We start from the raw sequence: 288,358 nt of genomic DNA on the forward strand, positions 1-288,358 counted from the left end.
TTACTGTTTACTTGTTAACTTTGCCTGGTGGAGCAGCTGTGATGGATGCAGGGACGGGAATATTCCCTTTATCCCCCGTAGCACTAAGAGCGAACCAGTGCTTAATTCAATGGCTGAAATCTATAAAAAATAAGTCGAAACCCATCATTAAATTTCTCTTAGTAGCTATGTGCATAATTCATCCAAACACCATCAAATATAAATGGCCCTGTGTCAGGACAAGCAGCACAGGCGCCGCAAACCCAGCCTCTTCCCAGAGACAGGGAAGGCAGAGAAGCCTCTCGCCCCCGTACCGGCACCGGCGCACTTCCCAGCGGCTCCCCAAGCCAGACGTGACCATCAGACAGTGATGAGCGGTGTGGGCCTGGTGTGGGGCTCACCTGGTCCCACTGCCCCCCTGCGCTCAGCTGCGGCAGGGAACCCCCAAGTGCAGGGTCATTGCTGCAGCTCTCACCTTTGCACACACAAAAAAAGAAAATAGTGTTTTTAAAGCCTGATCAATATTTACAAACAGTGGGCAAAATGAGTTGTAAAGATGAGAGTTAACCGTTCCCGGGGCTAATGGGGAGGCCAAATGGCTCCTCCTCACAGAAGACACAGAAGGGCTCCCTGCATCGTGGCCGGGGGCCGGGGCACCCTGCAGGGCAGCCGGGCTCCCTGCATCGCGACCAAGGTGGCCGGCACCGTGGCCGGCACCCTGCAGCATGGCTGGGCACTCTGCGGTGCGCCCGGGGTTCCCTGCATCGTGGTCGGGGTTCCCTGCGGCGCAGCCGGGCTCCCTGCATCGTGGTCGGGGCTCCCTGCGGTGCAGCCGGGCTCCCTGCGGTGCAGCCGGGCTCCCTGCATCGTGGCCGGGCTCCCTGCATCGCGGCCAAGGTGGCTGGAACCGTGGCCGGCACCCTGCAGCGTGGCTGGGCACTCTGCGGTGCGCCCGGGGCTCCCTGCATCGTGGTCGGTGTTCCCTGCGGCGCAGCCGGGCTCCCTGCATCGCGGCCAAGGTGGCCGGCACCGTGGCCGGCACCCTGCAGTGTGCCTGGGCACTCTGCGGTGCGCCCGGGGTTCCCTGCATCGTGGTCGGGGTTCCCTGCGGCGCAGCCAGGCTCCCTGCATCGTGGCCGGGGCTCCCTGCGGTGCAGCCGGGCTCCCTGCGGTGCAGCCGGGCTCCCTGCATCGTGGTCGGGGCTCCCTGCAGTGCAGCCGGGCTCCTTGCGGTGCAGCCGGGCTCCCTGCATCGTGGCCGGGGCTCCCTGCGGTGCAGCCAGGCTCCCTGCATCGTGGTCGGGGCTCCCTGCAGTGCAGCCAGGCTCCCTGCATCGTGGTCGGGGCTCCCTGCAGTGCAGCCGGGCTCCTTGCGGTGCAGCCGGGCTCCCTGCATCGTGGTCGGGGCTCCCTGCGGTGCAGCCGGGCTCCCTGCATCATGGTCGGGGCTCCCTGAGGTGCAGCCGGGCTCCTTGCGGTGCAGCCGGGCTCCCTGCATCGTGGCCGGGGCTCCCTGCATCGCGGCCAAGGTGGCCAGCACTGTGGCCGGCACCCTGCAGCGTGGCTGGGCACTCTGCGGTGCGCCCGGGGCTCCCTGCATCGTGGCCGGGGCTCCCTGCGGTGCAGCCGGACTCTGCAGGCAGCGAGGGGTCTGCACCTGGCAAATCACCCCCGCAGGGCCGCAGCACCGGCACCCGTCGCCTCCGCTGCTGGGCTCCGACCTTCCGTTAACCGCCCAGCATGCCAGCGAGGGGCTGCAGCCCTTCACTCCAGTCACCTGCGCTCCTACACGAAAGCTGCCTGCTTGCACCGGTACACTATTTACTGTATTTCTTCCACAGTTTAAGAGTGCTCATATAGATTATGATATATCACTTCTTTATTGCTCCCTGCTAGAGTCTGAACTTTGATTAGGAGCTGAATGACCTCAATTTCACAAGCATCAGTCATGTACTGGTAAACAGTCCTCGTTCCACACAAGCAGATGTTAATCTACAGCGGTTTAGTAAACTTTCTACAAAACTTACTGCAAGCCTTTCGTTTTCATTATTTGAAAAACACCCAAGTTATTTAATAAAATGCAGCAAGTTGTTTTATGAAAGTATCCTTTGAACCATTAGATATTATTGTGAATGCCAATTTTTCTTTCCACCTTATGGCAGGATAAAGATACCCCACTCAATTTTCATCAAAAGCACATGAAAGCAATCAAGGCTCCTGTAGTTACTATGGAAATAAGGGATGCAAATTGGGATTGCGTGGTGTCTTTTTTCTTGAACTTATCCATAAAAATGCAAATATTCTTCAACAGATACTAAAATATTTGCCTTGTTCTAAGGGAGGCAAAATACATAGATGAGACTTCTGTCCACCAGCTCTCCCGGTAAAGAGATTTGACAGCCCGTGGAGCGTGAGCATGAGCCTACTGAAGCTGAACGAGCCCTGTCGGGGCACAGAAATGGGCAGAGCTGGCTCTGGCACGAGCATGCTGGGCTCCAAAGGGCTGAGCTGGCTTTTTGCAGGTCCCTCAGCCTCCAGTGTTAGCAAGCAGGTTGCCTGCCCTCTCCCCTGACGTGACCACCTCCATCCGCAAGTTTCTTGTACACCCCTGCCAACGATGCAAGGTTACTTCAGCCAAGCGAGTCAGAAGAGCAATGTCATCTCTTTGGTAGGGAAAGCAGTAAGCAAAAGGAAGAGCACAAACAGATCATGTTTGCGATGCACCTGCTTTGCTTTCTGCCAGACGTTTCAGAGAAGAGCATGTAACAGAGGATATTCTGCTCCTGGGCTAGGTCTCATCCTGTCCTGCAGCAGGGACTGATCAGATCCCTGCAGCAGGTGGTTAATTAATTCCTTCCCAAACTGAAGGATACAGAAGAGTTAATGATGGCAAGGATGTTTGAGTTGTTCCTCCAAGTACTCTCCTGTTTTCCCCTGCTTTTCTGGAAGCTCTGCTGTGCACTTCATACAGCACTAATCAACAGCCACTCAAATGGCTCGAGGAAAAACTGATCTGCGTCTGCTGCACCCCGTGAAGTCCCGGCGCCTCAGCGAAGCAGCACGAGGAGCCTTGCAGGACGCTCAGCTCCTCCCTGGTGCACACACTCCGCACCCAGACTGAGGGCACTTTGCAAGGTCCAGAGACAGCTTCTTGAGTCACTACTGTTGGCCAGAATTAATGAGAAGCCCATGAAACTCGACCGGTAACATGTAAAGAATGAACTAGAGAATGCTGCAGCTGTGGGATTAGAAACTTGCAATTAATTAATTGCACTGTCACTATATCCACCTGAGAACAACAGCTAGATCAAAGAACTGAACAGAGTTCAGTTCTAAAATGAATCATAGTAGTTCTAACTACTAATCTAAAAGATTAGTAGATCACTTTATTTACAGTTGAAAGTGCCAATTAGATACAGCAAAGAAGTAGTCTGGATGAGCTGCTTCTCCTAACAGCTCTGGAAGTGGAAAGTCACTCAATAGACTGTAGGAAAAAAAAGAAAAGAAAAACAGGAAATCCTCATTGCTTACAGCATGGACAGAAGGAGAAGTCATGATGGTCTAACCCTTGATTTTTCCTTTCCAAGGAGGCCAAGCGCCTTCCAGTGCTCACTATGCTGAAATGAGCCAGAGGGCTCTCGCTCTGCCTGCTCGGCTTTGCACAACCAGAGGCCTCCTGAAGCAGGTCTGGGAGGTGCCGGCTGCTGGGTGCCCAGCTATCCGGCCCGGCAGCCTCATCCAGGGCTGGGTGCCGGTGGGGTCCAGGCACGGTGATGTGGCGGGCGCTGCTGCCTTGTCCCTGTGTGCATGGATGTGGTGCCGGCTGCATGGGTGGCTGGAGTGCCGTCCGTGCAGCACACGCCTGCTTCCAGACCAGGGAAGCCGTCCAGGATGCTGTGGATTCGACATTACTTCATTTTTTAAGATTTCAGTCTTGGACTGGTAAATTTCATGGAAAGATGCTGCAGCCTAACAGCAGGTACGAGCTCATGGGAGGCATCATCGAGGGATTCCCAGCACTCCTAGGACACCTTCATCACCCTGGATGCCCTGTCCGTGACCACAAGCAGCAACTCTGGGCCATGGAGTGGGGTGGTGTCACTGCTGCCACAAGCAGGGCTGCAGGCTGCAACTGTGCACCGCTGCCAGTGCCAGGGACGCTCCCCCTGCGTGGCGCATCTGGCTGCCACGCTGGAGACCGCTGCCACCGCCGCTCCACAGACGGAGCCTGCAGGGAAGCAGCCAGGCAGAGGGGCAGGACCGAGGAGGCCAAGTCCACCGTGCAGCAGGCCTGAGCAAGCAGCCATCAGCTGCCACGAGATGATTCCCCTTCTCCAACGAGACAAGGGCCCACGTCTGAGGAGGCACAGCAGCTCTGCATCACCTGCTCTGGATGTACTTGCCGTCCTTCTTTAAGACGTAGTTAGCACTACGCTTCATCTTCACTGTCTCCTGTTTAGTCACATTGTTTAATTTCTCTTTTTAATTGACTCAGACATTGTTTAATTTCTCTGTTTAATTGGCTCAGACAGAGAGGCTGCAGGCAATGTCACTCTTGCATCGTCTCCCAGCAGCACTGTAGGCATGAGGGTGACATTACTGGTCGCAGGCAGTGAAGTTGCAAGGCATCCCTGCAGATCCACCCCCAATCGATAACCAGGATGCAACAACAGAGAATAGAAATAAATCATAAATATTCGTCAGGACAAAAGCTATTAGTAGGGTGCCATCCAGGCTTGTATGGGAACTGCTCTCATTTAACATACGTGCCTACAAGCGAGACAGCAGGTAGGATGAGAATTCAGCAAACACACTGAGGACACGAGTATTTACATTATTCAAGTCCAGAAGTGCCTGAAGGGAGCTTCTGAGGAGCCTCACAAAGTGAGGTGAAAGCAGGCGAAGACAGCAAGCAACACAATTTTGTCATATAGAGCAGCCATTGCAAGCTGCAATGATTTTCCCCACTGATACAGATTTAACAGACACCCAGCAAATATTAAGAAAACATTCTCTTGTAAAACATCTGTCATCCAGTGTGCCCCATACTTTCCCAGAGATGTGTGTTACTTGAACAAGTGTGTTTATCTCCCTGGGTTCAGCACCAGCTGTTTGGGCCACAGGATTTATAAAGAGAGCTAAATTCCCAGAAAACTGAGTGAGCAGCTGAGCACCTGAGGTGAAGGTCTGCACATCCCTCACCGGCACCACCATTCCCTGTCCAGCCCGGGACCTTGGACCTTGCTATCCAGCTGTCGTTGGCCAAGGTGGCACATTCCCAGCGAGCGTAGAGCCAGCCATGCGCCAGCCATCCACCACCACAGGCGTGATGTAGGAGTCAGCTCCTCAGGACGGGTCCAACAGGCTCCAGTGCTCCTGAGAACTCTTCTCCACACCAGCTTCCTCTGATGGGTGCTGGATGGGACTGGAACAACTAGAGGTGAAAAATGCACATTTAAACTTCTTTCTGCGGAGAGCTACAAGTGTTTGGAGATCTGCAGCACTGCTCACTGAAAAGATTTTTTAATAGCTTTGACCTTTGTGGGTTCTGTGAAGTCTCCTTTTGTCAAAAAGTACATATCGAAAGAATTCTTGAGAAGAGCTCAAGATAATACTAATGTTCTGCAGACCTTTGAGGAAATTGCAGAATGCTTCCTCCTATTCTTGAAAGATTGTTCCGAAGATTAGACACTCAGCCCCAGCTGCCACAGACATATAATGGTTTATAACCAGGAACAGCAAGTAATTGCTGGTTAGAAGGCATTATAAATATTTGTTATTGTAGATGACTTATGAATAAATTATTTGAAATGACAAAATTAATCAGACAATGCATCTGACAAATAAGTATTTGATCAGCTCTGTCTGTATCACAGTGGCCAGCCAGGCACTCTGCAGAGAGAGTTCCTTGAATACATGAAAATCATTGGAATTTATGGAAAGAAATATCACTTCACTTCAGGACATCCAAGCAAAGAAAAAAGTGGTCAGATCATAAATTGTCAGACTCAAATTCAAACCAGATATATTCAAAAAGACCCCTGGTGCGAAGGCTGACAGCCCGAGAAGCAGGACAAGGGAGGCCCCAATCTAGCAAGCGCGAACAGCTCCCATCTCCCTGGCGAGGTGCGATGCTGCGTGGACACGGCTTCGTCTGCCGCACCTGCAAATCTGGTCGACACGCTGTACTCCTTGCAGTCACATTCCCCTGCACACGGCATTAATGCTCCATGAGTGCACCAGAGATTGCACCAAGCTAGGAGACTACGGCTACCTGGGTTGGTATTCCAGCAGGATTTTCAGAGAACACCGGGCAAGCCTGATCAGAGGCTTTTTTTGGAAGACAAACAAAAACGAGTGTGTGTTTGTATCTCATCTGTATTCAGTACATCACCAAAACATGAAGAAGAAAACAGACCCTGAAAATAAAAGTATGAGAGAGAGGAGAAGACAGGTCCAGGAAGACAGCAAACAGCTCCTTGCCTCTCTGCTGACTTGCCAGTGTCTCTGTTAGTCCCACACCTGCTGAGCTGCTGCGTACAGCATTTAGTGATTTGGACTCATCAGTGTTCAGGAACATTAATATAATCTGCTCCGAGACGTGCACATATTACCCATACTGAAATGCAAAACAGGCAAGAAGGAGCATATTTCTGGTGATTTCTTTCCTTTGTGCATTTTAGCTCAGAACAGTCTAATACCAAAACACTAATGCTTGCCTCCAATAGCTTAAATGTCAGTATTCTATTATTTTTATAATCTGGTCTCAAGGGATATAAAGGGCATCAAATTGCACTCAGCAGCGAAGAACTGCAGAGCTTTCCCTTACGCGGCGGAGGGACGAGGAGCACCTCCGAGGCCGCGCGGAGCCGAGCCTCAGCACTCCCTTTCCCCGCAGTGGCAGGTCAGTGCGAGAGCTCAGCTTTGCGAGGAGGACACGACCCAGGGGCTCGGGAGGCTTCAACCCACCAGCACACCAGGAGGAGGCTTCCTGTCAAAAAGCCACTTTGCTTAGCCAGGATGGCTGGGAGACTCCTAAGAGCAGAGGACAAGGGGGTTCACCGGGGCAAAAGCAGCGAGCAGCAGCCATGCAGGACCGTGCACAAAGCCCCGAAATCGCAGCAATCTTTGCTGGATGCAGGTGCCAGGAGCAAGGCCCACGACAAGCTCCTGGAGCCCTGGGTCCTTGCTTGTCCTTGCGGACATCTCTCACCTGCATCAGAAACATTAACCATGCTCTCCACACACACTTCTCTGGCTGGGAGTGTTGGTGAGGAAGTGAAGATCCTTTCATGAGAAATGATGCTAACATCTCATTTACATTTTTTAGGAGGAAGATCCCTACAAAAGCACGTGAGTGTAATTTTCCTACAGTCTCCAAATCCCTGGCCGCTTCCAGATGACACAAACCAAAGCTTGTCATTCAGCTTAGCCGCAGGACTCCAGCACCTGCCCCAGGACAGGGAGGTTCCCCGAGGCCAGGAGGGGAAATTAGCAGACGAAACGTCTCCTTGGATCCAACAGCTCCACGGTCTGATTTTCACCAGGAAGGAGGTTTAGTGTTGGGGATGAAGTGGTACCACCCCTGCCGGTGGCCGTGGTCACGCAGCTCCCAGGGCAGCGGCAGCGGATCCTCGTGCCGGCGAGGAGCGTCCACGCAGCAGCACCAGGGCAGAGCGCTCCGCGTGGAGGGGACTCGCCGGCCGCCAGCACCCCTTCCCGGGACGCACTCACCCAACGGCCGGCTTATCGCAGTGGCAGGGACGTGAGCCAGCACCTCCGTGCTTCGCTCCTCTTTCCACCTGCGAGCGCATCCCGCGCTTCGCTGGGGCATGTCCAGGTTGGCATGTAGAAGAATTTTCTCGTCTGTTGTGAATACTTTCTACTCAGTCAACCTTTTATTTAAATGGCATTTGGCTACAGTACTAAAAGTAAGATATTGAAAATCAATAAGTGGAAAGTGTTTGAAAGCCAATCTAAATCAAATATTACAATATGGTGGAGTTAATCATCTGAAATTAACCTTATAACTGCTTGAATCACTCTAATCTATAAAGAAAATCAATACAGGCCTATCAACCCCTACTCCAAACTGCTGTCTGCCTCTGCTGACCATGCAAATGGAAAATAATGGCCCACGGATGCTTATTGCTCCTTATTATGTATTAACACCCCGCACGGGGCTGAGATGCTCAGACGACGATTCCCTGGGGAGCCTTTGCCATGAGCTACAGGCAGGAATCCTGCTCTGCACGAGCCGGAGACACCGCAGGAGCAAAACCCCTCCACACTGCTCTCACGGCACTTAATTTCATAGAACCAGGCAGAGCCGCAAGTGACTAACAGGCTGTTTCACGAGGAGAATTGATTGTCCCTGGATGGGAAACAGCTGCTGCAGCACCAGCACCCCGTACCCAGCCCAGATCCAGCCTGGTGCCCACGGTGCTGCTGCTGCATCCGCCCCAGCAGCCCCGAGGTGCAGCCATGGGGCGCCAGGCACGGACGCAGCCACGCAGGCCCCACTGGTGCAGCGCACCGGCACCGCTCTGCAGTGCAGGTCCCCACAGCCGCCCGCTGGCACCGCTCCACCCTGCACTGCACCACGCAGCACCCACCACTCCACACTGCACTCACCGCTCTGCACTGCACCACATCCACCGCTCCACACTGCGCACACCACTGCGCACTGCACTGCTCTGCGCTGCATCACGCTATGCCCACCGTTCTGCACTGCGCGCACTGCTCTGCATTGCACCACGCTGCACCCACCACTCTGCACTGCACGCACCACTCCACACTGCACCACGCTGCACCCACCACTCTGCACTGCTCTTCACTGCATTGCGCCATGCTGCACCCATGGCTCCGCACTGCATGCGTCGCTCTGCATTGCACTGCTCTGCACCCTCCAGCACCAGATCAGATCCATGCTCCCCAGGAAACTCCCCTCTAATCGCAACTGGGTGACAATCATTGCCAAGTAGGGAATTCACCCCAAAATGCATTGGCCTCCATACTGGCCAGATGCCCTTCTCCTAGGACACAACTCTGATGTTGCAGGTGTGCAACAACCCGCCCGGCAGAGCTGCAGCCCAGCGGCGAGAGGCGTGCGGCAACTGCCCTCCCTGTCTAGCTGCATTTCCAAAGTGGCCATCAGTATGGCATTTGCTAGGAGGCTGTGCGATATGACAGTGATAAGTGCTTTGATAGCAGATAGAAATCTATAAATAACAACAGCTCCTTTCAAAAACCTCATTTTAAAATAATGAAGACATTTCTTAAAGTGACAAGTGTCTCAAATAGTGACAGTAAAGGCTGGGGGAGGGCGTTTCTGAAGTCTCAGGAAGAGATGCAAGGAGAGATCTTGGCAGCAAGCGGCGCAGCCTGCGGTGCTCAGCACAAGGCAAGGCGAGCACAGCCTTTCTGGGTGCTCCTCCAAAGTCCCATGCACAAAGCTGAAGGCAGGCCCATGCACACGGCTGCTGTCTAGGGAGCTTGGTCACTCTGAACAGGTCCCACCTGTACCAGCAACAGCCCCTGCCTCTGCACTCCCCTTGCTGCCAGACCTCCCAGCAGGAGCCGGATACACTGGGGTCAAAAAATTGCCTGCATTGCAAAGAAAGAAACTAATGCCATTTTTCTAGCTGCCAACCTGCCATACTTCAGCAAGTCTGCCACACTCTCCAATTACATTTATTAAATGCTCATGCTCCCTGTCTGCTGCTCTGCTTCCTCACCCAGGCCGGTCCCTCAGGGTACATCACCCCGGACAGTGCCACCACTCCCACCCTATTTCCTTTCAGCTCAGATAGCATGAAATTTGAAGAAAAGAGGAAGTTTTATCACTCATCTGAGTGCTCAGTGAAGCAGCATGATTTGGGTCAGAACACAGCTATCCCCAAACCCATGGGTAAGGGCAGGGGCCCAAGGGTCCCACCAGTGGGGGAGCCCAGTTCCCAAAAGCTCAGCACAAAGCTCTGGGAAGTGACAGCATCTCCCTCGCCGCCTGCCAGGGTATGGGGAATGCATTCTGCCCCAGGAGAATCTGCACCCCAGCTTTCCCAGCCCTGCACAACCATTCCCCAGCCAGCCCCGGGGGAACATGGCACTGCTCGGCTCTTTGGGGCCAGCCTGTCTGAATTTGCAGGCAAATGACCCAAAGCAGCAGCAGGTGAGGCCCAGCACAAACACAGCAGCAGTGCAAGTACAGCATGCTGCAACAGCCTGCCCCCTCTTGCATGTAATTAGCCTTTTACTGTATGTTTATTTTTGAAGTTTTGATGTGTTTTAAACCAAGACATAAATGATACATTGCCACAAAAGGAGGGAGGAGAACAAGTACTGAACTGGGTAAAAGCTGTCCCAGGAGTGAGGCATGCCGGCTGGAAGAAATGATGCGTGAAGCAGCAGGTTGCCATGGAGTAATTAAGACTAGCTCTTTGGTATTGGAAATGTGTTTTAATAAGTTGCTTGCAGTATACATCCCCTAGGTTCCCATGGAAGGGTTTTGCACAATCCTCCCCTGCCTTCACCCAAAGGGACACCAAGAACACAAAAAATGCCCCATGAAGATACTTCAGCCTGAAAGGGTTTTAAATAACTGGGAGCTTTCTCAGTGCTTAAGAATCTCTTTAAATTTAAATTGCAAAGAGGAACTGCATTTTCAGAGTCAATACCCAGAATTTACAAACATCTCTTCAGGTAAGAAGATTCAATAGCAGAGCTTAGCTCTCACAAGGGAGAATGGGAAGTAGATGCTTTATGTCTGAGCTACAGCAGGAGGGAAATCTCAGCTGTGACTCTCTGGCAGAACCGTGCTCTCCACATCACAGGAGCCTCGTGTTTTGCATTATGATTTGTTTTAGGCTTTGAGCTTTCTGGGAAAGGGACTGTATTTAATTTTAGAGTGGGTATACAGTGGCCAAGATAGAAAAATCCATGCCCATTGAAGCTGCAAGTTCCCGCCACGGTGTGAAGAGCAAGTAAATAATTGTCAGTGTAAAAGCAGATGTGCAGCCCAGGCTCCTGTACAAGATGGGAGGAGGGTGCAGGATGGGAGCTGCAGCCGGGAGCAGGGGCTGCTGCCCGAGGTCCAGCTCTGAGCATCAGCATCTCCTTCACTGCCCCCAGAACAGGCACTCAGGTGAAGGCCCACCTACTAGCACTGCTTGGGGCTCCCAAGACCTGCGGAGAAGGGTTACGTTTGGCAGCCTTTCCTTAACTTCTCACCCAGCTGGTCCCAGAAAAAGCTCTTCTTGTGCCTGGTGCATTAAGAGGCAATGCAGACGAGAATTGGGCATGTCAGTAATTACACCACCGTAAAACAAATGGCAGGTTTTTGCCCAATGTCACTAAAAACATTTACAACCTATTGGAGGGGACAGTTGTCCCATTAAGAAACCAAAAGACATTCTGGCTTTCCTCAGCCTCAGGGCTTGGAACCGAGAAGCGTTTACTGCTTAATTAAATTTTAATGTACTAGCAGAGTACAGGTCTTCTTGTGAATTTGTACTGGACAGTATGCCACTCTGTGCAGAAAAAGAGCAGGCTCTTAGTGCTCACAGCCACTGTACCTGCCCCTGGCTAACACCTCCAGGGTCCAGCAGCGACGGCAGTGAGTGCAGCCGGACACCTCGTGTCAGTGATGGCCCCGAAAGCTCCCATGTGCTTTGGCACCTGCACGCACTGCCTGGGCAGTCTGCCTCTCCCCACAGCAAAAATGAAAGCAGAAAGAAGGACATAGCACTGAGAGGCTGGGGAAGAAAAACACGATTGTTGCTGCACACACCACGGCCCTTGTCCCAGCACCCAGGACTCCTCCGGATGTGATAGGGACCTGGAGCCAAGCACTGTCCCAGCCAGGATGCAGCTGACTGCACAGATGTTCTGCAGCAAGAGAGCAGCTGGGACCTCTTGCACGTTGCTGAGGGTGTGAAAGGGCCAGGAGTCTCCAGCCATCATTTCCTTGGTAGATAAATGCCTGAAAAACACCCTACCGAGGCCACAGGCAGTAACAGAGGGCCAGGAGCAGAGACAGGTCCTGGCACTAGAAAATGCTGTGATTTAAATGGGTGACTCACATGTTTTCATTGTGCCTCAGCATTCCCACCGTGAAGCTGCCTGCAAGTCATCTTCACACAAGCCTTTCAGAGCTCTGCGCTGAAATAAGGTGCTGTCAAAACAGCATATATTTCTGCAGCTGCCACAAGGAGTTGTTATTATTGTATTTTTCTTTAATACAGAGACAAGTGTGTTCCAGTGCACAGACTGTGGCTGTGCTGGGAGCTCCAAGACCAAGTTTCAGGTCTAAAGTAGAATATGCCAGAGTGTTCTTGCTGGCCAGAACACAGATCCGAATGCCCTCGGGGGTGCCTGGCCCTGAATGTAGTGGAGTCTGTTAGTGAATTATAAACATCCCAGACCCTCCACGCTCGATACTAGGAGCCGTTTCCTCTGAACAGGCGCAGGCCACCCTCGCTACCATGCTCCGGGATGCGAGTCACAGCCAGCGCAGGCTATAACACTCAGGTTCAGTCCAGCCAGGGAACAGTCAGAGTTTGATCAATATTTTCTGTAACGGTCACTTCCATGTGATGAATGCACTTATGAATAAGAGGAACAGATTAACGCTGGTGCAGACAGCAGCTAGCACCTGGGAAAAAAGATGGCTCAATTCAGCAAGGAAGGATGTGAAGAGCCAAAGCCAGAATTCCTGCAAAACTGACTGCATGAGGCAGCATTTGAGAAGCGTTAATGTATCAGCCCCTGATGTGTCCACCCATGCATAGGGAACCTGAAACAGGGTCTGTCACTGTAAGTGTCATCTGCATGTTTAGGAAAGCAGCAGAGAGTGAGACTGTCATGCAGGAAGCAGGAGCAGCTGAACCAGGAGATAATATACATACTTGGGGCAGCTGATGGATGAAGACAATGGAGGAACTGTGCTGCAGCAGAGTGCATGTGGGAAGATAAAAGGCACCTCAAAAACCACTTTCCCAGCATCAATCCTTCTACTTGTGACAAATCATTTGGAGTCAGGGTAATCTGGCAGCCAGCTGGATCAGAGATTACATCTGAGATTTGTCACCCAAAGCTAATGATGAGAAATCCAACTGGATGTAAATGGCAACAAGTAGAGGGTATAAGTGTGAAAAGTACCATGCACAGGAGCAGCATAGCCCTAGGAAAACGCTGGTGAAGACCCAGAATGCTGGGGATGGAAAGGCAAGTGCTGTTGCAAGGAGAGGAAGCGTAGACAGACCCACCATACGTCAAATTCCTTCTTTGGACTGGCCGTCCATAGGACTGGGGAAGGGAAGACAGACTTCCCAAGCAGCACAAAAAGAAAACCTGAAAAAAAAAAAATCAAAAGAAACACATGGGCATAAAAACATCTTTTTCTTTCTGGATATGTATCTCCATCCACGAAGGCTATTTTTACTCTTCTCCCAGCTGCAAACACCAGTTGAAATAGGCTCTTATTTCACTGCTCTGTAATCCATCATGAACTTAAATTTGTCTGTATTAGAAAGTAACCTTCTGCTGCATAAGCCTCAGCTTCAAGAGCACAGCAGATAGGATTCAGTGTTGGACAATGCTCCACAAGCTCTCCAGAAGCTCTTCTGACCCTGTCCCATTTTTCTACCACTGCCAGCTTGCATGGCTTTGTGTTCTGGTCATCCTCTTTCTGGAAAGAATATTATGGGGTACTCACAGGCCGTGTCCTGGGTAATACCTCCCCGAGTTGATGGATTTTTGTCTATAAGGCTTAAGCAGACTTCATTAACAGGAACAAGAATGGCAAATGGGGTTGTATAGATGCACTCCATAAACTCCTCTGCTACTGGCACAGTGCAGTCCCAGGTGTTCCTCAAAATTAAAAATACTGAGAAACTTGCTAATGTAGAATATTTCTGGTGCCTGAGACAGGGCCAGAAGCTGCACAGTGCAGCTGACACGGAGTCCCCACTCAGCAGCATGGGGACGTGCCGGGCAGTTCCCCATGGCGAGCCGCAGGCAAACGCAGCGGGGGTCCCGGGCGGCACAGCACGCACCTCGTGGTGGAGCTCGCCGGCAGCTGCACCGTGCTGCCTGGGCCTGGCCGCCTTCCACGCAGGGGCCCCGGCCCTGGACGGTCTGAACACCCGCTGAAAATGGTAACGAAGGAAAAACGGACTTAGCTTTGGCGAACAGGAAAGAAAAAAGATGGGTCTGAATGTATTGTCCAAAGAAGATGAAAGATTGTTCATATTCTGATTTCCTCCTGAAACAAATACATATGGTGTGATTTTGCTGGAAATTCACTAATTTTCCACATATTCCCAGTAAGTTAATTTATCAAATAGCAACTGCATAAATAGTTCAGGCAAAAATGCTGAAAGTAGATTAAACACTGATGCAAGTATATATTGATTTGAACACTCCCGTGCCTTTGCTTGTGACACATCAATAAAATTAAATAATATCTTAATAAAATGTCTTGGTAATTATGTCTTTTCCCTTGGGTAAGTGCGCCCTCCAGCAATGTAATTAAAACCAAAATTACATTAACCCTCCAGTGACCATTTGACAAAAAAAATTAAGAGTCTAGAGAGTTCTCTGAACTCTGATGCCTAGATTGATTATTCTCTGTGCTAGATCCAGCTCTCACACGCTACTCATGCACCACTTTCATTTGGACATGGCTAGAAGATGGTTCTCATTCACACCATTCAAATGTTAGGAAAGCCAGGTCCCTGCACCACCTGGGAAAACAGAAATGTCTTCAAAATTGTTTTTTTCTGACTTTGAGAGGACTTGGCTTTCTAACCTCTGCTGACTGTTCTCTGTAGGAAAATTGCCACAACTTTAGAGCAGTGACAAGTCAAAGAGAGGCCATGCATACCTCGCTGTCACTCAGCGAAGAGAGTGGATCAGCTAAGGAGCCAGCTCTGCCATTGCCACTGGCACAAAACTCTAGGTAGATCTCTGCTGTGAGGCCTGAACTGACTTTTTCTCCCTTGAACCATGAAAACCAAGGCATCTAGGCAAATAAGTCTGGCCTAAGTCGTGCAAAGCATTCAGGCTGTGTACCGTGACGCTCATACTTCCTGGGAGAAAATCAGTTTATCAATTTGCTTGTGAGGAGTTGAACGGGCCAAGACAAATGGGATGGGAATGAGCATACACCTAGAGATATTAAAACAAATTTTTCTTAATTTTGAGGATGCAAAACATACACAGGCTAATTATGGGTCTTGCTGGCTGTGGGCTAAAGGACTCGGGCTTGCTCTGGTGCTGTATGTCCCCACAGGGCCCCAGATCAGCTGGAGGTGCTGGGGAGGTTCTGCAGCAGCGCCTGGAAAAGCCACTATTTCTGTAACCACTTGCCTCCTACTGGAAATTATTCACTTCCCAGATGCCCTGTTTCCAAAAGGTGGCTTGATTGTTGCTGCCTCACTTATGATTCCCAGTCAAAATCAGCCAAGCAGTGCCAGGCATTGCATGTGTCCCTTCCAACTGGATCAAGGCCATGCTTCTAATCCTGGCCTCCAGCACCTTATCCCTCACACCATCCTTGTTTCCAGCCAGCCAGTCTCCTCTTGCTCCCTCTGCTTTGCCAACAAACTCAGCACAAAGCCCTCTCCACTCCTGCTCCATGCCAGTCATCTACTCCCTCCACCACGCAGGCCCATAGCCAAACCCAGCTGCCTGGACGTGGTGCGTGTAAGAGAGCTGAGCATGTTCTCCAGGGTGAGGATTGGGGTACACAGTGCACATGAGCTCTATAAGGTAGAAGAAAGCCTCTCTGCACTCTGCTCAGCACCTCCTACAAGGGGCTCCTGGCAGAAACAAGCCCACCTTGGCATGGAAACCTGCTGCCTCTCTCCTAATGGCAGCCAGCACAGCTCCTCAGGGTCCCACCCGCTGCTCACGGACAATGCTGCGATGGGAAGGAAAAGCTGAAGCTCCCAGCACAGCAGGCAGAGAGCAGCAGCTGAATGCCATGCGTGAGGGCATGGCTCTTGCCATCGCTGGCGGAAGCTCTGCCCCAAGGAGCCCGCTCCACTCTCCAGTCAACAGTGGAGAACACATGTGGCTCGGTGGAGGCTCCTCTGCCCACCACGCGGGCCTGCCAGTGCCCAGGAGAGTGGTGCCGGCAACAGCCCCCTCAGAGGAGCAGCATTTTGGAAATGTCACCAAAAACTTCATTACCCACGAGAACATTCAGAGCGTGCACGAGAGTCCATCATTAACATCCGAGGCACCAAAGCCCCCTGTCATTTTGCATTTGGCAGCAACGAACAGCAGTCCTCCCCACCGACGGAGACACTGACAATATGACCTTTCAGGAATCGCGGAGTAATCCATTTGCTGTGACTGCTGTGTCACACTGTCAGCTTGTCACCAAAACTTGCCACTCACATAACCTATTAGTTGTCCAATTTGTCTTTCTGTCATGGACCTTGATACTCAGTCCAGTGACCCTGTGCATTTTTAATACACTTGTTAGTTAATAAAATAATGCTTTGGAGTTGGGGGGTTTCACGGTCAGCTCTGATGCAGCACATTCCCCTTGCCAGCACCCAGCACGTCCTGCCCCTCCTGCAGCAGCACCTCACCAGGGCCACTCAGCAGGACAGGAAAGCAGTGGCTCCGGCCCTGACTCAGCTCTCTATGCAACACGATCTTCCTCCAGCCTCGCAGAGAGACCTGCTGAGGCCTAACATAACACTGGAGACCACAAAACAGTCCATGGCTTTGGTGGGAGCTGAGCTCCATGAGGCCCCACCCCTCTCCAGCTATGCACTGTGCCCCAGTTGTGGAAATAGCCCTTAGCAGGCTGCAGTTCACAGCCAGCTGGTGTTTGCAAAACAGCAGCTGTGAAAAGCCACACGGCCTTTTAATGGGAAGGAATACTAAGCTGTCTCCCCCACTGTGGCTGCCAGAGGTGTTTGGACACAGCCCACAGCTCCACTCACGGATGCGTCCCAGAGCACGTGACACGCCTGAGCCTGAGGGGATCCCTCTGCAAAACCTCTGCAAAAGCAGCCAGATGCAGGCAGGTACCACGTTTCAGTCTGCAAGCCACACAGACCAGGCTCATGTGGACAGATGAAAACAGAAGACAGGGAATCCAACAGCTCCTAACCTCCACAGAAATCAGCATCTCCAACACAGCTGGCAGTTCCTCACTGCTGACATCTCCAGTTTGCTACTTTTCCTGATTTTGGACTGGAGCTGCTGCAAGCCAGCAGCTGCAAGCCAGATACCAATGTTGGGAGCTGCCTGGGGATAGCCATGACACTTCTGCCCAAAACGGCTCCCAGACGTTACATGCAGCAAGGCCAACACGAGGCTCACCTGGGCAGCTGGGGCAGACCGTGCAGAAATGACGGAGTGCACAAAGCTGTGAGCAAACTGCTTTGCAAAACTTCTAATTTCCTTCCATCTTCAAAATAGGACTTTAATTTTGAAAGTGTGTGCTGATCAATTCACAAGAATGTTTCTCAGCACACAGGTGTTCAGTAAATTGCAAGCTTCTTGTTATTCCTGATGTGAGATCAGCCCCTCATCTCTCTCCTGCACCCTGAACAGACAACTACACCTTTTAAACAGGAGAACCATGAAGAGCAAATAGCAACAAGCCGAAGTCTTTGCTGACTGGAGAAGTCTGGTCTGTGCAGCAATCGCAGGCACTCAGGAAGGCAGACTCTTACCCCCACCTCGAACGATCACAGCTCCACATCTGAACTACACGCCGCAGAGGAAAGCCTTTATGTCTTGGTTTATATCGTGCAGTTTGCTTTGAGGTGACTATGCTGTGCTTCTATAGATGTTTTCATCTGAAGGCCTTACAGAACTTCCCAGCTGTTAATTAGCAAAGAACATCCTGGGACCATCAGCTAATGAGAGAAGTGAGAGAGATGGAAAAGCCGTTCCCGAAAATCTGGATCAATCTCGAATTCACAGTAAAGTTTTTTAGCTGGTTAAGGTTGGAACTAAAACAATCTGGCAAACCATTGCAATGCTTTACATATCTAATAAACAGGTATTTGTCTATTTGGATACAAATACACAATGACAATTTTAGTTGGATAGCAAAAAGTCTGGACGCTCTTCTTACTTAGGTTTTCACTGAAATCCTTATAATGTTGTGTGCTGTACTTTATCATGCATTTAAGCACCATAGTTAAAATCCCACTATGACATTTTATGCCTGACTTAACCAGCACTAGATTATCAGCTGTTGGGCTGAGAGTGCCTTTATTATTATTATTATATTTTTTTTTACAACTTACTTTTCTTTGAACTTGCATTAAAGGGCCCAGGAAACCCACTGGGACTGAGAAGGCTCAAGACACAAGCAAAGTAACCTTGCAGCTCTTGGCGTGCTAGTACAGACCATTAGCTGCAGATGTCCTTCTGAAGATCAAGAGTACTTTAAAGCTTCCTAAATTCCTTCCCAAGCTCCAGGGGCTTGGAACATTTGCACGGTTTGTGCCAGCTGACCTTGATTCATAAGGCAACGCTCAGATTCAGAGGCCGACCTCTCCTGAAAGCTGTTTAGACCTCTCCCTTCCTCTGCCACAGAATAATCAGCAGACCCCAGTTGCACAAACTTGCACAAAGTTACATTTTCAATAGTCTGTTGCATAGCAAAAGCAAAGCCTTAAGGCTTTAATCAGCAAAGTTATGTATGTGAAATCCACAAAGAGAAAGTGCTATACGTGGTAACAGTTAAGAATTATAAAGGTGAGCATGAATTCCTGCTGCATACAGGTTAACCAGGCAGCTGTAAATGACCAAACATGCTTGTCTCTCCACATTTTAAATGCAATATCCACTTAGTACACTCTGATCCAAGGACCAGGAGAACTTCCCTTCTTGTGTACAACTCCAAACAGCCTTCTTGCAGGGGTTCCTCCTGCTGCCAAACAGGCCCTTTGGCCTGGCTCTCCAGCCTCCCTGTTCTAAGCACGCCCAGGGGGTGTCCCAGCAAAAGCAGTAGCTGGGCTGAGCTGCCAGCAGAGATCACACCAGTGCATCCAACACCTGCATGTGGCAGGATGGGCTGTGGGACTGCAAAGGACCAGGGGCTGCACACAGGGAGAGAGGAGACAGCCCTACATATCTTCAGGAAAAGACGTAGGTGAAGAATTAATATATGGGGTCCAGAAATGCGAGGACAGTAACACAATGGACAAAATAACTGCTGAGGTGCTCTATCGATTTATCTTCCAATAGGGAAATGACACTTCATTCCTGTACTGAAACACCTTTCCAGACAAAACAAATTCATCCAACTCTTAATCCATTGAATGACAAGTTTTTTTCTGAGAGAAAAGCAGCAAAGTTGCAAATCCAAAGTTGCTGTTTGTTCTGCCATGAAAGCTTGAAAATTAATCTATCTGGTGAGAATTTTCTTTGTGCGCAAAAGCCCTTGATTTTTTTAACCTCTTATAGCCTAAAAAAATTCATGGCTGCCTCCTTTTGCAACAAGACTATTAGCTTCATAGGAAAATGCACAAGCATGCTTAATGTGGCAGAGTACCCCACGGCAGCAAAGGAATTGTGCTCCTCTACCGTTAGTGCATTAAAGCAAAGTGCTCAGAAGACACAGTATGATGGGTGAAAGCCGTATATCAATCATTTAATGTGTCAAGATTACTCATAGATTGAAACAAACTTGGAGGAGGCTCCCCATTTATTCTGTCTGAAGGACAGCAGTGGAGATGGGTCTGTTCTTCCCGGCACTTTTGGGAAGAGGCAGCAACTTGCATTAGTTCTCGTATGTTCGAAAGAAACACTGATTTCTGAGGACTAACATTAGCTAATTTTCAAATATTCTAGTCAGTGACAAGTGCTTTAGAATTTGGGAATTGTTGATGCTTCCTTTTATCACTGTTTACTATCCTAAAATCAGCAGAAAAATAATTCAAATAAAAGATAACTTCAATGGTTCATGATAGCAAAAGCCAGTCCAGTGTATCTACGAAAGGTTCAGAGCACCAGCATTTGCCAGGAAGGTAAATAGTTAATTCTCAGCTGTAAATTTGGAAGGACAGTATTCCCTGGAATACCAAGCTCGTACTCTCTCCCTCCACTGCAGATCTCTTGATTTACTGGAGTGACAGTGAGGATAATTCATTCCACTGTTTTGAAATGAATGAACTAGCCATTGCACAAATAGGACAGTCCAAAATCAGAGAAGCAAAAAACAGAAACAATAACAAAAGACCAGACAGCCTGAGCCTTGGAAGTGGCATAACAGCATTCTGTTTTGAAGATGGAAAAATAGCACAAAAAGCAATGAGTTTTCATGCCCTGGCAGCTTCTGCCAGTTACAAGTTCATAGAAGGGCATCGATCTAACATGAGTTTGTTCAGTGTCAGCTGTGGTGGTGCTATATAGGAAATTGATTTCTTCTTTAGTACATTCTCCTCCAATGGAAACTGGCTCTCTCCATGGTGACGGGATGTGTTGATCAGTTCAACAAACTGCCAATGGGATTATGCAGAATCAGTTCAATTGGTTTTCAGCAGCTGTGTGAAATAGCATTTGCAGGAAATGCAAGGCTGTGTGGCACCTAAGTGAAAAGACAATGAGATCTAAGCTCCAAAGCCTTATGCTAAAGAGGAAAATACACATTGAACCCAAACATCTTCAATATGTCAGTTCAGAAAAGTTCGTCTTCCACAGAAGGCAGGCAGCACGAGAATAGCTGGCTTTCCAGAGCAGGGAGGGATTTTTAGCACAACGCATAACAACGCTGATATGAGATTCCCTCACCTGCTTGGTTCAGGGCATGAAGGTGCCTCATTACCAAGGGGACTCTGCAGAATAAGCAGATGGGGCAGAAAGCCCCAAGGAGGACGAGGAGAGGCAGGGCCTCGGGCACTGTAACCACCAGGCTGGTGCAGTCACTGCTGCAAAGGAGTAAAGGAGCATCTGATCCCTCTCCCCTGCCTTGGGCTCTAGGGCTGCTGCACTAGTGACCATATTATGCCAACATTAGACATCTGTCCCCTGACACCATGCAGCTACAGCCAGCTCTCCACCAAACATCTGCAAGTGCGCCTGCTCACGCAGCAGAGCAGCAGTGTTGCATGCAAGGAGCAGGCCTGCCAGGAGCTTCAGCGTTCCAGTAAGCTGGTTTGTGGAGACACCAGTGCACGCACTGCCTCTCCACATGAGAGGTCCAAGGGGCCACAGGCTTGCCAGCCCTGCACACAGCACTGTGCTGGCCCCAGTGTGCATCTCTCACTCCACTGCTGCATCAGGAATTTGGGGAGAAAAAAAAAGGGGGGGGGCCTCTAAAGTAGCATCTTCAGCTTTCTGCACAGTTAGAGATGTCTATCAACCTCTATCCTGGCATGCAGACCTCTCCTGGGAGAGTGCATCAAGTTCTATGCAAGATGTCTATTTACATGGCACTGGAGTCTGCAGCAAGAGACCCTCACCAGCAACAGAGGAGCAGAGGTGATGAAGCTGTGTGGCATGTGCAGTCCTTTCAGATGTTTCCTTCCCTGGGGATCTTGCATTGCAGAATATGCTCAGACATATTCATGCTTTTCCGGCACAGGGCCGCAATATTGGCTCCACTAGCTGCAAGTGTGGTGGAGTTAGCAGAGCACAGCATCACTGCAGCAGTGGCTCTGGAGGGCTGATCCAACCATCTGCACCAAAGCACTGTCCCTTTCTCAGAGATGTGCATCTGTACCACATCACGCAGCAGGGCAAAGCAAAGGAAGGCTGCTTCTTGACCTTCGCTAGTTTCAGGATCCTCAAAAAGAGCTCCGGCCCTCCTAGTGGAAGGTGAACAGCTCACCTAAATTCATTAAAAAACAACAAACACACACCACACCTATTAGCTAGTTCACCTTACAGAGTAGGCATAAAGACAGATGAAAGGAATAAGGCAAGCTAGGAACATCAATAAATTACTGCAGCCTCTTATTGTATTCAATAGCTTAAAATGCTTTCTGGTGCCTTAGGCAAGCAGAACATTTGCAAAAATGCAGAGCGTGTCATGTGTGATGCATCGTTGTCACTCATCAGCTGCTAGGTTGCATTTCCTCTTCCTTTCCATGCAGGATGTATAATTCTGAGCAGTCACAACACTGAATTAGAGAAGTGATACCTCTAGGCAAGCATGTGCTGCCTGGTGACTAAATGGCAGGAGGACTGCCTAATTTCTGCTATTCACAGACAGATATGTGAAACCAACGAAGACCTGAGTGCAAAGATATGGAATACTTCAATTAAAGTGTCACTCATTACCCTAAAAGAACAAGACATTTTCATGGGTGAGGTGCCCTGCCCATGCACAGAGCATCCTGACCTGCCAGGGGGCAAATGGGTCCCTGCTCCCCATGAAGACCCACAGGTCCCCATGCAGAGGGATGCCAGGAGCTGTGCCCGAATCCGTCCTTGTGTCACAGATGCACAGGAAGGTGGAAGGGAAGGCTCAAGACTTCATTACTAATGAGCAGCTTCTAACAGGTCAGAGACTGCATTTTTATGGATTGGTTGTCCAAGTTCGGCAGTCTCTCATGCAGCAGAGCGGCAGTGCCAGGGGCACGCTGAACAAGGCAGCGGGGCCAGGCCTCCCCTCAGCCAGCAGCAGCTTTCTGTCATTTTGAGGTGCCAGACAAGGACGTGCTTTCTGTGCAGTGCTGCCTTGCTGGTGGCAGCAGATGGTGAGGGGCCGGGTGCTGCAAGGAGGAAGTGGAAGAGGAGGAGGAGGGAGAAGGACCTGGCCTGCCCTGGGAGTGGCGAGCTGTGGAGTAGGTCTGGGGATGGAGGCACCTACCTGCTACCCGCTATTTCCAAGCTGGGCAACACTCAGGTGCTGCCAGCAGTGGATCTGGCCCTCGCACAAGAGAGGAAACCCCAGGGTGCACACAGCCCTTTGCTACTTTGTGGCACTTGCCAAAATCTCACCAAGAGGAGGACTTGCCCTGTGGTATACCATAAAAAGGGGCTTCCACTGATGGCAGGATAGGCTGAGCCCCTTGCAGATGGGCAAGGAGAAAACGAGTCCATGTTGACTCTGCAGCATCGAAGTCACACTCATCGCTTCTGGGGGAGAGCTCTGCCCTCATCTGTAAAAAGTCCACAGAAATCTCAGTCATGGAAAGGACTGTTTATGAACAAGTTGGTCTGACCCAAGAAGGCATATGAGATGCAACAGGCCTGTGAGCCTGCTAATAAAGAAAGGCACTCAAAGGTATCTTTGCAGCAGCCCACAGAAAACCAGATCCAATTAAAAATGATTTTGGCCAACCCAGTCCTAGTGAGGGCCACATATCTGCAAGATGATATTCACAAATGTAGTGGACTACTCAATGTGGCTTTGATTGCTTTTGAAAATATTTAATAAACTCTGGGATATGAATCACTATCAAGAACTCTGAACATTAATTTTAGTCACAGTTGGCCACACTGTATCACCCTATAAACACCTCTCCAGTTTCAATTAACATTTCTCTATCTCCTGTCTCACTGAATATTATATTTAACTAATTTAAGAGGATTAGTAAAGATAGTTTTCACACTTCACAGGAAAGCATAATGAAATAATTATACCTGTACCTACAAAAAGCATGAGGATATTGCATAAAGAGCTTTAATGTCATCTGAAGCAAAAAACTTCTCCAGGAAACCTTCATATGAGCTTTGGCTACTGAGGCTACTGCACAGATACTTGCTATCTCCTTTCTCAGTGTCAGTTTCTGGACTTCTTCATGGCACCACTATGGCTGGTGCAGCAGGGCAATTTCCACTGTAGAACAGGGCTCTCACGCAGATCCTGTGGCAACTCCTACTGCTCCCTCCTGGGCCACCAGCACAAAGATCTGTTGCATCCCCCCACGGTGGAAACTTTATCTCATACTAGCTGCTCTGGTGCTTTGCTCTGAAAAAGGCTTTTTTTCATCTGACACTTTCATCTGACACCACACAACTGAAGCAACGACACTGAAGTTGTTGCTCCAGTTGTGTGGTGGTGGAGACTGGAGTCTCTGAAGACTCTCTGAAGTTGAGGCTCTGCTAGGCAGAAGCTCCAGAGCAGGGCAGCTACAGACCTGCAAATGGAACCTGAGGCTCATCCACTCCTGGCTGCAAGGACATGTTTTGGGCATCCGTTCTGCTCAAAGGCTAGAGAGGCCCAGCACACCTCTGCATCCTTTTGGTCACATTTTGGTGCTTGGAAACAGCAGCACCCTTTGGACCTCTTTCACCACCACTTCCCAGATCTCCTGGCTCATGGCAAGCCCTGGGCTGCACAGCATAAGCCCATATTTTCTCCAGCAAAAACTGGCCTGCAAAGCAGGGATCATGCTTAGCTCCCCAGCCTCCACGTAGAGAATTCAAATCTTCTGTGAAATGAGGTACAGTTTGGCAACCTCAACTGATTATAGCTAGGGAAAGTAAGATTTCCAAGACAAAAGAGGTTTTTTGCCCATCTGGGTCCAGAAGCAAACTCCCTGAAGGAGAATGAATATAGCAAAGCCCTGTCCAGTCAAAGAACAGAGCACCATGACAGGAACCTTTGTGAAACTCAGAACACATTGCCTGAGGAAAGGAGTTTGCACTTGTGTCCAGTGGAGGGACTAAAGACCCTTTGTCTTAATTAGTTTCCTTCAGATAACTCCTCCATTTAATTCAAGAAGTCTGTGCAATGCTAGGCAAGGCAACCAAGCACAAATACCAATTCCCAAATCCTAAATCTGTCTTTCACTCTAGGGCAGGGATTTAACGTATACATGTCCCCTAGGAACAAAACTGAAAGAGAAAGGGGAACCACGGCGTAGCAGTGAACATACAAAGATAAAGTATTCCTACATTCTGCACACATCGCTAAGGCTCGTCCTGGAAGCAACACAGCAGAGGGCATTTTCTGGACACAGAGGTAACAACAGCAGAAGGTGATGGAACAAATTGCAAACTGCTATTGCATGAGGCTTTCAGGAATAGATAGCATCGCTCAAGAGCTCTGAAGGAACAATGAAAGTAATCAGACTGCTAACAAGCAAGTGTAATTCATCACCAAAGAAGCTCCTCTTTCCTCAGGATGGGAGAGCTGCCAGCAATACACCTGCCCTTAGCTAGCTGGATATAGAGTACACTTCTTAATTATAAACTGCTGAGGAACATTCTGGTAACAAAGAACAGAGCTCGAAGAGGTCCAATAACCGAAGTCAAGAGTTTCAGACGGACTGAGGAGCACAACATCCTGCGAGCCACGCATTGAGGAGGATTTCTGGCCAGACCTGCTAGTGCAATGATGGCAATGCTTGCTTCTGAGGGCAGGCAGCAGGGAGCCTGCTGCTAGCTTCAGCCACCCGACAGTCACGTTGAAGGGGAAGCTAACACCCACTCAACCACAGGAATTCGAAAGTAAGAGGAAGCATAGCTCTGGCCAACAGCTCTTCAGATAACTCATTTAACTTTTGGTGACCACTTTAGTGCATCTTACTCTCCCATGATTCACAGGCCTCAAAGTCTTTGAAATAATCAGGAATTTCTCTCTCCCCCAGGCTGTTGCAAGGCTAGCTCCTCGGGCAGAAATCTTGCAGGTTTGTGAGCATGCCTCACTCAGTCATTGAAGCAAACCCATTTCCTGGCCTAGGCTTGGCTCCACCATGGGACACCACCTGAGTACAAAGCATTTGTAGCTGGCACATTGCCCTGCAAATAGGTAGAGAGCCCAGAAGCACCTAAGTCCCAAACAACCGATACTGGAACACAAAGACAAGTGTGCAGTAGAAATTAAGTTCTGTGAAGACTCAGATGGCCTCACTGCAGACTGAAATATTTCCAGTTTTGGGGCTGGAGAGGGAGATTGGGAAGTTTGTCACTAAGGTCACAGTCACATAGAAAAACCTGTGACAAAACCCAATTTTTAGAAATTGCACATGGACAATGTGCCCTAACATATCAGGGCACAGGGACACAACTACTCCAAATGAATTGGGGAAAATCAAGGCAAAAGCTTCAATATCTTCAGATGCCTGTTTACAAAACATAAGCCTGTTCATTCATATGAGCTGCGCTTATGTCATTTGCCTGAGGCATAAATCTGAATGCCCAAACTTCATTGCACCATTCAAATGTCCACAGCTCAAGCATCCAGCTTTCAGGCATTTGTGATCCTGGAGCACATTACATCCAAGTACTGGGACACCAGAACTGAGCCCTCCATCCATGACTTTGTTTACAGCACTTGGCTGATCTCTGTACTCTAATGGCAAATCTCATACATTTTCACTGGGCTTGCCAGTCCTACTGCTTTGGGCCAAGCAGAGGCCTCTCTGTCAACAGCTGTCTTGAACATTTTGGTTCAAAGCAGCAGAATGTTTTTGAAGCAAATTTCCCAATCCTTCCCATTTTCTATGCATTGGTTTTATTTGCAGAGCAGTTTTAGTACATGCAAACAAGGAAACTAAAGCAGAAACTCGTGCACAGCAGGGTGCACAGCGGACATTTTCAATCCATAATCGGGCAAAACAGACTGAATAAATGACTGGTCAGTTTCAAATCACAGGCACAGTGATTAGGTCCAGAGGACGAGACTTAATCTAGTCCAAAGTAAAAGCTCCAAATTGCACACACAGAAGATGTAGGAGCCTCAGGAACAACTGCTTCAGCCTACTGATCCACTCCTATCCTGCAAAACCACTTGCTAACATAGGCCCAGTCCCTGAACTCACAAATACCAAACCCGTCTATCCTTACTGGCTTCCCCAGACACTTCCGAAAAAGGAATCTTCTGAGAGTCTCCTTAGCTCTGCCACAAATCCCGCTATAATTTCATTTTGCCCTTAGGCCTGCAGCACTGTACAACAAAGTCAGTCTTTGGTTTGCTAACACCTTCTGCAGATCTCCTAAGCTTTTCTCTTCTCATTTCTGATGCTGTAACAAAGTCCTTAAGAAGGAACATGTTTTTCCCACTACAGATTCAGAGAAAGATCGATTATTGTTTGTCCTTGTCTGTAATCTCATTTGCAAGTAACCAGTACCCCAGTTTTTCCAATATCATAATAATTTAAGGCTGGAAAGGACCTTAAGAGGTCATCTAGTCTCTTGTCATAATGTGAGTTAAGGCTAAGCATATTTTAGATATCCCATATAGCTGTTTGGGAGAGGACCAAATCTCTATCATCAGAGGTTTTAAAGAACAGGTAAAACAAAAGAACTCATTCCTGTACTTAATTATCCTGGGAATATTAGGAAAGTTTTTCCTAATATTAGATCTAAATTATTAGCAAGTTAAGCTGATCACTTTTCACCTATCCTCAGTGGGCACAGATGATGATTGACTGTTGTCCTTTGTGTAACAACCTTTCCTGAATTGGAAGATTGTCATATTCCCTGCTCTAGTTGTCTCATTTCAGACTCAAGAGATTCAATTCTTCCAATCTTTCCTTATAAAATCTCTAGCGCTTCATCAATTTCCTTATACTTTTCTTAAAAGGAATATATTTTTAATCATTTTTGAAAACAAAAGATTTTTATTCCTTAACATCACATGCAGAGGAATAATTTTGCCTTGGCCCATACAGGCAACACTCATTTTAATGCATCCTAAAATGGTAGTTCTTTGCTTTGCTTTTTGGCAATGGCATGGCATTAGCATACCCACATCCTTCTCTGTAAAATTGCTGCCTTGCCAGATAATGCCCTATATATATTTATGCTTTTGATTTCTCTCTTCTCAGTCTTGAATTTTGAACTTTTCTTTATTGAATTTCCTCTTGTTGGTTTAGGCCCCTTTTCTGATTCTAACTGTGCCCCAGGGAGTGCTCAGACTCCCACCTACATGAAATCAGCTAGAGTTGTGAGGTTTATAAGCATATAGGCTCTGCCTTCACCTATACCGTTGTTTGGTAGCCACCTCAATTTCCTACATTTAACAACTCAATTTTCCTATAATGTGCTTCTTTTTAATCTTTGCCCTATCTCCATTTGTGCAAAGCAGACCACTGAGCAGAGCAAAAGTAGCGTTATCCTTGCAGGAACACGAAGCTTTATTTAGCTGCCACGCAGCCAAGTGCCGTGGGAAACATCACAACTGAACTGAGATGTGGGACCGGGCTCCATGCACCCATAGTCAGATAATCATGTCCATTAACCTCCTGGTTACCACTTCCCCCCCCCCCCCCCCCATTTCCATCCAAAGGATGCTGTGGTTTAGCACCCCTCTGAAATACTGCAGTGGGCTTGCTGCCTGCCACAGCTGGGTGAAAAGTGCTGGGAACAGGGCCTGCCACACGGGACACACCAGCCCACACACCTTTGGGATGCTTCCTGCCACCATGGCCTGCCGCAGCTTTTAGCCAATTGTAATCAGTCAGGACCACCTCTGCAGAGCTGAAAGACAAAGATGAGCTGAGCACTGTCACTGTGCTCCCTATTTCTGGGGCCACTAATCCATCCTTCCCCTCACAAAAGAGGGTAGTGGACACATACTACATGCATCATGACTGTGCTTATTTTTACTGCATAGAAATTAGCCCAGCAGGAATTCAATTCCATTAAATTCCATTATTCTGAAAAAGGAATCTAGACACTTACTTCAGTGTGCAGCAGCCACAGAACCTGCAGGAAAGCACAGGAAGGACCAAAGAGGAAACAACTGCATGCAGAAAGACTGGGAGGATGCATGACATGCCTGCCTGCCCACCCTGGACACCTGTGGGCAAGCTGTCCAAGGCTGGGCTAGCATCCAAGCTGAGCATGCAGCTCCTGATAAAAACAGTTCCTAGTAGAAGAAGTGGCTCAGAACAGATTTAATCATTCCCATCTGCTAGTGCCTCAAACAGCTCTTAACCTGCGCTATTTGTAAATGACCTACAGGTGATGTGTAAGTGTGACCTGCTGGTATTAGTCAGTGTGCGGTGGGGTCTGAGGGGGCTAATGGCAGCCAGAAGCAATGCCACATGCATAGGGACACCCAGCCTGCTGCTTTGCCCATTGCTGCAGCAGGGCACCCCCTGCCAGCCCCACCGCAGTGCTCAGGTTTGCACCGCCACCAAGGGAAAGGCAGCACCAGAGCCTTCATTCTGCACCAGGAGGGATGGAGGAAGGCTAGAGCTTTGGAAGAGGGAGGGAGAGGGTGCAACTCTCTCCTGGGGCTGGAGCAGATGAGGGTGGGCAGTGTTTCAGCCAGGAAAACCTGATGGCACTGCATGCACAGATGATGAGGAGCAGCTCCAGTGCTGTAACAGAAAATGTATCTGAGAGCTCTTTTTGCCTCATCTTTCCTAGAAGGAAAGGGGTGCAGTGGGGGCAAGACCCCATGCAGGGAAGTGGGCAGAGCAGGTTTGTGTAGTGTTTCCATGCCCCAAACCCCTGGAGACTGGGGGCACAGGAATCTGAGCCTTCACCCCCTCTAGCCATAGCACTGCACACGGAGGTGGGGAGAGTTAGTTGTGACTCCCATGTGCCAGGATGCCCTTGTACAGACGGCAGTGAGATTAATGTACTGAGACATGCAGCTCGAGACCATCTGCATGCAGAATCACACGGAGAGGAAAGCCTCTTCTTTCTTAGCATTTCAAAGGGGTTGCAGTTCCTGTAGGACTCCTGAACTCCCTGCATATGTGAACAGCTCAGAGATCCTTATTAGACCTGTGGTTCCCAGCCCGGTCTCAGTCTGGGCCAAGGTTGCAGCCCTGCAATCTGCAGAACTTAGCTTAGTAATTCAGGTGCACTATCAAAAAAATAAAAAATGTACTCTGGCTCTTCGCAGCAGCTCACTAATGTTAATGATTTGAACCAGAGATGCTGGTGGGACCAAGTCATGAGAAGGAGCCACAGCATGGTTTAAGTGCACTTGACTTTGCTGCTCTTGTGTCACACTCATGACTTCCTCTCTCTGAGTCCCCACAAACACCCCAAAGAAGTGGAAGTCCTTGTTCTGGTATTTACCTTTCCTCATTCAGCATCCCTGTGTCTTTCCCAAGAACCTGAACACAGCATCCTTGGGGGAGGGTCGTTGAATTCTCACTCTCCCCTGCTCAACAGGCTCTTCTCTTGTCCTTAACAACTGCTTCAGAGTGCTAGATAATCTACATTTAGTCACCTAGGAGACAAGAGGATTCCCAAAATTAATGCCATAAAACATGGTAATCCACAATTAATTAAAAAATAAAAAAGAATCAAGCAAGCCCAGTGTTGTTTGGATTGTGTTATTAACTGCAGAGCTCTTGGTCCAGCAAACTTCAGTGAGGGCAAAACTGACAGGATAACGACATGGGATTCCTGTACCACACAAGGACTGTCCTGCCTTCCTTCTGGCCTGTCACACCAAAAGAAATGACCACAGCCAAGCATTAGCTTTAGATCTTAATATGCAAGAGGCCATTCTTGTTTATGGGTTTGAAATAACTGAGTTACGCAGAGCTACAGTGTTTGTGCACTACACAAAACATCTGTTCACTAGGAGGAACTGCTGGAACTGGAAGTGATCATTTAAAGGGAGAAAGATTGCATCTTTCACCCCATAAATCCACCTTTCCTGGGATACTTCCATCCTTACACATTCTTGCAGATTAGAACTTAAACCGAAAGGTTCAGAGGCAAAAGACTGCAGAGACGAGCTGGTCTGTACATCCAGTTCCCGGTGTCAATGGCATCATTACATCTCCACAACTCCCATCAGCCCAGAATAGATGCCAGCACTGTCCTTCTGTGCACTGTAATGGCAAATGCCTGCAAGACTCGGGGAAGATCTATCGCTTGGAAGCCCCAAGCAGCTCAGAGCACATCTGTTAAAGAGATAAAATAATATTTTCCTGGCTAGATACCAACACGTTATTGAATAAAGTTTAAAATCTTCACCCTGAGTCAATTCATCTGTGCAGGTGCCATTGTACTTTCTCATTTTTATTTTGGAGAGAAAGAAAATGCAGGGCGAGCAGACAAATCAGTTGCCTGATTTGAATTTCACTTCTATCCCATAGCTCTTTGCAGAGGTCAAAGAGAAAGTGACAGGTGAAAAATGTATCTTCGAATCAGCAACCTGAAGGTTTAAGAAAATACATCTCCACGGTATTGCTAAACATGCTGAGAGGAGGGAAGCAGGACCAGCCTGTGGATCAAGAGTACAGGACGTGAACAGTAAGTGCAGCCTGTCAGGAGGGAAGCGGATGGCACAGCGGTCCTATTAGCATATTGAAAATGCTGTTTTAAACCTGCTTTTTAACATGATGGAGAAGATTCAATTTCATTCTCCAAACAGATTGTCGCAGCGAGCAGCACCTAAGGGGAAAGGAGCAGTTGCTCAGCCACTGTGCACAGGGCCTGTACAGAGCTGCTGGGGGAACTGTGCCTGGCGTGCTTAGTGCAGGGCCTCCAGAGCAGAGGGGTGCAGGGGGTGCTCTGTGCAGCTGACCCCTTGTGTCACGTCGTCAGGCACCTCCACCATGACGGCATTTATTTCCTTTGCAAACAGAGCAGTATATGGCGGTTCAAGATTCTGAGAACTATAAATATGAATCCACCTGTAGTTTATCTGAGAGATTTAATAAGTTCAGCAGTTTTAATGTGACTGATTAGATAAAAATTTCTTCCTGCACAGGACTGTGGCTGTGCATATTCATATAACATCATGAAAAGGAATGAGAAATTACCAAAAGTGTCATGAAAGGAGGACAGCAGCGTTCGTTTCCTCACAACAAAACCAGCACCTCAATAGGATTTAGGATTTAACTGTATAAATATTTTCTTGTTGCTCTAAATCAGTGATCTGTAAGGAGAGGAAATGCAAAGAGCCAGCGCATACCACTACCTCCGGCAGCACGCTATCAGCCCTTGGATAACTTCAAGGGATATTGGGGGTGCAAAGATCTGCAGCACTTCCAACCACTGTTCATGGAAGCAAAACGGCATGCAGCGTCTACCAAACACGAGGCAGATTAATGCAGTAAGGACGCATGAAAGGACCCTACCTGCCAGGCGGAGTTCACACGGTCCCCAGGTCACCCCCACCCAGGCCCTGGCTCCCCACAGCCCCCCGTGCCAGCTGGGCACCTTCCCCTGGGCTGGCGTGTTCAGGGCTGTGCTCCGCCAGCGCCTCCTTCCCCGGGATGCACGGCGCTCTTGGAAAGCGAGTGCCTGTCTGTGCTTAGTCTCCCATCAGGAGCTGTTACCAGGAGCAGCTCCCTTCTGTCTTCTGAAGACGGCTGATTCTCTCATTGGCAGTGACAGATTTTGGAATTGCAGCTCAACACAGACATCTTGTACTCAACGCAAGGACAGTGTTCCTTTCACACATTTCAGTGCTACCGATCTGCTTATGCAGCTCTGTCATCAGCACGTCCAGGAGCCTCCCCAGTATTTAGAAATAGCAACCACTATGCCTTGTACTTTTTTCTCCACTTGTACAGGAACTTGTCGAGCCTCTGCATACATGTGTGCACATATCTTGCTGGGGGAAATTGTGTTGAGGATGTTTGGTAGCCACTCCTGTTGTAGCCCTGACTCCAGGCTGGTGGGAGCTCTGACCCCTGCATACTGGAGTGTCCCGCTGGCTGCATTAGTGACACCGCTCCGGGAAGCTGTAGCTGTGGCCAGGAGTGAGCCATTCCCGCTGCTGTCTCTGAGCATCAGCAGGAAGCCCCAGAGAGGGACCTGTGCCAGACAAGCACTGTACCAAAGGGGATCAGCACGTCACCTCCTGGCAGCCTGCCACTGCACGTGGCACTGCATCCTTTGAGGTTTTCAATCTCATTATCTGTTCTTGGACACCCTGTGGCACCTAAGTTTAGTCCTTTCCTGGTGGTACATAACTATGTAGTTACATCACTTGTTGCAGTCAAAAGCAGCAACTGTGATAGTAGATTGGCCTGCAGAGAGACGGTAGGTCTTCCCCTGCTTATGCCAAGATATCACACAGCTCATGCTTCCCGACGCACATCCTGAGCATTGCTCCACCATAGCATCTAGGCATTTACTTTTCCAGGACAGTTTGGAAATGTCTCATTCCACCTTGCCCAAGGCTTTTCCTTCCCCTTGTGTGAGCATGTATACTCACAAATGCATGCATGCACATGCGTGTACATACATACATGGACACACCTCACTGTCTGTCTTCATTAACCGTGTCACCCCTGTGTTCTCGATCTTAAACACCTTCCCAGAGCTGCCAGCTTTTGCTCGCTTCCTCAGAATGTTTTTATTTGGGAATGGACACATTTGAGGAGCAATTGCCTTTACTGGTTGTCACTGAGCCCTTATTGGACGATAAGTCACTAGAATACCCATTTGCAATATTAAGCACATCTTTCCTGAAAGGTGCAGTAATTACACAGGTTTGTGTCTCTGCAGAAAATCTCACTCAACTTGTACTATACAAATATAGCTCAACTTGTAAGAGTTTTTGCTCTGTCCTTCCTTGAGGACAAGATTCAATGGAAGCTAATGGTATAATATTGCAATTTCTTTTAAATTGTATGCTCTCATTTTAGTACAGCAACTCATTTTTAATAGAGTTTGGAAAGATTTTTTTGTATGTCTTCACCTCTCCTACTCCAAGAATGTTTGCTCTCAATTTATTTCTGCTCTTCTTATCTTCTCAACAACGGCATCTCTTGTTCCAAGTCCTGCTCATTTTCTGCTCCTTATTGTAATTTTTCTTTAATTTCATCTTGTTCCCACACTTCCCAATCACACATTTCATCACTTCTGCTTCCCTGTTTCCAACAATATGTGATTTCTTTATCTTAATTGTATCACCCAGTCATCTGGTTCCAGGATGGCATCTCTTTACCGCACAGTGCAGTCCCTTTAATCATTACTGCTTCTGACATGTATAATAATAGCTGAGACAAGCTGTTAACTTTCACCTCCTAGTCACAGTTGCACTTTTTTTCATGTAAGCCCTAATGACAACACAAACCAAAACCCTCCAGACATCAGTTTTGTACAGATTGCAGGAGAAACCCACTGCTCCATGAGCCCCTCTGCTTCCTCCGTTGTGAGCAGCAAGATGATGCATAAGAGGGGTCCCACGGGAACGACAAGTCTTTCTGATGGACCAGCCCTAGGCCCTAGAAGGACCCCATACACAGAGCTCCCCGGCTGGCCACAGTCATGGCACCAACTGCACAAGTTCCACCAGCCACTCTTGGCCAGGTGCCTCCTCCATGCAGGAGCCAGAGCTTTGCAACTCCCTACCAGGGGAACGGGCAATGAGCAAAGCTCTTCTGCCGGTGGGAGAAAAGCATCCTTCTCCCACGACAGCTGGGACACCCTTCTTCCTCCAGGCTAAGCCTCTCTGATGTCCGCCCACTTGGAAAGAAACAAAACTCTTTGCAGTTCACAGCTAGCAAAAGAAACTAGAGCAGAGGCCTCAGAGCTGCTGTTGGCTCACCCATCCTCTCTGTACTGCACAGACTCCTCACCAGTGTTCTCATCTGGAGGGTCCTTTTCTACCAGTCTGTGAGCTACCAGGCTGTGGGACTTACTGCTGAATGTCCTTGCTCAGTGCATGGCAGAAGTAAGTTACTGACTAACTGCACCATCCTAGTTGAGATGACTGTGAATATACCAAGGCCACTAGCAGAAAATGTTCCTGTTAACGTGGTTTGGATAATTGGCTATGTGGATTGCTACATGTAGTGTCTCCAGTCTCTACTTCACTCCTCACCACACAGAACCCAAAGATCCTGAGCAGAGTTTTCAAATGGATCATTCAAATTTGGAGCAATTCCAGTGTCTGGGGAGATCCTGCCTTTATCAAACCAGATTCTAACAAAGATCTTGTCTTCTAAGAGAAGACATTTTCATGGGCAGTCTGGCTAACTGTGTCCCCACTCCAACCACCATGTGCTTGTACATTTTCTGGATGAAACTATGCTCCCTGAATCCATGGCTCCAACCTCTCAGTAGCTTTAGGAAAAGGCAGATAGCTGTGAAGGCATCGCAGTGTTCCAGCTCTAAGAGGTTGTACATGAGAGTAGAAATACTATTGATACTAAGAACAGCTTAAATGCCACTGCAGCAGCTAGAATAATGTAGAGGGAGTAACTGCATGTGTCAACAGACTCAGCGCCTCTCTCTGTACTCTGATCTGCAAGCACTATGTGGAAGGTTAGTGAGATCTTGGCTCATACAGACAGGAGCATTTTACATGTGTCGGAGGGTATTGTGGTGCCAGCTATGAATCAGTGGAAAAGAGTATCTGTCCTTGGTCACTTGATTTACACAATGGTAAAACTGAATTGGAACTTGAATAATATTGGTCAAATAAAAAGAGAATGCAATGCAGGGGGCAATGTAGGGGGTTATGCAACGGGAAAATCTGACAAAAGAACAGTTATTTAATCTGGAGAAAAGCCATTTACATAAGGTACCATATTTTATATTTGTCAATGTAAAGGGAACCTTAATGATCTATCAGAAGTCTCTAGACAGGTCAGCGCTAAAGGTCAGCAGCCTAAGCAGAGGAGGAATGTGCCTCTGTCAGCTCTCCCTAGTGCCGGCTGTGCTCCTGGTCTGTGCTTGTACCACACTCTGCACAACAGAGGCCATGACCGCAGCATCGAGGCATGATGGTGCTGCAGGTAAACAAAATTAACTGTTGCGTTACAGAAAGGTAAGCAGTCAGAAAGGAATCTTTCTCTGTCCCTTGGAATTGCTATAGGGTTGATTTAATCTCTAAAGCAACTGCACTTCGCAGAGTTCAAAAGCTGTATCATAGCTGTAACCATATAGAAAACCTGGGCAGGGATAGAGCATGGAGGAACCAGCAAATGGCTGAGTGGAGCAGATGCCAAACATTTCCAGAACTGACAAGTTCATCAGCTGCTTCAGGACTAAGAATGGTATATGTGAGATGAAAGAAGAGGAAGCTTTTGTTAAGTGGTAAGAAGGAAAGCAGATGCTGTACAGTCAAAGGCAAGTTGTTGGAACAGAAGGACAACACTGACCAACCCAGATCTACGCATTTAGGTGCAGAGGAGGGAAAATGCATACAAAGAATGAAACAAGCAATGGCAAATTTGTTTACCTGCCCTGTAAGTCTCACACCTACCAAAGTAAATGGGAGGAACATGAACAGAGAGAGCAGGTTTGGAGGAGGTGCCGCAGGCTGGTCCTGTGTCTCTGTCCCAAAAGTATTTACAAACCAGATCAACAGTAGTGATGAGATAGGATCTGCAAATGCTGGCAAAGGTACACAAGATGACTATCAAAAGTGTGTGTCAGCAACTGTACTGGAAGGGAGAGAAGGGGAAGCAGCTGGACCACGCACAGGGAAGTACTAGCTGTGCAGACACTTGCTAATGCCAAACCCATCTCTTTTGCCATGGAGACCATAGCTTCACTGCACTGAGAGTGGGGACTCCTGAGTCTGTATGCGACCCAGCCCAAAGGAGATGGCCAGGAATTTGATTTAATATCAGTGAGCAGTGAGCAGGGGGACTGCAGGACACAGAAGCAGGACAGCACTGTTTCCTAAAGGCTAAATCTGGTGCCTTACTGATGCATCAAGAGACCATCAAAACACATACAATAAAGGTCAGTAGGGCTTTCAGGAAGCAAGGCATAACACAGGACAGTGACAAATCATCAGTGAAGCATGGCAGTTGGCAGGAAAGCCTCTGTTCCAGACATCCTCACTTCACAAATCTAGACTCTGCTTCCTTTGGGAAAATTGCTGTTTCCATTTGCTGGACCTCGGCCAAGGCAAGAGCAGCTGATAAGACATTTGGAGCTTCAGCAGTCTTGGGAAAGAGGTGAGATGCAGCAGGTAGCAAGAGCCCACATGGGAACCTTAATTTCAAAAGTCCCTGAAGCTCAACTCTGAGCCCAAGGACTCTGAAAGTTGCATGGCAGTACTACTCTCCTTCCTCCTGATTCCCATACATTAAATGTGCATACTCATGTGGTTTAAATCTTACACATTCAAGGCATGTTGATGTATTCAAATATTTCTTCCATGCAAATAAGACTCTACATAATCCATTCTAGGCAGCAATAACTTAAATTGACAGCCACTGAAAATTGGGGGAGACTGCTATGGGCATGACAAATATAGATAACAGTACTTAAATGCTGAATGAAATGCACCAATAGCCAGCCATGGAAATTGATGGGGAAATTCCTGATGGGCACTCAAAGGTGAATGAAATGGTGGTTCACCTGCACAGATTTGGGCTGCATGACTGAGTCAGACTGCTGTCACCTATAGCTTCTCCCCTTAAAAAGAGTTGCCAGAAGAAAAGTAAAATCAACAAGGGATGCATTCCAGAGCAAAGTTAGAATCTCCTCCAAGAAGACTTCTTGAAAGGCATGCATTTTTCCTAACAAAGCTCTGCCTTTCTAGCAGGTCTTGCAGCCACGGGCAGGTGGCCCCTGCCACATGGGTGCCATGGTCAACTGGGAACACCTCTGACTACCACGGAGAGGTTGTGCAGGCAGAGCCCTCTGCGCTGCCCAAAGACCTGTACTTCTGCCTTTGACTTTGCTCAGTCCTTTGCCATTCCTGCTTCCCCAGAGACCCTTTCCTCCCCACTGAGCATATCGCTGGGACTGGAGCTCCTCTCTGCTGGGATCCTGGAGCACTTTCATTCTGGTTCAGCTCTATTCCAGCTGTCTGTCTGGTGCCTTCCTGAGTGCTGAGGTCTTGCTGAGCAGATTTTTTTTAGAGAATCATCTATATCCTATCTGCATATAGATTGAAAAGTAATAAGGCCAGGAGGGACCAGATGATCACCCAGCCTGACCTCGTGCTGAGCACAGGCCATGAGACTGCCATGGATTAATTCTCTGTTGAACAACCACAAAAATCTCTTTAGAAAGAAAACATTTGATCTTCACTGCAGGATTTCCAGTGAGGAAGAGATCCTAGGTGCATTGCTCTAGTGCTTAATTACCCTCACAATTTTTCTTGCGTAGCTTATTTCTAATCTGAACTTGTCTGTCTTCAGCTGCATCTAGCTAGACCTTTGTCTGCCAGACAATAGAGCTGCCTGTTATCAGCAGTTGATTTCCTACATAAGTACTCAGAGACAGAAGTAAGTTGTTTCCTCAGCCTGTCTTTGATAGGGAAAAAAAAGAGAGCGCCTCTCCTGCAGGCTCTCACTGCCTGGCTTATTTTCATTCCCTGTAATCATCTTAGCAGCTCTTTCCTGACTCTTCTATATATCAGCTTCCTCCTTAGCATAGACAGCAGAACTGGGCAAACTGCTCCAATCTCCCACTTCTACCCTACTTGCTACTGCAGCCATGGAATGACTTAACCCTTCCTACCTAGAAAAAAGCATCCCTTCCTCCTTTGCAGGGTCACCACTTCCTAGGGAAGCTTTCTCCTTCCTTTATCAACATTCTGTAAGACCTGGCTTCTCATTTACATTCATTATTCTCAGCTGTTCTCTCTTTCACTTGTTTACATCTTTCTCCTGAAATTCTTCCTCCCCAACAATATGCCTCATAATTGGTTTCAGCTTGGTGAAATTAGCCCTTTTAAAACACCAAGTATATATCCATATTACTGATTTGGATTTTATTGTGTTTGCATATAACAAATGTGGTCAAGTCATGATCCCTTGTATCTAAGCTACCACTAATGTTTAGTTCTGTGATCAGTCCCTCTCCATCTGACAAAAAATGAGGGTTAATACAGAATTCTGCTGCGCTGGACACAACTCCTTCCGAGTCACGAAAGTGTCATCTATAATTTTTGGAAATGTCAAGTCCATTTAGGTTCTGACAGCATGAGACCTCCAGCATATGTCACTCTGAGTGAAATACCATGTGCTAACCTGGTCTTTTCTCCCTCATTCTGTAAGTCTGTATGGAGCTGACCCTCCTGTTCTGTCATGTGATCTGTTTTTTCACAGCAGATGATACCAGCTAGCATCCCCTCTCATGCCTTACAGACAAGGACATTGACCTCTATGTCTTTGTTGATGAACTGTCAGTACAAAAAATGCTACTTTGACATAGGCTGGCTTTCCCCCACCTTGGTCCCCTGATCTTTCCCAAACAGGTTATAACCAGACATGTTAACTTTCCAGTCATGCAGACCTTCCCAGCAGGTCTCAATAACAAGAAATAGTTCAAATTGATTCTCATAAATGAGTAATTCGGAATCTTCTTGTTTATTACCCAAGCTCCTGGCACTGGTGCAGAGCAATTAAATAACTTTGTTAATGTATCGTTCCTAATTCCTTACTGCACAGATGCAAATGCCTCAAGATCTTATCATCCCTGCTCACAGTCAGAGATTTATAAGCATCGGCAGTGACTCAGATGAAGATATTCCAACTGGTGCATGAAATCATTCCAAAGCTCTCCCCAGTCCTCTCCATAGGCCACTGCAGGCCTCTGGGATAAGCAACTGCTGCTTCAGAGAGAGAAGTTGCCCCTAGCTAGATCTCTGTGAGAACTGAAGTTCCTTTCTAATCAAATTGTCATGCCAAAGACTGTCTTTACCATCATTGTAATTAACCTCCTCACGCATAAAATGCAAATGATCAAATGTTTCTCCTCACTAGGGTTCAGTGGGACTCTTACATCTGATACTGGCTGCGCCTGCTCTGTCCCTGCCACTGGGTGTTTCTGTGCTGCCTCTAGCCTCGGAGGGGACACAGTCTTCTCAGGTCCACCTCCCCTCTGCTTGCACGACTCCAGCAATCCCTAAGCCTAACCTCCGAGTCTCCCTGCTGTCTCCAGACTCCTCTCATGGAAGTCCAGGGGCAGAGCAATTGCACACCCTCCACGCACAAGCCAGACCAGCACTGGGGAAACGCAAAGTGGGCACAAGGCAGGGAGAGCCCCAGGGCCGCCCTGCGGCCACCCCAGTAGGCTCCCGGGGACAGCCAGCCAGCCGGGCTGGTCCGCAGGCTGCGCCCGCGTGTCCGCGCTGCTCACCCAGCTCCACCGCGCACCTCGCCTGCCCGGGGCGCCAGCCCAGCTCAGCCGGGGGCCCTGGGCTTTCTCCGGCTGCTGCCGCCTCGCTCTGCCCTGGCCCCCGTCCTCTGCGCCAGGCGGGCAACCCAAGAGCTGTGGCTGGCTGCACAGGCAGCACAAATGGGAGAAAATCCATGGAACAGGGAAAGAGTTCTAACTCTGAATGTACTTGCTGAGAAGTACTTGTTTCCAGGTGAAATCTATGCAGAATTCAGCCTACATGGTCAGCTTTTAATTTTGGTGTCTGGAAAAGTAAAAACACCAAATGTTCCTGCTCTTCTTCTGCACCTAGCAACGGTGCTCTGCTCGGCATGGTGAACAAAGCCAGCCCCAGCACTGCAGGAAGCACCGGAGGAGGACAAGCCCTCAGGCTAATTTACAAGGAATGAAAACACTTTTCACACAATGCCCTGACACCGTGGCAGCCATTTTCTCTATACAAAACAAGTCTGATATTTGTTGTTCTTTCAGCCAGGCTTTTCCTGTCCCAGAAACAGGCCTGAAGTGCTCTTAAGCATCCCTGTGCTGCTGATTTACTTGGGCTGCTGAAGCGCTCCCTCCACGGGATCACTTAAACGAAAGTCCCTGCTCCACAGGCCCCGTTTCAGCCCGGATGCTCCGGGAAGCCCTCCTCTCCCGCCAGGGCCCCTGCAGGCACTCAGCAGGAGCGGGGAAGGGAAGGGAAGGAAGCAGCCGCTCACGCAGGAGGCAGCTGCCCTGCCAAGCTATGGAGTTTGGAGCACCCCTCGCGCACCAGCGTCGCAGACCCCATGAGCAGCAGGATCACAGAGCCCCTTCCTTCCCCAAGCACGGCTGGCAGCAGCTGCAGGCTCTGCACCATGCTGCCGTGCACCATGCCGGCAGCAGCGCCCGCCAGCATCCCCAGCCTGTAGCGGCTCAGCCCGCCTGCGTAGAGCCAGGCACTACCTGCACATGAAATGCTTCTTGGCCAAGGGATTTTCAGAGGCTGCAGGGCCCCAGCTCAGCAAGCTGACATTATACGCCTGATGTTGCCAAACAAGGATGAGCTGTGGCTAGAACAATCAATTTTTAAATATCTCTCTGCCTGTTACCCTTAGCCCTGCAGTAACTATAGTAACAGTGCTCTGGGCTTCCCCGTGTGCAAACACGCTGCAGCTGCGCAGGCAGCTCTGCTGAGCGCAGCGCAGTGGGGAAGCCTGCCAGGCTGCAGGGACCAGCGCCGTCCCTCCAGCCACTGTCCCCTGAGAGCCCCCACGCAGGATGCCGGCAGGACCCGGCCCCAACACAGGGAACTGGCATTGTCCGGCACAGCTGGCTCCCATGGCATTGCAACACCTAAAACAGCCCTGGCATCCCACGGCAACACGTGCATCCCCCGCTCCAGGAGCCCCAGGCCAGTGCCGGCAGGCAGATGCTCAGCGAGGGGCCCATCCTTCCTGAGCCACGTCACCTCCGGCGCACGCTCACAGAGAGACCATGCGTGTTGCAAGGCAAGAATGGAAAGTAAATCATGGTTATCATGTTTGTTGAGCCAAATTAAAGGATTAAGCAACTGATACCAGAATCAGGAGCACGAAAAGATAGAACAGCCAGGTGCACTGTCAGTACCTATCTGACACATCGGTCGTTCCCTGCCGGAGCTCTTGTCTGCCCTCCAGCCCCGTCTCTCCCTTCCACTTTCAGAAGCGGATGCAGAGACATAACTATCGGGGCACGCTCTAACTGGTGAAAAGCCTGGTTCAGACAGTGATCTCATCCCCACAGAGTTGCTTGCACCTGGGAGCCCTGGGTGCAGCCTCCCACAGTCTGCTTAGAAGAATCTCCTTTCCCTGGTAGCATGGAAAAGGGCCCTTCTCCAGGAACACCCCTCTCCTGCCATGTAGGGATGCTTGTCACGCTGCAGGTTAAATTACCTGATGTACTTATGAGGGTAAAGGCTTCTGAGGGGATGTTTACCTTGTTTCTCTCTTTACTTCTGTTCTGCTCATTAAAAATGCAAATGAAGTGTTGTCATTGACTCTTTCTGCAATGCAAATGATGTGTGTGCTCTCTCCCTACCTGTCTGCCTCCCAGACTTAGGAGGTGGGGAAGGAAGGAGGGAAATGGGTTGGCTGAACTGCAACCTTAATTGGACTCCTCCCCAGACAACATACACTGCAAATTTTTCAAAATCACATAAATCATGTAATATCAATTACTCAATCATTCTGCTAATCTCACGGCTTTCAGAAGACCTCCAGCTCTGTAAAAAACTATACATGAAGTACCAATTATTGACAGACTTGTCATCAGAGGACTAATACCCAAGCACATTTCCCTTCTGAAATGCAAGTGGAACACGCACTGCTCCGCTGGGAGACATTGCCTCTACTCTTCAAGCACTCTTGGAGATGCTTCATTATACCAGGTTCCTTCACTGCATTTTATAAATTCTGTACTATTAGACATATTTATCCTGCAAAAAAACTTTATAGTATAATTCCTAGTTCTTCCCTGGCATTACCGAGGTGCATATAACCAACGTACATAACAGATCTGCACAGAAAGCACAGCTGACATTTAAGTATACAATTTTATACATATCACACGTTATACCTATATCACACATTAGGGCAACCATGTGCCCCACCAGCCTCGTTTCCCTTCCCTCGCCCCCAAAATGGACAGTTGCATCCTTTAAATGAGCAAAAGAAGGTCTAGGCATTCTCCATTGCTAACACTTGGCTGTAAAAGGAGGCAGAGAGTGCACACCAAATGCCATCCCCTACTGTAGCATATTGAGAGTCACCCAGTGCCCATCTCTTGGTCAGCCTTTGTCAGGGAAGCTCTACTCAAACTCTCCTGCCCTGGGGCATTGCACCCCAAGTATGTTGTAGGTCACAGCTCTGTGGAGGCTGCAAGGCCATGGTGTGTGTTTGCAGGACATGTCCTCTAGGCCGGCCAGTGACCTGCCTCATGCCAGAGCCTGGCTGGAGGATCCCACAAGCTCTCATGCTTGTAGGCAGTCTCAGACCACAACAGCAACAGGACAGTGTTTCCTGAGGGTGTCACTGAGCACACACAGAATACATTTTTTGCACTTGCTTAGTTTCCTGCTACTCCATCAAGGCTGGAGCTCACATCCCCCCCTGAAGCCCCTCTCTAGAGAAGAGGCCGCAGTAGGATGGTGTCACCTAGAGCAGAGGTTTTCCAGGTGGGACTCCAGAACCACTAGGTACTACTGCCCCACAAGACCCCTCATTAGCTACCCACTGCCTAATAAGAATTTAGAACATTTTTCTCTCTAGGGGGTTATGAAGAGGTTACTATCCAGTGACTTCTCAGTTGGAGGGAAGACAGCTTCATATGTCCCAGTGAGATGTCCCTGGGCACACAGAACAGAGGCATTTGTACCTTAGAGGAACAGGTTTTGCAAATAGGAAAGCAGAATGCAGAATGAAAGCAGGTGGCATTTAGACACTCGGATCCAGGGCTGAATTAACCCCTGAAGTGAGGGAGGGACCTGGGCCACACTTGAATCTCATTGAGGATTTGACTCTCACTGCAACCAAAATCACTGGCAAAATGAAGGCTCTGGCTTTGTAATTTTAGCACATCAGCTCAGATTGGAAGGAGAAGACAGGTATGACCTAGTCCTGCTAGTGCAGGGCTCATGTCATGCAACTAACTGAGCTTTTGTCTGGCAGTTTGTCTCCTGCTCTTACTAGGAGATGATTTCAGGACATTATTCCTCAGGTACTACAAAACAGTACCCCAATTTTGAGTTTGTATTCTTTCAGGGGCAGTTTATATCCAGACATGCTTGTGCCAAGAATTATCCTGCATCTCACCAGCTCTTCTCCCACACTGATGTGTATTCTTTGATGTATTTCAGGAGAGTTATGATGTCCCCACTCGGCCTTTGCTTTGTGAAACTAAATGAGCCAAACTTTAATCTTCTCTCATAAGCAGGTCTTTTCCTGTGCAACCTTTCTAACACAGTCCTGTTCGTGAGGTGCAATTCATCCAGCATTAGCTCCCCAGTGGGGATATTCTCTTAAATCCTGCTGCTGCCAAGACTATTTGCTGCAGAGGAATCCCAGCAGCTGACAAGGCACCTTCCTAGGGCAGGGGGTGCACAGCAGCGAGCGACTGAGGCAGATGTTTTTAACCATCAGTTCTAAAAGCATTTGATGCAGCTGCTGTAGGCTGTGAAAAATCAGGAGGCTGCCAGCACCATGCAGAGGGTTTGGATGCCTCCCACAGGCAGGAGGGGCAGAGAGAGTTAATTAAAATGCACTGAGCAAGTATAAAGTTTTATTACAAGACACAAAGGTAGGCTGGTTTCTTTCTCCCACAGACACATCTGCATAATCCAGCCTGGGCTCCTGCAGCTGCACTGTGCTGTGCATGCTGCTGCCATTGATATTGTTTTCATCTATTTTACTGAAAAAACACTACCCAAGATTTAGACTGCATAACAAGCCCTGCTGCTCAATAATGTCTTGTCTTCTTCCTGCAGATGAATCTAACTGGAAACTCCCAGGTAGTAAGTGACCATCATGCAGACAGGCATGCCCATCTTCCTGCTGTCATCTTCTAAACAAAACTCAGAAATCTCCAGAACAGGCTAAATGACAACAGGAGGGGAATTCTAGCTCCATGGCAAGCTGCAGTTATACCCCCATGCTACCAAGCCACACCAGCACTGTGTTTGTTGGGCACAGGATAGTCACCGGGTAAGTGAGGCAAGCACAGTTCTCCCACATGGGCAACTGCATACATGTGCCCAAGTGATGAGCACCAATTTCCACAGGGAAAGGAGCTGCAAATGAGTCACAAATGAGATAGATCCAGGAAAATGTCTCAGCACCAGAAGGCAGAGATCTGCTCCAGCTCAGCCAGACGCAGGAGTTGGAGTCTGTCCGAGCTGTCTGGCAGCTCCATCGAAACTGCTGAGTGGGTGCCTGTCCCTTGGCCACCTGGCCAGGGTAGACCACAGGGCTATTTCCCAGCAGAAAGCAAACACCAGGTGCAAAGACTGCAGGAGCAAGGGGCCCTTCAAGTCCTTGAGACTGGAGAAGTGTGGAGTTTGGGACAGCACTCAGCCTGGACTGCTCCTGCTTCCCTCTGCACGGCGGGGAGGCGAGGACCAGGCAGGAAGCAGGACTGTGGAACCCACTCCAGCAGGATAGAGAACTGCCTAAAGGGGGAAGGAGACAGCACTACCTCATTAATCATGATAAAGAACAGGTTCAAAGAGCACCTGGCTTGCAGTGTAGTAATTAATGAGCTCTTTAATTTCAGGCTGTAATACCCAAACTACTCCATTAGACAACAGAGAGCTCCAAGCATCTGCACCACGAGGTGCCAGGGAGCTGCGTGGGGAGCTCTGGAGCACGGGGCACAGCAGCTTTTCCCCCTGAATCACAGGGGTGCTGGGCCCTGGCTTCGCAGCTCTTCTGATCCAGAACCCAGCAGGAACACGGATCTCCTGCTCGCAGCTTTGCTCAGTGGCCCCAGGCTGTCAGGCACTCCCTCGCACTCACACAGCTCTGCTCACAGGAGCAACTGCGCATCCGCGTCAGGGCCTCCCTACAGCTTATTCTCTTCTGAGCAGCTTCTAACGGAACTGCAGGTGAAGTGGGGCCACCCAGAGCTCCTGGAGGCCGCTCCAACCAACTGCATGCTGCAGGCAGCACTTGGGCTCGTGGCGCACACAGACCTGTCCCACCCATCTTGGCTAGCCCCATGGCAGCATCCCTTCCCAGAAACAGGCTGCTCCTCTTCCCTGCTCTTTGCACATTCACCCAGTCTTCATGGTCCTCTGCTGCAGAGAAACGCTGGGGTGCCCGGCGGGACCGCAGCGGCCAGGCGCGTGCACCCCCCGGCGCTCTGTGCTCAGGGCTCGTGGGTGCTGCCTCCGGGCTTCCTGGCCACCGCCAATGCGCTGCCACTGCTGCAGACGGCAGAGCGTCAGGACTGAGGGAAGTATCTCTGCTTCCCTGATTAAAACTCAGCCAGCTGCCGCTGTTGTGCATATATACATATATATACCATATATATGAACTGGAGATTTGTCCAACACATTTTTCTCGAAGACCGTATGTCTTTTCTTTTTAACAATGCCCATCATAAACGTCACACGTTAGAGCTCCGCTCTCATTACTGTGAGCAGGGAAATGTGTGCTATGTAATAAATGCTTTTGTGGGAAATAACCGTGGTGACTAGAGGACTTCGTGAATTTATTACTCTTTGCAGGAGCCTTTCCTCCTATGACTTAAGGAGAGGTCTATCATCCTCCAGGAGACCTTGCTGGCTCTCTGTTTGGAAGCCTTCGGAAGGCTTTATGTTGCACCTCCTCCCATGCCTCCACGTCCTAGGGACTCGCTCCGCGCCAATCCCCACTGCGACCAATGCGTTTCAAAGCAGGCATCGCCCAGCAGGACAGAGCCGGCGGCTCCGTCCCCCTGCAGCCTCTCCCGGTGCTCACGGCCACGGCGCCACTGCACAGGGCTCCTTGCGGCACGGGGCCCCTCGTCCCCTCGGGGAGCCGCTGTCCCACACTACCCGCGGTGCCACGAGGGGCGACCGTCCGCCTGGCACCGCCACGCCACGCCTGCGCCGCTGCAGGACTGTGCCTCACAGCCTCAGCGGGCGTACTAGGCGGGAGGATCCCCTACGTCCCCAGCGCCTATTAAAGGAACGCCTGCTTCTTAATGCTACATTGGTGTTAAGGAGTTTTATTTTCTGGTTTTCGGTAACAATCTCACTGTCAATTTTACTCCAATATACATTCGAAATACTTGCAATACAAACCCTCCCTGTAAGACTACAAAACGTTCGAGCACTTCAGCAATTTGGATGGCAAGGGATCAATTATTTGGGCATGGTTTTGCATATAATGGCCTGCAACAGATTGTAAAGTTTCTCAGTTAGCAAAGTAATTATGAATACTGAATACAAAATAATGGCTAGAGAATGATGGTGCGGGGCCATCTGGACTCCAAGAGCCTTCGACCAGGAGGGAAGGGAGCGCGAGAAGGGGACTTTCTAAGCTAAATGCTGTTAAGTACGGCATAAGTGTGATCTTACAGAGCCTGCAGGAACAGAAAATTCACCGTGTAAGAAACAGAGTCCAAGAATAAAAATAAAAATAAAAGAGAGAGAGAGAAGTGATAGAAAGTGTTTTGCCAAGAGGGAAGTTCAAACTTCACTTCCATGTGATCACTGTTTGTTCCAGAAGACCAGATCACTTGGTTTGTTTAATGATTCAAAGCAGAATATTTTCAAAAATCTTTGAAAGCTTTCACAAACAGACTCCCATCCAGCCAAAACCCAGCTGGCAAAGTTCCTGCGTGTGAGGAAAGATTTATTTATCATGTCTCAGTAATGAACACTTGGTTTTATTTTGTTGAAAGGAAAAATAAGGGGGGATTTGAGCACGCAAAGTTACAATCACTGCCATAAAACAATAGAACTGGGAGTGATTGCCCCAAAGTAACCCAGAAATCATCTCCTTTATGATATGTATGATTTGAGTGCTCATGCTCCCAGAGAGTCCCCCGCACTCCACGTGCTGCAGCTCCCTTCGTTACCTGATTGATCTCAGATTCCTCGGCCGGCGCCAGGCCCTGTCCTGCTCCCGTGTCCCTGGCACCATGCCACAGACACTGCTGTGGCTCACTGCAGACACCCCTCGCTTGGGTTTCTCCACTGCATCTTACCACGCCACATCCTCGCCTGAGCCGGAGCTGGAGCCCGGCGCAGCTCACGGTGCACCTGCGTGCCTGTCCCTCGCCGACCGCAGTGGCCGCCCGCTCGCAGGAAACACCCTGCTCCCCAGGGCTGGCTGATGCCGCTCATGTCGGCTGAGCAGCCGTCTGCTGTGCATACTGATGCTTGCAGCTACATATTTTATTTCTTGTGTTTTTCAATCCATTCATAAAAAATGCACGTGGGATGAAAGGTTTTACACAGCAAACAGATCTGAGATTTAGGGCTACAAATACCAGGTTTCACAAATGCTCCCTCTGTACAATTGCTCAGAAGAAAATCACGTCACTGATATGAATGCCTGGGGCATGGGGCAAGTTGCTTCCCCAGCTGGCTGCACCCCCAGAGGCCGCAGGGGCCAAGCCTTGCTGGGACACGGGTGCTGCGGCAGCACCGCACGGAGCTGCTGGCCCAGGGCTCCTGCTGCCTTCCCAGTCAGCGCCGTGGGCCTGAGCTGGCACGTGTCCACGTCCCGCTTGGCACCACAAGGACTGGTGTCCAGGCCAGCGAGCAGGCAACAGCAGTCGTGGGCCTCACATCCAGCAAATGCACAGCTGAGCACTTGCTGGCACCCGCCTGCACCACGCACAACAGCCGGACACAGAGGAAGGAGGTGCCCGAGTCCCCAGGGAACTCTGCGCCATCTGGCTTCATCAGCAAGCCCACTGCGGAGCCCTGTCTTAACAGCCCAGACCCAATGTGGAAATAACAGCAGTAGTTACAGACCAGATGGCGAGGTAGCACCACATGCATAGGGGCTTCCCTCACTTCTCCAGGTTGGAGGTGGTTATCAGCTCTCCAAGGCACAGTGGTGGATGCACAGTTGACAGAAACCCATAGCTTTCCTAAAAGTAAATTAAAATGGCATCAGGATTTATTTTTCTCCTTCTTTTAAAAATCAGCCTAGCGAGAACATCAAAGTAATCCATGAGTCTGGTCATTCCCATAACATATTATTATAAATCAAAAACAAAACCATGGTCGAGTCAGGTAGAAAACCATCTTCCAGAGACATCCCACTGAGCTCAGCAAAGGAGAAAAGGCTGACATAACATCTTTAAACATTTTTAATTGCCCTGTTAAACTGACAATTATAGAACTAATTATTGGGAAGACAATACCAGATATACTGAATAGTGCGTCACCAGTGCTTTTATGTAATTATGCAATTTAAAGAATTGAAGGCTACAGTAATGGACTATATCTGGTTAATTAGGGACTCCCTTTATGCTAATAATGCCATTTATTTTCAACTCACTATATTTGTTTCTTTTTTTTGTAAAACCAGGCATATTTTCACAGATAATGAAGAATTCTTTGCAGCAGCTCATATGCCCCTTCAGTTATTTATAGTACCTAGATTTTTTCATAGGGTGGATGATGAACTCCAACCGACTTCTTTCATTACCAACTTTGCTGTATTTTTTGCGGGTTAATTATAGCCCAGGGCTGGGATCCTGCAGCTTTGCTAATGCTGGTATCCAGCTCTCACCAAGCTGCACAGCACTGGTGGAAGGCACGGCGAGCACCGTCCTGTGCAGGTGCACTCCACGCAGAGGCAGTGAGCAGAGGCACCCGGGCCGGGAGCGCCGCCAGCGCGGCTGCAGAGGGGCGGCACGGGGAGCCTCGCCGGTGCAGCCCTCCCTTCCAGACCAGGAAGGGCTGAACAGCACAAGAATGGATCCAGGCCGGCTCTGCCCCAGGAGCTCTTGCAGCACAGGCAGGAGGTCTGCAAGCAAGTCCCCACACGAACCCTGCACAGCGGCACACTGCACTCATGTCCTGCACTCACGCCTGCAAGAGCAGCCGTGCTCTAGCCAGGCCTCTCCCGAGCCCCCGTCACACCCTGGAGGCCAGGACCCGAGGAGCAGCCCTGGACACTTGTCCAAGCAGCGCAGGGATATCCAAGGAGGAATCAGCCATCAGCAGCTGTGTAGCTGCAAGCAGCCACACGGCCAAGCCTCCTGCCCCAGCTTGCAGGAGCGTTCCCTGCGCAAGGTCTGCCCACACTGGCCTGTTCCAAAGAGAGAGGCTCCAAAGAGCAGGGCTGGTCACATACAACTCTTAATGATGCTCTAATACCTATAGTGAAGGATAGTATGTATGAGTGAGAAGTACATAGTTCTTCAGAGTTTCCCCTTATTTCTGTGTGTCAGTTCATATTCACATTGCCTCTTTCTTTCCACAGGTCTGTATTGTTGAGGCTATTCTGTGTTAGCTTGTATCACACTTTGCATCACACATCACTGACTTTTCACCAAGGCCCACGCCAGTTTTTAAACTGCTCAGCAAGCAGGGACACTCAGCAAGCATACCAAATGCCCACCAGCAGCATGAGGGTCTGCCAGGACATGCTGCATCAGTCCTCAGTCCGCAACAAGCCTGTGCAAGCCCCAGCTGTGCGAATGCCTGCGGCAGGAATTACAGGTGCAAAGCTGCCTGCAAAAGGCAGAAAGGCCACTGTGAGCTTACAAAACTCAGTGCTAGAAACCTCTGGCTTCAGCCTGTAGAGCTTCTGCTGGATTAAGTCTTTGCCCGTGAACTAGCTGCCCCCAAAGTACACGCTCCAAATGTTCCCATGCTGCTGGCTGGAAGAAGCCAGTGGGGAAAAGGGGAAGTGCCACCAGCAGGGATGGAGCCCAGGGGAGATAGTGCCAGACAGAAGAGCATTCAGTCCAGCAACAGAGGGAATGAGAACCTTCTGCCTCTGCACCCACAGCCTCCATCCACCATGGCCTCTGTGCCTGGGCACCTGCGGGCCATTCCTGCCTGCTGGCATAGGCTGTGCAGGTTCCTGCTGCTCAGGAGCACCCTGCCACACCACAGTTCCTGGGGTCACCCTGTTTCAGCGCTCCCAGCACTCGGCTGTTGGTTGATACCCCACAAGCAAAGTGGCTTGTCATGTCCTGGCAACTGTTCCTCCACAGGTGGCTCTGTGAGAGGAGGAGCAGATCCAGCCTGGCTGTTCATGAGTACAAACAAGACACACTGGGAGCATTACTCTTCCCACAAATGCAAGATGGGATGTGCAGCCTGCAGTGTGCAATAGCCCTCTAGTAGCCTGCTTTAGCAGGGAACACCATGAAGCATTAAAAGAAGAAAATATTGCTAAAAGAATCAGTAATATTTAAGAAGGAAAAAAAGAAAAATATACTATCTTAATAAACCTTTCCCTGTTCATAACACCAACTCTAATGGCAGTGCAGGAGCTCTGCAACCTAGCCCAGCTCTAATCAGAGACGGATTCCTGGATGCTCAGCAGGAAGCAGGATCTGCACATCCCCCAGGGCAGAGAAGGACCAGCTCATGCATGTCCTGCCACCTGGTCACTGACATCCAGGCTCCCAGCACCAAGGGTAAGGCCCTGGTTCGTTGCACCAGCACATCACCACATGAACCAAGAGCAGAAAGCAGTGCTTAGGACTAGCAGGCAGTTTTACAGAGGGATGAGGCGTACTCTGAAACGCATCATGCCAGGGAGCACCACTGAGCTTGGCTGCAGCATGGAGAGGACTGTGCACATGCAGAGCGAAGCATGTCGTGAAGGCACTAACCATCCCTGCAGGCTTATTGCAGAGCACGGGATCGGGCAGAGAGCACTGCGGAGGATGGATGTGCTGTAAAAGATGTCGGTCGGGGAGAGACAACAATGGAGCAGGAGAGGACTGGGGATTTCTTAAGGACAAGAGCAGGTACTTTGGAAGCAGAGAATGCAAAAAGACATGTCTAGGACTGGAGCATTTGATGGATAAAAAGCAGCTACTTAAAATCACCCCTGCCTAATCACTTTTGCAGAAAAAGTTGTTGGGCCACATCTGCTATCTCTTGCTCTCCTGCATATGCACAGCAATGGGAGCTGTAGTTGACACAGCCCACCTGTCCAAGAGGCAGCTGGGGCTGAACACTCTCCTTCTGGCTGTGCACAGAGGCAGGAACTCTTTCTGGGCCACAAGTAGGACTGCAGGTGCAAGCTAAATTTGAGGATGCCTTGACTAAGTGGGCAACAAAAATGAACTAAGTTAAAGCCAGTGAGTAAAGCAGCTAGTAAAGGACACGGCTGGATCATGGGAAGAGAACTGCAGTGCTGCTCACTGCAAGGGAAATAGCAACCCAATAAAGCTGGGTCTGAAAATGAGAATGCATGTGAATGTGAAGCATCTGCCTTCTCTCCAAGTCAGACGGAGCCACTGTTGCTACAGGGTATTGCAAGCACTGTTTTATGTGCTACCCATGTCGAAGAGGAAAGTTCAGCTCCTGGCTTTTCACTATTCCTCAAGGAAGAGGCACACCTGCAAGAGCAAGGACTGCAATTCGGACAGTCAGCCCACATACGCAATCCGCCAGTTTAAAACACCCCTGCTCCTTTCCTTTGGTCTCAGTAGCTCATTTAATTCTTGCTATTGAATGGGTTGTCAGATCTCCAAGCAAGGATAAAAATAGTGGTGTTTCACCCCAGAAGCAGTGGGAAATGTCATAGTAATGTATCAGTTTACTCAGTGTCTGGAGAGTATTGGGTCCTTTCAATGGAGTTGCCAGCATGTATTCAAAGCAGGTCACACTACTGAGCTGGAAAAGGTAAAGATGATAAATTAACTTCTCTAATGGCCAGAAACAAAAAGAACTAAGAGAGAATGGGTATAAGATCCTCTTTCTGTGCTAAGCACCAGTAGAACTTACAGACTTTACAAGGGAGCCTTTGCCCCCCAAGCTGGGCAGCTAGGAGCTAGTCCCCCCTCCAGTGCCAGCTCGTCACACTGTACAAGAGATACAGGCAGTTCCCTACTTTATAAAGTGCTCCAACATCTGCCAAATGAAAGCACCAAATCAGTGTTATGACATTTGCAGTTTACTAGCATTAATGGCAGAAATATTAGGTATGTTAGGGCAAGCCACTTCCTAGCAGACTTTTACTAGCCTTGCATACCATGCACTGCCACAACACACTAGAGTTCCCATCTAAATGAAAGCTGTTGTTAGGAAGGAAGGAATTCAATAATGTACTTGTAAATTAATAAAATCCTGGCAAATGTGAAAACATCCTGAGCTTTTGTTGGCCTGGAGATTTATTCAGTCCTGCTGGCTTCCCAGCTGAGACAGAAAAGATCATAAACCTGCCAAGAGAAATGCCTTTGCAAAATGTTCCAGGCTCAGCTGTAACATTCCTCTACCTGCTGGCACAGCAGAGATGGTGTCCCAAAAGGTCAAGAGCTGAACCTGCAAACCCTATCCTGTTTGTCCTTGGCATGGACTGGTCAGTGGCATTAATGCTGATGAGGTCATAGCTCTGCAGTTTGGGGTTAGTTTGGGCGGGACCTTCAGAGCTTCATTCTTTCTAGGATCTTAGTAAGCCTCAGACTGTTTTGTCACTATCAAGATCAGCAGTCTCCTCAAAGGAGTGTTGGGAAAGCTCTCACCGGTGTCTGGGCTGCATACCAGCTCCTGCTAACAGCCACCTGGGTTCCTCACTGTTCAGTGTTCACTGGCCATGCAGGCAGCAGAAGCCTTTGCCGAAGTGCTTCCACGAGGCACTCGCCTCACCTGAACTGCTGTTTGGTTTCTGCTTTTACTTCTTGTGAGGTGCCCAGGCTCTGTCCCCCATCCTGGGACATGGCTGACCTGAAAGCTTCAGTGAGCCCCAAAGGAGGATCAGCGCTGCCCTAGGACAAGGGCCAAATGCCACAGTGACCCCCAAAGCTGGCTAGCCTCCAGAGAAGGTGATTCAGAGGAACAAGTGTGGACATTAGCGTGTTCCTCATCAGAGGAACAAGTGTGGACATTAGTGTGTTCCCCAACAGCGCAGCCATGAGAGCAGCAGCTGCACCCTGGTACTTCAGAGTCCTGCTAGCACCCTTCCAAGTATCCCACAGGAACCAATGTAAACATCAAGATTTACATGTGGTTTCTTGATAACAGAAAAAGTGGAGGAGCAATTTAGGGGAAGGGGACTGGCAAAGTGTCATGTCAAAAAAATGATGCTGCTTTATCAAGGCCAAAAGGAAAATGTTTTCCCATTTGAGAGGGAGCTCTGATCTGAGGACAAGAACAGCCTGCAGCCGGCTGAACCAGAGACCAGTTGCTTTTGCTGTGACTGTTTATTGTTACTGATTCTTCAGGCGTTAACAAGAATACATACTCTGGGCTCCTGCTTGCAATTCCCAAGATCTATGCTTGCAGCATCCCACTCTCTATCATCAGCCCCGCAACATAATCAATGGTGCCACAGAGACTTGACTAAACAAAGCTTCTTTGAGTCACCTATCCCAGCTGTATACAAAAACCCTTCATAACTCTAGATATTTCATTTTTGAAAACATAGCAATGTGAAAATCCAAGAGTGAGGAGGGGAATAGCATAAGTCACCCTTGCTACTATGGTGCACTGTTATCTCCATGGCAATGGGGTCCAGGAGCAAATGCTGCACCCAGCAGCCTCTTGGAGGACCAGCCAGCAACAACAGCTGAGCAGCCTTGAGCTTCCCTGAGAAGAATCTCTGCTACGTTGCAATGGAAACAACAGGGATTAGCAAAGCCATACGCCGTGTTCAGAATAGGGACACGCAAGGCAGGGAGACTAAACCCATCCCTGCAGAGCAAGGAGCTTCCAGTGAGGGCAGATGGGAGCAGACATAGTGGGGCTCTGCAAGAGCATAGCAGCAGCAGGACCAGGTTGTCTGAAGTGACATCCAGGTCCTGCTCGTGCCTGTTAAACAGGCCAGCTGTAGCTCTCCTGCCCTCACTCCCCCAGCACTGCTTTGAGACTGGAGAATGTTTTGCAGTATGAGTCAAACACATTAACTCCAGGCCTCCAGAGAGTCTCTGAGCACTGTACCTCTGCCACTTCCCCAAGGGTCAGCAGCTTATCCAACACCCTTCTGATTATCTGTCAAGGCAGCAGAATTCACAGCATTTTTCACTGGTTTTGTAAGTGCTCCAGAGCCCATGAGTATAGGTACACAAGGAATCCATGCTCTCTATGAGTAGCATCACTACAGGAGGGACTGCAACAAAGATAACAGGGTCTCTGATGGAATCTCTTGCAGACTTGCAACCTACATCCAAATGAGCAGCAAGAACCCTGATGTTCTGCCCCATGCTAGGCCAGCTCAGTAGAATACCATTTGGATGGAAAACACACAGCTCTGTCTGTGCAAAGCCACACCCCACTACCAGCACAAATCCAAACTGTCCAGTTTTAGTGGCAATAAAGATCTATCATTAACCGTCAGATCAGACCTCTAGTATGAGATGCTTTGCCTTCATAGTTGCAGGGATGCAGCTGCATCCTGTGGAAAGGATCCTTGGAAAGGGCTGATCCCCGACAGGACTGCAGTCAGACTTTGCCAAATATTTAACAGACAAATGATCCAGAACTAGATCCCTTCTTTGAGGAAAAGCAGGATTTCATTTTCACTGGGAAATGCTCAGTTGGCTGATTTTATGACAGTATGTCTTTTATATATACATATAAAAAATCTGTGAGTGAATTTAGTGCTTGTGAAACCAAAAGAGTAATAGCACTGGCAAGAGACAGGGAAAAGGTAGAGAGCTGTGTTGTCTTCCTGTGGTCATAAGGCAGCACAGTGCCATGTGAGACGCCACTGGTACCACAGTCAAGAAAGCAGCTGCCCTGCTCTTTCAGCTCTAGTAACACATAAAGCCTGAGTTTTCAGCCCAGGTACCAGCCACTTCATGGGACTCCAGTGCTTGGTCTCTTGTAAGCAAAATCTCCAGCCTCAGTATGATACTCATGAAACTAGAAGCTGCTAGTGCCAGTCCTTGTGTGGTGCAAACGGTACCGACTAAGCTTCATGCAGCTTTGCCTGCCAGAGATCATGACCGGGAGTTTTCAGAGGGGTTATCCAAAATCTCCTGAGAGGCACCAAAGGGCAAGGAGTAACTCATTTAACTCATTTAAAGGAGTAAGCTCCATGATAAGTGTGAGAAGAACTTAGCTTCTCCTTCGCCTGCATCACAGAGTACCTTCCCTGCTGCAGTCTCCATCCTCCCTCTGCTCCTCACTTTCAGAGGAAGCTGCAGTACTGGGAAGCAGTTCAGGCATGCCATCCCTTTCCAGAGCATCACCCCCTGCTTCCAGCCCTCTCCTCAGACCCCAGTTGCCTGTCTATACATTAATGCTAAAATCTCTGCAAAATTACCCAGGCTTTTTGTAATGTCCAACTGTCAATACAAGCAATGACTATGCTGATGCAACACCTCAGACCGGAGCCCCCCCCCCCCCCCCCATTTGCTTTTCTCCTGCATTCTTCCACTGATTCATCAGCTGGACTGAAGCTCAGTCTCCCTCTCTTCTCAGCTCCATTTCATGCAGTGATACAGACAGATTTTTTTTCCAGTCATTTACACATTTTTCCTACTCACTAGTCTAAGATTTGCTAGCTGATAACAAAAGAATTGTCAGGAGTGACATCCCCACCACTTTGTTCAATTGGCTGCCTCTTGCATATCCTGGGCTTTTGAATATCTAGGGTGTACTCTGAGAGCCAGCTCTACTTTCCCCTTCACTCTTTCTGCTGCAGATCCTCCTGGATAGCCAGTCCCCCTTGCCCCTCCTATCCTGGCAAGTCTTTGGATAAGCAGACTGGGTATGCAGAGCAGTTCCCTCTGGTCTGGAACTTGCAAAATTTTGCATCCAGCTTTTGTATCCCAGATGGGTTTCCAGCTATTTAGTGATCAGCAGTCCATTAGGTAACAGTGCAGTTCGAGTGAGACTCCTCAGAGTCTGTGGGGGAAGGCAAGGGGCCGGCAGAGTTACAGGAAAGAGATGGTCACAGCACAGCAAGGCAGAAGCTGCTCAGGCACAAGTGCAGCACTAGTCCAGAACAAGCATCAGTTATTCTTCTGACACCATCATTCCTGGAGCACAACCCCCTGATGCCAGAAAAGGACCTGTGTGCTGGAGGCACTCACAGAAAGGACCAAAGCAGATCCAGGTGTGGAGGGCCTGACTCAGAAAGAATCTGATACACCTGCTCCTCCTGCAAGCTGAGGGTAGGGGCTGGTGGAGTAGGGAGGCACCACAGGTTTCTGGGAAACAATCCTGATGGGGAGCTGACAGGAACTGCCCGAAGTCCCCAAGGGCAGAGCAAGAGCTGAATGGCAAGGGCACAGTAGAGAGTATCCACATGTTAGCACGGGTGGGCACAGCCCAGCCCTCGGCCGTTTCCGGTGCTGGCTCCTCGTCGACACACCGTTCTGCAGCAGGTGCAGCACAGCAGCCTTTTATGCAGTTAATCTAAGGAGGAGACTGTCCCTCTGCAGCCAGCAGGCTGTCACCATGCTGCACAGGCCTGGGGACCTTCCCAGGGAAGATCCTTCCCACCTGAGCACAAAGGGAAAAAGCATGATTTTTTCTAATGCTAGGGGAGGAGGGAGTGTTCAGGACAACAGTAGTCTTCTGCTTTCCTGCTTTCAAATGTTTTTGCAGAGCTCCATCTAGGGGGGATGTCACTGGACAAGGCTGCAGAGCAAGACACTTCCCAATAAACAAGTAAATGGCTCCTTCCCCTGGCCCGAGGCCTCTTGCCACACACTTACGGTGCTAATTAAAAAGGGAGGGAAGAGCCCATAAATTTTACAGTTTATTCTAACTTCAGTTCCAGCTGGTTTTAAAAGAGCTGATGAAAGTAAGTGCATCTGTGCAGATCACTGGTGCATCACAGAGAGCCACAGCACTTAATTAAATGTTATTCTAGGAATAAAATTTAGCCCTCAGCTGACAAGACTAAATATTAAAGCATCAATTTCCTGAAGGAGACCGGCTGTAATCAGAGTCTTCTGCTATGGGGAAGCAAAAAAATCCCAGTTACTGACATCAACATCCCTCAGACAAAGGTGGAGAAAGTACCACCAGCCACTGAAATGCACCCAACTCTGACAAACGACAGAGCTGCCTCTGCACAGATAGCAGCCTTCTTACCAGATCTCACAGGCATGCTCTGCTCTTGGGCTGGGAACAGGAATGGGAAACCAAGGTCCTGCAGGAAATAGTGACTCAGATGCTGTTGCTCATCTCTGGGCAGCACTGAGCAATTCCCATGCACAGCATGGAGGGCTCATGGCTCCTGAGAGCTGGTTTTCAGGCGATCAGATGGATTCAGGGTGCTTATGGGCATGGAGAATCTCTGGCTACCTGGTGCTGGATGAAAAAGGAATTAGCCCCTCTTCTGCAGATACGTCAGCCTTTAATCTGGCAGAAATGCTCCCATTGGGGCTGTGTGGTGTCCACATGCTGGTATACACACACGGACACAAAGCAACACATATCCTCCCTCTGATTTATCTGCTCTCTGCACATATCCGGGCATCCTAAGCTTCTCCCATGGCCTTTAAGGCAATACCTGACAGCTCTTTTCTGCTGGCATTCAGTGCACTTCCCTGCTGCTCTCCCCCATGTACTTGCTTCCATCAGAGTCTTAAGGGCTAACAAGCGAGAACCACATGGGTTGCTAAAAACAAATCATGCACATCCCCTGGCCCTGTTACAGCCTGAGCTACAAGGTGTTGTGTTGTGGAGATCCAAGCATCAGAGCTGTGACAACAAATAGCAATTGAGGTCCCTATGGGGATGGGATACAGCAGATCTACCCACATCCTCCACATGCTTTTATTTCTGAGTGAAGTGTGCTGTCTCATTGCTTCAGCCCCAGGAAGAAAGAATAGTTTTAAACTTCACAAATCCTCTAATACTGCTGTGCCTGCAGTTGGAGGCCCTCATGTATGCAGATATTGCCTCTCCTTTGCTCAGAGGTCTCTTTCTAATTTAATACTTTCCCCAGTATTGCAGAAGTCATAACATGGGTTTCTCTAGAGGAGCCCAGCTTATCTCCCAGGAAAGAGCAGTCTGTCATTGCAGCCTGAGTCTCAACAATTTCACGACATTCTTGTACCAGGACAGCAGGGCGATGACTAGGAAGCCAGCACTACAGCAAGCACATCTTTGCACCCAGGCCAGGCAGTCAGTGCCCTATCCAGCCTGAAAACAAGTAGTAGTGACCCTAGGCAAAGGCTCTGCCTGCTAGATCCTTCCCCTCCTCTGGTGGTCACCACCATCACTCTCTATGGAGCCTTGACAACTCTCCAAACTTAATGATATTAGCCAAGAGGGTTGGCAGCTTGATCTGCCCTTTGCTGCCACTGTCAGATCAAATAGCTGCTAATTGACCAAAGCATCTCCTTTTGCTGAGCTATTAGCAACGGCACCAGGACAGGACTCTGACATTAATTATCTGCAAGTTAACAGTATCTGAAAACATAAATAACTGTTCGCCATTATGGCAGGGTGAGCTCACTGCTCCAGGTATGCCAGGGCAGGCTGAGGTCGCCACAGTTACCCAGCGTTACCAGACTCCTGAGCCCTAGGTGCCATGACTGCATCCTATGACCAGAAAGGTGTCAGGTGGCACTCAAGAACAGCCAGCTTTCCCCGTAAAAGCTCCCTTTGCACTCATGTTTTGCTGGGACTGTCAGGGTGCAGGGAAGCCTTGCTCCTTGGGCCACTTTCACATCCCCCCCCCCCCCCCCAAGTCTGTCCTCTCTGTGAGAGAATCCACCTTCACTCTCTGAAGATGCAGATCCAAAAGCTAATCCCACAAGCTGATGAATCACCGACAATAGCATCTCTGGGGTGAGCTACACTGGTTGGGCTTAGTCCTGGATTTGAAGTATTGTCTTACAGCCCAAGTCAGCCTTTAAACACTGCAAGAGAACAGCCTGTACAAACCACGAGGCATATTCCTCCAGCAGAACATCACCAAAGAAAGAAAATGATCAAAAATAGCAAGCCTCTGTTCATGTCGTCTTTCCTGGCAGCTACAAGAGGATCCCATTACCCCAGGCATCCTTGGCTAGAGGGGCTGACTGTCCCTGCAACAACTGCAGTGAGGGTTAGCCCAGCCCACCAGTTAGCAAACAAAACAGCAGCAACAAAACAAACAGGCTTTGGGCACTCACACTGCTGAGAGGGCTGGGATAGGTTTAATACACCCTTATCTGCATTTCACACACACATTTTCATTTTGCAAACACTCATCTGAAGGACTCTGAACCCTTGTTGCTCCATTATAACACTGCTGTAATGTAGCTTCTGCACAAATCCTTCAGCCTGGCCCTTCTGGCTTCTCTCAAGGGCTCAGCCACTTGCATCACTGCTTCACTCAAGTTCAGACACCAGCAAAAGAGGCTTCCTCATGCCTGGTCACTGGGGACAGAGGTGGCCCAGAACAATTGTTCCCTGAAGCAGAATCCTGTTCTTTGACGGGACAGTGGGAAGTCTGCAGAGAGCAAGCACCCTCATCTGGAACTACACCTGCTAGCCACTGCATCCAGAGAAGGGAGCAGTTTGAGAAAGCAACATGGATTTGTAATACTGAGGGACAGGAGCTGTCTGTGAGAGGGGTCTCACATCTCTCATGAAGAGCCCATTTGCCTTTCTCATTTAGAAGTGACCCAACTGAGATTATGTTGTCAAATCCTTTTTAATAATATAATTATTACCTATCTAATTATTATCATGATACAAAGACTGAGATTAAGTGGGGGTTAATAAATTAATTTTCATGCGTTAATCCAAAGGTTAGACCCCAAATTGTCTGCCTGCAATAATCACTGTGCATATTGCAAGAGCGCCAGCCAGAGGACTGCAGAAATGTGCTTAATGAAGATTCTTTCTCTCACTCAGAGGCTTCTTCGCACAATACCAGTTCAGAATTAGCTGACTTTTATGCCAAAGTAGATTTTTATGTAATGAGACAGAACAGTGCAAGACATGCTCTTCCAAGTGAGAAGCACATTGCCTGCCCTAATGTCACCAGCATCCCCCCGCCACTGACCCCAGCAGCTCCACTGCCTTGATGCTTTGACCTCGTAGGCTTTTCCACCAAAATCTTTCATCTTGAACTGTCAGCACCCCCTTGCTGCACCCTTGTTTTCCATATCCTTCAACAGACACAGGAACTCTGCACCAGCCAGCCTAGCCAGCACCCTCCTGGCACTCCCAGCCCAAAGCTGCTAGTGCGCTCAGTCTTGCCAGCCTCTTCCCAGCTCTTTATCAAGCTGTGCCAAGCCACACGTCAGACCTCTTGGGAAGTCACATCCGGGAGGAAATGCAAACAGTCTCCAAACCACACTTCACTCCCACAAGTGCCAAGCTCATGAATAGAAGGGAGCTGGCTGTCATCCATCTCCACGCTCTTTGCGTGCATCTGGTCTGCCCCAGAGAGTTGGGAGACTTCTCAGCCTGCTGAGCACAGACACGGCTGCCTCCAGCCTTCCCAACTTTTCTCCTACTTTCTTTCAGGTGCTGGCACCTTTGGTGTCCCTGGTCCCTGTCACAGTAGCAGTCCCAGGTAGCTTTTCTTCTAGCAGCTTTGGCTGACCCCTGAAGGGTCTGCAGGGTGTCACAGCCCATGGGCTCTTCTCTGACTACGGTCACACACAAGCAGGAAAGGGCAGCCCCTTGCCCATGCCGCCCTCCTGCCCACAGCTCCAGTTCTAGTGTGGTTCAGTGGATTCCTGGCTCTTCTGGCAGAGGAGAAGTGTCTTGAGTCCACAGGGCATGGAGGAAGCTATGTTCCCAGCTCTTTTCCCTGAAGCACTTCTCCTGCCAGTAGTTTGGGTCCTGGCTGAATGCTAGCAAGAAAAATGTATTGTTGAGAAAGATGATACAGAGAGAAATCTCCTTCTAACACCAAAGGAAGCTTTCTGGAAGCCCAGCTGGGCTGTGAGATTGCAGCACAGCTCTCTGCAGGCCTGAGTCAGCCACCGTGCTCAGGCCCTCAGGTGTTAAACACGCTGACCCCACAGGAGCTGCACAGAAAAGGCAGCAGGAATAATCTGCAGGAGACTTTTAAAGTTTTCACATGTGCAAAGTGAATCATTCCTAACTGCAGAGCTGCATGAGCTTTCCCTGTAAAAATTTTCCTTGTGTTTTTAACCCTGTCCTTGGAACCCACTATACTCTTCTTCTGTTAAAATAACGAGACTTGATAAAATGGAGTATGAAGAGTTTCTCTCTACTAACAGCAAGCTCATACCCCAAGAGCAAACTGGCTGGTACAGTGAAGCTTAATACCTTCCGTGATATTTCACCAATTACCCTTCTGGGCAAAATGTGTAGCAAGTTAAACAAGCTGGGCTCATCTCCCTTTGGATAGAGATAGCTTTAAGGAAATTCAGACCTTTAGCCAAAGGTAGATGGATATGACCTTCCGGAGTGTAATTGTAACAATCATGCTATTTTTATTCCGTCCAAGTTGAAATATTTCAAAAACTAAATGACCCAAGGTCGTTAAACTTTGTAAAGAGATTGCTGCAGGTATTTCCAGACATCTATCAAAAACTAAGTTACCCTGACTGCCTATGATTAGAGGATAGCACAGATTGGCAAACAGTAAATTGTCCTGTTTTATATCCCTTCAGAATTTTTGCTGAGGTTTCCTAATTTTTCATATCCAATTTGATGATCATATTAATTAAAATTAGAATTGAATAAGTAGTATTTTTATCTTCTTATCATCCTCTCTGATAGGAAAAATGAGTTCAACTATTGAAAAATAGCATGTAGATGAGACATGCCTATATAATTCAGGTTTTTAATCAGTTTCTTATTTAAGGTAGGTTACTTTTGGGGACTACTTCTGCTTGCCTGCGATATTTAAAACAGATATGCAAAAAGTTTTCATGTTTTTTCATCCTCTACTCATAGGTGTGCAAACTGTGGCTATCTAAGTATGAGGAGATGCAGGTCTGGGATTCATTCATGTCATTTCCGATAAGTTTAGTGTTTATTATAACATTCATTATAAGAAAAAAAGCAATAGAAACAACACGGCATTTCTAAGCAAAGAGGCTGAGTAAACACCCCTAGAGCTCCAAGAAGATACAGTCCTCACTCCCTGGTCAGGCCATTAGCCAGAGGATGAAACACAACTCCCACTGAGGCTCAGTGCAGCAGCTCCTGCCACAGCAAAGTGATGCTCCATAGAGGGGTCCGCTTCTGCACCCTGCTTCTAGGCAGTTAGACCAGGCCATTGCCTACGTTCCAGAAATACTCCTGCCGCACCACAGGCACCAGCTATCGGCTCACTGAAGTCAAGGAGGGTTCAAGAGTTATCCTTTATACCAACACAACATAACATTATTGCACGCAGGGCTCACTACAGAGCATCCACATTAACCTATCTGGACAGCAGTAACATCACTGATGTGCTCTGAGTGATCGATTTGATGCAGAAATTAAAACTCTTTTTGGGTATTGTCCCCACATGGGTCACCCTAGCTGGCAGTGCACGGAGGCCTGGCATGTTTGATGCAGGAGGGAGCACTCGCTCCCAGGAGGACTCTCTGCAAATCATACAACAGCATCAGCTACCCTGCAGCGCCTTTAAAATGTGTGACACAAACTTATATCACAAGATTAGATTGACTTTTCTTGCCTTTCTCTTTGCTATGTTTCAGCGGAAGGAAAAAAAACAAAATCAAGCCACAGCTAACATGATCAGTGTGTGCATGGTGAATAGGACAGAATGCCGTGAAATCACATAAAAGATTCAATATCAGAGTCAATATCAGCTGCTGAGCTATAACAGCTTCTGTGATTCTCCTAACAGGATTTTAATTTTATGTTTATTATTTGGGGACTAGCAAAGCACAGGAAATTCCTGTACAGTGGTGCAGGCCCCCCTTTCCCTCTGTTCTGTGAAAGCTCTAAAAAGCTGCGAAGACTTAAACACAAAGCAAGCTGACTTTTGGTATTTTTAATTTTTGCTTGTGTTCCCCAGGCTTGGCGGGAGAGAGTGAACTTAATTAAAATCAATGGAGAAAAAAAGGGGGGGGAGGGGAATAAATCACAATATGAATGTTTTCAGTGACTGTATGCAAGCACAGAATGCAGGGCTCCCGCCTGCATTCCTGCGAAGCACAGAGGAGTGTCCCAGCCCCCCACTGCCCGTGAGAAACAACAGCTTCCCAAAGCATCACAGCTCCCCTGCAGGGCCCGCACCTCCGTCCCTTACCTGCCAGTCACGGTGCTCGCCAGGATGTGGCACAACTGAAACCTGAACATCTGGGTCCTCCCTGCTCGAGAGCAGGAGCAGGGGTAGTCTGGGACACAGGCAGAGGGTGCAGGAAACAGACAGCTCCTGCAAGGCAGTTCCGCTTCCGTAGGAGCCCTTCATCCATCACAGACCATGAACCACTGCGGGTAAAAAACGGGAAAATAGAGAAGGAGAGAGGAGCAACAGGAACAGGGGTCACTGGGAAGGAGACGATCTTTTTGAGCGTGTTTCAGCCCCAGCTCCATTAAGGTTATTTAATGTAATCCAGTTACATCTGGATGAGTCAGATCACCTCATCCAGATGTAACTAATTTCTGTTGTAGGAAGTTGTCAGGTAATAGCAACAGCATGTTAACAGAACAACTTCATTGCCAGTGCTGTGAGAGACAGAGTAAAGATGAAGATGGATGAAATCAAGAATAAAAGCAATGCACTTTTGTTGAGATAATAAATTAAGATAATTTAAATAAGATATCATGACTGATGGAGCATCAATCCCTAGAGAGCAGTGTGTCCAGGTCCTCCAGGATAGCTCAGAGTACGTCATGGAGGGTTCTCCTTCTGATGCTCCCTTTCAACAAGCTCAGGAGTCTCCTCAGGAGCCTGCATGGAGCACAGGCCAGATCCAGTGGCCCAAGAGCCTTTCAGCCACCTGGTCAGATCCCATCTCTTGCACATGCTGGTTCCCATTCAGCTCAGGAAAGCAAAACTCAATCCCTGTGCATTTCGTGTGTCCCCAGAGCCACTAGCCAATGCAAGAGGCAAGGCAGCCCAGGTTCTGTGATTTGCTGCAGGCAGGCCCAATTTCCTCTTGTGCCAGGGAGCAGACATTGCATTAGCTGCTCTGTAGCCTCCTAAATTGCTGCTTTTTTCAAGTATCTTTGGATGCTACAAATGTTACAGGGGGCCATAAAACAAAGAGGTGACCTGAGCCACTCCAGGGCTCACAAAGCCCCAGCAGAAACTTAAGAGCACTGCGTGGTGGTGCGTACCAGTGGCCGGCATACATGGTGTGGCTGCGCTGCCCCTCACCAGCGCACCGTCGGCTCTGCTCGGACCTGCAGCCGGAGCCTCCCGGTGCTGCAGCAGCCCAGCACATCCCCTGCTCCACACAGGTCTGCGTGATGTCTCCAGCAGCTCCAGCCAGCCTCCTCCCTGCGCTGTGAATTCATCACCGGCACCACACCTTACTCCCAGGTCTAGAGAAAGGGAAGAGCACACTGCCAACATCATGGAGCAGCAGCTACGGGGCTTCCTCTCTCCACACTGCCAGGGGCTCTGCTCTAATTTTAAAATATATATATATATATATATATATATACACAAGTATATATAATTCCATTCTTTAGCACTGCATGCCAGGCCCTTCCAGATGAACTAATTTCTTAATCACACTTTTAATGGGGGAGACGGTTAGAGCCCATGCGGGAGTGGTTAATATTAGTACTATTTAACTGTTGAAAGCTTTTCATATCGTAAACCAGTCTCGCAGTCAAACAATAAAATTCACAGTTTAATTGGTAGGTAACTGGCCTCCAGGCACCCATAGCTTATAACGGCCGACAGCGGTAATGCTGTGTGCCGGACCGCAGCAGCTGGCTGCTACGCGCAGCTCAGGAGCGGTGATGCCACATCCCCGCCTGCCCAGCGGCACCCCGGCCCCGCTCTCGTAGGTGCCGGCACTGCGGACACCTGCCCCGGGCAGGAGCTCACCAGCGCCCCGCGGACTCACGCTCCTTCTTGCAGCGTAGGAGCCTGCTGCATCCCGCAGCCTGGAGGGAGCAGGGCCAGCACCGCCACCACTGCCCCCGAGACCCACGGCAGGACATCAGCCCACAGGGTCGTTGCCAAAGGCCCTCTGCTCACCACCTTCACAACGCTGTGCCCACAAAAAGTACTGCACTCGCAAACACCAGTACCAAGCCCACGATGGAAGAGTAAATGTTGCAGAAATCCATCATCAAAAGTGGGCTGCTGGGTCATTCACCTGTCTCCAGCTCGGACAGCCACAGGTATGCAGGGTGTGAGCACTTATGTGGACTGTTCATGACTGCATTTTTCTTCTAGTCAATCTTGCACAGATTTATGCTGGAGGAACAGGAGCATTAAATATTCCCTCGGTGTAATTCAGCAAGCAGCAAGAGATACAGATTTAAATATTTAGTAGCACATAACTGGCTAAAAGCCTCAGAAACATTTTTAAAAATCACTTCTTAATAAAACTGGACTGAAATATTTCCCATAGTTAGAATTTATGGCATGTAATTGGTGTTCTTGTGATAAATAGGAGTGGATATATATTTATGAACAACAAATATTAATGAAGAAATAATATGGGAGCCCAAGTTCAGGCTGTGCAGCTTGCTATTACTCTACGGTATTCTCCAAGGAACGCTGACATTAGGCAAACAAAAAGGCAAGAATGACAGTGCTATTTGATTGAAAAATCTAGGAGAAAGGGAGCATGGTCCTGAGGCACAGAGGCCCATTCCAGGGACGCCAGATGCAGTGAAGGACTCTGCTTGCTGTCTGTAGGGGCACACCTGCATCTGATGTGAGCTCTGGTCCTTGGGCTACGTAGCAGATAAAACTTCTATCTGAGTCACAGCTTGCAAACACTCCAGCGCTATCGATTGTTATCATGAGTGAATTGTTAATTTGCATGTGTTCCCAAATGATTAAAAACTTTGAGGTAGAGCCTACAGTAACTGCTCCTCCTCCTCTGTATGACAGCAGGGAAAGATTTATCTCCAGGTGATGATCTTGATTACTGCTTAGGCACAACATAAGCAGGAGCCACATGTTGATTTCTCTTCATTTTTCACACAGCAGGAGCAGTTTTTAATGCCTATTGCCTTCTGCACCAGAATCTTGAATTAAAGCATGAGTCAGATAGAGAAAACCCCACAAAACTCCATTAACCAGCACACAAGTCTGCACCTGAGCACAGTTCTGCTCCAGGCCACTGAGAGGTCGTGTCTGAACCCAAGCTGAGCAGGGAGGCAGGAGAAAGCCCAGCTGGTGTTTGCAGCAAGCTGAGCACCTCTGACCTGCTTCCTGGAGCCGAGCAGAGCGAGCCACCCCATTTCCCAGGGCCCACAGAAGGTACCAACACTCAGGGCAAAGCAGGCATAGAACCATACAGCTACACACAACCACAGGAGACAGCTGCAGGGAGTGACTTCTGCTGCACGAGTGGTGGGACCAGCTGGGACATCCTGAGCCTGGCTGTCCCCCTCCCCACTGCTCTACCAGCCCTCCAGGAGGGACCGGCACTTTCCACCATGTCTGACAGCACAGAAGAGCCACATTGTCTATAAAAGCCACAGCAGCCAAATGAAACATTTCTAGCATTAAATAAAAAAGACATTTTTATTCCGCAATAGAAACTCTGTGATCTTGGAACACAATTTGCATAAACAGACAATTTGGCTATAAACAATTTCAACATTAACTGGTATTTACATAGAGAACAACTGACTTAAAATACAATTAAAGACCTTGATGGATTGGAAAATGTCAAAACATTTTAAAGGCTTCAAAACGTGTGTTTGATTTACATCTCCTTGGTCAGATGTAAAAGCAGTATGTCTACATCTTCTCTGTCAGAGATGGAGAACATGGAGATTCTGCTCCATGTCCAACATCCCAGCTTACCAGCATCAGCACTTGCAGGGATCAATTTACTGGTTATTTCTCAACACAGGAAATCATCTGTGTTTTCTCCAAGAATGAATTTAAAATTAGAAGATTAAGGTTTAGATTCCTAGACTTTCCTCACAGCTCTCTTCACTCACTCAATACCCTTATATGAATTTGCAGGCCCTGTATTTTCCACAATGCCCCAAAAATACAGGCTGGGAAGAAAATTCAGCCCAGGTAACCCACACCCAGGAAGATGCTCTGTCAGAACTACTGCATAAGAAAGACCTTGCCTGCATTACCCGTATCTGCACGGCAGGATTTGTGCAGCTCAGTGGGCTAGCGTGAGTGCAAGAGGCCACTCCAGAACACGCTCACGGCCCGAGCCTCTCTGTAGAGCCTGCAAAACCCGTCCAACACTCTGGGGCCAGCAGGGACTAGGAAAGGGCAAAATGGGCAACATCACACAGCAAATCTTTGCAAAACACAAGAGCTTAGTTACATGTCGGGATATAGACTGCATGCTTCTGTTTCATTCAGTATCACATTATCAAAGCTTGTCTGCCTAGGACCAGAACACAAAGCAACCCTTTAGAAAACGTCCTGATCCTTAGGAGCTAAGTATCCCGGGAAATCTCACCAAAAACTTGGTATTGTTACCCCAACGTTTTCTTCCTCTGATTGCACAGCGAGCTGATCTGATATTCAGGAGAGCCTTGGAGTTTGAGTTGCTTCCCCAAATCACATCAGCCTAACAAGGCTCACTTACTGCTGAAATACTAAGCAAGAGTGCTTGTCCTGTCTCTCTGTTTCCAGAACATTTTGAAAGCTGCTCAGAGCTATATTTCTTGTCTTCAAGGTCAGACTCCTTAAGGGCTACTGGCTGAACAACTCCACAGATATCCTAAAAATACAGAGCTTTATTTATAAACTGCCTAATATATTTTACAGGGCAAGCGCTTCACCTTTTACTTTTTATTGCCACTTATCTTCCATCTCTGCCATTGTGTTTATGCTGTGCTATGTAAAGGTGTATATCTGCAGCCTTCTCTAAGGCCAAGAGAGTAGAACAACAGGAGCTCAGTCGCGTGCAGTTCTTGTAATCTGTCAGAGTGCTCACAGAGGGTATCAGGATGCTTTCTGAAATACCACTGAGCATATAAAGCAAAGCAAAAACCCATAAACAATCACTGACCATGGAGATTGAAGAAGGTGAAGTCTGAGAGCTACAGTCATGAAAATCATGAAATTAGCCTTGGAATGTGGCACACTCAGCAACTCCAGAAGGCAACATGCTTTGCTGCTGGCAGAGCACCACCTTTGGCACCAAGCACCCTGTTCAGCTTATGGGGAGACACTTGCCCCATAACACCCTTATGCTTTCCTGCAAGTGACAGCAACAACCAAACATCTGCACCTGTGCTCTGGGACAAACATTTGCCTTCCTGATCCACATTCACACAAAGTCACGTAGTGCATTTTAAGTCCCCACATCGCTTTGCTTGGGAGGGAGAGAAACATTTACACAAGGCACAGAAGTGCTGGGATGCAGCTGACTGGACAGAACTAAGGAAAGGAGCATCACAGACAGGCCCGTGTGGATGCCATCCCTCCTCCTCTCGTCTTCGTTCCCACCTGAACGCTGCTCCTGGAAACACACTTCTCTCCACAGCCTCCAGCAGGCTCCCAGCTGCACTAGGCTGTCTCAGGGCTGCACTACACTTGCCCTGCAGCACCAGCACTCAGCTCCACACCCCATGTAGGGCAAGCTTCAGGAGGAAGCATTCATTTACTCCACCAAATTCATCAGCACGGTATTAACTGGGCTCACAGAGGCTTCTCATCCCTCATTAGTCTGAGGCTAAACATGCACTAGCTCCTGGCAGTGCCTCCCAGCAGTAATTCCTCAGTGTGTGTCCTCCTTCCCAGGCCATAGTAGAGTCCTTTGTTAGGGCAGCTGCTGCTGCCGCCCAGACAGTCACAAGTTGCAATTTATTACAGTGCAGCATATGGATACTACCTTTTATCATTTGTCTGCATTAAATAATTATTTAAGCTTTATTAGGTATTTATCAAATAAACTGTTGGCATCTGAAATTTCCTTATTGTAGCTGGAGATTTAGAGCAGCAATTTGTATGCATCCTGGCCTTTGCATGGAAAGAACTCTCTGCAGATTGGAAGTACGATATGAATGTAACGTTTTATGAGATACTAGAATTTAAGTTAAAAATTTGGGAAAGAGGGAGAAAGAAGCCAAAGTTTGTCACGTTCCTTGGTATAGCCAGAGGTACTCAGCTGCATTTTTCCTAGAAATTCTGGGGCAGCAGGTGATGTTCAGGATAGTGACAGACAAACTGATGAAACTGCTACCCCTCCAGGCTCACGATACTGAAAGTGGCACCATACAGCTCCTCTACTCCCTCAAGGGAGGATGGCAGTCGCTCTTTCAGGGCAGGGCTCTATATCTCCACATTGACACCAGCCCTCCCATCTCCAATTCCTCATGGAATTTCAGAGCCCTCCAAGAGGAGGCCACACTAGTGATTTCAGAGCTATGAGCCAAGCATCTACCCCCAAGGATCCTGCCCCATCAGTGGGGCAGGAGGAAGGATGCTGGTACAAAACCTCCCAAGAAGAGGGCTGCCTCCTCCCCCATGCACAGATAGCACACACCTGCCCTGGAGTATCTACACAAAGCTGGGGCTTGCCCCATTTATCACCCTGATTTTCCTAAACTAGGGGGATTCCAACACTCCTGTTTCAAGGGCCAAAATGGTGACAGAGGCTCTGTGCAGACTGACAGCAGTTCCTGGCTTCCTGAGCACATTCCCCAAAGTCTAGAAAGCCTGATAGAGTAACCTTGGCTAGCAACAGCAATGCAACACCTCCTCTCATTACCTCCAGCCTTGGCACTTGTCTCTCTCATGCAGCTCTGACAGTTTTCACAGAAAGAACCTCCCCATGCTGGAAGCAGCATCTTTGAATTTCAAAGATGTCTCATGCTGCTCCTTTCTCTCTCTCCCCTTCTCTCCTCTCTGCTGAGCTGTAGGTACTTTCTTCCATGGTATCCCCTATGTCTCATCTGAGCTGCATATTCACATGGGGAAACTGAGGAGCTGTTTGCTTACAAAAGATGCTAACTCTTATCAGCCTGCACATCTGAGGGCCTTTGTTGCTCTTTGCATGAGCAGCAACTCCAACCACACTCCAGCCATCACCATAACTACAATCTAAGTCAACCTCTCACAGCAGATCTTTCATCAGATTAATTTAAAAGATTTCAATTCAGCTGATTGTATCTGATTTGTCTTGAACCAGTCAGGCTGCTGTAGCTCTTGCCTGGCAGCCTTCTTTTTCCCTCTCCTCACCCAGGTGGTTGCCTTGGCATTTGCACATCAGCTGAAGAGAATCAAGATGCATGATGCAAGCAAGGCAAGCCCCAGAAGATGGCACAGTGTCCCTTTCCATTCTCAGGTGAAGCTTTGCTCTGTGTGGAAGGAGCTGAGGAGCTCTCAGCTGTGTCTCAACCTGCTAATGGGCCTGATAGGGCTGTGAAGAAGTCAGTTATCCTAGAGAAATCAGCAGCAGGTGGCTGCTCTTGGGAGTAGGGCAGCTGTGGAGCCCCAGCCCCTCTCTGCACTGGCCAGGGGGCACTGCGCATGATGCTACCAGTGTCCAGCATCTCCTGGGCAGGTGACAAGCAATGCTGCTCTGCCTGTCCTCTCTGCTGTCAGAAAGGGGCACTTCGTTCAGCATGCAGTCCTCTCTCAAACCTTTGAACGACACCAGCCTCACATTTGTGAGCTGAGACTCCAGCTATAGATCAAGAGCCCTTCTGGTCTGAAGCAGTGCCCCCACCAGGGCTATCACAGCCAGGACATTTGACTAAAGCAGGGATCTACCTTCTTCAGGTGGAATCCTTCACTGACTAGTCCCTAGGGACAGACCGAGCCAGGCACATGGAATCTGAGCAGCATATGCGACAAACTAATGGAGAGAACTACACCACCTCGTTCATAATATGTGCTGCAGCCAGAGAGGGTCTGGGAAAAGACATGAAAGGAGGGAAATAGTATTTCCAGCAGAGGCAGCCATGACAGGCACTACTATCTTCTTCCTCACTCGCCCCTCCCCCTCCTCATCCCCAGCCCACCCAGTCCTGGGAAGCTGTGCTGGGCAACAGTGGAATGAGGGAAGGTTTGTGTGCTTAGGTATAGTATCCACAAGAGCCATGTATTATTCCACCAACAGCTTCAGCCTGTGGAAAAACAGCAGAAACAACTACAAAGATTGAGAGAAAAAGTTATTTCTGACACAAAGCATGCAGTAGAAACAAAGCATAGACACCATCGCTCAGTAAGTTCATACTGCGTCTGAATCATGAAATGATTAGTGCAGAGATAGAAACTCATCCTGTTTTCAGTTCCTGCAGGTTGTACATAAACCATGTTTTTCTTTATAGATTCTTGACACTTAACCTACTCAGTGCTTTTTATTTGCATTGATCACATTTTATAGTATGATTAAATTTGTATGGAAAGGAACCAATTAGTTTTGTTTTACACTTATTGAATGCACTTTATGGTCAGACAAATTAACTTTCAACAGTTAGTTTGATTTATCCAGCAGCATAAAGCTTGACAATCTGTACCCTCAGACAATCAGTTTTTAAAGAATTATCCTTTTCATTATTTTTCCTGTCTGGGAGAAACCATTAAGCCTGGAGGGAGGTGTGAAGAAGCAAACTGTCAGCAGATTGGCCCTGTCCCAAGATTTCAAAACCAAAACATGTCTGTCTGGCTCCCGACAAAGCCTCTGCTGAAAGGCACCAGGATGTTCTGGCACAGTGCCTTTGCCTTGGCAGCGCAGATGAGGAGCAAGTGCTGGTTTGTTTTGGAAACACTGCTTTCTCCACCTTCAGGAAATTGTATGCAGGAGAAGGACATAACAGCGGACTAGGTGTCTAAACAGCTGCCTTAGGAGCAGCTGGAAATGCTGTGCTAAGAGGGCACTACCCTGAGAAAATTGCCAACAGGTGAGCTAGTGGAAGAGCTTTAGGAAAGCAGTCCAGGGGTCTCATCCAGACCCATCAAGAATGAAGACTGTCCTGACAGACACCCCTTTCTCCCCTGTCCTGGCCAACCTGCAGTCTGGCCTGAAGATGGGAGGATTTGCACCCACTGCTGCAGTGAGTACTGTGCCACCAGCTTGGTGCCATAGGCCTCCACTTGGCAGAACTGCAGAGCTGGGCTCACAACTCTGCTACGACCAGGCAGCCTGAATCAGAGGAGATGTGAGCAGCCCTTTCACAGCCCACCTCTGCTGCAGCCTGCAGAGTCTATACCACAGGCCTGATTCAGCCCAAGCCTTCCAAGGATGGATATGGGGCCCTACTAGTAGGCACTGCAAGGACATAGGGAGCAGCAGGTCAGGAGAAGGCTGGGAGTATCTGGCCAGGGAGATGCTTAGCTTAGAAATCTGCCCTGTCAAAGAAAAACAATCTCCAGCTATTAATGACCTGAGTGACCCCTCTCTGACTGTGCAGGCAGCTGGCTCCAATAGCCCGGACACTGACAGACCTGGATGTCTGGGACAGGCACCTAGCACAACCCCAGTGCCATAGCAAGAACACTTTCTGCATCTGCTTCCAGACCTCATGCAGAGTCCTTCTTCCTCTTGTGATCCCCATGTCAGGGAAGGGCTCCTACAGGGGTAAGGGGAAGGCAAGGAGAGACATGGCTGAGAGAGCAGCAGGAAGAGGAATCGGTGGCCACAGACTGCGAAAACTTCTCCCAAGGAAAGGGTGGAAGTGCTGTTGCTTGGATCAGGAATACTAGAACAGATGGCCCTCATCAGAACTGTGTTTAATTAGGGAAATCCTTGTTGCACCCAGAGCACATCTGAAAGACCATCACTTTCTTCTGTTGCTATTTCATTTCAGACATGCCTTTCAGGACTAGGCACAGGGCATGGCTGATGACTGCCCTTTGGAAGCTGCCTGCTCCAAGGCTTTCCCTTCTCTGCCATTCACACAGGGCAAACAGTTTGAAATAAATCATTGCAGGTGCTAGTAATGAGTTTCTCCAGGCTGGAATACACTGCTGCAGACTCAGCACACAGAGATGGGTTTCCCAGTGTGTCTGCTCTTTCTCTTGTGTGAGTACTGATTAGGCTGGGCTCAGCAGCCCACTTCTGTCTGGGCAGAACCCATCAGCAAAGAGGTCTCCTACTGGCAGAGTGATGCTGCCACTGACACAACGACAAATGGACCAAGGTAGCCATGTGGTACCTGAGGAGAAACTCAGACTTATTTGTATTCAACAGCTACAAGTAAAATAATTTGTTTCCAGTTAATAAATTGGCTCATGTGAGCAGGCTGCCAGTTTTCTCATGTGATGCAATAAATGAAGAGGTTAAAGCTTATTATTTTATAAGAAGGAGCTGTTTTCATACAGGACTAGATGCTGGAGAGATGTGGCTATCTTTCAGCTGAGTTCAATGATCACTCATTTCAAGGACCTACACATAACAGTCAGCATGTTTCCCAGATTTGCTAAACTGGCAAGGAGAAAGCCTTTCCCGGCACTTTTGCTGCCCATCAGCTCCTCCCGGCTAACTCAGCATCCTTGGCCAAGCAGACACAGAGAAGTCCTGTCACTGATGCAAGCACCGCAGATGGCAGGGACAGAAGGACTCTGACCCCAACTGGCTTCTAACAATCTGTGAGATTTTCCCACAAGCTGCAGCAGCTGGACAGTGTTGAGGAGGCCAAGAAACATGTTGACAGGGAGAGAAGCAATGGAAATATGCTGGTCAAGGATGATCCCCCCAGCTAGGTTAAAGACACTACCCCAGGCACTGCCTCTGAGAGAGCAATAGGTCCTGAGTAGTAGAAACGAGCAATAGATATGATCTGGGACGCAAAACCTGGCCTAATTCCACTCGAGCTCCTGTGCTTGCTGTTTCCTAGGAAAGTGGCTCTCTGAACAACCAGAGCTAGGCAATAAAGAACATTAGGCAAAGGATTCATGTAGAAACTTCATACTCAGGAAGTATATGAAGACAGAGCTCACCATAGTAAACCTCACTCCTGTAAGGACAGAAGCAACAGGGACATTTCCCCTCAGTCCAGGCAGAGGGAAAGAGGCTTGAAAAACAGGCTACTGACAGGAGCACACTAGCACAGATGGGGAGATACAAACTGAGCTCAGGCCTGAGAAACAATTTTTTATTCCAAAATGTAATTAATCAGTTATATCCTGTGAAGTGGGATCAGTATTTTTAAAAATGAGATGTTTGTACCTCGAACAGGAATTGTTGTAGTTGTTGCCCAGTCTTTCACTTTCTAATCCAATGTAAATGATTGACCTGGGCAGCGCTGCTCTTCCCTGCTTGCCAGCTCAGCCTGAGCTCCTTAGCAGTGCTCATCATGCAGGGAGCAAGCTGCAGCTACACATGGAAGGAATCCCATAATATTGCTCTGGAAGGAATCCGATAATATTGCTCAGGTGCTTCCAAGTACAATGGCTGTTTCTTGCCCTTGTGCCCTTGTAATCAACTATCCTTTTGCCCCGGTGAAGAAAGCCACTCAGTTGGAATTTTGTTCGTCCTGCTAAAAAACAGCCCACTGAAGGCCTGAAAAAACCTGTCCTCTCCATCATGTCTTCTAGAAGAGATGAAGGCATGTGCCCTTGAATTTCTCATCTCATCCCATGGTACATCATCTTAAGAGTAAAAGGGCAGCTGGGCACCCTGTGTCCCAAATGGCAAATGTCTGTGGCAGCCATACATGTCACCCATTTCCCAGGATGCTCCAGAGGACAAATATGTCTGTTCCCACAATAATTATTCTCTGGCTTTCCAATGTCTGGGCCAGTAACTCAGTATTTTGTCCCTCCTCACACACAGAATCACAGAATCACAAAATGGTTCAAGTTGGAAGGGACCTCTGGAGATCATCTAGTCCAACCTCCCTGCTCAAGCAGGGTCACCTACAGCATGTTAGACAGGCTCACATCCAGGTGGGTTTTGAGTATCTCCAGAGAAGGAGACTCCACGACCTCTGTGGGTAAGCTCTTCCAGTGCTCTGACACTCTCACAGTGAAGAAATTCCTCCTCATATCCAGGTGGAACCTGCTGTGTTTCAGTTTCTGCCCATTGTCTCTTGTCCTGTCACACGGGACAACTGAAAAGAGTTTGTCCCCGTCCCTTTGACACCCTCCCTTCATATTCTTACACACATTGATAAGATCCCCTTTTTCTTCCCCAGGATAAAGAGGCCCAGCTCTCACAGCCGTTCCTCATAGGGCAGGTGCTCCAGACCTCTGATCATCTTTGTAGCCCTACGCTGGACTCTCTCCAGTAGCTCCAGGTCTCTCTTGTACTGGGGAGCCCAGAACTGGACACAGTACTCGAGATGAGGCCTCACCAGGGCTGAGGAGAGGGGCAGGATCACCTCCCTCAACATGCTGGCAACAGTCTTCCCAATGCAGCCCAAGATACCATTGGCCTTCTTGGCCACAAGGGCACATTGCTGGCTCATGGTCAATTTGTCATCCACCAGCACTCCCAGATCTTTCTCTGCAGAGCTGCTCTGCAGAAGGTCATCCCAGAGCCTGTACTGGTGCCTAGGGTTATTCCTCCCCCGGTGCAGGACCCTGCCCTTGCCCTTGTTGAACCTCAGGAGGTTCCTCTCCACCTAGCTCCCTAGCTTGTCCAGGTGTCTCTGAATGGCAGCACAGCCCTCAGGTGTATCAGACAATCCTCCCAGTTTGGTATTGTCAGCAAACTTGCTGAGGATGCACTCTGTCCCTTCATCCAGGTTATTGATGAATACATTGAACAAGACTGACCCCAGTACTGAGCCCTGGGGAGCTCTACTAGCTGCAGGCCTCCAACTAGATTCTGTACCACTGATGAAAACCCTCTTTCCAGATAGCCTTGACAGTGGAGTTACCCTATATAGTACCTACAGACCCACTTGCTTGCAGACACTAGTAGATAGGAAAGAATCCTACCTCATAGGGTAGGATTCAAGAGCTTTCTAGGCAAAAAGAGATCTGGAAACCCTGGGAGTAAAGCCATTTTCAGGCTTCTGCTAGGTTCCCCATTTCTTTGCCCTTTTACTCATAGTCTCTAACCAACTCTAGTTCGTTGCTACATCCACACAGATAGATACCAACACAGTCCAGCACTGGTAGCAAACACAAAACTGATTCTTGTCATGGTGAGAAAAAAAAAATCCCTGTCTGGTACATATGAAGGTCCTGTGGTCATTTATCCTGCAAGCATAGTATGTGTGCTTTTATCCTGTAACATAAAATCAGAAAGTAACATTTCTTACCAAAAATAACACCGTTCTCTAAAATACAGAGCCTAAGTATGATATGGACAGCATATCAGCAACAGACATATGAGATGGGGGACAGAATTTGGGGGACAGTATCCAACAAAGACACCAATCCCAGCACACACCTGGTGTAGATGCTAGCTTTGCAGGGCCCTCAGAGTTCCTTTGTAAGGATCTTCTTGAGAAGCTTCACATGTATGAATTATACAATTGCCATTTGGCCAAGTCACATGAAGTATTATAAAAGTCAAAGCCTGAACTGGGAGTAGCATGTCATTTGTTCAGGCCTGAAATTCAGGAAACTATCGAAACCACAGTCCAATCATAATCAGCTGGCTGGCAGCTAACAAGCATGCACACTGTCTGGTGAAGAGCTAAGATGCTTATCAGCTGAGCTTCTTGCAAGAAAGGAATGAGTTATCTGATGGGGAAAGAGAGATACAACAAGAGCAGGCAGCAGAACCCATGCTAATTACAGAGATGAGACATGTAGTCCAGTGAAAACTAGGGAAGATCTACATGAGATTCCTCTAGTTGCACCTATATACCTATGGTATGGAAAACATGTAGGCCAGGAAACATCAAGTATGTTTGCATGAACCAAACCAAAGCTGATATTAGAGATAAGAACTGAGTGAACACGTGAACCATGAAGCACAGCAACTAAAATATGCACTGGATAGAAAATCATAATCTACTGGAAAGTTTGTAAAATGTGAATAAGGACAGTGACAGCTCATGGTCACTGAAGCTGGGTTCCTGGTCAGCTTCACCTCTTGAGGTATATCACAGTAACTACTAGCAATGCTTTGCTGCTTGCTATTCATTATTGAGCTCAATAAGCATGTGACAAATTTATTACGGAGTTAAATCTTTACTTAGAGATAACTGATCTGGGTTCAATCCCAACATCTATATCAATAATGGCTGGCGAGTAAACAGATGCTCAAGATAACAAAGCTCTGGAAGAAGATAAATATCGTTAATCAATTTGAACCAAAGGAGATGCCAAATTTTACACTGGCTAGCAGTAAGAGACAGTCCCATTCTCATCAACCTGTCTGAAATTCCAGCTAAATAATAATCACAAGGAAGCACACACTTACTCACACTCTGTACCCCTAAATCAGCAGTACATGACTGTATGAAGAAACACCAGAAGATTCTGCATGGATGAAACCACTCCGTAGCCTGGAACAATGAAAGTGAAGAACACCGGACTCATCCCTGAACAAAGCACATGCAGAAGCAGATAATAGATCTGTAGAAACAGTAACACACCACTGACATCCCCTGTGAACTGAGGCAAGCAGTCACTATCTGCCACGAGAAGAGGGCAGGACTTCTGGAACATGTTCAGCCCACCGACCAGACCATGGGCAGGGGAAGAAGAGGAAGAAATATGTAATTGTCACAAAAATCATGTGGGCACAAGACTTCAGTACCAATGGATGGGGATGATCTGCTGGAGAGCTGATCCCCCTCCACACCTTGGTGAAAGCCCCACCTAAATAATGCCAACATTTAATTTTGGACAAATTGGAAGATAAAAGAAGCCAAAAAGCTTAACAGAGACGTATTCACTGTAACAGCTGTGACAGCTATTCCCCAAGCACTGCACAGCATAGCCATCCCCACATTCAGCTCTGCACAGTAAATGGTAATTTGAATTTGTCAATCATTGCTGCTTCCTTATTGATGACGATGGGGAGATGAAGGATCTGTGACAGACACAGATTTTCCTGAAGTTTCTCTCTCACAATTGTCATTCCAAACTTGCAATTAGAATCAAAGGATTTGCTCAAAATGTGTTTCAAGGATTTCTCTGCATTTCTGTTCTGTACGTAAAAAGCCTCAATTGCTTCTAAAAAGGCTTCATTTCAGTCATCTTCAGCACACAGCACAGCAGCAACACAGACATGCCATAAAATTATCGGTGCTGGATCACACCTACAGCATCCTGCCAGCAAGCTTCTGAATTCCCCACACTGGTCTTGACTATTATGAGATGACTGCGATGTTGCTAACATGGAAATTAAGCCCTACTTTTAGTCACAGCCTGTCCTTGTAAGAATGCAAAACATACTTAATTTGATTAACATGAAGGGCTAATTCCAGGATCACAGAACATCTGATGTGAATCCACAGCAAATGGGGAAAGGTATCAGGGAAAGCAGGTGGGAATAACCCTCTGCACTTAGCCCAGATAACAGCCTGCTAAAGATGTTGCTCCTGCACACTGCATTTGTGCTTAGTGTCTGAAATACAAGACTTAACATTGACCTTAACACTCCATCACTTATTGCTCAAATTGAAAGGACTCAGAAAGCCAAAGGTAGCTAAGTTCAGCCAAGGCCAAGCGCATGGAGGAGGAGGACATGCACAGTGTCTGCACAGCACAGAGGGAGGAGCAGGGGACAGATCCAGCCAGCTGCCAGAGGAAGGGCTGGTCCCTACTCCTGTCTCCCACAGGCTGACGGAAGCCAGGCCCAGGCCAGGATGGTGCTCCGGGGAGAAGGTAGCAGTGAAGTGTCAGCCCCACTTCACATGCTAGACAGAGGGAACAGGCAGCCCCATCACAAAAACTGAAAAATTTGCTTCAAGAGCTGTAGCTCCACAAAACCTTTTTTTGTGGATGAAACAACCCAGGACATGGATGTACCTCTGTGGATGTTATCTCTGTAATCACGAACACCTGCAGGCAGGCAGTAGCTCAGAGCCCAGATCCCAGACAAGCTGGTAGAGCTGCTCCCATCACAGTGCTCACAGAGGAGGATATACATCTCTGGGGGAGCACTGCCTGCAACACCACCACCACAAGGAACACTGTCTTCCAGGTGCAGGGAGCCCATTTCAAAAGAACTAAACTCAGAAAGTTTCACACTGCAGTGATACTTTCAGTTTTGCTTTTAATGTCCACTTCTCTTTTTCTCATGTCTTTGGTCTTTTTATTTCTTTCTAGAATAATAATAGGGGCAGATATACATGCTTTAATCTGTTTCCAGTGAAAACATGGTATGGCCTCTTTTGGCCAAGCACTTTTATCCTGCATTGCTATGGGGAAAGGTCTTTGCTCTTCAGGCTCCAACTTTTGTCTTTTTGTGAACTGAAGGGTTTTTCCCAAAGAGAGTACTGAAATGCTTCAATGATCTTTAAAAAAAAAAAAAAAAAAAAAAAAAAAAAAAAAAAAAAGTTGTGTAGATTTTGTGAGATTTTGGACTAAAGTAAAAGAAAAATCTTCTAACAAGCCGAATGTCACTTTTTAAGGAGATAAGAAAAAGGCTAGGCTACTGGAGCTGTCAGAGTTTAAGCTTCAACCTTTATGTTTACAAAGCAAAAAGGGCAATTAAGTGTGGAAAAATAAATCTTTCCAGGACTCTGCCATTGGTTCTGCTGGCTTGTGCTCAGACTGCTGAATGACAGGCTGGTTTAGTGCCTTAAGCAGAGACTCAGAATAGAGCAGCCCTAACATTTCTTTGATACTACATTGTGTATTCTAATAAAGACCCCCCTTAAAGCCATTCCCTTCTTGCCTGGCAACTGTGCATTACAGAACATCCACACTGCAGCTGGACAACATACTTGTTCTCTGCCTCCTCACACATGTCACTGTTTGTCCCTTCCCACTGAAGTGCTTTGGACTTGTTGCACATTTGCATGGTTGAATCTGAGGAATAAATAATTAGAATAAACAAGGCCATGATTAATATGCAAATTCTATGCTTTCATCTCCTAGCTATTTTACAAAGCCCTCCAGCAGGTGCTGATGAAAAGTAAACATTATGGTCCTGCAAGCACAGAGTCAATAGACAAATGCAGACCATCAAGTGGCAAGGATGGCTGCTCATGGCTGCAACAAGCCACAGCCTTCCTCGCAGGACAGTGAGGATGGACTGCGGCATGAACTGGACACAATTCCCACAAAACCCATGTTCCATAGCTCTGAGATACCACATGCTAAGAAGCATCCCTGGAGAGACACAGAAAGGGCTGACAGGCACAGGGTGCTCTCTCCAGCAGACCCCAGCAGTGCTCATCAGGGCCTTGCAAGATCAATGCTCTAGAGCTCGCTGACCCCTTGTCTCTGTTCATTTCCCAGTTACTGAACAACAGCATCAGAAAAGTTCAGAAATGACTTCAGCTGAGCAAGAAGGTGCAGGCCGCTTAGCAGAGGAGGAGAAGGACATGCTGATGGCCATGGCAGAGTATCTAGCTAGAGCACTGGCATCTGCTCTTGCACCCTATCAGTTACGATCCCAGGGCACATCACCGCAATTCCCTAGTGCAGGGCAGGCCATCAGCTGCAAAAAAAAGTGAGGTGCTGGCTGCCCTTCAGGGCAGCACCACATCCCCATTCCATAAGCCTCCTGTTCCTCATACATTTTTTACTCTCAAAATCTGAAAAGCAAGATGAACACAGGTGGGGGAAAAGCACTGGGAAGCCCATCTCCTGGTACTAAGGGACAGCAGATAGCAGAGGCACAGCTTAATGACAGATGAACAAATCACTAATGTATGTGTCAAAGGCAATGATATTATCAGCAGCCTGTCTGGCTGCCTAACTCCCAGAGCTGCCACTCACCTGTTGGGACTTTGGATCTTCTTGGGACCCAGCACACCCCTGTGCTTTCCAGATGAGCCATTCATACACACCTAGATTCTGCTTCTGTGGTTTTGTGCTCCTACACCCCGATGGCAGTCTGCACGGCAGTGCTATGACATAACCCTGGCGTCTTATCTCCCAAGCCATTTGATTACACGGCCACTGGCTCAACCCACCAAGCCTCCTGGCTTGCCTGCCACTCCAGCCTCTTCAAGATGCAGTGTGATTACCAAACACCCTTCCAATTGCTTCTGTTGAAAAACATCAGGTTTGCAGCATTTGTGAACAGGTATCCAATACAGTGACAAATGCACCCCCTCCCTATCAACAAATATGCCACCTCTGTCCCAGTTATAAGCTGGAAGAAGAGTGACTTCTTTTTACTGACCCAGATCATTATAAACAGCACAGAAGCACATGCCTAGGAGACAAAGTTCAAATTGAATTAGCTTGTTGAACAAGCATGGGAAATCCTGCTCTCATTATTTACCCAAATAAATGTACTGACCAGAGAAGATTCCACTTGTTAATAAATACAGTTAGCTTCATATCTCCCTGCTTTTCTGCAGAGAAGGAGTACACCAAGGTTGCCATGTTCTTGTCAGAAGTGGTTGTGAGGCAAACTTGCAAGCCTGCCAGACTTTTTTTTTTTTTTTTTTAAAGGGGGGCGGGGGGATCCTGCTGGAAGTATCAGGCATTTTTGAAGGACAGGGGAATTAAAAAAAAATGAAAGGCTGATTAATAATTTGCCTCCTTCGCTGTTTGAAAAACAAGAATCTCTGAAGAAATTATTCCAGGCACAATACAGGGACTGCAGAATTGCGTTTGAGCCCCATCGGCAAAACAGGGTAAAGAAAACTGGAAAGATGAAAGGCAGCTCTTAATTCTTTGCAGTACTTATTAGTCACAGGTGGTGATATGGATTTCCTATTGCAGTAAACCGTAGGTAAAGAAACAGGTCATAAGAGTTCCTAGGAGTTGCTTCTGCCTTCTTCAGGCTATTTACATTGGTTATAGGAAATACATGTATTAAAAGGTTTTACATAATGCATATTTGCACAGGAAATACTGCATCTAAATGATAAACAAGTGCAGAATCCATGTATGCCCTTCCTAACAGCTGCCACAGACAGCTAAAAAGACAAATGAGACAGCAATTGCTGTTTTCATGTTGGGCGCTCTGCCAGTATAAACCGTGTTTACATTACTATACAGCTGACTGCATCAGGCAATAACAGGAAGTTTTCCATGCCCAAATAGCCAAACTGGATACACAAACCACTCCAGAATACAAGCCAAAGAGAGCTTCCTGGAGCCCAAAAGAAAGAACTCATGTTGCCTTCCAAGTAACAAGCATGAAAGCAGCACTGGGATCACTGTGCAGCAATCCAGTTGTGCCTGCTGTAAGGCTCATGCTGTTACATTCCTGTCACTCTGCTCTGGCCTGTGCCTGGCCCTAGTACATCCTCTCTGAATGTCCAAACTAGGATGCATTCATCCCAGTGTATCATTACGCTGAAAATTAGTCTAAGCACTATCCAGATGAGTCTGGAGGAAACAGAGAAGCAGTAACAGACACTGACACAATGCAAGTCCTTTTGTTCCCCCAGAATTTCCAGCTGAGATTGTTCAGGGATCTTCTATCACCAGTTTCCTGGTGATGTTAGTAGTTGTTTCCAGAGTTTCCAGAGTGATACTAGTAGTTGTGCCTAGCTCCTGGGGGTTGAGAAGGAGAGGAAGGTGCCTACCCTCAGGCAGAGCAGCACTGGCTTACTAGGACCAGGAGAGCAGCAACAGGCAGGGCTCCTTGCCACACATTATGCCACAACGGTAGACAGTCATCTGAAGAGAGACCAGCCCCAGCAACCCATCTAGAGTGACAGAGCAGCAAGGCCAAGTGAGGCCAGGTGACACACAGTTTCAAACCACAGACACCTCAGCTCTAAAATCAGTCCTGTCTCTAACTTGCTCCATGATCATGAGTATGTCACTCACCGTCTCCGCAGCCCTGGCCCAAGTTTCTCGGAGGTGGAGGCAAAAGTCCTCAGAAAACAGAAGAGTCAGGTCACATCCCACTGCTGCTCCCCAAAACCCTTAGTGTGACCTGCATATCATTGACTCCAGTGGAGCTTTTGAGCCAGTATGCATTCAGCAAACCTGGAAAACTAAATACTTGGTTGTGTTGCTGCCTGTAATGAATCTTGCAAATAGCTAAAAAGCAATTAATAATAACACTTAGCACTGCTGTGCTGCCTTTATATTTACAAAGTATTGTGTAAACATTAACTAATTAATCTACTGTACTTAGCAATTTATTTAGTGCTTTGTATTTTTCAAGACCTGTACAAACATTAACTAATTAATCCACTTAATTATTTTCATGTTTTATATGCTGGAGCTCTGCATACTGGCAGCACAAGGAGGAATCCTTAGCACAGAGACTCATCTGTGGCTCTTCTGCACTCAGCATTTGCAGTGCCTACTATGTTTCAGGGAGATACGTCCAGCAGGCAAAAATACTGCCAGTTGGGCCAAGGATACAGAAAGCCTCTAGGAAGCAGACACAGAGAATCACAGAATGGTTGAGATTGGAAGGGACTTCTGGAGATCAAGACCAATTCCCTGCTCAAGCAAGGTCACCTAGAGCACATTGTCCAGGACCATGTCTAGCTGCCTTTTGAACATCTCCAAGGATGGAGACTCTACAACCTCTCTAGGCAACCTGTTCCAGTGCTCAGTCACTCTCACAGTGAAGTAGTTTTTCCTCATATTCAGACAGAACTTCCTGATTTTCAGCTTGTGCCCATTGCCTCTTGTCCTATTGCTGGGCATCACTGAGTAGAGTCTGGCCCCACCCTCTTCACACCCTCCCTCCAGATACTTATACACATTCATGAGATATTTGATAAGACTAGATATTTAAAAACTCAGAGGCTCAAAGAACAGCTGCAAGAATGATTTCACATCTGCAAAACCTGCTTTGCTCACTAAATTCAGCATATCAAAGAGAATTAAAAAGGTGGCTTGATCACAGGCCACCAATTCTCACACAAGGATAATATGTAAGATACCTAAATAACATCTAATCAGATTCAAGATCTTGAAGACAAAGGTAGAAAAACTGGGAATAAAATTCACTTTTCTAAAAGTGAATGTGAGTAATGCCTGGCCTAGAAAGGTGATCCTGAGGGGCAGCTGGAATTAAATTGTGGAATTGTATTTTGGTGCACTTCACTGGTTTCTCCAGGTTTTACTATTGCCTCAGGGTTGACCGCTTGCAGAATACACACTGGTCTAGTTAAAGCACCTAGATTAAAAAAAAAATCCACAGGTATGAAGTATTAATCTCTTGGGAAAATTATGGCAGATACTCAGCTGTATAGTATAAGCGGGAGCAATACACTGCCTTTCCCACTGCACTACCCTGGGAGGTGAATTGTCCTGCTATTACAGGCTGCCCAGAAAATTAGACAATCTACCTTAATGACTAAAACTGCAGAAATTTGAAGCATTTCCCATCAAAAAAAATCCTAAAAGAACTAGGTCTGCCAATCAAACTCTTCTAAACAAGCATTAATGTACACCCACTCATGCAGAGCTGCATCTCTCTGCTGTTTATGCCATTTTAACACTGTCAACAGAGCTTGCTGAAGCACTCACAGTGCTCTCCTGACCTCCATTATTTATGATGGCATGTGAAATTGATTGTGGTTGAAAGATCCTACCAGAATAAAATGAGCTTCTCAATTATTGCCACACAAATAAATCTCTGTTTTCCAGTGATCCCCCTAGGGAGCACTTGTATAACCCTAAGTTCATGACAACAGATATCTCCAGCTGGGAAAATATAGGTGACTGCATCGTAATGGTTGTCAAGCTATAGAACTGCAGAGGTCAAGCAATTCTCCCTCCCTGTGACCACAGGGAAGGGAAACTCCAGGAACAATGTAAAGCTTATTTGTGGTTCTAGATGGATAAATGATAAACTCTCCAACAAAGCAACTCGTATTATTTTTGATACTTTCTGGGTAATGGAGAGCAGGAAATACGCACTAAGTATTAATGAGGTTATGGAAAAGATGAACAAGATGAACAAGCCTTTCAGAGACCCAGCTTCTTATCTGCCTTTCTTCTCAGGTAGATGTAATTCAATAACTAAATTTAGCACATTACAACAATCTCGAGAGAAATCTTACTGCTGATTTTACCTCTTCCCCCCAAAATGCAGAGTTCTATACAAACAATTGTAAAACCACACAGAGCATTCCCACCTATCCATCTGCTTTAGTCTTCTGCTGTACTGCCTGCATGCAGGGCTAAGCCAGATGCCACATGGCTGTACAGCAGAGCATCGCTTTGCATGTACACTGACAATCCTGTCCTGGAAACACAAGCTTTTCTCCAAGGCTGAGCCCAGACAGGTGCTGACTCCAAGCTACTGGTTTTCCCCTCTGGCAGTGGGCAGTCAAAATGGGCCATGGAGGGTCCTGGCTGTGATGCCCATGCTATCCTGCAACAGGACTATGAGCAGAGCTGAGAGGGAAGTCCAATCTGGGAAACCAGTTGCAGTCAAACCTCATGCTCCCTGCCCTCAAGACCAACACCTTGCGGCCACTGTCACATGAGTCTCTAAGCTCAGACCCAGCAGTCTGGAGTATCTGTGTGCTGCTCATCTCCTGGAGTAGTTCGATTGACTGCTCAGTCACCAGAGCAAGCATATCCTCCAGTATCTCTTTCAGATCATCTTCCAGTAGTCCTCCTCAGAATCATGTGAGAGAGTAGGCAGGACTCTTGAGTTGGCCTGCTTACCCTGCCTGCTAGGCAACTTCTTTGCACACTCCCAAGAGGGCTGCTGTGTGGTCCGTGTGGGCTGCAGGCAGAAGACATACAGATAAAGGAGCATCTGGCTGTGACTCAAGTTAGCCCAGCTTAAGGGAAAACTGCAGGGTGCAATAGAAACAAGAGGAAACAGTAGTGTTGCCCCCACAGACTTAAAAATGACACAGTGCAAAGAGGACAAACAGACAGGGCATGGATAGGGTTCTCCCTGTGCTCTAGGTCTCAGGGCTCAGACATCAGTTCCATTTCTGAGGGACTGGTGCTGTCTCCTGGCACCTTGGGGTGCCTAGTGTAGGCCGGGGAGACTTGAGTTCTCACAGTTCACCCCTTGTTGGAGTTCCTGCTATAGCCTTTACTCCAGTCATTCCTCAACCATGCTGATGGGACTCTAATCACTGGGCATGATAATCACTCTGCTCTTTTCCTTAATACCCTGCCCCTCAGTGACTCAGCAGCCTGGCCTTCTTCCAGGTGCAAAGCTATCCCTTCCAAGGTGCAGCACTTGGGAGCACCTGATCTTGGGGAAACCCGGTCTCCACTGCTGTCAAACTTCATGGAAATAAAGATCTATCTGCTCAAGCTCCCATTTCCAAGCTGGCATGGTTATGGACTGGCAGCACAGCCAGACCTTACAAGGACCACACAGTGAGCCAAGGACCTCTATTGCACCAGTTAACACTGCTTTTCTGTTCTTCCATGTCTTTTCAAATCCCTTGTTCCTAGTCTCCCAGGGAGATTCATTGTTCAAAGCATTTTCTTGGTGACCTTTAATATCAAAGAACATCATTAATTCTTGATTTATTTAAAACAGTCCATTTTGACATGATTGGCAGAAAGGACACCTCTCTATTTTAGGATTATAGACTATCTATTAATCAAATACCAACGACAGAACACTGAAACCTTTCTAAATTCCCATTGAAGAGTCTCTCTCCCTGCTCCCTTCTCCTCCTCCTTGTTACAGAGACCTTCATATGAGCTCTGGAAATGGGCACACTTGAAGGAGACAGGAGTTCATTTCTCACTATACTGACCCTCCTGAGCTTTCACACTCTGGGTAACTTGGGCACTGTACAGCCTCTCATTACATCCCAACACATCATGAACTCACTTATCTCCATTGGTAAAGACCTGCTTTCAATCTCAGAAGCATTTTCACAAGGATCATCAAAATGGATCAGCCCAAGACCTATCTCTAAAAACCAGTTTGGACACCACAGGGTTCATACACGTGCAAATTCATCCTTCCTGTCCCTCCACCTAGTCAATGCACTAACTGGCACTCCTCCAGTTAGTGCAGCACAAACCCTTGGGTACAAGAACATACAGTAATACAGAAATTCTGTTTGAACCTTATCCGTATGTATAGGGCAATTCTATATGCCATAACTCAAGAATGGCATTGTCACATAGGCACATATGTACAATTATTTATAAAAAGGTAATCTAACATGAAAAAAATTGCTTCTTTACCAGAAAGGACATATGGTGCAAACGAACTTCAAATCATTTGTAGAATTATCATGAAGAGGTTCCATGTACACGTTTGCTTGTAGTGAGTCACATCTTATACTGTAATACAAGTAACTTTATCTTTTTTATTTTCTGCTGAAAGCACACATAGACCCTCTGAATATGCAAATAATAGCATACTGCAGTGACAATATCTACTTCCCAAGACCATCCTCAGTTGAAAAGAAAGACAAGGAGGTTCCTTTCTTTAATAAGGACTCGCTTGGTGTCCTCACCAGGAAGCAGACTGAGACTAGGACTCTGATGAGTTTCCCGAAAGGGATATTCTGTGTTCATCATGCCAGATGATGAAAAAAATGAATGTAATTTTTGCTGGTGATGTCACAAAAGTGATTCATAATACTGAAAATGAGGCATCTTGCTGTGACAAACAAAATGGTACCAACTTTGTACAAATCTAGTCTTTTTTAAAGGATATTACAATTTGGTCTTAAGAGTTTTCTTGAATTATTCTTCAGAGTTTGTCTTACAATGCAGCGGCCACAGTGCCAGAGTGCAATTCATCTTACCTCCTCGCTATCCATGTAGAAGGTAAGTGCCCAATCTGAGGCAACAGTACATGTTTCTAATGTGATGGATGCATGGAGGTGAGATCAGCAGCCCTGGAGATATCAGTCCCTTTCTTTTCATTACTGATGGACACTGAAATTTTACCTGGCAAAAGCTGGGCAAGAGGAAGTACAGGCTTGCTGTACAGCAAACGGGGGCTGATGGCTATCTATCTTTAGAAAGACTGAGTCTCCTCAAGAAGCAAGAAAGATGGAATGAACATCCATCTTTCATCACATGACATCACATTAGTTCCTTGCAGATCATGCCAGGACGGAACCCACAAACAGGGAGAAGCAGGATGGGATGCTCAAAATGACATTCTGAAGGTAACATTTGAGCTCTTTCTTCCAAAATACTTTCTCCACATTGTAGTGAGAGACAGTGAGAGGCAGGAGGCCTATGCAGAGAATGTAAGAAACAAAGCCCAGGAATAGAAATCACTTGGCCAAAAGAAGTTAAAGTGTACTTTGCCCTCCTAATTCTTGCTGTTGTATCATGGAAATTACAAATGCCTAGAAGAATCACAGACTTCATGTAGAAAAGGTGGCGGGGCTTTTTTGTCCATAGCTATGAGAAGTTTTCAATTTAATGGCAGATGAGAATGATGAAGAGCATGAGACAAACTGGCTACATGTCATGATGGAACAGATGATGTTTGGACAGCAGTCTGCAAAAAAATTAAGTTCCTAGAGCAGATTTTATTGCTTCTGAATAAATGATGCCATTCAGAGGCCAGTTTTTCTCTAAACAGCCTATCTAGGATAAACCTGCAAAATACAGTATCAACATCTTGTTGTGTTGTGATTCTAAGATATTATATCCTCTCAGCAGAGATTTTTGTCACTTCTCACGTTTCTTTTTATACTAGTCCCTGCCCAAGCCAGCCCTTCCCAAAAACACATTTATCTTGCATTAGTTTTGATGTCTATCTCACCCTGTCCTCTCTACCCACAGTGACTTTTGAAGAGAGAAGTAACCAAGGACTCAGATCTTATGCAAAGCAAGAGTGGAGGAGCCTTTTATACGGTGTGACACTCCAAATCTTACCACATTCCCTGTACATTCTTACATAATGTTTGGTGTTTTGACTGCTGCTGCACATTGAATAGAGGATTTTGTTGACTTGCCTATAACAATGCCCAGTTCTGGTTCCCGAGCAGTTGCACTTAATTTAGATTCCATAAGATATATGAGTAATTCAGAGGGCTTCTTCTAGTGGGCCTTGCTCTGCATTTGTCAGTAGCGGATAACATCCTGCTTCATGTTGCTCTCAGCTGGCACTTCCATGAGGAACACTAAACACCAAATTCCTGGCTAAAGTCTCTCCTGCACCTCTCTGTCCATTACTGGATGCACCAGCTTTTTTGGGATGACTCTCACCAGAAATTATCTTTCAAAATGACACTCCAGAAGCTGCATATGCAGCCAAGGAAACAGGATATGTTTCTTGCAGTTGAAATCTTACCTAGATTTCAGATGATCTGCACCAGCCTGGATCACTGAATCACCGTCTTATCAGTGTTAGGCTGTTCTGCTGCAGACAAGGTCATCTTCTGCCTGCCTGCTGCTGCACATGACACACCACACCCTCGCTGCTTCTTTCTGTATGGGGTTTTCAGTACAGAGTGGCTCCTCTCTGCTTGAAATAAGTGTGTGGGAGGTGGGGACCAGTCCCTGAGCACCACGAGCCTAACCTCTATGAGCTGCTAAACCAAGTATGTAATCTACTTCATAAACAGTTAGACAGTGTTTAATATCTCCATTCAATGAGGAAATGTTTTTAATATCCCTGATCTCTCCTTTCTGCCTAAAGAATGACAGCACACATACCCTTCTTCCCAAAGCATGCCCAGGAGGCTGGCTCCTCTCCAGGGGGGAGGAGATCAGGGTGCCAGCCAGCCATGGGTTCTGTGCCATGAGCCCCAATGCTCATACTGTCCCATCCTGTCCTGGCAGCTCGCCTCTTCAAAAGCCGGCCCTCTGGGAATGCTGCAAATATTCCATCAAAAGCTGAGGAACTCCACATGCAACACATGGTTGTGGTAAGCCAATAGACCTCAAGACCTGACAAGATGCAGGCAGTAGCTCAAATACTTGTGGCTGGGAGGAAGGGATGCAAGGGGCTGCTGGACGTGCTGGCCACAAGCTGCCTGCCCTAGAGAACAAGGCACTGCTGAATTGGCTCTACAGTGCCCCAAGTGTGTGACACCAAAGGCAGGTCTGGGCACATCCCCAGATACCAGAGGAGGAGCCCTTGTCTCAGCTGCCCTTAGTTTTATGTGTCATAACCATCATAAAAAATACGAAGAATCACCTCAAATGTATGAAAATTCACTCTCACCTTTGCAGGAAAAGTCCTGTGTCCAGCATGCAGCTGTCCAGCTTTGCAGACAGGCCCAAGAAGGAAATCCTTCCCTTATTAGAGTCATTTCCTTAATATTTCTTTTCCATGCAGTTTTGATTAACTCAGTTTCATTTCTATGTCTTTTGCAAATTGATTGGTTAGAAAAATGGGAATCATTAAAGAACATTAATTTCTTCCATGTTTCCCTGAAGCAAAATCCTGCAAAGCTGCCTCTGCCTGCTGCGCTCCTTGTGAGCAGGACAAAGCACCATCTGAACTGTACCAGGTGCCCATGGGCGTGCAGGCTGCAGCCTTGCTCTTAAGCTTACCCATGTGCTCTTATTTATCTTCTTGTATTTCTTGGTGAAATGCATTCTAAAATTGCCAGTAAAACAGAACCTAAGGACACATTACATTTAAAGATTGGAAGCTAAAGTGTGCATGCAGTTGAGCTGTCCAAGGGGCCGCTGTGATTCTCCACCAGTAACTCAGATTCTGCTAGAAACATAAGGGTGCTGCAGGTGCTCGCCTCTAAGCCAGACAACCCCACACTCCCTGGCAAGTCCAGTCCGCTCCAGTTAGCCAGAGGATACAATGAGGAAGGGGCTAATCAGACAAGCTACTCTGCCAGCAAGCTTTCCTGGGGAGCAAGGCTTTCCTGCTGGGGAGCAGAGCCCAGAAGAGCCAAGGAATCCTGCACTGTTGCGCTCCTGACATGAAGCAGCATAGCAAACCAAGTCAGCACAGATGCAAGAGATGGACCAGGCTCTGGGAATTAAATTCGGTCCAGTCACTCCCTGTGTAGGAGAGGGCCCCAAGAGCCCAGGGCTGCTGCAGCCCATGCACAAGGCAACAAGACTTCACACCCCCTGGGTTTTGCAGTTCTCCACCCAAGCAGATAGGCATTTCTTTGGGGACAGCTGAACTTGCCTCAGTTAACTCAAGAGCCTCCTCGCCATAGTAACAACTGGGTAGGATCAGACTTGCTGTGGTATAAATCAGCATTTCTCTCCCAACAGAGCACAGCTCACAGGCTGCAGGTGATGCCAAAAAAGACTGCTTTGCCACATTCCCCACACACTGCAAAACCTGTGGGTAGGGCTCCAGATTTGAATTTAATTCCCAATGACTGGGAGCAAGGAGAACTGTGTAGATGAGGTGATTTGATGGCCAGAAAGCTGCTATTTACCGCCCATGTACCTGGAAAGCTGGGAATCCTCAGGAGAACTTCCCAGCCCTGATGGGGCACCCAGATGGCAACCACTGCAGCAAACCTGCAAGTACCCTAGTAGGGCACCATGCAAGAAGTTACAGCAGCAGTGCTACAACCTAAGGTGGTTTCATTTGCATGGATCTCCTGAGACTTTTCATTCTCTTTGCCTGCTTTCTACCTAATAAAAAAGAAAAAAAAAGAAAAGAAATCATGCTAGTAAGCAAGATAACATACCTTGCCCGTGTATCTGACAATTATTTATGGTTACATTAACAAATATACCTAGCAGACTGCTTAATAAACATAACATTTACATTTTCATTGTAACCTATTAAAGCTGGATTCTTTCAAGCTGCAGTAATAGAAGAAAGGTTTCCAAAAAGCTGATATGCAGAGGTTCCTTCCAACCTTACTGATCCTATGATTCTATATAAATATGGCTACTCAAAGGGACAAAAATCAGGCATTCAGCAAGCTGTTTCTATTCACCTGAAAAGACATTTATTCTGACTAATACAGCATACACTGCCCATGGTCCCTGGTAATTGTAATTCTGATGGAATTTGCATTGGCATTTTAACACTAATTAATACCTGTTCTTTAAATTTGCATTTTTTAGAAGATTTTATGTGTCTAGGAGGAAAAAAAACAAAAACAAAAATGTTCATGAAACATTTACCAGCACCTGTACTTGCAAGCCATGGACTTATTCTGAAGAATAACAAGCACTTTTTTGCATTTTGACTCTGTCCTATAAATGACATCAGGGTTGCTCTCAGAAGAGCACTCAGGCCAAGCGTACCCAGGTGCTCAGATTCTTCCAACAGCTGCGTCCACATCTGCCCTTGCGGAACTAGGGCAGTAGGACTCTGCAGTAGGAGGCAAAGGGGTGCTGGAACAAGGAAGCCTTATTTACCCTGCTGTCCTGGTTAGAGGAAGAGACTGAGTATGAGGCTCCGTGTCCCTCCGCAAAGGTAAGCGAAGGCTCCCTCTCAGCTCAGCTCCTCAGGGCTGCACTCTCAGAGCTCTCCAATGGGCCTGCATACAGATTGATGTTGTGAAGGCAAGAGAACTATGACACCAGGTGGCAAACACAAGTCAGGAGCTGGCAGTTCAGGCATTACTTTCCATGCCAGGTGCTAGATTCCCTAGGATGGCGCACCGATCCAAAACTGAGGGCAGCAAACTAGTTTCTGAATAGGGCTAATTAGCACATGGTCCATTGATTTCAGTGCTGTGACTGCCCAGGTTACCTGCAGGGAGGGCAGGGGAGTAATGCAATTGGCAAGTGGCAGCTCCCAGACACAGGCAAGACGAGAAAAGCAACAGTGTGTGGCTGGCTGCACCTCTGCCTGGGAAACACCAGCTACGGGAGTAACGAGTGCCACAGAGCTCCAGAGCTTCAGAGCGTTGTCCTTGCCCTACCAAGGAAAATCACTCAGGACACAGAAAGAGTAAAGAGATTGTAGAGAAAGCTCTGTCCTCTAGCGGAAGCCAAGGAGGAGATTTTAACCTGCAAGTGTAAACCCAGATGACACAAACAGTGCTGATGTCAGACTGCTGTGCTACTGTAAGGTGCTGGCATTCAGAGTGCTCTGCTCTGTGACATGCATGGCCTCCCCAGCAACACCATCCCCACTGCCCAGTCCCACTCTGCCACCATACTCCAGTCATAAAGAGTGAAGTTGCTGTAAAAGCCTGCAAGAGGGAGTGGAGAAACATGAGGCAGGACAGCTCCAACCAGCAGCAGTGCTCAGGCCAGAACAGAGTACAGCTACATGTTTGCAGGATCATGCAGGTCTAAGAGAGGGCAGAGGAGCTGTGTTGGGGTGAGGGACAGTGCCTGAAGGAGGACAAGGCCAAAGGAAGAAGGGGGGCCTGTATTTCTTTGCATGTCTGCATGGTTGGGAGCCAGAAAGATTTTCAAGGTTGGTTGTGGCCCCTTACTAAGGTCAAGGAGAGGAGTAAAAGGAGCAAAAAGATGTGCTTTTTCCCAAGGCCTCCTGAGCCTTTGTTACTGCACGATATAATCAGTGCAGAATGTGAAGGTGTCCGTGTATCCTCTACCCTGAGCAGCAGTGGCACAAGCAGCAGCTGTGATGTGCAGCAGCTGAGAGCTGCCACATGGTCCCAGAACCAAAGGCAGGACAATAGGGCTGCAGCACCTGTAAGGACCAATGCTTATAGCAGCCTGTTTTCAGCATTACATGCTACAGCTGAATCTGCTACATCATTCCCCACTACCACCACCACCCCCGACAGCTTGCCCGTACCAGCAGCGGTGACAGTGTGCAGTCATGCAGTCCCACTGCCTGCTCACTGAGCAAATCTGGAGTTAAATCCATGCCCAGGAGCCACTCCCTGCCTCTGTTCTGGGGGCTTCCCCTCTGGCCACGCCAGCAGGGAGGGAAAGCAAGTGAGCTCAGCTCCATGAGAAATAAGCAACCCCTGGTGCTGTGCTGCTCTTGGGGGAGTCAGTGGTGAATCATAACTTCATCAACCTACAAGAAACAGAACCAATTATCTGACAACTGTATGCAGTCCATTTCAGTGGGAGGCTCATAACCTAACCAGTCCTTGTAGTCAAGGAGAATAAAATATATGCTGACACCAGTATACAGAAGTTCCCATTGGAAGCCACTTTCACCGCAGTGTCATGAATCTTTTCAGAAACAGCTTGAGAAGATTCATTCTATGTATCAATCTTCCCGGGTAGCTGAGCTGACGATGGTTGTACATAATAATGCTTAAGTCAATTCACATGCACAGTCAGTGGCTGTCTACAAGTCTTGGCCCTAATCACTCCATTAAATAGAAACGTATGACTAATAACTCTAAAAGAGCCTCTCTGGGGGCAGCAAAATGCTCCTCTTTGGCCATTTTCAGCTCCTTGGGCATGTGCTGCAGCCGCACACTTTATCCTTGGCTCCAGGAAGGGAGAATGAAAAGTTGTAACTCTTCTTCTGTTTGCTTAGGTGACATTTTTTATGAGTCAAATCCTTTACTTTATACTTGACAGAGTTTCTGTGACATTATGTCTGTCCTGCAATCGCAGTGCCTCACTGGAGCAAGACCAGAACCCATAAAAGCTGCTGGCTTAGCCCACTCCATGACAGAGGGGAAGTGGGAAGCAGACACCCCTCTGCTCCAGCTGCCCTTTGCTCAGGCACCACGTATGCAAGGGGTGGTTGGCTCTTGAATACAGATTGCTCTCGAACAGCAGCAGTCCAGCTGCTGTGCTGTGCTGTTACCAACCATCAAACGGAGTGAGCCTGAGTATCATTATGGAGCTGAGCGCATGAACCAAATTAACTGACCAAGAACTAACTGCTAGGAGAGTCAGTGGCTCTAATGGAAACAATGACAGAGATGTCGAGCAGCCCAAGGCAGCCATGCTGATACGCTCTTGCAAATGTGCAAGTGAAAAAATTTCATGCTTGAGCAAAAAAATCACAGCAAATATGTGCTTGTTTCAGCTTTTTGGTGCTAGTGTGACATTGTTCTTAATGGCAGAGGTTCAACGAAGAGCAAGCATACCGGCCATTGCTTTCCCAGGATAGGGCTGCACACAGTAGATGCTGAGCACTGCAGGCCAGCAGGATCAAAGGAGAAATAAGAAACCATCTTCCCTCATCTCCACCACAAGAACTCTCCCAAGGTGGAAGCACACCAAGCTTGGCAATCTGCCATAGGATTTTAGGTCCTTATAAACTATATGTAAGAGAGAAGGAAACTGAAGCTCATGCTCACCAGTCACAGGCGACATTAGAAACATCCTTTCCCTGGTGTTTCCAAATCAGCCTTGTGTTTATGGCCAGAGAAGCTGCGCCCAGTCCAGCCCACAGAGACACAATAAGAGACTGGTCATGATATCCTTACTCCACACTGAGCTCTCCCAGAGCCTGCATCCTGAGGATCTAAGAGTTCAGTCCAGCACTACAGCACAGGGCTGGTGAGAGCATCCAGCACAGCAATCTTGTGGGTGGCAGCAGCTCCACTGCACGCAGTGACCTGGCAGCAATCCCTGCAGAGGCTGTCTGCTCCCGAGAGCTGAATGTCCCCCACCCCCAAGCCTATACAGCACCTGGCTATTCCCATTGCCAAAATCTCTGCTGCACAGAGCACAGACATAGGCCGGGAACACCTGTAAACATGCTGCCTATCAGAAACTATCTTCTGCCTTGTTTTCAAGATAAGTTGCCAGGGACAAGTGACTAAACTTGTGACATGCTGAGATTTTCTGTAAGGGGTTCATTTTCCTCACATTGCTTTCTGCTCTTTCAAGCAAGAAGCTTGGGGAAAATTGCAGTTTTCACATTGACCTTCCTGACGCCTGATATGGGAGATTCCACAGGTAAATCCACAGAGGGAAATCTGATTCAGAAGTTGAAAACCCTGCAGCGGAAATGAGCTGGAAAGAAACAAAGAGAGAAAGAAAGAAATGCAGATGAAGAGGGAAAGTTGAAGGAGCAGAAAGGGAATAGAGATTCATCAGCTTTGTTTATTTACCTATTTTATTCAAGGTTATTTTAGCTTTCTATGCTTGACAACCGAATAAAACCTCTCCGCTGTCCCCAAGGGCCAATCCATCATTTCCTATAGAAACAGCATGCACAACAGGTCATTTTTAAAACTTACTATGCCAAACATGAATGAAAGCTGTAGCATCATCACCACTTCTGCACAGCTCCAGAGCAGCCATGCCAGTCAGGTAAGAGGCTAGCCCCTTGCCTTGCTGTGACTGAACATCACAAGACTGATTTCTGTGCCCTGATCTCCAAAGGAGCCCTGTGCAGCACTGGTGGCTGGAACAGCACTTTGGGCTACAGCACCTCTGCTAGAGTCAATTCTCCAATGCCTGGGAGCATTAAGTCTTGCTGAAGCTACAAGAACACACGGCATTGGAGTCTCTTTACTACAATATAGGCCAGTGGCCAAATAACTGAATGTGTCAGCATCATCACCTTGTTGCTCCAGCAATACCTCCTGTCTGCTTGGAAATCTCAGCTCACAGAATTACAAACTGTAGGAGAAAGTCTCCTGAGAGGTTTCATCTGTGCCAGCACATCTAACCTGCCAGCAGCCGTCATATATGTGCTGGGACACATCACTTGGCTGCTCAGGCCTGTTGGTGTAGCATGGGAGCTAGACACTGCTCCTGCCACTGTTTAAGCAGAGCTTATTCACCAAACATACGAGCAAAATGGCAAAATCTTCTCCCATCACCTCCTGCCCAAGGTCTGTGCCTAATACTGCTATCAGTAGCTGAGCCAACTAGTCTCTGTCCAGCTCAAGGCAGTCCTGTTGGCTGTATTCAGTCCCTTTCTCAGCCTTGGACATGCTACCATGTAAGGTGCTGTAAGGTGTAAGGTACCATGGCATATAGACACAGTTAGTGACACTGGCCTAGCAGGTGACAGAAAACACTCCAGGAAACAAGACACTGGTTATTGTTCCTTCCTCATAAATACCTACTTCTTGCATTTCCTCATGCTAACATTCTCTTTGGGTAAGGCAGATAACTCAGTGTGTTCTGTATTTTGAGGAAAAGTAGCTTTCAAATTGCACTTTGACATGAGACATTGTCTCAGTTCTCTACTATATTTTAAAAAGGTCACACAGCTGATGCTCAGTGTCTTCAGAGACATTCCTTAGCCCTCCTGCCCCTCCATGCAACACACTGTTCTGTAGACTCAGGCCATCCACTGCACTCATCAGAGGGAGGATTTATAGGCCTTCTGTTGGAGACATTGAACAAATCCTTCTCCTTAGGCCTTCCCATCATTGCAGCCATCTACCACCTCATTCTCTGCATGACAGTGAAAGGAGTTATGAAGAAAAGTATCTGTTAAATTACTACTAAAGCATCTCAAGTTAGCACATCACCCAAAAGCAGAGTCCCTGTGTGGCATGAAGGCCCAAGACTGTCTAGCTCCAGTACTACTGGAACTGCTTGCAACATATGCAGAAAAGCCTCTTTAGAAGAGTTATACTATTGTTGGCAGATTTTCAGATGTAAACAGCTCTTGTTTACATCTTTCAAACTTTCTTTGAAGTTTTTTCTTTTCCTTAAAATGGTAGCAGACCATCTTAAAACTCCCCCCTTCACAAACAGAGAGAAGAACTGGCCATTAACCTCCTGTTCACCCACTGAGCACAGATACTGCTCATTACAGCGGTATGGGAGCCACCCATTTAATAAATGAAGTAACTGAGCCCGTATTTTCTGCTGTCAGAGGAACGTAGCATTTGAGAGAGAATTTACTATTCAGTCTTACTTACTTTGGTGAGTGCTTTGCTGAGTAACTCCACACATGAGCAGTTGTGTAGTGGAGGCCAGCTGTGAGGTTAAGCAGGATGCTTGAGAGGTAGGCAGCACTGAAGCAAGCCATGAACTTGACTCAGAGGGACATTGCTATGACTTGTTGGCAGTTTTACAGAAGTGAAGCATCCTCCTAGAGCAAAGGCTTCTGAATGATTCCCTGTGAAGATGGGGGATAAGCAAGAAAGCATGTTACAAAGTAGATCCTTGCTGCCTTCACCATCCCCAACCTTCGCGTGGTTGGGAAGTTTCTTTCAATGCAAGCACACATGGAGATCACCAGCCTTGGCTAGATCATGTAGAGAGTAGCCCTGGAGTAGGAGCCTCCATGGCATCCTCCCTGATGCCACAGTGAGGACAGGAAAGCATAGAAAGGGTGTTTCAGGCTTGACTGTGTCCAAAGCCAGTGTAAGGAGCTCTCTGTATGCTGTTTTCCGCAACAGCTGAATCACAGATGGTGCTTCATTAAGCTTGAGCTTCATCTGCCATTGTTAGTGTTGCACTCAGTAATAAAATAATCATTTAAAGAAAAAAGTCATCAAGATTAGGCAAGACCAGTGGCTCCTGGGTTTTGTCTCCCCCCACCATGGCCTGGCAGAGAGAGCCTGCTGCCTTCCAATTCTGACAGGCAGGGCAGCGACAGGAACACCCTGGATGGCTCTTTTATTGGGAAAGCACTGCATGAAGCTGCAAATATATCTGTCACCTTCCAGCACATTGTTTACGAGTTCTTCTCAACATTCCCAAAACAATATTTTCTAGCGACTGTAATTCAATACCTCACACCCCAGAGCTGTAGCATCAGCCTAGAGAGCAACATGATAAATGCATCACATCCCTCCAGGGCTTAAGCTGGGGAGCTGGTTTGTAGTGTTCCAGATGTTAATTATCCCTCTGCTTTTTGGCATTCTCATCCCAGCTGTGCCTCAGTATTTATCATATAGGTCTACATGCACTAAAAATATTCTGATTGTTTTAAAGTATAAGCAGCAATTTACCCATTTTGTGCAACACTAGTCAGCTCAGGGGATCAAATGCCAGGACTTGATCAATAAAGCTCTCACTAGATTAGAGACACGAGGGCTCAGACCTCGAAGTGGATCTTTAGCAGCAGTGCAAGTTAGAGAATGCACTAAGAATGTTAAAAGCAGACACAAATACGACACCTGCATTCACCTTTCCCCACCTCTTCCCCAGCCACTGCCTGAATCCCAAAGACATCCTCAGATCAATCTCAGCCTCAAGATTAATGATGAAGAGACTGTCCAAAGCCAGGAGAGCCAGGCCAAGCTATTCTCTGGGAATAGCTTGCTTTTCCCGGCCACAGTGGAGTGGGCTTCACCGGCAGTTTGCACTCAGGGGCTATACTCAGGTAGCACCAGTGCCTCTCTGCTTGGGAGCACCATGCCAGTCCTGATCTGCTCCAGATCACCAGCACCTGCGTGGCACAAGGCAATGACAATGGCACCACTTGCACTAGCATCCTCCTTCCCACCACCTGCCCAGGCTCTTCCCCAGGAGAACAAGGGAGGCACCCTTCTGTTCTGCTTATTCTTTCTGCAGTTATCCTTCTCTCACTCACCTGGTCTCATACAGGGAATCTCAGCCTCTTCGCTCCCAAAGATCCCTATGTTCACTCTGTATTCCTCTGACTGCTCACTCCATTTTTTTAATGCAGAGTACAAATGTTGAGGGCTGCATGTGTGCATTTTCACAGCATGCATTCCAGGTGGCTCTGCAGCAATGCCTACCTATAACTTAAAGATGCAAAGACCAGTCCTTTATGCATTTCTAGTGAATACACTTTACGCCTTGGTATCAGTAATAGATTGTAATGCACCTTCTCCTTTGCCACCACTGCATTACTGCTGCAGTACCCTTTCACAAGTGCACTAAAGTCTTTTGTTTGTTTTTAGTAACAGATCAAGTTCTTTGTGAAACATGTAGCCCCCCAAAACAGTCACAATGGACCCAATCTGGGGTCCATGGCAGGGTCTTTGTCCCACTCCCCACCAGCAGCCAGAAGGCTTCCTCCTGCCAAGGCATTCAGCATTCAGCAGTATCTTGCTCCTTCCAAAACTGAGGGGCAGCAGCTGCCTACAGAGACAGCCAGCACAGGAAACTGATGCTGTCAGCATTGCAGAAACATTACTCCTCACAGCCCCCCAAGAGACAGGGAAGCAAATACTATTATCCCCACTTTGCTTCCAAGGACCTCATGCAGGTAATTAAGACCCATACTGCCACTTCTTGAGCTGTGAATTGCTGATATTTAATGACATTTTCCAAATATTTTTAATAGAAATTTCAGGTCTTGTTCCTAATCTGACATTTATCTTCTATTAGCATGAAAACAAATAGAAGGCCTGAGAATCACTGCTTATATTATAAATGACTTTATTGTTGGTTTTATTACCTTCCCCATTAAGCTGTCACAATCTGTGCCTCTTCTCATTTTTGTGATGGCCAGCCAGTGAAATCTGTCATCTTTTCTATGTGATTTATACAGGACCCTACTGATAACTTTATTCATGTGGAGGATAATTATCAGCTATATTATTAAGGTTGCTCAGTTGCCCTAGGGGATAATATGTCAGAAAGGTTAAAATATTGACAAGCAATAAAGCATGTATTATGATTATACAAGTGCCAGGATAGATAACTGGCTGCGAGCAAGAAGCTGAGCTACAGCTTTGCATTTGCCCAGCAAAGACAGTAATGATATGGTCACATCTTACATCTTCCACAAGGACTGCAGAAGTCTAGGCCAATTATGGAGTAAACCCAAACGAAGAATATGCCCTATTCCATTAGTATATATTGATTACTTAAACCCTCATGATCATGCCCTACAATGAGATGGTCTACCTGTTCATAATTGAGCAGGATGTGTTAGCTAAAATAGACACAAGGTTTTCCACAGTCCTTCTGTTTTGCTTTCCAGAAAAGTTTTGCTTCGTAAGAATAGCAAAAGGAGGGAGAGCAAAGAATTGGCAACTCTGAAATGAAACATGCTGATTTCTTCTGGGATTGAAGCAGCAGGTGCATGTCTTATTGGCAAAATGGTATTTGGGTATAATCTGAAGGATTTTGCTCAGACAAATTGTTCTTTGGTTCAGGTGTTAGCAAAATGAAGCACTGAATAACTTGGCGCTACATCTGAACTGAAACTATAAAGCTAACCTTGGTCATTCCTCCAGATCTACTGCTATTACATCAAGAAGAGTAGATCAGGGACTCAGGAGTTCATAAATAATTTCCCATGGAAAGCACGTACACTAGCCAGACGAAATCTCTCTTTGAGAAAATGTGGAAAAGTGGTAGATTTAAGCTACTTCAAAATGTCATTTTTTGAAGGAAAAAAACCCAGTCCACATCTCTTTCTAACTGATGCTTAAAGGATGTGTCTGTTCTGCAGCAGCATGTTAAACACCAAGCCTAGGCTTGGACTGTGGGCAGCTGAAGGAACTCGCTGTATCAAACACTGCCATTTCACTCCGGTATAATAATATGGAAAATACATTGTTACTTAGGCAAAAACATGACCAAACAAGCAGTGTAAGACATTTAATAAGCTATATTGGTTAAATCTGTTCTAGAAAGGAAGCATACACAGCCTTCTTCTTTTACCCAAAACCAAGAAGTCCGGTGTTGCAGATGCAACCTTGTGCTAGGGAGCAACACGTGATCTATTCAAATGCAAGAAGTGCAAGGATCTGTCCTGGGGCAGATTTAAGAGCCTCCTCTGTCCTAATGGCATTTCAAATTGTGCCAATAATTAGCTTATGCAAGCCCATGAGGCACTCCAGCTCTCCTTCATAGGCCCTCTGGAGTCCCAAAGACAATGCTTAATGCAGTTCTGGATGAGAAGCTCCTTGTGTACCCACATTCACATCTACCTCCAGAACACTTACCTAGAGCTGGACAACCTATTTGTGCAATATACCACCCTGTTCCTCAGCTGACAAGACCTCTGCCCCTGCAGGCTACCTGAGAGCTTCCCCTCCTCCTGGCTCCCCCAGGGTTTTCTTCCTCCTTTCAAGGTGTTGACTGGCCCTCAGCAAAGTGGCAGACTTCAGTCTGACTTGCCCTTAGAACTTATTTGTGGCACCCCCTATTCCAGCTCCAAAAACATACGAGTCACAGAATCACAGAATGGTTGAGTTTGGAAGGGACCTCTGGAGGTCATCTAGTCCAACCCTCCTGCTCAAGCAGGGTCACCTAGAGCACGTTAGATAGATAGGATCGCATCCAGGCAGATTTTGAATATCTCCAGAGAAGGAGACTCCACAACCTCTCTGGGCAACTTGTTCCAGTGCTCTGTCACTCTCACAGGAAAGAAATTTTTCGTCATAGTCCTCAGAGCACAGGGCCTGCTACCTATGTAAGTGGGCTCCAGGAAGCAGCACTGCTCAGGTCAGTGGTTTCATCACATAGGAAAGTGGTTTGGCCCCCAAAAGGCTCTTTTTCTCTGAAAAACTTGCTAACTTCTTCAATTATCACCCCCCCCCCCCAAATTATGCTGCAGAAAGTGTAAGAACATGGCTAGATGTCCAGTCAATAGAGAGGTTCAACAGTGCTGCCCAACACACTGTGAAACGATGAGCTGGAACAGAGACATGAACTCATTTGCTCCACAGGTACCCTGGGAGCTGAGTACATTTTACAATGTGACACCAGCACACAGGGAACAGATGACATAAATGGAAATGAATTAAAACTCATGATCTCAGGAGGGCAATGGCTGCAACATGCAGCATCTGCTCAGCCTCCAGCTTCAAAGCAGCAGGAATTTTAAATGTTACCATTTATGAAAGGCTCATCTGCATTTTTTCTTTGACCGTAAATCTCTGAAACTCACTTCATTAAGGAATGGTGTGAGCAGGCTAGAGTAGTACAGTGCCCCTATCATACCTCTCCAAATATGGTCCCTTCTTATGCATTATAGATTGGCTCCATGGAGAGAATAAATCTGCATTACAAAGCAGAAATACACCTTATAAACAAGTAAATTGAGGCATATGTCCACTACATGTGTGCATCAGAGCAAGAGATAAAGTCCTTGATTTGCAAGTACCTGTTCCAGTGGTTAGCTGAACATGCCAAATTGTCCCTGCAGTCCATGCTAATGACTCTGCAACGTCCAGGCAAAGTGGCTTGAGCTGAGTGCAGCTGGGGAGTCTGGAAGGGCTCACTCTGCATCGCGGGGGAGCTTGTGCTCTAGAGAGGAAAGGGACATTACCTTTCCCAGTTCCCTCCCTGTCCCTAATCCACTTGTTACCTTTCTTCCCATCTTTCCCTCCAGCCCTGTTTAATCAGTGTTGGTAGCCTGGTCTCCTGTCTGTACATTGCAAATGTCTCCTGATTTTCTGTCCTATCTTTGCTTCAGATTGGGCAGTCTCAGTTCCCTCAGGAATTTGCTTCACCTCCAAAGGCAGTCTGGGTGCCATGTGACTTAGGGCACAGCTCTGCCCAACATACAGCTCTCTGAATGCTTTGAAAGCCAGTGTCACAAGGTGAACATCTCCCCACAGCTGCAATGGTGTTGCAACTTCTACTTTAATCCAGTCTTGGCAAAGCAAACAGTGTAACTGAAGAGAAGACCTGCTGAGTCTGCAGACCCTGAAACAACACTCAAATTTACAGAAGCCGGTTTAAGTGACAGCACTAAAGAGGGGTTGGAAGACAGACAAACAATAAATGTGGAATACAGATGAACACCAGAGCACCTGCTTGGGGCTCCAGACAACACAGGCAAGTGTTTCCCCTAGCCCACATGTGCAGTGCAGCCCACCACTGTCAGGAGGTGCTGTGTTCAGCGGCCTACCCTCCCATGTCCTCCTCTCCTCATGTGGCAGCAGCTCTGCTAGCTGTTACCATGTCTTGGGGAGCTCCAAGCAGAGTCTCCAGGCAGGGACAGCTACTGCTGGGCAGCACTAAAGGAAGCAGGGAGTGCTCATGCCCTATTGGGCAGCCAAGGCATACAGCAGGAGGGCAAAAGCCGAGGTCTGGGGGCCAGGGGCACCGTTGCACCATGGCATTACATGCCCAGCAGTGGGCATGGCATGGAAACTGGGTGGACAACAGTTAGTTAAATGCAGCAAGAAAGGATGCCTCTTTAAGAAATGCAAGGGAAATCATAAATGTCAAATCAAATTAAGAGGCTGTTCTGGCCAACTGTAAATGTTATTTCCACTTTCTTTCAGGCAATTTGTCCAATGGCATGCACACACTTTATACATAAACTCCATTCCTCACTTTGTGGACTAATGGCTTTGACTCAGAGCCATACTACCAATGAAATACACCTTCCGAGATGCAGGCTGCGTGTGCGAGGATATGGTAGCTACAGGCTCCTAACCTATTACCACTGCTGAACTGGAGACAGCTGCTCAGGAAGATAAGAAGTTGACTCAGGAAGTTCTTCTGCTAAGTGTTGAATGGGAAGCAAGATCACTAATTTTACTATTAGAAGCTCTCCTCTGCTTGTCTGCTTCCCATTATTAAAATATCTAAATAAAAACAAAAAATGAGGGGGACTTGTGTCAGAGCAGAAAAGAGACAGAGAGAGACAGTCTTCTTGAAGCAGAAACATGGTGCAGACTTCTGCAAGGGTAACCAGAGCACCTCTCTTGATGAATAACCTCGAATGCCTGAGAGTGGGACAAAGCCAGACAGTGTTTCCCATGGCCACAGCTCGGTCCTCAGTAGAGAATCACCTCCAAGGGCCCTACGATCAAGGCTGCAGCTCCACTGCAGTTGCAAGAGGAGCATGCTTAAGCCCCTGCCCCAGTACTCCTAAGTAGAGGGTACACTTACTCGGATAGAAAAACAATGGGCAAGATACAGTCTCAAGCTGGCAGAAAAGCCACGGAGCAACTATCAGGGGAGTTGTAATCAACGAGGCAGTTGGGGGTGACCCAGAGCAAAGCAAACATGCAGCCAAGCCCATCTGGAAGGAGCAGATGAGAAGCAGCAAGACGGACAGAAAGAGCAGAAAATAAGGTGAACGGATAGGAGAAAAACCACCTAGAAGTTTGTAGCAACTGCAAGAGGCAAATAGAATGCTGAAATACTCATGAAGAAAGCTTTGTTGACTATTTAGGGTATATGTGAAAAACGGTCCCCAGAGTAGCAGTCTATTACTCTGCCTCTTACTCTGCACAGACCAGGACCCAGAGATTACACTCCAATGCCAGTGTACTAATCCATTCATTTCTCTGAAAAATCATATTTTAAGTATTAAATATATCCTTTCTCTGGAAGGTGAACTTTCTTCTACTTTGGAATAAACTTCCCAATGATATGTACTTACTGGCAGAGCATTACAGAATACAGACTGTTTGAGGAAAGTGTGTTTAAATAACTTATCAGTCCTAGTACAATGCATAGAAATGCCTACTTAGGATATCTGAATGCTAACATCTAGCATCATAACACTTTGCAGAACACTAGTAGACTGTCTCCACAGGACTATTACCTCTGATTCTTAATAAAACCTCTCCCATGGTATTTTCTTCCCATTGTGCCTTGCAGAGGCTTCTCTTTTTAATCTGGCAGAGAAAAGCAGCTGTGAAAATGACATTCTTCAATACTGCTCTGTTTCCTGCTAGATCTCTCTCCTTAGCTAGTAGTGGTTTTGTTTATCCTTGTCTATCAGGAGGGCAAACTGCAGCCCAATCCATTGGTTTAGGTTAATCTCACAGATATATGCTCAGATGAAAAATAACTTTGCATTATTGAAAGCTCTATTGAAACGAAAAGATGGGAAACAGTCTTATTTTAATTATGTACCATATATGTTAAAATAAGCCTTTCCAATTGTGATATCTTCTCAAAGGACAGAGGAGCTTTCTCCTCCTTACCAATAAAAAACAGATGGCAACAATTTTGACTGTCATATCCCTCAGAGCTGAGAATGCTTTTGTTGTACTGTAAGCCAGTTAATGTCAAAGGTAATCAGATATTTAACAAGCCTGAGACGAATGTATTAACAGGCTTGTTAATTGTCGGCTGTTTAGTTGAAAAACAATGGGGGGAGGGGCTACTAAAAAAAAGGCTATTAACACATTATCAGCCATTTATGGCAGAATGTCACTGTCAGCAGTGGGGCCCAATCTCACCCCTCCAGTCTGCCCCAGATTGACAAGAAAGTCCTCCCACAGGGTGCCAGCCCACACCTCTGAGCAAGCACAACCTGCAGAGCTCTATTATCGCCAGATTACATCTGCTGAGAACACACAAATCACTCAGCATCTTCAGGGGCCCCAACACTGCAAGGTTAGGAAGGTCTTACTACCAGTTGCTGTCCACTTGTGTTATAGTCAGCACAGCCCTGGGAATCAGTATCACTGCTCACAGAAATTACGAGCATTAGGAATGTTAGGTAGGATATGAGCCTGTGCTTTCTTCTAAACAGCATTTAACAGCACTTGCAGCAGCCTAGAAAGCAATCTGCCCTTATTGGATAAACAATAAGCAGTTGCAGCTGCTCTCCCAGCACTTTATGAATAGTAACAGAACTGGCATTCCAGGAAGTGGCACAGCAGCAGGGCAGGTACAGTGATGACTGAAGGAGGCCAGAGAAAAGGAGCTCTGTCCCCTTGGGTCTGTAGCACAGAGCCAGGCTCCACAGGGAGGCACCAAGCCACACCAGAGGGGATTCAGTTTGTTATTTCCACCTACACTCCATTATCAGCTAGCATCTGCAACTTTTTTAAAGACTACCTACTGCTAGCAGGGACACCAATGGTCTTCATAGCAGACCAGGCAAGGATGAGCTGTGACAACTCCTAACTCCACCACAATGGTTGGGTTGCAGCTGAGGTACCCAGACAAGCTTCCCATCCTACAGTGGGCTGTTTGCCCAGTACAGATTTCTGCAATTAGAGAAAAAGCCATCTCAAAGGTTCCTCCTCAGCTCCAAGAATCCTTACTTGTCTTCATCACAGAGGACAAAATGCCTTGCTGCAATGCTCCAGGGGGTTGCAACAAGATCCTCTGCAGACCTCTTCCATCTGTTCTGGTTCCTAGGACAGACTCACCTACCTGCCTGCCTTCCCAATCTCAGACCAGTCTCTGCTAGTAGGTACTCCCACTTCCCTTCCCAGCCAACTCTACCCCTTTCCTCTTGCCCCACTGAGGGCACTGTCAAGGAAGCATTGCTCCATACTGGCTACCTACCTACATCTGCCCCACCCCTGTTGCAAACCCTCCTGTTAGCATCAGCCTCTCTTTATAATCCCCTCACCAGCTCCTACTCACCTGCTCCTATCACATGATCTTGGGCTGTGAGGAGAGGATTTCCTCAGCTCTAGGTAAGATAAATGCAGAGGTGCCTTGAGATCCAGCCCAAGCATGCAGGACACACAAGGAAGACACAGCTCTTTTAGGCACTGCTGTGGGGAGGCAGCTTCTGTTCCTTCTCTGTGTAACAGGAACTCTGTCAGCCTCACCAGCCCACAGCTCCTGGCCTCCCTTCTTACCGTTTCCATATGCTGGTAACTGATTTACTGTTACTGGCCTCTCAAACTCCCCCAATATGCTACATTTTGTTAAAAACTAACATTAATGGTTCAAAGAACTTTCATACTAACTGTCTTGCAGATGTAAACGTTTACTAGCCCCAGCTTATCATCCCCTCTGGTTTCTGTAGGATGCAAATAGTTCACCTCACTTATTTTCAAATACAGAACAGGAATATTTGTCAGATACCCCAGCATTTCTTACATCATGACTGCCAATCAAGACCCAAACCTCAGCTTAACCGTGGCTAGTATTTCATTTGTTTCTGATATGTTTAAGGAATACTTTCTTCCTAACCTCAACCCAAAGAGTTTTCATTGATACCAGTGCCTTCTCTCAGATTAATGGCCAAAAAGCTTTTATCAGCTTCATCATTTCCCACTGAGATATGTATTTATATCTTTTTATGTTTTAATTGCTTCCTTCATTTTCTCTCTCTAGATCAAGATGCTTGCTAACTGGAGATGTCTTCTTCATGACATGTGAAATTATGAACATTTGAGGTACCTGCTAAAGCACCTTTAAACAATTCCAGTTTTTATTCACAGTTGTGTTTACATTCTTCCTTTCTCTCAGCTTTTCTTATGATAGTGTTCATTTTGCAGAATTGACCCAGATATATGTGCCCAGCCAGGAGTATTTGCTGAGTAAAAAGGCCCTGGTTTGTTTTTACCTGCCTGGGCAGGACTGTAGTGTTACTATCTAAAAGACATTTCCTTTAAGTCACTTTCCCTTTACAGGGGCCATCCTCTGTAATGCAGGAGAGGTCCCTGTCCCCTTCTCTTGGTCAGTGCACCAAAATGAAATATTGCATCTGACCTTGTATACTGAATGAGTTGGACACCAGAAGCCTAAACCCTTCCCACTATTGCTGTCTTCAGTCAAGGCCTTCTGACAATCAAACACCAGAGTCTCAGATCTCTTCAAAGAAAGCTGCATGGCTGTACAAGCCAGACTGCTCTCCTCTGTTCTCATGCTCTCTTGAAGCTGCTGCTGTTCTGTCTTTGAACCTAGACATCACTTTAGTCTCCCTCTTCATATCTGCAATTTTGTGCATGAACTTTTGCCTTCTTAACGTAAAAAGTGCTAATGTCTGATGATTCAGAATTGGGTAAGGAGACAGCAAGGCACCAGTCAGAAAGCTAATAAACCCCACACTTGGTGAGGCTTGTTATTTACTTTGGGAACATGAAGTTCAGGAGAGAGTATTTAATGCCTCCTCCTAACAGCAACTTTGCGAATCCACTAGGGATCAGTTTAATGCTTTGGAAAAGGTTAATGTTGTTAGGGATTTACTGCTATATTTGAAATGGTTTAAACTATTATTTTTATTTCCTTGAGTAAAATGGAATCTCAGTGAATCGTGCAAAGTTAGATGGTCAGTTTGTGTCTGAGAGGGGTCATTAAAAGCTTGGGTGGTTTTAAATAGCATCTAATTTTGTCTGTCTGGCAGGGAGTAGGGAACTGTGATCAGCTCTGGATTAGTTGCAGCAAGTTGCTGCACATATATCCTGAAAGTGCTGTTCTATATTCTCAGACCGGAGATTTAGCATAACCAGCATGCCATCAGAGTGTATAGTCCTGCTTGCCGCTGTGCTGCTCTCACAGATCATCTGGCCTCTCACATATGCAGCCAGAAACCGTCAAGCAAGCTGGAGCTGCCTCTGTGGGTCCTAGCAGCTGTCCACCGTATGCTCCAGCAGCAAGGCCCAGCCAGTAGTTCATCGCTGGCTGCTTCACAGCTTGCTCATGCCCTGGTGAGCATTCGTGTGAACTGCTGTTTGCTTCTCAGGGTAAGAGTGGACATCTGCTATCCCCATGGCTCTCGGTCTCCTCCGGGCTGCTGTGAACAAGTTCAAACACGCAGCTGTGTGCTCAGAGGTAAAGAAACTTCTATCTCAGTTTTAGTTCTCATGTCTGGTGAACGGGACATTCACCAGAGCTAAGTATCCCTAACACTTCCTTTGCTCTTACCACTGTTTAATTTGCCTCCAAGGCATACCCATATCCCTTCCATGCACAGCATCTCTAAGTTGCCACCTTCTTCAAGAGGAGCATTTCCAAGCTCCCTACAACCTGCCACCCCCTGCAACAAATACCGAGGGAGCAACAGAGCTTTCCTTTTTTTGCTAGGATTCGCATCTTTACCAAGCCTGTCTCTGAGATTGCTTGGCCATCCTGCAATCCTCTAAACCTCTCAGTACTTCACAGTGGCTGCTGCCACTTGTATCAACAGACAGAGAGAAGGAAAAGGGACCTCTGTTACTTCATGCATTCTCCACTCTTATCAAACTCAGAAGTCTACAGCCAACATAGTAGCTCTCTTCCTCTGTCACAGGTGATACCTGGTAGTGAAAAATGCTGATAGGGAAAAGTCCACGTGCAGGCTGTGCAAGAATGGAGTAATAACACTGCTTCTTGAACACAACCAACAGAAAAGCATTTGCTTGAAAAACCTGTCACTGGCCACACGTTACTCTGACAACCAACAACTCTTCCCTGTGGAGGAAGTTAAGGGCACTGTTGTCTCCTGCTGCTCATTTCAGGGGTCATCTGCTAGCCTACAATTGAAGTCATTTGTGCAAAACGCTGTGACAATGTCAGATGTAATTCCATCAGTCATGCCACACAACAAGACAAATGTGACTGGAGATGGTGTGTCAACCTTAGAAATTGCTTAAGACTGAAAAGCAAGTGGAGGAAACAGCAAGTGTTCAGAAACAATTATTTTGCTATTGTAAGAATAATAACAGCTCTCATTCCTACACACAGTACTCCTGGGAGATTATGCAGAAAGTTGCCAGTCTCCTCCCTTCTCCATGGGACACTATCAGACTAAAATAAAATACACTGAACAAAGGTGTCCCATTTTCCTAAGGGATCTGAAATTACAAGATGCATCTAGCCCTGAACACAGAAGCATCCTTTCTGCAATCTCCAGTCTTCCCAGCACACAGGTGTCTGCCTCTAGAGAAAGTCTTGTTCTGCTAAGATACTTAATGAGGCACTTGTACTGCCAAACCCAGCTGTAAGAGAGAATGCAGTGACTTACTAACTCCTTCAGCGAGGTGTGAACATGCCTGTGATACAGCAGCCTTCTGCCAATGGCATCCTGACTGCACTGGCAAGCCTGTGCCAAATTGACCTCAAATTATCCACATGAAAAAGGATAGGGAAGGTTTCCACCTCAGGAGACTGTTAACCTTGTACCAGTGCTGCCCAGACCAAGCAGAGGGTATGGGAGGGATTCTTCCTACTAAAATTAAATAAACCTTGTGTGAAAAATGCCATTTTCAATGTCGTCAGCTGTCAATTGCTGGAGAAAGAGATATTGATTTCTACAGAAGCTTTATCTAAGTGAGTGACCTATTAAATGAAACTTATTTGACACCAGATGACTCCTGTAATTTAATTCATGAATGAAGTGATGTCTCCAAGGCCTTGTGATGTTCTTTATCTTGAATGATGAAAGGCATTTTCCTTCCAGACATTTGCTCCTGTATTCCAGGATCTTTGCAAACAAATTCCTCCAAAGAATCCAGAATGCTTATGTCATCGTTAGCAAACTCCAACTGAGGAACAGATGCCCAGCACACACTGATCCCTAGGAGCAAAGCTAAAAGCTGCAAAGAGACCAAGAACTGTCTAGCTCTCTAACCTGCCACTTTAACAAAGGCCCTAAGGAAAACAGGAGGAAACACAGGAGAAACCCTCAGCCCTCCAGCTGCCGCAGACTCTGGAGCCCTGGCAGATACAAATGGCGAGAAAGATCCAGTTCCCAGTGCTAAATGGTCACAGCAACTTTTCAACCCAAGTAGCTCTTCTGTTCAAAAGTGCACCCAGGGTGCTTACATAAGCTTTTCTGTGGTTTTGTTCTTTTAAAAGACATCAATTTATTTTTTATTCAAATTCTACAAGAATCAACTGTCAGAGTCCCTCTCTTTCATCAAAATGCCTGGAATGACAGCACCGAGTAACAACCCAGGTCCTTTGTGTGCCTCATACGTCCAAGTGCTCCTTCTACTGGGCATCAGGCAAGCATTGCAGAGCACTGAGCAACACTGCAAGCCCCAGGAAGTGCCAATTCTGCAAGGAGAGACAAGCCCTACTTGTCCCTCTCACTCAGCAGCCCTCCAAGGGCCCTTCCAAGCTACAGACCAGACCCATAGTTATTTTGTAGTTTTAATCGCTCTGTTCCAAAAGACCAGAGGTTAAGACTGTCCCAGTTTCAGGAAGCCTCTTTCTTGCCCACTGTGTGTGCTGCAGAGCATTCACAATAGGACACGGCAGAGTGCCTTGCCCATGTGCTGACAAGTGTGGGACAGACAATGCCACACCTTGATTCTGCATGAGCTCATGGGACAGCTTCAGGAAGTTCTGGAGCACAGCAAACACCTCAAGGCTAAGCAGGAGGACAGAAGCAATGGCCATACGGCTGAGGCAACAAGATCTCTCACTGGTACTCCACCCTTCCAGGAGATCTCAACCCATGGCACTAGGTGCTGAACAGCCTTAGGAAAGTAAAGTTGCCATCAACAAGCCAACAACACATTTATAATGAGTATCACATTCCAAACAAGAAGCCATCTGTTGAACTGCTCCTTCTCAGCAGCTCTCAGCAAATGTCCCATCCCAGGGGCAGGAATAGTGAGCAGAGGCCGCTGTGCCCTCAGGGGCCCTCAGGCCCATCAATGCATCAATGCATTACAGCTCCAAGAGAACATAGTCTCTTCCTCCCTGCTCCCCATAAGCCCACTGTTCTCCTACCTCTATGCTGCTCAACAGGCAGTACAGCCCGGACACAGATTGCTTCCCCCAGCAGGCAGCCATCTGAATTGTTTCTTTAAAACTACTTCATGTATCTCCCCTCATTTCAGTTCAGTCACGGCAGAGCAGCCCACGGGATTGGAATGCAATTTTCTCATTGAGTTATACTAAATCCTTCAGGGAAGGAGGCAAAATTATGTAGAACCCATAAAAACTAAAGCAACATTTCTATTCTGCATTTTAACTTCTTGATTATTATTTAGAGTTAACCTTTTCTGCTTCTAAATCATAAACTCATTTTATATTCAACCATCAGATACGGTCTATAAGCTATAGGATACATGAGATGAGTGTTTCTTTCATACTCACATGACCTAAAAGATAATGGGGCATCTAGTGGTCATTGCTCTTCAGAACCAGACCTAGAGCAGTAAATTTGCTCAGGCTATGTGACTTGCCAAACTATAGTTATCTTGTTAAAAGCACCAGAACTGCAGATGAAAAGTGACACGTATTACATTGCAAGTCACTCAGCTCAGCACATGATGCTTTCCTGGAAGTAGACACCCAAAGCAATTTCTCTCCAGTAGCAATTCTCCCTCTGTTCTCATGGTCATCACCATCAGACTGAAGTGAAACAGCTGGGACTTAAGGACTTGGACAGTGAGAACTACAGAATACCAGAAGGACACATTTAAAGCAGATCTGCTCTCTGTTGAGCTCTATGGGACCACACAGCCTATGAGCAGCACTGGAAGCTGGAGGGGGCTGCTGTCTCCTGAAGCATCATGTATGAGTTGCCATCCCAGGGACAGAAACCAAGCTTGATGGAGAGGTTAATTAGTTATGACCCTTTCCATGTTAGCTACCTGCCAGGCCAAGTTACTGAGGGCTGGCAAGCAGTTGCCAGGGTCACCTCTCTGATGCCCAGTCTATCTGCTGAATGGCCATGCAGGATTTCTCACTCTCGGTATAACCAGGCTCTGTTCCATTGCTCTGGCCCACTGCACCTATCCATCTCCAGGGTTGTACTCCTGAGACTTCTCGTACTGTAACAGTTAATGTAAGATCATTCCAACCTTTTGGAGGGAAGAAGAACTGATATATCAACTATAGTCTCAGCTGGAATAACAAAGGCGACTGGTGTGTCAATGTACGCTGCTAGTAGATTTTTCCCAGGAAGTAAAGCTTCACTTCTTCTGCCAGTGGTGCACCTGGGTATACAGTGCAGACAGAGAAATGCAGGATCCTTTTCAGTTTAGCTGTAACAGTATCAGTATCTAAACTGCTATGAAGCAGAATGAGGTTCTGCTAGTGCACAGGGCATGCGCAGACAAGAGTAACCAGTTTAATCACCCTGTCAGTTCAAAACAGCAACTCATGCCATAAACCAGCAATTTGCCACTAAACCCAATTCCTGCCAAAGGTGTTGGTATGCTGCTGGAGTCTATTACACTTTCCTCACACAGCTGATGGGCTGCTACACTGGTCTATCTCAGCTGTCTACAGATAGCTGAAGGAATACATCCTTAAAGACAAGTTTCCCTCATCTAGTATGTCTGTTTTCTGTTCCTGCTGCCTATTTAAATGCCAAGCCTTCTTTAAAAATAAAGCACACAAAGCAGAGTTTAATTTATAAAATGCTTCTTTCTTTCTGAAATTTCAGCAAAGCTGAAACTTGACTTGAAAAACAGAATCAGCTGCATCTACTCTGCATGCAATTATTTCCCTTCATGCAAAGTGCTGCCTTGGGAAGGAGAACATGTCATAAATGTATTCACCTGTCATTAAAGAAAGCCAGACAAAGTAAATAATTCAACAGATTTAAAAATAAATTCACACTTTCATAGAAACAGACTTCCAAGCTTCTTTTCATCTCCTCTCTGCAGCATTTTGCTGCAATAGAACAGTGATACAAATACAAAGGCAGAGTGAACACAGAGCAGGTACAGAGTCTGTCTAGCCTGAAAATGAAGGGAGTATGTTTGCAAGGACAGAGCCCTGTACAGCACACACAAAAGGCTCCTGGATTCAGAGACATATCCAGAGAAACCAAACTCTTGATATTCTGGAAAAATACAGACTTTCAAAGTAGATGAGATCCCTTTGAATGGGATGGGGGAAGGTATCTGTGGTACTTCCTTATAGTTCCATGAAATGGGATATGCGGCTAAGTTGTTTCACAGAGTAGCACTTTAGCTTTGCTGCATTTATGATGTGATTTTATTACTACATTAGTCCTGACTGGCACTTTCAGGTCCTGCACTTAATAACATATTCTTTAATGGAATTGGATAATACTGGAGGTGCAAGACATTCCCAGTATCAGTAAAGAGGATGGCTGTACCTGCTCTTCACAAGGGTCTGTGTAAATCTGAAAGGAACTAGGAAAGGGATACTCATGCCTGGCTGTGCTGCTGTGGACCTCTGTTCACCCAGCAGCCACATGCAGAATGAGTGAATCTCAGGGTGGGCAGCAGGCAGCTCTACCCAGGGCAGTTAATTGTCTATGTTCCCTTTAATGCAGGAGTAGGAGATCATGCACCACATAGATGCTATCAAATAGTGATTAATCCCTATTGACAATACAGTAAAGTTCATAGTGGCCACCAGAAAGCACACTGAGAGAAGGTGTTCACGGGTCTTTGCCCAAGTGCCATACCTTGCACTTGCTGTATGTGCACGTAGTACATTCCTTGCTCAGTTTCCTTAATTGATGTTGGACTGCAATGCCAAGGGCAGCCCCAAGTGCTATACTGGACATGTCTCCCAAGGCAAGATGGTTCAGGGCCAAGGCTGACAATGATCTCAAGTCTTTCTGGATAAATATAAAAGCAGATTTCTAGTTGGTGTGGCTGCGAAAGCGTCCCCCACCCATGGAGCTGTAGGCTATTACCATTGCAATTTGGACCAACCTGCCAGGGAGAGCTTTGGTTGATGTGGCTGTGAAAGCCTCCCTCACCCGTGGAGCTGTAGGCTATTACCATTGAAATTACGACCAAGCTGCCAGGGAGAGCTTTGGGCTCTCCAGGGCCTGGGGTTGGCAGTGCATATCATTGTTCAGCACCTAGGAGGACATTGATCAGGGACTTGTCACAAAGAATACTGGCCATGTAGTGGTTAGAAAGGCATTTTAGGGATGTTGGACTTGGAGATAAGGCCATTGTGTCCCTAAGAGGAAGGAGGAAGAATCTTTCTTGTCTCTATGCCCAAGATGTTCTCAATCAAGACACGAAGGCTACATAGGATTGCCGCTCCTCCCACCTACCAGTACCTGCATTTTTTTAAACTAACTTAGGAAAAATAACTCCTGATATCAGATAATGATGATCCATCCCTTTCAGTATCTTAAAAATCTATAGAAATTTATTTTCCAGAGTATTTGAAAATTACTCTTTGTTATTTGCTAAATTAAATAATGTCTTTATTGATAAACAGCTTTCCAGGGGTATTCAGATCAGTAACCAGCCTTTTCAGTAGCAATCACATAATTTAATTAATCTCTGCAGCTCTCACAGTTTCTAAATGGGGGAGTCCTCAGTTCAGATTTCACAGACTGAAGCAAGGAGCTGTGCAGACACACAGAGTCTGTGACTCCTCCCAGTAAAGAACTGGGCTTTAAGCAGACACAAAACAAGCCGCACTTCGCATTCTTTCCCAATGTCTGATCCCTCACTCCCTTCCTTTCTACTTGCCAAGCCTCTGCTCATGCTCATAGCTCTTTTTTTTTTTCCTTTAAGAAATTCATTTTTTTTCCTAGGGGCAGTAAGACAAGTAAGACAAGTTCTTTGGCCCATAAATCAGAATTTCCTGAAATGCCATTTTTCCTTCCTGCTGAAATCAAAAGGCTTGGAAATGTCAAGTAAACTTAAATAAAAATTGATTACTGTATTTCAGCAACTTCCAAGTTCTGCCCATTCCAGTAGTGGCAGAAGACACAGCATTCATCACAGGAATCCTCATGGCACTGGTTTGAATGGCCTTTGATCCCACAGCTGGCTCCTGAGCAACAGACAGGGGTCACAGACAAGAGCTACCTTCTGCCCCTTCCCCGAGACAGAAATTCAGACACTACTTTCTAAAGTCAGTTGGACATTGCACAGACAGTTTCCCAGTGAAATCAGTACAAGTAGAAGCTGATGTGTGAGCACCCTAGGATCACACTATCCTTCAGTCACAGGTGCACTCCAAGTTTATGGAGTGCATTACACTCTGTGCTACAGCTGCAGAGCTTCTCTCTTGCTTTTCCTGTACTGAGGTGGGATGGGCCAATTGTTTCTAGTTAGGAAAGTTTTTGGTATATCATAATATGTCTTTTCTTTAAAAGGCTTCCTAGGAGTGCCCTAGATGTAGGAAACTGAGATGTTAGTTTTCAGTATATTACTGTGAACTTTATGAGACTTGTATGTCTCCGAATCCCAACACCAGATCCTCTCCCTCTCCTCATTTCAAGGACAAGTTGAGGAACATGACTGAATTTATAACTCATTTGTTCAAAAACAAGAAGGGAAGCAAAGAGATCTGCACATTTGTATTTCTGTATCTCATGATTTTAATGCTACTCCATCCCTGTGGATTCCTGATCCAGGAAGAAGTGTGCTGCCAGGACACCCATCTGGGGCACCATCAGTTTTTACTGGCCAAGGCACATTTTGCTTGTTGCTTCCAGGGTCTTATCTCTGAACAGCATTTGTGGTAGGTCAGGAACCTTCTCTGGGTAGAAATTCACTTCTTAAAACCTTCATAGGAAGGCTCTGCTTCTCCTAGGTGAGAAAATGGCATTTAGTTGGTCACAGTAGCCAAGAAGAGCAGAACAGCAAGAAGGGAATGAAGGAGCAACATTCTCCTTGCTAGGGTTTCCCTGGTTTTAGCAAAGCTTATGCCTTCCACTGACAGGGAGCACCTTTGTTAAAAATACCTACAACATAAAATAAAAAAGTGAAGATACCTTTCAGCCAAGAGCAATGAGCAACAATTCCTGGCAGTTCCCTCCAGAGCAATGATAGCGTAATCTTCTTTAATGCAGTTGTTATGCCCTGAAGAGCATCCCACTCTCCTGTCACTGACTAAGACAAAGTCAGGTACTTCCAAGCACAAAGGAGCCATGTGGAAGTTATTAACACTGCCCAACAATCTTGTGCTGAGTCTAGCTGGGCAGATCTCTGGCAAGATTATTTTAACTCCTCATCAACTAAAAGAGCATGTGGTTTCCTGACAAGGCTTCATTTCATTCCTGTTTACAAGAAGAGCTCCTATTATCTCTTTCTTCAGCACATAGTACACATGTGCATATTGAATATATTGAATATTTTCCTGTTCAACTTATTCATCAGTGACCTGGATGAGGGGATGGAGTGCATTCTCAGCAAGTTTGCCAATGATACCAACCTGGGAGGAGTGGCTGATACACCTGAGGGCTATGCTGCCATTCAGAGACACCTGGACAGGCTGGAGAGTTGGGTGGAGAGGAATCTCCTGAGGTTCAACAAGGGCAAGGGCAGGGCCCTGCACCGGGGGAGGAATAACCCTAGGCACCAGTACAGGCTCTGGGCTGACTTTCTGCAGAGCAGCTCTGCAGAGAAAGACCTGGGAGTGCTGGTGGATGACAAATTGACCATGAGCCAGCAATGTGCCCTTGTGGCCAAGAAGGCCAATGGTATCTTGGGCTGCATTGGGAAGACTGTTGCCAGCACGTCAAGGGAGGTGATCCTGCCCCTTTCCTCAGCCCTGGTGAGGCCTCATCTCGAGTACTGTGTCCAGTTCTGGGCTCCCCAGTACAAGAGAGACCTGGAGCTACTGGAGAGAGTCCAGCGTAGGGCTACAAAGATGACCAGAGGTCTGGAGCACCTGCCCTGTGAGGAACGGCTGCGAGATCTGGGCCTGTTTAGCCTGGGGAAGAGAAGACTGAGGGGGGACCTTATCAATGTGTACAAGTACCTGAAGGGAGGGTGTCAGGGGGGACAGAGACAAACTCTTTTCAGTTGTCCCATGTGACAGAACAAGAAGCAGTGGGCAGAAACTGAACCACAGGAAGTTCCGCCTGAACGTGAGGCAGAATTTCTTCACTGATTCACAAATTATCAGCATCCTTCAGGCCCAATGCAAATTGGGCTGGCTGTGATGGGCAAGATAGAACTGTCTCATGATCCCATCTCTCTGAAAGTGTTTCTCCTTGCAGTGGTACTTGGAGGCAAGGAGAATGGGCAACTATGGGTGTGGACTATTACAACATCTCCTGGAGGGTGCTGTAGAGGAGAGCTCAGATCATATTCCTCTATGGTCTGTAATGGCATGCTGAATTCTGGAGATTGCCCAGGAGCTCAGTGAGCAAAGACTGGAGAGGGGTTTGTACATGACATGCTCTGAATCTGTGGAGACAGGATGGACGTGCACCTGGGAGCTGGGGCAGGGCACTTTGGTCAGCTGCAGAGGGCATGGGGATAGGAACTCTACCTCAGCACATTTCTGTCCCTGTCACTGTTTCTGTAAGAACTGCTGTCTGCTTCAGTAGCTGCTATTTCTCTGCTGAGGAAGAGGGAGAGGAACTTCCCTTTGCAGAAGAGAACAAATGAAATTCTATCCATCTCAACAGCAGAATAGAAGCCAATAATGTGCAATTTGTTTTAACTCACCTTTATCTTGTCAGTCCTAGCAACAAGTATCACTCTGAAAAATACTGCTGTGATGGTGCAGGGTGGAATTCTGCAAACTCTATTGATTACATCATAAGCCATCACTATAAATATCTGATGGAGAGAAAAACCCTTGTTCTTTCTTTCTAAACATGTTCATCTAACAAAATGGAGCAATTGAGAGAGTGTGAGAAATGGCTTTAACAGGACATAGATGCTAGAAAGCAAAGCATTTAAGCAGCTTACTTTTCAACCTAAATGGCATCCATTAAATGGAGGACTGTGGGATTCATGCTATGAAGAGTGAACTACAAATGGCTCTGTGTGCAGGAGCCTCAGAAGCACAGACAGTACGTCACAACGGATGCGCTATGTTCCTAATAACTACAGAGAAATGAAAGTGGTTTCTACATCTTCTCTGGGGGCCAAGAACTGCTGCAAAAATTGAACGGTGAAGCCTAGAATTTCTGGGTGCATCTATGCTGAGTAAAGGATGGCTTCAACAGCATTTACAGACAAGAGGGCACCAGAGCAGCTCATTCACACCTTGCTCATTATTCCACATTTGTCATTATGCCAAAAGGATTTTCTCACTGTGGAAGAAGCAGAGAGAACAGGATTGCCTGGCAGCTACTGACCTGTCAGCTCCAAGGGAGGACACAGGGCTTCTGCTTCTCTTTGGAATAAAAGGCAAATCCTGGGAGAAGACAATGTATGCAGTCTACATCAGCATTTAGTAGCTGAGGGCTATTGGCAAGTCTGTCAGGCTGATTAGAATAGCAAATAAGCTGCCTTCCCAAAGGCAGGACCTGTGGTAACACACCCTGTTTCGCTGCTCCTCTATAGGAAACAACCTTGATCCATTTGTTCAATTTGTGTTGATTTTCTTTATTTCTACAAGAAATGATTTGTGAGGAGCTTTTTCTATTTAAACTTGGGAAGATACTGTTCAAAGACTTGCGTGATGCTTCTCTATCTGACAGCTTTATTGGGTAATAGCCAGTGATGGTATATGTATGCATGGACAATCAGACCTTTCCTACTATGTGTGTCCCCATAAAAATGATAGGTTTTAAGGTGTTATTCTAGCATTGCTGTGATTGTATGGCAGAAAATACTCTAAAAGGCAGATGTGAACTGAAAGCCGATTAACAGGCATGCAATGATTCTCTTTGCTCTGCATGTGCCTGCAGGGAGCAGCCAGGCCACCACCTGCCTGCTCAAGACAGATGACATGGAAGGAGAAAGCATGGCTGTGTTGATATTCAATTAGCAAATAATAATCAGACATCTCAGTTGCCTTGGGGAATGGCTGCATCATACTTCCCTTCCATCCTGAACAAAACTGGAGGGATTGGTTTGGGCCTAACAAGAACTAACGTGGCCTTGCACTCTTGTCACCTGAGGCTTTCTGCCCTTGACAGTGTCCCTGCCAGAAGCAGAAGAACCCAGACTGACAGCGTTGGAGTGTCAGAGTAGGCATATTCCTCAGCAGAAGACAACTAGAGCTCAATGAGCTCCAGGCCCCTCTGGAAGCCCATCTCTTCTCCTGTCTTTCTGGAAACAGTGCTAGAGTAGCTTGCACACTGCTGCAAGAAGAGCAGATACTTATGCAGGTTGAATGGATGGTAACTGAGGGCTGTTGTATTTGTTAGCATGTTTTAAATGACTATCCACTGTGCTCTGCTTGTTGCAAGGGTTTCAGTCCTACTGTTCCTAAAGCAAAGACAGTCTTCCCTTAAAAGCAGGACCAAAGACGTAATTGATGTTATTAGCTTCCCTATTACCCTAATTCCAAAAGAGAAACCATGTTTTTGTTAATTTATTAGCTAGTGCCATTAACGACCATTAGTTAATTATCACTCATTAATTGTAACTGGGATTTCAGATGATTTATAGTTTTGATTGCTTATTTTCTTGTCAGAGCTTTCAAAGCCTCATCCAGCCAGAAGCGGAAAAGTTTGAGTGTTATGTCAGGGGAGGCTGGCTCATTTTGGTGCTAGTAAGCAAAGGTAATGAGGAAGACACATTGGTTATTTCAAAAAGGAAGAACAGATGTTCCACTTATTAAGGAGCTATTATGCTAAGTGTCATTCCAGTGACTTGTGGGAGTGGCACACTCGTTGGACTAAGATTAGCTGTTTCAACAAGGTCATTTATGCTTTGATGTGATTAGTTATGCCGCTATTGATAAGGAAAAAAACAGAACCCTGGCAATAAAGCATCATTACCTCATCACAAGACTATCTCCTTGAGTTTAAGCTTCTCCAAAAATCCCAGTAGGGTCCAGGTCACACATATCACTCACATGATTTTGTTCCTTCCTTGCAAGACAAAAGGGGATATCAAAATGAAATCCCAATAAGAAACCAGAGGGTTTCAGAAAAAATCCTAGCACATCACCCTCCTGGGAAGCAGCTGAACAGGTAGAGAGTTCAAGAGGTCCTTTCCCGAACCAGAATCTAAGAGAAGCAGCTCCATTCACTTAGTGGCCAAAATCACATCAACTCCAATTACCCCTACCTGGTAACTTTCCTTGGAGCTCTATCAGGCAGAACTTTGAGTCTAGTAATTAAAAAAACAGAATCACATCAAACTCAGAAGTGTTTTTCTGGCCTTGGTCTGATCCAGCTGGCATAGTAAAAGGCCTAGCATTCCTGGGAACTGCTGAAAGTTCCCAGGAACTGCACTGGAACAGGTTGCCCAGAGAGGTTGTGGAGTCTCTTTCTCTGGAGATATTGAAAACCCGCCCGGATGTGATCTTGTGCAATGTACTCTAGGTGGCCTTGCTTCAGCAGGGGGGTTGGACTAGATGAGCTCCAGAAGTCCCTTACACAACCTCAACCATTCTGTGATTCTGTGAGAAGACGTAAGAGATTTTTTTCCATGTACATATTATTATCAGGGTTGCACCAGTTGATGATACCAGTGTTTGTAAGCAGTTCCAGAGACAAGCTCCTCATCAACCTACTGTCACCAAGTCATCACACAAAATACTGATGCGATGTCTTGACACCTGCAGACTCTGAAACAAGATGCAACTCCAGAGGAGCTGCCTCTATTGCAGCACACTTCGGAAACACCACCAGCTGTCTCTGCAGCCTCTGTCTTTCAGAAGCACCTTGAACAGCAGAAGGTAGGGAAGCCTCTGTCTATCTTGTCTGGTGTGCACAGAGCCAGGGGCCTTAAGCCTGCCTTCCTGGAAAAGTCTTCCATCCTAGAAATGAGTGAGATAAAACCCTGGGCCCTCTGGCAGCAGTGGGAAGAGTCAAAATGTAACTGGCATGGCAAGGGACAGGCACAGACCTCACTTGGGGTGCTGGCATCATAGGCAGAGCCACAGGAACCAGCTGCTAAAGCTGAACTGAGACACTAAACATGAACACTTGCTGTCCAGGATCAAATATCCTAGTGCTCTCTAGGTCTTCCTGCTATCATCTGCACACTGCTGTTGACTGGGCCCATATCTGCCAGCTGCTTTTCTGCCCTCTCACCCAGTAGCACATCTACTGCCTCGCCTGCATTGCAGGCCAAGAAGCACTTCAGGCATGTCCATGGCAGCTCTGCAGGCAGCCGCCACCATCATCTGCATTCCCTAGACAAACTAGCAGGACAAAGTGCACTGAGAGCCCTCCTCAGCTTCCGTGGCACGTTGCAGTGCCCTGAAAGGCAATTCCAACCGCCTTGTCTCCTCTGAGCTGAGTGACCTTCAGCCTTTGCTCCTGTGGCCCACTCCTCAGCCAACAGTTTGTACTCTAGGCAGAAAGCTGTATGTATGCATTCTCTCATTTGATTAAAAAAAAATAATAAAGAAAGAAAGAAAAAATGAGACTTTAAAGTACATTAAAATGTCTCACGAAAACTGCAGAAAAGCTATTTTAAAAGCTTGCATTATATTCAAATAGTTAACAATAAGTTTTCAAATAAACAGCTGTTTCAAGAACCCCAGCTCTGAATCCACCCTCTGTTTCCCTACAATGCATGTCAAATCTGCATCAAACTGCTTAGCCACCTGTTTCTACTTCGCAGACAACCAATCATTGTTCATCAAAGTAACAAAGCTGTTCTCAATTTAAAAGCAACAAATCAAAGTTTAATTATTTTGTCCTTCAGAGCTTTCTGCTATCTTTTACTAAAGCTTTTTCAGATAGGAAGAACTATCATTGGCTAGCTTATAAAGGGAAGAATTGATTGACAGCTGAAAAAACACTTCTAAAGACAATAGTATTTGTCAGTCTGGTACTTTTCACTCTGAAGACAAAATGCATTTTATCAACACCCTGAAATTATTTTGTCAACAAAATTCATTTTGTGGCATTACCTTCATCAGTCAAGGTGACAGAACATTCTCCAGTGTGTTTTAAAACCATTTTACCAACACAATTAATTTCTGTAAAATTAAATTTTGCCTTTTAATCATACGTATGAGAAGATGTTGTAACACATGCACAGGAAGGTGTGAACAACAATGCCATTAGCTCAGTAAAGAGACCAGTAAAACATTGCACTAGTTTGATATGAGCTGAAAAGAGGAGATGCAACAAATGATCAGTCACATGCAGACAAGAAACCTGCTTGAGTAAATCATATTTTTACAAATTATATAATCTCACTGAAAACATTTCAAAGAGCTTTAGATAGAATAGTCTTCAGCAATTTGGGAAACGTGTGTGTGCAAACATAAAATAAAGCACTATCACCCAATGGCAAGCAGTTTCTACTGGATGGCTCTGTCACCTTATGGCATGGATAACATGGAAAGATGTACCAGTAGCCCACAAGAGAACTACAGTGCAGAAGGATTTGTTATACACTGAACACATTAATACAGATACTAAGTAAGTGCCACAGTTCTATGCCATATATGGGATTTTTAAATGACATTTTTAAAATGGATTTTTATCAAACACATACCAGTGACTCGGGCATCAAACTCAAATATTTTGTATGTTTCTGCTCAGAATCTATGGACTGCCTTTTGCCTCAATTTAAACTTCTAGTGGATATATAGAGATGGATATATATAAATGGATGATTTTCTGTATGCCCATTTTGTTACTGGAGAAAATAACACACAGAGAGGTCAAATTACTTTCCCAAGATCATGTATTCAATCAGCACCAGCTAAAGGAATAAAACCTAAGCTTCCTGCCTCTCAGTGTATCCCCCTGGGCAACAATATCGGTGGAAGTTACTCATGTTTTGCCATAATTGCACATGCATGTGCCCGGATGAACAATGTATAAACTCAGATACTCTCAAACAAGATTATGTCTGTGCTTGTAGGGATACAAAGCTTCACCCCTCTTCACAAATCACATGTTGCATTTTGGATCACTGAAAAGGTTAAAGGAAAAGGCATTTCTGAAGCTTTAGAAATGAATTTATGGGCAACTGAAATATATTTCCAAAGTGCTGTATGACTGTGGGACATTCTCTGAAATTAGCTGGTAACTGGAGAGGCGTGAACTAAAATGTCATTCTCTACAGCTTTCTGTTCTGCTGTTCAGAAGCGCAAAAATACAAATGCTAACATACATAAATATGAGAGTTATCAACAAATTCAGACATATGCAAATTTATACTATATACTGATAAATGTTATTCCAGGAGGTGAAATGATCCATCAAAGTCTCTCTTTAACCTTGTTTCTACATCTTTTACCAGTTCATATCATAAGCCTCAGTCTCAAAAGGCAAACTCGGGGTATAACTTTCTTACTCACTCTTAGGTTTTGTTTTTTTCTAGTGTCCTGCAATACACCTTCTGATTTCCTGGGAGTTGATTCAGGCCAAAGCAAGGAGATCTTGGATTTCCCAGTAGATGATCCCGCTGGTTATCTCTTAGCTCTGTGCTGCCTGCTGAGTGACTTGGAAAACTCAGATCTGCACTGCCCACTCACTGTCATGGAATGAAAATCTGATACGTTCCTTCCATGTCCTGTCTGTGCTGGGATTTGTGTGCTGCTCAGCTCTGTTCCCATTGCTTAGCTTTCTTCCCAGCTCCAAAGATGCTGAGGTTGATATAATCACAGCCACATGGCTTAAATCCATTTGCTCTCTCTGAAGCCCTTTTTGACACTAAACCACTTCTTCATTCATAATTTCCACATTTCTAAATAAAACAGTTCCCTAATTTCTCTTAGTTCCATAATTTTAGAATTTACTCTGCTTTTAATTTTGGTTCTTTTTAATAGGATTTGGTTTTGTGAAGAATTTGACATTTCATTATGGTAGCCCTGCGCTAACAGATTTAATAATTCATATCTGCACAGATCACTTTTAAATGACATTATTACACGTTCAATTCACTTTCACATCCACCTGAGAGAGATCCCTAGAGCAGAGGACTTGCCTTTGGGATCTATGCTCCACTTCTTTGCTAGCAGAGACAATCCAAGGGTGCATCAGGGCTGAGCACAGTGTGCCTTGCCTTCTGCTGCTGAGAGCTCTTTGCTAGCACTCTCTTCTCTTCTCCACTGTCCTCTACTAGAGAGCTCTTAGGTCTGAGCCTTGCACATTGACATCAGCTGCAGCCAGCATAGCGGCCCCGCTCACCCAATCCAGCCCAGCCCAGAGCAGCAGAAACAGTAGAGTCTGGAGCAGTAGTGTAGCCTCAGTCTCTACATAGGGCTCATTACCAATCTATCACACTCAAGATTCAGTTGGCAGGTCCATGCCCAGACCTCCTCAGGCTCAGATACACCTGCAGATTAACCTTCAGGGACCCACATGCCAGGTACAGTGAGAGAGAGCCCCATCTGTACCAGCCAGGTGACTTTGGTACGAGCCAGGTGACTCTGGTGCACAGAGTCCCGGAACAGAATACACACGCACAGATCAGCTGAAATTCACTGCCTGGTGGAGTCTCACCTCTGCAAGGCATCTTGCTAGATGACATCCTTCCCATTGTATAGCCCAATATTGTTTGTTCTGCACCACATGATCCAGTCTGGCCCATTCAACCCTGTGTTCTGTCCACAACAGTCCCTCTGCCATGATGCAACATGCCAGATGCACCTCAGCACTGACTCTCTCCAAGCTGTAAACTTACGTACAATCTGCATCTCCCACCACTGGACTGGCACAGTCACATATGAATAATGAAGTGAACTGACAGGTGTGAGACACTGCAAGACTTCATACAGAGGAGGAGCTAGATGAAGCGCCCTGTGACTAAGCTGCTATCTGGCTTTCATGTTCCAGAAAACAAACAGCAAGTTACAGACAATGAGGTTCATATAATTATTTACAGTAAATATTTATCATCATACCTAATTTTTAGAATACTGTTACAGTCTTAGAATGTGAGCACATTAGGGAAATCTTAATTAGGAATTAGAAAACTCTTGAGGCTGGATAGAAAATCTTAACTGAAGACCACAAAAGCAATACAAGATGACAAATGCCAGCACTTGTATATACAGATAAATGTATATTCCAGTGTGCAGAGAGTGTAAGAGAAAGACTCCCAAGCTATTTTGGCATTTGTATACCAACATCCAACAACAACAACAATGGAGATAGATAGAAAAGAGAGTCTTCAAAATTGCTCTGGTGCTAAGAAGCAGGGATCAAGGTTTAGCACACACTCAGACAATAAAAAAAGGAAGTAAAACTATATTAAGATTATTTATGCATAAAGAAGCTGGAAACTTCCTGCAGTATTCCTCCGCATGATTATATCCTGACAGCTGTGGCACATTCAAGTTTGTCTGAAGCTGCTGCATGTCCTTGCTGCAGCCAGTAAGGGCAGTATTTGTCCTACATGGAGCACTGTCAGAGAGATGTCCTACAGCTCCTGACAAAGCCAACAAGGTCGCTGTCTGCTACTGGAATGACTGTAAGGCAGAAATGGCCACCTGGAGTCACTAAGCGCCCATGGCTTGTCCAGTTTCATTTGCATGAATTTATATTTAAGAGAAAAACCATAGACCATTGTGTGAAGTTGTCCTGTGGGAAGATGGCAGAAGAGAATAGACTATCCTGGATGAGCTTCATATCTATGAAGTAAACAGGACAACAGCAGTGGTTCAACTGCTTCCCATTCCCTGTGTCATCCAGGAGGGGAAGAGGAAAGGACATTTCAAATACGTAGACCTGTCCCTCCTGTATGGACAGAGAACTCAGAGCATGCTAGCAGCTGACTCGGGACTGGAACTGACTGCCCACCTGGGCTGAACCTCAGAGAGAAGTCACCACTAACACAGCAAATGCCTCAGAAAGTATGTGCTCTTCACACATGCAGACAGAACTCGTCAGATCAGCCAACTGCAGTAACAGGCAGAGCTCAGGCACTCCCATCTGGCACAGCACCTAACCAGTTAAAGTTACAAGCACAGAACCACTTCAGAAAAACACAATTACACCATGATGAACATATAATTATGGTGCAGATAGAATCCAAACAGATCATCAAGTCCCAGTGTAAACAGGAGGAAAACTATTAAACATCTGAAGACATGCAGGGAAGAAAAGGAGAAGAGAAAATTATACTGATTGAGAAAGAAAAAAATAATAATAAAGGAGATGAAGGCCTGCTGTTTTCAGTCTTCAGTGTGGCACTGGGCCTCTGCTTTCTTTCCAAGTCTTGCCCTCACTTTTTCCCAGTAGTCTGGAACAAAAAGGTAAATTCTCACAGGAGTTACAAGGCCCTCAACCGGCCAATACACAACACCTGAAGTATAAACAGGTGATAGAATCAGACCCATCAACAGGTATATTCCATTTCCTCCATGTCTGTTTTATGAATCATGTGTTGCAAACTGTAATTCCTTGCCTGCATCTATAATACAGATTACAGCTACAGAGGAAGGCATGGTGAGATCTGTCCAGCACTGTTACCCCTTCTCGTCTGTTCCAGTTCACTAGCGACTTGCAGTAACACCAGGTAACAGCTAAGGGCTACAGTATATGCAAATACTTTACACATTGAAAAACCTCCTGAGAACATTTCAAGGATGCTTTGTGACCCTATGTTGTTGTGAGCCCTCCCCAGTGAGCTCTCATTGTGTTACCAAAACGCAGGGACTGCATCTGTCAAGACCAAGAACTCCAAATATGGTCTGGAAAAAGAGTTAACATCTTCCCTGTAGTCATCTTGAGAGCACTAAAACCAGATAGTGGCTAAAGAGGGAAATCCAGCAGACAGCTAGAGCAAGACATCACAAACTTACCAACCCAATGAAGTGATAATGCATACCAACAGGTACCAAACACAGCTAGTGCTCTACTGTAGCATCGTGGCTATGACTCATTTACTCACTCACAAAGGCCCAGTAGGACACACCCTGGGACCACTTGCTGAATGTTTATTCAGTGGTAATCCTATCGGTGGTTAGTCACAGTAGGAAGAGACACAAATGCAAGCACCATCTTCAGAACAGACTGAACAGGCCTTTTTACTGACCGAGTTCATAATTGCTAACATCATCTTTATGAAATCATTACTACTGTTTTATTTCTGTAAATCCAACGGCCTTTACAGCATTACTGTTGATGCTGGATCACTTTACCCACCACTGGAAAAAGAAGCAGCAGCTATTTGTCAACACAGGTAGTAGATTAGGGAGGCAGTAAAAAAGGATATCATACCTTTCAAAACTGCAGGAGAGTTTTACACAGAATGTAATGTAAAGCACTGTTTTGGCACTAAGCCTGAACACGACTCACAGCCTAACTTGTCTAAGAAGCAGTCCACAAATCCTTAATAGATGTGACTGGCCATCATTTTGCATGTCAGCTCCATCCAAAACCTGGAGCTGCTGCTGCAACAATACATACACAAGAAGTAGCTGGGGTGGGAGGTGGTTCTGATCACAGTTCTCCAATTTGTACTCTGCTGTCCAGCTTGTGAGGTCAGAGCAATTACAGAATTAAGGTAACAAAGCCCAGTGTTGCCAGAGCTGTATACACAGTCCTCTTGAACAGCCTGAGATCATATGCAAGCATTGGCCTCAAATAGCAATAGCCAGCATATTATTGTGGAAATAGAAGCACTTCCATCTCATATCAGGAGGTTGGATATCAACTGTCAGGTATATCTGACTTAAAGGAGCAATTCAAAGGTGTCCCAGTAGTCCTCAGGAAATAAGTACACAATGTACAATCAGGACAAAAAAGAGAGCACTGTTTGCATCTCAGGAATAGCACTTCCACAAAGATTAACAATCACACGGTACTTTACAAGTTGTTCTTCAGTACCTATCCATAGCTGCAGTAACCCTGGAAAGGCAAAGAGGCCCAAGGGCTGCAGGAGAACAAGACAGAGAGCTTCAGTCCTGCAAAGCACCCCGTCTACTTCGAAAAGATACCAAGAGGAGGGTTTAGTGGAGCTGGACAACAAACACACCAAAATCCAGATACAAGATGCAAAGTAACAGCACTAAGTTAGAGAAAATAGCTTCAAATGCTGCACAACAGTAACCAATTTGAAAGCAAAAACTATAGAAGGCCACTCAACTCAGTACATGTCCGTGGGGTCACTTCACTGGCTTTGGGGGGTTCCCAGGGACAACTCTGGCCCATGTTGCAAACACACATCAATAGCACAAGAAGCCACTGTAGTCCAGAGTGCTTTCTCTGATGACCTTTAGTTTACTGTCATAAGCCCTGTTTGACCCACGGGATGACAGCAACCTGGGAAGGAAGCCCAAAGGAGTGAGTATACATCAGAGGTCAAAAGCAGGGCCAGGAGGCTGCACAGAGTGGCAGCAGGTATGCTCAGCAATGCTGAGCTGCACAGTTGCTGGGTGGCTGCACTGACAGACTGTCAAAAAATAAAGTGACTGAAATGCCATTGACAGCCTGAAGCCCCATCACTGCACTCTAACTTAGAGACTGGACACACACACAGTGCGACCATACAGCACCTTTGCACTCTGAAACCAGTGGTCACAGAGAAGGAGACATGGGGGAAGCAGCACAGAAATACTCTTGTACTAAAGGCTGCTCACCATAAGCATTTGCTGTGCACTGTATAATTAGCCTGAACATGTGGAGCTTGGTGAAACCTTCTACATGCCAGGCATGGCAGGGTGGAGGAGGTTCAGAGACAGGAGCAGAGTCACCTGAACACATAAAAGCAGCAGGAAATGGTGAGATGACACGCTGGAATGAGGTTCAGCATCTCTGTCTTTGAGGTGAAATCCCTGTACCTTTGGAGGGGAGGTATCTTTTCCTACCAGGCAACCTAAATCCTGCACAGATCCTCATCACAATAGCTCTCGGTTTTACCCCCTGCAACTACCCTCTGTGATTTCTTTTGGAGCCAGTTGTGCTTTGTGTTGGTATCATGTGCCTAGGCACATTATTAGAAAATAGTTGGTGTTATTTAAAATATGAAAGTTCGTTAGGTTTACTCCAAACAGCCCAGATAATAAAGGCAAGTGACATTTGCTGCAAATTCCAAAGAGACAAAGACGCATCTCTGTTTTTCTGGTAACAGAAAACCCTGAAAGAAACATTAACGGTTCCTTTAATCATGATTACAGAAGATTTCATTCTCTCTTCATTAAATGAATGAACACATCTGTAGCTTATCCTCAAACCCCCTCAGCTAAATTAAAGTTGCTCTATATTGGAGTTCAAGCCAGACTGAACGAAGCTTGCATTTCCATTCATTGCTGCTACAGTATAGGCCTAATGCCCAAGGCTGCTTCTCTTGGCACAGGAATTGGATCTGCATAAAAGGTTATAAACTAGCCCAGGTTCAGCTCATCTAAAGAGCAGCAAAACATGAGAGCAGCAAAATATGAGACAGATAGCCCCACCTTGCACCCCAAACTCTGTCCTGAGGGAAATATACAATAACCTAAGAGATCCTTCCCAGCTTTTACTTCAGTGACTTTGGAAGAGGAATGTTCTACTGAGTCATGAAGAAGCTACTCCATTTCTAAAGGAACCAACTTCTGTGTTGATTCACACCCTGCCTGTGTTTTCAGGGGATACAAGTCAGCACAGACTCTGCCCCATTGCCTATGCAGTGCCACAGGCGCTCTGCAGGATACTGCAGAGATGAAGGCAGTGAACTGAAGGTGGCAAACATAGCTGCTAGAGCCAGCAGTGATCTCTGAGTATGAGCTAGAGGGAGAGTGAAAGCAGGGCCCACCTCCCTGCCACAGAAGGGTGTATGCCTTCCTGCAGCATGGTAGCAAGTTGTCTGCTCCTTCGTTCCTTCTACCTCCTTCTTCTTCCAGGGTGGATCATGGAAAGGCATACATGACCCACAAGGTCAGCAAAGGGGAAGAGAGGGTAAGGGAGACTGACTCCCTTATTGTCTAATCCCCCCCAGCTATTTATTTACGAAACTAGCCTGATTGTTGATTCATTTGATTGGTAAAGCTTGTGGAACTCATTCTGTTATTATTCATTGTTATTAATGTTCACAGCTCAGCCTCTCTCTTTCCAATATGTTCCACGGAGGAAATCGAAGGCTGAAGCCAATCGTTACAGTAAATGAATGACGGAGCCGCTCGAGGATAGGAGTAAGCCTGCTGCACTAGGACTGTTGCAGGTTATTGCGGGTAGGTTAATCTTCACACATAAGGACTGCAAAAAGAGGGGCTATTCCAAGCAGCTTCACCTGTTGGCTTCCTCAGCCAACTTGTCAGTGAGCATCACTCTAACAAAGCTGTCTGTGCACAGCACCAGTGACCGGGCCAGGTTTTGGTCTCCATGCAGAAATAGCTCTGAGCTCAGCAGCAGCATGGCCCCTGCTGGATGGGTCAGATACAAAGAAGAGTCAGGCATTACAGGCAGCTTGGCACAGGCTTATAGACAGCACATCTCCATGTGACTGCACATATCGGAAAAAGGCAGAGCTGGTCATCCTCTTAAAGTGTCTTTTCTGCACTCCTTTGCAAGTGCTTAGTCCTTATAAAAGGTATAGGGAGTGACTCTTTCCCCCGAGCACACCAGTATGGCATAGAAGATGGTAGATAGCAGCTCAGGGGTCCACCACCAGAACATGCTGGATAGGTGGGGAACAGTATGCTACTTGTTTCAGTGCTTTCTTTCTCCTTCACTCTGCAAGCCATCTCCACCTTTCCACAGCCTCTTTGCTACAAGAGGTTTTCCAATTCATGCACCATATATAAACTCCCCAGGCCAGACAGGTAGCATTCCTGACTCTCCAGTAGCCAAGATGCTTCTAAATTCTCAATTGGGTTCCTACATCAGCTTTCTAGAACAATATATTTTATTCATGCTATATCTTAGGAATCTACAGTGCCATCACACACCATTTTCTGCCTATTATTCATCTCAAATAGAGAATTCTGCAAAGCAAGAAGAAATAAAACATAGCTTAATACAACTTTACTAAAATGGAATTTGCCAAAGACTCATAGAAAAATGGATTTAATTAGGACTGCTAATGGGGAATAGTTTGTTCCTGTGATTTAAAGCAGAAGTTAGATAGCATCTATAAATTCAACGTTTTAAATTATATATAGGGAGTTATTTCTCACTTCTACCTTAATTATAAAAATCCATCTTTATGGATCCCAATTTTGAGGCAAATAAAACAAAAGCAGTAAAAAAATTGATATTTAATAAAATCTGTAAGATGCCACAAAAGAAGCAAAAGACAGTGTTGGTGAAACAGACTCACCATAGCAAATAATAGTTGTAGGCAAGCCTCTTTGTGTTACTTATGGACAGCATTACAACATTAATTTTTTTATTTGGGAAAAGATGTGCAAAATAAGAAGGTGTGGTCTCTCATACAGAATGAAATTTGGTATGGCTTTTATGTGTAAAGTGAATGTCCTTCATTTCATTTTGCAATTAAGCAGAATATTAGGTTTGGAGACTCTAATTGGCCTAACGTGCTCTATCTAATAATCCTCTATTCTGGGAATAGCTGCTACCCCTTCTTACTTTGATTACTGTCAGAATCTCTGAATTGCCTGAAAACTGTTTCTCCAAATAAAAAGGCTAATAGACCTTGTTAGAACCACTCCTCTTGAGCCTCCTCCATAGCCTCTTTGATTTTATTTAAAACTAACAAATGCCACTTTTGTGAAATTCTTCCTCTTAGCTGGCTCTGACCAGATGACCTAAGTAAATGAGTCCTGGCATCATAAAGCACTGATTAATTTCGTAACAAATAGCCCAGACAACTGACTAGCAAGCTAGACCTGGCTGCTCTCACTGCTGCAGCTTCTGTGCCCACTGTAATGTATTTTAATATTGCACCTCAGATCAGAATGGAATCAATGAGTGAAGTTCAAATGTGGCACATTTCCTATTTCCCTGACAGCTTATTTCATGGATCACAGGGACCAAAGTACAGCTGCTTATTCAACAGAGGAAAGAATGAATCAATTTTCATTCTTTAATACACTATGTGACCTATTCTCTGATGCTCTATCCTTTACAATGGCTCTAGTCTTTTTAAGGCCTTCAATTTTGTCAGATAGAGAAAATTTAAAATAATGACAAAATGCCCTGCCCTAGGACTGCTTCCAACTGACTAACTGCTCTGCTGGTAATAAGTCCAAATGAAAGATATTATGTCATTCAGTTTGAATTAAACAGACGAACTATAGTCCTACATCATTAAAAATGAACCAGTCTCCTGGAAGATTTCTACGCTCTTGTTCTGAGTTCCCCAAAAAAGGTGCTGGATTCCTCAGAGATTCTGATTCTTACCTGCTCCAGTAATTTCTCCTACTTCTAAACATAAAGGAATAATATGACAAAATGGCAGCCACAGCAGCAGCACCTGGCTGAAAGAGCAGGCACTTTGCTGGGGAAATGTTGTGCCCATCTTCTCCCTTCATAGTTGCACAGAGAGCTCTAGCCATGTACTGTCCATCAGGAGTGCAGGGTGCAGGAGTGCAGCCACAGAACAAGGCTGAAGCGCCAACACTGTCCTGCGCCTTCCATCTGCCCAGAGCACCCACTTTGCTTGCCTCACACACAGTCCACACACAGCTGGGAGCAGCCCAGGACAGGGGTGCTCGGGCTCTGCAGGCAGTCCAGATCATGTTCCCTCTGAACCCTGCACCCTGGAAGCAAAGCTGTGGGGCGGTGCAGAAGCAAGATGCAGAAATGCAGGGTTTCTCCTCACCAGTGGTCCCAGAGAAAAAGCTACACTGAACAGGGACAAGAAAGTTCTGTTGCTCTGTTAACCCCATCAGACTCCTTGAAGTCAGCAGATAATATTAGCATTTCTTTAAACACTGCCTACTCTGGGCAGAATTAATTCACTGAGATGCATCATTTTGCAATTTCAGTGTGAAGATTTTTTTTTTAATTTAGAAATATCCCTAGGTATTGTGGTTTTAATTATTATCTGTGTGCTTTGTGTTTGTCTTGCTTTATTATTTATCCCCAGTTCACAAGTGATATTCATATTGTTCTTGGCACTGATGACTTGGTTTCAGCCTGGGCTTTCTCATGATAAAAATCTTTCAAAGAAGGAAAGTCAGATTCTGCAAAGAGGCAAGCACAGAAGTGAGTGCTATAGTCACCCTGGGCAACTATGGGCACCATGCCCTGGAGATGCTGGCACTCCCAGAGCCAAGGCAATAGAGCTCATTTCAACTGTGCTGAAGGCAGTGCACATGGGCCTGGCACCAAGACAGAGAGGTAAAACTGATGTGCCAACTAACTGATGAACTAGACAGCCCTATGTGAATTTTTATCTGAAAAGCAGTTTGGAAGGGAATCAGTCAGACTTCCACAGACACATAGGCCTTCCTCTCTCAAACTCCCTAATAAGTCCTCCTTCTACCTCATAGTATTTTATGACTGAGACAAAGGTGAAATCCCATGAGGCTTGTCCAGCCTTAAGACATGATAGCAATAAATCAGGCCTTATCAGAATATTTTGTAGATGAAGGTGACATCTCATGGCAATTTCTTTATTTGCTTTTTTCTCTACATAATTATAGTTCAATTTCAGGGCCTCCAGGGCATGTGGATTTAACAAACAACAGTACTTGAGAGCACATGGTCAGACAAATTACTTACTTCAATTCATAAGACGTATCTTGGAATCTCTTGGGTCACTAAACTTGCAACACATGCTGTAATCCAGATTTATGTTTAACTAGTTAGAGAGCTATAGCAGAGGTTGCTGGTTTGATTTGTTTGCCCCCCAGACATTCATTTTCCCTGTCTGTTTTTCTGCCGTTTGAGAAAGAAGTACGGACATGTGGCACTGTTCAGAACACCCCATTAGCAGTGGCTGTTCCACTAGCTGCTTTGGTCTGAAAGCACATGGGACACCCACTTTATGGCAGTTGGTGGCTTAACTGTGAGCTCTACAGTATTCACCACCTCTCCTTCTGAGAGCCCTTCTGAGGCTGCCGTTTAGCTTTTTAGGTGGAAAGCAATTGGAAGAGCTGAGAAGAGCAAGTGCCTTGACTCAGTTATAACCCTATTTCTTTTCTTCTCCTCCAATTATCCTGCTTTAATGCAGAGAACTGTTCTAGTTGTTCAATAATGGAGCAGTTTTGAATGTTAATCAATTCTCCTTTTCATCATTAAGCTGCCCTTGAACCCAAAAGTCCCCTCGCCTCAGGAGACACAAGGTTGCAAACCTGGTAGTATGGCCCTCATTTATTTTCTCTAAGTAAGTTCCACAAAAATATAGCTCTACACCACAGAGGGCAGTGCACGGTACCCTCTTTGCCCTTCTTTGCACATGGGGAACTGAGGTGAACTGAGCCTCAGTGAGAATATTACTGTAGAAGGTTTTTGTCCTGGCACTCCTCTGTGGTCAGGACATAACAGGAGCCTTACAACTGGCGTGAAATGGTCTCCCCTTCTAACCACAGACAAGTTCTCTGACTTCCCTCTTTACCAGTCTGCAGACTTGAGGCCACCTTTATCTTCTCCATATAAGAAGGTTGACTTTTCCTTCCCAGTTTTACCAGACTTATTCCTTTTACCTCCCAACCCTCTCCCAAGATCAGTTGCCTCTGGACTGTCTGCTACCAGCACTCAGTTTGTTCTGACACCAACCTAGTGCTTCTACTAATCTGCTGCTCCTATATAAAAATATATTTGAACTTCTTGTTGATCAAATTTTGGCAGAGGAGTCTGGAGGACAGTGATGATTGATGAAAGCTGAGTAGCCAGCAGCTACTGTACAGTCAGCTACTGAACAGTGAATTTTGATGAACTTCACCTGGTTAGCTTTGGGTGCATGAACAAGAACTATATATGCAACACTGGGCACACACATATGGGCTAATGTTCTGCATGCCTGCCACCAGCACCAATTTGTTTCCCAGCTATCAGAGAGGGCAGGTAAACTGTCCACTATGCTCTGTCAAGTAATGTTCAGAATGAGGTTGTAGTGAGATCTTTTCCCTTCAAATAAAATACAAATTAACAGTCAGCAGCATTTGAAAAATGGTCCTAATCCCTGTCTGCATGGGGAGTTTGTTCCCAGTGCAATGTGCCATATTATGACAACGATATACTCTTCAAGTGAATGAAAACTAATGAATAACTTGAAAACTAATGAATAACTAACTCCCTGACAGTCTTGCTATTACCAAGTGCTTAGGAGTTCGGTAAAACTGACAGAGCAAGATGAATATGGCACTAATATGAGATGTTACTTTGCATGACTGGTCAGGGGAATCCAGATTTAATGGACATTACAGATGGGTTAATTCTAAAGGCTGAATTTGATTCTGAGCTGTAGTTGCTGTCTGAGCAGGCAGAGCCAATCTTGCCACTTGTGAAGGCTTAATCACTTGGACAACCAAATCACGGGTTCTAGTCTCATTTGTGAAGGGAGCATTGGGAGCCTGGTTCTGGGAACAAAGTATGTGAATTTGCCTGTTGTCTCTACATCTTTGAGAGCAGACAGAACACTCAGCCCTCTTAATAGGGGCCCAGAAAGACTCAAGGAGAGGCCTCACCTACAAATTCAGTAAGAGGGAGGGAATGTCACTAGCAGGAGGGATCACTGGAGCACAGTGAAGATGCATTAGCCCCTGTTTTCAAAACACAAGAGCCACAAGATGCAAATGAAATTATTAGATATCAGGCTGAAAGAGAAAGGGCAGTATGACTCCAGAATTGAATGCGGCTGGACCTTGGACCCTGTAGAGTCTAGATGCACTAATGGGTTTCGAGAGACTTCAGAGACACTCCTGGGACATAGCCTCCAAGTGCTTGTTCACAGTGATTGTCAGACACAACTACTGCTCCAGGAGAACCATGAGCAGAATCTCTAAGGACCCTAGGAGAACAATCATATCATCCATGCGCTGTCTGCTACACACTTTTCATAAGTATCTGCCAGTGGCTACAACCAAAGAAAGGCCCCTGGACTAACTAGCCTTTCATCATCCACTGCATTTTTTCTCAGATTGGCTCCATGGTGGAGCTGAAGGCCTTTCAGTAGTGTCACTGGTAGCCCCCAGCCTCATTCCCCAGCCTCAGCATTCCCCAGCCTCAGCAAAGGACAACTACATGGAGGGGATCTGGTTATCTCTATCCATCCTCAGTGTAAAACAAACTGTAGTGCTGCAGGATCTCCCCTAAGCCTGCAGCACAAGACAGGCTGGTGTCACCAAGGAAAGCTCGCAGCAGCAGGAAAGATCACACATTCCTTGAGACACGACATGGCTGCATCTTTTTTTCACTCCCAGGTACCTCTTTCCCCTCAGTTTAAATGTAATTAGTGACAGATCTTTTCTGTTCTCTGGAGATAATGCAGCAGGTTTCAGCCGGACCTCTTTCCAGCAACAGAGGTTTCAGATGATGATAAGCACAAACTGTGGTCACAGTGATGTCAGGACAGTTTCTGAGTCTCTTACCCAAGGTACAGCCCTGGAGGAGCCAGTTCCTGTAATTACAAATTTGAGCCATATCAGACAAAAACTAATCAGCTTGCTGGATGCCAGCAAATTAAATATTAATCCAATTATTGTGAACACAAAAATGCTCATCTTCAGATATTTTTTGGCACAAGTGTCACAATCAGAGTGGAACTGAGGCTTTATTCATTTTCCATTATCAACTTAAATAAAAACACTCAGAAAAATGGGCAATGATGTGCAGAAGCCACTCTGTAGAGAATTAGAGTGTAAGTTTAGGCAGCTAATCACTCCTAGAATATGCTTCTGATCAAGATAATTCTGACTGACTTGTTTCCCTGTTTTGTTAAATCAGCTCAGATAGTCTCTTAGCTTTGCCTAATGGAGATGAGGCTCCCAGAGTCAGCACCTTTAAACAACAACAAGCTGTCTGGGAGGCATGGAGGTTTACCCTGTGAACAAGCAGGAGGATGAATAGAAGGCCTCTATAATGGGGAAAGCGAAGCAGCAAAAGGGAGGGACACAGTAGAAGCAACGTTGGGAGGTGGGCAGAGAGTGCCAGGCAGGAGCGGGAACAGATGTGAGGAATGGAAGCTAGAGGACAGACACTGCTAAGCAAAAGCAATGGCAGTAGCAGAACCACAGAAGTAGAGAGGCATGAGTGCAAAGACACACAGAAGAACAGAGGAAGAACTAACTACTACTACACAAAGAGAGGTGGGAGAGAGGTGCTGGAGGAAGACCAGTCTTAGAGCCAGCCTCTCCCAGCAGTTTAGGCCTTCACGGTCCTCAGGTGGGAAGAGTTTCCTAAGCCACCCGTGTAGTAGCCCTTGTGCATGCAACTCACAGTCCACCCTGTGGCCACCACTGCTGGTTGCTCATGGCCTTTCCTTGTGGCCTCCCCTATTGCTCTGCTATAACCATTGCACTGACCACTTTCCTGGCTAAGTCCCAACAGGGGCTAGGTGAGCAGTACTAAGAGGGATGGACAGCAGTGCAGCTGAGAATGAACACCGGCACAGCAATAAGAGGATCTTTCTTCAAAATAACTATTTTCTTTGGACTAAGGACGAAATGTAATATTCTACAACCCTTTCTCTGGCTTGCCCAGGCCCTATCTTCCTAGTGGGTGCCAATCCACCACCTTTAACTTCCAGTTTCAACAAGGGCCAGATTTTGCAACCTGCAGACAGCAAGCACAGGTCACAGTAGCAAGCAGGAACCCTGAACCCTGATTAAGCATGAGATAGGTGCACAGAACATGGTCCATGTGCCGGAGAATGGAGAAACAGAACACATTTAGCTGCAATCTGGATAATTCTGCACATTCAAATAGTAACATTTCATTTCAGTATCAAATAGAATCCTGCATTATCCAGAAAGCACAGAACTTCCTGGAGCTCCTCAGAAGACCTTGGATCCCAACCCTCACCGACTATTGCTTCACCAATACGTTAAGGCAACGTCTGAATATTATATTTACTTTATCCACAAAAAATGAAGTCCTCTTTACAGTTCTACTGGATCATCCTTATGTTCTCAGTCACTGATTTACATAGGCTTTCTGCCTGGAACTAGGGCAAGAATTATTTTTATAACAACATGCATAGATATTCTCTTTTCTGCTTAATTATTAACCTTGTTGTAGTAAATAAAGGATGTTTATGAATTCCATCAATCTCAACAAACCTTTTGCATGTAAAACACTGAGATATTTGTAATGAGGAAACAGCATTAACTTTTGCTTTATTTAAAAGAATGATAAATATAGTTCTGTGGATGCTCTTGTGCAGTTTCTTAAATTAAAATGCCTGCCAGCAATTATGCCTGACTTACTAGGTGCTTCATTATAACAATGTAAAAGACAGGAATGGACTGGAATAAATTGGGACTTTAAAGAGCTCATACGCCCTTCAGCAACACATAGGTTTTCAGAGATGGTAGAAGCTCTATTAGTTAACACAGTGTTCAGGATTCTGTTTTAACACTATGATGTCTCTCCATGTCACAAAATGTGCATCAGTTGAACTCTTCAGCCATGTCTCTGAACTGTTTCTCACAGGATCTACTCAGAGCAGTGGTAAAGAGCTGCTTTGGAGGGAAATCAGAAATTCCATATTTATTTCTACTAACATGTTTTACGTTCAGTATTTCTTTAGTCATGCTGATGAACCTTTTCATGTATTCTGTGCAATGCTATTTGTTGTCCTTAAGCTCCTCATGAGCCAGAATGCAGAGGGGAAATGCCAGTCACTGAATTATTCACTGTAGCCCCAAAGACTGGTCTCACCATTGAAAATGCATCTTTCTAGACAGACAAAAACTACAGAAGTAGCTGTTCTTGAGGGCTACACATCCCATGACACTTCTTCCAGCTATTTATACATCATATTGCTAAGCAGGCATTGATGGAGTCTCTTTCTCTGACCCTAACAAACATTTGTTTCCCTGAAACAGATACTGGAGAATGTTCTCTTCTGTTGTCCAAATAATAAACAATTTTTCCCCCTTGATTTAAGAAAGTCATGATCCTTTGGTCCTCAGCTGGGCTACTCAGGATTCTAGGGGTTCAGCAATGGCAACTGATATAGAAGCCCATAAATTATTTCAGCAAAGCAGCATAAACATCTAGTGCTGTTGTCTATATAAAATGAAAATGACCACATTCTTATTCTGGGAGAAACTGTGGTATTAGAAAGCCTAGGTTTGACAAGAGAAGCTAAAAGCTACTCTCTTCAGATTCCAATAGAACTACGCAATATTAATTATTTATCAAGATGTTTTCTTAAAGTAGTGTCTTTGTGCCTTTAATTTTCAATTCCCTTAATGCTATGAGAATCTCTGCTGGCAACTCATCAATTATTAATAAAGTTAAAACAATATTTGTTTTCCCCTGAATGCATTTTTGAATGCTGTCCTCATATCTAGTTAGATTTTTCTGAAACTTTAATGAGGGTCTCTGATTTCCTCCAGACTCATAGCTGAGACTCAGACTTGGCTGGGCCTTTGATTTGCCATTGGAGCATGCACAACACTGCATCTTTCATGCTGTTACTCTCACTGGGGCTAGTAGAGTGATCAAGCTAAATAGCTGTGAAGAGGAAGGAGAAACAACAGCATGTCTGTATCAAAAAGTTCAGCTGGTGAGTTCAGAGGTGTCTCTTGTTCTAGTGACCGTTTTGCATTTTCTTATTCCAGTAGCTGAGCCAAGGCTCAGTATAGAGAGTCTGTGCTTTTCTCAGTTTGGAATACCTTTTTTCCCAACAAATTAGAAAACAGTGCAGCTTCTTTAATCAAGAGAGAGTCATTGCATAAAATTCTTAAAACCATGATATTTCAGGTATACTTTGCTGAATTGAAATGACAATCTCAGACTGTCTCTGTGGAATCTCCCTGTCTCTGTCAGGGAGCATATAAAAAGTTAAAACCCCCAATACTGCTTCTTGCTTTTCTAGGCCTTAATTATAAATACATTTTCAGAAGGAAGAGTCAATTTTAGCCTAATATTCTGTGAGATCTCATAATTTCAATAGTCTTCACTAGATGTGGATTGGTAATTGGGGCTGTGGAATCGATTTTTCTCCTACTTAAAACATCCAAATGAGTATGAAATGTGTTGCATTTGTTCCATGCACGTCTGCAATTCTGCACTTTGCTTGGAGTGGGATGATCATTCTGATGTATTTTTTATAACAGAGCAACGTTTCCTCAGACTTTGATGTTCCACGTATGGAGCTATTATAAGTATTTGCCATTGAGATGCATGATCCGTGGCTAACCTCCAAAGCTTTGATGCATGCAATAATTATTACTATTGATGTCATTGCACCATATTTAAAATGAACATCTCTTTGTAAGGCTACAGCTAACAAAAGGAGGAGGCAACCAGTCCATACCAAGGCTAGAGATTTCCTGTTAGTAAAGATAAACCCTCTGAAGTGCTGTAAGATGAAATCCTATAACCTTCATTGAGGCATTGACTATGATGAATGCAATGGCCCAGTGAGTAACAAAGTGATGGCTCTTCCTTCCGCGATATAGCTTATAACCCTAACCTAGCAACAAGGAAGAAGGAAGAAATACGAAGCTCCTCTTGCCCCTGATTTCCAGCAGAGCTCACGGGACAACGTTGTCTCTGTTTATAATCTTAACTTCAACACATTTTGCATTTAAATCAAGTCAGGTATCCATAGATATTAACAACGATTAAGACATTAATTAATTTCCAACACAGGAACTAAACTCTCATCAAAAAAAAACTTTACAATTTTGTTACTGTTAGACTCCTAAAATTGGCCAGTTTTAGCAGTCTAAGCCTGAAAAGCAGAAGTGCATCCATCCCTTCAAAGTCTTGTTATCCTCAGCGTCTCCTACGCAATCTTACAATAGAAGTGCAGGTCTGCTCAGACGTATGGGAATATTCCTTATCCTGAGACATATAACAACCAGTAAGTGTCTACCAGCTAACTAATTGGCCCCTGCATCGTGTACACTGAGACACTGAACAGATGTGCTGTACCTGAGATTTCACAGTGCTGAGCACACAGACAGACCCAGACTCCCAGCCCAGTAAAGAACACAAACACCTTTTCCTAGTTTCAGCTGAATTACAAGATAAGGAAAACCAAAAATGCACAGTTGCCGTGGTCTTATTTTCTGCAGTAGCCTGAAAGTATGTTTATCATTAGAATGTATCTAGAGCTCTTTTGCTCTTGCAGAGGAGACAACATAAAGCTAACACATTTAACAGGCTGCAGGAAAACATCAAGCTTCACATGGCTGTAATCTAGATTGCGGAAGGTGAGTCACTGTTGGGTGAACATAAGCAAGGCAGCAAGAGAGCCAGACTATCTGCTCCCTCGTCATTGTCAAAGAGAAGCACAGCCTCAGCCAGTTCTGCTCTTTGGGAGCTCTCTGTGCTTGCACCAACCATGAGTTTGGCCCAAATGTGGGTTCACCTTCTAAAACCAGCAACAAATCTTGAACATGGAATACAAAACAGTTGGGAGCTGCACAGCTTAAATCACCTGATACTTTATTTGTTATGTTAAAGCAAACTTGCCCCACCACTCCCCCCAGAACAAACCAAGGAATCACACTTGAAGCAAGGGCACTGTGAGGTTTAGCCCCTATCCACAGGCCCACACTCCAGTAGCCTAGGTAATATTACAGAGCTGAAAATGTGTGAAAATGTGCAAATGTGTGGGCCTGTATTAAGACTTGGTAAAACGCACTTTATCGGTCTCTGATTACACTAAAGCAGATTGCATTAATAGATTTACTAACTGTTTAATTAGGCAACCATTTCTGGAAAGTCAAATTTAGTAACAACTCTGAACAGCTAACGTTTTGATTGCACACAAATGTTAATGGTTAATAAGTTCTTCAAGCTTGTGTATTGGAATAATTCTGGTGTGCGAAGACTCATTTTTGTATCAAGAAATAATATTTGCCTTAACCATGTTTGTGTAATGCTGTGTCTACAGGAAAACTTATTAGAAAATAATAACAGATAGAAAATAGACCAAGGTCTTCAGCCTAAATCGTCACATGTGTCTGAATGCACTGCAGTCTCTCCACCTGGCGGTATAGAGGATATAGGACAAGATCAGTTTGACCCAGAAAAGTGGATGGTTTGAGCTGCTAAGTTCACCCTTTCCTAAGGAAATATGGCTTGCAGTGTAGTCTGGTTTAAAACACAGCCAGCTGACACCAAGCTAAAGTTGTTAAACCAGCATGCCCCTACAAAGATAGACATGCAACCAGCAAAACTCAGTGGCTCTCGCATGCCAAGCCAAGTGCCAGGGAGACAGCCTGTCTGGACAGGATGTGCTCTTCTGCCTCAGTGCAATGAGAAAACTTTCAAGAACTTCCAAAGGAAATGTTAATTATGGGTTGCCTTTACCTTGCTTAAACTCCAACGCTTGGTCTGAAATGGAAAATCTGAGTAGAAATGTCATTGATTTTATTACATACAGTCGGTGTTTTCCATGGCAGGATCAAAAGAGAGAACACAGACTGATTAGCTGAAAAAAAAAGAGAACAAAAGCAGAAGGCCAGCAAGGGCACAGGAAAGGATCAGGAGTCAAGAACAACTTAGAGAAGAGGCTTTTCAGAGCCATGAGCCAACTACACACAGCAAAGACATTCACTGTTCACCAGCTGGACGGTCTCATGTTGCCTCCCTATCTCACTCAGGTGTTATGGTTGGCCTTTACCACCCCTGCCTCTTAGTAGGTGCACATGGTTCCCCTGCCCTCAAGATCCCGAACTGCTCGGCAGGCTGCAGATACCTCTCTTTCCTGGGCCCCAGTGACTTAGGAAGCTGCCAGTAATTCAGGAGCTAAATTACTGTGATAGAAATAAGCTACAAAAGTTGTTTCCAAAGACACTAGGTGTAAATAGTTGTATGGAAGAAAGGGTGAATCCATGCAGAGAAGTGGAATAGTGGGCCAGAGCTCTGTGCAGGTCCTGGCTGAGGAAAACCTCTTCTCTATCAGACAAGAGATTTCTTTGTTAGCTAGGCAGGGCTTTGGATAGCTCCTGCAGACCCCAGTGGATAGTTATGGTTCTCCAAATATCCATCACCACCTTCTCAACAACTACTGAGATGCTCAGTATACATGTCCTTCCTTACTTTTACTTTACTAAACCAGAAGGGTTAGAAGTGTCATGTTAGTCCTGCTGTGCTGTGTTATCATTTCATCTCAGTGGCACTACCCAGGAAGAGACAGGTGTGACTCATTTATGTATATGCACTGTGCAATGACCATGCCTGACACATTAATTGCACAGAAGACAGACATGACAAGGGCTTGCTTTCTAGCTCACTTTCTCTCCTTTCTAGTGTATGGGGTTCTCCAGCAAAATTATTATTAAACTCCCCAGTTAGAGCTTCCAGACAGTACATGCTGCTCTGTTGATCCAACACTGAACAAAGGAACAGGTCTGCCCCACTCCCCAGCAAAACTCAACTACCTGTCTTACTGGTATGCAGAGCCAAACCAGACCACAAAAAAAGTGAGCGCAAGCAGCCGAGTTGACAGCTGGTGCAAATCATACTAGCACCACTCTTGTCTGTGGGGCTGTGCTAATTTAGACCACTGTAGAGCTAGCCAGCTACAATGAAAAGGCCCTGGCAGTGTTCATGTATTCTTATTTGATTTCCAAAACAAAAGAAATTAACTAAAAGCAGCATATTGATCTTTTGCAGATAACAATACACCTAAAATACTTCAGCAGGACAAGACAAAAAGTTCCCAGATGTCTTTATCACTAGCCAGGGTATTCCATTTGATTTTCTTAGCAGAGATTATTGGTTAAACTTTGAGAAATTGCATTGAGAAAGAATCTAGGCTTCTCAAAAGAGACACAGTTAATCTAGAACTGTATCAACCATTTCATTCTGCAATAAAGCAATACAGATCAGAAAGCACTAAAAAAGAAGCTAAGCAAAGGCAGAATCTCTCTGAAATGATAATTTCAAACCCCAAATCTGGTAAGACTGACTGTTCTCTATTCACAAATGCTATGATTATAGTAGGTATTCTACCATCAGAAAACACAACCATGTTACAAAAGCTGTCCTTGTACTTGGGGCTACTTCCATGTCCGACATTTGCATTTCAGCTTGATATCTGCAAACTCTAATCAAAGCTTTTAAAAGAGATGAATTCAAGCATCAGATTAAGTTCAGTATGCAGGTAATTATTAATCAAGTCTGGCCTGCCTACACTTGCATTCTGGACCAGGCCAAGAGACTATGAGAACTGCACATAAATATGACACACTCACCTGAACAAATCTGAAAAAAAAAAATCTGGGTATTTAAACATTCAAGTGGCAAAGTAGCACAGCACAGTCTTGCTGGAATGTAGATTACCAGCTGCCCTTCATGCTTTGAGTTATTTAAAATAAGATAGAAGCATTGACGGGGGACACTTTTCATAAAAATGTGTTTGAGAATTTGAATAGCATGTAACAGAGCTCTGTGGTCTAATGCTGGTAACACATCAAACCTAGGTATACGTGTCTAGGGTTACATACATTTCCAAATTAACATTTCCAAACCGATGCTTCATCCACAGTGCTTTGAATTGAAAGAATTAAAAAGCACAACCAGCACAGGCTCCCACTTACCACATCTCCTTGTGCTCAGTCCTTGTGCATGTATCATCAGTTCCTGGATGGAGGGAAGGATAGGTGAGCAGCATTGGCTCAGGACACTACCTGTGTGCCCAATGACAATCTGAACACAGTATGTCTTCTGGAGGGGGCTCTACTAAGCCCACATTGTCAAGGATCGAGAATTATGGTGACAGGAAAGGAATTACCATATTTCCACACAAAAAGAGTCTACTGATTAACCTGCTACTGAGCTCAGGGCTCTTTCCTGTCATAAAAGGTGCTGTCCCTGTTCAGGAATCACAAAATGATGAAAAAATCGCAGGAAATTAATGTCAATATAGTTTTGATGGCTACTTTTATCTGGAAATTTTGCCCAAACTCATTTTTCAATGTGAAAACAAAAGTACACACAGGACTTTATCACCTGAAAGTTGCTGCCTTGGATCTCATTCTACCTCAAAAGAAATACTATTTAAACATATGATACTACATTTTTTAAGCAGCAGTGTCAGCCTTGGCTTTTTAACTCACTATTTAACCTTGACCTGCCAAAGGAATTGAAAGAATGAGGCTTGCTCAGCATCTGTGGCACTCTCCCACTTAAGAGTTGTCCATGTTTTAGCATGCAAAGCACACAGCAGTAGGAACAAATGAACAATCCTGGCTGAGAGAGAAGCAGTTGAAATGTCTATAATGAAAATTCAATGTTTAAAATGCTTTTAAGTTGTTTTCATCTTTTCAGGCTTACACTAGAAACCATCATTATTATTATTACCAAGCATTTGATTTAAATTTGATTATAGAAACTGAGAATAATGGTGATACTGTGTTACCTTCCCTAAGGTGGGCAGCAAAGGCAGAAAGTTGCTTATTTAACTAATGAGGCTGCAGATGGGATGCAGGCATCCTCCTTGCTTCTGAAGTATACAGTGGGATGCTAGAAAGTATCTAGGTGTCCCTCAATTAAACAAAGGCCAGAATAGAGTAGAGCAGATTTTCAGCTGTTTGCTGCTATCCTGGTCAATCTACCAACAATACAATAGAAGAGCTTCTAGTATTTGCCATGAGAGCTTCCAATGCTGCATCATTTTTGTAACCCTTAACAAGCTACTGGGTAGTTTTCCCTCTTTTCTGACTTCAGTTTTAGAGAAAACGAAATTTGTTCTGAACAATTCAACAAGATTTTGGCAGAATAATCTTTCCACAAGAACATCATAATTCCTTATCTCTTGTCAGCCTTCAGAGATGGTGGAAAATCTATGGGGTAGTGATTCTACATCCTAGTCAGCAACAATTACAGTCAGTGCTTTTAGGAAAAAAAAAAAGGAAAGAAAAAATGGTGCAGGATGAAATGCCATGCATGGGAAACTGTAACTATATTTCTTACTACCTTAGGCTGCTCATTTTTTCTGTGGAATTGCTATTGCACATGACTGTCTCCTGGCACAGTCAGATCATGGTCTTCTATAGCCAAATGCTATACACACCGACAGTACAAAAATGCCTTTACCACTGGAAGTTTATATTCCACTGTGTATATTTCTTCAAAATATTACAACAGAAAACAGCAGCTGATGCCTGCATAGCACACAGACAGCGCTTGGCAGTAAAACAGCAGTCAATGTTTCATCACTTTACTGCCTATGTACATTTTGGTGCTTGTGGAATTGTCCCCACACAACATCTCCAGATACAGTTCTCCTCATTTTTCCTAAATCAGTGAGGCAGGAAAGCTTCTTGGGACTAGGTTTACAACAGTTCCCTTGCTTGCCCTCCTTCCACAAGTTTCCCAAGCAGCTACAGAAAGAAACATAAGCATCTTTTTCCTCTACATAGCCGTCTCTCCGTTCCTGTCTATTATCTTCACAGCCAACTAGATTGAAGAGAGACATGTTCTGGGTAACTTCAGGAGTAAGAAGAAGTCCCAACTTTTTGCAATAAGATGCCAGAGTTGCTCATCATTTGGATACACAGAGGAAATACCCGTACAGCATATAAATCACCTGTCATCATCCTCCCCAGAAAACTCACTATAATAATAGGCTAATCATTGCAATATCCACTGGTATTACTCCTGCTAACATTAATCCCGATCAGTTCATCTGATATTAATGTGGATGTCACAAATTCTTCCACATGGTATTCCAGGCTTGTTGTGTGCTTAAGCCCATCATGCTTTCTGCTTTGAGGAAGAAGGCTGTTCATTTCTTACTTGCAGATATAGTAAGGCACCCAAGTCCCAAGACTCATTTACTAAGCTGATTCTTTCCTATGGTCTCTCAATGTTTTTCTCTTAGTGAAAAGCATTTCATACCCTGTCATTGTGCAAACTCTTTGGTTTAGTGAACTCGTATTTTCATTTTGTTATTTTGTTTGCCTTCCACACCTGGCATGTCATCAGTGCTTAACAGCAACCTGTCCACAACTCTGGAGTTATAAAATCCATCTGATAAACACGATCAATCTTTTAAATAGAGAGGAAAATACAGCAAAGAGCAAGCAAAAATGTCATGTCAGAGAACAAGGAAAGACACAAGGCTTTGCTAATAGACTACTGGTTAATTAGCTTCTACAAGAAAAAAAAAATCATTAGATGGCTCTGAACATCTCATCTCCTAAGGTGAGAACTATTTATTAGATAATTCTATTGGGTTTCTGTGGAGAGAAGAACAGAAAGCAAATATTGAATCAAAAAAAAAAAAAAAAAAAAAAAAAAAAGAAAGAAAGAAAGAAAGAAAACACCATCAAGAACCAAAGAAACCACTGTGATTATTTAACCTCCTACCACAATCAGCTACAGCTGTTTCTTTGGTACACTTCTCACCCTGCTATCATCCACAATACAGAGAACAGCTCCCCACAGCAGGGAGATTCCAGAGTAGCTGCAGATGCAATAAAACTCCCAAGTAAAAAGTGTACTGAAATAGTTTGATATTGACTTACACCAGCTGCCAAATCTCTTCTGTTTTATGGAGTAGCTTCAGCTCTTCACCGTACCTCCCTCCCAACATTACTGACAAGCTCTGGTGAAGGATGAGCTCTGTCTTGTGCCAGAATGACATTGTCAGGCCCAATTATAATACAAAGAACATCATTAATCTGTGCATACAAGAGGAAAATAGGATTCCTCCATATAAACCTCAGGGGAACTCCCTCATATTACCACACCATCCTACCCTGCCAGCTTACCAGGCCCTCATGCTATTGCTGGAAAGAAAGGCCTCCCTAAAATCTCTGGAAAACATACCTATGTTAAGAATGGCTGTCTCAGAGACACTTGGTGCAAAGGAGGCCACTGAGCAACAGCTATCAATGACAGATGAGAGAATCCCATCACTCAGATCACCCAGGACAATTTCAACTCTGCAAGGAAGTGCAAACCAGGTCCTTTTTCTTTTCATCCTTTTTGGTTTTAAAAAGATATCAAAACAAAACATTCTTGAAGAAAAAAAGTGTGAGCACAGAAAGGATAAAAGGGGTACAGTATTAAGTCAGCGGAATTACTGCTTTGCAGTTTATTGTGCCCCTTATTACTGTAAACTAGAAAGAATTCTGCATTTTGGTTAATGTCACTGTTGGAACATTAACTTTTCCATTCTTTGACTCTTTATTTTAACTGTACAACTGTAAAGTACCACACATTCAAATTTTCATAAATTTGTAATACAGAGAAATCAGCAGTTTAACAGAAAATCCAAAACAGAGCAGGCTGTTTGGGAAATGGGGACCTGCAGTTAAGAAAGTGTAAGGTGATATGCTGCAGTTTTGTTTATTAAAAACAAAATATAAGTGTTGACAATGCAGTAATTACAGAACAGTGCTCTCAAAGTGCAGACATGAGCTGTAGGGGCACCTCACTCTAAATAAAAGGGAATAAAGAACTAACAAGGAAAAAAGCACATAACATGATGGAATAACTGGGATTTTCAGCTGGGGTTTTCTACATGTTCCTTCTGTGCCTGTGCACTCTGCTGGACAACACAGTGAGGCCAGCTTGCAGGCAGGTCACTCAGGCTGTACAGTAACATTCATTTTCACGTCAGACAGCTTGTGGCAAGGTAGCAAAGCTGCTGGTGAGAGGCATATTCACCTACAGTAACAGGAACGGGGATAACTGTCTGCTCAACCCAGGCATCTTATCACAGAGCCAAGAGTTTTACTACCAATTTCTTCAATGCTCTTTTACATTTCACTAGCTCTGCCTTAGACATGGTTGGAATATAAAGTACAATGACATGTGAAGGAGCATCAGCTAACCCATGCTGCCCTCTTCAGGAGCTGCTGATAATTCATTGCCAGGGTGCAGCAATTTGGACTAGTTTTCGTAAACAGGCACATCAAGAATGTCACTTCAGCAAAAAATAAAAATGTTCTTTCTTCAGAAGATATACAAGACAGAACATCATAAGAGCATCTACCTGAATTACTGCTTAACGACAAACTTCTGCAATCACTTCCCCTGCAGTGTGCAAAGTCCAGCAGCTCATGCAGTCTGAGAAGTGCATGTGGCACAGGGAGGAAAACACTCCTCCTCTAGCTGTAGCAGCGTGGTGGGTGGAGCAAAGCTACTTGTTTTGATTTTCTCTTTGAGCCAGGCAGAAGTTTTTAGGTACTGGTCCAAGTGGTGCAAGATGCAGTCAGTGCATCTCCAAAGGAAAGGGTCTCTCTAAGGTACTAAAAGTTCTGCTATTTGGTCCAGGCTCAAAGGAACAAGAATCAGCTTTTCTTCAGGAAAAAAAGTGCATCTCCTGCACAGGACAATGAAAAGCAGGGCAACAGAAGTAATACTTACACCCATTGTCTGTAACCGGGGAAAAGGAGGGAAGGAGATGAAGGGTAACAGAAACAATACTCCTTTCTTCATATTCTGATACACTGGATGTGGCGCATATGGGGATTTACTGATGACATGCCATCATACCCAGATCATGGTGAGCTCACAGTGTCTGCTTGATCGCAGTCACAGATTTGACAAACTGGAGGGTCCTACTTCCACAGAGGACTTTACAGCCCAGGAAGTAATGCATCCAGTGACAGAACAAGCCAGCCTGCCCCCACTCAGTGACAGGAATACATTGTCTGAGACCCAGAAGATTGACATCTCATGCACAAGAGTGGAAGAATGCCAGGAGCAAATGTGTGTGCTTCTTCAGGGCTTGTCCAGCCATAAATTCCTGAAGGGGGTGGAGAAGGGGTGAGCATTGAAAAACAGTCACAATAGAGACATAACAGTCAAAACGCAAATGTGATTAAATCACATGAAGTAGGAACAAGGGAAGATTTTATCATTACACCACGATGGAAGAAAACCAGGAAAAACTTCACTTAGAAAATTTCAAGTATTTCCACTGGTTGTATCTCATTAAAGAGCTAAGAATTCAACACAATGAGTCTGTGTTTGAAAGACGCCAATTTACCAGGGAAGTTCATGATCTAGTATGAAATGAAAACTGCTGAACTTTTTTCAGTGCCCATATCACTGTCTTGGAGAAAGGCTTTTAGATTCTTCCCACAGTGCAAGAGGACATGCTAAATCCATCACAGCCAAAGTAGATATCTGGAGGTAAGCTAAGGCACATTCCAGAGATAGCACATGTATAGTCCAGTGATGTTCGCATCTTTTACTCCCATCTTTTATCCAGGAATATCTTTGCATTTTGCTCTTATTTATCATTAAAGTTTACTCTCAATTCAGCCCACAGAGGCTGATGACCAGCATTTCATTATTTTTCATTCCAGAGGAGGACTATTCATGTTAAATGCATTCATCCCTAAAAGAGATGTAAGATGAAGTCTCCAGGAACCCAGATGTTATTTTAACTTCTTTTCCAATATCTAATTTGCCTTTTATTTATTTAGGGAGAGATTTCAGCAGGAACCTTACTGTTGAGACACCATAACTTGTTTACAGTGCTGCTCCTGAAGGCAGCCAGGAGCTAGGGGAGTCAGGCAAGCAGTAACATTACAGATTAAAGAAGTAATTACAATAGAGAATACAATATTAAATAAAAGCGAAGGCACCAAGGACAAGGAGGAAAAGGAAACATAAATTGGGAACAATACAATTATCTGCTGGTGCTTATGATAATCACAGTATGGGGACTACAGCGTGCTCTTACGCAAGTATTTCTTATCCAGACATAACCTCATTTCAGAGCAGTACTCTACATAGGCACATGCTGTAATCATGTTGGTGTCTGCTAAATGGGCTGGCATGTCATCTTTCCAAAGGTTAGCAGCCAGGCCTGCACTGGCTGGCTGGTTTCTGGACACCTGCTGTTCAGCAGGAGGACTCATCTTGCAGCAGGAGCAGCATGGGGCTGATAACTGCCAGCAATAAACACATGAAGTTCAGTTCTCCTCAGGGAGAGGTGTGGCACTGCCCAGGCTTCAGAGGAACGGAGCATTGGGCTTCAAGTCCTCCCTAGAGAGAATGGTCTCGATCTCCAACAATTTCCACACCTATCCTCAGGCATCACCTTATGTTCACTGCCACAGCACAGATACGGCACGCTGTATCTTACGTGACAGCATCAGATGCTTTTCCTTAACAGGACTCTTACTGTAATGGTCAGAAAAAGCATACAAGGCAGCCTAAAAACTGACAGCAACATCCAGCCCCTTCCACTCCTAAGAAATGTTTCCTGTGCATTTAGCAGCAGCCCTCCTTCAGGCTGGCAAGGATGAGCTGGCAGTGGTTTATGCCCAAATCTGTTCTGTTGCAAACGTGTATCATGCACCCCTGAGGAAGTCTCTTCACCTTCTTTTTCAACAGTGGTGCTGGATGATAATGACTTTCCTCTTTTTATAGAAAGTAATACACTTGTGACTAGAGATGCTCTGAGTCTGCCTGATAGGGACAGAGGGACTGAACAAAATCTTGCAGCCAGATGTTCCCCTTCTCACACATTCACTGAAATTCCCTGTACTGAGAACTAGCCCAAATCTCTGCGCATAGCACCACTCTCTGCCCATCAGACATCCTGTCCGCAACATTCAGTTGGTGGCACAACAAAACTGCATTCTCCTTAAGTGCATGGGCTTCTAAATGAGCATTAAGAAGATACATCCCTGTCCTGGACACAAAGCAGTAGCTAATTATTCTCTCTGCTATTAGTTTCCTTGGGTCTCACTCACTGATTATTTAATGGGAAGTAGATTATGCAATAATTGAATGTTGGAACCAGCAGATCCCTTCCACAGCAGGGAATATACATTATTTACCCATAAAAAATATTCCAAGGGTTATTACCATGTAAACTGTGATTAATTAAATTCACAGAAATTGTTTCTGAGGCATGTAAATGGGAAGATTCCTGCTGAGGCAAAGATGGATAACTGGCTCCTTCCTGACAGCAACACAGCCATGGAGCACAAGGAAGCACTGAACTTAACCGCATGATTCTTGTGCGGCACAGCAAGGAACGCAGCATACAAAGGAATGGAAACAGTGGAGATTAAACTCAGTGTCCCATTAACAAATTCAAATTTTCCATCTAGAAAGTCCACACCATCTGGGTTCCTCAGTACTAGTAGGTTGTTCAGCCCTTGCATAGGCAGTAAGAATACTCATCAAAAAGCAGGTAAAGTCAGACCAGCATCTGCAGCACAGAAACTGATGCAGATTAGGAACTTTTTTAAGTCTGAGTGGGGTGGGTCTTCAGTATTTTAATATTTGGGGGCTTTTCATTTTTAATTTTGGTACTTCAATATTCATAAATGGATTTTTCTTCCTCAATTTTATGCTGGTACTTTTTGAGCTCATGGAAACTTTTAGTATCTACCACATGTGGGTGCAAGGAGTTCCACAGCTCAACTATGCAGTGCGCTTAAATACTTCCCTTTTCTTTTTGCTTTGATAGGTGTAACATCATGTCCCCCCACCTCTAGCTCCTGTATAAGTAAAGGTAGTGAACAATAATTCCTTTCTCATCCTCGCTATTCCACAGGATTTTATATAAATATTATATTCCTTTCAATCATCTCTCTTTGAACCCAAGTTTTCCCCCTAAAAAAGTCATTCCAGATCTTTAATCATCTTTGGCTAACCTTATCTAGATCAGCACTTTGCTTTCTGAAATGGGCAAACAGCACTGTGTATGTTGTTCACAGTGCACATGCACCACAAATTTATGCAAGGACATAAAAACGTGACCCACTCTGTTCTCTGTTCCTTCTCTAATAATTCCTTACATGGTATTTTCTGTTTTGATTTCAATGGAGTGCTAAGCCAGCATTTCCACAGAAGTATGTACTACAATACCAGGTCTCATTCATGACTTAATAACCACCACAGTACCCATCACTGTACCTGTAAAACTAGGATTGTTTCTCCTTCTGTACATCATTTCATATTTATATGCACTGAATTACATCTGATCAGTCACTCACTACGCAGAAGGCTTTCCACAGCTCTCATCAGTCAAACCTTATTGTCAGCAAGCACATTATCATTGTTCACCCTCTTTTCCAGATCATGTATGAGTATGTTGAATAGCTGAAGCACAGATCTCCACAGGATTCCACTGTGAAAACTGACCATTTACTCTTACACTTTTTGTTTCAGTTGCTTGTCCATCTACTGACCTGCCCGCTTATCTCATAGCTGCTTGCTTTCTTAAGGAGTCTCTGATAAGAGACTCACTGAATTATTTTTGGAACTTCAAGAAAACTGTGTAAGATTTTCTATCCCACGTTTGTTGCCTCTTTCAGAGAACTCCAAGAAATTTATGAGACATGCCTTTTTCTCCAAAAGTTATGGTAAGTCTTCAGTATATCACATCTACCCACGTGCTACTGACTTCATTCATTCCTAAAAAAAGCAGATACTGGATTCCTTCCCACCTTATGCTCTTCTCCAGATCTGCTCCAGTTAGGCTACAATGATTGTGAAGCACAGGAAGTTTTCCCAAGTGTTAACAATGACATATCTTAGGACTGTAAAGCAAATTTTTCCAATGAAATCCGGCCTGAAGCTGTGCTGAGCCACACAGGACAGCTTCCCCACTCCTTTCTGCTAGAAGATGTATCAGAAAGGTCCAGTGGAGTGTTACTAAGATGATTAAGTGACTGGAGCATCTCTCATATGAGGAAAGGCTGACAGAACTGAGACTGTTGAGACTGGAGGAGAGAAGGCTCCAGGGGAATCCTACCAATGCATTTAAATATCTGAAGGGAGGTTATACAGAGGATGGGGCCAGACTCCCCTCTGTGGTGCCCAGTAACAGAATGAGAGGCAACAAGCACAATCTGAAACATAGGAAGGTCTGTCTCAACATGAGGAAAAACTATGAAGGATGACTGAGCACTAGAACAGGTTACCTAGAGAGCGTGTGGAGTCTCCTTCCTTGGAGATATTCAAAAGCCATCTGGACACAATCCTGGTCAACATGCCCAAGGTGACCCTGCTTGAGCAGGACGTTGGACCAGATGATCTCCAGAGGTCCCTTCCAACCTCAACCGTTCTGTGATTCTGTGAAAGGTCACAAATGAGAAGGGGACAATGAGAAGGGGAGCTCTCCCATCACATTTGCATGCTAGTGCTCCTTTTCTAACACAGTAAAGCTTCCTGGCTCTGAGGTGTCAAATCTGCAACTCTCCTTACTGGCAATGGGCTGTCCACATGTGGCCACTCATACAGCTCTTAATATCTTCTGCCAGAGTACCTCCTCAAAAACAGCTTTAAAACAAGGGGTTTGGTTCCACACTCAGAATAGCAGTACAGGTGCAACAGACAGCAGACTGAAATAGTTGATGTAACTTGCAATCCATTTGTCACACTTTTTTTTTTTTTTTAATTTCGTAGAGTGAAAAAGATGGAAGAGTACAGGATTCATCACTTTAAATGCTATATAATGACAAACCAGCTACTGAATTTAACAACTGAAATATACTTCGCAGACAGTAATTGATATTGTTAAAGTGTAATGTAGTTTTTGGATTATCGAAAGAAGAATCTATCGATTTTTATTTTTGTATAAAAGTTGTTTTTTCCATGTATTGAAAGTGGCTTTTTGCGATTTTACAGGGCATTACACTTTGTGCGTCTCATTTGTTGCACCCAGAGGAATTTCATTCTACTTTGTTAACAAATACCTTGGGACGCTGGCTAAGCTTTTAACTTTCCAGAACACACTTCCATTTATATCCCTATCCCCATCCCCATCCCAACAGTTACCTTCTTTGAGTGTCTTATCTATACACACATATATATAATACAATTCACAAGTCATATGTCCTTTGTCACAACAATCAGGATTTATTGTCTATCCCTTTGTGCCAAATCCATGGTTGGTCACTAGCCAAATTTCTACCAGATATGTTTGAAAGGGATACACCTGATCTCAAAGAACACTTACTTACATCTGTATCTGTGCCTTTGTTCTCCAGCTGCATTACACACAGATGCAGAAACAGGAAACTACTTCAAGTTCATTTTGTAGCAGATGTCATGCAGAAGATGCATACTGCAACACATACAGACACACTTGGACATGCTTTCACTCTCATATTAACTTTTTTCTTTTAAGGTGAAGTACAGGACATTCTAGCTGAGTGTTACCAATATTAAAGCAGGACTAACTCTTAGCAGAGGATCATCCCAATCACATCACCATGACTACTACCCATTATAAGTTCCATCACAAAAACCACTACCATATGCATCTTTTATCTTTCCTCTAAAACCATGGCAACTAAATACTGTTATCACCAGTAATTCTGTCTGAGTGGTAAGCCTGGTCTCCCATCTTGTCCCACGTTGTCAATGCCTCTAGCTCCCTGCACACTTGCCCTTTCTGTTATTGTCACTATTACAACATTGGCTCAGATCTTGCTGCTATAAGATCTTTCTTCTTATAATAAGGCTCAAACACAGTAAGCACCATCCCAAAAGTGGTATCTTGCTACAAAGCAAATTTAGGGGGAGGTTTAGTACACTACTGAATCTAAGCTTCCTACCAGATCTTCCCCAAATGCATTATCACTTCACAAAGCTGTTACTGGAACTGATGGTCTAGCTTGGTAGGTGACTTGAACCTGCTGTGCAGCACAAACAGGCATAAGGATAGAAGGGACTATGCATAGTACGATTGTGCAATTTGCAAGACTGTCTTTTTAGAGCACCACTATAGTCTGCAGTTTCCAAACACATGTTGTTCGTAAAACATAGGTAGGTCATTCACTGAAATGTAGCCTATTCCCAGCATAAGATGCATATTAACTTTCTTTTAAAATAACTATTGGGAAAATTTCCAGGGCAGAGGAAGCTGCATAGCATTTTTATGGTTTGTTACAACAAAAAGGGATCCTGAGTACATGCTGCTTCACTTATCTCACAGCAGTGGCCCAGAAAGTTCTTTTCCCCAAGAGCTCCACCCTGCTTTGACTAGAATTGCTCAAAAGAAAATGGAGGATATTCCTTCTGAAAGTGCAGAGGAAGGCACACGCTTAAATTTTTGCATTAATTCGCCTCACCATTGCAAGTAGCTGCTCACTTCCAGAGCACAACTGCAACATGACCTGACTGCAGGATGCCAAAGACTCCAGCTCTGCCCAGACTCTGACAGCTCTGCAAGAAGCTTTGCTACCACCTGTACTACACAAGATAGGCACAAAACTGCTTAAGAAAAGGAAGAAAGGAAAAAAAAAAAAAAAAAAAAAAGTAATTCCACTGTGTCACGTGTAATATTTTGGAAAGAGTCAGGATGAATTAGCACTGCTTCAATGGTTTCTGTCAATGCAACAAGCATCCATCTACAATCTGCCAACATGGAGAAAGGAAAAAACATGTCCAGTTTGAGATGAAAGATAGAAAACTATGCTCAAAAGACGACTACTTTTTCCTGCTAGGCACTCAAAGAACCACAACAGAGAGGTGCTTCAGTTTTTCTGCTGTGGTTCAAGCAGTGACACCAAACTGTGGACAAAATGGAGAGGTGCTGAGTATCACAGGCAAAACTGAGAAGTCTGAACTTCATACGTTTCTCTCCTGCATTTTCTCACAACCTCCAATATTATTACAGTGACGCACAACACTAGAAAATATAATTGTCATAGTGATTACTTACAGCCATTACCTTAAGCTTTAAAATGCTCCTTTCAAATTGAACAATGTTTTTTCAAAGTCAACAGCTGGGTTCACAGCTTGAAAGCAACAGTTAAGATAAATTAAATAAAAAGAGTAATAAAATCACAGACTAAATTTAATTTCTGAGACATATGCAAACTTCAGCAAAACCTTTAAAATATCTTTTAAAAACATCCAGAGAAACAAAAGTCAATACAACCAATAATTATACTATGCTCATTAATAAGAATATGATATATGAACACAAATAACTACACACACTTCTAAATATACTTAAAACAGAGCACAAAAAAATGAAGCATTTACAGCCCATCTGGTGGCTAAATCAAAAAGAAGTTTCAAATGAGATCAGCAAGTCTTGTGAAGAATAAAAAAAATGTTCAGATGTATATTCTTCCTCTCAAGGTATACGTGTATATATACCTTTACATGCCTTTATATATCTTTTATATATACTCTCTATTTATATACATAAAGTGTGGTTAATAAAAATGACACTTTCATGACATGAGGGTAAAAAGACAATCTGGTGTATGCTCAAGGTCAGCATAGTGCCAGGAGCCTTTATCAGCTCTTGAAATGCACCACTAGAACAATAGGCAAGGCTTACATTTCTAGAGCATACAAGCTCATTTAAACGCTAAGAGACTTTTCTCTGGCCTGATCTTCTGTTTGCCATTAGAAGAACACTACTCACAATTCAAAAGGCCTCCCCTTCGCTAATAATAGTGTCAAAAATAAACATTCATTCTGATGAGGCAAAGAAACTTGATGAGTCATGGCATGGCTGAGTCTCTTTCACACTTTTCTAAGAAAGCCTTCCATTTAACACACCTTTCCAAACAGGCTGACTAACAGGTTGCCCATTTGCTTCTGTCCTTTATATTGTTATCAGCTATTCAATACCTTACATCCTATTGCAATTGAAGAAGAAAGCGGCACAAGAATCAAGAGTAAATATTCCACATTCTCTATAGCAGTTATTTCTTTCTGCCTTATCAGAAATGGTGTTTCTCATCAGTTCTTCCAGCTAGATGAAATCTTCCCAATGAGTTTTCCTTGCAACTCCTTCCAGTGGACCAACAGATTTGGTGTCATAGTTACACCACACATGCATATAAAATGGACAGATTGCAACAGACAGGTATACTCTGAGTCACACACCATTGCTGTTCATCACTTGCAAGAGACTCTGTGGCAGAAGTAAGGCATGAATTTTCAGACACCAACCTGACCAGACAGTTGGGTTTCAAAATGCAGGAAATGGTGAAAACACGAGCCTAGGACCTAAAGGTACGCCCAGACATCTGCCACCGATGTCACCAAAAACTGTACTAAAAATTGTACTAAGACCAAGCTACACAGCAGCTGTTTGTTAGTCACTGCTTTTAATATCCATTGGAATCTCTGGGTTGGTATCTATTTGTTACATAAATTGGCCAGACCCTACCTGCAAGCACAGACAAAATTTTTCCTTGGACTTGTCCCAAAAATAAAGACTCTGACAGTGTTTCATTACTAGCACACAAAGGTTCTTCACTTATTCACTTACTTCTCTTATAGACAAAAATCTTCCCCAAATGAAGATGGAAAATACATGAAATATGCACTGTTTTAGTGTTTTTTCTTCCTTCTTCGTAACTAAAAGTTTTGATTTTTTTTTTTGCTTTCTTTCAGGTTTATTCATGTTATTATTAAGTTTTAAGCTTTAACTATGATTTTTAGGAACATTTTTTTTTTTTGAAAAAACAAACTGTAATATCTAAATGAATATATATATCCTCCTACTTGCCAGAACCATTTGGAAATGGAAAAGTGCAGAAGCTGTTTTTTTATGATAAATTATCCCAGAATCTAGAGTAACTTTGGACATTATTTTGGTTTCCTATTTTTTAAGGAAAATATTATTTTATAATATAAAGGATTAAAGAAAATCAGAAAAGCGACAATTATGCAGATTAAATCCTAGGAGGGACAGTGTGTTCCCTTCTGAATCCCATAATTGTCTCATACATTCATCTACAAAGAAGCTGCAAAAAATATATCATCAGTTCCTGTCCAGACCCCCTGTGATCTCTATTTCTCTCAAGGAAAATACATGTCAGTTTTGCTCCAACACATTTTATCACTGAAAGAATAAAATAATTGCATGTGGCAGAATCCTGTGGGTATTAGGTAAGCAACCCAGACAAAAGTTCTGTATGATTCTTCTTCTATGTAAAGTTTCTGCATTGTGTTTAGTTTTGGTTAAAAACTGAAGTGAAATTTAACAAAAAAGATGCTGATATTGCCACATTAGCACAAGCTTAGACTGCAATAACAAATCAGAGCATAGCTGATCTATTACAATGCTCTGGATTATTTTGTGAAGCATATAGACCTGCATGCCTTATAGAAGCATTCATCCCACCAAACATAACTGGAGTATTCAGACAAATTACCGCTGTTGTCACAGTACTCCTTCCAATGCACAGGTTAGTGTATACTGACACGTGTGTAGCCTACACCCTCAACAGACTCCAGGATACTCGCACACTGCTCTCCACTGGCCCACAACAGTCCACAAACATGCGTTACTAATTCACCATCCAAGACTTCGAGAAAACACGTTGAAACTCCTGATCCTATCACTGTTCAGCCAGTGAATGTAGATGTTTCTGTCAAACAGAAAAGTGCTTCTGAAAGAGAAGGCTATGAACTGTGCACCATCACGACCATCTCTGTTACACTGCTGCTCACTTTCACTTCTTACATGCAATGACGATCCAATCCTCTTTTGCATGGCTCAGGCTTTACACAGTAGGTAATCAGGCTAGAATTTACACAGGGCTAATCAGGTCTGGGGTGCTATACAGTAGAGAAGCACAGAACGCAAGGCCAAAGGAAGACACAGGAAAGAGCAGATCTCATCACAGTGCTGTCTTCTCACTGACTGTGGAAGGGCAACAATCATGTATAAATAGAATTATAGATGCAAATAGGTAGCTTTGGAGCGTTCAAAAGCATGAAGTAAAACTGGAGGAGATTTAAACAGAGCTTTACACTGTACCTATTAGCAGCATATGTGATTAATAAAGAAAAAGGAGGAAGTAGCTGTATTTCTGGCACCAGTTGGCTTTAAAGCACTCAGTCACTTAAAAAATTTTCAGTTAGGTAATGACTAACTAGAAAGGTATCACAGAAGTTTGTGCAGTATTGTACTCCATGTACAAATGAAACTCAGAAATGTTTATAAACACACACTACAAAAAAGGTGAAAATATACTCAGAAGTTTGTGCCAATGGTAACGTTGAAGACCTAATCATCTCATTTTGGGAGACCAAATCACCTGAAAGAAACAGATTATGGTTTGGAACCAGGTTAAAATGCACAAGGGGAGATTACAGAGCAACACAGAGAATTAACTCTTGACAACGCAACAGGAATTTGCCATGCAGCAAAAGTCATTCTTTCCAGATTGAAGTTCAGTGCAGACAGGATGTGCTCCAGCACCATGAACAGACTGAGAATCCCAAAAGCTACACCAGAACATCTAGGAAGAAAAAGGCCTGTGAAGCTCTGAGAATAGGGACTAATGTGGAAAGAAGAGATTAGCTAACTACTTGCTTGAGGAGTCAAAACCACTGTAAGTACATATTCAAAGGAAAAAGTATGTAAAAAGAAGATGCATCTCATTGCTTATAAGCAGAGACACCTCTGTGGAAGTGGATTACACCGAGTGTATTTCCTACACTTAGTGCATAAGCAAGATTTTGCCAAGCACCTTGAGAGCAAAAGGAGATGCTGACATATATTCAGTATGTGATTCACCTCACCAACCTTTATACAACTAAGCTAGTCTTCCAGTCTCTTTCTTTAGCCCAAGCAAAGAAATGGACAACACAGAGAACAGTCTTTTCTACATGCTTGCCTACCTCAAATATCCATCTCAGGCTGGGATGAATTGCTCTCAGAAGGCATCTTTCTCTCTTTTCACTCAAAAGAGAGCCCTAGAGTAGTTTAAGCTGGATGCCTAGTGGAGTCTAGTCTAGTCTTAATTCAAATGCCCCCTCCTAAGGTCCAGCTGAGACAGTGGAAAATGTACCCACTGCCATCAGCCATGGAAACAACACCTTTAGTCTGAACACTAAAAAGCTCTCTGAGAAAAATTCTCAACAAAGCACTGCAAAGGCAGGTGCAATAGATATTTGGTGCACCAATTATTGTAAAAACTTTGTTTCTTTCAATGTTGAAGGAGTTGTCTGCCATGTTTGCAAATATGAAGAAATCAAAGAAGATTCAAATTAATGTAAACAAAAGACAAATAATTTTTAATAGTAGTTTAATTTATAAAATTTCCATCCAGCAAAGGTAACTAAAATTAAATATATAACTAATGCTAAACACTGAAAGCATCTCAGCTGCATCTCAGCAGAGAAACACATGTCCCAGATGGATGTTACATAACATTCTTGGAAAAAGAATTGTTTTCCAGTGATTTCTGAAATTGGAACTGGGTGTGCTGTTATAGCCTGCTCCAGAAAGAACATCGCATGTCCTACACACACTGCAATGAAATGTATTCCAAAGTGCCAAGCATAACACTACCTTACCTCAGTTAAAGTTATTCCATCTAGTAATATCAGAGAAATTATGACAATATGTTGTTCTACATTAAAGTACATGACAGCGCTATTTGTGAGACTTGGCAGCTGCCGCTCTTGGTAGAGCAGATGGCAGTGATAAAAACACAATGTAGGGAACAGGTTGATAAAGACATACCCGTCATTACACTTTCACTTTACAACTACGCTCGACTGCAAGATACAATCGAAATGCATGGCTCTCAAGCAGGAGGAACTTGCTTATCTGAAGAAAATCACTCTTGTGTAACAATTAATTCTGTACATATTATTAATCTGTATCATCCATCTCCTGTCCACAGAAGCAGGAGAAGGCAGCCAGAAAAGACATCCAAAATCTTTGCAGTCTTATGTGTTCATTCTTTTGTTCTTCCAGAGCAAGAGACAACCATTCATCCTCTTTAGTGAATAGTCAGGGTCAGCCGTGACAACAGACACTTCTTTAACAATTAGCACTTCACACTCCCACCTAAGGACTAGAGGGCACTTTAATCTGTCTAGTCTCTCATTTTCATGTTTTGGGTTTCTTACATTAATTTAGTGCTCATAGAAAGTTTTTGTCCTGGATAGAGAAACAATCAATTTAACCTAAAACTCACATGGCAGGGCTGCTGCTGCAGTGCCAGCTTTTCCTCTGCTTCACCTCTGCCCCCAGGCACACAGACTTCGGCTGGCAGGCATTTCTCTGCTGAGATGACCAATAAAGGCATGCACCTCTCAGGACAGGCATGACAGTCTTCCTTATGCAGACTCCTGCAAGGAAATTGAGTTGCATCACTTCACAGAACCACCAAAATAGTCAAAAATCAATCACTACCAGCACAGCACAAGTAACTGACAGGCACAGCTTCAGGTGCGCTCAGCAGCAGGGTGGCTTATATGTCTGTGGCTGCCACTGGACATCAGTCTTACAGGGAGACCATTAAAACAGTGACATCAAACTAAACTACCTTCTATCCCCCTGTCAGAATCAATCCTCAGATGCCAGTCCTGCTTAGATTCATTCAATGAATGAACAAACTATTAGAAAACAATCAACTAGAATCAACTTAAAGTTCTAGCCAAAAATCTGATAGTTTCTGTAACAGAAAATCTAGGGCTGAGGTATGAACGTAAAATGCATATAATGTTCACTTTAATATATAACATCCAACCATGGGACTTGCTACAAGTTAGTTCCATCCTCGCTAAGTAATCAGAGCAATTAGCTTTGTAGTACGTGTGTTAGTTTAAAATGTCTGTAAACTAAATAATAAGTGCAATAAGAGTATTTGCATTATATATCCTTACAAGATGTTAGTGAAGACAAGATGTATTTTTGAAGATAACTGAAAATTAATCTGTAACAGTACAATAATTATTGATACTTTAATGTAATATTAATGTAATGGTAATTAACACGCTAAAATATAACATGGCTGATAAACAAGTAATAGATATAGCTAAGTGCATATATAATTTAAACAGATTAGAAATAGACGATCATGTTTTAAGGCTTTGCACAGATAAAGACCTTTTATTCCTAGTAAGAAATTTCTCATATCTGTTACTCATTTTGCTTCTACTAAAATAAAGATTGTAAGCCTGACTATAACCTGTTAAGATATTCCAGTTGAAATTCTTATAGAAGATTAGTTATAATATTAAATTTAAATCTTGTGGGGTTTACTGTTCAAGCATACACTATATCCCCCAAAAAATCTCAGAAATGTCAGCTAACAGTTCAGGAAACAAATAATTAAAAAGACAGGCATTTAACTAGTTCATTGTTTATGAAATGGCAAAAAGCCTAGTAAAGAGGGCAGAGCTGACAAAATATGGAACCCCAAGAGCCTGTTAGAAGGTATGATTTATCAGAAAATGTTATTCAGCTGCCCAGCACTCCTCCTGCAGCAGTCAGAACTTGACATTTCCAATGGAAGGTGGCAACACTGATCTTCAGCATAACTGCTTATACTAATCTGTGAAGGAAATTAATTCTGTGATGATTTGAGAAGTGGATAAGTTAATTTATATCAGAAGCCTAACAGCTCTTAATTTGAATTCACAACTGCAAATATTATCATTTTCATTATCATCATGAAAATACTAGTTGTTAAAAATGTGATTACAAATCTTGGATTTCTACAAGCTCCACATCTCTCCCATGCCCTGAACTGGATACGCTCCACCTTGCAGGTTGTTTTTGTACTTGCAAGTTTTCCACTTGCAAGGCCTCATGCAGTTCTGGATCGATTGACTGCTCACCTGTCATGACAACACTCTCTCCTTCCTTTAATAGCCTCACTACAGTAACTGCTAGACCCTCTTTCCTTTGTACAAATTGGCAACAGAATACCACCACTGGCAACATAACACCACCTAGAGGCTAACTGTTTCTAGGTCCCATCTTCACCTACCATAGAGACACAGGTAATGCCAGCCTAATGGCACAAATCTTACTGTTTAATAACCGACAGCCTTCGAAATGTTCTGAACTAGACATTTAGTTTAGAAGAAATGCAGTCAGCATGGAATGTGCTAGGACTGTGAACTCAGACCCCTAAGAAGGAGGAAAGTATCTACACTGAATGGCAGCATGAACCACAAAACCAGTTCTGAAGAAAGACAGCAGAGAGCAAAAGGAGCAGAAGAGGAAAAAGCAGCTCTTGAAAGTTTTCAAGAGCCAAGCAACCCAGGAAGAGAGAAACAATAAATTGTTCAACATCCCTCTCCCAGCTGAAAAGGAGTCCTATTGTTCAACATAAACCAATATAAAACTGTGGAAGTTATCTTCTTTATGAAATGGGAAGGACATACGCCAAAAATGTAACTTTTGCTTCTGTTGTCATAAATTTGTTTTCATTTAAGACGAATTGCAACTACTGTGATGAGCACCACGTAAATTGCTGCTTAGGAAACCACCACCACTGAAAATCACAGTGGATGGAAATTCTAATTCTTGAGATGGGATTTCCCCATTAAGCTGCAACAATCGCTTCAAGACTTCCCTCATGAACTGCCACAATAAGGCCAGAAGTCTCCCAGAAAGCATTTTCCAATGACCCTCTCGCAAAGCACAGGTAATAGAGACAAATAACTTCTTTTGATAATCTCAGAGTGCAAGGCTGCCAAAAGGGGCATGGAGTTCCTGAGGAGCTGAGTGGCAGCCTTAAATCCTGCAGAGAAAAGAAAAAAATCTTTGGCACTTGTGCTCCTGCAATGGTTGTCTGCGAAATCATTCAGTATGAGAATATTCCTCATAAAAGCAACAAAAGAACTTGGGTCGCAAAGCATATGGGATTTGAGACAAGATGGTCCAGCAGTACAGTTTCCCCACACTTGGTCTCTTCAAGGACTGCTTTAGCCAACCTCATCCCCATTCACCTGTTCTACCAGTATTTGCTCTCTATTGGAGAGGCAGCCAACCAAGGCCACAGCAGCTCTCTGTGGTGCTCTGAATGTTTTCACTCACGTTGGCTCAGATCTGTAGGAGTGCTAGAATTAGACCCAGGACAGTGCCTGGAAACTCTCTTGCATTGTTGTATGTGATGTGGTTGTGGGGAGGGTTTCCTCTTTAACACAAATTCCAGATAAAGTCAATTCAGCTGATATTGTTTTGCCAATGAATAGTTCAAGTAATTTACAAGTCCCTTGTAGAGTTTATATATTTGGGGCATCTGTTCAGTTTTTATTACTTCTGGCCTTGGCTCCCGCACTCCTTCACAGATCAAATAACTTCTTTCCCTGCTTGCTAATTCAAACAGCTGGTTATTACTCACTAGACTCCTGCTATACTCGCCTGGGGAAGAATCATAAATAATTGTGTACAAGCAAACAGATGCCATCATTTTAAAAACTGATCCATCTAGTAGAAATGTCCCACTTAGGACTCAAGTGGTAAATCATTGAGCATGTGGCTTGATGTCATTTTAATAAAATCAAAAACAATGGCAGGACTGTTGATTAATTCAAATCAGTAAATGAAGAAAGAGTGTTATAAAAGAGAATAGTACTACAAATAAATAATTAAATTTTGAACAGGCCAAACACCTGCTCTTCCTACTGAAGACAAAGACAGGATAAGATATGCAGCATTTTTTCAATAATTAGTGCAACGGATCACTTTGACTTCCACTGAAGGAAAAATAACATCAAGTAACTGTGGGTTCTGAAATCTATGACCATAAAAAGAAGACAGAATATAGATGGTTTATCAGATCTTATTTTCCCTCTTAATGTTGTACTTGTTTTTTACAATACATAATTTCTTTTTGATTGTCAGTGCTAGGAAAGAGTGAACTGCCTGGTACAAACTTACAAAATACGCAGAACATAAAACACAAAATGCTTTGCGGACTACACTACAAGCAGTATTAGAAAAAGATTATTGGCAGCAGCTCTTCATTCCTGTTTTGTAAGGAGTTTTTTTCAGGGTTAGGCAGTTTGGCTTCCACATTTTCTTTAAAAAATGGCTCCTAATGAAAACAGTATGGGTTCCAGAAATGGCATAATTTGCAAGAAACTGGAACTCTCTTCCATATCAATTTTTCAAAAGTTATGCAGCTGACAATCTTTGTTCAGTGGCAATATGGAGCAAATTCACTTTGTTGACTGAGAATGGAAATGAGTAGCACTGAAGTCACTTGCCTCCTGGGTCAGACACCTCACAACAACAAATCTCTGTATTAATCATCAGACAGTGAAACTTCCTAAATCAGCTTTTGCAAGTCCATTTGCTTCCAATAAAGACATTTTCAACCAAATTATTAAAATGCATGTATGACATGCATTTGATATTATTTGAGGACCAAACGCCAAATAAACTACAATAAGACTTAATACGCACCTAAAAAACTATTTTGATCTGCTTAACAAATACACAACTCAGCAATTTCAAGATTATTGATGCTATACTAGCACTAAAAACCTTGTGCCAAAAACGTGACTAAGAAACATTAACTTTCCAGTGTATCCTCAAAGAGGGGCATTGAACCTCTCCTAATACTCTTGTAGCAGAGCAAAAGCAAAAACTAAAATCTGCTCCCAACTGCTTCTTCACCTACAGCAAAACTGATAAAGGTCACCAAGGTTTTAGTACCTCACCATTCCTTTAGAGAGAGGGCATGTTCAGAACAAGGTGTTACATGAAATATCAAAAAGAAAATCCAGATCTTCAAAAGGTAGTTCATGAAAAGATTTTTAATATTTGAACTAGAGAAACGATGATTTAAGAAGAATAATTTTAACCAACTTAAAGAGAAGTAAAATTTCATAAAAATGGCAATACAAATCGGACTGTCCGCAAACACAAGACTTGCAACATTTGCTAACACTGTAAATATCAAACACTGAACATGTTGCCTAATTAGAACCATTCCTTGCCAGTTAAACACTTTCTCATATAATAAATAGCTTATATTAACATTTAGTGATCAAGAGGGAACACATTCCAGATAAATAAGCTAAATCATAAAACCATAGCTCCAGAACAAATTTCAGGTGCCAAGAGCAAGGCAGTTAGAAGACAGTGAATGGATAAGCAATGGAACAGCAGGATAAGTCTGCAGAAAGTCTGGAGAATGACAAACAGAAGAACAAGGAGTCATTCAAACAAGACAGCAGGAGAATGGAGTGGAAGAGATTCACAAAAAGCAGTGACTCAAATCATCTAATTTTTATGAAAGCACTTACAACTAGGCTTCGAAAGAAGGAGAATGATTGCTCTCTCAATATTAAGGTTTATGGTTTTAACTTTTTCTGTAAAATTAAGACTTTGCACCAAGCCAAAGATTTGAATATCACATAGAAGATACCTTTAGAATATTTCATGAGCTACGAATTTCTTATTTCTTATTATTTGGCTTTATATTTGGATTTGTGATATTAACACATTCCTCAGAGCTGCTGAATTTTAATACTGACTACAAAGAAAATATGATTTTACTTAAGCGCTGACAACACATTTGGGGCACATTATCAAATCAAGGTGCGGCTGAAAGATGCCATGCAATTACTTAAAATGTTTGTTAGGAGAACGAGCTGCATATTCAATACAAGAAATACACATTGTCTTCACAAAGAAAGCAAAAGCATGCAACATAAACCACCAAAAAGACATTGCCTTGCAGTGGTGTTCATCACCAACATTTCTAATTCCTCTCCTGTTAATCAGATCTGCACACAAGATAGGCTGTCTAATACTTGAGGTCAACATTGACCAGAATTTCTCCAGGTCTTCTGGTAGTCATCAGTTGTTATTATCAGTCCTAACTTTGGAACAGAGAGATTTCCAAAATTAAAACTGCTATTTTCCTCATACCATCATTGTACAGGTAACAGGGTAAACTGTAATACAAAGAGAACTGCATTTCATATATATGTTCTCCTTTAAAGCCAATAGCTGTACCAGTCATACAATTAACAAATTCCTGTACAACTGCAGGTGAAAGGCCCACATGACATTTATCCAGATTGAGGGTTGGTGAATATTACACTGCTTATGGAGACCTGAGCTTTAGATTCACTGATCCTTTAGCCTAACAAAACATCAGCAATGCTGCCGAATGGCTCCTTTTTCTTTACTACACGAAACCCCACACAACCCCTCCTTTATGTCCCTACAAGCATTTACAGCTGTGTCAGGAACCAGATCACAAGACTGATGCAGGCTCAGACAAACCCCATAAAAATGCACACTTTTTAACCTAAATCACTTCTGCATTCCGGCTGATTACACAGCCGCATCAGGGCTTGTGTTGCCAGGTGCCACAGAACCACCTGCCACACGCCAGCCCCACGAAGGACCCCCCCACAGGGCTCCCCTCGGGACAGGAGCCCCCCAGGACCCCCCCCCACAGGGCTCCCCTCGGGACAGGAGCCCCCAGGACCCCCCCCCCACAGGGCTCCCCTCGGGACAGGAGCCCCCCAGGACCCCCCCCCCCCACAGGGTGCCCCTCGGACAGGAGCCCTCCAGGACCCCCCCCCCCACAGGGCGCCCCTCGGGACAGGAGCCCCCCAGGACCCCCCCCCACAGGGCTCCCCTCGGGACAGGAGTCCCCAGGACCCCCCCCCCACAGGGCTCCCCTCGGGACAGGAGTCCCCAGGACCCCCCCCCCCACAGGGCTCCCCTCGGGACAGGAGTCCCCAGGACCCCCCCCCCACAGGGCTCCCCTCGGGACAGGAGCCCCCCAGGACCCCCCCCCCCACAGGGTGCCCCTCGGACAGGAGCCCCCCAGGACCCCCCCCCCCACAGGGCGCCCCTCGGGACAGGAGCCCCCAGGACCCCCCCCCCACAGGGCGCCCCTCGGGACAGGAGCCCCCAGGACCCCCCCCCCCACAGGGCTCCCCTCGGGACAGGAGCCCCCCAGGACCCCCCCCCCCCCACAGGGCGCCCCTCGGGACAGGAGCCCCCAGGACCCCCCCCCCCACAGGGCTCCCCTCGGGACAGGAGCCCCCCAGGACCCCCCCCCCCCACAGGGCGCCCCTCGGGACAGGAGCCCCCAGGACTCCCCCCCCCCACAGGGCGCCCCTCGGACAGGAGCCCCCAGGACCCCTCTCCCCACAGTTGTGCAGGGGTTCCTGTGCCTCAACTTCAACTCCTGCGGGAAGGCCACGGTTCCAGAAGGCAGCGCCTTCCCCCGCGGCCCGGCCCGGCCCGGCCCCGCAGGCAGGACGCGGCTCCAGAAGCCGCGAAGGCGGCTGCTCCGCGAGCCGCTCCGCCGCCTGCGCCCAGGGCGGCAGCGCAGGGGGGCTGCGCACCGTCACCGCAAGCGTCCGAAGTGAAACTGTCACCTTCGCGCCCGCGGCGGGGCTCGTCTCCCCGCTCCGGGAACCAGCGCCTCAGAGAGCCTCGTCCGCCGGGCCGCCGCGGCGAGGGCCGGGGGCCGCCGGGGGCCGCCGCGCCTCCCGCTCCCGCCTCGCGCCCCCGCTCGAGCCACACCCCCGCCCCCGCCCCCGCCACGCCCCCCGCTCCCGCCACGCCCCCCGCTCGAGCCACGCCCCCGCCCCAGCCCGGGCCACGCCCCCCGCTCGAGCCACGCCCCCGCCCCAGCCCGGGCCACGCCCCCCGCTCGAGCCACGCCCCCGCCCCAGCCCGGGCCACGCCCCCCGCCCGAGCCCCGCCCCGGCCATGGCGGCGGCCGGCGGCGCGCTGTGGGCCGAGGTGCGCGCGCTGCTGCCCGCCGCCGAGGCGGCGCTGCCGCTGCCGCCGCCCGGCGAGGTGGAGGAGTGCGTCCCGCCGCTGCTGCGCCGCGCCCGCGCGCTGCTCTACGGGGCGGGCGGGCCGCCGCGCGGGCGGGCGGCGGCGGCGCTGCGGCGCCTCGGCGCCGTGCTGCGCGACTACTCGTGGGAGAAGCTGAACGCGCGGCCGTGGCGGGACGTCGGCAAGGCCTGGCGGCAGGTCTACGCCTACGGCTGCCTCTTCGGCGCGCTGGCCGAGGCGGCGGGCGGCGGGCCGCTGGCGCCGGCCGTGCGCCTCTGCGACATGGGGCTGCTCATGGGCGCCTCCATCCTCGACAACGTCCTGGCGCGGCTCGTCCGCGTCCTGCAGGCGCGTCTGCCCCGCGGGGAGCCCCGTGCCGCGCCCGCCGGCGCCGCCCAGGTACCGCCGCCCGGGCCCCCGGCCCGCCCCCGGGAGGGGCCCCCGCCCGGCCCCCGGCCCCGGCCCGCCCCCGGGAGCGGCCCCCGCCCGGCCCCCGGCCCCGGCCCGCCCCCGGGAGCGGCCCCCGCCCGGCCCCATCCCGCCCCCGGGAGCGACCCCCGCCCGGCCCCCGGCCCCGGCCCGCCCCCGGGAGCGGCCCCCGCCCGGCCCCCCCCAGGTGCCCCCCATTGTCCCCGCAGGTCCCGGGGTCCTGGCCGGGCCTCCTGGGGGTTTCCCGCTGTTCCCCGCTGGGGCCAGGTTCCCGCCCCCCCTCCCCGGGGTCCCTCGGACATGGCTCCCAGGCCTCCTCAGGGAACATAGCGCTTGGTGCAGGCAGCACCATGTCCATGCCAGGTGTCACTGGGCTGAGGAAAAGGTGGAAAACTTTGTCACGAAGATGTTTGACGAAGATGTTTCTTTTACAGCGGGTCCAGATCGATCCTCTCCCAACTCCTTTTATACAGCCAGAAGATGCACTCCCACATCTTCACTGCCCTTCACTAGAGCATTTCAGAGACAACTATTTAATTCCACAAAAGCCAGTTGTTTTGGAAGGGGTTATTGACCACTGGCCATGTATGAAGAAGTGGAGGTCAGAAACTAGTGCTTCATTCCTTTTCGAATAAAGACAGGGGTTGCTTTGTGTGATTACTGCATCAGTGCAGTAATAGAGAATTTCATAGAAGACAAGTGCTGTCAGAATTTTTTTTTTTTTTTTTGTTAGGAGCATCTTTGCAATGCAGTATTTTCTTTACTTTTTACATGTTTCCCCAGAAATGATAGGCATCAAGTGCATGAAATCAGTTTAGAATATTACACTGTAATGCAGTTACGTTAGCGAAATCAGGTACTGGAAGAGACTATGCTGGAATCCAGGCCTTTCAGGGTCTGAAGCAGGGGAACACGCCAGTAAATCCCTGATGCTTTGTTTTAATTGGCTGAAAACAAGTGAGCATATATCGCTAAGTACTCCAGCGAATTTGCTCATGTTTTAAGTGAATTAGTCTCAATCAGACATAAGTCAGTGATTTTTACATTTCAGAACTTGCTGATAAATATTGTATTTGGAAGTTGATTTCAGAGCTGCATGATTGACTTTTTCACTCACAAGTACAATATTGATGTTTGTTTAATGGCACAGGTGAGTGCTGAGTTTCAGATGCCTGCATTCAGAAGTGAGTAGTAACATTGTAGGAAGGGCTTCTTTAAATACATCAGCAGCAAGAGGAGGACTAGGGAATATGTGGGCCCACTACCGAATGGGGCGGGCACCCTGGTGACAAGGGATACAGAGAAGGCAGAATTACTGAATGCCTTCTTTGCTTCAGTCTTCACTGCTAATGGCAGCCCCCAGGAATCCCAGAGCGTGGACGTGAGGGAGAAAGTCCAGAGAAGGGAAGACTTTCCTTTGGTCGAGGAGGATAGGATTAGAGACCTTCTGGGCAGGCTAGACATCCACAAATGCATGGGCCCGGATGGGATGCACCCACGGGTACTGAGGGAGCTGGCGTATGTTGTTGCCAGGCCGCTCTCCATCACCTTTGAAAGGTCCTGGAGAACTGGAGAGGTGCCTGAGGACTGGAAGAAAGCCAGTGTCACTCCAGTCTTCAAGAAGGGCAAGAAGGAGGACCCAGGCAACTACAGGCCAGTCAGCCTCGCCTCCATCCCTGGAAAGGTGATGGAACAGCTCCTTCTGGATGTCATCTCCAGACGAATGGAGGGAAAGGTGATCAGGAGTAGTTAGCATAGATCCACCAAGGGCAACTCCTGCTTAACCAATCTGATCGCCTTCTCTGATGGAATGACTGGCTGGGTAGATGTGGGGAGATCAGTGGACGTTGTGTACCTTGACTTCAGCAAGGCTTTTGATGCTGTCTCCCATAACATCCTCCTAGATAAGCTCAGGAGGTGTGGGTTAGACAAGTGGACAGTGAGGTGGCTTGAGAACTGGCTGAAAGGCAGAGCTCAGAGGGTCATCCTCAGTGGCGTGGAGTCTAGTTGGAGGCCTGTGGCTAGTGGCGTCCCCCAGGGCTCAGTACTGGGTCCCATCCTGTTCAACTTATTCATCAATGACCTGGATGAGGGGACGGATGATACCAAGCTGGGAGGAGTGGCTGATACACCTGAGGGTTGTGCTGCCATTCAGAGAGACCCTGGACAGGCTGGAGAGCTGGGTGGAGAGGAACCTCCTGAGGTTCAACAAGGGCAAGGGCAGGGCCCTGCACCGGGGGAGGAATAACCCTAGGCACCAGTACAAGCCGGGGAGCTGACCTGCTGGAGAACAGCTCTGCAGAGAAGGACCTGGGAGTGCTGGTGGATGACAGATTGACCATGAGCCAGCAATGTGCCCTTGTGGCCAAGAAGGCCAATGGTATCTTGGGCTGCATTGGGAAGACTGTTGCCAGCAGGTCAAGGGAGGTGATCCTGCCCCTCTCCTCAGCCCTGGTGAGGCCTCATCTCGTGTACTGGGTCCAGTTCTGGGCTCCCCGGTACAAGAGAGACATGGAGCTACTGGAGAGCGTCCAGCGTAGGGCTACAAAGATGACCAGAGGGCTGCAGCACCTGCCCTATGAGGAACAGCTGTGAGAGCTGGGCCTCTTTAGCCTGGGGAAGAGAAGACTTGTACACTTATCAATGTGTACAAGTACCTGAAGGGAGGGTGTCAAGGGGACGGGGACAAACTCTTTTCAGTTGCCCCGTGTGACAGGACAAGAGGCCATGGGCAGAAATTGAAGCACGGGAAGTTCTGCCTGACTGTGAGGGGGAATGTCTTCACTGTGAGAGTGACGGAGCACTGGAACAGGTTGCCCAGAGAGGTGGTGGAGTCTCCTTCTCTGGAGATATTCAAGGCCCGCCTGGATGCAACCCTGTCTAACACGCTCTAGGTGACCCTGCTGAGCAGGGAGGTTGGACTAGATGATCTCCAGAGGTTCCTTCCAACCTCACTGATTCTATGATTCTATGATTGTGGAGCTTGTTTATCGTAAGCAGTGGAGCCAGTGATTCCAATATTGAGAATCTAATATTTGTAGCATAAAGCTTATGACCCTTCTGAAATGGGGGACAAAACTCAAAAAAGCATAGTTTATCACAGCCAAGGGTAGAATCTACATTAATTGAGTGCATTTATTATTTTGTAGGTCTTTTATTCTCCTTTCATACTTGACTGCTTATTTCCTTGCTGCTTGCATCTTTCTGCTATCCTTTTTCTGTCTGGCAGGCTGGTTTTAGAGGGAAGAAATCACGGTGGTAGCATTTATTACTCTGGAAGGTGGATTTCCTACTCGAAGAATAGTATAAAAGGGTAATGAAACTTTTTGTATTTCAGTGTGGACTATTTTTGTCAAGTTGCGGGGTGCCGCACAGTTCCTGTAGAACTGGGTTCCCGATATACGGATGAGGAATGGTCTCAGAAACTCATGACTGTCAGCGACTTCATCAACCAGTATATCATAAATGAGGTCTGTGTTGTTTCATCTCTGAATACAGCAATGTGCTATGGAACAGAGAATTTTTGCCTCATTGGAGCTTGTTAGAAAATAGGTGCTTAGATTTGATCTTAATGGAGGTAGCGCACTATAGACACAACTGTGAATTAAAAGATTTGAAGTATTTTCAAGATCCAAAGCCACAAATAGTTACTGCAATAATAACTAGCTTTGAATTTATATATAATCAAATGTACAGCATTTGGAATTTGATGAATAGATACAGTTTGCAGCAAAAGCCTGGATGGTGGCATCCAGTTTAGCATAAGGGATTTAATTCAGCTCCTCAGCCAGCAGTACTGTTCTCCAACTGCTTAGTAATATCTATGATCTAGATACAAATTCACATCCCACCAAGTAAAAAATTAAACAATTGATTAGCTGTTGAATGTCCTTTTTGTTTGAAGCTGAGGATCAGAAGCCCTCCTTTTCTGTTCCTTAGTCTACTGGTGGTAAAACTGTATGTCATTGCAGGTTGGTCTGTGATACCGCCTAGACTAGAATGTGGAGATATTTATAGGGAGTGAAGGTGAAATTGTCTGTGGGCCAGCAGTGGGTCTGGCTATAATTCTGCAGAGCCCTGTCACAGGAGTGATAAGAGAATAACTGCCAGACTCCGTAGTATTGCAGCTAGGTTCCTCCAAGTAACTTAAGCTAGATAACTTGTTAGTTGTGAGGATATGTCTACACTCTTACAATTTCAGTATAAATGTGAGTTATTATTCTAGAAGGCCTTTTATAGTAATCAACTGTTGAGGCAATTCTAGTACTCTGAAATAGCACATTGGAAATTGATCTTACCTATAAATAAATTCTATAAACACAACTGAGAAGCCTTGCCCTATATATCACTATGTTTTTTTTTCTTTCTCTGCTGTAATTTCAGAACAGCGTAGGATACCTTGCCCAGCACCAGCTTTTTGATCAGGTAAAACTGAGTAAATGTTTTTATCTTTCTACAGTCATTTGTTGCCTTTTCAGCACAGGTCATCACAAGTCGTTTTGAGGATGCTGTAGTTACTAGATGGAAGGTCATATGGGGGGGGAGTTCTCAGTTCATACTCGCTTTTCCCACAAGTTGAAGGAACAGGAAAGATTTCACTCCACTTTGCTGAAAGGAGTGGAAACAAAATCCTTCCAGGAGTGAAGACATTCCGGTTTAGCACTGTTTTGGTACAGTGTAGCATTTACTTATATGAATATCACCTGGAAAGCGGCATTTCCCCAAGGAATATGTCACTCGGGAGAGATTTGGACAGCAGATAGTCTTCAGTGGTAATGTATTCATGTTCTGGTGTATTATTCCAGTTAACTAGAGGTGATAAGCTTGGTGAGAGACTTGCAAAGGAATCTCATGGAGAAGCAAGCTTAGCATGTAAAAGCTAAGTTGCTCCTTTTCCATGAACAGCAAACCTACTCATTTTTGTAGTTCCTGCTCCTTGGGTTTATCTGGTTTCTACAGAAGAAAAGGATCTCTGAAGAGTAAAAAAGAAGCTTCCATTTCTTTCTCCCACCTCTCCCTCCCTCCAACACAATTTGCTTGCTAGGACAAAAGTTTGGGGACATTTCCAGCAGATTCCCAGTACTCCAGGTACTTTTCCACTGCCTTGGCTGGACAAGCAGGTCATTTGTTCTCTTTGTGTCAAGCCCAGGTATTTTGTTCTGTGAATTATGTATCTTTGCAAATCAGCTCATACTCTTTCTTCATATGTTTATTTCTTTATGGGGTAGATCCCAGAATTAAAGGAGGATATCAATATCCCTGACTACTGCTGCCTGGGGGAAGGGGAAGAGGACGACATCACCATTAATGCTTGGTTTGGTCCACAAGGCACTATCTCACCTCTTCATCAGGATCCCCAGCAAAACTTTTTGGCCCAGGTGTGTGCTGTGCTTTTCTTAAGCATGCTATTAATGCTATTGCTAGAAAACATGCTTATAATATTTAAATATTAGATTAGCAGACAACTTGTTGAAGGATGGAGAATATGCAAATATTATTTGGTGATTCTGTTGCATTTTAACTACTGCACCTAATACCTGACTTAATAATGTAGACCCCCAACTGCTCATTGAGATAGATTATCACTTACTCTCATTTTACAGATAAGGAACTGAGATTGCAGAACAGTGGCTTTTCCAAGGTTATACAAGCAAATTGTAGCAGAGCTGGGAGGAACCTGAATCCCATCCCAGAGTACTAATAAGGAAGCTTCTTTTTGGAACAGCAGGTTGTGGGGTAGACGTAGATATATGCAGTAGTCCACTTTGTTATCCAGTACAGTTTCTGTCTGTGCATGCATAAAGTGTCAGATGAGGAAGTATTATTTGCACTGTGACATCATTAACCCAGTTACCTGCGAAGTGAAATACTTCGGTAAGCATCTTGAGAACTTTTACTAGAGTAACACAGTGAAATATTGTGGCCCTTTGAGATATGCAGTACACAAGGCCAAAGTCTCATTTTTTGGTCCAAGCAGTCAACAGTTGTACACATTTTTTTAAGCAGTGAGGTTTTCTGCTCACTGGAAGGAGCCTGGAGTTTTTTCCTTCCTCCCATCAGACTTGTTCACAAATATAGTTTACAGTTTCAGTTTTCAACAGGGTCATTACATTCAATATGTTCTATTGTGCTTATTTGTGGGAATGGGCCTTAGTTCCTGTGTCCCAAACAGAGGACAAAATCCTGCTTTCAATGACAACCTGTGTTTTCATGTGGAAATACAGCTTCATTCAGGGCCATCTGGAATGGGCTGTGCAATTGAGAATCTATCATATTTCTCTTCCACGCCCCCCACTCTCACAAAATAATTGCATTCTGAAAGAGGAGTATTCCACTATACATAGTATGTAATTTGGGGGGGATTTGGTGGGGGTGGAAGACCAATATAGAGGGAGTTGTTGAACCAGAAAAAGATACTTCACTTACAAGCTTCAGAACTTGTATTCTCTTGCCTGAATAATGGGAGTATACCTGCCAGATGCTGTAAAAGATTGTATGGAATCTTTGCAGTCTGAAGAGCAGGTGGTCCAGGAGCTTTCTGTTTTCAGTTAAAACCACCTCTCTCTCTGACTTTCCACACATACACATGTGTAAGCTGTGGCTGCAGACTTCAGGAGGGGACAAGTGCAAGTAACAAAGTATCATAGAATGGTAAGGTTGGAAGGGACCTCTGGAGATCATCTGGTCCAACCCTCAGCGTAGCCCCTATGGGGACTGAACCCATGACCTTGGCATTAGCAGCACCATGCTCTAACCAACTGAGCTAAATTGATTTGCTGCAGAGATTTAGTATTTTCATTAATATGTGCTCAGGTCAGTCAGTCCACTTGCCTTACTCATTCCAGTCACCCAATTAAGGACCCCAGTGAAAGAGCTAGTTTAATGATAGAGAAGTAAGAGCTAAAGGAGTATATGCAAGCTTAGCATTCACTGTCTGCTGGTACCTCTGTCTGCTGGCTGAACTGCACTAAGGAATCTATCTCCTTATTCTCAGTCCTTCTGACAATTACTATCTATGTAGAGCCCAAATAATATAAACTGGGTACCTTGAACTTTGAATTTAAAGTAATTTGAAGGCATTTGTTGGTATTTCAAATTCATATATGCACCAATAGAGCAAGTACTTGGATTCTAGTATAGATTTGTTCAAATTTTGTGTTATAGCAGTATCTGTTTACTAATAGTAGATGGTGATGTTTCTTATTATTCTCTCGGTAAGTCTTGTTACTCTGAAGGTAATCAGCTGCATTTTACTGCTAAATGCCAGCCATCGCCCAAAGTGTGGTACATTAGACTGGTTGCTAGTTAATTTAAGTCACTTTTCTGATAAGGTGTGCATTAATAACAAATGGAAAATACATATTGTAACATCTACAGGTATTTGGAAGAAAATATATCCGTCTATATTCACCGCAAGATTCTGAAAACCTATATCCACATGAAAGCCATATTCTTCACAACACTAGTCAGGTAAATAGTTGCCTGAAATTTTAAAATAAGTAATGTTACTTTATGGAATCATATTTGAGTAAAGACATTCCATTGTTGTGTGTGTTTTTTTTTAATAGGTCGATGTGGAGGATCCTGACTTAATTAAGTTTCCCAATTTCAGAAAGGCTGCATCTCAGTCTTGTATTCTGATGCCTGGGCAAGTTTTGTTTATTCCAGTTAAATACTGGCACTATGTACGATCTCTTGATATCAGCTTCTCTGTAAGTTTCTGGTGGTCATAGGCTGGAAGTATGCATAAAATCTTAAAATTTTAATAGCTATTAAAAAGAAGAAAAAGTGGCTTTTGACACTCTACAGAAGATAATTCTTTTTTAAACATGAGAAGGTTCTTCTCTGTCCAGAGTTCAGAGCTGGATATAAAATAATTTCCTATTTCAGAATGGTGAAAGAATCTGGACAACTAAAAGGAAGTAAGTTGGTACAGCTATTTATTTTTGTGAATGTTTCCGGTATAAGCTCCTTGTAAAGAGCATCTGCCAACTGATCATACGCTATGCACATGCACATTCTAAACAGCTCGATATATGCGCACTGCCAAGACACTGTGGCTCAAACAATGTTTGGAACAAAAGATGCATATAACCAAGCTAGTGTTTCCTCCTGTTTGAATTTAGTAACAGTAAAAATTGGAGTTAAACAAACAGTGAGGGAGAATGCTGCCCACAAATTCAATATATTAAAGTGCTAACATGAAGCATGATACCAGTCTCTGATGTGGAAAAAGTTAGTAGTATTAAGGACTAGAACTACACTTAATTGTCGTTAACCCATAGTTCAGTTACGTAAATTGAAACTTAATCGTACTTTGGTTAATGATTAGCTGAACTGCTGACATTCTGCCTTTCCCTGAGAAAGTCTTGAGTTTCATTTTCGTTTCTACCAAGGGAAGATACATTGCTATTCAACTCTGGCATTTGGCAGTGCAGTCTTTTTATCAAGCCACTCTTAAAAGGAAAAAGCATCCTTTCAGAAAACAAGGGAGATATGCTTGGCATTGTGCTGAAGGTGACCCTGCTTGAGCAGAGAGGTTGGACTAGATGATCTCCAGAGATCCCTTCCAACCTCAGCCATTCTGTGATTCTGTATACAAGAAAGCCTCCAGCAAAGCTGTGCAGACATAACTGTTTAGGAGAACAGTCAGGTCACTGACAATTTTATTGCAAGCTTCTTAAAAACTTTGGAAAAAAAACACTTAAAATTACAGTTATTAATGAATACAATTGCAGTCTGGCTATTCTGCAAGAGAATGGAAAAAACTTTTCACTGAAAGAAAGTCTTAACACCATCTAGTGCTGAGAACGAAGCTCTCTTCCTCTTTCTCTTTTTGATGACAACTGGGAATCTATCCGACTCACCTCTGTCAAGAAAACAAAAGCAAAGTTAATGAATGCTAGAAAGGAAGATATGGCATGACCTCCAGTTTCTCAAAATGCTTTATATATTCTTGGGCTTCTGTTCATAAAATCTAATTTCACTGTCTAAATGAATTCTGAAGAATTGGTGCTCTTTGTAGGAACTCAGCATTTCCAAAAGGTTTTTTGCTTTTAGGTTTTGGATTGTGTTAGTTTGGGGGGAGGTTAATACTATAAGAAACCGTATTCATGGGATCTACTAGGGACCACAAGACATACTACTGGCAGTTCCAATGCTCAGTGTTGCTCAGACGTGACTTACTGTTGACTAAAGTCAGAAATAACATATACTCAGCCACAACTACAAATAACATAAGCAATGACATTTAATATTACAGTCCATTCGTTAGCATTACTACATTTAGTTTTTTTAAATAGGTTGGTTTTTACCTGGAATCTCATGAGGCCAGAAATCATTACAGTGAGGACAGTGTGGTTCAGTCTGAGCTTTAAAGTACTTTCCGACACAAGGTAAATGCATTCCAATTCCACAGGTTTCACATACTTGGCTCTAAAATCAGAAACGTTAGTATAAAACCTTTCTGATCTGTGCTTCAGTTCAACATAAAGTTGTCAAAAAGGATTACAACTATGCCGTGCTTTATCCCAAAGAATATTTCACACATTACAGTTGGAAGACACTCAGAAGCCAATGCCTGTAAAGTTAAGACGAGGCATTTTCCTAGGAACTATGAAATACCGTTTCCTTAGATGGACAAAATTTAACTTGAAAGCTCAACAACACAGAGGTATTTGTCTGCAACAAAGGAGAGCGATTGAGATGGCAAACATTTCAGAAGCATCTTAGTTGGGAAGAACAGATGTAGAGTCAAGAAGCAAAAGAGTTTGATAGTTTTGAGAAACAAGAGTTCAGATTGTAACCACCTACCAGACAAGACTAAACTCTCAACTTACCAGGTATCAACGCACAATCCTTTAGTGAGCTACATCCACACACATGTTCATTTTAAAATCCAAGATGCAAGCAATTCCTGAACTGAAATCCCAGGACCAAAGATGGATGTGTATCACATGAAAGATTACTATTTGCAAGGTCCAAAGATCAAGATAGCTAGCCCTTACTGTTGAGCCTGAGTAAGGGTAACGGTTCACTTCTAGTCTGTTGGGCTTAGAAAACAAGGCAGTGTGATAATGTCCCTCATTAGATTAGTTCACTTTTGCCAAGTTTATACAGTATGCTTTTTCCCAAAGACAGAAAATAAAGTATCTACACTGACAAAAGAGGATTTTATATATATATATACACATATACACACGTGAGCACCTTTATCAGATTATGAGACTAGAGATGTTAGTACCTAACACTCAAAGGAAAGTATTACACACTTCAGCTATGACCATAATAGTCCATCAGCAGATGCCTGCTAAGGTAATCCAAAAATTGTGTTACCTGGATGGCAAGGCTGTGGCAGATGTTACACTTCCTTGCTACACCTTGGTAGTTGCTGAGAATGTATTGTTCCATCTCCATTATGCAGCGAGTATGCAGCGTATACTCCCCATTTTTCTAAGGAAACAACAAATGGCAAGATAAGCAATTTATTTTAGTTCCTTTTGCCCCTTTCGACATTGCTTACCACCCTGTAGCAAACATTTCACATCCACTTTTCTTTTGACAAGTGTGAAACAAACATGCCAACACCAATGAAAAGGCAAAGCCAAAAACCACATTTTAAGTGGCAGAACCTCATTTGCTTAGACGATCAGAACGATCTCACATCATAGAGATGTAGTCTTTGGAAGGTACAGATGAGCAAGCATGCCCTCCTTCACAGAGACAGTTTGGGGAGCCTTCGTCTGCACATCTGAGAAACTTCTGGCCTTCAGTGAAATCAGGGCATTTGCTGCTTGATGCAGCCTGGAAAAAATTTGCTAAAGCACTGCAACATAAGGAAACATGGCAGCATGTTGGAGATTTGTGATGCATCCAGCAGAGAAGGAATTGAGGTCTCACTACTAGCAAAAAGCTGCAATGTCTATTTAGTTTTTGGCTCATGAAGTAAAGGAGAATTCCAAATATGCACAATGGTGGGTACGCTGCTGGTACAAGAGTTTTCAACATGTTTGACCTCGCTGCTTTTTTTCCAGGAAATCCTAAATGTTACTGACAGCACTGATCACCTTGAAGAGCTTGATCCAAGCTTTAAGTATGTTCTGCTGTTAAGTATGAGGGATGTCTGTACACAGATAGCCGCACTAGCACACATACAAGAAACTGAAGCCATGTTCTGTGTAGACTTACCCAAGGACTTTTTGCTTGTAAATGTAAATGTGAATGATTCAAAAATCATTCACTGGGGTGACAATAAGGACAGGCCCCACAAAACCATTTTTGCTGTTGTTCATTAAAAAACAGCTCCAATTTCAGCTATCACATCCATGAAAAAATAATATCTGGACCTATCAAAATACAAACGCTTGGTAAGATACATTTGTTACCTCAGAGAGCCACTTATCCTCCACAAAAAGTTTCAACACTTGTTCTGCTTCCTTTTTCTTCATTTTCTTTGTCTTCAGTTGGTCAGCAAAGTTTAAAATCTCTGTGGAAGAGGCAAAGCCGTTTTCTGATAAAATGATTAGGTCCATCTATAGGAAGAAATACAGAAGCATACAATTAGGTAGGCACACCTCATAGTAATGTACCATTTTTCCAGCATAGATGTATATTCTGGTATATACTACATGGCTTGAACCTGAATAAAACACAGATCAAAAGCTAAAGCAATCCTAGTTTCCTTGCCCATTTTAATCTTTGCCAAGAACATGTACAGTGTTGCCTAAATGAAGCTGCCTGCAAGGACCCTTGAGCATATTCAGGACTGATGTATCTGTTTCTTTTGAGGAAAGATCTTTATTAACTAGAGTAAATTTGTCTCCTCTGGATTCATTGGTACTGCTGAACCTATCTAACACATTTAGGTTGTAACACTGTTACCAGTTTTCCAAGATTCCCTCAATGGGTACATTCCTGCTGCTCATTATCACAGAGCAGCATGCAGTTTATATAGTAGTACTAATATGTAGTAATATGTGCCATGACAACATTGTCTGTACAGTGCTGACATGACTGTACAGGTGCTACAACAACAAGAAAAAAAATCTCTGGATACTATCAATTTAGATGAGACTTCAGCAGCTGTCAACAGAACAGTCAATACACTACTCTTTCCAGTTTATAGCGGAAAAAAAGAATTTTAATGACTATAGTGCAAAACCAAGAAAGCCTAATGGCTGAACAAATTATGTCCTCAAAGTTCAAAGCATTATGAGAACAACCTACAGAACATGAAAGATACATAGCTACAATCACAACTCAAAATACTGATTCTTAATATGTAATTGGACTCTGCATGTCTTGGTATCTAGACCTAATAGATCTATTTGGAACTTTAAAAACTGCACAAGTATTATGTTTTCTTGTTTGATAAGCACTATTCTGACTAGTTAATTAAACACAGAATGAATTGGCTGCAGCAACAATAATATGCCGAATGTTTCCATTTAAATCAGCAAATCCTACTTCTACATTATTAGCATTAAATCTACTGTATATTAATAGAGTGCTGAAACCAGTGAGAGAAGCCAGTGAGAAGGTGTCTGTTTCTTACCAAGATTCAGCAATTCCAGCTGAGAATTCTAAAATAAGGTTGCTGAAGGGTGTTTGCTTAACTACAAGCAGATACGCTGAGTCATTCACTCCCATTACTGATTTCAGTTTAACAACAACTCATTTTCAATAGGGAATCATTGCTTCTCTATACTTCTATTTTTTCCCTACATGATTTGGGATAAAATTAACAATTGTAACTTATGTGAAATGGCAACTAGTTCCTGGAAAACATTTCAAATTTCTGTTCATTTTAAGAGGATATCGTCACAAATAATGCAATTTGCTAACTAATAAATGACATACTTACTGTTTTTCTGAACAATTCTAATTCATTTTCTGTATAGTCAGATGCCATTTTAGTTATTTCAGTTTCTGCCAGATTTACCTATACAAATAATATTCATACTGAGATCAAAATGCCTTATTTCTACATGATAAATTATAAAAGATAATCCAGTGAAAAGAATTTAGCATCTTAAAATTAACAGGAATGTTATTTCTTTAAGTAGCATGAAGGAGGCTATTCCTTAAAGGTAGTACCCAAATATTCTCTTTCTAGACCCTGCTCATTCCAGCCATATATTCTCCTCAGCAGACTTTGCCCAGTCCAAGTTCTCTCTAGAGCAACCCCCACCAATAACCTGGGACAAACGGAAGTAGACATGTGGAGAAGATTTTAAGACCGTATCTTAAGTTTGTATTAAGCTAATAGAAAAAATTGCCATTTTGAGACAAGATGCAAAGTCATACAGTAGATCTAATATAGTCCACCAGGACACTACACTAGACAACAGTGGTAAATATTTTATAATGTATATTTATAGTTTACTGTGAAGAACAATTATTGATATTTCATATTTGTATTGCTCATGCTACTGCTCTTCAGTATTGGCAAGATTACCCAAAAAGGTTAAAAGCAGCAGTTAACATTAGAAGACTTCCAGTATGGTATTTTTATGTCACTGTATAACCTTCCCTCTTTGACATTCACATTTCAAGCATCCAGGGAAATCTTATATAAGCTATTCCTTAGCAAACCTTTTATGTTAGGTTGCTTGTTGATTAAGCAAAAAAAGAAAACTAATGTTGGAAAGCTGTCCATGTTTTCTAGCTGAATATTCCTCTTGAGAAAGAAAAATATGTGAAAAAAAAATCTTGCTTCAGCTCTAAATCTTAAGCAATGTTTATGCTACATAAAACAGACACTACTATTGTGCTTATTGCCATATTCCATTCCCACACATCTATGGTGCTGACCAGTTTGTTCTCCCACTTCCCTGTTCTACATGTAGCTGGCACTTAAAGCAACCTTGTGTTTATTATGCACAGATACAGATAGGGTTTTTGGCCAATTTACAATGAGAAGGCATATGTACCTTTTATTGGCACATCATTCACAAAGGTTAATTTTACATCAGTGACACAAATGACCACTCATTACTGCTCCATGGGGCGATCAATACACTCATCATGAGAAGCCAAAACCATAAGATGGCAGCACATCACACACTTACTAGGGCATAACGTACTCTTCCGTCATCTTCAGACATTCCCTTCCGGATCTGCATAAACAAAGGCTGCAGATGGACATTAATAGTATTGATGAAATCATCCAATTTATCATGTGCGTAGTAGACTGGGGAAAAACAAAAAATAAACAAAAACAAAAAAAAGCTTATGCAGACCTTTTTATGTTTTATCTGCTGTTTTTTTTTCCTGGCCTGGGTAAAGCACTCAAAGTTATTCAGTCAGAATTTGAACAGGTCCATTATATGCAGCAGGTATATAACTTTTTGTGCTGCTGACTACTAACCTTCAAAAAAGTTCACCTCCTTGAAAATCAGAGTATATATAAAGAGTCCATATTTTTTTGCTTCACTGTTTAGAACCCACCACAGTAATCCATTAATTGCAGTGATGGCCTTGAACTAAGTTTAGCTGAAAATAAAACACCACCAGAAACAATTCTTACACACAACACAAAATACATATTTAATTTGTTTTTATACAAAAGATTCCTTGTTTCTTTCCTTGTGTTCTAATCTTGCCCAGAAAGCTCATGGTTTCTGTTTATAACAAGATTCCGTAAGTGGACAAAACCAACAAATAGCAAGAAAAAATTAAAGTAAGTATAATTATCTGAAATTATATTTTCACCTGCCTGGCACCTGTCAGCAGGGAAGAGACTGCAGGCATCAAGGCCAGTGAGTGTTAATGACAGATCTAAAAGAGGGTAACATGAAAGAGAATAAAAGAATATTCTTTTGTGCAAAAGCTGTAACATTTTAATTTTAGATTAAAGGCTGCTCTAGTAGATTCATTCATAAATTCTCCATAAAAATTAAATTAGAGGATGGATCACCCCAAAACTGTGCTTGAAAACTATAACATCCAAGGGTCTGTATACTTTACTACTCCATATTCAGGAGAAATGATGAATGCCATTGACCATTAGCAAAGATACATAACTTTCCTTCCACATTACCTTCCTTTCACAGCTGCAGCACTGTGTCCATTTCTGGGCTCCCCAGTGCAAGAGAGATACAGAGCTACTGGAAGGAGTCCAGTGAACAGCTACTGAAATGATTAAGTGACTGAAGCATCTCTCGGGGGGATCTTACCAATGCATTTAAGTATCCGAAGGGAGGTTATACAGAGGATGGGGCCAGACTCTCCTCTGTGGTGCCCAGTAATAGGACAAGAGGCAACGAGTACAAACTGAAACACAGGCAGTTCTATCTGAACATGAGGAAAAACTGCTTTACTGTGAGGATGACTGATCACTGGAACAGACTGATTAGAGAGCTTGTGGAGTTTCCATCCTTTGAGATACTCAAAAGGCATCTGGACATAGTCCTGTGCAATGTGCCCTAGGTGACCCTGCTTGAGCAGGGTGCTGGACCAGATGATCTCCAGAGTCCCTTCCAACCTCAACCGTTCTGTGATTCCTCTATAAAACACTTTTGTTCATGAAGCTGTACCACCAATAACCTCCAATCTAACTAATAGGATAGAAACTGTTTATTCAAATATATTACTACTAAAAACTAGCAATATACTGCAACAGCTTTGATGAGAAATAGAAGAAACTAATGTGATGTTACTAAAATGTGGTCATTCATCCACTAACTATCCACAGTCTTCTTACTCTGGCTCCACATATACAGGAATCTATCCGTCTTTTAGTAAAATAACTGAAAGCCCAGAGTGACAATACTACTTCAAACAACTGTTGTTAAGAAGGCCTTCTTATGACATGAATGGATTAGATGCATATTAAAGCCAGGACTGCTCTACTTCCAGAATATTAACCTTTTTCAAGAGTCTTAATTTCTGATAGCTTTCCAGCAAAATGTACTACCTTAAAAAATTAAAATTTAAACCTTACTAAAAGTTGCAGTAAATGATATTTCTCTAACAAAAAAAAATCAATTGTTCCTCTAGGGCAAAAAGTAAAATCTCAGCTAATATCATATCACAAATGTACTTATTGTAATCTGCTTTCAGTCAAATAAAATTAAAGCAAATTGCTATTCAAGTTTGCAGATCCAATTATGAAGAGAACAAAATTGTGCATAGTATTGAAAACCAAGTATATCATGGAACCACCTATTCTTTATCCTCTCTGTCAATAAGCAATCCTCAGCCCAGAACACTCAATAAAGATAGCATGTGGCACCATTAGAAAAAGAGTTCATTATATACAAGTATAGGACACTGCTTAGGAGCATTTTCTTTAAGAGAAATTATTTCAGTTCAAGGGCAGATAGATAGCAGATCATATAGTATTTTATTTTTTTAATTTAAACAACTCTTAAACTCAGGTATTTTCTAAAGAAAAGTTTAACAGTTCTCTGGCTGTCATACAATGTAGAGGTGCTCAGAGAAACCAGAAAATGTCTGTATGCAAACTATAAATAGCAGGTAGCTGTTTATAACTCTCACTTTGCATCTTGGTTAATTATTTTTTAAACTGGCAATGTTTTAAACTATATTGTTTAAAGACAAGCAAACATCAGGAGTCCCGTTATTAATGTCAGTCGGAGAAGCCACAGTTTCATGATAAATTTCAAAAAAAAATACATGGACTGTTTTAAAATCAGGGCTCCCACATTTAAGGCAAAAGACTACAAATAAGTTGAGTAAATGCTTTAAAAGAAAAAAGACAGGACCTTTACTCATATAAAACCTAAACACAGATTAAGCAGAAGATTAAGTGCAGTTCTAGTCTACAAAGCTGCATTACGAAAATAGCTCATTTTCCTTCTACTTTGACACTGATTACAGATGTAATATAAGCTACTGAGAACTAGTTTTGATATTTATGGTTAATTTTCAGAGTCAAATCATAATTAAAGGTAACAACTATACAATTTCTGACATGCAACTCATCAGTTTAGAAACTTTAGCATTACATAAAAACTAAAAGTAACCACAAAGAACAATATGACAAATTATTTTGAATTTTAAGTCACCGCTGCTCAATTTTGATTTCACAAGACTAAAACATTCAGAGAAGTGAGTTTTTTGAGAAAAATTTTCTTAAATTTCTCTGACTACCCTAAGTAGGAAGATTTATATAAAAAGTTCCCTATAAAGATTTGAAAATGCTGCCTGCTAACTTTTTTTATAGCTAGGGAAATACTGAGAGAGGACCAGTATTCATCAGAGAATCTAAGAGCTTGTCTGAAGTCCTTTAAAATCAAAACAGTCTTAGTTGCACTTCATAATAACATGTTTTGCAAAATCTTTTTTTTTTTTTTTTTTTTTTTTTGTTATACAACACAGGGAACAACCAGGAATACTCCCTCCTGATAGCAAAGATATTACATGAAGATATAAAAAACAGCAATCCTTGCCTCAGAGAGCTGAATGCTACATGATGGTTCAGTACAGACAAAGACTCACATATTCAATCTTCTGTCAGTTTTTTAACACAGAGAGTACTGAGTTTGGACTGAAGAGATATTAAGTAAGTCTTCATTACCACAACTTCTCAAAGAAGATTTGATAAGTTCCTCTACATTTCAGGTTTCAATCCAGCTACACGTCATCTGAAGTGAGGCAAAAAAATATTTTGTAAAAAATATGGCCTGGTTTACGTAGTAGACAAAAATAGATTGCTGTATTCCTTCCTTCTGGCCTTAAATTCTATGAATAAGTGATGCAAATCCACAGTGAAAACAGAGGAGTCCTGGTGGAGTGTCATTATGATAAGCCACCAGTATACTAGTAAGCCTGGTCGGAGCATGGCTTCCAAAACTAATAATGGGTAATATGATGCAGATGAGATGGAAAAACAGTACAGCTCTCCACTAGACCTCACCTTGTCTTCACCAAAATACTTCCTCAGCATTCACTTCTCCCACAACATATAGGAGAAATAACTGAGGTATTCACCATGCTGTAGAAAAGCTACTGCTGAGGAATTGTGTGATCTCAGTCCCTTTTCTGTGTTTTTTTTCCTAGTTCTCATTGTGTACACTGAAATTCCTACACTGCATACCCAAGAGCCACATTTTCTTTTTCAGGTTTTGAGATGCTTGATGCACTGTAAAGCAAAGTATCGAAACAACAGTACAGTACTTCTCTGTTGTTTTTCAGTGCTAACCCTTCCCCGATAACATAGAACATGGTCTTCAAGCAGATGATTATCTGCAAACCCCACCATAGATAATAAAAAAAGCTAAAAGATAATAAAAAAAATCCCCAAAGCTCTAGCTCAACTTTGCAGACAAGATATTAGCATAATTAGCATACTATGTCACACATCGAAGCAGCTACTGGGGCTTTTTCCTAGAATAATAAATGCTAAAAAAAAGTTCACCACATGTTAAAACAAAAATGCCTGTCTGGTGTATGAATCCCTTCTTTCTCATAGATAGTTTATTTAGTGGGTCTTAAAACAATCAACCATGAAATGTATTATGCCTAAAAAAATGGGTGTGACTGTAGACTAAAATTGCCACTCACAGATATTTTCTTCAGAGTTCACCTATCTAGCCAGTTAAATAAAATGCAGAATCTAGTTAGACAAAAGCCAGTAGTGTATAATCCCCATTAACGAATGGCTAAATAAATACATTCCTTCTCTAAATCCAAATAAGAAGGGAAAAAAAAGCAGTTTTATCTAATCCATTTGTTTAAACATCCCTTCACAAGTGCAATACATTAAATTTTGATAGAACAATGACTGATGTAACTCAATACAATTACATTTTATAATGAATTTTATAATACTGGTGTTCAATAAGTCTTGCCGTTGATTTGAAATGCAATCTGAATTTGTCCCTCCGTATTATCTGTAGATTCATCAAAAATATGCAGAAAGAAAATATGTTTGTTTTTTCTGTTACCCTTCTGGCCTTAAAGACCGTAGCAAAGAAAATACTTGTGAAAGCTCACATCTTTGGAAAATAAAATGCTGATGATCAAAATGCATAATATTGTTACGTTTCACAGAATCACAGAATAGCTGGGTTGGAAGGGACCTCTGGAGATCACCTGGATCTAAAACCTTTGGTCAAGCAGGGGCAGTTACAGCACATTGCCCAGGACCCATGTCCAGACATGTTCCAAATATCTCCAAGGATGGAGAGTTTGCAACTCTTCTGGGCGATTCCTTTCAGTGAATACTGAAGTGGTTGAACAACCACCATTACAGTGAAGAAATGTCTTCTTATGCTCAGGTGGAAGTTCTTGTGTTTCAATTTGTTTAAATACTTGTCAAATGAAGATGTGCTGAATCAAAGAAAAGATAGATCAGGTGGGGAATCTGTCAAAGGATAAAGAGGAAAGCACATGAATCTTAGTATTTACTCCATATGCTGAGGAAAAGAAGTGCTATTACAGAGAAGAATGTGTCTACCAAGGGGGATGCACAATTTTTCCAGTTGTACTATTTAGAGATGTAAACACATAGCTCCAGTGATTAAAGAACTACAGCTGGTTTGGAAGACAGTCAGAAAAATAACCGCAAACTCTCCTATTTCTACTATATTTTCTGCTTTCAGGCTAGAGACAGGATTATATTCATTTTTCAGGTATTCCCTTCCCACAGAGACTCTATGTCCTGTGAAGGGATCCAACATCCAGCACAGATACTAACAGCTCCCCAACTGTGCAAACACAGGAAAAAGGTGCTCATCAATCACACACAAAGACAGCACACAAAGCCACCCCAAAAAAGGATGCTGAGAACATCATGGTACTTCAGCTATATGTAACACTGGAATACTGTGAAATGTCTTTAGCTTTGCACCTAAGATTTTACCATAATGTGTTTCATAACTGAAGAAGCCATAACATACTGCAAACTGAAAAAAACAAACAAAAAAAATAATAATAATACATTTAACAGATTCCAGTAAAAATAATATCTTTCTTGAATTTGTATCCTAACTGAATTGCACATTTTCTAGTGGTCCTATGCAGCATTTTGATAAATGTTTGGAGCTTTTTCTTCAGAGATCTGTGCAGATTTTAGTATAGGTACCTGAATGCTAACAATAAGCATACATGTGCTGTACAAACAATAGAAAAGTGTGTCCTGGCCAAAAGCCTTGTGATTTTGAAATAAAACAGAACACGGGAACATGCCAAATATCAAGAGGGAAAATAGTCAGATTGCTCAGAGGCTACATAGACTGGTTACTGTATGACTTGCCTACATTAAACAAAGCTTTTTTATTTTATGTTTAAGGAAATCATCATCATGGATAGGTGACAGCCTTGTTATACAAAACTTACGATCCGTAAGGGAAAGGAATTAATTCAATTATGCTCTTTTGGGTACATTAGCTTTGATCTAACTAGAAAATTATTATTCAGAACACACTGAGCATTATTAAGATGTATTTGAAGACACTACATCAAAAACAGAACTTCTAGAAATAGTACAGACAGAGGTGAGATTCGTAATAGTATCACCACTGACAAGATCGTGGTGACTCTGCCCTAATAAGGATGGTCTGTCAGCTCACTGTTTTTTTACATTTGTTATGAAAAAAAAAAAAGTTCCATTCAGTGAGTCAAGTTCAACGTCCCTTTGTCCCCCAACATGACACACAGCCTTCCTAGGTAAAGTATTTAATAAAATTGTGACACTTAAAACTCCCACACTGTATCTGAGTAGTTTCACAATCTTTTCCATTGCACGCTGGCTGTCTCTATACAAAATACAAAGTACTTGGTAGGCAGCAGGCAGCAGCTGCAAGGGAGCTAATAAGAAAAAGAAAAAAGGAAAATGAAAATATATAGGTAGTGGGCTGTTCCAGAAAAGATTCTCAAGTCTGAGTTCACAGTGATTGCCCTTATCAGTGACTACAGTCTTTTATAACAAAAAAAGAACAGTTAGCAATGGTGATGCTAAAGTTATCATCACTGCTAACCACTTCAGTAACAAACTGAATAGTTCAATTTCCCTGCAATTATTGGTTCAGCTCTCAAGAGATTCATATAAACAGCATGAACTGACAAAATCCCACAAATATAACTGTTGAGGGATTATATTTTTAAAATCTTAAATACTAGAGTACAAAAGAGTAACTTGAGACGTACATTCAGTGCACATCGCTTCTTACACTGTGTAATTTAAGCAGTGTATTTTCTGTAGTTATCAACTTTCAACAGTAATTTGTTAAAATTACTACTTTAAACAGCATTTGGACATTTCCTTTCAAATGGCAATTATTTTATACATTCCTTTTTCCTTTTGTTCATAAATATGGACAAGAAAAAAATATGGGAATTTTATTATTTGCATTGTTTTCTGCAAAACAGCAATTAGAATTATTTTTTTGTTTTGTCAAACTACATAGCTTACAACTAAAACCTACCAATTAATTAGTGCTAAATGCATTACTCATTTCAGGTTTATTTCAGTTTGTGCCCACCACATTTTCAAAATTAGTGAAGATACACATTTACAGATCGCACGTAGAGCTCTCTGAAAAAATCATAATTGAGTTGATTACACATTTCTGTAGTATTTTTATTCAATCGAGAACTTCAAACAAATTTGAAAGTATATAACCAAATTTTTAGTCTACGTGCCATTAAGTTTAGCTTGTTATAGCATATATCAGGGCTAACCTAACCGAACATGTAAACAGTCAGACAACGGATTTACTCCAGATGGATGCATTGTGTAACAGCATATACTTCACATTATATTCCAAAGGAAATCCTTTCAAAGAAGTATAAAGGAAAACATTTTGGAGACTTAAACACTATCTTTGGCAAGAATGAATAAAATTTTGAATAGATAACCAAAAAAAAGTCTCTACTAAAATAAAAAATTAGTAGAGTTTGCTCTGTATGAAACTGAGATTTAATTTATTTTAAGCTTTAATTTCCTTTGAATTGTTTTATTTTTTCTTTTAGGAAAGAAAGGAGAGAGAACAAGCATGTCATTAAAATTTTTAACATTTCTTTAGATGGTGTATATATTCAAAAAAATGTAATTACCTCTAAACTAGATCAGAAAAAAAAGTGTTCTCTCATCTTATTCTAAGCACTTTTGCTTGGAAAGAGAGACAAACCTTTATGGATTTCACAGCAATGCCTGTGTAATTTCCTAGCCTCCGATCCTTCCATTATCCCATGAGACATCAGGATCTGCAAGAATCGTCGATGACTATCAGTCATCTGAGCTGCCATTGCAATATTCTACCAGGCTTCAAATGCTGAAAAGAGAGTAAACTGGAATTAATATAGATGTTCATGCAAGTTAAAAATATTAATTCAAAAGATATGTAAGATTCAATTAAATTTCTAATTTGTAAAAACAAACCAAAAAAAAACAGCTAAAAATTGAATCAGGGCAAAAAAAAGATCCATTAGCTTGATCTCCAAATATGAATGTTGACTAACTCCAGAGTTCTGTAAGAAAAATGTAAGAGAGAAAGTCTAACTGATTTTACCTAACACTTTCAGTTTTGTAATAATACAGACATTTTGCCATCATATCCCCCAACAATACTGTTAACATTTATTAGAGTCAACAGAACATCTTGCACAATTCTGTGTTAAATACTTCTTTTGTTTAGTTCATATTCAAATAACTTGTCTAATTAGACTGGAACTTACTTTGAATAGAAAATGCTCCTCTACATGTTGTGAAGAACATCCAAACTAAATATAAGTATTTCAAGAAATTCTTTGACCACTCCAGTCAAATAATCCCAAATAAATCTAAAAGATGCAAGAAGCTTCCAGAGTCCTCCAAATCAAAGGACCAAATAATGGACCAAATAGAGAAATGCAGCTTTATACTGAGATTTTAAATTTTATGTTTTCACTGCACTCTGGAGGCAGGTTACTGTTTCTAACAAGCACCACAAAGCATCATTGAGGGTGCTTCAAGGAGGATCAGTATCTCACATGCTGTTGTTCACTGCTCCCACCTTTCTAGATATAAATATCCAAGTGCATCCCAAACTCTGTAGGTTACTGTTATGCAGGAGGTAGCAGCGCAGGCATGACGTTAGTTAAAATACACCAGGAAGGAGCTAGAATAAAAACATGAAAAACCTTTCTCGTAAGTTTTACTTACTTCACAGGTAATTTTCTTTCAAAAGCAAAACTTACAGCTCTACCAGTAGTCTCTGTTCAGAGCCAGAGGCTCTGCTGCGCCTGAGGCCTCTGCGGCTGCAACGCACCAGGGAGGTTGCTCACAACAGCACTTCCTCCTGTGAAAAGACTCTGCCAAAAACTGCCCTGTCCCCCCCCAAGGTCTCCCTGTCCCCTTCCCCATCTTCCCCAAGGTCTCCCTGCCCCCAGCCTCGTCCCTCCCCAAAACACCTCCCTGTCCCCAGGCTGGCCTCCCCCAAAGGCCTACCTGCCCCCAGCCCTGTCCCCCCACAAAGGCCTCCTTGCCCCCAGCCCCGCCCCCCCCAAACACCTCCCTGCCCCCAGCCCCATCCCCCCAAACACCTCCCTGCCCCCAGCCCTGCACCCCCCAAACACCTCCCTGCCCCCAGCCCCGCCCCCCCAAACGCCTCCCTGCCCCCAGCCCTGTACCCCCCAAATGCCTCCCTGCTCCCATCCCCGTCCCTCCCCAAAGACCTCCCTGCCCCCAGCCCCGCCCCCCAAAGATCTCCCTGCCCCCAGCCCTGTCCCCCCCAAAACGCCTCCCTGCCCCCAGCCCCGCCCCCCCAAGACCTCCCTGCCCCCAGCTCTGCACCCCCCAAACGCCTCCCTGCCCCCAGCCCCGTCCCCCCAAACACCTCCCTGCCCCCAGCCCCATCCCCCCCAAACACCTCCCTGCCCCCAGCCCCGCCCCCCCAAACGCCTCCCTGCCCCCAGCTCTGCACCCCCCAAACGCCTCCCTGCCCCCAGCCCCGTCCCCCCAAGACCTCCCTGCTCCCAGCTCTGCACCCGCCAAACGCCTCCCTGCCCCCAGCCCCGCCCCCCCAAACACCTCCCTGCCCCCAGCCCCATCCCCCCCAAACACCTCCCTGCCCCCAGCCCTGCACCCCCCAAACACCTCCCTGCCCCCAGCCCCGCCCCCCCAAACGCCTCCCTGCCCCCAGCCCTGTACCCCCCAAATGCCTCTCTGCTCCCATCCCCGTCCCTCCCCAAAGACCTCCCTGCCCCCAGCCCCGCCCCCCCAAAGATCTCCCTGCCCCCAGCCCTGTCCCCCCCAAAACGCCTCCCTGCCCCCAGCCCCGCCCCCCCAAGACCTCCCTGCCCCCAGCTCTGCACCCCCCAAACGCCTCCCTGCCCCCAGCCCCGCCCCCCCCAAAGGCCTACCTGCCTCCATCCCTGTACCCCCCAAAGACCTCCCTGCCTCCATCCCTGTACCCCCCAAAGGCCTCCCTGCCTCCAGCCCCGTCTCCCCACCGCCCCAGAGGCCTCCCCACTGCTGTTGCTGTTGTCCTGTCCTGTCCTGTCCTGTCCCGTCCCGGCCCCGGCCCCGCCGCGCTGCCTCATCCCGTGGGCCTGCAGTACCGCAACGCTCCCGCACTCGACAATTCGGGAATCGTTGCAGCCACCTGCCATCGACCAGCTCGGCCAGCGCCCAGCGCTACCCGCGCGCCTGGCGCAGCGGCCGCGTCCCCGGCCGCGCGCGCGCTGGAGGAGGCCGCGCTGGCCCCGGCCCCGGCCCCGGCCCCGCCCCGCACCGCCCCGGCCCCGGCCCCGCCCCTGCCCCGCCCCGGCCCCGCCCCAGCCCCGGCCCCGCCCCGGCCCGGCCCGGCCCCGCCCCGGCCCCGCCCCGCCCGCACCCTTGTGCCCGGCGAGCGCGCGGCCGCGAGGAGTGCGGGCAGCGGCGGCCACGTCTGAGCCTGAGGCCGCCGCGGGCCCGTCAGCGCCCGGCGGGGCTGGGCTGAGCCGCCGCCGCCTCCCCGCCGCCCGTGGCCGCGGCGCCCGGGCGCGGCCCGCGGAAGGACGCCGTCGCCGCGCCGCGCGGGGAGCCGCCTCGGGGAGCGTGAGTGCTGGGGCGCCGGGCGGGCGGGCGCAGGCCGCTGCCGGGAGCTGACGGCTCGGGAGCCGGGGGAGCTTCCTCGTCGGCGTGAAGCGCTTTCCTGGCGGGAGCGCTGATCCTTTCCCGAGGCTGTTCAGCTCGCGCGGCCCTCTCGGAACGCGCTCACGGCGCGGCCGGTGCAGCGCCCGGAGCCTCCGCGCTCCGGGGGGGCCCGTGCGCCGCGGAACCGCCGCGGAACCGCCGCGCCGAGCTCGCTGCAGCCTGCGGAGCTGCGCGCCTGGGTCCCAGACTGCTACTACTACTTCTTCTTCTTCTTCTAGTTTTTTTTTTATTATTTATTGTTCCCATTGTGTATAATGTCAGGAGAATATCAATTTATGATAAACTGATATTTCTGGAGTTCTGGTCCTTCGCGGGAGCTCTCCTAGTCGTTGTAGGCTACGCTATTTGCAAAACTAGCATTTTTCTCAAGATGTTCAAGCTCAGCAGTTTCTGTCGGTTCTATTGGTTCAAAGTTAGAAAATACCTGAAGTTATCTTGCTGCTTGCAGGCTATTATTTTACAATTTGTCAAATTATATGAAAGCATGATATTCATTATATGCCCGAATAGCATGTTGTTATACCTTTTGCTTTCTTTCATCATCTCAGTAAGGGAACATGTTCAAATGCAGAAACTGCAGCTTAAGTTATAAATGAAAACTGACAAGTTTCAGGCTTTGTAGGGAGAACTCATCCATCCATTTTGAGAGGCTCTTCTCTTATTTATGAGGCTAGATTTATCCATATGTGTGCTGTGCTGGAAACGCGGATATCATTTGTAAGGCTTTGCACTTGTACTGGGTATGGAATGTAAAATGTCATTAACAGTAAGCATTGCAAGCTAGATGAAGGGCTTTGTGAAGTGAAGATGGCATTGAAATATTAGTTCAGTTATTCATTTAAAAATGTCTTGTTCCCTTAAAATTCACCATTTTGAAGGGAAATGCCTTCTGTAGCCAGCAGAAAATACTGTTAGCTATGTAGTAATATGTGTGCTTTGTCCTAGAAGATTTAAAAAAAAAAAAAAAAAATTATGAACTCTTTATAAGGGAGATCTGTCCCCCCCCCTTTTTTTTTTTATTTTTATTTTTTTAAGGACCTGATACTGGATCTGATTTTTCTGATCTGGATTTTTCTAATCCACCCTTTCTAACCCACCAGTCTTGGCAAGTAGAGACAGTGGTAACATGATGTCAAATTAACTGGACGGTAAAGAGGCATGAGAAAGGAGTATAAGGGAACAGTTTTCTGTTTAGTTTAGATAATGCCAAGTGGGAGTTATTAAATTTAGTCTTTTCGCCCTTCATTCACCAGTGTTGCCATACTTCCTTACTGGAACTCCAAAGTATCTTCTAGTGTACGCCTTCATCCAAACCTCCTCCTTAACACAGTGCACAGGACTCTCCTTAGCATCCAAATTTTTCTGAAAACTTTCTTCTGCTTTTTCTAAGACACCTATGCTTCATACTGTTGGTATGCCTTATGTGGTTGCCTCTGACAGTCATACTGCATGTCAAAGAGTAGGTATTACACAATATGTTCCTGAAGGTGTAACATTTTTTGTTGGCATTTAGAAAAAAAATCAACAAAAAAGTAGCAATAATAATAATACAGGAGAAAATTTTCTCTTATCTTTTTTCTTTTCAAATGTTGATATAAAATCAGTTGACTAATAAAGTAATTATGCGTTGCTTTGTACTGCTTATCTGATTTTAATCTGCAGTTATAACTTTTTAAAAAAAAGAATAAGACAAGTTTTCCTTTAAAATCCCACTCTTAAAATGGGAAGTGGCACTCTAACTGTACAATTGCAACAAAGGTAAATTAAGCAATTTGAGGTAGAAATGACCATCATTTGTCTTTTGTGCCTGATTACCCTCTGAGCATAACAGTTTTACAGATTATACCTGCAGATTAACTGACTCAAATTTATTTAAAAGCCCAAGCTAGAAAATACTCTTTTTTCCTCAAGAGCAAATTAAATCTTTTCAATTACATCTTAATATTTTTCAAGAGATAAGAATAATCAGATGACTGAAGCCTATAACTTGTGCCAATAATTGTATAGAGCTACTTCCAGCCCTATAAGGATTACTTCCATAGTTTTGGGAAAGTCATTTAGGTCTTCTATGCCTTATTTTCCACAAAATGTACAGTGTTATATTATTAACATTTAGGGTTACAGGTTGCTGAGAACTTAATATTGTATATAACTTATATACTCTACATTTAACATATATGCTTATGTACTTTGTTAAACATATTTTAAGTGTGTGTGTGTATATATATATATATACTTTATTAAATTTAAAAAGTTAGTATTTCATTATTTGATATTAAGAAAAACTTAAGAGCCTACAGATGGGAAAGCTTTTGTTATTTTTAAATTTTCTCCCTAACCCTTGGTATTGGTTTTATAATTCACTCTCTTTAATAATAAAGAAGTTTGCTTTCCATTAGAGCTGTGGATTAAACCTACTTTCATCAAAGTATCCAAATTGCCTTTCTTTCTGTAGGGGAGTCGTGTGTCGTCCCGTCCCGCCCTCCCCCCCTGCAATCTGCTGATTCCTACGTGCTTATGTGATACAGGATTGTTTGGCAAAAGTTTTCAGAGTTTCTTGGAACTGCAGTCATGGGACACTATTACTCAGCAATGGACTGGAAAAGCGAGCATTTCCTCCTTTGATAATGCCAATTAAAATGAGGAGAAGAAAGACTTCTGTTGGCTGGAGCACTTTGCTCTTTTTTTCTGAACTGCAAACAGGCATTTTTATTCTTTCTGAAAACTTTATTAGTGTGGACAATCACATTTTGTCTGTTGCCAAAAATGAAAAACTCAGCTGTTGAGTAATAGTTTTCCTGAATATTTATGAGAAATTCATTGTTAAAGTAGGCTCTTTATTACTGGATGAGCAGTAACTGCTTCCGGTAAGGTCACAAAACAGTTTCTATTCTAGCTTATTTGTACTTATTGCTTAACTTCTAAGGCTGAAATTTTCCATGTTTAATCTTCAGAAGCTTATTTTAAAGAATGGTCAGTCATGTATATGAGAAGGGAAGAAAAACAGCATTGTGAAAAGTAGCAGCCTGGATAATGAGGCTTGGAACTGAGTCTAACTTAGCCTGAACACAGTATAATATATATATAGAGAGAGAAAACACACTATAGACAGACACACTATAAATAAATATTATATGTATATGTAAAATATATATATATAATATGTATATATGTACCTATATGTCTATTATGTCCATATTTATATAAATACATAGACACATCTATATATTTATATAAATAAATATATAGAGACCATAAAAGAAGTGCTAGTTCTTGTAAATGTGTTGTAGATATTAAGATTCTGTTGCTACATTCTGCTATCTACTTATCTACATAAAGTTCATCAATAAAAGGCATAGCATTCTTTTAAAAAAAGTTGGGTTTTTTTCTGTGCCTTACTCAGCTGTGAAAGATTCTGACTGTTTTCTACATTGTGTTTATTGTAATTGACAACAAATTTTCAGCAGCTGTTCTTGAGAGTCTTACCAGTTTTTGAGGAGTGGTATTTGAAGGAATATGGCTTCAGCAGCATTCTTCTGCATCTACACACTCTTACATGTGTACAGTGCCCACATGCATATTTCCAAAACAACATTAAATTCTTCCCAAGCTAATCACTTGAAGTTTATGCTACAGCAAAGTTGCTGATCCCTCAGCCAATTCCTTTTGTCTGGTGCACTGGTGAATCTCAAATCCGGCAGAAGTGTCAGGAGTTGTTCTACTTTTGCAGTTAGGTTAGTAGTAGAGGGTACTCAATCACCAGCAACAAATTTTTTTATGATTTTTTCTACTTCAAAATCTAACAGAACTTATGCAGAAAGCCAAAAACCTGTCTCCAGTCAGAAGAAATCTTCTGAGAGTTTCTATCCTCTTTACTCAATCACAAAGAGAATTGTGAGGTTTTGAAATCAAAAATACCGTACCACCTGGGAGCTCTGTAGATGTAAGCGGAGCAGCTGTAGCAGATGAGTTAGTAGGTGTAAGAACACTGTGTCCAGGCTTGGAGACTAGAAGATACCCAAAGTATAAGAGGAACAGATAAAAGCATTTTATGTCAACAGCTGATGCATTTCTGAACAAGGTTTATCCCTCTTTATGCTGAACACAAAGTCGTGGTCAGTCCATGTTAGTGAGTGTGACTTTACATATAAATTTATCTCGTTATCAAATACTCACACCACATACATTTCTAGTGATATGCAAGTTGGTAGCCACATTTAATCCTGAGTAGAATCTTCTATCAATTGGCTACTTTGTCTCTTCAGTAAAATTGGGGGGGAGGGAGAAGCTGTTTAAATGGATTATTTCATCTGGTTTCAGTTTACTTACTGAACTTCACTATGCTTCAAAAATTGCAATATATAAAAGCTGCATGACTTTCTTTTTCTAAAGTTGTGCTGATGTCTCCTATCCTAACTATGTGTATGTTATACAATATCTACTTATAATTTTAATAAATTTGCATTCTATTTGGATTGTGTGCAGAGGTCTTTGCTCAAAACTTTTTTTAAGAGGTTGGGAATTCTCAGCATCTAGGGTAATAGTGACAGGACAGCATTCCACTCAGTTATCTGAGTGGAATCATATGGTTCTAGTAACATGTTGATTGTCAATTAATTGTTTTGATCCAGTGCTTACTCTTTTACTATCTCAGGTACAAACAACACCTGTTTGTTTTTGTTTGTTTGTTTTGTTTTTTGTTTTGTTTTTTTTAGGGGGGGATTTTTTTTCCCTTAAGTACCTGAAAAGAGTAGGCCCACAGCAGGTGACACACTATTGTCCTCTGTAACTGCCTTTTTGCAGAAAAATCTTCTAACTCATTTGCTCTTACTCTCCTTCAGTTCATATTGTTCCATGAACGAACTTTAGGCGGATCAGACACTACATGGGATCTTAATCCTGACATCTAGCACAGTGCTAGGAAGAGCTACAGCCCTCCCTCAACTAAGACACTGATGTAAGCTTGTAATGTTTTCTGTTGGCAGAATTTCAGCACAGCTTGTTCTGCTGAACCTGACCAGTGTCAGTGATGGCAAGAAACCCAACTGCTGCACTGCATACCCTGTGGATCCTTTTCTTTTTGTGTCCAACAAATGCAAGTACGTTCATCAGTGTTTTAAATTATTACATTGAAGTTATCAACAGTATCTTACCATGATTGAGAATAACTAGTAGACAGCATTATTACTATCATTAATTGACTTGAATAAATTGTGTAACTATGTGTATCAGAGAGATTCATATATTAGAATAAATTCTCATCATCTCTTTTTACTGACCTTTTCCATATTGACTGTAAGAAATAGTTTCTGCTTCTTGCAAATTCTTGAGATTTGGAAAGTCATCCATCTGCTTCCCCGTTATCTGATCTATATTGGACACCTTGCTGCAAACAGGCTTCTCTGCAATGTCCCAGGGACATCTCTGTAAACATCCCATAAGATGGAAAGCCCATTAGTCTCTCATCTGCTTATTTTCATAACTGCCACTGTCACCCATGTGAGCCAAAAAGAAATCATCAGCAATAGCTCTTGAGGGAGCTGTGCTCATAAAAAGGAGGGTGAGCCTGTAGACCTGCAGTCAAAAGGCAGCTGTCTGCATACATTCTCCAAAGTATGTAGAGCTATTAAGCTGGAAAACTTAGCTGACTGGATTTGAATGAATTTTGCAAGCACTTGCGGTAAGGCATTTCATACTGTGACTGGTGCTTGTACAGGGACAGATGACTGACATGTAGTGATAAGCACGTAGGACATCATATCTTTTGGTCTATCAAGATGTATATTCACATTAAGTCTAAGTGCTGCTAGTTACTTAATGGTTATTCTCCTAAGTTTACCTGACAGGAGTATGAAGAAAAACATGAAATCTTTTTTTCCTTATCTTTTCTGATATTTCATTATAAAGAGAAGTTAGATTTATAAAATCTTATCTTCCAGGAACATGTCTTATTCTCTGGAAAATCAGTTTATGTTTTACTTTCCAAAGTTTTTAAGTAGCTACACAATAGTCTGCTTTCTTTTTAAGAAAAGCAAACAAAAACAGAAAAAAAAGAAAAAACAAAAATAAGTTATACCTTAAAAAAAAAAAAAGTTTATTAGCTACTTCCTTGTGTACTATGAGTTCAGAACATGATGATACTGGAGGGAATTTTGCAATTTGAATTACTGAGAATGATCGAGCTTTGTAAGTGAACATTGGCTGGGTCATTTGATCTAGGTAGTCCCAGATATTCTATAAATTATCAAGTTTTAATTTCAGATTACCGTGTTTTAAGTTTCTTCATCATGTTGTTCTTGCTGAGAATGAAAAAAGAAGTCCATTATTTCAGTTCCCTTTTTCAACTACATGAACTGAAAGCAAACTTTGTACTGCATGTGGTTTCAAAAGGAAATTTTTAAATATCTGAGGTTTACAAAAATGTCGTACCAGAGATGGAGAAGGGAAAAGGTCACAGGAGAAGAACACAAGGAATAGTTTAGAATGCAGGAAAGACATGAGGACACTAAAAGGCAAGGTAAAATAAGGTTGTAAGCTGTCATAACAGCACAACAGGAAGAACTTCGTGTAATTCGATCATTAACACACTGAAAAATAACGAAGTCCCATCTTTAAAGGGCTCAACATTTAGTAGGCCTTTTAAAAGCCCATTTTCAAGTGGAAAAATAATAAAAATGAACAGTAAACATATAAATAGCAATACGAATATAAACAACAGTAACAAGATAAATAGATAACATTTTCTTTAAAATAAATGAGCCATCTGACTGCTAGAGTATTGCAGAAGTTTAATCTTTAACTTGCTGCTCTTCTGATGGGTTTTTTGTTGTTGTTTTTGAAGAATCATGGGCAATGCAGAACAAAAGGGAACTAAGTGGGGTACTGTCATTCAGAAAGTAATTAAGAGTGCTTGTTTTTATCTACAAGATAAAAATCTATCCTTTATAACTAAAATGGAAGAAGACACTATTTTAATATTTTAACAATAATGAAAGCAGGAGCTACAGGCAGTTCTAGGTTTATAATCAGGCAATATACCAGAAAAATTAATTACGATTCTTGCAGAGTTTAAAAATGTTTCCTTGAATTTCTACTACATTTTCATTTGCATAATGAGTGCTACTAATATCATTGGGATTACTCAAGTGATCCCGAACTGCTTGGTAATCAAGTTTTGTGGAAGGACTTTTTAAAAGGGAAGTGAAAATGATATATAGTAGTACTAAACAATGAACTATTTCTTTGAATCAAGTTTCTGATGAAGTGACACTGGGCCTTGTGGTAGATTCAATTCTATCTGAGCTGTCATTATGCCCACTAAAAGGTAGCTGATCAGCATGTTTATCTGCAGATGTTATACTATCTCAAAATACACAGAAGTTATATTAGAAAAAGAAAAACACAAAGGGACCACAAAAAAAGAAGAAAAATAGGAAGAAAATAGTGAAACTTGGTACTTTTAAAATAAAAGTTCCTGCATGGAAGGAATAATATGAAATACAGACATTCATTGGGATGAAGAAGCCTGCAAAGCAGCAGTTTCTAAAGGACCTTACAGGATGTGAATCAGTGGCAAATTAGTCTTGATTTTGCAGTATAAATGACAAGAATAAAGTCAGTCATGTGCTGGGCTGTGTGAACAGAATTATTTGTGTACTATACAGAAATGAAGTCATGTCTTTATATGGCCCTTATGTAACTGCAACAGGAATACTTCTAGCAAAATCTCTTAAGAAACTCATGATCAGAAAAATATCAATAAACAGGATGCTAGCAACCAAGCAAATTTTTATGAGGGAACTGAGATATAAAGAAGGATAGAAATAATTAGATCTGTATGACTTGTGTAAGAAAAGGGAGATACTGTAAAGATTTACAAATATCTGAAAGGTCAAACATGGAAGAAAGGAAAGAATTGTCTAGAATGATAAAAGTAATAGTAATTTCTGACAGCTTAATTTAGAAATGATCACATTTCAGTACTGTAAGTTTGGTACACTGTTAGTTCTAGTAACAGCACAATCTTAATGTCACATTACTGTTTCTGCTCTTTGTTTCACAATGCAGACATATTAAATAATGGGAAAATGGGGCTGGAAAGGATACTGAGGATTGTGTTTCCCATTTCTCTTTCCAGTTCTATCAAAGTTGATTTGACCAATGTTTTCTCGTTGTTCTGAAAGATCACCAGTAAAAGAGATAGCAAATGCTAATAATGTTGGAGTACAAGGATTTAGGGCTTTTTTGTGCCCTCTCAATGCCCAGGACGATGTGACTCTGAATCTGATCAGAACTCTGAACACTGTCACAAGAAATAAATATACAAAACATAACAGGAAATACTGAATGAAATTAAGAAAGCTGTATACTAGATGAAAATCTGTGACAGGAAGATCCTCTAGGCTACAGGGAACTGTTTCCGGAAGACAGAGGGCTGTTCACACAGGAGGCTTGGAACCAGAGTAGATAAAGTGCAGATAAATGCCTTTAGGCAGAGATCTTGGTCTGACTCTGTCAATTATCTGAATTTTGAGTTTTGAACCTTGTGTATTTAACACATGGGATAATGCTGTTTTAAAAGTTGGTGTGTTTTAGGTAGAGCGCATCAAGATCAGATTTTCTGTGCCTAGCAGTCTATATTAGATGGGTTGTGCTTTTTTATTTCAGTATTTCTACTGCAGACCTTCTTCAAAAACTTAGAGGTGGTCTTCACCTTTCTGGGGATTCTTGTCATACATCTCTTTCCATTTACCCAGAACATGAGAAATGGCTGTGCTTTCACTTCCCTTACAAGGAGTTGATCACTCTGTTTAGAGGAAAGGATTTTATGTTCCTGCTGAGTCTGATTTATTCTTTTGATTCTTCTGTTTCTTACTGTGTGCTGCTTCTCCCTAGTTATGGCTACAGGACATGTACAGGAGTTCGCGTGCTTCACTGACTATGCCGAAGAACTGGTTTGTCACTGGAAAGTACCCATGCAGACAAACTGCTCCAAAGAATTCCTACTCTATTACAGGAAGGAATTTTTGCCTGTGCAGTAAGTGTTTATTAAAGCATTCCATTATTATTGCTGAAAAGAGGAAAAATGAGATGCTACTATAAACAGCATGCTGTATTCATTGGAGCACTCTTCTGCAGACTTCTTTGCACTCTTAGTACAGAGGAGTGATCAAGTGTTACTTGTAGGAGTGCTAGGGCTTGTGTAAGTTTAACTGACCTCTGTTTCAGGAGAATTTTTACCTCCTTCAGAAGAAACTTACCTGATTTACTGTCTGTAGCCTGTGTAAAAGGAACCCTTACCTAGAATCCAAGTGAAATTCTCTGCATACAGTGTAACTCCTTGTTCATGCACAGACTGTTTGCCCCATTTCTGCAACACAGGGAGTCTTCCTGTCACTTCCTACAGAGAAAGACACATCTGGGCTCTTCCTCTTTCCATATGATTTCTCCCCAGAGACATTCAGATAATCTTGGGGGGGGGGGTTTGGTTTTTTTTTTGTTTTTGTTTTTTTCTGCAGTATAGTAAAACTGTTCCCATACTAACAGGCAATTAATCTGCTCTTTCAGAGGCTAAAGTGTGACAAAGGATGCTTTTGGTTTTAATTTTTCCTCTTGGGATCAATCCTTAGTTTTCCATCAAGTTTTATACTAATGCAGTACAGATAGCTGATGAGTGTTTGGGGATGGATGGGTTATTTGAGGATTTGGAGGATAGTTCTGTCTGGGGTTGTTTTGGCTAAATACTTCTAGGAACTAAGGTTGTTTGTCTCAAAGTATATTAGCTCTACACACTGGGAACCTTGATTGCACATTTTGAAGAATAGTGTGTGTAACACTATGTAAATATCACATAATTTTCTATTTATTTTGCAGAAATGTTTGTGTCCCTGAGAATGGAAAAGAGAGTTCTACATGTACTTGCACAATATATTCTGATTATTTTGTATCTGGCCTCACCTATATTCTAGCTCTGCAGTTGAATGGGACTGATATATGGAATTACAGTGTTACACCAGCCTTGGTTGGTAAGAAATTATTTACTTTGTTACCAGGACATCTGGTTACAGGCTTTGTAATTCTACCTAACTCCTTGTTAATGTTGCTTGAAGAGTTTTTCCTTATTGGAGATGAAAAATGCTCTCCTGGTACAAATCAAGTGTTCATTTGGCTTAGTAACCTGATTCTGAAGCAGATTCTTAAGGAGAGAATAAAAGAAGTGGGTCAAGGAGAGAGTGATTCTTCCTCTAGCTATATCATCTCAGCTTCTAGCAATCACGAGATACATAAGATACGGATTAGCCGTATTTTTAGCATGTTTTACTTGTGGCTGTAGAAGATGCTGAGGTGGCTGAGGAATGTGCTACTCCTAGTCTCTAGGAAGAAACTAGATTACCCCTGCTGCAATTCTACTGTTTCTCGCTGTCATCCTCCTTGATTTTTTTCATGCTGGTTGAATCATCCCCCTGAACAGAGGTTTTCACAGTTGAAATTACTGTTGGATTTCACAGTTTCATTACTGTTGGATTTTAACAACCAATGATAAAAAGTTAATGATTCTTGTCTTTCTCAGGACAGAGCATAGATTTAGTTTGTAGCTGTCTTTACAAGCATCTAGTTTGTTTAGAACAATGTTTCACCTTAAACACTCAGGAGAAATCATTCAAGTATCTTAGGCAGGTATTCATCTGCACCAATGATGTGGTTCATTTCAGAATACTTGATGTTGCTTCTACTCGTCAGCAGAATAAGCAGGAACCTGCATCAATCTCAACAAGACAGTTAGCTAGAATAATCTGACTGAGAAGCTGTCAGAAGCTTTGTGTGTACCCCAAGGCATAGCTTGCTTCTGTGAGGGCACAGATTAACCCCATTTTTCCATTTTGGAAGATGTGTTCAGTGTACCATAAAGTAGAACTTAAAATGTTCAGCTAACTTCAAGACCCAGTTCTTGTTAATGACACCTTGCAGTTATTCTGCTTTGTCCTTTATATCCTTTTACTAGAGCATAGTGAAAAGGGCTAAATGCATTGACTGTGATGAGACTCTGGTCTCTGGCGAGTATTTATCTCTCTGCTTCTCTCCGTCAGTGCTTTCCCATTGCAATTCTCTTCTTAATTGTATTTTTTAATGTACAGTTAAGCCAAGGGCCCCCAAAAATCTTGCCATTGAGAAAGCTGAAAATGGTAATTTCAATCTGAGCTGGGAAGAGAGCTATACTCCTTCATCCCTGCTCTCTGGACAGCCGGTGATCTATGAAGTAAAATATTGGAGCAAGCAGGACCCCACAGAGGTAAGAGACGGACAGTCTCTTCATTCTCTATCTCTGCAGCTTCCAGGTTTTAAAAGTCCTTTAAAAAATCTTAATAATGAAATAATTATAAAGCTCTATAATAGTGTCAGGGCCAGCAAGGGCAACTCACTGAGCACACCCTTGCCATGGTCACTTTGCCCCAGGGAGATTCAAAATGGACTTTAATGGGTTGAAACTCTCTTGCCTTGGCTGTGGCTCTCAGTAGGTTGGGCAAAAGATTCAAAACACAACAGTTCTGTTCCTGGACCTTCATTATGCTCCTTGGGCATGAGGAAGCTTGAGGCAGCCCATGACTCTGAGGCACACTTGAGGCATTTCAGTCACCGTCCAGAGTACTCAGCACTTTAGGACCAGGCTGCTTCTGGAAGGGGAAGAACCTGCATAATAGTATGTCACAAATGTTACCCAGTAATGACAGCAAAACATAGTATCACAGCAGATCATACATACAGTCATTCAGCTGCTCATTTGTGAAAGGTCACTGAAGCACATTAGTATCTAATTGCTGCCACCAACCTTTCATCCCATAAAAAAATCAGAATGAACTTTCTCACTTTCTTTTCAGGTTTCTATAAAATCAATTAACTATCAGACAAAAAGCTTTGAAATTCTTGCAAGCTCTTTGAGGAAAGGATATGATTACATTGTAAGCATACGGTGTAACTATACAGACTACCCAGCCTACTGGAGTGACTGGAGCGACAAGGTTGAATTTCACTATAGTAAGTATGGTTACAATTAGTGGCTTGGTGAAAGGATAGTGTACTTTTATAAACCGCATTTGCATGCCCTACTGCCTCTTATTTATTGGAGGAAGGACCATACTGATCTTTCACACAAGCTGAACGCCATTGCCACTGGCAGCTGTGTATGTTCTGATGTTTGTCTGAAGGCTTTATTTTATGTCTAGCATTATTTTAAGGAGCAAAAGAAGAGCGACAGATATGGTATTCGTAGTACTTGTATTTATAAACACATACACCTGTAAATGTATATGTTTATTTAATAGATTATCAAGTAACAACGAAAGACATTCTGCAGATGGCTGTTCCTGTATCCTGCATACTGATCATGGCAGTAGCTGTAATTTGTTACTTCTGTTTTGCCAAGTATGTATAACACTATTCAAAGGTGTACAGAGTAGCAGTTCACACAGATATGGGTATTGCTGTAGACTGGTTGAATGTCCAGAAATCTAATTATTTGTTTTTTCTCTGCATCTTTATCTCAGACTCCACAAGCAATTTTTTTATAAACATGAATCAGTTGTACTCTGTCATTTTCTGAAAGGATAAGTGAATGTTCTCTGTCAGTCTTATTAAAATGGGTTTGTTATGGTATCCAAAGCAAACTGCAGTTTTGGAGTCTGTCATTTTGGTGCCCCAATCTTTGCTGGAATCTCAGTAATGATGGTTAAATGTCTGTATTCCTTTTTTTTCATTTTTAATGGTAATAGATGAAATCTGTAATATCTGTTTCTCCCATCTTTTCATACATGGTTAGAAGAACATGTGGCTGTAGTTGCACAGAATAGATATCACCAAATATATAAATATCTTTGCACTAGTTTAATGAAAAGTAGCAGTTGTAGATGCACAGAAGCAGCACTTCCTGTTACTGAAATGCAGACAGCTAGGAGGGAGAGCAGAACAGAGGAAGGAAATGTATAGAGATCACGTTAAAATGCAGTGAAAGCAAACAATTTTCTTTCTTGCCTTACAGAGTGAAGAAGGAATGGTGGGATCAAATCCCAAATCCAGCCAAGAGTCATTTGGTTGTAAAAAATGTCAAGGTAATTTAAGGGCTTTGCAGAAAATGTCTTTTACTGATCACTAAAAACAGATTATGTAGTAACTGCTATTGGCCTGCCTTTGTAGAGGATACTAAATAAAATTCACATGTCCTAAATCTTTTCTATGTCTTTATCAGTTTTCAGTTTTGTGCTACATTGACGAAATTAAGTTCCCTTTCCATGATTTAATGCAGAGTCATATGGAAAACCAAATGTAAGTAAGATTAAAAAAAAAAATCCAGCTTTACAGCATAAAATAGTTTCCTATTATGTAAACATTAACTGTACTTTTCTTTTGATTCCCTGAAACAGAAGTTGCAAGAACTGTCTGGCTCAAAGTTTGTCAGGCCAAAGCTTCAAGGGAAAAGATAGCATCACAAATGTTGAGAAACCTTGCAGTTGCCACAGCAAGTCTGGAGACTGGTTCTCAAAAGGGTATGGTGCCGTTTTAACCCCTGAGACGATTCTGGTTGAAAAGTCTCTTGAAATCTGTGAATGTTTAACAGACACTGAGGCTGAGAGCCAGGAAGAGCCTCATGACCGGGTCACCATGTTTAAGCCTTGTGAGGGCAGTGCCAGTACTTTCGGGGAGCACATTGAACATAATGAGGCACTAGCTAACATGTTTGTTAAGATCCTGGCAGATGAAAACAATATGCAAGGCAATAAAGATACAGACATCATCACAGACGAGAATAAAATCTTTGGGAGACTTGAGTCAGAAAACACATTACAGCAAAATCCAAAAGAAAATGCAGGCCAGCATCAGCAGCCATGTGGTATTTTTCACACAGACTCTCTTTTCTCCAAAATTTCGCAAGACGACTACAATTGCAGTACAGCCAGTAAGAAGTCAGCACGATCAGAAGAATCCTTTGAATCTGGCTATCAAAGCTCCATCACAAATTCCGCCTCTTTGGAGGCAGGAGATCCTCTAGATATGCTTGACCAAAGCCTTTTTTCATGCAGTTCAGAAATTCAGCATGACTCGTCTGTCCTGCTTCAGGAATCACCAAATGAATCAGCCTTTGAGATTATCAAAAACAAAATAAGCAACTCTGCACACAAGAGCTTTGATACCCTCGTGCCTCCACCCGCAGAACCTTGTAGCTCTGCATACAAGAGCTTTGATACCCTCGTGCCTCCACCCGCAGAACCTTGTAGCTCTGCATACAAGAGCTTTGATACCCTCGTGCCTCCACCCGCAGAACCCTGTAGCTCTGCATACAAGAGCTTTGATACCCTCGTGCCTCCACCTGCAGAACCTTGTAGCTCTGCATACAAGAGCTTTGATACCCTCGTGTCTCAGTCTATGGCTAACAATAGTCTGGCTTTATGTTTTGAAAACATGTGCTCCTCGCTACCTTTGATGCAGTTTTCAGAGAATCCAGAACTTTGCTGCAGAGATCAAATTTATCAGTCCTCTAGCAATCAGAGATGTTATGCCAGCTACAGATCTGCCTGCACTGAGCTTGATTCTCAAAGCACCTGTTCAGATCGTATTGATTTTCCATTTTTTTCCACACATGCAATTAACAGAGCCTCAGCTTTCCTACCGGAGGAGGAAATACATAAGCAAATAACATATCAAAATGTTCAAAAGAAAGCAGACATAATTTCTTGCCCCATTGGACTTCAACCATCTGGTTATCAGTCTTTTGATACTGCAGTTAAATGTAATGGTACATACTTTGACAAAGACAGTGAAATTATCTGTAGATCACGATATGAACCCTTTATTAGTCTTTTGTACAACAACCTCAGAGAAGCACCTCCAGATACTATAATCTGTGAACCTGACCAGAAGACAGGCAACCATGTATGTTTGATTTTGCAGGGCTTTGATAGTGGCATTGTCCCAGGTTTAGCTACTAGTGAGAATGTCTCACAAAACAATGATAAGAGGCTTTGGATTTTCAACTCTAATGAGCTGTTTAGTGATAGCAAAGATGAAAACACCATCAGAGACTTACAGCTGTTTCATTTGTTAGAGCTGAACTCTCAAGATTTTAAAAGCAGAGAAAAAACTATAACAGAGTTGAAACCTGACAGTTTTTACTCTGCTGGTAAAGAATTGCAAGAGACCAGCAGTAACAGACAGAATGCTGACTTCTATTGCCACACACATACCCATTCAAAGAAACCTGGAAATACAAGGGAAAAAAAAGAGGTGATAGAGCATGTGGTAAGCAGAAGGTGGGGCTCAGCAGCTAACTTGCCAGAAGAATCACTGGACAGCTTTCGGCTAAGCTTAAAACAAAAAACTGCAGATTCCCTGGAGCTCCTGGTCATAGATAAGCTATCACCTTCTCTTTCTTTGGGTAACTCATGTCCATCTTATTCTTGCACCATTCCCAGTGAGGGGTCCAAATTGATACCTCTAATTAAAAAAAGACCAGCAGAACTATTGAGGGAAAACAACAGAAGAAATGAGAAAAAAGTGAAACTTATACAAGTCCTTGCCCAGGAGGACAATTGTTATATGAAGGTTGCCTAGCCACACTTGTCAAGGCTGAACCAAACCAGCCTTTGGAATAAACTGTATGGTAAATCAAAATGTTGCTTGTTTTTTCCAGATTTGGCTAAAATGAGGGCTTCTGCAGTTCACACATGGATTCATTGAGTTATAACACTCATGCATGCTACAGGGCTGGCAATGGGTGCATGATGCAGGCCCTTAGGGGACAGGAGCGGTTAGTACCTAACGATTGCAGCTACAACTCTCTCAAGGAAATGGAGCCAAAGCTAAGGTCTCCTTGGACCTGATCCCACTCCAAAAGTGAACAGCAGCTGCATAAAGTAGGAGTTCTTACTCAGTACAATTCCTGTGATAGTTGCTCTAGCTCTGTGTATGATTGAGAAGCATGCAAAGGTGATGTGGAAGGTGCTAACACACCTGCAATTTGGAAGTAGGTGCAAATCAAAGGGGAAGTGACTGACTTGCTCTGACAGCATCAGGCATCTCCCATAAATTATTTACTGAAAAAGAGAGAGATGTCATGTGTGACTGGCCTCAGGCCATTATTCAGGATTAGTTTCTTTTCCAAACTACAGGACACACATTTGCAGTTATTCTGTAGAAGTAAACAGAATTATTTCATACTTCCACAGCTGTAAGTGGAATCAGACATTTCTAAATTGTATTTTCCTAGAAAGCCTATCCAGTGTATGGTCAAACTCCCCTGAATTGATGGAACTTTTTTTTTTTTTTTTTTTTTTTTTTCTCCTGTGTCTTGTTCTATCCAGACAGTGTGAGGAATTATGCCCTAAGCTTGAAAATAGCATGTGTCTCTTGCTTGGTAGTTGTTCCAAGAATTTTACTCATGACTATGAACTTCTTTAGGGCTTTAGTATATACTTTTGGCATTGTAAATTCCACCATAATGTGTTGGCAGTATTGCAAAATAGTTAAGGACTGTTACAATAATTTCATGTCTCAAGCCAGTTCCCATTACACTGAAAATCCTATCCATAAACAAAGAAGATAAGAGCAACTGTAAGAACAGATCTATAACTGCTGTACTGCAACAGATTTGACATGTTTGTAAGATTTTTTTACTACAACTCTGTCTTCAGAGTTCAAGCTGGCCAGGTAATAAAGGTTTCCACATGCCAATTTTGCAGCAGTTAAAAAGGGTATATAAGCTCTGGAAGGATGCTCACAGTAAAGTGTCTGTATTCAGATGTGATAACTAGCATTGGCATAGGCACTGGTGTCTAACCGACTTTCATTAAGGTGGTGGATAGTAAAAGTTCTCACTATGCATAGTTAAGCTTCTGATGAACATATTAAAAATTGCCATTGCAAATATAAGGTTGATTTTTTTTTTCTTTCAGATGAGGTTTAATTCTGTCAGAAATACTGTCTTTATGATTGCAGTCAGCTGTAGTTAAATGAGCACATGTTCTGTGATGTGGGATGGTTGTGAGGCACTGACAGATGACGAGGCTTTTCAGGACCCATCAAACAAACCTTCATTGAAATAGTGGAACAGGAACATGCAAAGAGGCCATGGTCAGCTTCGTTAGTATGCTGACTCACTTCCCTAAAGCCAAGCAAAATCCAGCTTAAGCAAAAACTCACAGCTAGTTACTGCAGCTACTTGGAATGGGTTAGTCACTGCTTACTGCAGGAGCACAGTGCTGTAAAGGGAGGCATGGGGACTCAAGTGGTGCTTTGTTCCCCTTCTGCCTCTTTAATCTCCCTTGGGCCCTTGGGGGAATCCTCCTGGAAGGTATGTGCCTGGCAGGAGCAGCCAGGAGAGTACTGCTCAGGCCAGGGTTGGACAGCTGATGGCTCCAGCAGTTTTTCGCTCTGATGTGCTGCAGCTTCATTCTCCCTTCCCCTTGCCTTTTCTTTCCACATAGCTATGTCCTCCTGTCCATTCATTTTCATAGGATAGCTTTCTCCACTTGTGTGTTCTACCCCTTTCCTCCTTTCAGTCTTTCTTGGGTCAAATCAAACTAACCCTTTGGGAAGGGGGTCGCTGTACCTTTGCCTGAACTCAGAACTGATGTTAAAACAGCTGGGCTAGCTGGCCTGCTCACCTCTCCCTGTTGTGAGAGGTACACTGTGTGATTGAAGATTAATCCAAGTTAGTGTTCCCTCCTCTGCTGCTTCTGCTCTTGGAACTTGGAGCTATAGCCAGGCTATAAAATACAGGCATTTCTCAAATGACAAGTTTCTGGTGTCAGGTGATGATCGGCTGGCAGTGGGTATGGGCTCCGACCTGTGGCTGATACAGTGTGGTGGCCTGAACCACACCTCCCGGGGACCAGGCTGTTTGCAAAGCAGCTCCCCCTCACCAAGAGAGACCCTGCAGTCCCCAAAGTTGGCACCCTCCATGCCTGGCCTTTTTAGCTAGTGGAGGGTTCCTATCTGATCAGAGAATTACTCACTGTAATAAATGTATTTTCAGGGTATTTCAGTCTATTTATAAGATAGCAATGCAAGTGAAGGCTTGTGCCTAGTCTTAGCCTAGTTCTAGGCCATTTGTTACTCACAGTCCCTCCACCTCCACATCTTCCTTATCTAACTGCCTGCCAAATATTACCAACCTGTTTAGTCATTCTCACGTACGAGTGAAATGCGTTCTTAAGAAAAGCAGATGTATTCCCAGTACAGGAGGGGCTACTTCTGATAAACTGCCTTTCCTTGGCAGAAAATGCCTCTTTTCCTCCATTTTCCCCCCCCCCCTCTCTCTCTCTTTTTTTTTTTTTTTTTTTTTTTTTTGCTAGTGTCCCACCCTTCTGCATAGGCAATGTTAGCTCATTAGGACTATGCACCTGTACTGAACAGCTGTTAAAAAATTCCCATCAATCACAGGTTTTTTCATTGCCATTAGAAAGCTAATAATGACCACAAGAAGAGAGTGGGAGAGTATGGAGCAGAGGCTTGAAGATAGGGGGCTAAATAGATTGCTGGAGCAAGTTCCTGGGGAAAGGGACAAGTTAATTTGGGGGCAGGGGAAGTTGGGGTTTTTCTTATAATTTGTTTTGCACCTTTCTTTAGGACCCTGTGTTGCGCAGGCAGACTTCAAGAATGTTTGAGTGCTTATCTGTCATGAGCTACAAACTTGATCTATGAAAACAAGTTCCTTTGAGGTGTCACTTTCTAGCAGAGAAATAGCCAAAGGACAAGGGGTGAGAGAACCAAATGAGGGGTTTGGGACTTCTGCTGCCCTGCTGTATGATACTTATCTCTGATTGGAGGATGATGTGACAAAAATCCTCAGTGAACAGAGACTGAGGACAGTGTTTTCCCCTAACCATGTCTTTTCTATAGAAGAACTTCTTAGAGAGCATGGTTTGTGGAGCTCTGACAGAGATGCTTCCAAAATGTGTGTTTTTGTATGCAGATACTCCTACAAAGAATAAGTGTTTTTGACTAATTCTTAGAGGAGCAGTGCCTGTGCAATGCATATGCATGTGCACATGTACACAAAGATATTTCCCCACCTCTGCACATTACTAAGTACAGCTTCTGCCTCATGCTCCCACACAATGACATATATCATCACATTTTACCCAGAATATTAATTTTTTTCAATACACTGCTGTGACTGAGGCAGCCATGTCATGCCATCAGCCTTCCATCAGATCTTGCAGCAATTGCACAGAGCTCTCAAGGCCCCTCAGACTCGACTGTGGTGACAGGGTGGGAAGCTGGGCAAAAGCTCATCATGAACCTGCAGATACTTAATCAAAGGAATGAGACAGTGAAGCAGTCCAGTTTTCAGGTGCAGGACTCTCAAAGCAGATTTTTCCAAAACAAAGAAAAGAAAATAGCCAGACGAGGAAGAAGGCACCTTGCGGATACCTCACTAACACACCTAAGCAAAGTTAAAAATTACCAAATTGCCAGACCTTGAGTGTTTTCCCAATTTTCCTAATAACAGCCCTCACCAGTGCCCCTGGCTTGGTAAGTACTGACAATACTCTTTCTGTTGACAAGCTGAGAAATAGCAGTGTTGAGAGGAGCTTCAAGCCTCTGCTGTACTCAGCTGCCTTGCTCCATCTTATGTGCTGTCCTGCTTTCACCCTAGCCATACCCTGCCTTTCTGCTACATGCAATTTCCCCTCACCCTGCTTCTACTCCTCCAGCAAGACTGAAAGATGAGAGAAAAGAAAACTGGCTGCAGCCTAGGAATGAACAGGGTGGGGAATTGACTGCTTGGGCTGATTTAGTTGGTAGTGGAGAGGAGCAGCTGTTTTCTCCTTTTTTGTTCTCAGCCAGAAAGCTCTCTATATACTGGTGACTATCTACAGAGGAGCCCTAAACATCTACTCCCTGAGAGCAGAAAGGCAACTGTTATGGAAAGAGTTGTTATAGCAGCAAATTGTGGCCTGCAGTCTGTTTTTGATAGAGGGGCAACCGTGTTGCACCTGTCCCAGTCCATAGAGGGTGGCAGCTCTCCTACGGAAGGCCAGTCCCCGTTCAGTGATGCATCAGCTACTCTGTCAGTCCCATCTGCGCTCCCTTGTAGAAGGGCATGGCATTCAAAGTAGTGTGGTATTTGTTTTCTGCTGAAAGGTGACTGAGCCAGTGATGAACATACTGCTGGGACTTTCCTACTTGCTGCTGTTTCCCCAGCTCTTAGACATGGGGGGAATTTGCCATGAGCTAAAGAGACAGAGGTTGGCTGCTACTCTGCAGCTCAGCTGCTGCTAGTTTCACTTGCAGCAAACCACCCACATGGCAGCAGGAGTTATAACGGGGTGAGGGAAGCACTGGAAGCTTTCTGGGGGGGAGAATTTCCACACGTTTCAGGGCTATAACAAGGCCCTAGCTATTGCCTCAGTGCTCCAGAGAGTTGCTGTGAGGACCATGTTGTGGCTGGGCCTGAAACTGGCCCTGTTGGCACTTGGAGAGTAGCCAGCAGAGGCCTGGAGGAGATGGCTCTGGCAGGCTCATGTCATGCTGCATTCAGTAATGCATGCACGAGTCTGCGACAGTGCTCTGGGCTTGAAGGCTGTGCAGTGCAGTGCATTGCTGAGTGGTGTGCTCCCCCTGCCTAGCCAAGGGGCTCCAGGAACACCCAGTAGGCTCCTCTGCAGCATGAGGGAGGCAACAGAGTCATCAGGTGAGTCGTTTCCTCTGCAAGGGTAGGAATTAGGTCTTGTAGTTTAGCATGTGCTCTCTGTAGATCCACTCCATAGCCTCATTCTGAGCTGTGCTAGGCCCTTGCAACAGGTACTGTCCTCCCGACACATCGAGGATTTTTCCCACTTGTGCTCTTGCTACCTAACTCTGCTGTTCTTATGCCTTGTTTCAAAAACCTCCAGTTGCCCTCCTCTGGTGTGGAGGGCCAACACATTCACCTGCTGTCCATGTTGCCTCTATTTTGCATGCTATTGGTCATTATTTTAGCTTTTTGCTGCTCCTCATACCACATCACTCTCCCCTTATGCACATGCACAGTGACAGATGTGAGGATGTGAAAACTGGGCTGTGCAGAGCTGCTCTTCCCTGATCACAGAACAGCAACCAGGGGATCTGGCAACTTCCTTGTTCGAGCAAGAGCCTCACACCACAACCAAAGCCACTGTGGAGTGTGGAAACCCCCTGCCCAGTATTTTATAGAAACAATCTTCATACTCCTCTTCTTGCTGAGCACTGTAGATGTTTGCCAGTGCTGATCTGGATGCAGAGGTACATGATTGCATTGCTCTCATCTCTCTTGGGGACTCTAGTAGAGCCAACAACCCCATGTTTCAGCCTTTTTAGTCTCACAAAACAAGCTCCTATCTCCTTGCAGTGAATTCCTACCAGCTCTGTAGCCAAGCTGAAGCTTCCAGCAACAAGGACTGCTGCTTGGATCAGTCTGTGCCTGTGAAAACCCTGTTTATATCCAATATTTTTAATACGTCCCAACATATTGCAATGTGTTTTAATACATGCCTCCTGTAAACTCTGCCTCTGGCATCCCCATCCCACCTTTTTTCTTCAAGATATGGTATGTCCTTGAGTGACGTGAGGAGCCCGCAATTGTGTTAGGACTGCAAGTCCTGTGTGTCTGGGAGCAAGGCAGCACCGCTGCTGGAGCCGGCGCACTGCCGTGCGATCGTTGCTGCAGCCCGCTGCTTGCCACGGGGAGGCAGCACGAAAGGTGAGCCCCGAGGCTTCGCTTTGAAAGCGCTTCCCCGCCAGAGGCTCCAGCAGCTGGTGCGGTTTCTGCCCCCTGAACAAGGCCAGGCGCTGCGCGAGGCGCCTGGACTGCTGCGCGCAGGCGGGAGCAGTGAGCAGGGCTGCGGCCACGGCACCCTGCCCGCGGCAGCACAGCACGAGCTCGGGGCGTCACCGCGGGCAGGAACAGGCTGATTGATGGGTGCTGACCCCCGGCAGGTGAGTCTGTGCCGACGTGCGGAGCACGGCGGGCGCTGCCGGGTCCACGAGGGGCCCACGGGCCACACGAAGCCAGCGCGACCTGCGGGCGCAGATGTGGGAGGGCGGCCTGGAGGCGACCGTGCCTGGTCTGCAGCGGGGGAGGTGGGCGAGAGCAGAGCCCCGCAGAGCAGCGGGCGGACTCAGCTGGGGGACGCGGGCTGGCGGCACAGGGAAAGCTGATGCTCTGTGCGCGAAGCTGTGGGAATGTGGCTGCAGAGCGGGACGAGGTGGGGAGCCACGCCGGAGCCGTCGGAGGGGCGCGTGCCCGGGAGCGCGCTGCGGGGGCCGTCGGGGAGCCCAGCGTCGCCACAGGCAGGCTCCGCATGTCGGCGCAGAGGGCTGGGCCGGCCGCGCGGGCAGGCCGGCGGGGGGCTGGGGGGCCGGGAGCTGGCGCCCGGCCGGGGCGGTGGGTCTCTGTGCCAGCTGGCTGCAGTGCCGCTGTTCCTCCTGCTGCTTTGCGCCGCGCGGCTGGAAGCTTCTTGAGGGCAGAGGCACCTCCGCGCCTCCCTCGCAGCGAGCGAGGCCCGCCGGCGCAGCGCTCGCAGGCCCGGCCTTCCGCACTGCGGCCGTCGGAGCGGCACCCGCCTGCCCCGGCCTTCCGCAGCCAGGTTCGGCCTGCCAGCATGCCGGCAGAAACGGAGCTGGTGTGAGCTGGCGTGGCGGCGGTGTGCAGGCCGCGCGAGCCGGCGGGCGGGCGGGCTGCGCGGGCTCCCGGCCTTCCCCCCGGCGAACGCCGTGCTCGCTCCTCCTCTCCTCAGCGTCCGGTGTCGGCCGCAGGCCGCCCACTGCCCCGGCACTGTTTTCCAGCCTGCTGCTTTGCTGACTAACGCCTCCGCTTTCTGCCTCGCTCATTCATGTTTTACCCCATTTCCTGAGCTTTGAGGTGGTTTCTTCTATTGCTTTCCCTCACGGTAGAAGGCTGTTACTCAGGTCTCAGCTGTTCTCCTGTCATTTTGACTCATTACTTATGGTAATACATGGTTTTCTCCCTGCTAAATGTCACCAGCCTGTAAAGGTGTCTTTGACTCTAGAGTTGCAACAGCAGGCATGTGTCTTTGAAGGCGCTTAGGAGTTTCTTTTAATTCCATTGTGACAAGCAATAGTTACAGAAATAGCATTGCTTTTGAACTTGGTAACTGGAAGTGTTAGTTAATTAGCTATTCTAGGGAAAGGAATTGTCAACTTTGTGAGTTATTTCCTGTGTGTATTTATTCTTGCTAAGAAGTATATACAGGTTTTGCCCTTCTTCCAGTCATGGCAAAGTGCTGGTGGCCCATCAGTCACTCTAGGCACATTGACAAAGCCCTCTCTGCTGCGCCCTCGGTGCCTGCAGCTCACTGCAGGCTGCCGCAGCAGGCTGGGCTCAGGCTGCAGCTGGGTGCAAGCACCTGCCCCTTCTCTTGGATCCTTCTCTTGCAGCTATCCTGCAAAAGGGCTCTGTGAGAGGGACCAGCTGTTCTTTCCGCACACTTTGCAGATCAGTTGCAGGGACGATGACAGCCCTGAGCATCTGGAAAAGACTTACCCCAGCTGACGACGTGTATGGGCTGGACATTGTCACTCCTGGGCACAGTGTGGGACAGCACAGGGTCAAGCAGGCTGAGCAGTTAAGTTACACAGTTCCCAGGCAGTTAGTTCTTAATTTCTTTCTTTTATGAGGACAGCAAAGAGGGAGAGCAGCAAGGCTTTGCTCCATGGTTACCCAGGGCTGTCCAAGGTGTGTGCCAGCAGCATTACTTGTGCAGAAGAGGGAGGAAAGGGAAAGGGCAGCATGTTTGATCTACAGGTTGCCCTGCAGGCGCAAAACACACTACTTTTAAAACAAGCAATAATAGGCATTTTATGTTATACATGCAAATGCTTGTTTTTTCTCAGATTTAACTCATGAAAAATGAAGAATCAATCGTTTCCCAAATATTTTCTATATAGCTACTTAGAGTGTATTTAATCTGTAGTGTTATCCCTTTGTTATATATTAACTGAGTTCCATATTAGCTTTTCTAATTTAACACTTTTGTTTTAGGCCTATTGGTATCTCCCCAAAAGGGTTTTGGAGAACTTGCTTGTTCAAACTTTGTTATGTTGTTAAACATTCTTGCAATCTCCTGTAAATATCCCTGACATAAAGACTCTTCACCTTTCTCCTGTTGTGCATCAGCACAGAAATCTTCCAGAGCTGCTCCCTCTTGTTTTGGGTTACTAGCAGTTTCCCTGGAGCTGTGTATTCCTTGCTGTGGGCAATCTGGATCTGGGTTGGGGCCTTTTAAAGCTGATTTTCCCCTTTTCAAACAGACATTATGTATGCTGGAAGCTGGAAGCTTCTGATAGTTTTTCAAAGATTAGTACAGGAGAAAGAGAGCTGCTCCTGCTAAATACAAATCTGGGCCTCAAGCTGCGCTTGCTGCCTCCTTGCCCATGTCATGGGTGGGATTTATTTTGTTCCTACCCTGCTACGGAAAGGTGCTGCACCTGGGCTGACCAGCCATGAGTCTCCCGTAACACTGAAGTTTCTTGTGGTTATCTGAGGAGCACTCGGGCCAGTGGGAGCTGGTCCCCCAGGCTGGATGTGCCTTTGTTCACGCTTCCTTGATGCAAGTCTAGCACCACCAGCCCCCCTAAGCCACTTTGATGATCTTTCAGAATTAAAGCTTATGAGTTTTTATCTGCTCTCCCACCTTTTTCTCACATCAGAATATGAGACCAGAGCAATAGAGTAGCAAATGTGGTGTGGGTGTTGAGACCTGCATTTGTCGCCTCCTCTGCGCTCACCACATCCTTCTACCAGCTCAGTAATACTGATGTAGCAGTGACGTCATCGCCATTTATCATTGCCTATTTCAATACACGACAGCCAGGGCCGCACGAGCCGGCTCGGCTCCTCCACAGTGCTGATGAGACCTGCCTGCTTCCCAGCTCCCGCGCCTGCCTGCAGCAGCGCTTTGGCCAGGCCAGCGTGGAAGTACGGGAGGGCTGACATGGACAGCTGAAAGGATGGGGCGAGGTAATGTCCATGTTCCCACCAGCTTCCTTGCTGCCACTGTTACTGCTTGGTATCTGTGACTTCACTGTAAAGCTTTTCTGTAGCTGATGTGGCCCATGTGCCCCTGCTGCCATTCGCATTGGCCTTCCCCAGATGGCCAGAGTGTTTCTCTGGCTCCTGCTGCTTTGGCTTTGTCATTAGGTGGCACCGTACATTGGCAATGAAGCTCCGCAGAGGACATGTAAGAAGAGAACTGGCTTTTGCTGGACTGAGAGACCTCTGCGGACCTTCCACTCTTTTTACTTGGCTGTAACTGTGACATTAACTTTCTCATGCTTGGAAATATCAGAATTATTTTTTTTTTTCACTTTTATGTATGTGCATGAGTTCTGTATGTACATACAGTTCATGGAGACATTTCATACTGCAAGCTTGCACTGAGTATATAGCATCACCATACTTCCAGACCATTAGCAAGAATAATCTTGGTAAATACCTGTTTTTATATTAGTCCTATTTCCTGTTCTCTGGCGTATTGAAACAGCACAGCACCCTTTACAGGCACACATGTATATGAGTGGCTCATCAGCTTAATTATCCTGAGGGTGGAGCGGAGCAGCCCCCTGTGCAAGGTCAGGGGAGCCAGGTGGGGAGAGCAGAGTCAAGAAGTCAGGACCAGTCTGTGGGCACTGGCAAGGGTGGGAGAAGGGACACAGAAGTTCAGTGAACACAGGCTTTACCTGTGTTCAAGGGTCTTCCTGCTAGTCGGTCTCATTTTCAGTACCATGCACTCATTCCCCAAGTTTCCTTCTCTATTACTACCTCTTGGGTTAATCTCTCTCCAGTGTGTTACATCCACTTCCGATGTCACGATGAGGTTTCTTCCAGATGAGATGCTCTCAGATTCTTCTTGCTCTTCAGTCCTTCTCATCTGCTGGAATTTACAGTACTATTCTCTGAGCAGAAAAAGGAAAATAGGGGAGGCAGTTCATAGAAATGGCGGTCCAAGAGCTAAGAGCAGCAAATCTTGCCTTGCATTGCTCTGTCTGTTTGGGCTGGAAGGGGTTGGAGGGAGGGAGCACAGAAATGCTGTGGACACAAAACGCAGGGTGTTTCTCACACGGCTCTGCAATAGGCAGCAGATCAGCGGAGCTCACAGAGGTCCAGACCTCCCTCCACTGCCAAAGAGGAGCCGCCCAGCTCCTCCTTGTGCCACCAGCAGGCCACAACTGGAGTGTGACAGTTGGGAAGCAAAGTGACACTGCGATGGGGGCTGCTGCAACATGGACAGTGCCAAGGTGGCATTAGTCTGTTCTGGCTCGTGCTAGGTTGCGGTCAGCAAGAGGGCTTGAAGGCCTCAGAGCTGCTGCAGCCCTTGCGACTGTGCCCTCTCCCATCTGGGCAGGGCGGCAGCAGCCGGACTCCACCTGCTCTGAGCCTAGCAATGATGCTTCTGGGTGTTTTGCAGGGAGTAGGACAATTAAAAATATAGGAGTGCATTGCATGTGTCACTGTCTCCAGGGCTAGTTAGCTCAAGGCCCCAGGGCCTGTGCATTTGGCATAGCTCTTTGCTTAAATGTGCTGCAAGAAACAGGGCGCCTGACGCTAAGAGGCTGTAAGCAGATGCTGCACCAGCTGACAAGGAGACTGCCCATCATAAGGGCAGTCATATCAGGCTGTGGTCAGTCTTAGCGGGAAGTTAGGTGAGTGTGAGTGTTAGGTGAGGCAGCAGGATAACAGGATGCCTTTCTCAAAGGAACAAGAGTTTGGAGAAGAACCATGGAAGGATGAATAGAAGCTCAAGGTGGAGTGAGACGAGGTTAAGCAGCAGGCCATGTCTTGGCAAATCAGGATTGTACTGCCAAAAGTAATTACAATGACAAGTTATTGTACAGCTAAAACTGTGAGAATAGGGACAAGAGGGGTCAAGAAAAGTTGTTTCCCCAAGGAACTGTACAATGCGGGAAGAAGGGCTGGGGTGTGAGGAAGGGGGGTCCCTGTCCTGCTGCATGTAGCAAGGCAAGGGGGCTGGCAGATGCCTGGGGCTCCTTGCTGAGTGGAGCACATGCTTCATCTAGAGCATATGCTTGGTGGGAAAGGAGGGGTAACAACAGCGTGGTGACACTCAGCTGCTCCCACCATAAGGCTGGGGGGCTGCTGCTGTGGGTCACTTGTGGTACCTCCTGTTTGAGCCTTGCTGATCTCATCTGAACTCCCCAGTGCCTTGAGAGCACGTTGCCAAGCGCACTTGGGGCTGTAGGGACTTTTTGGTGGCTGCTAAATTTATTTTGCTTTCATTATTTGAGTAAACCTGGAAAATTTTAAAACACCACAAATATTCCCAGGGCAGGAGCAGCCTCACTTATGTGCTCTCTGCTGAGCAACTGTGGGGGTGTTTGCTGCTGGTGGTGGGGAAGGCACAGGCCCCCAGGGCCTGCTCTAGGCCCTGCCAGGAGCCCACAGCATTGCTCTGGTGGCTACAGCTCGCTCAGTGGCCCAGTCTTCACCTAGCTCGTTTCTGCAGGTGCCTCTGTGCAATCCAGCACAGTGCGTTTTGCAGAGCTCTGGGGCTTGTTCCTTGCAAGCATGGCTTGGAGTCTGCAGCACCCCACTCTTTCGGGTCTGGTGGCAGACAGCAGTGCTGCCGTGCGGCACAGCGTGAGGGTCCCCCTTTGTGTCTCTGCGTCCTTGTCACCTGATTTGACAGAAGCATGCTCCACAGGTAATAAAGACTACATCTCCAAAGCCTGGCGTACCCATGCTGCCCAGCCCATTTCAGAACAGCTTGAGCAAATAGGGCTGAAGTCTGTAGAGGATATCAACAGCCAGTGCTCTACAGGGAGCTGGCTTTGTCTTTCCATGCTTATCTGCCTATCTCCATAAATATTAAACACTGTAAAAACACAGGCTTAATATGTTGTGTGGCTGGTCTGGGAGCAGGGGCCGTGAGCTTGGCAGCTGAGCACTGTTTGTAGGTGACACTGTTTTGTTTTCTCATATTGCTGAAAACATCCTGCTGCACTCTTGTTTGCGGAAGGTTTTCCTGTAGGTTCTCTTCACCAAACAGCATTGGGACAGCCTTCCCCTGAAATGATGCCACATTCTCTCCTGTATCACAGGGGAGACCTCTATTTTTGCCTTCCTGGAGTCCCTTAACTAAGAAGCCTGTGCTTAGCTGACTTTAGGGAGGTGAGATCAACCAGTTCTCAGCAGCACTGCTCATATAGGCCCACAATGACATTCAGACTCTTATTTGATAAATTCACTGCACAGATGTTTAAGCCACAGCAATGTCACTTCTTGTTGCAAGCCATTTCTTGTTGCAGGAAACCAATAGGAAAAAAAAAAGGGGGTTAGTACTTAACCCAAATGTCTTCCTGTTGCATGAACAGTCTGGGGCTGCCATCACTTTGCTGCTTTGACTGTACACACACCGCTGTGAAGGAACAGTGATTTCTCTGGCCTGGTTTGTGGCCCGTTAGCAGTGTTGTCAGGCCCCCTCGTTAGCCCCTGAGAGAGATGCACACAGGAGAGATGAGATGCCTCTCAAATGAGACATTTCACGCCTAGGCACATAAGTGAGGGCAAGAATAATCCTGCCTCAACCTCCAACACATGTAAATGGCTGAGCTGAACTTCTAATTCTTTTTTTCAGGACATCCAACCAGAACCAACATGAGGAACAACTGGTGGTCCCAGAGTATTTTCTTCTTTCTTTTATTCCAGTACAGTAAGTTCCCTCACATCTTTTCGAGGCTGTGCACCTGCAAGGTTTATCTTGCTGGCTGCCGATGCAGACTCTGCAGAGAGGGACGTGGCTCAAGGGTGCTGCAAGGGATGGTGCTGGGGGACAAGGAGCCACGGAGCCACATTGAGGAGGACAGAGACAGGAGCAGGCATGCAGCAGGGCAGAGCTTGGCAGACTGCATTCTGCTCTGGGAAGCACGCAGCACGGAGACTGCGGCAGTGGTATCTGCCTTGCCCTGTGACATGAGAGTAGAATCCCTTACAAAAATCTTCACCGTAGAAGAAGATCATGTGGCTAAGAACAGGATATCCCTGAGACTGTGGCCAGCAGGGACACCTTTTGCCCAGGACGGCACTGCAGAGGGCCATTGTCCCTTTCGTACTGGCTCCTACCTGCCATCCAGACGTAGCAGATGCTGAGCTGACTTTCTGAGCAGCTCAGCTCTGCAGAGAATGGCTGCAGCAATGACATCTGCAAGGAGCAGGAGTGAGGCTGACATTTCACATGCTGCTTCTGGTCAAAATCTGAGACCTGCTCCAAACTTGAACCAGAAGAAGAGATGAATTCAGAGTTGTAGCTTCCTGCCATGAAGGACCATTGCGATTGCTTGGTCTGAATTCTGTGTAACACAGGCCAAGGAGTTACTCTTTACTAATTTCAGTTTGGACTAGACTAGGTCTTTTTAAAATGTTCGATCTTTGTTTTTGAAGTTGTCAAGGATGGATAATCCTAGACCTGTCCGGGTTGTGCTAACATTTATTTATTCCCTTACTGGTAAAAACCTGACCTCTTCTGAATTTTGGTAGCAGATTCTTACACAAACAACAATGTTTGCAGTTTACCAGCTGCCTTTGGATGATGTCAAAATAGAGCAAAGGCAGCTAACCAGCAATGCTTATTAGCTGATTAACACCTGCCACTCTTTCTGAGGGAAAGCAGGGTTTGTAACCCACACAGGGGAGAAAAAGCATCTTGTTCAGGGCCCTGGAACAAGCAATGTCTGTACCAGGGGCCTCATGGGAGCCTATTGAGAGCTCAGAATGAAAAGTTAAAATTGAAATGAAGCAAAAATAAAATTAATTAAAATTTCAGAACAAAATTCTGAAGTCATAGTGAGAGGAAAAAGTCAAAATGAAACAAAATAACAACCACATCATTTGAATCACAGTTTTAAAAAGCACATCAATACCCTTGGGACCAGAGCCTATTACAAGAATCCCGAAATTTCTTCTTCTGTCATGATCCTGGTTCTTCAGAGTCTCATACACAAAGTTGAGCACTGCTCAGAGCTCACATGCAGTTGAGCAGAGCAGCATGTGCCCTGCTGTAATAGGAATAGGAAAGGACTTTGTGATAAGCAAAGTGAGTGGGAAATGCTGGGCTTTATTTTCCTTTGAACTTGCTCTGGTCTGGAGCTGGGCTGCTCCCTCCTCTGGACATGTCTTCTGTGCATTATGAGTTGAGATGCATTTGGTAGTGACGACTGTCATTTGATGTGGAGGGTGGAACAAATGTTTCTGGTCCATCAAACAAATAGGCACAGCACCACACAGCCTGCACTCTGCACACGGCATTCTGTATCTCCTAACGTCCTTTCCGCATTTGTTGTTAGTTATTGCTAGAGTAGTAGTACCAGAGGCTTTTTTTCAGCCCAAAGCCCTGTCAGGAGAGGACTCACCAATGCAGAGTTTTTCACTGCGTTGCAGTCTTCTTTGCCTTGGAATCCAGGGAGAGACCCTCAGTGTGTCGTGCTGGAATGACACTGTTTTTGTACAGCACATCTCGGATGCTGATGTGTGAACAGAATTCCTGCAGAACAATTAAAAGAGCATAAATGCCATTTTGCGACCACTTTCAAAAGTAACTGATTTGCCTAATGAACGGAGGTGTAACTTCTACAATTGCCATTTCTTCTCAGGTTCTCATTAGAAGTGTGTTTCAATTTTTTTAATTGGTTAATAATTTGTTCCCATTACTTTAGTATATATTTTTAATGCAATTTATAATAACTGCAAATTTATAATATATTTTTGTCAAACTTGCATGAAAAGCTTATTCCAAGCCATTGGAGATGGTCATGAGAAGCATTGGTGCTGCAGGCATCAAGCTGTAGAGAACTGCAAGCAAAGAGACATAAAATGAATGCTAGACCAGCAAAGATGAACACTATAAATTTAGGAAGTGCTGTAAATAAAATGTTTATAGATGCAATGCATGGAAGTTAATATTTTGTTCATTTTTTGTTCTACAGCTACACATTGTGAAAACCTCACTTGTTTTGTGGACTATGTACAGACTCTGTCCTGCATCCTGAAAAATGACCTGGGAGCTGGTTCGTATAACCTCACTGCAACATGGTATGTCTCAGCAGGAAGAGCAAAGCACAGTCAGCAGGAACTCCTAATGTTGCCGTAGCACAAGTGATGTCCCTCTGCCTCTTTATTAGACAGAGCTCTCATGCTTGCTGCTGTGATGGTTTTCCTTTATTCTTCACGTTCCAGTTGCCATCTGACTTCCCCATTTGCATAAGATCCCTGGTTCTGCCAGCTGCACTGCTTGCCCTTGATGCTACACCAGCTCTGGCTCCTTGGCACTGTTTCCTCTCATGCGTGGGAGTGCCTTGCTTTTTGCTGCTGTTAACAATGGACTTTCACTCCTGTGTGCTGGAGCCCTGTAGAGCTGCTGCATCACTACAGCCAGGAGGTGGGTTCAATCCTGGCCTGTGAAGCCCTGGTGAGCACCTTTCTTTTGAAGCTTTCCTTTCCACAAATACCTCAGTTCCACTTTCCTGTTTCTCTAAGAAAGCTAGTAAGCTGAGCAAATAGATAGAATATACCTCTCTCTCTGAATTCAAAGATCAATTTTTATTTGAACACATTGATCCTTTTTCTTTGTAGAATTTTTTTTGCTTGGCTGTTCAGCAACAGATTAGTCCAACTACAGCATGTGGTAGATGTAGACTAGTTTGTTTGTTATTTGTTTTTTTTTTTTTTTTTTTTTTTTTTTTTAGGATATCTAAGGAGGATCCAGAAAATACTGTGGCTGCCTGCAGTCTCCTGCAATCAATGAGGAACACCAGTCATACACAGTACATGTGCACTGTGGACATGACAGAACTCCTGGCAGATATCAAAGTCCAGGTGGATGCTACAGAGATAGCTGATAGGCAACACATGATTTCCAAAGGCTTTTATATGGGAGAGAACAGTAAGTACAAAAATGGTGGGCTTCAGAAGTACTCTTGAGCTCATGTCCATCCAACAGACTAGGCAAGGAGTGAGCATCAGAGCCAGGATGGGAGGCTGTGTTCAGTGTTCTCTCCACGGAGCACTGTGGTCTTATTACTGCTGTTATAAACTACAGAAACACTTGTGCTTGAGGCTAAGCTTAGAGCCAGCTTGGCCACTAAATAAAATCCCTTTTCCCTATGAAGCAGTGGGTGATATGGGGTAGCTAGTGAAGGACTACTAAGCTGATTAAGTGACTGGAGTACGTGTCATATGAGGAAAGGCTGAGAGAGCCTCAGAGTAGAGGAGAGAAGGTTTGGGGGTATCCGAAGGGAGGGTGTAAAGAAGAGGGAGCCAGACTGTCCTGTGGTGCCCAGTAACAGGACAAGAGGCAACGAGCACAAACACAGGACGTGTTTCACAAACAAGTGAAGTGTCTGAACATGAGGAGAAACAGCTTTACTGCGAGGGCGACTGAGCACTGGAACAGGTTGCTTAGAGAGTTTGTGGAGTTTCCATCCTTGGAGATATTCAAAAGGCATCTGGACATGGTCCTGGACAATGTGCCCTAGGTGATCTTGCTTGAGCAGAGTGTTGGACCAGATGATCTCCAGAGGTCCGTTCCAATCCTGAGCATTCTGTGATATAGTTCCACCTCAGACCAGTCTCACATCTGGACTATGACAGTGTTTGTTCTTGGATAGAATCAGAAGAGCAAGAGGAAATGTTTGAATTGGAAATGCTACAAATGTCTTCACAGGAGCCCCAGGCGGCTCTCTCATGGGACACCAGAACAAACATGATGTTATTGTCTGAGGATGAAAAAGTATCCCAGACATGAAGGTGGCACTTCTCTTTTCTGAAGTGATTCCTAGCCATCTTGTCTGCATGACAGAAAGACTGTGTGCGATCATAGCAATGATTTGGTGGGATACTTGTTCACTCCAAGTCATGCAGTGAACAGTCAAGGAAAGGGGTGGTTAGCCAGGCAGCTGAGCCAGATAGGTAGGCAGGCACCATGAGGGCATGTGAAAATAGATTTTTCTACTTATGTTATTCTGAAAATTAAACTTACTTGAGAAGTGTCATCACTTTTGTCAAATGCCAGAATGTCTCAGGAAAGCCCCTTGCCCCCCACTGACAGGGCCCAGAGTAATTTGGAGCACAGATTAGGTAGTGGTGCTTTGCATTCTCCTAGAAGATGGTGTGCCCATACAGAGGCATCACAGCTCAGTGACAGACCCTGCAGATTAACACTGTGCATTACTGCTTTTCTGCATGTGAAAACACCCTACAAGGGATACAAAAGCTTGCTCTGCTAGGCACTTGTGACACAGTCAGGATTTGCACTAGCTTTATGCAGTATCCATTAGCCTCAGCTTTTCCTGATGTGTCTGTTACGTTAAAGAGAATTTCCTTAGCTGTGCAAGTAACCTTGACTGCATGGAGTGTTCTTGTGGCATCCTGCTCTGCTCTCCACATATCCTAGGAGGTATCAGCCCTTCCTACTACCTTCTTCTGCTCCGTTAGTTGATGAGAAGGTTCGGAGAGGTGCATAAGGCGCATTCAGAGAAATGCAGGCCTGACTTCACTGTGCTGCCGATGTGTGAGGCTCTGTGCACTGCTCAGGACTGCTCAGGCCAGGAGACAGGGATGCCATGCAGAAGGGGCCATTTCTGCCAGGCATCTCTGCACTTTGCTATGCCTTGCTGATACCATGCAAGGTTGCTTCTTGTACATGCAGTGACACTGTGAAGAATAACACCACCCTGTCTTCACCCACAGTCAAACCGCAACCTCCTTTCAATCTCACTGCTGTGTTCTCAGAGGGTTACAATATTTCTTGGGAAACCATCTACCAGAATTCTCCTTTTCACTTTTTGAATGAGGAGCTGGAATATCAGCTGCGTTATAAGAGAAGGATCGACACCTGGGAGGTAAGTGAGATGTCAGTTTACCATCAAGCAGGATGTACCAGCAAAGAGGAAGCCAGCACAAGCCAGGGCAGGAGTCATGGTGTGGAAGAAGGGTTCTCGAGGTTTATAAAAGTTTTCTCTTTGCTTGTCTGATCTGGAAACAGACAAAACTAAAAGGCAATTGAGAAGCAGAAGCTGTTTGAGAGGTGCTAGATCTTGTGGGGAAGGCCAGTAGCTCATTTACTCCTGTGCTGTCCTGCTCAGAAGGATCCCACAGGGCCCCATGAAGCTACAGACCAGCCAGAGCACAGCCTGCAGAAATGACTTGCAGGCAGAGGAGATCCCTTAGCAGGGCTCCTTGCTGTGCAGCATAAGTAAGGGTGAAGTGGGAGTGGTTTGCTTCAGCCCTAACTGTTTGGTGTTTAATTGTTCACAGACTCAGAAGACCAAAGCTGTCCATGAGGATAAGCGGACACTGGTTATCCTGCCACGGGAACTCCAGGGAAACACTGAGTATGAGTTCCAGGTGCGAGCCAGACCCCGAGAGGACACTGGCTATTGTGGATTTTGGAGTGAATGGAGTCCTCTGCTGACACTGAAAACCAGCCCAGCCGGTACGTTATGCCAGCTCTCCCTGCCCTCCCTTTGCTCCAATGTCCGAAAATGCTTCCAGAAATCTAATCAAAGTTGATTAATTAGAACAAATGCTGAATAATCTAGTGAAGATAGATACGTTGTTTGACTTGCTAACTGAATAAGCGGTATTGCTTATCAGCTTGGGCTGATATGTGCTGTCTGTGTTCACTTGCTCACTGTGCTGCAGAGCTGACCTTGCAGAAGGGCCCAGGGGAAGAGGGCTCAGTGGGATTGATCATAGGTGTGGTTGCCACAGCAGGAGCACAGCCTCTAGTTCCCTTTGCAGTGTCAGACCTTCAGGGTCCTACTTACAGCTTTCAGAGATGGGGAAGGTCTGGAGGAGGTAAATTAGCTGTAAATGTGTAAAGTAACAGGCTTAATGTTGCCTTCAGCCGAGGGGAGAGAGGAGCCTGCTCTGAGGGCTGAGTTCAGTGCCTAGATACTGATGTTTTATGGTCACACTTGTCTGAGCATAGGTGTTTGATTCAGTTGCCACCAGCCCCACTCCTCAAGGGTCTGCCCTAGACAGAGGTACATCAGTGTTTGTCAGTGCTGGAACAGAGGTGCTGACAATGGGGAGGATTTGCTCAAAGAGCAGTGTAGGATGGCCGTGGTCAGTGTCAGCAGCATGTGCTGAGCTTCCCCACTCCCATTGACCTGCAGCTCAAACTGAGATACCAAATGGTGCTGTGGCAGCAAGACTAGGTTCCTTTTGTTAGGAACTGCCATAGTTCTGGGTCTCAAAAGTACTCCTCACTCCCACAGGTGGAGAGCACCCAACAAGTGAATACTTTCCCCAGATTTCTCTGGCCAGCTGCCCTCTCTTTCCACTTTCTAGTTTACCTGTGGTGGTTTCCCTAAAGCAAGATGAGCTGGAAACATCCAAAGTCTTTGGAGCAAGAAGCTGTCCTGCCCTGAGTGCATTGGCTGACTGTCCATGATATAGCCAGGCCACAGGACAGCTGATGCACAGCTCATTTCATTGATTCAGTCTTGTCTGAGCTCCCTTGGTCATGTTTGCCCCCATGCCCAGAGGGCTGAGCCCCAGGTGAAAGCCTCAGTGTCCTAGGGAAAAGTCTGGTATAAAGTTTGATCATCTTTCCTCACCATCTCCTACTTATTGGCGAGGGTAGAAATTTGGGGTGAATCTGAATGACCCAGTCTTTTTGTCCAGCAGTGACACAGAGAGCAGGCACAGGATGGCTGCTGCTGTTCGGTGTTGTTGCAATGATCACTGCCTCGATTACAGCTTTTGTCGCCAAGCAGCAGAGGTAAGAGCCCTGAAGAAAGATAGAGCAATTGTTCCTGCTCAAGATGGGATGTTCACACACAGCCATCTCTGCATCTTGTACAGCCAGGAACAGCTGCAAGCCTGTGAGGGCCAGCAAAGTATGGTCTCTGGCTGGTGTACAGCCGAGAGCACCTTGCTCTTCTATGGAGATGCCTAGGTTTGGATCTGTAATGTGTGCTTAACTGCAAAGCCTTTCTCTTTTTCCTTACAGCTTGTGGAAGAAGATGGCTTGCATCCCAGACCCTGCTCCCTTTTTCAAACCACTTTACCTGGTACATAATGGAGATTTCAAGGTATAAATAGGCTACGTAAGTCTGTGGAGCACATGACAAAGTCAAACTAAAAGGCTCAACATGCTATGAAGGGAAGGAAATTCTCATCAATAGGGTAGGAGGAGGGATTTGTCCCAAGCGAATGCCAAGTGGCTGTGAATGAGGACCAGAGCCCTCCAGTGTTTACTCTGTGTGAGAAGGCCTTTTTGCCATGCCTGCTCTGCTCATCCCCCCATAGGTGCTGTCACAGTGGGTGAGCTGAACCTCATGTGCAATGTTTGCAGGCTGGGATTCCAAAGGGAATGGATGAAGGAGTGCTAGGACAGTAACTGGAATTTTTTCCAGAGCTCCAGTCCCATCATGCCATTAGGGGCAGGTAGTGGGCTTCACTGTAGAGCCAGATCTCCCACTCAGCCTCTGCAGTGAAACAAGCTCAGCACTAACCTTTGTATTGCTCTCTGGAGAGTCCCTTATACAGTCATCCTGGAAACATGGTTAGCGCTTTGAGGGTAAATAACTAGCTTGTGACGGTGCTGTATGTGCAGCTGCCTCCCTATTAAGGAAGTGTCTTTGTGAAGTGAGCAACTTCGTCTAGCCCACCCAAATGTGCTTCTCTTTTAACACCAGCCAGACTTGCTCATGTGGCAAAATGCCTTGCAAAGACTAGAGGGTTTGCTGGAGTTCTTAGGATATGAAAGCAAGAGAACATCACGCATCCACAAATGTCATTCTTGTCAAGCTGAAGAGCAAGCCACAATGCCATGATCAAATTGGAAAAGTAGTGGCATGTGAGTGTAGACATCACTGCCTCTTCTTAATGAACAAGTTCCTTTCATTACAACAACTCTGATTAGAGACACTTCAGTGTCTGCTTTTCCTTTCTGCTTTTTCTTAGACACTCTGGGAGAGAAACACCAGCTGGGCTGTAATGATCTTCATGTACTTTCCCACTGCTGCATGGCTGATGTTTGCAATTGGGTTAAACAGCAAGCCCTGGATGGGCACCATTCAAACTGCAGCCTGCAGTGACTATCGCACTTCCTGCTTGTCTTCCCCTTTCAGGCCCTTTAGGGCTTCCCATGTCTGCACACAAGGGGTACTTGCACCTTCTGCTGAGGCAGCTGGCACTGGCTGTTCTCAGGGAAAAGTGCCAGAATCAGATGGACTCAATCTGGGAATTCCTGAGAGTCATGGGCTAGTGCTCATAGTGGTAATGAAACACCCTCTTATGCTCCTCTCAAGGAAATCCATGGCTTCACTCTGCTTAGCTGGAATGGTGTTTTTGCTAGTTTCTAATTAGGGTGTTCAGGGCAGCTGGGAGCGAATTAGCCTCAGTTACAATAGTGCTAAAGCTGAAGTACTTCTGGGAAACTTAATAAATTTGCAAAATAAAGTAGCAGTCACCCACACAGCCACAGCACAAGATGCACAGACAGGGGATGTCAAGAGGATGTGGTGACCTCACTAATATGTGAACTGAGTCCTCATTATCAGCTGACAAAAAGCCAGTTGATCTAGGGCTCATTCAATTGCGTCCTGCCTGCATCAAAGTAAGTAGCTAGGAAATGATCAGCAACTGACAATAGTAATGCCCTGCATGGAATCTTGGATTGGTCAGGATGCAGTAAAAATTTTGGAGGAAGCTTAAGATATAAGAAGAGAAGAGAAAGCAGAGGAACATTGCTTACGCCTTTGTAAGAAAGGGGTTCCTCTTTGTTTCTTTAAATAGCCTTTTGCACTCTAGGCACCTTCCTGTCCATTCTAGCTTTAATAATGCACTCTTTGCAGTTTAGGTTTAAAATAAAATAAAATATACTTGGTGCTTCCTGCTGTAATGAAGATTTTCCATGCTTGGAGTCAGAGGGTAACAAGCTGAGTCAAGCTCTCTTCCCCAAAACTTTGTTCATGTCTAGTTGCACTGAGTGCAGTTTGGGATAGGGGCTTGTGCCATTCAGATAGTTTCAAAGCTGTGGCAACATCCCACTCTTATCAGCACGCTGTCTGAAGTCTTCACAGCATTTATGGGGCTCAGCATTGTTACTTTTTTGCACACAGCAGAAAGTGATGCACATGGAGAACAAGTGCCTTGGCATAGCTGGGCCAGCAGGCCAGTGTCAGACAGGGACAAGACTCAAGCTTTGATTTGTGGTGCTGTGCGCAGCCTGTGGGCTGCATGGTCTCTCTAATAGGACTCACTGGCATTTGTTAGTGGCACACCACTAAAAGTTCGCTGAGGTCTGAACATCAGATCCAGTGACTTCTTTGAAAACAAATGAACAGAAACTTTTACTTTGTTCATAGCTCAAAAAACACAGAGGTACCTTCACTCCTAGATATGACTGACTCAAAGGGCTCATGATTTAGAAATGACACATGGCACAGGGCTGAATGCAGCAGTAATAGAGACAGGGAAAGAAAAGGTTTGGTGTGTACTGCTCCCCAATCATATGAGTGAGTGTCATCTACACCAAAGAGTGGCTACAACTCTTTGAGGTCCCCATCACCTGCCTGCCATTTTTTCTTTTCTGTCACTGAGGGTGAAAAGGCTGGTTTTGGTCATGGTCACTTATAGCAGATCAGGAGAAGCTTTGTCCTGACCCACTTCCAAGGCAGTGGAGGTGAGGGAAGTGGCAGAGCCAGGCTAGGTGTGTGTTGGATGCAAATGCAGCATGCAGAGGGAGAAGTTGATCCTTCTTCCAGAGAGACAGTGTCCAGGCCATGGGGGCTGGGAGACCAGGTGGCTTGGGAGGGGACCGCTGGTGGATGCAGCAGAGGATGCTGCCTTGGATAGTAAAGGAAAATGCAAAGCTGTGAATGTAAAAGCTTTCAATTATTTGAACCAGCTGTCCTGCAGCTGTCTGTGCCCAGAAATAACAGCATCCCATCCTCTGCCATTTTGAGTCACTCAGTGATCTTAGAGTCTGACTTTGCCTCTAAAAACATAAGCTTTTCGGGCATCTCTATGGAACCTCCAAAGGTGATAATACTAACCTCTCTCTCCCTGTATGTCCTTTTATGCAGAAGTGGGTTGGCGCATCCCGTACCAAAATGACCCTTGATTTCTTTGAATGGGGAATAGTCCTTCCAGAAGTCCTAGAAGTTTACAGCATGTGTCATCCCAACAGCACCTCACAGAAGGAGCTGAGTGAGCTGAAAAAGGATCCACCTTGCAAGCCTTGTATGTCTTGCCTGACTGCTCCAGGTCAGGATAGCCAGTCCCCTCTATCCAGTTTAAACAGTAGCCATGGGACTCAGGATCAGTCATATGGGCATTTGTCCATTGATACTGTGACTGTGGCTGATGAATTTACACTTTGTAACTCCCGGTGCAACTGTAATCGTGTGCACAGGGGACATGAGCTTACCAGTGACGAAGATGGTAGTGCTGGAGAGACTGGTTACCCCAAGGTTAACATTGGTGATGACGAGAGAGAGATACCCAGCGACTTGCTTCTGACTGACCTGAGCACACAGGACAAAATACTTGCCTCAGGCTCTGTGTCCACAAACCACCTGCGGAGTGCAAGTGCCCCAGCCCATCAGCAAGTAGAAAGGGCTCTGGAAAGAGGGATGGGGAGTATCCTAGAAGCCCTTTGCTTGCACCCTAATCACTGGGATTTGGAAAATCCAGCTTCTCTGCCTTCTCCTGATGGTGAAAGTGTTTCCTACAGTGAAGGCTCCTGTGACTTTTTCCCTCAGAGTGCAAGGCCTGGTGACAGTTATCCTATGATCTGCCTGGACTTGGACACTATTGACAGTGGCTTTGTGGACTCAGATTGTGGGAGTCCAGTTGACTGTGAATTTGATCAAAACAGTCAGACCAACTGTGGGTCTATTCCTCTTGAGCAGGAGGGAGAGGACTTCCCACGAAGCTACGTCAAGCAGTGGGTCTCCTGTCGCTCAGATAGCCCTGCCAGTGGGACACAGACAAAATAAGGATTGGTGTTGCCTTGCAGACAACACGACTTCCGTACTGTGCCAGTAGCAGTGTCAGCAAAATTCAGAAAGAAAACATTTACTTTGGGTAACCTGTATTGCATGCAGCTGAAAACTGTCAGGTCCATAGAAATATATGCCTATTTCTGTTGCCACTTAGCCCGTTCATGCTGGCATGATTGTTTTTTTTTCAGCATCTCAGGTCAAACCCTTTTGTAGTGAGCTGCAAAATTTCTTTCAAGCAGAAAAGCAACTGTACCTTGAAGACTGCCCTTTAGCTTAGATAAATGTATAAAATATTTTGAAATTAAGCTTATAAAGAGTACAAAACTTTAAAATGATTTTCCCTGCCATTCTCACATGGCTTGAGAGTTTGGAAGTATATGAAGCCTTAGAAACATAATCCATGGTGATTGTATTTGCTACATTAAAGTTCCTCTACCCTGTCCTAATGACACAGGTGGTGTTATTTTTCCTGTCAGTATCATTGGCTCTTTAAACCCAGCAGTAATCACTTAATCACTTACATTAACTATGAAGCATCCCAGCCCTGTCCATGGGTATGAGCAAAAGGAAACAATTCTTGTGTCATCAGAAAACTGAGCATCCAAGAGACCAAACAGAATTCTGTTTTTAGAAGGACTTTGCTTTTACAGTTCTACACATGAACTTTCTTCAAAACACACATAATTCCAGAGAAATTCTTGCTACTAGGGCTTCCTCTTGAATTAGCATCTCTTTTAGCAATTTCCAAGCACATTAACTGTAACACTTAATGGCTTTTAGAACTATGCAGAAATTTCAGCAATGTTGTCTTACCTGGATGTGCCTGCAACTCCATCTTCTGCATCAGACCTGGGTCTGCTGCAGTTAAAAGGTTAGTAGCGCAAAGCCTGGGCAATTTCTGCTAGCAATGAAAGCCAACCATGAAACTGTGGTTTGTACTGTAACCATGAAAATGTTTCTCTCTGATGTCTCTGCACCTCTGTTTTGGATAACCATCCTTAAAAGTTAATGCAATACTGATAGTGAATGTGAAGACCTATTCTTTATGTAGGCACAGTGTCACTAGTCCAAGGGATGCTTGGCTGTTGAAGATCTTTTACTGAGAGAACCTTTGTGGTGAACACTGTATATTTTCTGGCTCAATAGTAATGTGTTCTTGATGTGATACCAATAAACCCTCTTACTTGTCCCCCATTTCTTCTTACTCGAGAATTTTGCTAGTCCATAGCTCCCTAGACAGTAGAGGGCATTGCAATGAAGAGAAGCTGTTTCATTCACAGGTGAGTGGTGGAAGAGTCAGGGATCCAGTGTTGGGATAATTTCTCTATTCATATGCATCCTTGGTTTGATTTTCCAGAACAGCCATGGTCTCTACCATGTTGCTTTTGAACCTACAGATATTAGCTTTTCCCATGTGGTTATTACTCTGCCAGTATATCTCAGTAAGCTCAGGGGCTTCCTTATTCCCCAGGATACCAGTTTTGTGGTTCCTTTTCCCCCCTTCTTTTTCATATCTTTCTTTCTCTTGTCTTCTGTGATAAGCTGTCAGAGGCATTGTCCTAATGTGTTCATGCATTGTCCATGCTGTGCTTCAGGCTGTGGTAGTCTGTGAGGCAGCAGAAAAGTGAGTCTTGGTGAGCACAGCCTGCCCTGCAGTGCCCTACAAGGGCTGCTTGCACTGTGCTTAACGTCCCTGCCAATGTGTGCTGGGCAGGAGCACTGCTAAATGGTGTCTGTAACACCATTTTCTGCTGGTGTATCTCACAGCTATTGGCACTTCAGGCACTGGATTCACTGCAGTAACTGGTCCCAGGCTGCTTCGGGGAGGAGCAGGATCTTGCCTGTCCTTCTATGGCCCTTTTTTATTTCAGCACTGCACACTGCTTCTATATGTATCATCGGCCTCAGAACGAAGGAGCTGTTTCTGTCACAGCTCCATTACTTGAAGCTACGCATCTAATAGCAGGTGGTAGTTTGCTGCTGTGTTGGCTGGGAGCAGCCTCTGGTCACTCTAGAGGTGGACTTCATGGGCAGAGAGGCGCTTGTTTTGATATGTGGCACAAAGATGTGAAAATAAGGGAGACCATTCTCTTTGAAGCAAGCTATCACAGCTAAGTTTTTGGCTGACTTTTGGCTAGACTTGTGAGGCAACTTTTTCCCCCTCTCCCCCCAACATCTTCCCCCTGTGTCTCCTGGTAGCAAATTCCAGAAATTTACCTGACCTACCAGTATCTAATTTAGAAAAACTAGATTTCCTCAAGAATCTAGGGCTATTGGTGGTGTTGCAAGCCAATGTTTTGTTGGCTTTGGAGGCCTCCCCTGCCCAGGGGTCAGCTGGCCATTCAGTGACCTCAGTAACCTAGAGCAGCAGGTTCCTGAACAGCAGTGTGAAGCACAGGAAGGACTGATGATAATAGTACACTAAAGGCATTTGATATTTAAACATTTGGCCAAGCAGGCCTCTCAAAGGAACAGAGATTGATTGCAGTAGCTGTTTAACTCTTTCATTTCAGGGGAATCTGCTTAGCTGCTCCTGCTGTGCTCAGGGAGCCTGATGCTCTGCCTTTAGCATACCTTGCACAGGGGAGTTTAATCACATGCTGAGCCATGGGTTGAAGTAACATGAAGATGCAGACCAGACATGTAGACTAAGCCCTTTAATTGTCACGGGTTGCTGTGCTCTGTACAGTATTCACAATGATCAGGGACATGATGGTGGGTTTAAGACATTGCTGTCTTCCATGCCTGGTCTGGGTGGGCAGAGCCAAACCTCTCCAAGGCAGGGAGGGACTGAATGGGCAGAGGAAAGGAGGGAATTCAAGTCCTGTATGCTCCTGAGTATGATCTGAATACAGAACTGGACCTGGACTATAGTACTGACCATATGGTCTGATAGACTAACAATGTGTTTGCTATCCAGGCACAAACACAGTAATCTCAGTCTATATTGAGGGCAGGTTTAGCTCAGTTGGTTAGAGCATGGTGCTGCTAATGCTAAGGTAATGGGTTCAATCCCTGTAAGGGGCTAAGGCTGAGGGTTGGACTAGATGATCTCCAGAGGTCCCCTCCAACCTTGCCATTCTATGATTCTATGATATGAGCCTATTTGAGACTATCTCAGGTTCAAAAATGTGAGTTGTTGTACAAGACAAGGAATGTGGCACAGACAGCAACTGCTGCATGCCCCGGTAGCCCCACTGCTTGTCCTGTTTGCTGCCTGTGCCTCCATGCTGTGCCAAAAGCACGGGAGATCTTGAAGCACATCCATGCTTGGTGCTGGGCTGACAGTAGAGGAACAGCATACGTCTATGCACAGGAAATACTTTGAAGAAACAAATGTGAATTTCAGGGTAAAATGTACCTTAAGACAAATCATGAGGCGAGCAGTGTTTCTCACCAGGTGAAGTTTATTGTGAGACACTCAGGTGTAAAGGACTGCTAGAAATTATAAAAGAGATCTCACAGGTCTGTAGAGAGCAAGAGTTCAGCTGTTGGGTTTTGGTCTGAAAACTGTTGGGAGGCATGTTGGGAGTATGGAAGAAAAGCTAACTATGGAAAGCTGTAACATTCTTGCCAGAAATAGTACTCTTTGGAATAGTAACAGGAAAGGATACTAGGAAAAGAGAAGTTTGAGCCAAACTGCTGAACTCCTGTGTCTGTTTTTCTGTCTGCTCCTATGGGCAGTATGTGGTAAAAGCTGTGGGTCTTTTGCAACTTCAGCACTTTTATGGTGACCAGTGCTAGTGGGATGGGAAGATGCAGGGATACTGTTCATCTCTACAGGAGACAAAATGTGTTCTGTAGTAGCAATTGATCTATGGGTACCTGGACAATTGTGAGCCAACAGGTGCTATTTGCTTTAAATGATGTTGCAAAGGCTTCTTGCATTCTAGGGGCTTTCAGTTTTTTCTCTTTTCAGGTTTGTTGTCAGTGTAAAAAGTGTAATGTAGATTTGGGTGGGTACCTGTAGGCCCTCGTGCAAGCTGGTGGGACTCTTGCTAGGTGGGGAGGGCCCAGCAGCACGACTCAGTCTGTACTGCCCTGCGTGCCAGTCTGGAAACATCCGTCTCCATCCTATATGGCCCCTGCCTTCATCTCTTTTGGCCCCCAGAATTAACACTTGCAGGCTGTTACTCAGTCCATGGTTTGCCTGCTTCTCTCTCCCACTTTTCTCATATTAGAACTGTGTACATAAATGAAATGATGGAGTCTGACTGTAACGCCACTGCTGCAGCATTGCGGCTGGATGTGGAAGATCCATTCCTTGTGCATGTTAGGATTTGGACGTGGAAGCACGGCAGTGCTCATAAGCTTTGGGTTTCCAGAGTTGCCCCTTGGAGTACAGCACAGCACAGAGGGTGGAGGAAGGATGGGGCCGGGAAGTGCTGGGCTATTCTTGGTATGTGAGCACAGTTGAGCAGAGGACTTCAGTGGAAGTAGTCTCTCCTCACACTCAGGCAGAGCTAGGAAATGGATTTAGGATTTGTTGTTGTTGTTTGTTTTTCCCCTCTCTCTCCTCATTAAACTTCCAGGGTAAGAGCTGTTTATATATATAAATCTTGAGAGAACATAAATCTATAGTCGGCTAATTATTTGGCCCTCTAAATGTTAACCCTTTAACAGAAATTCCTCTGTTTCTGCATCACTAATTAGTAATTGCAGATGTGGCTACTTTAACTCAATCTGATAATCTCTGAACAGTTTTTCATTGGTTCTTGAGATTATCTTTAAAATCGGGCATCGTAAGCTCTGCTTTATTATACCCCTGCTGCTATTGCCTGATCTTCAAACCACACACCCTAAACTATCAAGGGACAGAAGAGGTGTGAAAAGTGAAGTTTCTTTTGAGCTGGTAAGAAGGCTTAACATATTTCCATGCTGTGCATTTCAGTAAAGTATGATAGGATAAATCAATTGAGCTAAGATGTTGACAAATAGTTTATAATCTGAAATGTGAGCTCTCTATTTTTTTTTATGTACTAGGAACCTAGAACCACCAGAAGGATCTCTGCACTTTTGTCCTGCTAGATCCCTGAGCACAAAACTGCACTCTGTAGTGTTAATTCTGCTGTCTACTAACCCTTTACAGGGAAGTGCAGACTGCTTTATGAGAAAGGGCTGTACTTGCACTGTGCTTTCTGCAGTGGGGTGATTTGGATAGCGCTAGGAAGAAGCATCACCTTGATCAAATAACTTTTATGGACTCTGAGTGAAACATCTGAATATAAGTGAATCCAGCCAAAACAACTGTCAGTGTTTGGAACTTTGTAGAAAAAAAATGTATATGTGTGTGTTTATGTGTACATATATATATATATATATATATACACACACACACGTGTGTGTGTGTGTATGAATATCACTTATTACACTTATTACAGCAGCTTTTTTCAGCCTGTGAGATGCAAAGCTATCAAATCTAAAAGTATATAGCTGTTCATGAGCATCAAATTGTGGGTAAATGACCCTCCTAAGGTGAAGGACACAAAAGACTGGTTATGGGGGGTTCTCTTTGATTATCTGTAGGGATGAGGAAATTCTATTACTTTCCTTAATCACCAGCAGTACATGTTCACAGGATGATTTTCTGCGCATACTATATGTACTTAACATGTTTTGCCAGATGTGCCCAGGGGGTATATATCCATCATTATCTTTAAAGGACAGGCAAAGTGTTTCCTTGTAGGCAGGGGTGACTCAAGTGTATAAGATTACACACTTTTTAGTGCAGCGAATTGCTCTGGAGAATGGGCACTGAGGGCTAACCTTAATGGGGGGGAGGGGGAGGAGAGAAATGTGCTTGTTAGTACTACACATTACTGTCTGTGAGTGTTTCACTTCCAAGGTGCAGTTCAGTGTCCTACCATCCTTTAGTGCATGTTGCTGCTACCTCTTAAAAAGACTGAAGTGAAGGAAGGACTGGTTGCATGTCACTTATAACTAATTGCTAGCATGTAAGGAATGGAAGCTGAGTATTCAAGGCCCCAGGTCTGCTGTGCCTGCTCCCAATGCACACCACTTGTGGTGTCTTAGCATAGGAGGGAGAGCAGAGCACAGTCTGGAACAGCTCAAAGCCAATTTTCAGCATTTTCTCAAAGATTTAAGTGAGCACAGCAGACCGTAAGACTGAGTTGTAACAGGAAAAAGTTACACTGACAAAACAATCTGCTCCCCATAAAAGCTGGTGGCAGAGGTCCTGTCCTGTCTCCCTTTTCTGCATCCTATGTGGAGAGCATAAGTCTCATTTGCAGGGCTAGCATATAATATCACTACATGTATCAAAGGGACTCCAGTATGTTGAAGAACTATATATACAGTTCAACATCAAACCCTTGCTCATGCTCTTGTATGACATTTCAATGTCATGTTTTATCTGCCTTTGTAAAGCATACCTTGTCTTACTTGTAGCCATCCAAAGATCAGTGATGCAAAGGTCCTTTTCTGTGTCTGTCACTTTGAGCCCATTATGCTTCTCTACACAACTCTTCTGTCTCCCTTTCTCTATCACATCAAACGTAAGCTGCTTGCCCCTACTTTGAAAGTCACTGATAGCCTTGCCTTTTCCTCTTGTCATCTTTTACTTCCATATCAAGTCAGCTCTTCCTGTGATGGTAGCCTCTGCCTCCCACTAAATCATTGAATCGACTCCACCTTACCTTCCCCCATGCTGCTGCTTACTCATTGAAGGTGCAACCCATAATTATCTTCTGAGGTACCTCAACCTCGTTCTTCAAGTCTCTCCTTAAAGTTCTTTGCTGAGTTGCTACAAAACAGACAATGTCTAGGCTGTCTGCATGATGACACTGTGCTGTCACCCTCTTGCACTACTTCCTCTCTCAATTATATTAATCAATTCATTTATTTTACCATATGAATCCCTAAGAGCAGAGATCGTCTTCTTATTGTGGGCTTCCACTGGACTCTGAATGTTGGGGATGAGCCAGGACTTTGCATGTGGGTTTCTGGCAGTATGAACAGACATAACAGTGAATGAATTATTCTTCTGTTGATGAGTAGTTCAGAGCTGTAACCTTGGCCTTGTTACTTGTACTGGACATAAGACAGACAGCCCATGCCCACAGTTCTTGCCTGGCAATGGTGCTGGTGCATCCTTAGTTTCTGTTTGATTTCTAGTTTGAGAGTTCGCTTCTTACTTCCCTACTGCTGCAGAAATAACTGGCAGTGTTCAGAGAGGATGGCAAGTATTCATCATTCCTCCCAGCAGCTATGTCATCAAGAATCTCTTTACTCATTGATTTTTTTATTGAAAAGTGCTATTGCTGTTGTCTCATTTGTGCCCTGCTCTCTGGCTGCCTGCTGTCCAGCACCAAGAAGAGTTGAGGTCTGAAATGGCCATGCTCATGTTGCCACATGGCCTGTCACAAAATTATATTGACCTGTGTAAGAGGAAGAGAATTTCAATGAAGCAGGCATTTTCTTCTGAGAATTGGCAAGACACTTCATCTGTGGCCATGCTGGGCTATCATCAGCTCAACCTACCTTATGTTAATATGGAAATTCCTTTTCCACAGCTGAGCAGCATGAAGGAGATGGGAACCATAAATGCACAGTGAGTAAGAAAGATGGAAAAAAGGCATTGGAGCTTCATTACAATTCCAGCAAAGTTAACAGCCATTTTCTTGCAGAGCCAAGCTCATCATAGGCATCAACAGACATTACTCAGGTGATCTCATCAATATATCTCTATACTTGTAGTCATTATTTCCCCTGAGCACTACAGAAAGAACAATTATGTCCTCTCTTCATAAATGGGAAGTTCCTGGCAGATACTGAGATGCTGTAGTGCTTGTTTGTCAAACAACTCTTTAGGATTTGCTATAGATTTACCTTCACAAGGCTGGATGATGTAGATGTTAAAGGAGAACACCATCTTGATCACTTTGAGACAGATATAAGTTCTGCATCAATCTCATTACTTCCTTCTGAGCTAAGCCTCTTCTTAAGATATCTAACCAGGATTTCTAGACTGCAAGTGTTGGATCATCTGTCTAGGCAAGGAGTTCCAGTAGTAAAAGCAATTCCCTTTTGTACAAATTCTGCTCTTGATTTCTGTCTGATTGTACTTATCTTCAGTGTCCAGCTACCTGGATTCTCTCCATCTTTCTCTATTTGATTTTTAAAGAAGACATTTCTGCTTGAGATATTCTTCCTATGTAGATATTTATAGTCTGTAGTCTTTGTCCTTTCCTTCTGTTAAGTTAAAGAACTTGAGTTTTTTCTAGCTGTTCATTTCCAAGACAGGTTATTCAGACTTAAACTATTCTTCTTATAACCCTTTTCCGTACTGTTTTTAGCTCTTCATCAACCTTTTTTTTTTTTTTTTTTTTTTTTTAAGTATGAATCCCAACAAAGACAGAAAATAATAATGGTATTACCAATGCCTCCTGCAATAACAGTTCTATTAATTAATATAGATCAAAGGGTTGTGTCACAAAGAACTTTCTTTATGGGGTTATCAGATTAGTAACATGACCAGGAGATATTGTCCTGTTTTTAGTTAACTTGACCTATGTTTGTTTGTGTGCCCCAGCAAGTTCCTGTAAGCACGTGTATAATTCTACTTGTGCATGTACTTAAGCAGCTCTCTCAATTTCATATTTAGTCAGTCTTACTGTATTTATCACAAGGATCGTTAGCAACTCTGATTAGAATGATAAGCAGGAGATACTTCATGACTCCCAGCCTCTCTCAGCTAAAATCAGCTAACGGTGACACTTCCTCTCTACAGCCCCCACTCGGAATAAGTTCTGCAGCAAAACAGGATATTTACCAAAACCATATAAACGAAGAGGTAGTGAACTGAAAGCCAGAAAGATTCTTTTTTATTTTGATTTGTTTGTGAAACATTATTTTACCATCTAATTCAGAGGAGGAATACTATTAGTAAGCATAATTACAGGAAAAAGGTTGATACATGGGTGCTACTGCTTAAATGTGTGAAATCTGGGACTGGAAATATTTTTCTGGTTATGGAGCCCAGGTCCTGCTACTGTAGCCATCACATCATATAATGCTGTCAACAAAAGCATCCCAACGATCAAAAACAACGCACCTTGATAAAAGTAAGCATGTTTTCACTCCTGCCTATTCAAGACTGTTCCAGACCATCTATGTTGGTTAGAAACATGTTCTTATTCTATGGCCAGGCCATACCTGTTTGTTCTTGTGCTAACACTGTACTTGGTCTTTTTTCCCTTCCTGATGCTTATCTCTCCTTTTTCTTCAGCTGGTTCCTAAAGAGTGATGAGAGCCCCTTGCAGTATTTGGAGGGAGAAGGAGCGTGACAGGAGGAGAGGAGTGGGTTGCGTTCCCCCCATAAACAAGCCAAGCTTTTCCAAGGCACAACACTTAGTGTCTTGTTACCCAGCCCCAGAGCTCAGCTCAATGTCTATGCTGAGTCCATGCAATGCAAAAAACAGCTTTCCTTCAATCTTCACTGAGTTTTCAAAAGAATTGTTTTTTGTTTAAACTCATTAGTGGTCTCAGTCCAGTATGTTTTCTGGGCTCCAGGCTATGTCATGGGCTCCTTGGACTAGACCACCACCGGCACCAGGTGCTGGCCTTGTTTCCAGTGTGAGGGTGTAATGTCAAGTATTGCAAGCTTGAGGCTTGCAAAACTTAATCTTACAAAAATGGCGTATGTTACTGAGTAGATCAGGTCAGGATTTTTTGTATTAGACTTCTCTTTGCTGGAAATCATCAAATCAGAAACTTGGTTTAGAAAAGTATCATTTTGAAATGCAAAGTTCATCAGAAAAATTCAGAGGAGACTTTTTAAGAGAGGAAGCACAGCATAACCTTGTAGACAGAAAGCCTTCTGTATGAAGATAAATTGCAAATCTCTATATATTCCCCTTTGGGGTAATGACTTGGTTCTGGGGATTCTCCATCCCAGATGAGTGTTTTGACCAGCAGGGCATCAGCTGTTCTCTCTGTTTCTACCTTTTGAAGTTTTCTTTTAGGGTAACTAAATGCTTATTCAGAGGGAGAGGAATCTCAGAATTCTGATGCTACAGATAAGCAAAACGGTCAGTACATTACCTGCCTGGAATTGTGGCTTCTTGTCTATGTGCATGTGAGAGAATCATGACAGGTCTTGGTTTTGTTCAGATACAAAATGGGAAAATTTCTAAAACAAACAAACAAAAGTCTGTAGGCTGCAACATCCACTTCTGTCTCAGCTTCTGTTCCTGACCTCATACCCTTTTATGCTAGCTCAGGGCAACTCCAGGTGACTTGAAGAAAGGCTCCTCAAAAGAAATTTGTCACACCAACAGATCAAGCAGACATTCCTCTAGCAAAGAGAGCAGAGAGGGGTCAGGAAGCCAATTACTCAGTTCCCTCAAGAAGAAAAATCTGCTATTAAAGGCAGACAAGAGTGTTTTCACTGTAGATAGCTTTCAGCAGGTGACTACTGCTAATGGAGAAGCTCATGAGTGAAAAATCCACTGTAACTCTGAATACGTAGAAAGCATTTTTTCCAGGAGGCACCTGAATTGCAAACAGCTGGAACGTGAGAAGATTCTTGGAGAAGATCATATACGCTTCCTCTCTTACTACGTTTGCTGCTAAGCCTTTTGCTTTTGGCTACTGTCAGAAAAGGGACACATGAGCCCTTGTTCTGACCCACTGTGAGAACAGGCTCTCACGTAGCAAACTCCAAAGAATGCAGTGAGGGAGGAAAGATGGAAAAATTACTGAGCAGACAGCAAAAATTAAGTACCTCCTTTCTGCTGGCTAGTGCTTTAGATTTCTGTGCAAAGTGCATTTGTTGCAATGAAAAGAACACTTCCTATAGAAGAAATGACAAAGCTGAGTTAGTGTCCTGTCCCTCCACGCCAAGGCCAGCTTGTATCAGGCATGGCAGCAGCATGTAGCTGACGTTTCAACCTGCTGGCACAAATACTGACAAAACTGCTTCTAACAATTGTTGTGTTCTAGATACCATTTGGAATGGGCCGGGATGAGCAGCAGTTGGGCATCCAGCTGCCTATTATTGCTATGGTGCTCTTTGGTGGAGGAAGAGGGAGAGGTAAGAGGAGATCTGGAATGGGTGCATACTTGGAGAAGATGCACATGGATCTTATCAATGTGTATAAGTACCTGAAGGGAGGGTGTCAAGGGGACGGGGACAAACTCTTTTCAGTTAGCCCATTGCCTCTTGTCCTGTCACACGGGACGAAACTGAACCACGGGAAGTTCTGCCTGAACGTGAGGGGGAATTTCTTCAGTGTGAGAGTGACAGAGCACTGGAACAGGTTGCCCAGAGAGGTTGTGGAGTCTCCTCCTCTGGAGATATTCAAGGCCCACCTGGATGCAACCCTGTCTAACACGCTCTAGGTGACCCTGCTGAGCAGGGAGGTTGGACTAAGTGGTCTCCAGAGGTCCCTTCCAACCTTACTGATTCTATGATTCTATGCATGCTCTCATTTTCATATACACTCCCTAAAGAATGCAGTTTGATATCTTGTGACTAGCTGTTCAACGGCACTAGGAGCTGGTGCAGCTCCTGGCAATGCCATGCTGGGAGAACTGAGGATGTACCGGTATTCCTTGCTTCCAGGACAAGCTGGGCAGCTGAAAAAACATAGCCATGGCTCAAGGTCCCTGCCCTAAGATCTTAGACTCATTTCATGCAGTGAAGTGCAGTACAAGAAAGGAAGACTATCGTGAGGAAGAATAGATGAGGCATCAGTAAAGGAAATGCTAGCAAACCATACTTTCTACCCTATGCTTGGGAGACAAAGAGAGTTCTCACTGGGTGATGAAAGAATGCAGCCGTGGTCTCCTTCTTCTGCAGAGCTTCCCGGCAGCCTGAGCTGCCTGAATAACTACGTGAACACCGTGAGCTGCACATGGGAGGTGGAGGAGCCTGTGGGCAAGGGACCCTTCCACTTGCACTTCACAAAGTAAGAGCTGTACGCAAGTGCTGCCCCTGTGCCTGCCCTGACACGGGCAGGACTGCACGGCAGCAAGGGTGCGGGCTTTGCTCTGCCACAGCCGAGCCCTGTGGTAAGAGTGAGACCGGCCGCCCCTTGCCCTGTGTAGCAGAGGTCCAGTGCCATGGGCTCGCAGCACATGCCATGGGGAGCTGTGCAGGCTGGGGCAGTCCTGCAGCCAGTGTCCTTTGGACAGCAGACTCCTGTGCGAGCAGCCCTCCCGTCCGGGGACTACCAGCATCCGGCCTGCACACGGCTGCCTAATCGCCTCTTGGAATCGCTCCCAGCCTTGCTGCCTATAAATTAAACTCTTAGTGGTTTAATCTAAATTAGTTTAAATAAATAGATTTTGAAAGCCTGGTAAATTGTAAGCTTTAATAGCAGTATTAGAATACAATGTTATGCAAATAACTTTAACAAAAGAAATCTGGTGAATAGCTTGCTGGGTGGTAGGATGATAAGCCTTGTGATTAATTATATAATGAAATCGTCATCACTGCAGACAGCCAATGACTATTACATGAAGGTATGCCACTCTGACATTAGATGCCTCCTGTGTTATAGTATGGTTAAGTGAAAAACAGCATGATAACTTATTGACATTGGATTGTAAATATATAAAATGATGTCAAGCTGATAAGTTATGGTATACCAGTTTGTTGTGAGGTAACATGCAAAACGAATAATTTGCTAGTAAGGAATTACACTAGATGGGTTGGTATTAAGATTGTTCTTTGTAGATACTTCCCCAAAATGATGCTTTGATTCTGTCATTTGTCTTGCTCTGCCATGCTGAAGCTTGTGAATATAGAAAACAAACTGGACTCAGACATTTTTTGCTGTTAGTTCTGGTTTGTTCATAGCAAAACAGATTTTTAATGTGCATCTTGCTTGCTGCATGCTTTGCATTGGTAACTCCTACCCTGCTGTCAGCTGCTTGTCCAGCCCTCCAGCGTGAGCCCTGAGCAGCGCAGGGCTCTGCACGGCTGGAGGCTGTGTGTCAGCCAGCTCCTTCAGCCCTGCTGTCACCAGCCCTGGTGCTGCTTTCACTGCTGTCTGCTCATGCTCTTCTTGAATCTGGTGCTCTGCTGAACTGCCACCCATCTTTCATAAATTAATCATATGACAACAGAAACTTTCAGCCCTTTTGTTTTTCTAGCCTCTGGTCAAAGGGCAAAAATGCCAGCTGCAAACTGACTGCCAGAGAGAGCGTGCAGAATCAATACCACTGCACAGTCCGCTTAGCCAGCCAGATCTTGGAAACAGATGGTTACAGGGTCTTCCTCCAAGGCAACTTCTTTGGGAGCAATCACACGTACGTTACCTTTCCAGAGTACAGCCCCCGCGAGCACAGTAAGTATGAGCCAGGGCAGCAGGGGAGAGTGTCTGCATAGCTGCTTTGCAATGAGTCTGAAATAATCACTGGAAAAGGATGTCTCAAACACTACAAGTGAAAATAATGGAAACCATCCAGCCCACCCATCCATGGAAAAGTGTGCTGCCAGGCTTTGCCACTAAGGATACAGTCCCAGCATGTCTCCATTCTGCCCTCTCTAGGACTTCAGAGAAGGCTGAATTTAAATCAGCTTTCAGGGATACTTGCCTGCATCCAGTGCATTTGTGCCATGAATTATGATTAGTCTTCTCCTATGTGCAGCTGGAGTGCCTCTGTGCTTGCTTTTTCCTAAGAAATGAGGTCATGGACCTGGTCCAAAGTCCCATGGCTTAGTACTCCAGATGAATGCTCTAGTATTTGAAATCTCAGACTGTCTGTGCTAGCTGTAAGCTGGAAGAGCAGAATGTGACATCCAGAGTGGTTCTGTGCTTGCAGGGTTATCCCCAGGGGTTATGAGAGTTATCATTAATTTATGTCAGTTCTGTGGCTGTTCTGACCTACCCTGTAAACTTAGGTGGTCTACTGCTGGATTCAGTATTGCTCCTTAAAGCCAGGTTTATCTTCCAGAATTTCAGTCAGCCTAGGAACACGTACATCCTTCTGTTCTGTTCCAGTCCAAAATATTGTGAATAATACACCTTTCTATTCGCAGTAAAGCTTGATCCACCTTCAAACCTCCAGGCCAACATCACTGCCAGCAAGTGTCAGATACGGTGGAGTGTGCCATGGTACCTCACTGAAATTCTTCAATATGAGTTGCAGTATAAGGAGCACAGCACATCCTGGGAGGTAACCGGATGAGCCACACTCTGATCTGCCTTGCTCATTGGGTCCAAAGCCCTTGCTGCTCAGCTCAAGGCCTTCTTGCAGCTGGTTGCTTTGAGCTGGCTGCTCTGACTTACCACATCAAGATTGAAGGATTTTATATAAAAACATCAATACTGAAGATCAATAAATCTTTCCCTCTTTAACTCTACATTCAGAAGCCATCCTGTCACCATCCAGGCCCTCTTCTTGCATCCTAGAACAGGCGGTTTGGGGGGGGTGGAGAAAACACATAGTTACTCAAAGACCAACACTTTGCTCAGCCTTGCTAATAGAAATTCTTCTGTAACAATTCACAGATTGCATCGAACAAAACACCTACTAGTTCACTGCCACAGATAGAAATTGAAGCCACAGAGTTTCTCAGTGGCATCATTTACATTGCAAGAGTTCGCTGCAAAGTTTCTGAAAATGAGCGTTCTTACCATAGTCAGTGGAGTGAGTGGAGCCAGACAACACTGTTTCAAAGAGCAGGTACAAAGAATGCTGTTTTTTAACCTTACTTCATGTCTTACCATGTCCAAATTAATCTTTAAAAACTGGGGAGAAAGATACTAAGAAGATAAAGCTTTTTAAATTAGGAACCAGCTTCCTTCAAGTTTTTATAATCAAATCACTTTCAAGATTTTAGTAGCCTGTTTCATTCACTTTGGTTGTTTAGGGACCTATCTTGACTTCTGTTTTTTTTTTTTTTTTTTACAATTTGTTTTTGTGATGATTCTTTTCCCTAGGTATTCCACAACTGTCAGAAAAGCTCTTTAATATCAGAACCACACAGTTCTTGTTCATTCCTCTGAGTTTTGTTACTGTACTCTATGTGTTTTGGAACTGCAAGCTTTCCTCAAGGTACATCATATTTTTTATTAACTTTCCGTTGACTTTTATAGCCCAATGAAGGTAAACTAAGTGTTCTTATATCCAGTTTGCTCCTTGCTTCTGCTGCACAGACTCTAACAGACTCTGAGGCTCTTTTGAAGATCTTGGGACATGATGGGGTCTTTAGCTGATGATAGTTAACAACCCACTGTTTGGTGATTACGGAGAGCAAAGTGCTTGCCACCCAAACTCAGCTCAAAGGTCAGGGCTGAGGCTACGGCCTCTTAAAGGAATTTAAACCTATGGAAGTTTTGCATAGGTAAATTAAAAGTACAAGTAAACAGCAATCCATAAATGTAGTAAAATTGATGTAGATGTTAAACTATTTGTAATATACCTGCCAATAGTCAGTATGTAAAATACCGAAATAGGCAAACTGCACAGACTCAGGTTCTGTTTCTTAGGTTCTGGGATCAAGTAGAATGCAAATAAAAGTGTCTCTAATGCTTTGATTCAATTATCTTCTACAATCTTTTATGCTAGTAGACCAAAGGCTAACCTCCCACTCCTCCTCTTCATCCTCTGCCTCAACATGTATTGTTATGTTCTACACACAGATAGCCCTGAGAGAAATAGAACACATGATGTCCGTACAATAAGAGAGTTCACATGATAACCTCTAGTGAAGGGACTAGAATGTATGGCAGAACTTCTCCATCTAAATGTAATGAAACCTCCACTTCTTAAGGCACTGCCAGAAACAGTGTTTTGGATCAAATAAGTTGCTAAACAAATGCATAAATAGCTCAGTGCGTGTAATGAGTGAAATACTAAGTCTGCAGCATGTACCACTTCCTCAGAAACCTTTGAGAAGACTGCCCATACAGTTAGAAACATTAAATACATGTACAAGAGGCAGTCATGCAAATGCATACCTGTTAGATGTCCAGAGCTGTGTGAAACCAGCTTCTACTGCAGTCTTTTCAAGAGAAATACGGGGCTTTCATCTAATCAGTGTACTGTATCATTGGGATACAATATGGAACACTTGTTTGGCTTTTGATTTTTAAAGTGGTGTTTTCTTATTTCAGGGCAAAAAGCCTTTCTTGTCTTAACATTCCCACACCAGCTGCCTTCTTTCAGCCTCTCTATAACTCGCACAATGGGAATTTTAAGGTAAGAAGTAAATTTCATTTCTGTCTTATGACCCTTAGTTCACAAGGGGGGGATTTTTTTTTCTCTAGGATTAGACATTCTAGCTTTTGAGCAGTGTTTCCAACATATGGCTCTGCTTTTTCTGGAATTTTACTGTTTCTCGCTTGGTTTCCTGCCTTCACATGCAGACTATACAGCAGAGCTGCTGTCTAGAGAAACAGAACGCCTTCAGTTCCTTATCCATCCACTATCTGCATTTATCTACAGGATCTTCCTACATAGAATCAATAACTAATGCTTTCAACCTCCCCATTGTACCCAGATAACACAGGGTATCCAAGCACAGTTTGCGGAAGGTACTTACTCTAGTTTATTAAATCAAATTCCCCTTTCACAGAGAGCTGGGTATTTTGTCTATTAGGTGGAAGAAACAAGATCGAGAAAGCCCCAGTCTCCTCTTTAACTGATAGCTTCTCCCTTGTAGCAAATCAGTATTGCCTCCTTTCTCCAGTATGTTTCCCTGCTGTCCTTTCCTGATATCTAAGGTATGTTGGAATGGACAGTTCTTGTTCCCCTTGTTGTGAGATTGTCTCCAAAAATTAGTTCTAAATTTAACTGCAAAAGTCAGAATAGACCCAATTCACAGAAACAGCAAAAGCTAAGAAGCATCACTAGAGCATTTGCCTCTCATCCACTACCTTCTGATACCCACACTGACTGCAGAAGGTGCTCCTTGTCTTTGTAAAGCCAAAGCAATATGAGCAGCTTGCCATATATTCTGAAAGGCTGAAAACTTTCCTGTTGTGAAATCTTCTCTCAGGACAAATAGAAGCTAGATTCTTCACGCTCTTACTCTAACTTTGCCCAGTAGATTTGCACTAAACCTCTGGGGTATTGTGCCAAAGGCACACAGAAATAAGATTTACTTTGCAAATTCTACCTTTAAGCAAATGTCCTGAATGTGCTGATCCTTTCACTAGGACTGGGTTGGACCTGATAAGGCCTGTGGCCAGCTCGGAGGAGAAGAGGCCAGCAACCCAAACAAAGTGCCTGCCAATGGAGTTTATGGAGTAAGTGCCCAAGAAGTGATTTCTCAGATCTCCTTGAAATCTATGGAAAACACAAATCTGGTTGCCACAGAAGAAAATTTTGCATTTACCTCTAGTCCCAGTCAGCAGTATGTCCCTGGCAGGTATGTGAGAGCAGAAGAGATAGAAGTGAGGCTGGCATTGTTGCTTGCACAAAACCATGCTGATGATGCAGTTGATCGGAAAATCTCTGAAATAATTAAAAGCTACCTTGATAGCCCTAACACGGAAAGGATTCATTCTTCTCACTTAGAGCATCTAGAGGGCAACTTCATTATGCTTCAGGAATCTTTGGAGATGGCAAATGTGTCTTTCAGCAGTAGTGACTATTGCACCTTGTGTGATAATGGCACCACAGGAGCTTTGATCCCTGCTGAACTACGGAAACTCTCTGAAGGCAATGGTCTGGTCAAACATCAGAATGAAGAGAATGATATTCTCTGAAGAATGCTGCTGCAAAGGTCTGTGCACTGTCCTCTCCCCTCTCCACGCTACCTCCCCGAACGGCTTAAATGGAGTCTGTGCAGGCAATTTCAAAAAAGTATTATTTCTAGAGGTTTTATTATTATTATTATTTTAGCTTAAAAAGTAGGTTGTAACCAGCTCCTCTGGCCAGCAAATGCTATCCCTGCTGTTGCAAGGCGTGACCACAGTAACATCTGCAGTCTCAGGAGAGATGTGACCGTGCCCTTCCCTACACCAATGTCCTGGCAACAGCGGAAGTCTACCACCCACCTAGTCTAGTGAGGCAGCAGCAGACCTGTGCTGTTTTCCCCCAGGAAAGGCTATTGGAATTCTGTGCCTCTCCCTGCCCTACAAGATGATGCTTGTCAGATTTCCCTGTGAGACAGAGCAGTGCTGCATTGCTCTCAGCACATAGTTCTTTGCCACATTGCAAATCTGATTAACCCAACAGTTATTGTATCCTGCTGGAGAGAGGAGTAGCAATATCTGCAATGTGCTGAACCATAATTTAAAATCCCACTTTATTCTTAAAGCCATGAATGATTCTTGTTGGTGGTCTTTGTTTTGTTTTTGCTAAAGGTACATTTTACTTCTTAATATGACATTGACTTTAAATGGCTTCTGATTTCCTCAGAATTTGTAATTACAACATCTAAAGATATTCAGGTAGTGGGCTTTGTTCTTTATTCAGGCGAATATCTGAGGCTTCTTGTTTGCAGCAATGAAGCCCCATGTGCTGCTTTGACTCGTAACAAAATCTTATTCCAAAGTTAATGTCTGGGCTGATCTGATAAAAGTGGAGAAAGAATAGCACAGACAAGAGTTCTAAAGAATCACAGAACAGGCTCACTGCCTCTTCAAGGCTTTTCTTTATTTCTCCAGAATTGACTAGCGCTTTGTCTATCTGCCCAAGAGGTACAGCCAGTCCCAGCTGGAGCCTCATCTCCAGGGTTTTACTTTCTGCCTTAGAAACAAGAAACCCTATACATGGTTTTCCAGATTCCTGGAGTTGCACCTCCCTGACCTAAAGGGCTCAGCAGAGGTAGCATTTGCACTCACAGTGCTCGTGGGCAGCTCTGCTGGGTGGCAGTTAGAGACATCCACTTGCACATACTCATGCTCTCCTCTTTGGGAATGCTCTCCATGTCTCTGTGGTGACTGACCAGTGTGCACTTGGACCGCTTTCATTGATGCAGAGAAAGGCTTCAGTCCTGAGTAAGGAACAAGCTTGACCAGCTCAAGCATAAGGCTGTTTCTCCATCTGGGAGCAAAGCGATGTTGGAATGGAGCCTCCTAGCTCGGCTGCTGCCGCAGCTCTAGGAGGAACCAGCAGCCACCTGCTTTTAGTGTGCTAAACACAGGGCTTTTCTAGCCCTCTCTCTGATGTGAAGACATCCCGTTCTGGTCCTTTGTGTTTTTTATCTTATTCTGAAAACAATCTTCAAGGGTGCTTTTTATACCTACCACAATTTAATGGTAGGATAAAAATCTGATGCTATTGTCACTATCAGCTGCTATAACTTCCTCTGGAGAAGAAAACCAGTAAAGCAACACCATATGTATGAAGGTTCTGGGTGCTTTCAGGCTTTTTATATTCCTATTCTGCTTTGATTGTAGTATGCCAAATTTTTCAGAATTGAAGGAATGGCTCCTGAAATTGTCAAATTAATTCTGTCTTCAGAATAGAAGAATTTCTGCACCACTTTCATAAAATCTTGTTCACTTAATATCAGTCTTGCACAGAACATCTGTGTACTCTGTGTCCTGAACTAGGAGAAAACACAAAAAAAATAGCTATTCTAGACTGGCAAAAGGAAAATGGGAACAATTACATTAAAATACAGGAGCAAGGTGCAGCAGAACAGATCAGCAAAGGGAGAACATAAGATCTGGAGTAATGCAATAGAGAAGGAAAAGCAAATGGAGAGACTGAAAGTACCAGGGAAATTACTTGACAGAATTAAAAAGTCAAAGGTGCTGCAGCCTGTATCCTTCACACCAGGATAAGAAGAGTGCCAGAACAGAGTCTAAAGATGATAACTGGTTGATGGTTAAAAGGGCTGAAGAGATACTGCACCATCAGCAGTTCTCCAGGTGAAACTCTTAACAACTTTGAGCTTTTGCTTTTTTTTCTTCTTTTTTCTTTCCTACTTTTATGGAGCTACTTACAAAACAGGAAAAGTGTGAAGAAGAAAGGGTGCCATAGAAAATGTTAGTTGTTGGTGCTGGGGAAAAAAAAGGCAAGCTTTGCAGTTAGGTCATTGGAAAAATCAAAGCCTCCTTTCTGTTTACTAATGAAAAACTACAAAATTTATAAAGAAGCATGTAAGCACTCAAATTCTGGCTATTTGCTTTGTTTGTCATCTTTATCACTTTTGATACTGGTGCTAGGATCAAACTAAGGTGTTTCATAGCTTCTCCCAGATTCTCTGAACTGTTCTAGGTTTTTCGGATGCAGGGGGCGCTTAAGTGTGATATACATCCAGCTAGTGGAATATAGAGAACTTTCATCTAGTAAAAGACGTAATGCAGGTTCTGGTCAAGCCTTCAAAGTCTTATACTGCTTGGGACTGCTAAGTGCATTGCTTACACCAGAACAAAGCAACTAGTCTTTTTCCCTTTCTTTTCTTCCTCTTGAGTTTTGCTATAGGAAACAACTTCAGAAGGTATTTAAGTCATGCTTGTAAGCCACTAACGAGTTGAAAGTATTCTGTGACAAAGATTTTACTTGTTAGTTTTATTTTTTTCTTACCTGCTAAATTGAGTAAAGGAAAAGATCTAACACTATGTGGTCATTCAGAGGTGAATAAAGCAGAGGAATTCATGCAAGCTGTTTTTTTTTTTTTTTTTTTTTTTTTTTTTTTTTCCCCCAGAAGTTAATGCCCAAGAACTTTCAAAAGTAATTTATCTATAGTTTGGAAACCAACAGCTATATCAATAATTGAACAGAAAAAAAGCAAAAGTTGGTTTGAAAACATCGTAGAAGAGGTAGGCAAGGGAAGAATTAAGTGCCTTCCCTGTTCTGCAGACCAAAGCGTTAGACTAGTGATGCTGCTATCACCATCAACAGAGAAAGGGAGAAGAAAGCTCCTGGGTAAAGATGTATTTCACAGCTAAGGGAGACCAGCTTGGTGAGCTAACCCATGGGCTCCAGCATGTGTAGCTCTGCTAAATATATTATTCCTCTGCAAAACACAGAACAACACCGTGTTCCCGAGCATGGATGATGGAAGCTGCATCTCCATCAGGCACTCAGCTGTTTAGTTATATCCCTGCTCATTTCCAGCAATGATGAGGTGATTGGAGTATGTGTTTCTCAACAGCGCAGGTATCACAGCGCTGGGGGCACAACCTCTGCACAGCAAAGGCGTTAATAACTGCAGGGTTGCAGCACTCGCCGGCCCTGCCCTCTTGGGTAGGACGGCTTCTCTTCCCAGCGCAGTGCCTCATGCATCGATGCGCAAGGCAAGTATCAATTACGGGTGTTGGATGCTCACAGACGTTCCCTGCAGCATCCAGTTGAAGCTTCAGGGCCCAAGATCGTTGACATGGAGACTCCTGCGCAGGGAAGCAGAAGCCCAGCCTGTACAAGCAATTCTTTTTTCTTATGATGGCCGTTAGCCAATGGCTGAGAAATAGGCCAATGAAGCCATTAATCTTATCTCAATTAAATAAGCAGATGGAAGGGAATAATTCCGGAGACAAGAGAAACAAACTTTCTGTTTTAATTTTTTTTTCTTTTTTTTTTTTTAATGTCATCGTTATATTGGCACAGGATGGCAAATGCTGTTAAGACTCAGACCAGTGCCCACGGGCTGCCCGCTGCAGCTCCATGCCAGCATTGCTCTGCTCCCACCTCCTTACCCTGCTGCGGGCACCCCACAGCCTCCCTCCCCAATGCCTGTCCTCTTTCAGCTGTGGCCATCCACATGCTCATATGTGCTTGCCTTCTTCCAGCCAATAAAATTGCTAAAAGTTAAAAATAGTCTGTTTAATCTTCCCTAATTTAATCTAATCTATAGATCTGTTCCTGGTAGAGGCTCTGCAGCAATTCTGAAAAGAGACATGCTAATCAAGTACAGAAATCTGAACTACTAGTTTTAAAGTGAGAACCATAACGTTTGATGTTATACAGATTTCCGTACTGGTGGTGGTAATTGGAAAGGTTGTGCTTTTTGTGCTATAAAAGGGCATGTACACAGATTTGTTCAACAAACTTGTTTCAACAACAGCCTAGTCAGGGATGAATTTCCAATGTGGAACTGCAGCACTTGGATTGCTTCTTCCTTGATGTTCATGAAAAAGCAACTTAACTGGCATAAATCCTGAACACCAGTGTCAAATCTTATCACTTTAGAGTTGGGGAACAGATTGATTTGACCAACGCTCTTCCTCTCCTCCTTGCGTGCAGGAGTGTACCACTGCATGCCCACAGTAGTACGTGGCACTTGCTGGGCCCTGCAGCAGGTCCTGTGCTGCATGGCTCCCTGTGCCACGCTGACTCATGTCGCACTAACATTGCAGTGCCTGAGTGCAAAAGAGACAGTTTTTACAGTCTCAACTGAAGTAACAATTTAATTTGCCTTTTGTTTTATCTAACACAGCCTGCCATATGCTGAACAAGCTGTGCTACAGACAGGTTTAACTAAAGCATCCTTTCAGAAAAGGAACCTGGGCATCAGGGTGTGCAATTAGGTGAGGACATTTATGCAATATACTTCTATACTAAAAAAAAAAAAAAAAAAAAAAAAAAAAAGACAAGCAACAGATGTCATCAGAATGAGATTCAGAGTACAAAAGAAAAGTTATGAATGCTTTTATATAAATGAGTGAGCACATTCATCTGATTGCTACGTACGGAACTGGTGGCCCATCTTCATAGAGCGGCAGCAGTTTCCAGCAGCCCGCAGGTGTGCCTAGCACCCGTTCTTCGGCAGTAGGACCTGCACTGGGGGCAAGCACACAGGTAATCAACCTTTCAATTCCTAATGCCAGTTTCTTCTTTATACAGTCGAAGATCATATATGCCATTTAAAGACTACTAATCCCTCACATGACTGACCCTTACCTTAATACCCTAAAACCTATGCTACTGCTACAATCAAAGTGAACTTTGTGTGTGCTGAAGATAAGAATAAAGTCAGTTATCTCATCAGCATGCTGCAGGAGGGAGAGGATGGAATGTGTTTGTCCCTGGCTGAGAAATCTTGGGCTAGCTCTGAGCAAACACGCGGTCAGTGCTCCAGTATTTCTGCAGCTGAAGCTGTCTGGAGCCATGGAAGTCACAGGCTGATTGGGGCGGAGCATGTGCATGTGAACTGGGGAAAGCCCCGGTTTTGTTTAAATGTCTGTCTCAGGACTTACCATGTTTGTTGCAGTCAAAGTTTTCCCATTACAGCAACATCACTCTTTGCATTTGCAAACTGTCTATTGAAAAATAACTTATCTCCCTGGTCTAGTATCGTATTTTGTATCTGGACAGTTAGTTGTAGAAATGTTTTCTGAAGCCACGAGATTTGGAGATGTGACTGAGAGCACAGCAGTACATTGCTCAAGGAAGAGGACTGCCTGGTGCAGATCCGCTTGGTGTCAAGACCCTGCCTGCACCAGCAGCCTTCATCAGCAGCCTCGACAGCTCCTCTTTGTAACAGAAGCCCCCTCAGATGCTCAGGGCTGTGTCTGCTGGCCCATCCCTGCACCGCAGGAAGCCGCTCTCCAGCATGTACCCAGCTCCTGCGCTGCTGCCAGCACCAGGCTCTGTTTCACACATGGCCCCTGCAGGGCTGCACCCTGCTGGGCAAGGGACTGGTGGTGTGCAGCCATGCATGTACCTGCGCACATACACTGCATGAGCTGTGCACACATGTCCATGCACACAAACGTGCATGTGCATCCATGCCTGCACACGCATTTAGGTACACATGTGCGCACACACACGAGCATGCATGCACACACGCATGCACACACACGCATGTACAGGCATGACCATACAGATGCACCCATGCGAACACACATGTACACACATGCACACAAGCCCGCATGTACACACGAGTATACACACATATACACACATGCACGCACACACACACCAACAAATATGAACAGACCCAAGCACACACGCACACACAGACACAGGCATGTGCACACAGACACAGGCATGCATGCACCCACGCTCACGGGCACCGCGGCCGTGCTCGCCGCAGCTTGATGTCCTGCAGCGTGTCACTGCCCTCTGCTGCACGGGCTCCTTTCCTTGCAGCTGCTGCAAGTGACCTTCCCACAGGCCCTTCTAAAATGCTCTCGCTGGTCTGAGCTGCTAAATGACTTCTGCATTCCCCCCCTCAATTTGGTATCTGTGTGTCTGTCACCAAAGCTGCACGTGGTTCCTAAAAATTCATCTTTGTGGTGACAAGCATCTGGCAGAGCAGCACCCCTCTCCCAACGCTGCAGCAAGCCATCCTCCATGGGGCATTATTTACTCTAGGAGTTTATATACTAATACTTTTCTGGAATACTGTGTATTTAAACAAGTCTGGTCACCCATTGTCTTGACATTAATTGATACTGCAACATCTTCTTTCTTCCTTTGTTTCTTTTTTTTCAGTAAGGGAGAGACATACTTTACTGTCTCTCCTTGAATAATCATAAAACCATAGTAATTCTCTAGACTGACAATTGTGGACCACAGGAGTACAATTTAAATTATCCTAGAAATAGGCTCTCTACAGACAGAAAATGAAAGATAATTTGGAGATACCTAACTTAATTCTCTACTTTTTACAAGTATAAAAGATCACTCTTTTATGTTACTGTTAAAGGTGAAGATTAAATCAGTTACATCTGTGTTTAAATTATATTTATACTACTGCTATTACTTCTGTTGATTTCATTTCTTTCCTGTGTTTTGTAGAGAATTAGCTTCCTGTTTTAATTCTCTTAATATGGATTGCTGCACACTGCTTCTTATTTTCCAAAGTTTGTTACTTAAAAGAAAATAAAACTACATTTGAAAAGTAGTAGTTAGATTGCATTGTTAGCACAACCGCCACAGCTTCTGGACCTTGCATTACGAAAGACAAATGCACACATCAAGTGCTCAGTAAAAGCATGCAAAAATGATCTGCAGTTGTCAAATATTAAAGTGGCATTTTTACAGGAGCATTGGGTTAAGCATGCCTAAGGCCACCACGGGTATTTTTCTAAACTCTGACTCAATTTAGAGGTCCTCTGACAGATAGAAGTGAGCACCCAGCATTGTGGAAGAATGTATTTGCACTTGAAGATATAGCTGATCCTTGGAAAAATGACAAAGCCATTTCTCAGAATATTAGTGCTGAGGATGTAAAAAGTCTTGCAGAGTGGGCAGTAAGCAAAAGAAGCTCCTCATATCAAGAAAGGCTGGGTTAAAGATTTATCTTATTTTAAAAATGTTGCTAATAAACTGGAATCGTGAAAAGTAAAGACTTTAGGGAAAACATCAATGCTGAATACTGACTAGTATTCAAACATCACTTCCTCCAGGCTCAAGAGTGTTGCATCCCTATGAGTAAGAAGTGCAGCATAAGGGGCAGGAGACCTGCATGGGTGAGCAAGGAGCTCTTGGCGAAATTCAGGCAGAAAAAGAAAATACACAGAATGTGGAAGAGGGGACAGGCTACTTGGCAGAATTATAGGAATGCAGTCAGAGTACGTAGAGATGCGGCGAGGAAGGCTAAGGCCCAGCTGGAATTGAGACTGGCAAGGGATGTCAAGGACAACAGGAAGGGCTTCTTCAAATACATCAGCAGCAAGAGGAGGACTAGGGAAGATGTGGGCCCACTACCGAATGGGGCGGGGGCCCTGGTGACAAGGGATACAGAGAAGGCAGAATTACTGAATGCCTTCTTTGCTTCAGTCTTCACTGCTAACGGCAGCCCCCAGGAATCCCAGAGCGTGGACGTGAGGGAGGAAGTCCAGAGAAGGGAAGACTTTCCTTTGGTCGAGGAGGATAGGATTAGAGACCTTCTGGGCAGGCTAGACATCCACAAATGCATGGGCCCGGATGGGATGCACCCACGGGTACTGAGGGAGCTGGCGGATGTTGTTGCCAGGCCGCTCTCCATCACCTTTGAAAGGTCCTGGAGAACTGGAGAGGTGCCTGAGGACTGGAAGAAAGCCAGTGTCACTCCAGTCTTCAAGAAGGGCAAGAAGGAGGACCCAGGCAACTACAGGCCAGTCAGCCTCGCCTCCATCCCTGGAAAGGTGATGGAACAGCTCCTTCTGGATGTCATCTCCAGATGTATGGAGGAAAAGAAGGTGATCAGGAGTAGTCAGCATGGATCCACCAAGGGCAACTCCTGCTTAACCAATCTGATCGCCTTCTCTGATGGAATGACTGGCTGAGTAGATGAGGGGAGGGCAGTGGACGTTGTGTACCTTGACTTCAGCAAGGCTTTTGATGCTGTCTCCCATAACATCCTCCTAGATAAGCTCAGGAGGTGTGGGTTAGACGAGTGGACAGTGAGGTGGCTTGAGAACTGGCTGAAAGGCAGAGCTCAGAGGGTCATCCTCAGTGGCGTGGAGTCTAGTTGGAGGCCTGTGGCTAGTGGTGTCCCCCAGGGCTCAGTACTGGGTCCCATCCCGTTCAACTTATTCATCAATGACCTGGATGAGGGGACGGAGTGCCTCCTCAGCAAGTTTGCTGATGACACCAAGCTGGGAGGAGTGGCTGACACACCTGAGGGTTGTGCTGCCATTCAGAGAGACCCTGGACAGGCTGGAGAGCTGGGCGGAGAGGAACCTCCTGAGGTTCAGCAAGGGCAAGTGCAGAGTCCTGTGCCTCAGAAGGAGGTCAATCAACCTCCTTCTTTGACAAGGTAGCTGGCTGGCTGATGAAGGGGAAGCAGTAGATAGTAACTAAGATTTTTCTTTGGACACAGTTTAATAGAAAAGTAAGGAAGTTAGTTGGCCTTAACGACACCACCCAGACTTACGAATGGTGATTACACTCTTTTTGAAAAGTTTATTGGCAACTAATCATTAATAATTCCCCACTAAACTGAAAGGGCATTTCAAGTGATAGTCTATCCTAGCTGGATGTTTGTCCTACTCCATCTTTTCATTACTTTTGATGAAGAAATGGAAAATATGCTTGGAAGATTGTGATGCTGTTGTAGGAATGATTTGAATCCTTTTGCACACAAAAATGATAGGCGGACTGATTTTGAGAAATTATAAATACAGTCTAAATAAGGTGAAAATCAATACTTGGAAAGAGAATGAAACTACACAAATACACACTAGGGAATAACTAGTTTAGCAGTAGCATATCAAAATAGGATATGAGAGCTGCAGTATACTGTAAGATAAATAAGCTAATAAAGAGGTGTTATGGCAAACAGCAAAATTATTCTAGCACATAATAAGAGACATCATTTGAAAAATCATAGTAGGTAGCTACTTCCTTATACTTATCAAAATGAGGCTTCAGAGGCTAGTATATCCAGGTCTAGGCACTGCACCCTCAGGAAGATATAAATCAATTGGGAAGAAGCTGTAGAAGAAAAATATCACCTATGAGAAAGGCCAAGAATTTGGATATAGTCTGAAAACAAGAAGGGTGAAAGTATTTAAAAGAAATCTTATATTGTTGGTTGTTCTTGTTCACTGAAGGAAAAGAAGACAAAATCATCATGTAGGAAAGAGGATTTAGACTAGCTATTAAGAAAATCTTTCTGAAGAGAGTAGTTCAACATTGGGACACTAATGACTGATCCCATTCCCCCATTTGAAGCTCATTATGTTGTGGATTCTGCTTTGGTTTATTAGCATTAAACAAGATGGTTCTTGTCAACATTAGCTTTTTTAAACAATCCCTCAAAAAGATGTGATGAATTCAAATTGCTTGGTACAGTATGTCTGGCACAAATGGCCCATCAATTCTCAATGTGCCTGTGATCCTAGTGGTTCAGACTGGATCTGTCTTGACTCTTGTAAACAAAATATATTTTTATTGCTTGTGAACAAAGATGCGCAAGAGAAGCTGGGCACATGCTTTGTGTGCATAACCTAAGAAATTATGTTCTCGTTAGTTACACCGTACTGTAATTGAAAAGCAGTGTTGTTAAGTATACTATTTATGGGACGTAATTATTACTTATTCATAGATCTCAGACTGCAAAGGCAGGCCTTACAATGAAATGCGCATATACTTCAGTGAATTCACGTAACAGATGCCCAAGGAAATTTTATTACTTTCTGAGAACCAGGTTTTTAATTAAAAAACACATGCAATGAAACTGTATTTACTACGCATTTGAATTTATTACTGAAAAAAGAAGACTCAATGTGCCCGATACAAAACTCTAAGGAAAGGTACTGATTATACAGGGAAAGGGCAACACGAAGGTCGGCGAGGACAAAGCTCTCGTAGCCCGGCCTAAAGCACGAGAACGACTGCTATTTCCGACTCCGTGCAGAGCTGGCCAGAGCATCCGGCCGCGGCCCGCCCCGCCGCGCCGACAGCTGCTCCGCGGCTCTCGGGCGCTCCCGCCGCCCGGCCCGCTCCGCTCCGCTCGCCGCAAGGTCCAGCGCGAAGCGGGACGCGGAGCCGCCGCCAACGACACAGCACCGCTCCGCACACCGGCCGTGACGCCACTCCCACAATGCCTTGCCGGCGCGGCGCGAACCCGGATGTGGCATAAGATGGCGGCTGGCGCGGGAGTGCTGCCAGGCTGCCGCGCCCCCTTCCGCCCTCGCCCCTCTCAGTCTCCTGACAGGAAGTGGAGCCGGTGGCGTCACCCCTGCAACTGCGCGTGCTCTAGGCTGCTGCGGAAGTCGAGTGCGACGGAGCCGGCGCTCCGTCCGGGCGCTCACTTGACCGGCAGCTGTTGGCGCCAATGAGAGGGCGGGGTGCACGGAAGTTCCGCCGGCGGCGAGGGGGGGCATTGTTGTGGGTGACGTCACGGGCGGAGGATGCGGGCGCCCCATTGGCTCGGGCGCGGCGGCCGTACGCTGGAATCTTAAAGGGCGAGGGGAGCGCGGGCCGCGCCGGCCGGGCGGGGCCCATGGCCAGCACCAGCAGCCCCCTGGTGAGTGCGGGCCGCGCCGCGCCGCTGGGGCAGGCGAGGCGAGGCGAGACCCGGCCGGGCCGGGCCGGGAGAGGGTGGCCACCCGCGCCCTGCACGCTGCCGGCGGCTGGGCCCTCGCCGCGGTAGGGTTTTTCGGGGGACGCGGGCGCCTCCGTCTCGCTCGGAGGCCGGGCGGGCGCCGCCGCTCCCGACCCTCTTTCCGCTCCTCGCCGCTCGAGGCGACGCGGGTCGCAGCCCGGCTCCTGCCGGGCACGGGCGGGCCGAGCGAGGCGGCGAGGCCCCGAGCTCAGGCGCCCCGCGGCGCCTGGCGCAGGCGGCTCGGTTCCGGGTGCGGAGCACCGGCGGGCCTTTGCCGGGCTGTCCCCGCCGGAAGCTCTGCGTCGTTGCCTGGGGGAGCCGCCAGTTACTCTCACCGACCTCTTTTGTACCTCAGACCGGCGCGCCAGGGAGACCGCGAGGCCGCTTTTAAACATAGCTGTCTAGGCTCGCAGTCCAAAACACTCAAGTTTTGTGAGCAGTGCTTAGTGTAGGACAGGGATACAGCTGATACGCAGAGGTGGAATGGTATATTTTAATATGTGTTGTAGACTACACTTTTTAGTTAAAGTAAAAATCCCATTACAAAGAAAGTGCCCTTTTTAAACTAAAATAATTATCGATATTCAGTGATGTCAGTATGGCCAGCTGGCAGTGAAGCATTCCTTATCCCTATGTGTATACTGCTATGCTTTTGCATTTCTCATGTTTTTTCTGTCAGCTCACTTTTTCTCATTCTCACAAGCTGACAAGCTTCACTCTGCAGCACTCAAACTTTTCTTTCATGAACTGGAATTGGCTAAGGAGGGTTTTCTGAATGGAGATCGTGGCGTAGCTTAATTGATTCTTGAAGTCCTGTTTCACAGCATGCTCTTTTCACACAATGTGCCTTTTTTCCATTTCATCAGGGTGTTCCAAATATTCCTATTTGTTGACTAAAAATGGTAGTTAATATGTGTAATAGTCCTATAGGGGACTACATGAGATACTGCACTGAGGATTATGAAATAAAGCAGTGCTTGATTATGAAAGCAATTAGTTTTGCTTTCTTGCCACTCTGTAGAGCTCCACATGACTGTTTCTCTGCAACAGAAATTACTTCTGTGCACATGGACACTTCTAAACAGAGGACATGTTTCCCTTCATGCTTCTGTCCTTGCTGATTGCTTTTTTTTTCCAGGATTTTGCCTCCGAACACTGCCATTTCTGTTGCTTTTTCATGTGCAGTTCAGGTCCCTCTCTGTAAGAGATATGTACAAAAAGAGGATTAGTGAAGTTGACCATCATTTCTACTCCTCCCTTCAAAAAAATATTTAGGGTAACTTAATTTGTGTTCTTTTCGTCCTGTTTACAATTTCTCTGTTCAGGCGAGCGTACTGATGGGCATTAGCGGATAGAGGTGGCTCTAAACAGGTGCTATTAATGTCTATGTAGTGGAAATACTGACATTTGTGATTTTTGTGATTATTTTGCTAGAAACTTGAAAGACTTGGAGCGGATAATAGAGCACACTTTGAACAGAGTATTTCAGCATTTTCTTTGCCAAAATAGCTAATATTTATGTACATGTATGTGTGTGGCAGGGAATTACTTAGAACATTCAACTGCCTTCTGAAGATGTGATATCAAATTTGAGAACTCCATTTTTAATAAGGAAATAGCTTAGTCCTGCTCTAGTTACAGGTGTCAGTGTGGTCTTAATTATTTGCTGCTAATACATTTATTATAAGAATATTGCATCTCACTACTGCAGAAAGTTTTCTTGAAGTGAGCTGTCTTGGAAAAATGGATATTTACATCTTCAACTACAAAAACATCTTCACTGGAAAGTTTAGCTACTCTAGCAATTATTATAAGAGATATCCCATTCTACTAGTTTTTCTATGCTGATCAGATCTGTAGTATAGTCATTGATATATCTGAACAAAAATGTTAGTATACAGAATATATTTGTTGTTGCTTTGAAGTTGATATAAAGTATGATTTGAAAGACCTAGGTTCTTAACAGAGTAAATTCTGTATCTACACTAGAAATTAGGCTATGGTAAGAGTTTTGTTTGTAATTATTTGTAGGTATAAAACTTTCAGACAAGCTTGAGGATTTTATTTTGTTTTTGTTTTCTCCCCTACGTGCCTGTCTGCTTAAAATCCTCTGCTCTTGGGTTTTCGGCAGAAGGCTGCAGCTAGTTTTAAAACTTATGGACAGGCAAAACACTGTGATAAGTTTTTTGTAGATCTCTTACCAAAGCAGGCTCAAATAAAAGAAAGTAGTAAAGAATGCAGATGTCAAGAGCTGAAGATGGTGCTGAAAGACAAAAAGTATAAGAAGTTTGACAAGCAATTTTATATGCATTTGTATTTCTAACATAGGAAGTACTGGTACCTAGTGAAAAGGAATATAGAGATGGTCTCTTTTTTTTCTTTCTTTTTAGAAGCAATTATTCTTTGGGTAATTAGGCTGATTTCACTTCTCTAAAGGAGATAGTAGAAATGTTGAAAGGTAACATTGCAGGAGGAAATTAGAAAGGGATGCTGACTGTTGAGGTGCTTGCAGGAATCTTAGTACAGAAGGCATGAAACCAGAAGTGCAGTCACTTTGTTAGACTGAAGAATTTGGTATGGTGGCAAAGTAATAAAAGTAGGTTTGCTACATAAAGCCATGAAATATTTTTGTAAGGTTTTGTTTTTTTAATACCAAACCTGAACCTTTTCAACAATTTTTCTAAAAAGGCTGTGTGGATGGCTGTAGAACTAGCACATTTGTAGCATCAGAAAAAAAAAAATGCAAGTGAGAAATTACATTTTAATATGGAAAGTTATTCCCTTTCCTTATTTGTAGGTAAGCTTATCAAAAGTTACTAAGGTCTAACTTAGGAATATGAAAGGAGTGGATATAACACTGGTAGGTATCATATGGAAAAAGTTATTTTTTTGATCTAGACTCTAATTTTTCAGACCTTACGGAGTCTAATCAATAGTACTTTGATCTAGACTCTAATTTTTCAGACCTTATGGAGTCTAATCAATAGTGCTGCAAGAAATAAATGGATTGTTAGATGATGAAATACTGAAGTTGAGACTGTCTTTCTGCTTTAAAAGACAAACTATAAATACTTCACCTGGCAAATATTCTGTAATTATTTATGGTGAAAAGTTGCACAGGTAAACCTGTTTAGCACATTGTTCTGAAAATAACATATTAAATTTGATGTTCAGTTCTTCAGTAATCCTGCAATAATTTAATTTTATTGTGCTTTCCAATCTTGTTACTGCTGCCTCTGTATGACTGCTCGTCTATCTGACCCAAAACTGTTCTCTTTACCACCTAAATATTAGCATTACTAGCAAGGATCTGAGGATAGGAAATCCTTTAGAGTTTATTAGCAGAAGCCCCAGTCCATGCTGCACAACATCTTTTAATATTGGTGTGTTTCATCAGATACCTAAATATGTAGGATGTGATCCAGACTATTACTATTGCAGACAGCTTTTATTTTCATGTGAGCTGGCCTTAATCTGTTTGTATGAAATGAATTCTCAGTGGTTTGTTTACATATATAGCTATTTGGGCCATAGTCTGACTTCAGGTGCTTAGAGATTTTTGTGGTTTCCTGTTTTAGGTCTGTTTTGAGGATTAGAGGGTGGGCCTTAAATAGTCTCTGCCCCTGAAGGTACTTGGAACTTAAGTACTTTGCTTAGCTGTAGAGGAGGTTAGAGATAACTGACTGGTATGCAGGTTCTCACAAATCCTTTCATTAGCTTTAATCCTTTACCTGAACTTGGAATTAGAATCCTGGAAATTAGTGACAGGAAATGCCATGCATATATGTAAGGCTGTCAAGTTTAGAAAGAGGTATGTGCATTAACTAAAACGTTTGAGTCAACAATGCTCTATATGTAAGTGTATGTATAACAGTTATTTTAGTAGAAACAAAATCAGTCTTGTGAATGAAATAGCTTTATTCCCTCAATGAAAAATCAAAACAGTTCTAACAATGAAGGAGTGTTCTCCATGCTTCCAAATTCTCCTTTCCATGAGTTACACTGCTGCTATTACATGATTTACATGAATTATGTGAATCACTTACAGATAAATTGCATTATAGATTTGCTGCAGAAAGTAAAGGGCTGGTAGTAGGTGATCGGTTCAGTTATTAAGAAAATGGAAGTCAGAGGATCAGAGCTGAGGTTTGCGTCTTGTTCCTTGAGAGTTTTGTATGAATAATAATAATGTTTCCCTAAACTTTAAGCCACTTCTACGTATACCACGAGCTTTCTGAGAACATACATTCAGAAGGCTTAAGTAGATTTGAAACATCCCTTCAAAATTAATCTTGTGGAGTAGTTTTAGAGGAATGGGTAGGTTTGAATATAGGATTTTTAGTATCTTTTAAAAATGAATTTCAAACAGGAGACACAAAACTGTTTATTAAAGACTTCTTTTTTTAAACAGTTTACTTGTTCCCTACAATAAAACAATGAAATGTCCTTGAAAATATTTTTTCTAAACAATTTCTGATAGGCTATTGCAGCATGGTATTATGTCAGGTTAGCTATGGCTTATATATTATTGGAGATAATAAATCATCATAAGACTTAGTAATTGCAAGTGTTCTCAGCCTTACCTCCATATTACTGTAACTATTTTTCATTGAATTAGGATTGTCATTATATTGAGCAGGCTGTCACCTTGATTTTTTTTTCCCCATACCGTTTGCTTTCCACTATTGAAGTTCCTAGCCAGTTTAGGTAGAACAGTGTCTTTGAAGAACTATCTGCTCCAGACTTGCTGCTTTCATTAATACTCAATCTTTAATCTTGAAAGGCATTACTCTTGGAAGAAGTTGTTCTTTTCTCTTAAATGCTGCTGATTTCTATAAAGATATTTAGATAGAAATTATTTCGGACCAGGTTTCTGCAGTGCTAATGCCTCATTGCATGCTTATCTTTGGTGTGTTTGAGTGGTTTCAGTTGAGTCATTGACACTGTGCATGAAGGTGGGCTTAGCCACTCTGGTGGGTCACAGCCTAGACTTGTTTAATCAGACAGTTGTCATGGCAGTCAGCTTAAACAAACAAAAATACCCCTCTCCTTTTATATAACTGATATATATAGAAAGTTGTATAGTTTATTTGTAAGAACTGACTTTAAAGCAATGTATTTGTCACATGACAACTTCTGAGATCAGAGAATTTAATTCCAGATAGATTTATGCAACTTTTAATTCTTTTGCAAAACAAAATTGTGTAAAAATAGCTTTTATAACTGAAACATGCGTTTTCAATGCTGTTCTTTTAAATGCAGAAATTGTTAGCCATTTATGAACCTTCAGAATGGAAACTTGATCAAAATATATAAATTTTGGTAAATTGTTTGGCTGTAGACAAACTGATGTTTTCCTAACTGTAACAGTCACATTTTTTTGAAGATATGTGAAGTTAATATGCAATTAGAGTTATGAGCTTGATCTTAAGTTCTCTATGTTAATACTTACATACCATTTGAAGAAGAGATTGGAAAGAGTGCTCATGCAGCTTTGCACAGCGTAAACACAAACCACTGTATTATACAAGAGGAATGTTTGATTTTATACTGTTTTATATCTACTGAGAGCTAATAACTTAGGATGGACTGTGTTTCCTGCAACTTGAAGAATTCTGCTCACTCTCTAGAAAAAATATCCTGTTGTCCAGGGGAGATATAATGGGCATCTTTGTAACTAAATACAATTTTAAGGATTAAATACAATTTTAAGAAGGGCTTTAATGTCCCTATTTTAATGGGATTTTTTAAACAAGATGTTTTAACTCTCCTTTTTGAGATCTTTGCTGCACAGAGAAAGCTCACTGAAGTAAGTTTTTAATGTTTAATTTTCAGAAATGCCCTAGGAATTTGTTAGTGTACTATTTAGCTACTGATTTTAAAAATGTATGTATTTCATAGAATCATTAAGGTTGGAAGGGACCTCTGGAGATCATCTAGTCCAACCTCCCTGCTCAGCAGGGTCACCTAGAGCATGTTAGACAGGGTTGCATCCAGGTGGGCCTTGAATATCTCCAGAGGAGGAGACTCCACCACCTCTCTGGGCAACCTGTTCCAGTGCTCCGTCACTCTCGCAGTGAAGAAATTCCCCCTCACGGTCAGGCAGAACTTCGCGTGCTTCAATTTCTGCCCATGGCCTCTTGTCCTGTCATACGGGACAACTGAAAAGAGTTTGTCCCCAGCCCCTTGACACCCTCCCTTCAGGTACTTGTACACATTGATAAGGTCCCCCCTCAGTCTTCTCTTCCCCAGGCTGAAGAGGCCCAGCTCTCACAGCCATTCCTCATAGGGCAGGTGCTCCAGCCCTCTGATCATCTTTGTAGCCCTACGCTGGACTCTCTCCAGTAGCTCCATGTCTCTCTTGTACCGGGGAGCCCAGAACTGGACACAGTACTCGAGATGAGGCCTCACCAGGGCTGAGGAGAGGGGCAGGATCACCTCCCTTGACCTGCTGGCAACAGTCTTCCCAAAGCAACCCAGGATACCATTGGCCTTCTTGGCCACAAGGGCACATTGCTGGCTCATGGTCAATCTGTCATCCACCAGCACTCCCAGGTCCTTCTCCGCAGAGCTGTTCTCCAGCAGGTCAGCCCCTGGCTTGTACTGGTGCCTAGGGTTATTTCTCCCTAGGCGCAGGACTCTGCACTTGCCCTTGTTGAACCTCAGGAGGTTCCTCTCCTCCCAGCTCTCCAGCCTGTCCAGGATCTCTCTGAATGGCAGCACAACCCTCAGGTGTGTCAGCCACTCCTCCCAGCTTGGTGTCATCAGCAAACTTGCTGAGGAGGCACTCCGTCCCCTCATCCAGGTCATTGATGAATAAGTTGAACGGGATGGGACCCAGTACTGAGCCCTGGGGGACGCCACTAGCCACAGGCCTCCAACTAGACTCCACGCCACTGAGGATGACCCTCTGAGCTCTGCCTTTCAGCCAGTTCTCAAGTCACCTCACTGTCCACTCGTCTAACCCACACCTCCTGAGCTTATCTAGGAGGATGTTATGGGAGACAGCATCAAAAGCCTTGCTGAAGTCAAGGTACACAACGTCCACTGCCCTCCCCTCATCTACTCAGCCAGTCATTCCATCAGAGAAGGCGATCAGATTGGTTAAGCAGGAGTTGCCCTTGGTGGATCCATGCTGACTACTCCTGATCACCTTCTTTTCCTCCATACATCTGGAGATGACATCCAGAAGGAGCTGTTCCATCACCTTTCCAGGGATGGAGGCGAGGCTGACTGGCCTGTAGTTGCCTGGGTCCTCCTTCTTGCCCTTCTTGAAGACTGGAGTGACACTGGCTTTCTTCCAGTCCTCAGGCACCTCTCCAGTTCTCCAGGACCTTTCAAAGGTGATGGAGAGCGGCCTGGCAACAACATCCGCCAGCTCCCTCAGTACCCGTGGGTGCATCCCATCCGGGCCCATGCATTTGTGGATGTCTAGCCTGCCCAGAAGGTCTCTAATCCTATCCTCCTCGACCAAAGGAAAGTCTTCCCTTCTCTGGACTTCCTCCCTCACGTCCACGCTCTGGGATTCCTGGGGGCTGCCGTTAGCAGTGAAGACTGAAGCAAAGAAGGCATTCAGTAATTCTGCCTTCTCTGTATCCCTTGTCACCAGGGCCCCCGCCCCATTCGGTAGTGGGCCCACATCTTCCCTAGTCCTCCTCTTGCTGCTGATGTATTTGAAGAAGCCCTTCCTGTTGTCCTTGACATCCCTTGCCAGTCTCAATTCCAGCTGGGCCTTAGCCTTCCTCGCCTCATCTCTACGTACTCTGACTGCATTCCTATAATTCTGCCAAGTAGCCTGTCCCCTCTTCCACGTTCTGTGTATTTTCTTTTTCTGCCTGAATTTCGCCAAGAGCTCCTTGCTCACCCATGCAGGTCTCCTGCCCCTTATGCTGCATTTCTTACTCATAGGGATGCAACGCTCTTGAGCCTGGAGGAAGTGATGTTTGAATACTAGCCAGCTCTCCTGGACTCCCCCTTCCTTCTAGGGCCTTCACCCATGAGATTCCACCAATTAGGTCTCTGAAGAGCCCAAGGTCCGCTCTCCTGATGTCCAGGGTTGCAATCCTGCTTGTTGCCCTAGGTCTTTCCTGCCGGATCCTGAACTGCACCACCTCATTGTCACTGCAGCCAAGGCTGTTCCCAACCTTCTCATCTCTAACCAGTCCCTCTCTGTTGGTAAGGACAAGGTCCAGCAGGACACCCTTCCTGGTAGGCTCATCCACCATTTGTGACAAGAAGTTATCATCAGTGCATTGCAGGAGCCTCCTGGACTGCTTGTGGCTTGCTGTGTAGTCCCTCCAGCAGATGTCAGGGTGGCTGAAGTCCCCCATGAGAACCAGGGCCTGTGAGATTGTGAGGCTACTTCCAGCTGCCTAGAGAAGGCCTCGACAACTTTCTCTTCCTGGTCAGGTGGCCTGTAGTAGACACTCACAACAGTGTCCCCCATGCTGGCCTGCCCTTTGATCTTTACCAATAAGCTCTTGAGTGCTGCCTTCTCCTCCACCCCTAGGCAGAGCTCGATGCATTCCAGTTGCTCTCTCACATAAAGAGCAACTCCACCACTTCGCCTCCCTGGCCTGTCTTTCCTAAAAAGCATATAGCCATCCCTGGCAGCATTCCAGTCATGTGGGCTATCCCACCATGTCTCTGTGACTGCAATGAGATCAGGGCTCTGTGACCACACACAGATCTCCAGCTCCTTCTGTTTGTTCCCCATGCTGCATGCATTGGTGTACAGACATTTCAAAGAGGTAGTCATGCCTGCAGGTTTCCTGGGAAGGGTGTACAGGGGTCCCCCATAGCCATGTCCCAAACAGACATCCCCAGCTGCAAGCACTCGTTGGAGGCCCCCCAACTCAACTTGTGTTTTGTTGTCTACCCTGTCTGTATAACACCCCCTTCCCTCCTCCTACCCAGTTTAAAGCCCTCTTTACTAGGCTAGCCAGCTTGTTTGCAAAGGCAAATGTGCCCCGCTTGGTGAGCTGAATCCCATCTCTCTTCTTTTCAGTATATGAAGATCCTATATGAATCCCATTTCTTCTTTTCAGTGTATGAAGATTGACTGCTGTTCTTTAAAATCCTTGGCATTCTTTTTGTCAGATTTCAGAATCTGAAAACATGCTTCTAGTTCTGGTTTTCTTACTATTCCAGTCTAGTGGTGTGCCTTCCTGGTTGGGGAGGTGTGTAATCTTCTGTGAAGCTGGAAGTATGAGTGGGGTACATGTCATAGAATCAATAAGGTTGGAAGGGACCTCTGGAGATCATCTAGTCCAACCTCCCTGCTAGGCAGGGTCACCTAGAGCATGTTAGACAGGGTTGCATCCAGGTGGGCCTTGAATATCTCCAGAGGAGGAGACTCCACCACCTCTCTGGGCAACCTGTTCTAGTGCTCCGTCACTCTCGCAGTGAAGAAATTCCCCCTCACGGTCAGGCAGAACTTCGCGTGCTTCAGTTTCTGCCCATGGCCTCTTGTCCTGTCATACGGGACAACTGAAAAGAGTTTGTCCCCGTCCCCTTGACACCCTCCCTTCAGGTATTTGTACACATTGATAAGGTCCCCCCTCAGTCTTCTCTTCCCCAGGCTAAAGAGGCCCAGCTCTCACAGCTGTTCTTCACAGGGCAGGTGCTCCAGCCCTCTGATCATCTTTGTAGCCCTACGCTGGACTCTCTCCAGTAGCTCCATGTCTCTCTTGTACCGGGGAGCCCAGAACTGGACACAGTACTCGAGATGAGGCCTCACCAGGGCTGAGGAGAGGACATATTTTCAGTATCTCCCAGTTACTATGGTGTTGTACATTTCTTTTTATATGGCTGTGTATTTTTGTATGCCAGAGTTAACCTATTAAGTGAGCAAGTAGCTTTCTGGTTGTGTAGTGCATTCAGAATAAACAAAAATATTGCTGCAGTCTGACATAATCTGAGTTGTGTGGTATCCATCACATGCTTGACTTTTGTATTATAATCACAAGACTTAGTCTGACAGCATGTAGTAACACTTACTGAGGCAGGTGAATGGATTTTGGTTTTTTCTTTAGTCAAGTGTTTTAATTCTTTAATGGCAGTAGCAGTGTTGACAAACAGATTTATTATTAAAGTCTTCAAGCTGGCTTGCAAACTTCTAAGCAGGTATAAATGGATGCTGGTGTACAATGAAGTTTAAATAATTGTGTAGTATAGTGTTTCTGTAGCGACACATGCACAATCCGTTAATAGGAAGAGGATGCTCTAGGTTGCTTAAAAAGTCTGATAGTCCGTTTCTAGGCAAAAGGTCCAGGAATAAGTAGTGGACAAGATAAAATGTGCAAGGATTGGTGTTTACTGCAGGTTATGAGAACATGCTATTATTCTGGGTTGCCTTCATTCACTGCAGTTACTGTGCTGTAGCAACATAGAGTTTGTGAAAGGGAAAACTAGTGTTGAAGATGTATCTTATGGATATGGATCGCATGATAATCATTATCCCTCCTGCAAGCCACTCGTGGAAGGAATTGGTATGTAATGGAAGTGCCACATGTCCAGAGTTCTCTGCCCTGAAAAGTAAGACTTTTAGTTGGATTTTGTTATTCCAACTCAGTGGGTTTTTTTGTGTATTGGCTCATGCTTTTTGTAGCTGAACCATACTGCTTTTACCTAAATTCTAACAAGAATGTTACGAGGACGTACATTCATGCCCACCTGAGTACCTGACTGATGATTTTTTTTCTTCTTTTGGAATACATGGGCGTGTTGCACTCTAGTCAGTAAAAGCTATCACAAATAGCTATTGGAAAACCTGGAGAATGTAAACATTTTTATTTTGGTATAATGAGAGGAAGGAGGCCAATGGGATGGCTGAGCTTAATATCAGTAAGTACCCCTTCTTATCCCCCTTTTCAGATAAAAGCTAAATGGGAGATGCAATTGCTGCATCTTTGTCAACCCTCTGACACACCAATCTATGATGGAAAGGCTCTATATACATACATATATATGTGTATATGTGTGTGTATATATATATATGAACTATCTAGCTGTTCATTTTTTTCCCTCTTGCAATTTGTAGATAAATCCTTAGGAGACCCCACATTTTCAATGTTTAACTTATAAGCAATATAAAATAAATTTCAGAATTTTCTTGTATGTAAATATCAAAATAGTTTGCAAGCCCATCAGAACTAGCCTATCTAACTTTTGACTGTCTTGGGCTGAATCGCAGTACTGAAAAACAGTAAGTTTTATCTCTAAAATTAGAAAACCACTGTCCAGTGGAAGTAAATATTTCCTCTCGGTGTGAATTAAAGGTCTTTGTGCATCCTTAGATGCACAGATAAATTGATGGGTTCCATGTTCTGATCTGAAGACCAGCTTATTAATTTGGACATAATCTGGATACCCCTGTTGGAATATCTTTCTTCTGTTTTTCTATCAAAGAATTATGATTGGCGGAGATGTACCAGCTGTGATTGGGAGAGGGTACTAGGACAGTGAGGGAAAGATATTCTATATTATGTCATACAGTATCAGTTTTGAAAGCCTCTCAAACTCCTCTTGCAATTGAAAAGATAATTTAAACAGATCCTAGATCACTGCTGTATTGCTTTCTGAATCAGATTGTTTGTCATTTAGACCTTGCTGCTGATGTAGGGCATACATGTTTGGATTGGTTTATCTTCCTGATAGTCTGTGAAATTCTTATGATTTAGTCTGACACTCATAGTGTAAACCACTCAGTAATTCTTACATCATTATGACCTGTGTTGAACTGCAGGTTGTCCTAATCTACTACGTGTTAAGAGTTCATATTCTCTGACATCACAGGGCCAAGACAAAGATTTCATGAGCTCAGTTTAGTCAGATGATTAGATGTTTTTTCAGGGGGTCAGTGCCTTGTTTTTCTTCTGAGACTGGGTTTTCTCTGTAATGTTTGCCTACTAATATTAGCAGTAAGACTTCATTTCTCCTAGTTGCTGCTTTCTAATTCTGTATATCCAGAGATGGACCAGCTTACAATCTTTGTGTGCACTCTTGTCCACTTTTTTCCCACCATGATTCCTAAATTCTTGGACTATATTTTGATTTGTAGTAATATATTGGTAGAGACAAAAGCAAGATCTTGCTAGCTGTCTTAATTTACTAAAGAATGAAAACCCTGAGATGTACTTTTTGGCCAAATTGTATGTATTTATTTTCTCCCAGTCTTTAAATTTATGCAATTATTCTCATTTTCTTTCAGCCTTTTTTGTTTGAGAATCAGTCCAGGTGTACATTGGAAGGGATCCTTATTTTGTGATGACTGTTAAAGGTGTTTAAAAATCTAACCAGTTTTACTTAGAATATTTTCTATTGATTTTTCTGAACGGTATTCTGCAGTTCAGATATTACATAATGCAAGGCAAATATCTAATGGGTTTTTATTTACATTTTTTTGTTTAGTAGACCTGTAATTCAGTTTACCATAAAACGTATGCATAGGAGGATTGTGCCAATGTTCTCGTATATTCAGTCTTATCAGCATTGTTTATAATCAAAGCAAGGGTACCAGCTGAGGTGAGATACTCCTCTTGCTTTGTATAAATAGAACTTTCTGGTAGCAGGATCTGATTCCAAAAGAATTGGGCTGTAGGTAAGTGGATGGAAGAGCTTTTCTGATCATTACTGTCATATGACTTAATGCAGACGGAGAGTTCAGTAAGATTGCAGTAGACTGAGTATTTTTTAGGAGATAAACAATAGTTCAGGACCTTATTCACACTGACTGTCAGCAGTGAGATTTTGCTAGTATAGTTTCAGTGATAGGAAAGATACTGTCAGTTACCTTCAGTTGTCAGTAACATGTCAGAAAGCGTAGGAGTAAAGGATGCTTACTGGTAGTGTGAGAAGGCCCAGTCTCTATGAGTATTTTTGCAGCTGTTTCTGTTGATGGAACTGTATGAGCAAAGCAGTGTTGCAAAATTTGCAGTGAGGAAAAGCTAGTAGAAAAGTAGCTGTTGTGGTTGTAGTTGCTTTAGAGCAATTTGATATTTGTGTGATGCATACTATGTGCTTACATATAATAAAAGTTAACAGAAGGGGCAGTGAGCAAAGCATAAAAGCAATAAAGTAGTGATAATTAATAGGCTTTTTGCATTGATTTTGATTCAAGTTTTCTTCTTACAGTTTTTCTGCTGTTTGCAGGGAAGAGGGGGGAAAAGAACCGTGTAAGCACATATTCTACATGGTATGTAAATAAAAGCAATCCTGTTACTAGTGACTTAGCAAAAATCAGTTACTGAAGTTTTTGATATGACTGTTGATCTGTAATTCCCCTTAACCTCAACAGCCTTGTTATATTTTCCCTTAGAAGGTTTTCAAACTTGCAGCATGTTGCACTAAGAAGCAAGCAATTTTTCTGTGGAAATAAATTAGAAACACCACCCATAGGAGCTTGAGGAAAGAGATAGTGCCGGAGACCAATCTAAAGTAGATTTAGAAAGATTAGAACAGTGGATATCAGTATGGTCCATGGTGATCCATGGTGTGCAAAAGGTAAGGGAAGCAAATCTGCTGTCATTATGCAAGGATCTGCTTTCATTGGGTTGTCAATGGAGAAATGTCGATCCTTGCTGGAAAGAGAGCAGTATCAAGCTTTTGAAGACAGCAGATGCAGTAAATAAAGTTTTTTAAATTCTTCAGAATGATTGACTTGCTATCTCAGTAAAATGCCTTGAATCTACAGAAATAGAAATTTTAATCTGACTTTTACAAAAGAGTAGCTGTACTGGGTTAGACTGGGTGATCTAGCCTGTATTCAGTCTCTGATGTGTGAAGCCTTATATGTAGGAAAAACTCTTACATTCATTGCAGGCATGTTTTTAGGAATCATTTAAAATAAAACAAATTATGCAGGACACAAAATACTGAACAAGAATATGAGGTATGTGGAAAGACAAGTGAGTGCAGATGTGACCTTTCCTGTAAATATTTAAGCACAGGATACCTATAGATTGAATAGTTTTGTCATTTCCTGAGTAATCAATACTTTAAGACTTCTGCATTTTTGTCCTTCTTGCTCCTAATCTTGACTTTTCTTTGAGAAAGTCAAGGGACCAACTGACTCGGCTATACCTTGGCTGGAAATAACCCTATTTTCCTATGTAATCCTTTACTTCTCTCCTTATTCTTTCATCAGGATTTATCTGTACTTTATATTCATTGTGACTTCAGATATTGTTCAGGAAAGTGTTCTCTATCTAGCAACTCTTTTTCATTTTCTCCATAATCTCTTGTGCAGACTGTGTGTGTGTGTGTGTGTGTGCATGCGCGCTCGTGTGTGCACACGCGTGTGGTTCCGCCTGCCCGGCCAACCCCATAAACAATCTTTTTAGCAGAAGGATCCTCCACAATGCTGCTGCTTTGTCTACCTGCACACCCTCAGTTGCTCTAGGATAGCCTGACTAGAGCAAGTTCATGATTTAAATCCTAATATTTAGTCAATTTTATGTACACATTTTATATTTATTTCAATTCTTGGAAATTTTCTTATAGTGGTATCACTGAAATTGTTGAATGGTATTTTACTGTCTTCTGGAAAGAGGAGTATACAATCCTGTTTGAAATCTAGTCACTATATTTCTTTATACAGGCTGTCATTTGAGTAGCTGTCCAAAGGAAAGGAGCTTCAACTGAACTATAAGAATGTAGAGGACAGTAACGTGATACTGGGGAAAGCGTCAGCTAAAATACCCCATAGACTAAGGCATTAAAGGAACTGTGCCCCATAGTTCACATACATTAAAATATGTACTGTTTTCATAATAATAGGATCAGTGCACTTTTTTTCATCCAGTGAGAATAATGCTACATCTCTAATTCTCTGGAAGAGTTAGTGAACATTTTGAAAAGCAGAATTCTCATCTGTCTTTAAGTTTTTTGTCCACCTCCCTACCCATTTTTCTCCAGAAAAGCTGCACAAAACATAACAAGTAGCTATCATAATAGATGGATTTTTCATCAGTCTCTATTATATCACAGAGTGCAAACAAGGTCTAATAAAAGAAGCTATTATCTGTTCTTGATCTGCTACCCTATCAGTTTACTTTTAGTTCTTGGAAAAAGCCCAGAGGAGCTGTAGAGATCTTGGAGCAAATAGGCTGTACTCAGTCTGTAAATAAAATCTTTCCCTTATGCTTCTTGGAAGATACTATTTACAATAATTAATAATAGTTAATCTTGCAGGAATTGATATCTGTAAACTGAATGTCCCTTATCTTTGGAGAATTTTAACCATTATTTTAAAGCCCTGCTACTTTAGTGTGAATTTAAAAAGTACACGCTTGCATGCTCAGAAATGTTTGTTTCTCCTTTCTTTATGTAATGTCACTGAATGAGTAAATTATATTGTAGCTTTTTGGGTACTAAAACTGTTTAGTTTGTGAACTAAGCAATGTCTATGCATTTAACAACTGACATTTTCAAAATAATGCTTAGATTCCCTTTTTATGGTAATCCTTTCAGATGGAGCTCTGTCTGACACGCATGGAAACAAAGTACAGGTGTGTGGTAATTATTCCAAGGTATGGGAATAATATGTTGATTTCTCTTTTCAGTATGATGCTGTTCCAATCCAGTCTAGTGTGGTGTTATGCTCCTGTCCATCCCCATCAATGGTGAGGAACCAGACAGATTCCAGCACTCCACCTGCCATTTCCACCTGTGGCAGCAGACAGGGATCTACCATGGAAGGCACTGCAGCTGAAGCAAGATCTAGTTCAAGCACCTTGCAGCAACATACAGGACAGCAGCCTCCACAGCCTAGAAAGAAACGACCTGACGACTTCAAATTTGGGAAAATTCTGGGTGAAGGATCTTTTTCTACGGTAACTTTATAATAAATTCTACTTGTTAGTCTGCCAAATATCTTAGATAAACTTTCAAATTTGGTATGCAAGTAGTACCAGTAAAATTTCCACGTGGGAAAACAGCTTGGAGAGTCAATGAGAAGGACACAAAATGTTTTTGAATTCAACTATTAAAATTACATGTTGCACTGAATGAGAATGCTGGGTTTCCTGTATCTTTTTAAATCATCAAAAGTTGTATTCTGTCCTGAAAACTTGATGCTTGGATTTTTAGGAGACAGTGTTTTTGAATGCAAGTTTTTGATAGCTTAGAGGATTATATTAAGCTTTTGCTATCTGAAGGATTGGAACAGGGCTAGGGGCTTATGTCATGTAAGGGCTTCCAGAAGGCATACGGTCAAGACGTAAGACTTAATTCTTTTATTTTTATTACTATTTCTGTATTCTAAGAGGCAGAGAGCAAAGGCTGTTTAATTACTGGAGTTTAAAGTACAACCTTATTTTGTTTACTTGCTATCAAACTTTGTTACTAGAAAATATCAGTATCTTTACTCATGTACTTTGATATATTTCACAGTAAGATGCAGGACTATTTTTATAGATTGAATTGTACCTTTATATGCATAATCTCTTGCAACAATATAGCGTGGGTACTGACTGGTTGGGTAGCAGCTCTGCTTAAAAGGACTTGAGTGTCTCGGTGGACAGCAAACTGAATGTGAGCCTGGCAGCAAAGAAGGCTAAACATTGTCCTGGGCTGTATTAACAGGAGCATAGCAAGTAGATCAAGGGAGAGGATTATCATCTGCTCAGCACTCATTAGCCCTCATACCCTGTGAGGAGAACCTGAAGAAACTGGGTTTGCTCATTCTGGAGAAGGCTTTGAGGGGACCTGACAACACGTTTCCAGTATCTGTGAGGAGGCCTTCAAGGAGGAGGAGGCAGGCACTTCAGTAATGCACAGTGGGCAGACAAGAGACAACGGTAATACCTTTAAATGAGAGGTTCAGAGTGGGTGTAAGGAAAACCTTCACCATGAGGATAGCCAAGCATTGAAACGGGTTGTTCAGAGAGATTGTGCATTTCTATCCTTGAAGATTTTCAAGACCAGACTGGATAAAGCCCTGAGCAACCTGGACTGAATTCACAGCTGACCCTGCTTTGAGTCAGAGGTTTGTCTAAATTACCTGAGGTCCCTTTCAGCTTGAATTATCCAGTGATCCTGTGTCATGCTTACAGTGGCTGTAACACATCAATACTAAGGAGCATTCTTCAGTTAGAGAAACATGAATGTGAGTACTTGTAGTTAATGTCAGGGTATGGTTGCTGACCCCAGCTAAACATACGTTCTACTCAGTACCCTATCTATGATAGCCAGTGCCAGATGCATAGAGAAGAGTGTGAGAACAGTAATATTTCTCCAGTATTCTTTTGCAGCTTCTAATGTCCTGGGCCTCAAGGACTTTGTGAGCTACAGATAGTATCTCTTGTCATTTAGTAGTCTTAAATTGATTTTTTTTTCTTCTGGAAATTCTAGATGGATTTTATTTTGTTAAAACTTCTAGTGTCCAGGGCATCCCACAAGAATTTTTTACTTTATTGTTTAAATAACCTATAAAGCAACTAAAGAGAATTTTACATCAATCACCACAGATACATATAATACATATAAAATTGTGACTGACATGAAAAAGATATGAAACAATTAATTATTCATGGTTTTACAATGAAGGCAACTACAAGAGCGTAAAATGAGAGTATTAATTTTTCCTTCCTGTCAATATAGTATGATACTTAGTAAGCAAGCATCTAGTAGTCATTGAGAGGAATTTGCACTTAGTTGCATGGCCACTTGCAATTTGCAGGTTTCCCTAAAGAATCCCTCAGAGTTGCTATCTCTTGGGTGTAACAGAACACATTCCTTCAGTGACAGTCTACTTCAGTGAGATGATTTAATTTCTGTTTCTGCTTGTGTTCTCTGGAAAGTGTCGCCATGTTTCTTGTAAACAGAGAAATTCATAGAACCTAATTCAGATGAAATAAATTTATTTTCCAGAGTTCTGCTATCTGTTCACTGGTAGATTTTTTTCCCCTTCCCTGTTCATCTCCCCCAAGTAGCTGAAATGCACTCAGGTGGGCAGCAGGAGAAACTGAATACCATGAAAGAGTTAATGCTTATATAGCCCTCTTTTTTGTTTGTTTTTTACAAGCAGAAGTTCGGTTATCACAATTTTCTGGGCCTCAGGTAGCACAGGGAAAAGTGTGTTCAGGAGTTACAGTTCTCCCTACCTATCATGTCCTCTGTTAACCATAGCAGTGTCTGGTTTACTGTTGCAATGTTATGATTTTATAAACTCATTGACAGTTTTGATATGTTACTTGGGACCAACCAGTTTCAGCTACTCTCTTCATAGATAACTCCACAGGAGATGCTTGCTTATGCTCTTTTTTTCATAGCCATTGAATAAGTTACAAGCTGTTGCAGGAGGACTTAAGAATAGTTGTTTTTTACTATTAAAACAAAATGGGGGGAAGGGGGAAGTAATGACCAATCTGGCCAATTCAGCAATTGAATTTTTTTTAATTAAAAAACTTTAAGCTCAAGTAGCTTCAGTCTCTAGCCTGCTTCCTGCAGGAAGGAAACTTACTTGCACTTCTTTATCTATGGCGCATATATCTTCATGCTACTATAACATCTTGCAGACAGCTTCTATTTTTTTATAAAGATGATTGCAAATTCAGAGATCTGTTGATGCTCCTCAGGATCCTGACTAATATTCTGATTGAACAAGTGTTCATCTCAAAAAGCAAGGGCCTTCATATTTACATGACTCCAATGACAGCTTAGTGATTTGGACATTAAAAGAAAAAGAAATTTACTCTGAATTGCTATGAATCTGTTATGAATCTGTTCCATTTGCATGGGCTTATATTAAATTACTATAGACTCCACCTGATTCTTGTACTAAATTTGGAATTCATCAGAGATGTGTGTGACCAGGCCTCAGCATTGTGTAGTTTTGCAGTGGCAACTGCCCTTAAACTTGCAGCTGAGACAGGTGGTTTTACAAATGTAGGCAAACTCTGCCTTTAGGCCCTCCAGTTATTGCTCCACTCTTTAAAAGTAGTGAAAATGTACTTGATTCATAGACAACTTTCAGTTCTTCTCAGAATAGTGTCTGTTCTCTAATGGCAGAATTACAATCTTTGTGCTTAGATAAGTATGTTGTCCTGCTCACCTTCTAGATGGCTGATATGTGCTTTGCTTGGATTTGTTTCTACCTATACACGAGGCTTCCCTTAGAAGAAGAAGGAGCTCTCATAAGAGAATTACGAGTATTTGACTAAATAGAGGCTTCATCTCTGGCAATCTGAAGTATTTGTTCAAGCTTAGAGTTAGGCTTGGACATTATGTCTGCCAGGTATATTGGCAATTATTTCTGCTTTGTAGCCTTCTCTTGAAAGCTCTTTGGTCGTCTTGGTTCTCCAATTTGAGAAGTTTAACTAATTTTTTTTTCTGTTTTGTTGTTACCTGAATTTGGTGCTTACATGTTCTGTGAATCTTTTTCCAGTTTTTATCTACCTTATATGCTTCTAATTCCTTTCTGTAGGACTTACTTACATTCCTTATTCCTATCACTTCCTCCCACAGATTAGATGAGATTCAAGCCCCTTATAGTATGTGTGGTGTTAATATGCACCCCTCTGTTCTCTTTCTTTCTTGTAATACCACTATTTTATCTTATTTTATTTTGTGGCTTACTAGTTAGGAAAAAATGAGACTATATGGTATACTCGAATGCGTTCAGTGAAAGGAAACCTAAGAGTACCAAAGGATTTTATGCTGGGGGGGGGGGGAATCTTTGATCCTGTATATTTACATAACACAGCTGCACAGTATGAATATGTAAATGTATGTAAAGGACAGGAAAGATCAAGTTTTACAAATGGGGATTCTTATGGCAGTGAGTTGTTTTATGAAAATAAAAAGATATCCATTTCCAAAATGCAGAAAGTTAGCAGTATATATCTGGTCTCTGGCTATTTATTAAATAATTAATTTTAAAAGTTACCATTTTCAGTAACTTTCACGGTAAACTTGATTGATGAAACTTGGCAACAAACATTAGAAAAGTTATGAACATTCTTGTCTGATTGCGCAGCTTTGAATATTAAAGGTGTATGCAGAAGAATTTCAAAAATTGTTTCTGTAAAGACAGCTTGTAATAGATTGACTGTTTATAGTGAAACTTTTAATTGATTAAATATTGTGAACTTCAGACATGTTTGTATGAGTTGTCCTTATTTAGAAAAGTAAAGGTACCTCTTACTACTGTACCAAGATTACATTTTTTTTTAATACTGGAAGAGTGTAATGGCATGCACTTCTGTTTTCACCTTGAAAAATCAGTTGACCTGGAAAGGGTCTTATTTAGAAGTTTTGTTTTTCCAAAATACCTAGTATCAGGTATGGAATACGATTTTGGAGTACTGTTATAATTGACTTTGCAAGGGGGCTAGGATAGAATGAGAGAAGTGGATTAGAAACAAGCCTTGTGTAGTGATTTTTTTTAATTGTTCTTGCATAATGCGGACATCTAACACTGTGTTGGAATGGCTACAAACCTAAAATGAGGGAGATCCCTCCCCCCAAATTTATTGTAATGTATTGTAACTAAGTTATTGCCTGAATTCGGGTAAGAGGATTTTTCAGAGTATCTTAGAAGTTGCCTTTTATAGAACTTCTCTCTTGAAAGACAATTTGTATTTCCTGAAAGATAATTTATATTCTTCTCAAAATATTTCCCTTTAAAATGTAGAGCTATTTAGTTAAAACTTTATCCCATGCTTCTGCTATTTGGAAATCTTTTATTCCCTTTCTTTAACTATTTTTCCTAACAAACAGTATATATCTAATAGCTGTCTTGCTTCTCACTTTTAATCTTTCACATAAATTTTGTTTTTAGATCTTTGCCATTTTTGTTATGAAAAAGTACAATGTGTGGCAATTGACTTCTTATGAATATACCTTTACTCTTTATTTATTTATTTAGCAATTTACTTTGGTTTATGTTAAAATCTTCAGAACTCTTCTGAAGACAAAATAAAATGTGAATTAATGATTACCCAATCAGGTTTATAGGTTTTTTAGCAAAACAAATGGTGTTATGCTGGACAGAATTTCTGCAGAGGTCTCACTGAAACTAGTATAATACAAGCACATGCTTAAATATTTTGTTGATTGGAGCCGTGATAGTTTATTTTGGGCAAGGAGAATGTTAAATACTGGAAGATCAAAATCGATGTTATTATATGTCTTTAATGAATGGCTACAGTGTATTTTCTCTCCTATCACAACAGGTTGTCTTGGCTCGAGAACTGGCAACTTCTAGAGAATATGCCAGTAAGTATTGACTCCTTCAACATAAATATTTTCTTAAGATACTGTATCAATAGAGTTATGTTATGAAATGTGCAAAAGTAAGATTTAGGATCTTTATGCCAATTTTATCGAACAAAAGGATTCCCAGATTTGCTTAGATGAACTTCATTTGGTTGCTGCTCCTCTGCATTTTCACTCTGTCTTTTTCATTAAGTTAAAATTCTGGAAAAACGTCATATCATAAAAGAAAACAAGGTACCATATGTGACGCGTGAGAGAGATGTAATGTCCCGTCTGGATCACCCCTTTTTTGTGAAACTCTACTTCACCTTTCAGGATGATGAAAAGCTCTGTATCCTTTGAATTTAAGTATTTGTTACTACGCTTTCTTAAAAATAATAATCTCCAATTTTGATTCCTTTAAACAGCAGCTAACAAATGATGAAAATCAGATATTTAAAATATTTGGACACAAATGTTTGAGATGCAGTTTTTTCAGCCATGCTTTTAATAATAAAAATTTAAGTGAATAGAATGAGTGTGCCCCCTCAAAGAGAAGTGGGAATGGTGGGGGTGGGAAAAGCTGAATAGAAATTATTGTTCACATAAATTCTAAGGGAAAAATTGCAAAAGTTCATGTTAAAAAAAATGGTAGTTTTTCCGGGGATGCATGTGAAATGTTTTACTTTTGATATAAATTAAAATACCAAAATTCTTATATTTAAGATAGGAGTAACCAGCTATATTTACTATTATTTCTCATTTAAGCAATTAGGTCTGTTATAGGGTTTCTTATGTATAAGTGCTTGTAGAACAATCTGAATGACAGAACACTGAAAACCTGTTTGAGCAACTGTTCCCAAGTCTTTGCCCCAGCAGTAACTGCGAAGTGCAATTTCTTCTTGAAAGCTCATTGGTTTGCAGTCAGTTTGGTTGGAGCATTTTTGTTTTTTTGCTGTGAAGGAATTGTCAGTAATGTGATTTTCCTCCTAAATATCCTGCTTAGAAGTGGTTTTGATAAGGGTAAAAGGATAGATCAGACCGTAAGTAGCTGGTGTTGAGTATTTTGTGTGTGGGTTGGTTTTTTTTGGTTGATTGGGTTTTTTTCGCACAGGCAGCTAACTGTGCTAACAGAATTTGTGTCAGTGTCTGTGTGTGTGTGTATGCATGCACTGACAGGACTTAAACGGGTTGTCTTCTGCAATGTAGACTTTTACTTATTGTATACAAGACTAACTTTTTGTAATCTTCCAGATGAATGGCAATAATAAGCTTAGATTGAATGTTCATTATGACTGTAAATGGTTTTCTTTGTAGTCAATTATTTGTACAATTTAAATCAAATATTCAGATGACTGTCTCTGGGAAAATTATAGTTTTAACTCCTATTTAGTCTTTGTTATACTTATGAAATTAGGACCTGTGTCCTGTGTTTGGGATGCATTTAATAAGAACATGTTTTGGGTTATTAGTATGTAAAATTTCAAATTAATGAGCTTCTTCCCTATTGCTCATTTCTTTTTGTTCATTATTTTCATTGTCTTCAGAATAAGGTGTGGGATTTTTTGTTGTAAAATGTCCTAGTGATAGACCTTAACTTCTTGCGTTCAGATTTTGGGCTTAGCTATGCCAAAAATGGAGAGCTTCTAAAGTATATACGCAAAATTGGCTCATTCGATGAGACCTGTACCAGGTTTTATACTGCTGAAATTGTGTCAGCCCTGGAGTATTTGCATGGGAAGGGAATTATTCACAGGTAATACACAAAATTAAGACCAATGTGCTTTTGATTATGCACAAGGTATTTTTCTAGAGATGTTCTTAATGAAACCTAAGCCAAACATGGACTTTGTGAAAGCTAATAGGAACATAATGGTGTTTCATTAGTGGTAGTACTGTTAAGATAACACGGAGAGCTAAACAAAGCAAAGTTTAGGAGGAGGGCTGATCTCCATTACTAGACCAACTG

The 288,358-nt window shown here is 44.5% G+C and overlaps 7 protein-coding genes across 18 annotated transcripts in view; 5 read left to right on the forward strand and 2 right to left on the reverse strand.

Annotated features, from left to right (window-relative positions):
• Nucleotides 1-10,357: 10,357 nt before the first annotated feature.
• Nucleotides 10,358-170,524, reverse strand: LOC134147353 (uncharacterized). 4 transcript variants are annotated; one of them, XR_009959994.1, is made up of 7 exons: nucleotides 170,416-170,524; nucleotides 163,242-163,395; nucleotides 98,051-98,250; nucleotides 63,651-63,832; nucleotides 48,347-48,465; nucleotides 13,245-14,242; nucleotides 10,358-12,631 (listed from the first exon to the last, which is right to left on the reverse strand). XR_009959994.1 is itself a non-coding variant. In XM_062588426.1 (4 exons), the coding sequence occupies exons 1-4, from the start codon at nucleotides 29,903-29,905 to the stop codon at nucleotides 12,625-12,627; spliced, it is 651 nt and encodes a 216-aa protein (XP_062444410.1). In that variant the 5' UTR covers nucleotides 29,906-29,949; the 3' UTR covers nucleotides 10,358-12,624. The 4 variants fall into 4 exon arrangements, 2 of the variants coding, with proteins under 2 accessions (XP_062444410.1, XP_062444409.1); XR_009959995.1 differs by lacking the exons at nucleotides 163,242-163,395; nucleotides 170,416-170,524 and adding an exon at nucleotides 155,253-155,396; XM_062588426.1 differs by lacking the exons at nucleotides 48,347-48,465; nucleotides 63,651-63,832; nucleotides 98,051-98,250; nucleotides 163,242-163,395; nucleotides 170,416-170,524 and adding an exon at nucleotides 29,896-29,949 and having other exon boundaries at nucleotides 13,245-13,329; nucleotides 13,694-14,242.
• Nucleotides 170,525-170,752: 228 nt separating this feature from the next.
• On the forward strand, nucleotides 170,753-180,248 carry KDM8 (lysine demethylase 8). The gene is made up of 7 exons (XM_062587851.1): nucleotides 170,753-171,223; nucleotides 171,688-171,854; nucleotides 174,591-174,723; nucleotides 175,637-175,678; nucleotides 176,482-176,631; nucleotides 178,631-178,723; nucleotides 178,822-180,248. Exons 1-7 carry the CDS (start codon nucleotides 170,753-170,755, stop codon nucleotides 178,984-178,986), a joined length of 1,221 nt encoding a protein of 406 aa, XP_062443835.1. The 3' UTR covers nucleotides 178,987-180,248.
• On the reverse strand, nucleotides 179,903-195,875 carry NSMCE1 (NSE1 homolog, SMC5-SMC6 complex component). 7 transcript variants are annotated; one of them, XM_062587856.1, is made up of 10 exons: nucleotides 195,805-195,875; nucleotides 194,399-194,499; nucleotides 194,215-194,319; nucleotides 193,351-193,494; nucleotides 185,323-185,444; nucleotides 184,116-184,193; nucleotides 182,638-182,784; nucleotides 181,589-181,705; nucleotides 180,568-180,688; nucleotides 179,903-180,122 (listed from the first exon to the last, which is right to left on the reverse strand). In XM_062587856.1, the coding sequence occupies exons 4-10, from the start codon at nucleotides 193,466-193,468 to the stop codon at nucleotides 180,052-180,054; spliced, it is 774 nt and encodes a 257-aa protein (XP_062443840.1). In that variant the 5' UTR covers nucleotides 193,469-193,494; nucleotides 194,215-194,319; nucleotides 194,399-194,499; nucleotides 195,805-195,875; the 3' UTR covers nucleotides 179,903-180,051. The 7 variants fall into 7 exon arrangements, with proteins under 7 accessions (XP_062443840.1, XP_062443839.1, XP_062443837.1 ...); XM_062587855.1 differs by having other exon boundaries at nucleotides 195,761-195,841; XM_062587853.1 differs by lacking the exon at nucleotides 195,805-195,875 and adding an exon at nucleotides 195,777-195,795.
• Nucleotides 195,876-196,164: 289 nt separating this feature from the next.
• On the forward strand, nucleotides 196,165-211,997 carry IL4R (interleukin 4 receptor). 2 transcript variants are annotated; one of them, XM_062588382.1, is made up of 10 exons: nucleotides 196,165-196,238; nucleotides 201,323-201,436; nucleotides 205,233-205,374; nucleotides 206,211-206,362; nucleotides 207,473-207,627; nucleotides 208,214-208,370; nucleotides 208,658-208,757; nucleotides 209,371-209,440; nucleotides 209,578-209,654; nucleotides 209,753-211,997. In XM_062588382.1, the coding sequence occupies exons 2-10, from the start codon at nucleotides 201,367-201,369 to the stop codon at nucleotides 211,935-211,937; spliced, it is 3,108 nt and encodes a 1,035-aa protein (XP_062444366.1). In that variant the 5' UTR covers nucleotides 196,165-196,238; nucleotides 201,323-201,366; the 3' UTR covers nucleotides 211,938-211,997. The 2 variants fall into 2 exon arrangements, with proteins under 2 accessions (XP_062444366.1, XP_062444367.1); XM_062588383.1 differs by lacking the exons at nucleotides 196,165-196,238; nucleotides 201,323-201,436; nucleotides 205,233-205,374; nucleotides 207,473-207,627 and having other exon boundaries at nucleotides 206,237-206,362.
• A 9,314-nt stretch (nucleotides 211,998-221,311) lies between these two features.
• IL21R (interleukin 21 receptor) lies at nucleotides 221,312-236,776 on the forward strand. The gene is made up of 9 exons (XM_062588424.1): nucleotides 221,312-221,328; nucleotides 224,963-225,037; nucleotides 227,307-227,412; nucleotides 228,066-228,262; nucleotides 230,068-230,219; nucleotides 230,635-230,812; nucleotides 232,009-232,105; nucleotides 232,337-232,418; nucleotides 235,419-236,776. The coding sequence occupies exons 1-9, from the start codon at nucleotides 221,319-221,321 to the stop codon at nucleotides 236,331-236,333; spliced, it is 1,812 nt and encodes a 603-aa protein (XP_062444408.1). The 5' UTR covers nucleotides 221,312-221,318; the 3' UTR covers nucleotides 236,334-236,776.
• Nucleotides 236,777-247,313: 10,537 nt separating this feature from the next.
• On the forward strand, nucleotides 247,314-254,023 carry LOC134147485 (interleukin-9 receptor-like). Its single transcript, XM_062588640.1, has 8 exons — nucleotides 247,314-247,392; nucleotides 248,161-248,269; nucleotides 249,459-249,652; nucleotides 250,348-250,484; nucleotides 250,820-250,994; nucleotides 251,252-251,366; nucleotides 252,428-252,512; nucleotides 253,472-254,023. Exons 1-8 carry the CDS (start codon nucleotides 247,314-247,316, stop codon nucleotides 254,021-254,023), a joined length of 1,446 nt encoding a protein of 481 aa, XP_062444624.1.
• Nucleotides 254,024-264,988: 10,965 nt separating this feature from the next.
• Nucleotides 264,989-288,358, forward strand: part of PDPK1 (3-phosphoinositide dependent protein kinase 1) — a 38,019-nt gene continuing 14,649 nt past the window's right edge. Inside the window, exons 1-6 of one of the 2 annotated variants that reach the window (XM_062588350.1) lie at nucleotides 265,039-265,113; nucleotides 278,326-278,386; nucleotides 280,755-281,024; nucleotides 286,368-286,410; nucleotides 286,604-286,741; nucleotides 288,001-288,145. In XM_062588350.1, the coding sequence (XP_062444334.1) occupies nucleotides 278,384-278,386; nucleotides 280,755-281,024; nucleotides 286,368-286,410; nucleotides 286,604-286,741; nucleotides 288,001-288,145 (599 nt within the window). In that variant the 5' untranslated portion in view covers nucleotides 265,039-265,113; nucleotides 278,326-278,383. Of the gene's footprint in view, nucleotides 265,114-278,325; nucleotides 278,387-280,754; nucleotides 281,025-286,367; nucleotides 286,411-286,603; nucleotides 286,742-288,000; nucleotides 288,146-288,358 lie in introns of both variants that reach the window. The other variant, XM_062588348.1, reaches the window with a different exon arrangement.

The sequence above is a fragment of the Rhea pennata genome, chromosome 15 (assembly GCF_028389875.1).
Source record: "Rhea pennata isolate bPtePen1 chromosome 15, bPtePen1.pri, whole genome shotgun sequence".
Lineage (NCBI taxonomy): Eukaryota > Metazoa > Chordata > Aves > Rheiformes > Rheidae > Rhea > Rhea pennata.

Excerpts from the sequence above, each read along its gene's own strand:
- IL21R (XM_062588424.1), top strand. Across the intron at positions 228,263-230,067 it reads CTTTTATATGGGAGAGAACA|TCAAACCGCAACCTCCTTTC; the intron begins GTAAGTACAAAA and ends CTTCACCCACAG. Across the intron at positions 232,106-232,336 it reads TTTGTCGCCAAGCAGCAGAG|CTTGTGGAAGAAGATGGCTT; the intron begins GTAAGAGCCCTG and ends TTTTCCTTACAG.
- NSMCE1 (XM_062587856.1), bottom strand. The coding sequence starts at position 193,468 with ATGGCAGCTCAGATGACTGATAGTCATCGACGATTCTTGCAGATCCTG. Across the intron at positions 185,445-193,350 it reads TTGCTGTGAAATCCATAAAG|TCTACTACGCACATGATAAA; the intron begins GTTTGTCTCTCT and ends GTTTTTCCCCAG. Across the intron at positions 182,785-184,115 it reads TAGAATTGTTCAGAAAAACA|ATGGACCTAATCATTTTATC; the intron begins GTAAGTATGTCA and ends TTCTTCCTATAG.
- LOC134147485 (XM_062588640.1), top strand. The coding sequence starts at position 247,314 with ATGGGCCGGGATGAGCAGCAGTTGGGCATCCAGCTGCCTATTATTGCT. Across the intron at positions 251,367-252,427 it reads AACTGCAAGCTTTCCTCAAG|GGCAAAAAGCCTTTCTTGTC; the intron begins GTACATCATATT and ends TTCTTATTTCAG. Across the intron at positions 252,513-253,471 it reads CGCACAATGGGAATTTTAAG|GACTGGGTTGGACCTGATAA; the intron begins GTAAGAAGTAAA and ends TCCTTTCACTAG.
- LOC134147353 (XM_062588425.1), bottom strand. The coding sequence starts at position 22,936 with ATGGTATACCACAGGGCAAGTCCTCCTCTTG. Across the intron at positions 14,243-22,905 it reads CAGGGCAAGTCCTCCTCTTG|GAGGAAATCAGAATATGAAC; the intron begins GTGAGATTTTGG and ends TATTTGTTTCAG. Across the intron at positions 13,330-13,693 it reads TATTACCCAGGACACGGCCT|GTTTTCTTTTTGTGCTGCTT; the intron begins GTGAGTACCCCA and ends TTTTTTTTTCAG.
- IL4R (XM_062588382.1), top strand. The coding sequence starts at position 201,367 with ATGGCAAGAAACCCAACTGCTGCACTGCATACCCTGTGGATCCTTTTC. Across the intron at positions 201,437-205,232 it reads TTTGTGTCCAACAAATGCAA|TTATGGCTACAGGACATGTA; the intron begins GTACGTTCATCA and ends GCTTCTCCCTAG. Across the intron at positions 206,363-207,472 it reads TGTTACACCAGCCTTGGTTG|TTAAGCCAAGGGCCCCCAAA; the intron begins GTAAGAAATTAT and ends TTTAATGTACAG.
- KDM8 (XM_062587851.1), top strand. The coding sequence starts at position 170,753 with ATGGCGGCGGCCGGCGGCGCGCTGTGGGCCGAGGTGCGCGCGCTGCTG. Across the intron at positions 171,224-171,687 it reads CGCCCGCCGGCGCCGCCCAG|CGGGTCCAGATCGATCCTCT; the intron begins GTACCGCCGCCC and ends TTTCTTTTACAG. Across the intron at positions 176,632-178,630 it reads AGCAAAACTTTTTGGCCCAG|GTATTTGGAAGAAAATATAT; the intron begins GTGTGTGCTGTG and ends TAACATCTACAG.